The following is a 264,049-nucleotide window of genomic DNA, read 5'->3' as shown; positions in this document are numbered from 1 at the left end:
AGCATGCAGTACAGAGAAGGCGCCCTTCAAGTCTGAGAGTTTGCTCTCATGGACTGGGCCAAAATACAAGGTACCAAAATACAGGATACAAGGTGCGCAGTTCTCTTCGGGAGATTCAGAAATCATTCAGTCGCAGCCTCAGAAGGTTGTGGAACAAAACAATTAGGGTTACCAAAATGTTTCCTCAAGTCAGTTTCATGAATTTTTTGTTTTTTGTTTTTTTAATGAATACATTTCTGTTGGACCGTAAAAACAAAGCAATGGCTGATTTATTTTATTTTTTGATTTAATCTGCAAATCAATGTATTTTTACTTTTGGTAGTTTCCAGTTATTTCAGCGATCACAATGTTTTTTTTTCTTTCTTTACCAATAATTATGTGCAAGTGTCTACAGTATACACAGTTTACCTGCACTGCATGAATATTAAGCTCAATTTTCACGAGAAGAGACTACAATAGTGCAACGCTGTCAAATGTCGTTAATGTTGTAAGTTCAAAAATGGCTTGAGTCAGAAAACCTAGCTTGCACCTCTTTTAACTGTTGTGCTTAACGTCCTCTTATTTGAAAATAGTTCATCCTTGTGGGTTTGTCAATGTCACCTTTCACAGCCAATCAAAATCAAGAACGGCCATACGTTTGTGATAGCAACACTGTCAACACTGACACAGACCGGAACTTGATCCTCTTTGTCAATGACAATCAGCTTATTTGCAACACAACCAAAGGTTACGAGGATCAATACTTAAAATCGGAAGCATTGAAGTACGTTGTCATGTCAGGTGACTCTCTTTCGTCACCTTCTGATTCAATTCCTTTTGCTGAGTATCACTCAATATTATGACAAGCAGAGTACAATAACATTGTCACTTAATAATAATCTATGACACGAAAGAGACTATAATTAAACTCAGCCTTGACTCTATTTCTTCGAGTAAATGCAAGAATATTGTTGATTTCTGCAATGTCAAAGTGATGCCAGGACCAATTAATAGCACTAGACATGAGACATTCACAGAATCTTTGAAATATGGGTATAGGTGGATAAATTTTTTTTTTTTTAAATAAATAAATAAACAATGCGATTGGCGGGCGACCAGTTCAGGGTGTACCCCGCCTCTCGCCCGAAGATCGCCGGGATAGGCTCCAGTACGCCTGCGACTCGCGTGAGGAGAAGCGGCACAGAAAATGGACGGATGGAATCATAAACATCCTTCAATGTTTTCATTCTTCAAGTCAGAGAGAGCATAAAGAGTGGAAGGCACAGGGAGGCCGTCGGTGTGTGATCTGGGCTCAGACGACACTGCTGGCTCACATCATTTATTGAAGCAAGTCCTCTTGCTAATGAGGCCAGCAAAGAACTCAAGGGTCAAATTGTCACACACACACACACACACACACATGCACGCACGCACGCACGCACGCACACACACACAGACTTTGTTTCCACTTAAATGCAGTTTTGAAGTGCGGCATTCAAAAGAATACGAGTGTAGACTTGAGTAGTTGATTGTTAATTAATTAGGACAGACACCCTTAAGTTCATTAACCCTCGTTGCCACTGAGCGAATGAGAGCCTCTTTCATATTTCATTATTGTTGCAAATCACATCGTCATGACCTCGAGAGACTTTTTTTTCTTTGTATAATCTAGTTATAGACTGACTATGGGCATTAAAAATTATCAGTCCAAGGGAGCCATGTAAAAAAATTGTTTGGCATCCGGTTCAAACTAAGTTATTAGACTATGATTAAAATAAATTAACTTGGGTTTAAATCAGACATGCATTAAAAAAAATGTAAAATAATAATTAAAAAACAAACAGTTCTAAATAGGGCTGCTCATTATGGCCAAAATAATACAATTATTTTGACCAATATTGTAATCACAATTATTCCTCAAGTTAAGAGATTTTTGTTTTTTTTAATTGCACTACTTTTTAACAAACAATATGAAACTGTTTTCAGTTCAAAATGACTTTAAATAAGGGTAAATGACAAATAATAATAAAAAAATAAAAAAATCTCCTTCAGCACGGACTGAATAAATCTGCTATTACAAAGTGCAATCGCGAATTGCAACTTAATGGCAGCAAATACAATTAATGCATAGAAGGATTTTCATCTGAAAATCTCCGTCGTCAATATATTGAATTGTCAAGGACGGCACGTCTCCGTTCTTCTGCTCGGTCACAAACTACAAAGAACTCAACAGGTGTGATTTCCCTCTCTATTTACTCCACCGACATGCTGAGAGAGCCAACTTCAAAATAAAAGCTTCATTTACTACACTAGACAGCAATACCATTTTAAGCTTTTATTTTGAAGTTGGCACCGAAGTGCGGTGCCGGAGCTTAATGAAGCCATGCGTTATCCTCCCGGTGCCTGGCTGACGAGGTTGCGGGCACTACTGCAAATGAAGCGCTTCTCATATGCAGCAGTGCGCGCATTTTAAATGTAAAAGAAAAATAATAATTTAAAAATCTGGCTCATCACATCGTGGCTGCCAAAATCGTGATCACAATTCAAATTCAATTAATTGTGCAGCCGTAGTTCCAAGATGTCTTAATAAGAGGGTCTCTGGCATTCGGTCAAAATATACGAAAAATGTGGCATTAACAGCACACTTAACATCCACTTGTAACACTATGGTTGCGATCACTCAGTTTTGAGGGGCGGGTTTTGTCTCATGCAAATGAGTCACTAATCGCCTGCACAATGCAGAGTCTGGCGGATTTAGGGCATTGCAACCAGGCAAGCGGCTACTTGTTCCCAAACAGAGAGACCATAAAAGCGAGGCCCCATGAAGACAATAAAAATAACATTTGCATTTTCATTCATGGAAGCAGCACTTCATCACCATCCCATCCCAATTACTGTAGCAGATCCATGCATGTGGTGCACGCAGTGTACACTTCTCCAAGCACAAACACCCCCACCCCACATCTAAAACTTCAAAGTAGTTGAGTATGTGAAGTTAACAAACGCTAACGCTGATAAAACTTATCTTATGCTAATTTGTGCAACACTCCAGCTCTGCTCACCTTTTGGCTTTGATATGATAGTAATATTGTCTCGTCAAAAAGTGTACTCATTAAAAACCTATTACATTTTGGTGCAGATTTTTTTAAATGTGTGGGGATAAAGATCAATTATTATTATTACTTTAAACATGGATATTAGTGAGTTTGCAGTCTCACTGGTGAACGACGTGCCCACAAGGACATCTTTCACTAAGTGGCATACGCTATTATAATGAAATCATACCGGCAGACCTCCACGCACACAATCATATTTTTCTTCTCTGCAGGTGCTGTCATGGCCTCTCCAGCCTCCCATCCATTCCTCCCTCTCCTCTTTTTCCTTTTGTTCCCCAACTGCACACCGCCATGTCCAGGTCTCGCCTCCAGGGAGTTGAGCCTGGCAGGAGGCTGGTTTTCAGAGCTTTGCTCGTTTCTCACCATCTCTCCTCTTTCTTTTTCTTTTTTTATCTGTACCGGTGCAAGCTAATTAGCGGCACATTCTCCTCCTGCCAAGTGCACGCCGCCTCTGTCGAACACCTATCCACTTTCCACCCCCCACGCCAGCACTGCCCCCACCCCTCTGCTTCTCTCCTCGTGGAGAGAGGGGAGGCGGAGGGGATGGGTACAGATGTGTATTAATGAAGCAGTGAAGGGCAGGGGGTGACTCATAGTGAGGGCGAGCGAGGGAGAGGATGCGGAGCAAAAGGCGATTTGCATGCAGACACGGAGAGATTCTGCACTTTTTTCGCCGACGTAGGCCTCGCTTCCCTATCTGTCTTTCTCTCGCATACTCGATCTCTGACTGTTCCTCTCTTCCTTCGTGTCCCCTTCCCATCATACCGGCTTCTTTCACTTTGCTGCACCCTCAGTCTCCTTCTACCACCCCGTCCCTCTCCTTTGCTCTCCAGCTTGCTGCCACCGCTGATTTGAATAATTCAGCGCAAGCTGGTAGTCTCCGGGGCCCCATTGTCTGTGCGAGGCAGGCAAATAAGGAGCGCGGCGGAGCAAAAGAAGCGAGAGAGAAGAGGAATGGGGGAGTGCGGGGCAATGTATGTGTGAGTATGTGAATGGTGGAGGGGAGTGGGAGGTCCGCCCTGCCCGCCGTCACCTAGCTGTGGTGTAAATCAGCACTAATGAGGTAGAGGAGGAATACCTGAGCCTTGTACGAGACTACAGAAGACTCGGGTAGGCGAGCACATTAAAGCGGGTACACAGACACGCGGGTAGCCATCTGCATTCAAACAACACATTCATAACCTTCATTGTTTTGCTTTGTTTTCACTTATTGACTTGTTGCTAACCTTCACTCCTTCGAATGCGCGCGCAGACTGGCGCACGCTCAATGTCATTTTTCAGCGGAATGAGTATTGGCAAGAAAACGCTGATCCTAAGGTTAAAAAGACAAACTTGGCAGCGTAAACCACTGTCACTGTTCACGTCGATGTACGTCAGCAGCAAATAGCTTTAATTGCTTACACGGATGGCGAGCAATTCAACTCAAGGTTAAGTTTTTTTTCCCCTAAAAATTGCAAAACAAAAACCTGAAAACCCCATTTGCTGTGTACAGAAGGGTATTGCTGTCACACCACAAGAACAAAAAGTTCAGTATCTGTCAGATAGGCTGGACAGTATAAGGTGATTTAGTTCAATTTGAGTATGCTCCGTCGAGAGTGTTGTTGAGTTTGTCAGCTTTAATTGCATTCTAGGCACACGTAGGGACAGTATGGCAGATTTGGATTTGTGTTGGCCTCGTTGTGTCGTATAAAGACTTTTTGAAAGGCTTTATCTTGCCGGGGGCTGCGTCATGTGCGCAGTCGTCTGGTTGATACCTCAGCTCAATATCACAGTAAAGTGTATTAGCTCAGCTGCACAATGATGGGCAATAGCTTTCATCAAGTTTGACATAAACATGAATAGCTCGGGTGGTAATGCATAGCTTCAAATTACGCTAAACAAGAGTAATTATTGGCCGACTTCGGCCGCAGGCGTCACGTAATGGCGGCGCCCATGAAGCACACTTGCAAGCCTTGGACAAACTTAGCGTGACAAATAAACACTCAAACGTAAGTGCGCCACTCTAAGCACACTTCTGTACGGACTTCTAACAGGAAGAAACAATCACCATAAATGACGAAAGTGGCAATTAAGGCACTTAAAAAGGTCATCAAAGGGATGCGCCGGTGGCTGTAAATCAAATCGGCAACAGAGGCAAAAAAAAATACAAATAAAAATAGCCACAGAAAGGGGCAGTACCACAGCTGCTCGATAAATGAACGCAACACAAACTATAATAAGTCATCAAATAATCACTAGTGTACTCACTATTGTTCAGAGATGCACACGAACGCAGCAAACTGCACACAGGTCCAGCTGCGGGAACTGCTCTGTAGTTATGATCACATTTACCCAGAATGCATTGGGCACCTCAAGTGACACGTACATTTAATGGCTTAATTTATGCCTGGATCAGACTAAAAGACAAATTTGGTCTTTCACGATTGCACTATGTCAGAGTACTGCCATAAAATCTTGTCGTATCTCGGTCAGACGGTGGCAACACTACACAGCATGTATTCCAATACCGCCGTATTCAGTCTTTCGCGATCACTGGGCTTTATCTTGTCAAATCAATCACTATTGGGGAGGAGGGACCACAAAAAACATGTCACCTTTCACCAGATACAACCGTTACCATGGAGACGACAAATTGTTGTAAAACAATGGATTGTCGAGGCGATGTTGGGGAAAAGATGGTGAAAAAAATGCTCGGAAAAGCACATTTTGGGCCGTCCATTCAAGAAGCGCTTGATGTATGTTCACATACTTTTAATACAATACAGCTAACCCTAACCCAAGCAGGCAACAAAACTTAATGTAGCCTAGCAAGCTAGTGCTAGCACTAGCTTGTTTATGTTTGTATGTAAACATGCCGGCGTTTCGTCGAATCATGCTCTAAAGCTTCGGTAAACATTGGTTTGTGCGCGTGAATAAATGTTAACAACGGCAACCAAGTATATTGCCGACGGCAAGAATGCGCCGGTCACTACATGCAATCCTATTGGTCAACGTCAAGGTACACTCAAAGAGTTGTTGTTTATATGTCAGACTACAAGGAAGCTATCCAAAACAATCAAACATGCTTAACATTTCATTTTGGCGTCGTGGCGTTATGATAAGGCCAAATTGTTGGTCGAGGATTATGTCACACTGTCTGGGAAATTGCCCGCGATAGCTAATCGGGCAAATATCGGGGCTACAATCCTGTCAGTCTGATCAAGGCATTACTCTTAATATGAAACACAATAAATATTATACTGGTAATTGTAATACATAAATATTTGGAACCATTCTAACAGTACATTATAATGTGATAAATTTCACTTATTGATGTGATAAATTTCACGTTATCGTGTGATCAATGTCATGTTTTAACATAATATGTTACCACAAAATATGTGCGTTAGCCCAGTAGAGTTTGTGAAACACTGCTTTAGCGCCTAATTGATTCTGTGTTTACAGTCGCTCACTTGCATGAGACAGGGCAGCTCTTCAAAACATGTTAGTTTCAGCAAGACAAGAAATATGGAGTGTAAAATATATTAATCTGGATATGAAGACACCTGTGACCTAATTACAATTTATTTATTTTTTTTTTACGAATGTTAAAATAAGCAAGCACAGTTTTGTGATGGTGACTGTTTAAGCCTGTAGCAAATTAACTTATAATTATTATTATTATTATTTTGAAGAAAAATGTGTTGAAATAAGAATAACCTGGACATGATTCCGATTTTGTTTGACTTAAGTGGTTTATCTGAATCTCTTTGCTTGGACGTTAAAAACATTTTTTGTATTTGGCAAAATAAAACACCTCCGGTCACTGTGTGCCTTCTTCCCTTCCACTATCAGAAGTGACTTTCACTGAGGGTGGCCGGGGAGGGGGTCTCCCGTCCATGGGAACTTCCCCAGATGACAGACAATATAAAGACTGGCCTCAGATCAGCTGAATCTAACAAAGCTCCTGAGACTGTATTTACAATGCAGCTTCTTCACACCCAACTGGTGATTTGTTCCCATAAGAAAATATGTCAGTAATGGCTACACCTTCATGAATATGGATCAATGTGGGAGCTTTGTGCCGGCTACACGGTGACTTCAGTCAAATGGCACTCTCTTAGGAGATGACACACGAGCCTGTGAGATGGCAGCTGCTTGGATTGCTTTTAAAAAATTATGTATATATCTAATGTATAGACATGAAAGGAATGATGCAAATGTTGTGAAAGGACTTTTATAATTCTACTGTGCCTGCTGATAGGCGTGGGTATTGTGCAATTGAAACATTTGAAAACATTTGGAAGCTTAAGATTCCACACTAGGTAATACCCATAATTTCAATCAATGCATCATCACTTTTATATTTGACTCCTATGGGCGAGCAACTCAAAAACAAAAACAAAAGAAAAAAATCTGTGTGCATGTGATGGCGGGCATGATCACAAGTTTTTCAGAGACCCCTAGCCTGTTTCTCTGGGCGCACTTTACAACTCAAATAATACAATGCAAACATTTATTAGGTTGTTTAAGTGAAATAACAAGGTAGCAACATGTTACATTGGTTATTAAACATCAACTCACAAATCAGTGCTCTTTTTCCCCCCTCTTCCCTCATTTTCTCTTTTATGTTGATGCTATCCCCCATGCCAAAAAGAACGTGTGTTAGAGAAAGTGAACAGCGACTTGAACTCTGACAAGGCAATCATCGTAAAGCAGTCATCATGTGCACGTTATCAAAATGATTTCATTAAATCAGAGATAAGACGATAACATAGCTCACTTTACACTCATTTCCTTTTCATCAAAGTCCCGCCAAAGAGGCCAAACAAAAAAAATAAATCTTGTCAATTTGACACACCACAGAGAAGAGTTTTTTAAAAAGCCTGCCAAATTTGAATTAAAATAATAATAATAATGTTCGTAAATTAAGGCTCTGAAATCATGAAAAATAAGGCCCTCCCTCGAACTTTAGGACTGTGTGGGGGGGTGTCCGCTGAAGGCGCTGGAAACACCCTCAACCTTCACCTGTCAATCAAATACTTTCGCTCGAAAGCTGTGTCCTCAAGTGTCTGTAGTCAACTACTGGCTGAATAACGCGTGCCGCTGTGGCTATAGTTAATAACGTTCATTTTCTCGTGTCTCTGTTATGCGGGGACCCTCACACAACAAGTCGGAGCGAGGTGCTGACGTATTAAACGGCTACGGCGCGGTTGAGCGAGCTCTTTAACTCCGCTCGCTAGCTCATGGGCTACTGAACGTAATAAACGGTTAACGTTCTCTTAAGTGTCTCTGTTGTGCGGATCTTTGCGCGGCGCACGGACCAAAGCTGCGAAGTATTGGACGGAGTCGATGCGGGTCCGCCGCCGGTCCACTAGTCCACTGGCGGCTAATATGTACTAGCATAGCCGCTAGGAGCAGGCCACAACAGAGACACTAGCCCAAATAACACAAAACGTGCGCATATGCATGCAAAATATGCATTTTTCGGGTGGTAGGCATAGCTTGATGGCAGTGGTGATATAAATAGGCCAAGCTATTATATTATTACTAAGTAACTTGCAAATCCGGTCACTAGACATAGATGGCGCTCATTAGGACTGACTCCTGCTTTTCTCTGGCACATCTCAACAATTCAGGACTAAAATTCACGATTAAAATGTTCTCAGTCTTTGCACATGATTTCAGCACTGACCTTCAAACATATCATGGCTCAGTGACTCTCCGTACTGTGTTTTATGGGAGTTTTTTTGTCGCGAAAGTATTTTCTGTCAAATGGCTGTCTAGTTGTCGTACTCGAGCGGCTCCAACTGCCGGAGACAAATTCCATGTGTTTTTTTTTTTTTACACACTTGGGAAATAAAGACGGTTCTGATTCTGATGTGTTTAGAAACACAATGACTTTGGTGTGACTAACAAATGCACTTGCCTGTGGACAAGTCATTTGCCGAAAATTAGATGAGAATGTTATATTCCAAATACATTTTAAAGGGGGGGGACTAGAAAAAGAGACCAGAAGACATCTGTTAAACAGCTGAGAGGAAATGCATGGAGAAAGTGCAGGATTAAACATAATAGAGATGAGAAAATGCTGCAGGAAAGCTGGAGCAGGAAAAAGAAACAAGAGATCCAAAATGGCTGCATTGTATTAAGATGATTCTATCGATTGCTTTGATTCATGCCATGCGGAGCGAAAATACATGCCATTCATAAAATGTCATTTCACTCGAGAGGCGTGACCGCTTGCCTCCTCGTGTCAAGTTTACCATCATAAGTGGCTGAACCCAGCACATCCGGGTAAATGATGCCGTTTAAAGCAAAGGTGAAGCCTTTTCCACAGCGAAAGCCACACAAAAAAAAGTTTACAGACATCGTGAGTCGGCTTTGTCACTCCGGCGGGCACAGACGGTCATCATGAGGAGGAGGGAGTGCTTAAGGAGCGTCAACAGAAACAAACGCCGCGCATGGTTTAGGCCAGATTGAAGCGATAGCTCATTGCCAGCGACATGATGTAGATGAATGGCGGTGCGAGCCATCAGACGAGCCTGGAGGAGAGGAAGGGCGTGAGGCTGCTCGTCGGGATCTCCTCACCCGACACCTGTTAACAACGCCGATCCACCCTTGTACAAACCGTCGGAGAAAAAGAGCGCAAGAAATTTCTTTTTTTTTTTTTGTAAAAACGACTCACACTTCTGCTCTCGATGGATGCATTTGAGGCCTCTGGAGATTCAAGTTGTGCTCACACACACACACACACACACACACACAGCATTGTCGCTCGCGGACACGTTGTGACCAACACAAGAGCGACATCTAGTGGTATGAATGTGAAGTCGTCATATTTCGTCAGAAACTGGTAGGAAAGTGTCCAAAGGTTTTCTGCACGCCTGTCAAACGTCAAAAAAAGTCAGCTGTGATGAATTATTGTAGTATGTTACAACAATGTCACGGGGGGGGGGGGGGGGGGGGGGTATAGTTCACATGAAAGCGGATACAGTATGCTTTGAACATGTTCTTTTATATACTACATCTGCGCGCCATCTTTCACATGACGTCATGTATCCTTGTCCACAGTCTGTCTTGTCAATGAATAACGGGTGCATAACGACAGAACGGAGGAAACAGGCAAAAAGACAGGGCGGCTTAATGATTACCTATTTAGATCAGAAACGTTGTCAAATATTTGATAAAAGAAGATCAAATTGCATGATCAAAATTAACATGAATTCAATAAGCAATGAATATATTGATCTTTTTTTTTTTTTTTTTTTTACAACTTGATGTTTAATGATAGGCGGCAGATCCATTAAACAGCGGTTTCCTTTGCAGCCATGCATGGACATGCTACAACACCTGCAACGCCGCCGCCACTCAATTTCATGCATGACGTGCTTATGATTTGGCTCCTCTTTACCTGAACACAGTTTGAATTTCTTGTCTTTGTGAGATTATCTCAGATCTCAGCGATACCCACATTATTACTCCAAGCTGACCCCATGCAGCGACTTGTTGAAACGTAGTTATTTTGTGACTTATTTCAATCCTAACCGTATTTCTGACACTTCGCTCTCCTCATCAAATATGTCTCGTATTCTGTGTCAAGTTTAACTTCGCGCTTTTCCACAAACATCCCAAACTGCGTCTTGGCTGTTCTTGAAGCTGAAATGCAGAAGCTTGCAAGATCTCCATAGTTTACACTTTCCACTGTGACTACTTTTCCTTTGTGTTCCCGTTAATCTCCCGTTAATCTCAATGACCTCAAAGTACCAAACGTATCAATATTTCGATTCGGGCATTGATTTTCGAGCATATAGATCTGGTATTTGTCCTTTCGATATTTCAGTATCGATTCTCACATCACTAAGTTCAGGCCTAATGTACATTGAACATATTATGGACACTGTCCATATAAAAAAAGATACGATCTCATTTGTATTAGTCATGCAATGCGTGAGTCTTTCTGCGGTATGTGTGGTGCAATGAACAACTCTATTCCGCAAGTGTTCGGATCTGTTGCCTATTTGTAATCGCCAAACCATTCTGTGATACTTTAAAGTCTATATTTGTCATTATTTTCACAATGGGCTTTATAAAAAGCATATGTCCGTGCGGTGTGCCTCAATAAAGTCGCACACTTTTAAATGCAACAAGAATATTTTAAAAAAATAAAAATAAATCAATAATCTGCAACACATCATGTTCAAGTTTTGTTCTAACAGCGCCCCCAACAATGTCTGCTCAACTGATAGAACACATAGAAAGCCGTGTTTCTGCTCCTCATCCTCAAATGTCTGCCCCCCCCCCCCAACCACCCCCCCACCAGCCCCTCCCCCTCTTCTCGCTCTCACACTGTGTCTCTAACGAGTCACGTCCATCTCGCAATTATTATGAAATTAAAGCTATTTTCCATGGCCGATGTTTGCCCCGGTAATAACCACACCAAGATAGGCCTCATTCATTTAGCATTTTAGTTCAGCTCAATTCCTGTCGCATTAGCGAGTGGAGCAAAATCAGAATGTCACTCAGACATTCTGGTTAATGGTTTGGCAATTTTTTTTTTTTCTCCTTCTTCTTCTTTTCCTTTCACGATCCTCCTAACCCTATCTTCCTGCCAATTACGCTGTTTAATCTATATGTAGATAACGGTGTCCAGGACCTCCCTGTTGAAATGTCAGGTGTGAAGAGGTTATTAGCTAACTTTTAATTACTGTCCATCATTCAGCAGCTCAGAGGACAGATTGTCTTTCTTCGACCGTTCGCTTATCTGGACACTGAATGTTGGCGACGAGAAGGGGAAAAGAAAGACATTCCGGATGAAGTGAGAGCTTCGGCTCACCATTTTCACACGATTAACGTGGCTGAGCGCGGGGCACAAGATGCTGTGACCGAGAACATCCTTTGTCTCGTACTTTAATGCTACACCTTTTAAATAGTTCAGAAGCAAAAAGGTAGACTTGAAGAAAGTGGAGATGTATGCAAGCAATTTTTGCATGAACATACATCAGAAGAAGAAGAAGAAGAAGAAAAAAAAAAAGAATGTGTGCTTTAAAGTTTTTCAAAAACTTAAAGCGTATTAGGTTTTGTGGTTGAGCAAACGCTGAGCCATGTCATCCTCTGGAAGATTTGTTGGTCTCGGGAACCTGCAGCAGCTTTGGGACACAGATGGCCCTTTTCATTGCCCTTTTTTTTTTTCATAGCCATTTTCCTCCTCTTCAAATGTTTTAAAAGTCTGCAAACCATTTTCTCAAACTCCCCCCTGCCCCTCTGTTAAAGACCCTATTGTACATTTCAAGAGCGGCAACCCCTCACCCTAATTCCGCAGCGCTCAACTGCGTTTTGCCGTCTTCTATAATGCGTCTTTGGGGCCCAAAATAACATGAGCGCAAGCCAGAATCTCTGCAATCCGGGACTCACGTTCTAATGCATACAACTATTTGCAATTATGAAAATAACGTTTGTCCATATGTGAGCAGGAGGCAACCTCTGTTCTTTTTTTCTGTTTCGTTTCGAGGGCGAAATAAGACTACCCTTTTTATTGATTTTTGTTTTTAATTCTAAGGATGCAGCAACCGTTGTGGATCCAAACATTTGTTTTTCAATTTGTTACTTAGCCTGTAATTTAATGGCGATGTTAGGAATAGAGAACAGTTTAAAAGTAACTTAAACAAAAACAAACAAAAAAAGCAAAACAAAAAATTGTTCTCTCCCTGCACTTTGATTTCATCCATCCATCCATTTTGTTATTCCCTACAGGTACAGGAATAAGAGTTTATCGCCGCTAACTGCGAGTAAATGGCAGATTCGACCCTGGCCTCGGTCATCGCTCAATCGCAGGTCTCTTTTCCAGCTGCTACGTTGCAACTTCGACACGTAACCGCTTCCTCGCGAGAAATCCAAATCACAACCAACCGCAGTAATTCATCCATCCATCCGTTTTCTATACCGCTCATCCTACAAATAAACAAACCACAGATTGAAAACAGAACAGAAACAGAAACAAACACATCAAGACAAATTACTTTTCCACCCTTGAGCTAGCGTCGAGTGAATTTACTATTTTTAAGCTCGGCAGTGCGGACCATCACTTATTACAGCTACCACACTTACATTTCTACAAACACTGAAACATTTAGCTCACACTTTCACACATCCACAGCTAGTTTTCTCTTTGCTTCTGTTTGAGTCCACGCACATGCACTCGAGGAGTATGTTTTCCTTGACTGGCAAATGTTAAACCATTTAACAGAAAACATCATTAAGTCGATTAATGCTTTTCATGCCAGACTACCTCCCTTTGAACTGGAGCGCGTGTGATATTTAAGACTTTAAGTGGAGCCCGAGTATTCTGTGAGGGGTATTGCGTGTGTGCGAGGACTGTGCTTGCAGCGCTGCTGTGAATTATGGATGACCCATGAAGACCCCGGGCCCCGCTACCCGTACCTGTGGAAACCTCTGTCATCTGGTTCGCATCCAACTCACATTTTGTGCAGTGGGGGGAGAAGTTCTCCCTCACGGAACAAGTGAAGAATTGGGCAAAGCTGGTGCTGGGATCAGTGGGAAAAAAAAAAAAAAAAAAAAAAAAAAAAACATAATGACATTAGTTCAGTTTACATTCAAACTGGCTTTCATAAGTAGAATTGCACTTTGTAAAGTTCAAGAGTTGGATCAGCACATCCGCATCTATACCTGCAGTTTGTTATTGAGATTTGATTATTGCGCTCATTATGATCCCTCAAGCGGAAATTCACTTTGCACTCTGCTGGATGTGTTTCTGTTGGGCGTGTAGTGACTGCGCCCCGAAAATGTGTTTCGGGGGAAGATTCCGTGTCTTGCTCAAAGGAACCTCGACAGCTCTCAGGATGGATGCAGACTAATATTTCTCCAATGCAACTAGTTGCAATTTCTTTTGCCAGCAGCGGACCCTCTGGTCCCAAAGATCTTACACATGCGCCGACAATTTATTCACATATTTGTGTATTACTCTTAGGGAAGCTAAGAAAGATGTTGATAAACATTTTTTAAACTACTTTTAGTCCTTTAACGATTTAGTAATTTGGTAAAAATCACATAAGTAGGTTGCATTGTGAAAAGGTAACAAGCTCCTGTTGCGTAGTACTTCATGATTCAACTAAAATATATTGCACCAAAGAATGTACCTAAATAAACGGTTTAAAACAAAGACTACTTAAATTATAAATGCCAATGTTTTGGACTTAAAAGTTAAATACAACTGTACTGTACTGTTCTACACATGAAAAGTACACCCAAAAAAAAGAATTGACAGGGTTTTAAAAACGTTTAGGCCACTGTAGCATTATGCACTGATTGAACATTAACAATGCACTTAAATATAAAAAGACAAAAAAATATGAAGCTTCCTGTGCGTCGGCCGGTGTACCATAGCACTGAATAGTGGACTTTGCTTTACGTTACTACTTTGCTTCGGTTTTTTCGTAAAAATGCGTTCGAGATGCGATGTTTTCATGCATTCACTAAGCCGGTCGGTCACATGTAGACAAGCAACCATTCACACCAACTGGCAATTTGGAGTCTCAAAAGAAACAAGCGTGCGTGTTCAAACAGAAACGTATAAGCAATTTGGAACCAGCTGGAAGACGGTTTGTTTTTCTAGACTTCCTTCTACGCAGATGTGTCTCATCGTGCACCAGTAATTTTCTCGTAACAAAGCTAATCACGCAGATGCTAGCACGAACGCAACACTACGTCACCGTCAACATGGATTGCACAAGATATCGAAGTCCAGCTCAACAAGTACATCGGCATAGCAAAACTTGTTTTCCCCTGACACACAGTGAAACTTGGGTGGCATTCAAACATTCAGCATAACTTCCATACCGTCAATGTGTTGTGACTTTTGTCTAAATGTAATAAAATGATAGTATTAAAGCTAATGTGCAAGCTTAGCTTAGTGACTGGAAGCCCGTTAACATTATTAGTCCAAAGAGAGGAGTTCACATATTAGTATTCAAAGTAGTCAAGCAAATCTATTTCTTATGTGTTTTAAATGTTGTGCATTGTATTTCAAATAAAAGTCCCAAAACTAAGGCCAAGGTCAATTTTTTTAATCACTATATTATTTTTTTTTTTTTTTCCAGGAAAAAAAACTCACCTACCGTTAATGTGTTGTGAGTTTTGCCTAAATGTAAAAGAAATCCAAATAGTGCTTGCTGCGAGATGCACTGTCGTGTCTCCATTCAAGTTCGAGTCGACGCGTCAAGCAACCACAACCTTCTTCTAATTGGATGAGGCTGCTGCCCCCTCCTGGCACATGGCAGCCAGGCCAGGGGAGGTATGTTTGAATATTGTTGGAATATGGAATCAACTGTCGTGAATGAGCCGTGATCTTGGGCTGTAATCATGCTTCTGTATGATTACACCAATCATGCAACTAAATGTGTCATTGAGGGGAATGGTGCTCCAGGACTTTGCAATCCAAATTGCACTCCAAACAAAATAGCCAATTGACTGTACATTGAGTACTTTGCAGGAGCACCGTCAGGGGGAGAAAAATGACAGTGATTCTAAGGGCCCGTGGCTAACAGTCGACATAGAAAATATGTTTTATAGTAAAGTCATGCGCGATTGAACAGTGCTCCTGCACGAGCCACAAACTGTCGACAGCGCCTCACATCTTTTTTCAGGTATTTGTCTCTTTTTGGTATCTTTTGGTGTACATAGTGTTTGTTTATTTTATAGCCCCTCAATTGACTTTCGTTGATATGTTCAAATAAAAAAGGATGGACAATGTAAATAAAGCTGAATAAAAATAATTGGTTAAACAGCTCTTTGGCAGTGCTGTCACACTCATATATTTAACTTGGGTGTTGTCCATTTCTTCTGAGATGGTTCTACACCTTCATTGGAGTCCAGCTGTGTTTGATTATACTGATTGGACTTGATTAGGAATGCCACACACCTGTCTGTATAAGACCTTACAGCTCACAGTGCATGTCAGAGCAAATGAGAATCATGAGGTCAAAGGAACTGCCTGAAGAGCTCAGAGAGGCACAGATCTGGCCAAGGTTATAAAAAAAAAAATTCTCCTGCACTTAAGGTTCCTAAGAGCACAGTGGCCTCCAAAATCCTGAAATGGAAGACGTTTGGGACGACCAGAAGCCTTCCTAGAACTGGCTGCCCGGCCAAACAGAGCAATCGGGGGAGAAGAGCCTTGGTGAGAGACGTAAAGAAGAACCCAAAGATCACTGTGACTGAGCTCCAGAGATGCAGTCTAGAGATGGGAGAAAGTTCTAGAAAGTCAACCATCACTGCAGCCCTCCACCAGTCGGGGCTTGATGGCACAGTGGCCCGACGGAAGCCTCTCCTCAGTGCAAGACACATGAAAGTCCGCACGGAGTTTGCTAAAAAAAAAAAAAAAACACCTGAAGGATTCCAAGATAGTGAGAAATAAGATTCTCTGGTCTGATGAGACCAAGATAGAAATTGTTGGCCTTAATTCTAAGCGGCATGTGTGGGGAAAACCAGGCACTGCTCATCACCTGTCCAATACAGTCCCAACAGTGAAGCATGGTGGTGGCAGCATCATGCTGTGGGGGTATTTTTCACCTGCAGTGACAGGGAGACCGGTTGCAATCGAAGGAAAGATGAATGCGGCCAAGTACAGGGATATCCTGGACGAAAACCTTCTGCAGCGTGCTCAGGACTTCAGACTGGGCCGAAGGTTCACCTTCCAACAAGACAATCACCCTAAGCATACAGCTAAAATACCGAAGGAGTGGCTTCAGAACAACTCTGTGACTGTTCTTGAATGGCCCAGCCCGAGAACCTGACTTAAACCCAATTGAGCATTGCTGGAGAGACCTGAAAATGTCTGCTGACCTCTTAGCCAGGTCAACCTTTGTGAAAAAGATCCTGATCTCACTAGGTTTTTTCTTTGGTTCAATAAAAGTGAAATAAATAAGAACAAAAAAAAAATAAAAATGTAAACTCACCTCTCACAAGCGGCATATAGAAAAGGATGTTCTTTGCCAGCTATACTTTCGGTTTCATATGCAGACCTTGGCCGAGGTCTGCAGTCTGCACTCCACTGAGTGCCGTACTAGTGTCTACTTTTGCTCATTATTCCACATCCGCCATGCAGTTTATGGTTTTACAAATGTTGGTTTGTGCGTCTGTGACCAACAGGATTTCCATGATTTTCATAAAGGTAGGCTGTAGCCATAACACAATGCCACAAAATATTGTAAATCTGTTTATTACGTAATGCAAGAGCACTCTAAAAAGGTTTGCGTTGTAGTAAATTTAGTCAAACACATAATAGACAATGTCAGAACACATGATCGCTTGGTGCTATTAGCATGGACAGGTCAACGTTGTTAACGGCTTAACAGTTGTCGCTCCCGAATGTTTAAAGCAGAAAGGGTGTGTCGTTTTATATGTGGCATCATATTTGGAGGGCAATCGACATGTACAATACAACTATGCTTGGAATCTACGAACATTCACTCAGAAATCATGACGAGAACATGACTTTTGTATTCATAGTAAGAGTCGTTCAAGAATAATGACTGCATAGGATCTCTATGCTACAGAATAGGTCCAACCCCTTGTTTGATTCTCAGCTAAAACAAAACAAACATGAGTCATGTAGTCGTGACAACATTGTGGATCCTTTTCTCACTCTTAATTAGTACGCTCAAAATATTCTTTCGGATGGCAAATGAGGGAGGCAGGCTGTAACTGTCCTCCATATGTGCCCGCCCACCCGCACACACGTACGCCCGCGTGCACATTTCAACACAAGTTCATTCAACTTTGTTAGCGCACTTAATATGTGATGCAACTATTCTACTGCGCGATGACCAATTCAGTAACCGACCTCAAAGTTAGTCAGTTTCTTTGTTAGTTAGCTTGTTTGTTAGTTCATTAGTATGTTAGTGTGTTAGTTATTAGAAGCTTTTTGGTTAGTATTTGTCATATTTCCAAGAATGTTAGTAGCTTGTGGAAAATCGTCTCGTTCATTACACCAATGATGAGTCCTCAGTATGATTTTGAAAATGAATTCTTGTTAACACAGGCCATGCTTTAAAAGTCCGGCGATCGGCAAAGAATACTTTGTTTTGAAATCATGAAAAGAGTCAAAGAGTTGTGCAGCGCAGAGATGTTAGTACTTGGCAGCCGTGCCACTGTTAGTATCAGAGGGAGTTAGTCATGTTGCCCCTGGTAACAACAATCAAGGCACTCACCTACAAAGCTTGACCACACTGTGCACACAAAGTCGCACGAATTTGTTTCTCGGACCTGAGGCTAAAAAGATGTGCCTCAAGTCTACGTTGCAGCTTCTTCGAATATACTCAGCAGTCACGAGATCTTTGTGAACTTTGTGGTCAAGCCAGCTTGATGAGCCACTTTCCCGCTCGTGGCTCATGCCATTTCCTCCCCAAATCTTGAAACCCTTCTTGGTGCACTCAGCTAGTGTTTTTAGCTTTGATGTCCTTCTATAATGATCAGCCTGAATAGTTCACAGAAGAGGGGTTGCAGGATTGAGAGAGAGGCTTCATGTGTGTGTGTGTGTGTATGCGGCCAGAAAGCAGAGGCCAGCCTACATACAGCACTGAGCGGAGAGGTTAGTAATCATCACATGGTTAGCAGAAATGAGTGTTGTTAGGGAGATAGTGTTAGTAGAATCCAGACCTGGGGGAAAATCCATTTGCTTTTTATGCTGGATTTTGTTTATGAATCAGACACAAGTTAGTCCTTTAGCAGCATTCACAAGGATTCTCCGTATGAGTTAGCTTGGTCTCATTGGCATAGTTTTATATAGCACATGGGACAAAATGCCAAATGGTGATTTGTTAATACTTTGTCCGGGGTCTGGTGCATTCAGCAGCAGGAGGTTTTAGAATACACATGCACAGGGACACACACAAGGACACAAATATTGCACATGCATACCAACGTGCGCTCACACAGACTCACACGTCAGTAAAATCCACATAGTACATGATCTAAATAATGTAGGCCATACAAAGGTGGCTATGCTCATCATAGAACATTCTAGATTAGTGGCACATTTTGAAAGTGTGAGAGAAGTTTTAGCTGGGAAATATGTGTGTACGATTTTTTTTTTAACCTAACTATAACAGCTATGAAATGTGAGGTATTCAATTATTAATGACTTCTGGTGCATTTAGATGTGTTGTTACAAGAAAAAGAGAGCAACTATTTGGAGCGGTAACCAAGGAAACAGGAGGTAGGTCAGTGCACACAGCAGAAAATAAGTGTTTTGCAGCCACAGTGGCTTTTTCATGAGCCAAAACGCAGTTTGTGAAGCTAGTTTAGCATTGAAATGCTTGATTGAAAGAGAAAGTGGAGAACAGTGTTCATATGACACCCCCTTCCCGCTTCAAATTGGATCTATTTCACTTTCTAACAGGTAGAAAGGTCGAAATCGGAGCTCTTATTATAGTTCATAGTTCACTGACACACAAAAGCATAAGAGGTTGAGCCATCCTTTGAAGGTACAGGCTAGCAGGTACTTGGTAGTTGCAGTATCCCCCTGCAGGGAAAAGAAAAAATGCATGACACTTAGTCCAAAGCCCCTTGAACCAACTAAAGTTGTATACAGTATATAGCCGAGGTTGTACAGTTTGGAATTTCTCTCAACATATGGCAACACATCTATCCTGTTCCAATCTGTAGGCACTTTATATGCACATATGCCACTCTCACAAATAAATACATACAATACGGAGTCATCTAGTGTGAGGGGAAATCAAAATCGTTACCGTCATTGAGGCAGCAGCGGGAGAGCCATTCAAGCGATGTCATCAGCACACGAGCACAATGTGCCAAAAGTGAGACCCAAACTGGCGTCGATCGGCGTAACTGCAGCGACACACAACACAAAGCTGTACGAAAGCTGAAAGAAAAAGAAAAAAAAAACTGCAGTCCTCTCAAGCCTTCATGCTTTTAATCGTGCAGCAACTACATATAATTTACATTGATGAAACTACATCCAGTGTGTCAGGTAACACAGCAAATGCTTATTGGGATCACATTTATTTAAATAGGCTAATATTGCAAGACATCAAATTTATTTCGATAGTCCAGTCTTGAGCACATAACCTGTCCAGCTGTTGTTTCCCACTCAGATCTTTCCAGTAGCCTGAATTGATGTCATGTCACCAGTCCTTGAAGATGAATCCAGTAAATCCCTGCTCCTTACTTCCTAAAAATTGCAAGCATAGAACAGCAAATGAAATACAATTCAACTGGGGATTTTCCCCTTACTTTCACCCAGCAACTTTTTTTCAGGAACCACAGCCTAAGCTCGTGTTGAATTTAGGTCATTTTATTTGGCGATAAAGCAAACTCCGTCAATTTATGCTACAAATGCAGGAGCCTACATTAGCACAATGCTGATATGAAGAAATACAAAAAAAAATCGTCGTAGATGGAGAACAATCGCTATTACCCCCTACATTTAGAATCTAGTGGGTTCATAACATTCACAGTGACCATTGATGAATGTTAATTTAAGGAAAGATGAACCGACTGTGCCCCACTAATACAACGTTTCTTACAAATATCACTAAATAGCATGGATCTTTTTCTTACCAGTCATCTGCAGTTCACACGTGTCCCACAACGTCGACAGGATTCTCACTAGAGCTTCCAAACAAACGAGAGGTGTGTTGTTGTTCACCGCAGTAAAAGAGAGAGACGGTCGCTCCTACACGGTGTTCAGCTCCGGAGCTGCGGCAAGCACAAGTGGGAGTGCCGGGAGCAGCTGCGCACAACCCAGTTTGGAGCACTGGATAATGTGGATAAGTCCCCAAACAAAGGACAGTCTTGGCTGGAAGCGGCTGCGCCCGCATGAATAAGTCAGTGGAGCCGCTCCCCAGCTGCTGCTGCTGCTGCTGCTGCTGCTGCTGCTACAGGTTTGTGCTCTTTTGTATGCTCGCCCTTCATCCGCCATCTGTTACCTGGGCAACAGAGGACTGCCAGCGGGTAGCAACACCCCCAGCCACCACCTCAAACATGAAACACTACTATTTTTGGGATCATTGTGCAGGAATATAAGCAGAACTTTGTGACATAGTTCATTTGGTAATTTTATAACCTGCACAGCAATAATATAATATCCTGCTTACCTTCAAGCATATTCCCGCATTGCAAAGAACACCCCGAAAACAACATCAAGTGATCAAGTTGTTAGACGTGAGTTTCATTATTATCAATGGTCGGAAGTAACGAAGTACAAATACTTTATTACTGTACTTGAAACACACACTGCCATTGACGGCTTTAGAAGTCAAATATCCATGTTAATTGGGAAGGCTGGCAGTGAATGAGTTTTAAGAAGATTTTTCAGGTATCTATACTTTACACTTGAGTATTTATTTTTTGGATGGCTTTTTACTTTTACTCCCAAGATTTGACAACAGATATCTGTATTTTTCTACTCCTTACCTCAAAATTGGGTTGTTACTTTTTGGACATGTGAAACAGGGAGCATTAAAGACAATGAAGCAATAGATTCAGACAAGATATAAGATATTGACAATCCATGGCCTTACTTAAGGGATTTTTTTTTTATGATTCGGTCTTGTGCCAGGCTAAAAAAAACAGCTTCTGGTATTCAAAAATTCTCCATCTAATCTGAATAAAACAAATAAATTACAAGTGTCTTTTTTGTTGTTGTTGTTACATTAGCTAATTTATCATTTTTGTTAAATTGTTTTGTTTTTCCCATGCAGGATGTGTTGTCAGTTAAGTCCTTTATTATCGTGTCAGAAGTTATCTTACAGGAAATCTGTTCATCTAGTGATTTTTTTTTTTTTAATATCTTCTCAGTGCGTGCAGTACCCAAATAAAAAATAAAAAATAAATATAGAGGATATATTTTCCTGTCCGGAGAAGTTTTTTTGTGTGTGTGTGTGTCAATTTAGGAAAACACATATTGGCTCTTACTGACGATACAAATGTATTTCTACTTTTTTACTTTAACTTTAGGCTACGTTAGGTACATATAGGCTTACGTTTACAAGTGGCCTATATGTACTTTTACTTCAGTAAAGGAGTTGAATCAGCTAGTCTACTTTTATCAAAGTCTTTTTTTTTTTAAACACAAGTATCACTTCGACTTAGAGAGTGTGAGTACTTTTACCACCTCTGGAATTTACCATTAACTGAAAGAAAGAAAAATGCCTTAAACTATTTAACATCTCGTCCAGCTGGGGGCGACAGTGCGCCAATTTCTACAAATTTGGCTCCTCTCGGCTGTGTTACAACAGGAAGTAGCATGTAGCATAACGTTTGTTTTGTTTAGTCGCAGGTAGCATAACAGTTGGTTTGTTTTGAGGCACGTTTTACTCACATGTACGTAGCTTGACTGATTTTGTGATGCATCCACCGGTCATTGCAAGTCTCTCTGGCCTGTGTCGAGTCAGCGAGCATCTTTATGTGAGTAACGGCAAAGCGGCGAGTCGCGCTTGCCTGCTGATTGCCCACAACATCACATGCGTCATTAACGTGACGGAGAGCGGCCGCGGCCGCCCCGTTCTTCACGGTGTGGAGTACATCCACATTCCCCTGTCCGACTCACCGTCCACTCCCCTCGGCGACCACTTCGACGAGGTGGCTGATCAAATCCAGCACGTAGCGCGGCATGGCGGCCGCACGTTGGTGCACTGCAACGCGGGCGTGAGCCGCTCAGCTGCGCTCTGCATGGCTTTTCTAGTCAAGCACCACGGCGCCACCCTGGTGGAGGCCCACGCCAGGCTCAAAGCATGTCGGCCCATGGTGAGGCCCAATAACGGCTTCTGGAAGCAACTTATCCGCTACGAGGAGCAGCTTCGCGGCAGCACGACTGTCCGAATGGTGTCGTCGTCCATGGGCGAGATACCTGATATGTATGAAGAGGAGGCCAGAAATATGATGCCACTGTGACAAGCTGCTGCTGCTGCTCCTGTGTGGGGAACTCTTCAGTGTCGGGACTGACGGTCATCGTTTACTCCAGACTCATTAGCGACACTTTCAAAATATAAGAACTGCATTAAAATGTGCTTTCAAAAAAATAAAAATAAAAAAATGCTTGCCTTGGTATTGACACTTATCAATTGGGAATTTTAACATGATGCATTGAGCTGCTGCAAACCTAGAAAAATTCACTGCCTCCAAATTTATGAGTTTCCATATTTTCAAAATTTTGTCAAGAACATAACCTTGCGATAGTCATGATCATATTATGGCTTCGATATTTGTCATTTTAATGTTTTTATTACATCAACCTTGTAATGGCGGACACAGTTGGAGCCTGAATCAAAGTACCACTCTATGAGATTATGACACTGTCATCAAAAATGTGTCTCTGGATTAATTTGCATTTTGCCCATTCTGTTTTCAACCCTGGTAACAAAAAAAGCAAGTCTACTAAAGCAGATTAATCAGATCTCAAACATCAAAATTAAAACTCAGCACTAAAAAACAGTGCTGATAGATTGAATTGGACAGTTTATGTGGACAATAGTCTCGGTTTCTATTTCGTGCAATGTACTTCTTGTATGTCTTCTCTTGCGTGCTATTTATATAACATTTCCGATAGCCACAATTGCTGCTGAAATGATGCAAATTTCCCCATTGGACTAATAGTGATATCACAAATATTTTATTATATACCTTTAACCTGCCCACATTCTTAAGTGGTGTGTGCAGTGTGGTACTAATTAATTTCGGGTTTAGATCCTGTGTGGGTGTACATTATTTTACATTTATATCTATAAACATGTATTAATTGGCCTGTTATTTTGTTGACTCGCCACAAAAACGCAGTTCCAGCCAGACCTATGTGACAAGTGTTCTGTATCACCAAATTACTTTCATCGATGTTTTGCGACTGCAAACGACAGCTTGGCAATTATCGTGTCTTATTATTCTGTAACATTTGGCAGCTCGCATTTGGTTTCTGCTTTGTCCGATTATCAGTTGTAAAGGCTGAATTGTTCAGAAGGTTGTGCAACTGTTTCAAGTGCTCTCAATTCATTGCAGAAATAACCACAACCTACTTTTATGATCATGCTTTCCTTTGTGAGGTACTATGATGTGGGTGACAGGGGGGGGGGGGAAACTCCATACTCCATCACTTTAAAGTACTCAAAACCAATTTATTTCATCATACAGACAGCAAGATGTTCCAAATATTTTGGCCAGATAACAGTAATCACACAGATTAGAATTTTTCTTCATAAATTATGACCACTGCCATTGAGAAAGTATTCCTTTCAATACATCAATGTCAAATTGAATACAATACAGTGAAGCACTTTATTTGGCAGACAAGTTTAAAAAAAAAAAAAAAAACTTTAATTATTCCCCGTCATTCATATGTTTTTTGGTGCTACCACCTTTGAAGGATTGCATCTGTCAATAATTAATCAGTTAAATTTCACTCTAAGTAGCAAGTAGAAAAGGTCCAAAACTGATTTACTGTCCTGAGTAAACAGGGTGATAATTTAGATATATTTAATTTGGATTTAATTTAAAATGTACAAAGCAATGCGGCACAACACATTTATATCACAATTATTATTAGTCTGGAGAAACACTGACATTTACATTTGTGGCAAACAGAGTGGTTAAGCATCATCCACTACGGAACCAATTCAAACATTTCAGGAACTACAGTAGCTACCTTGCTTCCTCTCTCATTACCAAATTCAAATAAAAGAACAAAAAGGCATAGCACAAACTCTCATCTACTAAATCTGATTCGACAAAACGTTGCCTGAAGGTGGGCTTTATCATGGTCACAGGTGTCTTGCTGGTTCTTTGCGCTATAAATGATAGTACGGCAAACTTTCTAATTCACTTTCAGCATGAACAATATATATATATATATATATATATATATATATATATTCCCAAATGTTTTCAATTACTCCTATTGGATAATTTTTGGATTCATTCTTGGGAATCAAATGCTATAATAAATAGAGGCGCAAACATGGACATTTTAATAGATGGAGGTAGCTACAGACCTTAAATAAAATGTTTTACTTTTACAAGGAGTCATAATGGCTTATTTGGCTCACAGTGCAATCATAGCTGTACAAACAAAGCCAAAAAATTACATGGAAAAGAAACAAAAGCTTTCATCTGCTACTGAACTATATCCTGAGTCGTGGCCTCTCATAATTATAAAGTGGAATAAAGACAGGTGCAAAAACAGCATGCGTGTTTAACTGTCACTGCGTTTGACTCGATCTGACAATAAGGCAACAGTGTCATCTGCATAGTCATGCAATAAGCATCCATCTACAGAACAGAACAAACGTCCACACGAGCCAAAAAGCATGTCAGCTCAAATGCTCACTTCCTCTGATGCCGTCCCACGGCGCTTTCAGTCTCAAGGCTACAGCATCCGATTACAACTGGGGGGGGGGGATATTCTTTCATCAAATTCAAACCAAAATAGGAAAATGTAAATATTAAAAAATAAACTTACATGCTGTTCCAACTTTTGGTACTCTGTGGATTTTGGTCGACGAGAAGATCTTGATCTTTTTCCTTCCAAAACAAAGGCAATTATCTGAAAATAGGAAAACATACAGGCATTGGATGAAATGTGAGAGGTTGGGAGACAAAAAAACAGCTTCATGTTTTTGCTGTGTGAACTCACAACTGTGTAATGTAAAAACATTTAGTCAATACTGTATTTAGTCAATACATTCTCAACTTAGTACTTTTGTGTCAAACAGAAAAGGACATTTAAAAGTTCTAAATGATTTGGCATGTGCTATTTTCCTAAATTGTCTATTCAATTTACACCCTTTTTTTTTATCACCAATGACAATTGAATGATCCAGATTTCATTGAACAAAACCACCACAATGAGAAGAGCATGACAATGATAATACAATTACTCAAAATACACTGCAGTTAAAAAATAAAACATGTTTTAAGACTCAGAAATAAATGTCCTTTTTTTTTTTTTTTTTTTTTAATTTTTGCATTATGATCAAGAATCCCTTTGTGAGATCACCTTAATAAGTCTCATCCATTGAAATTATAAGTCCAGGAATGGGATCTCTGCCTCGATCTCACTTGAGTAACCTCGCAGTTCCTGTTTGGAGGAGTACGACCATCCATTCTCATACATCTTCCTTTTAAAGACGCCCCACAGGCTCCCGACGGGTTACGGTCAGGCGATGATGGTTAGGGTTTGGGTCTCTCTTTTTACCCATCGCATCTAAAGGGCCAGTTGTTTATTTTGGAGTGTAGGAACGCAAATTTTTTTACACCATGGCAGGAAATGGTCAGCTAGAATATACATATTTGGCAGACGTCATTTTGCCACCCTTAGGCACCTAAAGGGGCCTAACGTCTCACTGCCCATTATTCCAGGCCAAAAAATAAATAAATCACTGTCTGCCTTGTTGGGACATGGTGGCCATCCACCAACCCTTCAGAGCGCCACAGTGCGAGTTGAATTTCCCCTGGAGGGACCTATGATGAGTGCAATCATCATCATCATCTATTATTATTATTATTGAGCAAAGAGGTTCTTGGGAGAAACTTGTTTTCTGAGACGGGAGAATGGAGCTTCAGGACACAAAGCAGGGAAACAAGTCCTGAATGTCGACAATATTCATGACAGCCCATAGGTAAATATTCTTTACTTTCACCTATGTAATTATATTTATCATTCTGCCCAATCTTTGAATGTTAGGCACAGAAAGACCAAACAGCGCTAAAGTCTTGAAGCTCAGTTTACCACCCTTGACAAGCGGAACGAGCTCATTTTCTTTGTGCTAATAAAACAACAGTTCTATGCTTCACTGTGTTTTGTCCTGATCTTAGAATTTATGTTGTATCTGCAAATAGGTTGCATGGCGTTTGCCTGATGGTACCAAACAAGCAAACAAAAGTGAAGAACCAATCTAAAAACGTCTGGCCTGTTCATTGATCTGAGGGCCAACTACAGCTAAAACCCGTCCTCTAAGAGAAGATTCATCGAAAAGAAGTTTGCTCGATGCGCCGAGTGAAGAATCTTCCCCTCCACAGCACAGGGCCTACATCTGCAACCTACGTTGAGGCACAGGCAAAATTGTGAACTTCAAGACTCAAAACATAAATTGACACAGGTCAAATTTCTATTTGTTCAATATTATGTGTTGTGTAAGTTTCAAAATACCTCCATGCATGTATTTATGCCAATGTACTTTGATGTCAAAGCGTGTCAGATGGATATTTAGAGGGCGTGTGGCGCGTATTTTTAGAGGTTACGTTTGCTGTTTTATCCAGGTGTTCAGTTTGTGTTCTATTGTTTCCCGTAAAATGCTTTGGGACTGCTACATTGCATGAAAACTAACTTGGTTAATAATGTGGAACAACCTCGTGTTTTTTTTTTTTTTCTTAATTAGGCACAGCTGGGAAACCAATGTAAACTGATTTTTGTGCTCTAAATAGGAGAAATGACATGCAAAAATCTTCCACAGAAAAGCTATAAACTCTAAAATTTGATTTTAATTTTAATCCTATATGAATAATAAATATTCAAATCAACTGTTGTCAAAATATTCAAGTGCAGTGTTACAAGAAAAACATGGCTCCAGATAGTTGATACAGATGTGATCATTGCAGCTGTGAATCAGCAAATAGAAAAACATTAACGAGAACTCCATTTTTCACAGGCCACGTACGTACCTTGCGCTTGTTGTGGTACGCGATGTAAAGCACTGCGACCACCACTGCTGTCGACACAAGGTATGCAAAGAAATGACTGCTTTCCACCTCGTCACTTCCACCAGGTCCCCCATACTGACGGTTGCCTCCCGTTTTTCGATTTGGCCCTTCCTCTCCGCCCAATTTGGCCTCACTGTCTTCCAGTTCTTCCACTTTTGCCTCTCCTGGTTTCACCTCCTCGCCATCTGATTTCTCCTTTGCAGGCATTCCTTCAGGTTTCTGCTCGTTTGATGGCTCTCCTCCTGGTTTTTCCTCTTTTGCAGGCTCTCCTCCTGGTTTTTCCTCTTTTGCAGGTTCTCCTTTTGGTTTCTCCTCTTTTTCAGGCTCTTCTGATTTTTCCTTTTTAGGCTCTCCTGTTTTCTCCTCTTTTGCCAACTCTGCTGATTTCTCTTCCTTAGGAAGCTCTCCTTCAGATTTCTCTTTCTCTGCAGGTTCCTCTGATTTTACCTCCTTAGATGGCTCTCCACCGTTTTTTGCCTTCTGTGCAGGCTCCACTTCAGGTTTTGCCTCAGTTGTTCCCTCTGATTTTGCAGGTTCTCTTTCAGATTTGGCATCCTTGTCCGGCTCTTCTCTTGATTTTCCCTCCTTAGTTGAGTCACCTGACTTTGTCTCTGGATTCCCCTGAGCTATTTTGCTATTGGGAACCTCTGGCGAAGCTTTCACATCCCCCATTGCTTCTTTAGCCTCCTGCTCTTTTGCCGTTAAATCCTTATTCACCTTCTCCTCTGTCTTTTTCTGTATCGGAGACATAGGCTCAATTTTTAAATCTGAATCTTTCTGGTCCTTCTTTTCTTCAAGGACATTTTCAGGGGGTTCAGGTCTGACATTTTGATGATTGTTTGATGCTACTGTTTCATCTTCACCCACATTTGAAAGTGCTGGGGCCCCTAAAAAAATTAATACAATTATTTTTTTCCCCTTCAAAACCCAACATGCACCCTATTCAAGACTTTCATACAAAATGACTCCAACCGTCAAAATGTCTTCACGCCACTGCTGCTTGCTTTGTTTGCTTTGTGTGTGTGTGTGTTTGTGTTCAGGTAGACTGTGGCCTTCATCCATACAAAGCGAATCAAACACAACCCGCCCCCACAGGGCAGGCCAGGAGGCAAACTGATTCCGCTGACTTGATGAATCGATATTGTTATAAAGGGACTATTGCGATGCATTGAATAATCCAAATTTCTCCTCACCCCTAGTCACTACTTTTGCATTTTCTGCACTGTCAATTTGAAATAATGCCTTGTTTCTGAAGTACAGATTTTTAAAAATAAATATTTTAAAATCCGATTCATCGATTAATCTACAAAATAATCAACAGAAATTAGAATTAGGGTTGGAACTAACGATATTTATTATGAATAATAAATTATATTCCTCAATGTGAAGACAGAGACCATGTTAATAATTTCTCACAATAACTATCAACAATGATTTAACATCGTAGGAAATGGATACATTTTCTATAAATCTCTGCAAGTGTTTACATTTTTAGGTGGCCACTTCTACATTACTAGGAAATCACAATGCCCCATCATTGGTGAGTTAGTTTTAGAACAGGCCAACGGGTTAGTGATGTGGTCCTTGGGGATGACCTGCTTCCTGCGAGCACCATGTTGGTGACCCTTGATTTATGGATTATGTCTTTAAATTACAAAATGTATACAGCATCATATGGTGACAGCGGTCTGAATGGATTTAAACTGTTTGCTAGATATATTGAGGCTGCCTCAGTGGAAGCTTTCACTCTTGAGTGTCATCTACATTTTGTGGTTATAATCTGCCCTTTTCTTTCCTATTGTGTGTCTCATCAAATGTTCCGTGTTTCGTTCATTCCTTCCTGCTCAGGTTTGTTACGCCACGTTGTTGTTTTTTTTCCCTCAGTCTTTTGACTGATAATGACTTTGTCTTTGTTGTGAGTTGAAATGTTCTTTAACAGGACTTCCTTGGGCTGATGATACATTTAATGTGTTCTGGTTTGACAACTTTCAGTAATCACCTGTTGCCTCCTGGTATTAAATCACACCCAGTGATCATTATCACAACTTGTGACCCGACATGCTACATGAAAATTAAAGTAAATATTTAATTGGTATGTACTACACAATATGGTCCAAAAGCTATAGCTTGTTTTTTTTGTGTTTTTTTTTTTTTTTTTTTGAGGGGGGGTTGTTTATGACTGAACAGCAATATATAGCGATCCTGGTATTTTCTTTCTTCTAAAAGTTGAAAATTGTTCTAATTTAAATCAAAACATTTGGATTGATTACCACATCATAAAGGATCGGGATATCTAAGGTATATCATAAGGTATGAATTACACACAGGCTCAATTGCAACTTTGATGTCGCGCATGTCGGTATCTTAGAAGATGGTAGCACCCTTAAGCATGCTCATGGAAATTCTTATTTGTTTATACAAACAATGTATGTGTGTCCATCCGACGATCAATGCCAGCGAAGTATAGTGACAACCAGGCAGGAAAATTTAATTCTTAAGACTTTACACTGATTTTATCGCCCTTATCAGTATCGGCCGATAATTAGCATTTTATGCTGATCGGCTTGTCATAATTCGGCGATCCCGTCAATCACATCATTGATCGGCTCCGCAAAAAAGACATTTACTCCGCGTTGCCATCGTGCACAGTCTATTTGAATCCAAAAGCTAATTTATTTTTAGCCTTGTCACGTGGCTTTTGGCGTAGTCCTGTAAATATCTGACGGCCAATAAAGTTAGTTTAAAAAAAAAAAAAAAAAAACATGTCAGCTGTGTGGAACGGACAAGACGCCTGAGACAGACAACACGTAATGCCCGGATCAGACAACAAGACAAATTTGCTCTTTCACGCAATAAATATTCTGATACCACCGTATCCCGTATTTTACGATCACTGGGCTTCATCGTGTCAACGCAAACGGATACACTCGTTACCATGGCGACGACAACAATAATGGATCGCAAAAACAAAAGGGGAAAAACGTGTGTTGGTGGACACCGGTGCTCAGGAGAGGACGTTCGTTTAAGGCTTGCTTGAGGTATGTTCACGTACTTTTAATACGATACGGCTCGCAAGCAGGCAACATAACTTTATGTAGCCTAGCAAGCTACTGCTAGCACGAACTGTTGGACGTAAACATGCTGCTGTTCTGTCCAATCATTCGGTGTGGGTGAAGTAATTTAATTAAAAATTAAGTAATTTAATTATAGTAAATTAGCACCCATTATTTCTGTCATGTTGTAATGTTGGTTGGTTTGACCTGACTGATTAGAATACACGATCTGACTAGAGCAGTGATTTCCAACCTTTATGGAGCCAAGGAACATATTTTACACTTGAAAAATCTCACGGAACACCAACAAACAAAAATGTCACAAAAAGTGGATACATTAATTACTGTATTTACTTCCTGCCATCGAGTAGAATACCATTAATTCTGTGACCATGCCTCACCGGCATAAATAGAGGAACCAAGATACATTCTTTATTGTAAATATAATTTTTTTGACCAATTAAGTACACGAGTATATGCAGTAAATGAACAGGTCATTTAAATAGACACATTCCTCCATCATGTGATCGGATCGGTTATCGATATTTTAAACTCGCTGATCGGCCCCAAAAATCCTGATCGTGTCAAGCCTAGAAATTCTCTTCCACTTCCACACATCATTTCAGTAGAAAACATTTTGTTGGGTGGTGTGCCATAAGACGTTTTTCAAATATAAAATATGTGCCGTGGCTTGATGAAGATTGGGGAACCACTTGACTGTCTCCATAAACAAGACATTGCAGACACATCCTGTAGCCTGAAAAACAGCTCAATGTAAATACTTTTGAGTTTCTAGGTTCTGAGAAGAATTCACAATAAACTTAATAAGTAATGTTGTCTTTGTTACTTCTGTGTGATCATTATTAACGTTTATTATTTAGCTCGTTATTATCGTGTTTAAAAGCAAAGCCATGGCCGTGATTTGATCAATATTGATTCCCCGAAAACTATCAAAAGACATTGGCTATTTCAAAGCCACTTTACTGTCCTGGCCCGTTTCCTATCAGGTTTCAATCGACAATACAGGCTGATTAGGACTAGGCTTAAATGTAAAAACTCCACTCACCAATTACCACGGAGGAACACGCAAGTGTAACACATGCCAGGAAAATAAACCTCATGGTGCTCGTAAAGGAAAGCAAAACCACTGCAAGTGATCTCTTGGTGTTATGCTAACGTTAAAAGCGGCGTTGACAAAATAATGTGACTGAACAAACGTCACAGCTCAAATCCGCCTCCTTCTTCCGGGTACGCAACAGCTTCTTCTTCTGTGCTGAGTTTGCTCCGCACGCACGTAAAATATTCTTTACTGACATCTACAGTCTGGAGGCAGAAGTAATGGAACAATAGTATTAAATTAGCCGCTAGATGTCACTGCTATGACGCCGTCGCCATTTTGGACGGCACCCTTGGAATTGAGGAAACCTCAGTCAATTTCTTTTTTTTTTTTTTTTTTTTTTTTTTTACGAGTCTTCGACTTGGGACAAGACGACTAGTGTTCAGTTTGCACGGGGAATGTTTTCAAGCAATTTGTGTTGTTTCAACGCTCCTCACCTTTTCCACTAATTTAACATGATAATGTGTTTCCATCCCATAGAACTTCATCCTTGAGAGAGATCCTTGATTAGCCTGCATTTTATTTACTGCAGTGTTTCCTGTCTTCGGGTCATGGTTGTCAGGAGCCACTTCTTTGAGGACGTCCTTACAGTTTTGGAGAGCAGAGACTTTTGTGCGAGAAAAGCAAAGCAAAGCAAATTTATTTATATAGCGCATTTCATACACATGGTAACTCAATGTGCTTTACATGATTAAAAGCATTTAAAAACAAAGAAAAAAACAGCCTATAAAGATTTAAAACAAAGAGGAAACAAAATAAAATAAAAATACAATTATAACAGCATACAGTGCAAGAAATATCATGTAAAAAGTGGAAATGCTCTAAAAAGCATGGGAAAAAAATAAGAGTTTTATCCCACACTTAAAAACATGCGCACTTGGGCTGTCGCTTCTGTTGGCAACATATTCCATTTGTGTGCAGCATAATAGCTAAATGCTGCTTCACCATGTTTGCTTTGGACTCTGTGCTCCACTATTTGACCTGAGTCTGTCGATCTCAGAGACCTACTCGGTTTATATTCCATTAGCATTTCATGTGTTCAGGACTTAAACCGTTCTATTCTAAAGCTGACTGGAAGCCAGTTTAAAGACTTTAGAATTGGAGTAATATGCTCTGACCTCTTTGTTCTAGTCAGAACCCGAGCCGCAGCATTCTGAATGAGCTGCAGCTGTTTAATGCTCTTTTTAGGGAGTCCAGTCAGAAGACCATTACAATAGTCAAGTCTACTTGAGATAAAAGCATGGATGAGCTTCTCCTGGTCTGCTTGACACATGCAAGCCTTCACTCTGGATATGTTCTTCAGATGGTAGAAGGCAGTTTTAGTAATTGATTTGATATGACTGTTGAAAGTCAGGTCGGAATCTATCAGAACACCGAGGTTCCAAACGTGGTCTTTGGTTTTTAAATAGAGTGACTCCAGGTATTTTCAGCAATTCTCTTTTCTTTATTGCCAAAAACAATTATCTCAGTTTTGTTGTGGTTTAATTGAAGAAAAGTTTGACTCATCCAGATATTTTTCTGTTTTAGACAGTGACACAACACCTCAATTGAACTGTAGTCATCTGGAGACACTGCTAGATAGAACTGTGTGTCATCTGCATAGCTATGATAGTCAAAATTAAAGTTCTGAAGAATTTGACCCAAGGGTAGCATATACAGGTTGAACAGGAGGGGTCCAAGAACTGACCCTTGAGGGACCCCATAGGTCAGGGGTGTCAAACTAATTTTTGTCACGGGCCATATTGTAGTTACGGTTTCCCTCAGAGGGCCGTTATGACTGTGAAACCATAAAAATATTTAATGGCCTCATCATATTTACACATGAAATTTATGAACTAGTTTTGGAATCAGAAATCAAGGGTAATGGGTTTTTCAACTTTTGTTCATGTTTGGTAACACAAAAATGCTTGCAGTAGCGCAACATTATCATTTATGATATATGTCTATTTGAAATTTCGATGCAGATTTGAACAAGAATCATGGAAGTTGACACACATGATTTGACTTCACGGGCCACATAAAATCAAGTGGCGGGCCGGATCTGGCCCCCGAGCCTTGAGTTTGACACCAGTGCCATAGGTCATTGCCAATCAATGAGATTGAGCACTTCCAATGAAAGCAGAATCCATCCCCAAAATGGCTTATTGTCCTCAAGCAAGCACATTGATAGTGTCTTCACATGCTATGCATCTGGAGAAAATCAGGTGAGTCACCAGTCTTAAAACTTTCGGCCATTAGTTTTTTTTTTACGTTTTGTAAATTTGACACACCACAGAGAAGAGTATTGTTAACAAGGCTGACAAGTTTGAGTGAATTAAAAAAAATAGCCAGTTATGCAAAATCAGGCTTCAAAATTGTGAAGAACCGAGTCATTCTGTCTATCAGCTGTCAATCAAATATGTGCCTTCTCTCCCGGCTCCACAAAATATATAATACTTCAGGGAAGATGTTTTTCTTTTCAGGATGTAGGCATAGGTTCATGGCTAACTGGACGCTGTAGTGGTAGAAATCGGCTAAGTTATTATCAGTAAGGAAGTGGCAATTGTGCCAAATAGTCACTGATGGAAAGAAGGCGCTTGGGGGCGGGGGGCGCCCACTCATGCCAGAAGCCCAAGTGCGCACTTGGGCCCGTTTTAGCCCCGCCCCAAAAATCCGTACAACAAAGATGGTGCAAAAGACTTGAACTCTATATCGCAACAATTCAATACTAAATTGTTCTCAGTCTTTGCACATTTTTCAGCACTTATCTTGAAATCTGTATTTAGAAACAAATCACAAAAAATGACTTTATAGGGTCTTGATGAGAGAGTGGATGCTCATACTGACAAATGCAAATACTGCATGTAACAATCATGTTAAAGGACTTCTGTGTGGTTCTGCGAAGTAAGGCACTCAAGGTCAGCGACGCTTCAGTCTCCATTTAATTGATATCCTCCAGCTCCTCCCTGCCTATTGCCGGCTTAGATTTACCAACAAATAAGAAATATTTTGCAGGCAGCACACTGTCATTCTATAAATGCCAATTCTGTACCTCCGTTTAAAATGTAAAGTACTCCAATATGCATAACACCGGTATATATCATCAAGCCTTCTTTTTGTTTGATTTTCGTTATTTTATGGATGCATCTTGCTAGCATGCATGGTTCCCATACTGAGCTACTATAAAACTATGTTATACATTATTTTATTATGTCTTTTTAGATATTTCTTTTAAGCCATATTAGCAGCCATGATCAGTTCAACAAGGTAAATGTCTTATGAAAGACAACTAGAAAATTGAAAAAGTACTGCATGTGGCTCGTGAAAAGTGACAATGAAAAATTATTCTTGTTTTCCACTGAACACAATTACTACTACTAACTTATATTATAGACATTTCATAAATGTATGCTAGAGCTAATAAGAGATGAGATAAGGTAGGTCTTCTAATGTTAATTTTGGGTGTTTTACATCCCAGCAGGGTGTTAGGGACCTTGGTTCTTGTAATGAATATATCTTAATTGTGCTATTTGACATTTGAAAAGTCCAATAATCCCTCTCATTCTTGACAAACATTAGCATTTCTATCTTTAAGGTCAAATGGGTATGAATAATACATTAACAAGGTTGTTAAACTCACAGCCAGCCATACCTAGCTTCACAAAGGCAGCAGCTGAGTCGTGCTAAGATCAGAGATTGCTACAGAAACAATCGATTCATTTCACTTCGGGGAGCCAGACGTGATGCAAACACAGCATCCTGTTATTTATAAGAATCTAAGGTCGATGGAAGGCCTTTTCTGATGAAGCCTCTCTTAATGTGCGTCAGCCAATTTCGCACCATTACTTGTAGTAGATGCACACCGGTATGCACGTGCAAACATCTCGATAGCGCTGGGTGCAATATTGGGCAGCCTATGTAGGCAGGGATTAACCTGGATTGAATTGAAGATCAAAGTGACTGGAAAAAAAACAAATACATAAATAACCCTGGCAAGCGATCGGAAGAATCGAATGAGCAATATGAACAGCTACTAAATCTGACTCATGCTTTTATGACAGAGGCTGAGCAGTGCAGCGATTGGACGCATTATTACTCAGAGATCGGACTGCGGAGCTTTACAACTTCATAATGACGTGCTGCTTTCAAAATTGGCTATGAAATGTAATCTGATCTTCATGTAAGTCACAACAACAGACATTCTTGAACTCATACCACACAAACAATTATGTTTCTATGTTTTTAGTGAACACAACATGTAATCGTCACAGTGGAGTGTGGAAAAAGGAGGAGAACGTTTGGATTTAATAACTGGTTGAGCCTCCTTTGGCAGCAATAATACTTTTCAAGTAGTTGCTCAGAAGGAATTTTGGACCATTCCTCTTTAATTCATTTTTATTTATAGGCGCCTTTCAGAGCAGTCAGGGTCACCATACAAACATAGTTGAAAAGAAATCAAGCAATACAATAAAAATAACAGAGCATAAAACATCACTTGAAATGGCAAATAAATGGCTCTTTACACAACTTTTTCTGTTCCGAAATATTCTCGGGATGTCTGGTGTGAATGACACTCTGCACACTCTGTTTCTAATAGTTTGCTCCTCTGTGTTCTCAATATAAAGTAGTGCAGTTGTACACCACAGCAAACTACAACAGCCACAGGAAAAATATTGCAAAATTCATCTTTGAGAGGATTAACCATAAAAGTGTAGTATCATTATCATCTCTGTGCAGGCAGATACTTTGATAGAGGTCTCATATGACTTTTGCGGTTATGTTATGCCAAATGAACATCCTGAAATAAGCAGCATATTTTGAGTTGCCTTTTATACGGTTTAATAATAAGGGTACGTCTGGCTTAGTCCACTCCATGTGTGACCTTCAGGAGACATGAGTTGCCGACTGTTTTGACAACTCGTTAGTTACCTATGATTTAAGTGACAGATCATGAGGTTCAAGTGACAGCGACTTAGGGTCAGCAGCCGTGGCATCACATTTCTGCTTTGAATGAAAGATAGCAAAAAAACACGTTAAGATTTATTATGTTTGATATTTGCCTGAAAACTAAAAGGGGGGGGGGGGGGGGGATCGGTAGTTTTAGTCATGATTTGTTTGAAACAGGCTCAATAAATCTACTAATCAGATCATTTAACCTTGAGCCGATAGAAGAGCTGTATCAACAATTGTACTTGTACATTACCAATGCCTGGTTTTAATTGGCACGCTCCGAGAACTTGTAATTTTGTTTATTAATGTGGTTGTGGTTTGCAGTAGTGTAATACATCTTCCTGACAGGTGTTTCTATGCTCGTGAAGGAATCCAACAATTTAACACATCTTTCATTATGATAGTTTGACAACAATTAATACTTCTCTGACAGTGCATTAATATATTTGATACAGCACTTGTTGCATCACATTAGATTGCCTAATTGTGAACAGGCGTCTACGTACAATGTGCTGTATCTCATTGATTGTATCAACCACTTGGAAATAAAGGATAATGTGCTTTCATTGGCAACATATTTAATGGAGTGATTTTCCAGCGCAAATGTCCCCCACTGTTACTGATGTTACTAAAAGACGTTGGGGGACGTCAGTGTTTGTCCAGGTCAGTCCCCCTGCTCCGGCATAATTGGACCATCTCTGGCATAACTCCTCATCTCCAAAGGCACCAAAAACTGTAACCTACCTAGTGTGTTTTTCACTAATGGAAATGCCTAATGAGCTCCCAAGGGCTACAGCCCATTAACTATGAATTAATTAAAGCCTAAGCTGCTCGCCAAATGGTGAATAAAGATGCAGTAAAAGAGCAAGACGAACAGAGATCCCAAGCAGGTTTTGCTGTGCTGGGACAGTGCGGACCTCCTTTCGTGCCGTTTGATATGGGACACTATACTGTATGTTGAGAAGGAGCAGATGCTCATTATGATTTTATTTGTGTTTACTGCAGCCTTAAATTTTAGTCAGCCTGGTTCAGGTTCTCATTATCCAGTGTGGTTTGCCTAATTGTGTTTTATTAAACATTAAAGTGTGTGGCAGCATCCGCAAGACTTTTTGGTAGCCGTTTCCACTTCAGAGCTACACAATGACGTTCGAGGCCGTGATTCAATTTAAGTTGAGTTATATACAACTAGTCAATAAAGATTTTGTTGTGATCACGAGAATATTAATCCTAACTACATTAAATTATAAAAATGAATGTTATTAAATCACATGGACTAAATGAACCTGAAAAACAGGAAACATTTGCTGTAAGAAACCATTTCAAATGTTTATTTAACATATCAAAGAAGGGTCACACACTCATGAATTGAAAACAGGGCTGCAAAATTATTGGCCAGCTCAAGGACAAAAAACAATGCTAACATTAATCAGATTTTGGCTACAAAGAATATGTTTTTGTTCAATTTTTGTTTTATAAAGAAACTGTATGTACATTGGTTCTTTTATACAAGAGGTTCATTGGATAAATGCAACAAAACAAAACAGGTTTTGCGGTGAACTTTACAAAAAATACATTTTGTTTTATTGAGAGATGTAGAAAAGGAAACAGTCAAATATTGACCAATAATATTTCTTCCTTTTCTTTATTTAGAAAAAAAGGGGGCTCTACTACCTATCTTAAAGAAAAGCAATATACAGCTTAATAAATGGTAGAAAAAAAAAAGTTTTTGCAGATTCATTCAGTTGGTTTGGTAACCAAGGACAAGGGCTGTGACTGGAAGAGGGCATGGTGGGAGTGAAGGGCCGCCTGATGGAAAGACGAGGGCGGCGAGAGCATGGAAGGGTGCAGAGATGCGAAGGGGATCGGCCGGCTCAGGATGGGTGTCGTCGACTGGCTACCCGAAGTGCCAATCGGGATAGAAATGGTCGGCTGGGAGACGGATGACGACGAGGAGAACGAGGAGGACGTGCCTCCCGAAGCTTTTCCGAGTACAGAGAAGTGGTGGGGCATGCGCCCCTCCGGTTTGGTGGTGAGCGACAGCGGCTGGGCCTGCTCGGAGTGAGTGGCCGCAGGAGCGGCTGGGGAGGCCAGCGCGGCGGACGGGGTGGCGGGTGAATCCAGCATGCTTCCGTGGGACGACGCCGGGCTGTCGCACATCTTCTCGGAGGGCAGGTACTGAACGCACTGTTTCTTGCTTCTTATTGAGAAGTCTGATGAACACAAAGGAGAGACGGAGGCGTTTGAATAATGGATCTGGTGCTGGCTTAAAAACTGGTACACGTCCCTCAATGCCGCCAACTGACAGAAGTCAACGAGTGATTATTAAAACAATGGGGGTGGTAGCAATGAAATGTTCAACTCGCAAAGTGAAAAATGTTCAAGATTCAACTGGTACACATGAATGATTAAAAACATGATACACTGAAATGTGGAAGGCCCCCTGGACTTTGGGCAACTTCTGACATTATAATATTTATTGCATAACAGCAGACATACCTGCCACTATTGGCACTGTACCTCATAAGCTGCTTGTCAAGGTATAGATTGAAGAAAGTAGTGTTAGTGAAGGAAATTGATAAAAAAAGCAAAAGTAGATTCAGAGTATTCATTGCGCTTGAGCTTTGTTGCTGCTTTTAGAAGGGAGATATAAGTGATCGACTCGTTACCTTCTGGTTTTGAGTCAGGTTTATTGTCCCGCTTCCTCTTTTTCCGTTTTCCCTGCACACATTACAAAAAAAAACAGTGGTTAAGGTGCGCAGATCCACCTTGACTCTGAACAGTGATGTGAAATGGAATTGTCTGACTCACGTAGTTATCTCGTGCTGACCATCCAGGGTAGAGCTGAGAGTGGAGTTGCCTCTCTTTTCTCGCCAGCTCGTAATATTTGGCTTGTTCCTCTCGTGACAGGGAATGCCACTGTAGAAAAATAGGCAACGTATATCAAAGGTTTAGTCAACATCCCAGTGGACAAAAGATAAAACACACACTACCTCTGTCGCGGCCACTTACCCGTCTTCCAAGGATCTGGTTGATGGCAGCACTTTCCTTCAGAGTGCACTCTGCCACTACTTTGGCTCTCATCTCCTTCATATACAACATGAAAGCATTCAGAGGCTTTTTGATATGAGGCTTCTTGTCCTCTTCTTTCTTGGGAGGGATGGGAGATTTCCTGCTGATCCAACACATTGGAGCGATGATATTAATAAAGTGATTGTTACAGAAAATGCTTGGTGGGTTTTGAAATCAGAAAGTTCGTTTGTCTTACGCATGCATCGATGGGGTGGTGTTGTCACTGTTGGGCTCTTGCTTGATGGCCGGCGACACGATGGCAGGATGGGGAATGCCGGTCTGGTGGAGGCTGTGAGGCGGAGGAGTCACCATGTGAGGGGAGAAGCGACTGGACACCAAGCTAGGAATAAAAGGCGGTGAAGGAGGTTACAAAAACAAAAAACAAAAAAAGGCCATGAACTCAACATGAAAAGGTTTCGTTGAACATACCAGAACATTTCTCCTTCTCACATTTGAGAAAAACTAAGCATCTGTGTCTGTCTAGACTAAATTTATACACACACAATGAGTGACATGCTGGCTTTTTTTGTTCAAATAAAAACTTTTTCAAAGGACCCCTTTATTCAGCAATGGCAAGAGAAAGTTAAGTGTGTTGCTACCATAGCAACAGCATGGCCGTGACACCTGAAACCACTTTCCTTGCCACGTTCCAGACCAGGGAGAGTGTTCTAGCAGCCTTGCACACAGAACACCTTTTTAAAGTAACTAAAGTAAAAAATTTTCCCCCCAATGCTTCATACAATGAAGCTCTGTGGAGAAAATTAGGCACCATAACCCAACTATCATGAGGTCCTGTTAGATTGGACAATTCATTGATTTTGTCTTTTTGCAAAGTTGAATGTATCATGACACAGACACGATACAATAAAAGCTTGTTTCTCTGCTTAGTTAAAATGCAAAGTCAGCAGCTTAACTTTAAAATGCACACTGAGTCAACGTTAGCCTAAATACGGAGGTTGTTTCAGTGGTTTGGAAGAGATTTGGCAAAGTTCACCATTTCACTAAAAAGGATTGCATACTCATGAAGTATTTAAGTAAAGGCAGTCGATACTGAAGTCTGCCAAGATATATAATACTCCAAATAATTTGACAAGAACCAAACGCAAAACAACGGTCAATATATATAGTCTTTTTGTTAAATAATTGAGTTATGATTTTCTTGTTGAGAGTGCATCTTTGACTGAGGCCACGTTCTGAAAAACTTTTGAAAATGTATTTTTTAACTATCACCATAATGCTATCCGCAATTCCATTTTGAGTGAGGGTCAGAGTTTACTCTGTGTTGCTTCAGATAATCTGTGATTGTGTCCTGATTGAGTCTTTGCTCAATATGTATGTTGTAGCGAGCCACAAAACCCGGCGCGCCACTCAGAACTTTAGCATATTTTAGCTCATTTCTTTAATCCACTGAAGAAGCTAAACCAGTCTTAACAACCAGTCTTAACAACATAGGTAGTCCGGGATCTGACATTTTGTCATAGCTAATTTTTGTCATAGTCTTAATTATGTTATGTTAATGGTTCAACTCATCAGCATTGAAATGTCATATCTGACATTTATTCTACACATTCTGTAAATACTCAAACTTGTCATAGAAGTGGCAACTACAGTTGGAACCTCAGTTCAAGAATTGAATCCGTTCCGTCATGCCGTTCATGAACCAAAACGTTTGTGAACTAAGATAATGTTTCCCACTGAAATGACTGGAAGTGCAATTAATCCATTCTAGCCCCAGAATGGAGTTAGATTTACTTTATTTTTTTCAATGTGTGGTTGAAAATAAATACAGTACAATATAGAATAAGTGAAAATAGGGTGAAATTACACACTGTTCGCTATCAAATCACTTTACAAGATCTTACAGTACAGTACTGTATGCTATAGACTACAAAGCCACACTAACAGGTATTGAGAAATGCATTCATCCATCCATTTCCTATACCGCTTTATCCTCACAAGCGCTACACAAATTAAGATTTATCCATCCATTTTCTTGGATGGACGGTGTCTCATCTGAGGCAGATGAGACACCGTCCACTGTGCCGGCAAATTTGATTTATTATTATTATTGTTACAATAGTGCAGTTGTTTCACCAAACCAGACCGCACAGCGAGATCACAAACACAAACACTAATCTCCATCCATCCATCCATTTTCTGAGCCGCTTCTCCTCACTAGGGTCGCGGGCGTGCTGGAGCCTATCCCAGCTGTCATCGGGCAGGAGGCGGGGTACACCCTGAACTGGTTGCCAGCCAATCGCAGGGCACATAGAAACAAAACAACCATTCGCACTCACAGTCATGCCTATGGTCAATTTAGAGTCTCCGATTAATGCATGTTTTTGGGATGTGGGAGGAACACTAATCTCATGTTTACCTATTATTTCCTTTTTATTTTATTTTATTTTTCCCGTTTTACAATTAGGATACCTAATTGCCTACATTACCTGCAATAAATGCAATGTGTGACGCACTGAAACAATGATGGTTCCTTGATGAGAAAAAGTACAACTGAGCCTTCCGCATCCATGCCAAGACTGTTTGCAAACCAAAAAGAGTACGTGAAGCGAAGTAATTTTTCTTAAAAAATGTAGTTAGTAGAGCAAATCATTCATCAAACAGGTCATTCGTAAACTGAGGGTCCGCTGTACAGTGCTCCCTCGCCACTTCGCGCTTCCCGTTTTGCGGCTTCAGTGCTTTGCGCGTTTTTCCAAAATATTCATCCCAAAAAAATTTAAAATTCATCAAAAATTAAAAATGAAAAGCTACAGCCATATCAGCAGCCATATTGCGGAAAGACGCGTTGTTTCATGTCGATGCACGAGAGAGAAGGTTTCCCTGCATGCCAAATAAAGAGATGGGTTGACTCAGAGGCTTTGTACATGCCTGTACTGTACTGTGCATGCCACGGGCACTCATACAAGGCGCGTGATTGGTTCCCGGCGCGACATCGACCAATGAGAGCACGAGTGGATTTATCCCGTGAGCTGATTGGCTGCGCATCATCGCAACCTCACCCAGCAGCTTCCCTTGTTGTGTCTCGCGAGTCTCGTCCACGCTGACTGTCTCGCATAGTGTAGCTTCGTGTTGCATTCGTGATAACTTTTTTTGTTTAAGCGCTAACTTATTATTTGATTAGTTAAGCCCTTACAATGCTGCCTAAGTGCTGTGCCCCTGCGAAAGCTTCCTCCGGGGCGCCTAAGACGAAGAAGAAGATGATGACCATCAGCGAAAAAGTGAAACTTTTAGATATGATCAAAGAGGGCAGAAGTTATGCATCTGTGGCACGCCATCATGGCGTGAATGAATCTACAGTGCGGTACATAAAGAAAGAGGAAGCAAACATCTGCAAAACTGCTTCAATAAGGAAGCGAAACGTGTGGTAACTCCGCGTAATAAGAGACGGGGTTATGTCCTTGTATAGGGGAATTTTGAAGCAAGAGGAAAAACAAAGACAACAACTACCCATCACCATGTTTTTCTCCAAGGTAAAATCCCAGCTACACCATCAGCGCCTCCAGCAGGAGAGTCTCCGAGTGAACGTAAAGCCTCTACGAGTCAAGTGAGAGCCTCTCCTCCGCCACCAGCGCAAGCCTCTTCGCCTCTCTCAGAAGGCAATGTTGATGAATGTTAATTACTGTATAAGGTTTTATAATTAAAGATTTAAGTAAATACGTGTACTGTTGTAATCTTTGTCTCAAATATGTAAAGTATAAATACTGTTTACATATTTTAAACATTCTGGTACCCACATACATGAAAATTCCTAGGGGGGGCGGGGGGGGTTTCACCTTCGCAGTTTTTCACCTTTCGCGGGAGGTTCTGGTCCCCATTAACCGCGAAAAACAAGGGATTACTATAAGGTTTGTCTCTTTGGGAAGGCGAGTGTGTTGCTGAATTCGATCCACTCACCTGGACATGGATGCATTCATAGCTAGTGCTGGATAGGGGTGACGGAATCCCCCAGGAGGGATGGAGTACATGTGCTGGCCCTGCCTAGGAGATAGAAGGAGAATGTGATGGAAATGTGAGCTGGATCACACACAGCTGACAGCAAACCCAGCAGAACTAATCCCCTACTCATCAACTCAAATCCCCTGCTTGTGGAAAAGCACCGTGGCAAACAATTCCATGACTCCTGGAACAATTCATAAATGGCACTATTTTCCTGCGAGGAACTGTTAACTTATTTGTTTTACTTATTTGAAGTGTAAAGCACATATTTTGCATTGTAACACAAGATGGTTATTGCACTCAACATTGCACGTTTTCGAGTGGTGAGAAACTTACTGTGGCATGAGCCAGCCTAACGGGTGGGCAATAGAACCAACTGCACCAGGAGACAAGGGGTAATACGGAGAAAGTTCTGATGGGTGAGGTGTCCGAGGAATACCTACAGATGCCCCACACACACACACACACACACACACACACACACACAAAAATACTTTTAAAATGCGGAGTACAGTTCAGCTGCTGAAGTGACACATTCTTCTCAAACTGGGAATTTAATGGAAGAAAACATAACGAGAGCTACCATTCACTTAGCATGATAGTGGAATTGACAACAGATTCAAACAATAACCACTAAGGGTGGAACGGTTCACAAAATCCGCAGTTCGATTCCTACCTCGGCCTTGTGGTCACGGTTTTCAGTTTAGTACATGTTTACGCTTCTGTCTAAAATTTTAATTATTCAAATTATTATTTCCACCTGTTGCAATTCATACAACAGAACAAATCATGGCTTCCTGAAAATACACCAGCTTTTTGTTCAATTAGACAATCCCAAATTTCACATTACATTTGTGAGTAAATTGAGACAAGGTCATTATTTCAGTATGCATACTTTAATGATATTTTTGTTTGTAGGTATACCGCAAGGTTTCTCCAAAGTAAAATAGCTGCCTTGGTTGCAACACTGGTTTGAAAACACTCATCTAGTCATTACCCACCTCAATAAAAGCTCAAATTAAATATTTGTATTATTATTATTTATTTATTTTTATATTATTATTTTGATAATTTTATTATTATCTACCTGATCATAATCATACGTGAATCAGCTCAGCTCATGCATAAAGTTCACTCCATACACCTCTTCATCTCTACACTACCGGTCTCATCTTTTTGGCTCTCAACACCACCACAGTAGATTTGAAATGAATTGAACAAGATGTGCTATAACTGCAGACTTTCAGCTTTAATTTGAGGGCAATTTTACATCTAAATAAGGTAAACTGTGAAGGAATTTTAACAGTTGGTGTATATGCCTCCCACTTCTTAAGGGGGCCTGCTAGCTGCATGCAAGCATCACATATCCTCGGCTTAAGCCAAGTTTCCATGGTAATCAAAACACCTCAGTAAGTATCGATTTCCAGCGAGTTGTAATTCAAAGTCGTCGTTTTATGTACCAGAGATCTTGTGTTGGAGAGATACAGACTCGGTAGGAGGTACTTTGATCTCGCTAGGCGTTATTATGAGTCCCACTCAAGTACTAGGCAGGACGCGCCACGCTGCAATATGATTGGCTGCTGCACCGCTGGAGGGCTATGACGCAATGTCGTGTCCTGCCTAGAACTCAAGGGGGAGTCATCAGAATGCGCTGTGGCAACAATGCACGCCGCCATCTTGTATGGCAAAACCGCTACTGTACACCGGTTTGCCACATTATTAAATATGAAAAACACAGAGTTGTGTAGCGTGCCTATGAACCGAATGGGACACATGCAGACCGAACCGAAACAGTTGAACCGAACCGTTTGGATGCTTTTCAAAAAGGGTTCCACCCCTAATAACCACTTTTAAATGGAGTAAATGTATCTCAAAGTGAACCAGCCCAACAAAGCTATTTTCTCTTCTCTTGAAAACTCTTAAAATCAACAGCTTTGCTCAAGTGTGAATAAACACACTTGATTCATGAGCTCAGTACAAAGAGAGTGGGAAGGGTTGTGCCGATTTAGACAACCTACCTCATTTTCTTTGGTCAGACTACGTTTTTTGTTTTTTTTCAAGTTGTGACGTAACATAAAGTGAGAGTTTTATTTTAGTGTATCCAACATGAATTCAGGTTAAAGACCAAACCATTCTATTTACACTCTACCAACTAGTGCATTACCTGTCTTTGGGTCAAGTATTTCCGGAGAGAGGTGTGATGGTGGCGTGCCAGGGGAGAAGTGTTCATTGCTGTAGGTGATGAGGGGTGTCAGCGGGTGAACGTGGTGGGCATGCTGCACCACAGGAACTTTATTCGACTGTTGATGCAAGAAAAAAAAAAGAATAGACCAAGTTTAGGAAGTGATCACTGGCTAGAATCATATTAAAACATGGAATTCATATACAGGAAATGTTACAGCAATTGGGTATTGTTTGATAATCAAAGGAATAAGTCTTCATTTGTGAAAGGCCTTCATGCACACAGCATGTGTCTGACCGTTCCGCTGATGCAATCTGGATCAGAACCAAAAAACACTTAAAAAGCCTTGCAGACACATGCCAAGACCATTACAACCATTTAGTAGAGGAAAGAACTGTTTGTGCAGCCCAACTAGAAAAACAACAGCACCACCACGTCCAAATGTCACACTAGTAACCCACAAACAATTGGGCTAAGGTAAACTTAATGCCGGTAAACAACTGGAGACATTATCTCCCACTCAGTCTGACAGCAGTAAGTTGACGGGCATGTGGGAAATAAACACGAATGGCTGGATTACACTGCCACACTGTGATACTCTATTTCATGACCCCAATCTCACAAAAACACTCCAACTTCCTCGTGGAGAACACTAAGTCCCGAGATAACACCTGGCTTTATTGAAGCCCTGGCATGTTTTTTTGTTCCCCCCCCCCCCAACACAAACATTGCATCACGATGAAAAATGGGGATCCTTTACCAGATCTGACCAGTGTTACCACTCCAATGAGGATGAAGCTAATAACAACAACCAGCGTCTACTTTCATTAGGCAAGGCTCAGCCTGGCAGTCATTTCTCTCTGGCTGCCTGCTGAATAGAGCACTTGTTGGCTCAACTTGTCACATGGGAGGGTCAAGGGGTGGGGAGGGGGGAGAAAAGAGTCTTGTTCATCCAGACTAACCTTTCTTCAATATCCCTCCCCTCCCCCTTCCCAACCTCTCGTCTGTCCAACGAGGTCTGCAAGGGAACAAGGTTTGCATTGAGCACATTTGTACACGCTCTTGCTCCATGCTGCTTAGAATTGTTCCAAATCTCTGCCATGCTATTTTTTTTGCCATTTTTAAGGAGGGCCCTGCCATTTCCTCCTTTTAAATCTTAACCAAATTGTTTTCTGCAATTTCTAAAGGATACTTTGATTCTGGTGTTGCCAGATGGAGAGAGGAAAATATTTACTGGTGTTAAACATGGCTAAATTAAGATCACTTTGCTCTGGGATTTTTGAGTTTCCCCAGACCCGGAGCATTTAAGGGCGATGTATACTTAGTAGAAACATTTTATTTTTCTACAACTAAAAGGAAGCTTTGATGAAGCTTCAAGCCAGAAGTATTGTGGACTTGCTTGGTTGGAATCCCAGGTGCCACATGTCATGTATATTTGAGTTGTACTTTGTTGTTCTTCTTGTGTGCGATATGCTGGAATTTTCCCTATATTGTGAAGGCTGTTTGAGACCTCTAGACCTGGGTGCCAACACATTTTGGGAAGCAGTTCAGAGAGAATTTGAAATGATGCCTATTAATATTGCATAGCCTGGAATACGCCAATAGTGTGCTCTAAACATATCTTGGAGTTTGAAGGCACAACTTTCAACTCAAAACTGCCTTTGAGTTCAGCCTGATAAAATAACAAAATATTATGACCTGTTTTCTGCGGGTTGAGGGCAGATATGTTCAAGTCATCGTGCTATGCTTGTCGAATGATTTAAGAATTAAATCAGTATTTTTTCATCTAAAGTAATTAATCCCAATAGTTTTGATTAATATTTAATGCAGCCCTATGGGGGACACAAGCCAGTGCAAACTGTAGGCCGGTCCCAAGCCCGGATAAAAGCAGAGGGTTGCGTCAGGAAGGGCATCCGGCTTAAAACTTTTCCAAACAAATATGAGCGTTCATCCAAAGAATTCCATACCGGATCGGTCGTGGCCCGGGTTAACAACGTCCACCACCGAGAGAAGAAAGACTAGAAGAAGCAAGTGTGGTGGACCAGTAAGTGGCCAATGTCTTGGAGGTGAAAAGAGTATCAGATCGAGTGATGAGTGATGAGTAATGTGATTAGTGGCTATGCCCCACAGGTAGGATGTGACCTAGAGGTGAAAGAGAAATTCTGGAAGGAGCTAGACGAAGTAGTTCTGAGCATCCCAGACAGAGAGAGAGTCACGATTGGTGCAGATTGTAATGGACATGTAGGTGAAGGAAATAGGGGTGATGAAGAAGTGATGGGTAAGTACGGCATCCAGGAAAGGAACTTGGAGGGCCAGATGGTGGTAGATGCAAATGGCTGTAGTGAACACTTTTTTCCAGAAGAGGCAGGAACATAGGGTGACCCACAAGAGCAGAGGTAGAAGCATGCAGGTGGATTACATCTTGTGCAGATGATGTAATCTGAAGGAGGTTACCGATTGTGAGGTAGTGGTAGGGGGGAGTGTGGCTAGACACCGTAGGATGGCGGTGTGTAAGATGACTGTGGTGATGGGGAGGAAGATTAGGAAAGACAAAGGCAGAGCAGAGAACCATGTGGTGGAAGATGAGACAGGACGAGTGTTGTGCAGCTTTTCGGGAAGAGGTGACACAGGCTCTTGGTGGACAGGAGAAGCTTCCAGAAGACTGGACCACTGCAGCCAAGGTGATCAGAGAGGCAAGCAGGAGAGTACTTGGTGTATTTTCTGGCAGGAAAGGAGAGAAGGAGACTTGGTGGTGGAACCTCACAGTACAGGAAATCATACAAGGAAAAAGGTTAGCTAAGAAGAAGTGGGACACTGAGAGGACCGAGGAGAGGCGAAAGGAATATATTGAGATGCGACATAGTGCAAAGTTAGAGTTGGCAAAGGCCAAACAAGAGGCATGTTGGACACTAAAGAAGGAGAAAAGGATCTCTACAGGTTGGCCAGACAGAGGGATAGAGATGGGAAGGATGTGGAGCAGGTTAGGGTGATTAAGGATATAGATGGAAATACGTTGACTAGTGCCAGTTGTGTGCTAGATAGATGGAAAGAATACTTTGAGGAGTTGATGAATGAGGAAAATGAGAGAGAAGGGAGAGTAGTAGAGGCAAGTGTGGTGGACCAGGAAGTGGCAATGATTAGCAAGGGGGAAGTTATAAAGGCATTAAAGGGGATGAAAAATGGAAAGGCAGTTGGTCCTGATGACATTCCTGTGGAAGTATGGAAGCATCTAGGAGAGGTGGCTCTGGAGTTTTTGACCAGCTTGTTCAATAGAATTCATGCGCGTGAGAAGATGCCTGAGGAATGGAGGAAAAGTGTGCTGGTGCCCATTTTTAAGAACAACGGCGATGTGCAGAGCTGTGGGAACTATAGAGGAATAAAGTTGATGAGCCACACAATGAAGTTATGGGAAAGAGTAGTGGAGGCTAGACTCAGGGCAGAAGTGAGTATTTGCGAGCAACAGTATGGTTTCATGCCTAGAAAGAGTACCACAGATACGTTATTTGCCTTGAGGATGTTGATGGAAAAGTACAGAGAAGGTCAGAATACACATTGTGTCTTTGTAGACCTAGAGAGAGCCTATGACAGAGTACCCTGGAGTGGCAGAGAAGTATGTTAGAATAATACAGGACATGTACGAGGGCAGGAGAACAGTGGTGAGGTGTGCTGTAGGTGTGACAGACAAATTTAAGGTGGAGGTGGGACTGCATTAGGGATCAGCCTTGAGCCCCTTCCTGTTCACAGTGGTGATGGATAGGCTGACAGGTGAGGTTAGACTGAAATCCCCGTGGACCATGATGTTTGCAGATGACATTGTGATCTGCAGTGAAAGCCGGAAGCAGGTGGAGGAACAGTTAGAAAGATGGAGGCATGCACTGGAAAGCACAGGAATGAAGATTAGCCGAAGTAAGACAGAATATACGTGCATGAATGAGAGGGGTGGTGGGGGAAGAGTGAGGCTACAGGGAGAAGCGATAGCAAGGGTGGAGGACTTTAAATACTTGGGGTCAACCGTCCAGAGTAATGGAGAGTGTGGTCAGGAAGTGAAGAAGCGGGTCCAAGCAGGTTGGAACGGGTGGAGGAAGGTGTCAGGTGTGTTATGTGACAGAAGAGTCTCTGCTTGGATGAAGGGCAAAGTTTATAAAACAGTGGTGAGGCCCACCATGATGTACGGATTAGAGAGTGGCACTGAAGAGACAACAGGAAGCAGAGGTGGAGGTGGCGGAAATGAAGATGTTGAGGTTCGATCTCAGAGTGACCAGGTTGGATAAAATTAGAAATGAGCTCATCAGAGGGACAGGCAAGGTCTGATGTTTTGGAGACAAAGTTAGAGAGCAGACTTCGATGGTTTGGACACATCAAGAGGAGAAATAGTGAGTATATTGGTAGAAGAATGATGAGGATGGAGCTGCCAGGCAAGAGAGCTAGAGGAAGAACAAGGAGAAGGTTGATGGATATCGTGAGGGAAGACATGAGGGCAGTTGGTGTTTGAGAGGAGGATGCAGAAGATAGGCTTGCATGGAAAAAGATGAGAAAGCAGAAAGGAAAAGAATAAGAATAAGTGTTGATTAATATTTGAAATGTACAGTTACAATCAAAAAGCTAGAGTAATGAGTTAATCATGGCTCAAACCTAAATGTTAATGTGTCAATGGCTTAATTGACTTAATTTATTTTTGTAGGTGATATTATTCCAGTGTCCAGCTTCATCCAGTAGTATTCATGACCCACAAGAAAAGTGTACAAAGGAAACCACATGTAACATGAGCTGTGTTTTAAATATCAACATCTACATGGTAGCACATATAACAAGCAACCTGGAACCAGATGGTATCGACAATGGCCGATAGAAACTAAGCTCTTACGTAGAAGTGCTTTCTGCAAACAAGTCTGCAATGGTGCATAAATATTAGCCAGTAACTAAAAACAGCGAGGACTGGTCCTGCAGCGATAAGACATAGTAACAGGAATTTTAACAGGAAAAGAAGCAAAAGCAAAGCAGCCAGTGCAGAGGATATACGTATATCTGTCTCACCCTATGACGTTCTGAAGCTAACTAAAAAGGCAGCGGTGGCAGTACCTCGCTTGGTTGTCCAACTTGGAATGGCGCTAAGAAAAGCACAGTCCTTAGTCAATGTGGGTGGAGGGGTGGATTTCATTCAAGCAAACATGTTTTTGGATCCTGCACATCTGAATTGAATTACTAGGCAAACAGCCGATGGGGAAGAGAGCTTAGAACAAACTGAATAACCCTGCAGCTTTGTGTGTCTTTATGCTTGGCAATTCTGGGTGGGAGGCTCAGAGGCCTTTCAAAACTCCAGGAAAGACAGGGTGAAAAGAATGTCTGGCATGCTGAGAAAAATCCAAGCCTTGTTTGTCAACGCCAACAGGAAACGGACGTGAGAGGGAGACTGACCGTGTCCCATGTCTTTAAAATCAAGCACTCCAAATACTGCCATTCGTCAAAGACAACGTGTGTTTTACGTCTGGTCATTGCCTCTGAAAAGGTCAATGGCAGCAATATTCCGGGGTTAGAATAATAAAGAGCAGACTGGCATCATATTACTGCAGTCGCCAACTGTGAAAATCCCGATCGGTCATTAAATTGAGCAAAATCAGCAAAGCATCTGTGCGACGCAAGCTTAAATCCTCAGAATTTGTTTGGCTAATACGCACAGTAACAAAATAGTAACAGTATTTTAACAAACAAAAAAAAGACTTGTATATTTCCGACTAGAACTGGTTCCTTCTTTTTTAAAGTGGGATCTTGTGTCTTGAGTGGCCCAGCAAGACTATTGACCCAAGATCAGTATTCAGTGCATTCCTCCTAGAGCCTTTGATTTCATGATGGATCCCGTTTCCCCCCGGCTTAATATAAAACAAGGAATTCTCCACAGGCTTCCTCTCACAGTTGTTGAACGAGTATTGGTCAAACGCAAGTAAACATATACCTTTAATAATAATAATAATAATAAAAAAATAAAATTTATATAGCACTTTTCTGGACACTTTACGCTACATACAAAACAGAAGCAATAATAGCAAGAGGGGTAGGGAGTGTGTAAGAGCTGCGCTCAGGATGAAAAGATGGGACGGCGTCCAGCATAGCAACGCTGGAATTGGACTTCGGCTTCCACAGTTGAATGGGAGAAAATGGAGCAGGATTAAACCACCACATGGCAGATGGAAAAGAGTCGAAAGGTGGAGCAGGATAACCAAAGCAGGACAGGAAGTCATTCGCCTGTGCCGTCAGCCTGCTCGTTGAGGGAGCTAGTTAGCTGGCATGAAAAGCCAGCCAGCGAGAGCTAACCGCACCAATACAGGTGAAAACCTATCCGGGTTCCAACTTCAGCCAGCAATTCATCCTTAGAAAAGTAAACCATTAAAACTAAAAAAAAGAACAACTCTCTGATGGAGAAGCAACAGCCAAAATGGCTTGAAATAAGGCTATATCATTTAGAATTATTCTCACTTCATAAATCATCGTTGGGCCCAAAGAGTTGACAGATGCAGGTAGACATACGACATGCGAGGAATGCTCCTCTTGACCGTATCACTTCAATTACTTGAAGAATTTGGTAACTAAGTGACTTCTGACATGTTGACAGGATCATGTCTCTTATTGGCCATTGGCAGTCATACAACACTCTAACAAAGAGCTCAATTCTTACACCAATGTCAAGGGAAGCGCTACACATGTTTGAGCTGTGATCTGATAAGCATCTGGGGGTCAGACACTGGTCAGTTTTACTGTTTTAAAGAGTCACAGCTTCCAACAATCAAGTATAACAGCAAAGGCTATTGACAAAGAGAGAAGGCCTTTGAGACAAATTACTGCACGTGCCGTAACGACCTCAATGAGTGCCATGAACAGATCAGCCTTAATGGCTTATAATTCATATAGCAGCATCTCTACTCTCAGGTCCAGCTTAGCCGCCACCGATAGGATGAAACGTTCCCCATACTGCATCACCTGGCCTGAAGCTCATTTGATGGATTATTCATAAAGAAGCAGCAAGTTGAACACAAACACATATGAGGGCTTTGGGGGTTTGTGTGTTGTTTGCCTAGTGTCCGTTATCCTCACGGAAACATTTAAGGCTTCTTTATCCTCGCGCGGACGGTGACCGTGCTGACGTCACTGCGGCTGTCCCGGCTTAGGGTTATGTCCTGTTTGCCTTTTTACTCGAGCGCGACCCATGCGCGCAGTTTTGAAAATGTACTGCAGTTCACCTCCAAATCGGGGTGTCGCTATGGCTGGTATTGGCTAGTTTCCTCTGCATTTTTTGGGCCATTTCCGGTAGCCGTTTTTCCTTTCCTTTCAGTAACAAGGAACAAAGCAACGACAATGCCGACCGTGGAACAGTGTCTGCTAGAACATATGGACCCAGATGACCAGATGATACATTTAATTATGCTGCAAAAACGATCGAGAAGGGGGCGGCGTAGATGGTATTTAGAACCGAGGGGCACGCTGAGTACGTCATCACAGCATGTGACTAAAACGGACCAATCACGAGAGATGATCTCCGCGGTGTTCGACGCTCAGCAACAATTTTTGCTGTGTGCTACGCAGCGGGGCCGCCTGGGGCAATTCGTCGGTCACGTGATGCAATGCGGGCGTTGTCGGCCGTGGGAGTATAAAGAGGCCTTAATTCCCTTCATCCCAGTTTTCCCACTACCATCGTTACGACCAAATGCAATAAGGCTTCTTTATACTCGTACGGACGGCGACCGCGCTGACGTCACTGCGGCTGTCCCACGCGTAGTTTGCCTTTATACTTGTGCGCAACCCACGCGCGCTGTTTTGAATGTGTGCTGCAGTTCTCCTCCAAATCGGGGGTGTCGCTACGGCTGGTATTAGCTAGGACACCAGAGGGTGGAGTTTCCTCAGCATTTTCTTGGGCCATTTCTGGTCGCCGTTTTTACTTTCCTTTCAGTAACAAGGAACCAAGCAACAACAATGGCGTCCGCGACAGAACAAATGGACCGATATGATCAGATGATGCGTTTAATTATGCTGAAAAATCGATCGAGAAGGCGGCGGCGGCGTAGATGGTATGTAGAACCAATGGGCACGCTAGTACGTCATCACAGCATGTGACTAAAACGGACCAATTACGAGAGATGATCTCCGCGGCGTTTGACGCACAGCAACTATTTTTGTCGGGTGCGCGGCAAGCTACACAGAGATGCTGCGCGGGCCAATTCGTCGGTCACCTGATGCAATGCGGGTGTTGTCGGCCGCGCGACCGCGGGAGTATAAAGAGGCCTATACTCGCTGAATGCTAAACAAACCTGTCTATTGAATAATTGAGGCTCTCAGGCCAAAGGAGGCTTTGATTAGCATAGAGGCCCCACGGACCCAATCTGCATAGTGACAGGACTGGCCTTTCCATGACATTCCTATCTACCAAATATTAGATTTCCAATTTACAGTATTCTCCCTTGTTCTACACCACCAGAAGTAACACAGTAATACAATTCCGACTAATACTATACTTGTCACTGCGATGAGTAATCGATAATGTTGTATTTCCTGATAGCGCAGTCTGTATTGAAAACCATGCTATGGAGTAGCTCCTGGATTTATTTACGTACATAGAAGGATATGAGACTATTGAGCATCTCTCTTTACAAGTGGACTGAAAAGGCTGAATGCATCCTATATAAATAGGAGCCTATAATTAGGTCTTTTCTACTGTATTATAAGAAGAAAAAAATAATGCACACCACGTCAGGAAATGAGTAGATGTCTGCTTAAGCAGCCGCGACTTGTGTATCATCTCCTTGGGTCTCTTTCTGGCTCCCTTTTCGCCCTGGGCAGTAATCCTTGGACCCCCGGGGGTGCCCACCCGTTCCCCTTGCTCTCATTAGTGCGGAGTCGGGGGCCATGGGAAGCCTGCAGGCCTGGGGAGACAGCCTGCTGCTACCCTCCCACACCCACTCTCTCCTCAGCTGGAGTAATGAGCATATAATCAGCCTTGCTCCCCCTCAGCAGCGAGACACCAGAGGGGAATGTGGGCTCCTGGCCCGAAGTGAGGTGTAAGGGCACCTTCACTCAACTGTACCCAAGATACCCGAGATTAGCACCTTTACCACCATACATCAAATAATCCTCTCGTTACCAGATAAAGCATGGTGAATTCCTCATCTTTTTGTTTTCACTGCCAAATCTACAGCGGTAAACTTTCCATTCCTCGATTTTGCATTTGATCTCAAAAGTCATTAAATTGACTTTTTTTTTTTTTTTTTATCTTTTATTAGTACATCGCCTTTGATGAGAAGATTTGATTAGAGTCATGTCAGTAAAAATAGTTGAAATAAAGTAAAGTGACTGTCCTTTACTATACAAAATACATTGACATTACGTTATGTTTATTTTCAAGCTACACTTTAATCAAATCAGCTTTTTGGTTGCACGTACGCACGCACGCATACACGCACACGCGTGTGTGTCTTGACCTCTGCCGAACCCCTGAGACAGACTCACCGAACCTCCAGGGTTCGATCAAACCCAGGTTAAGAACGACTGCGCTACAAGAAACCACCACGTCGAAGGAAAAACAATCAATCAGAGACAGAACGTGTGACTTGCAATCGTTTGTCCCTCACTCGCAGATTCACCCCCGCAGACTCGCGCTGACCTGTTGTTTGTTATCCTTGAATAGCATCTTATTCATAATGGAGTGTTACTATTACATTAAATGTAAGTGGTTTGAATTTTTTTTTTTTTACGAGTGTGGCCACAAGTCGGCGACAAATGATTGACACCCCGTCAGTCAAGCTTTTTGTTTCTGATTGGTGGTTTTTCCTTGGGCACAGTGGTTTCTTGTATATAAAATTAAGAGGCACACGATGGGGCCAGAGATAGCTGATTTTTTTTTTCACAGATCATATTTATCATGTACAACTGCCAAGTCATGACTTCTTTAAGTAATATGAAAAAAGTGATTTTTTTTTAATGTACTGCAAACTTCCCTTTAAATAAGCAATATTGTACAACCCCAATGACATTGCGACGTTGTGTTAAACATAAATAAAAACAATACAATGATTTGCAAATCATGTTCAACCTATATTTAATTGAATACACTACAAAGACAAGATATTTAATGTTCAAACTGATAAACTTGATTGTTTTTAGCAAATAATCATGAACTTAGAATTTTACGTCTGCAACACATTCCAAAAAAGCTGGGACAGGTGGCAAAAAAGAATTGGGGTTGTAAAACTCAACATAGTAGCGTAATTTCTCGCGTATAATGCGCACCCATGTATAATACGCACCCCCAAAGTTGACCTCAAAATTCTGGAAAACCCTTCGACCTATGTATAATGCATTTTTACAATGCATGATTTTGCTTCTACCCATACGATCAAAACATGAAGTATTATCTGTATTTTGTTACTTTTTTCAAAGAATTATTCAGAAGTCAAGCACTTTATTTCAACACTAAAACAATACTTTGTTTTTATTTACTTGCTCTCATTTTGAAATTCACAGTCCTACTTTTATTTAGTAAATGAGAAAGCAAACAGTTGGCTCATATGTTTGATTATCCAGGCAGAATTTCTAAAATGTGTACAATTCTTTAAAGAAAACATGAAAGACCAGCCAAATCACATTTAATTTTGTTTGAATGGAATTCAAATTAAACTGTCAAGCATTTCAGGAAAGCATTATCATTAAATAAAACATAACCATAAAGAAATTAACGATGGTTGATGTTCAGTCATCAGTCGTATTTAAAAAAAAATTAATAAAATAAAAAATACAATATTTCACAAATTCTACCTGCATATGTAAACGTATGAGCACAATTGTACGTATATGGGTGTTTATTTGATTTCGGGCACTTTTGATTTTCGTTTCTGTCGTCACCACCAAACTGCACTATGTGATGAGATGTGATGGTAATGACATTTCAAAGTTTACAGCTAACTGTGCTATGCTGGTAGAGTTAGCTTAATTTTGTCTTTTAGCTTGCTAGTCCTGTACAACATTTTTATATGATTATCAAGTTTTTACAGGAAAATCTTTAAACATATTAACACAACAAGTCGTTTGGTAATGACATGCAATAAAAATATTATGTGACTTAAAGGTACAAATGAGGAAAAAACTTACTCTTCCAGTTATCAAAATGTCTGACTTCTCTCTGTCCTAGCATGTGCTTGAGTGACAAGACAAAATGATACAGGGAATTAAAGAATCAGATTTTGAATAAACTTTATTGATCTGAAAATGGTCAATGTGGCGGTAATGACAGCAACTTTAAGGGACAGACATATTTTTTTTTTAAATAAAAGACAGAATTTGAAATGTTTTGTATATATAATGAGACATCATTAATTCTATTATATTTTAAGGAATTTATGGTAAAAGTTACACCATTTTAGCATTTTTTTTAGTAGAAAGATAGAGCTTCATATATCCAAACCCTTTGCTAGGGACAGGGTGAAAACTGTAAAATACCACCATAAAACCACTCCAAAAATGTCAAAATATACTAATATTAACATTAAATTTTAGACAACACTTATAATTAGCGGCGGCACGGTGGCCGACTGGTAAGAGCGTCAGCCTCACAGTTCTGAGGACCCGGGTTCAATCCCCGGCCCCGCCTGTGTGGAGTTTGCATGTTCTCCCCGTGCCTGCGTGGGTTTTCTCCGGGCACTCCGGTTTCCTCCCACATCCCAAAAACATGCATTAATTGGAGACTCTAAATTGCCCGTAGGCATGCCTGTGAGTGCGAATGGTTGTTTGTTTCTCTGTGCCCTGCGATTGGCTAGCAACCAGTTCAGGGTGTACCCCGCCTCCTGCCCGATGACAGCTGGGATAGGCTCCAGCACGCCCGCGACCCTAGTGAGGAGAAGCGGCTCAGAAAATGGATGGATGGACTTATAATTAGCCACGCCCACTGCTGGTTATTGAAAAAATCTATTTAAATATATTTGTTCTTTAAATTTTACATCAAGGACAAAAAAAGGCCCGTAATCAAATAAACACCCATATACAGTCATATGTACCCCTGTCATATTGGAATGAAAGTGTAGGCTACACCTATTTCATAACCTCTGGGTGGCAGTGGCATACTATAATGAAAGTGTACAACTGTTTCATAACCTCTATGGAGCGGTGGCATATTGGAATGAATGTGTACAGCTTTTTCATAACCTCGAGATGCGGCATACATTTATAAAATGTGAAAGTTTTTTTTTTATTTTCCCCCATACCTATGTATAACGTGCACTATTGACTTTTAACAATTTTTTTGGGGGGGGGGGTGAATGCGGATTATACATGAGAAATTACGGTAAGTAAAATATGCATTTGAAAATGTTGATGTGGTAGCCAAAGGTTTACCTCTTTAACTATTGTCTGATTCTTTTCTGAAATATCATGTTCAACTTTTCTATTACTTTAAATGTATTAATAAATTGTTAAAATCATATCATCACCAAAAGCCACCCAAAGTCCTTTAATTTATTACTCTCATTTTGGTACGTCAAAACTAAGTGAACAACACACAGTGAAGTTGCAGAGCCGCTGTGACTTTTAAACGAAAATTCATCAGGGTCTTTGGAAGGTCAGGACTTTTTTTCTGATAAAATACTGTATTTGTCATTGGTTTCAATTGAAAGCAGTCAGTGTTGAATTCCCACGGCCCAACACCAACCCATTTACAACAGTTTTTATTGAATGCGCTCGATGAGGACATTATCATGTGCACCACTGCGATTATGGGATGCGGCAAATTGGCCACAAACTCAGCAAACGCCTATAAAGTGTATCTAAGGTCAAGCGGCTGAGTCAGAACGGCTTCTTTACTCAAGTGTGACTCTTGTTCCATGTGGCGCCTGGCATGACCCGCCTATCAATACAATCAAACAGGTGGGCAAGTTGATAGATGCCAAGAAGTTCATTTAAGTTCAGTTAAGCCATTAATTTTTTTTTTTATGTTTACAGTCCCACATGTCACAGCCCAAGCACAAACCAAACAGGTCTGCTGACGCCACGCATCATCTAACCGCAGAGAGACGCTACGAGGTCTGCAGGCACAGAGAGTCACACTTGAGAGTTTGATGGAAGAAGCTAGAAAGAGTTATTGCCACATAGACAGACAAAGAAGTCAAGAGTTTGCCCCTGGGTGCTGCAGCTGTTTAGAAATGGATGTGGAGGGATGTGAACCAGAAGATTTAAATGCAGACTATAACTTTGTTATTGGAAATAACCATATTATGGTCATAGTTTGATTAAAGCATTTATTTTCTTCACTGTAAATGGATTCCCCCTATAAACTTGCATGATTGGTTTGATAATTTGATTAACGTTCTTAAGATATAGTCTGGAGGAAACATCACATTAGTAACAAACATGCAGGAAGGAGCGATTTTTTTTTTAGCGAATGTATACTTTGTTATATGGGATTTGTGTTTAACGACCCCTGCAGCACCCGCCCCAAATTTTGAATGTCTTCTCCCTTCAGGTCATGCAGCACTTTTGTCAAACAGATAACTCTTTATCTCTGAAGCAGGCATCAACACAACAGTTTCACTAATGTGAAAAATTGAATAGTCTGCAAAACAGGCAACACTGACTAAAAATTTGATTCTAGTTCCAATTCAATATTTCAATTAAGGTGTTTACTTGACAGCTGCTGTGTTAGAGTGTATTTGTGCACTCACTAAATGGCCCGGTGTTGGAGAACGGGAGTCTTTGAGTCCGGCAGAGCCGGGGACGTCCAAGAGGGGCCATTTCATCTGCAGGTACTGTGGAGAAAAGAAAATAGAAGATTGAAGAAACAGCACAAGGCATCTAGCTAGACGAGCATACATGAATATAAGATTTGCTGCATTAACGCATTGTGGTTTCTGTTCTATCGACACCTTTTAAGAAAGTAAAAGTGACTGTTGTCCGCAACAGACTGGTAGATGGCTGTGAAATTGCTGTTTGTCAAGGAAAAACAAGTGGCCAGCTGTGGATGCCCATCGCAGCGCGGGTGGAAAGAGACAGCTGGAAGGAAAGCGTGCAACCAAAGGTTGGGCTGCAGAGTTGACGCAAAGTCTGTCTCAATTGATTTGGCCTTTTGTCCCACCTTCTGTATCACAATTTTTCATACATTTTTCACAGTTATCATGAGGTTGTGTAATTATTTGCATTCAGTAGCGCTCAACATCACAGAAAGTCACAGAAAAGAGAGCTGTGTACTCAAGTTTTTTTTCCCACCTCTTTTGATTAATAGAGCAACGCAACAAGCTGAATATTTTTTGTCCTCCAGTAATCGAGTTAGCATGAAGCCAGATTTCGAAAAGCACGTCTTGACCATCTGGTTTATGAATCACCTTTAAATGTCGCATACAGCAGCTTGTCATGCATGTGGGTTTTTTCACCCTGGGACAATTTCAAATACATTTTCGTCATCCATGTTCACGTAAAAAAAAAAAAAAAGAAATGTAAAAAAATAGCGCCTCAAAGTAGATTTTTATTTTTGTTGTTGTTTTAATCTTTTGGGCACATGCATTATGCGCTCCAAATTCCAGCTCACTACACCACTGTCATTTATTTACACAGCATTGTGCTAATAATGGCTCTGCGTTCACCAGCAGTCTGATCTCCACTGAATCAAAAACTGCTGAAGGATGGATTACATGTGACACTTGATGGCAATACTAATAAAACAATATCTGAAAAGTGTTGTCCCACTTTCAAAACTTTTTGCAGGGATAAATGATGACAAATAAGCTCGCTGAAGGAGTCATGCTTTCACGTTTGGATTTTTAAAACGCCATTCATCACTATGGTTTGTAAAGAGGAAGGAAGCTTGGATGGCTGTGGGTTAAAAATGGAAAAGACATTATAACAGAGGGGGAAAAGGGACTAGAGGGGGAAAAAAAACATTTTCAGGAATGAGTTTGTCGAGCAGGCGGAGGGTATTGTTTCCTGACAGCTGGGGTCCAACAGAGTACTGGGCCAGGGGGAAGGGGACCCTTTTTCTCTTCAAAAAAAGAGGGGAATTTCTTGACATCAGCCCTCTTCATTTTCACTATTCTGCGTGAGGCTGAATTGTGGGTTCCAACTAATGGGCCCGAGTCCATACAACTGTCAGGAGGCAGTCGCTTTTACAGACTGCTCGCTCACTATTGAAACTTTCTGCCACTGTGTGCATGGTGCCTAATGAATGCTGCACTGTGGGGATAAAATCCAAAACAATGCAGTTTTCTACATCTAATCTATGTCAATCATGAGGCCTTCCACAAATGAAACAAGTGCTATTGTGAGCATTTGGTTAAGCCCAACCCTGCCCACCATGACTCTCCTACCCAATCCATCCATTTTTGACAGCTTTCTGCCAATAATGAGGAACGTGCCCTGAGGCCTGTTTTGTTTTGTTTTTTCAGAGCACCCACCTTTCTTTTAATTGCCAGCGCACCCGATGGCGCAACTGTTCACACACTTCCTAGTCGCTCACTGTCACATTAGCTGCTGGGCCTACATTCCAAACTATAACAGAATGCCACTCACAGACAGACGAGAGGGGGTGAAAGCGTATGAGGGGATGTGAGTTGTTTCAGGAAACAAATGGGCAAGAATTGTGAGCTGTGTTCCTCAGCAAAAACGTGTTAGTCACAAATGAAGAAACAAATGTATTATACATTTCAAGACTAGGATTTAATCACCAGCGTACCTATGTAATTTGGAATAAGTCACAACCTAGTCAGCTTCATTTTATCTTTGCACAACTGGAACAGATGTATGGTCGTATGGATGTACGTCCGATTCGGCATGGGAGTTGAAAGCACTGTTACAGTAAATAGACTCGGACGGGCAACTGAGAGAAATGTGTGGCTAAGTGATGTTTAGCTGATCCATTTTTACAATTCTTTAGTTGTCTTCCAGCCTCGCTTGCCGCCTCCAACACTCAGAATAAACATCAGTCAATGTGCTACTTTTACAGGAGCCAGATGCAACAAAGGTGGCAAACATGCCACAGATTTTTTTTTCCCCAAACTGAAACTCTTTGGCTTTTTGAAGAGTGAATATGCCATACACTCTGGGGCATATGACCTGCCAGAGTGGGGCTCTAATTGTTACGCTGCTCTCAGAGAGCGCTGGAAAACACAGCCAAAGGTCTTTGTCATCTCTGAAGTGTGTGGTGCCATACTGCAGGCCAACATCACAGTGTGGAAAAGAGACAGATGTCTGGACATTTGCTGTCAAACTAAGTCACACACTCTGCCAAAGGGACAGAATACTAACCTCATATTTCAGAGGCGGAGCGATAATCTCAACTGCACAATCGGACAAACACAAAAAAATTCGATCCAAAACTCCAATCGGAGCAGGATAACTTTTTGCTGCGTGGAGCTCAAATCCAATCAGACAAAGTCAAAGAGCAAATAAAAGAGTGAATGTGTGCAAAGGGGCGGCTCAGACGAGGCCTCACGCTTGTGAAATGGCTTTGCCTAACTTGCAGTGAATAGCATAGCAGCAGGAATGCCTCCACGGATCGCTCCAGCAGATAATGTCAATCACCTACTGTGTGGAGAACCCCTCCCCATTGTTTTCTTTTAGCCCCCAACAGCAAACAAATGGGCCACACAGCTTGCTCTTTTGACTGAGGTGTTAATTACCGTCCCCTGCCCATATGAACAGCAGCTCCAGACAATAGCCCTGTCAGGGCCCGACACAACAGTCCCTCCCTGGTTTGCTCTGCTCATATCACCTGCTTATGCGGGGCCTATTGACACCTCAACCTGATCTATGCATGAAACACAATTAAAGCTTTCAGGACAAAGAAACTGTGATAAGTAGCCCCCGCCTTGGCTCCAAGTTTGCATTAAACTCATTGTTTGCCAACATTAGAAGCAATTACATTGACAATTCTTAAGCAAACCTCGGCAGTCATTGTGCTAATTAGTGTGTAATTGATGGGGAAACGACAAGCAGCTCAGCTGGTCAGACCCGCAAAGCCCAATTGGGCCGAATCAAAATTTTGAATGGCCACCAGACCTTCTTATCCCATCACCGTGAAGTAAGTAGATTAGTGAAAGAGGAAGCCATTTATTAAGGGTATCTACAAAGAGAGTACAAACAGAGAGGAACAACAAACATATTTAGAAGGCGGAGTAGAAAGTAAGCCTATTCCCCGAGATAAACATCATGTCTCTTTTTTTGCGACCCTACAAACTACACTCGAAACCAACACTGACGCATTTTTTCAGACCACTTTTGCAATTTATTTCAGCTATTTTCTTATGGAACACAGTCGTGTTATATTAACACTGTCAAGCCCATGATTGTATGTCGGAGATAGCATCCAGCTAATGGCGACCACATTTGAAGTGCCCATTAGCCTACTGAGGAATGAAGTTAAGTGACGATGTCAGGGACACTCCCTCGGTTTGCCGGGCTTCTTTTGTGACCTGTTTGGTTGTCCCGCACTCTTATTCACAGCCAGTTAAAAAAAAATGGGTCAAAGGTCAGACATCCAGAGTGCTGTGGTTTCTATGGTAACATGGCCTATTAAGGCCAGGCTCATTGGCCTCTTAACATGCTCTTGTACACAAAAGAACTATTAGTGCAAAGAGGGAAAGAGGAGAGTGGAGAGTGGAGGCAGCATCAGGGAGGTCCTAACAACACAGCTTCAATGTTTTTCCAAGATTTCTAAGATGATTACAATCGAGCCGCTGGCACCTCTGTCCAGTGAGCATACATTTTCAAATTAGTTCAGAATATTTGGAGAAAAATTACGTTTGTTGTAACAGCGGAGAGCAGCGTCATAGTCCACGTCTTGCCCTATGCAACGCTCCAAAAATGTGTGACTGACTCATGCATATTCTGTACCTTGTCAAACTGGCCTGCAAGCTGGGTTTATTTGAAAAGTCCTCGGAGTGAATTTACTGCAGTTTCAGTCATAAAACAGCATGAACAAAATACAAGGCCAAGATAAACCCACCCCCAAAAGAGCTTCTTTAACATTCGAACCCAGTGAGTTAGAATTTTTGCAAGTCAAGCAACTTTTGCTGGATTTTTTTTTTTTTCTTCCTTCTGCATGACACGATCCTGAGTTATTGCTTCCTGTATCCACAGCTTTAGAGCTTTAACTCAGAGCTCGCATGTGCTTTTATACTAAAAAGCTACCCTGACTAGCTGACTTTCAGGTCATTTTAATCACATATAGTTACAGGAAAATTCTTTACCCGTGGTTAAAGTGATGAATAAATGAGTTATTGTGCTAGGGAGTACAACAGCGGGTCATGTCGAGCTCACTGTACAATTAAACACACCAGAACATAATTATGCATCTGGTAGGAGCGAGGCCATCTCATAAAGACAGAGAGGAGGGTGTAAAGCTGTTCAAGTCAATTATGAGAAGTTAGTTATGTGGTTTCTCATACCTTTGAGATCTGTTTTCAATTGTCACTGGCACCTCTGCTCAGTGTCAGCATGCTCTCATGTCAGGACTCCAGTGTCAGAGGTGTCGTCACGTTTCCTATCCTCTGGCATTGTTTGTCCACTTGCACAGGAACACAACTTTTTTTTTTATTGTTCATGGAGTAGTCTTATTTCATTGAAATTCACAGCCGTAAACGTCTGTATAATTAATTCCAGAGCACAAGGTGGCTAGCAGCACTCAGCTGGAGGTTTATAGCAAAGCTCGACTTAGAATACGGTAAGAGTGTACACCTCCAAGTCGACGCCAGTGGCAAACAAGTGAGAACTTTTCATTTCTACCCCAACCCAGACTGATATAATGCAGAATTTCCTGCCAAGGCATTAGAGGTAACGAACAGTGTGAATAGCACATCACAATGACCACACCACAAGCCCCCACCGCCATCTTGCGATTCTAAAACAGGGGACAGTAAGTCATTTTTCTTGGCTCTCCTTTTAATAAACTTCCTTAAAAAGAGTGCTGAGAACAGACAAGGCAGTGAAGAAGTTTGAAGCAGTAAGGTGGGGAGTAGTGCGTGTAGGAAAGGCAAAAAAATTTTTTTTATTTTTTTTTTTAAAAGTGACTAAATTAAACACATTTGTTTCAGCTCGCACATACCACAAGTCTTATGAAAACAGAGGGCTGATTGTGTTCCCTCTGCTGGTCCACCCCCATGCCCCCTTCCCCTCCACTCCTCACCACCACCTAACACCACCCAGCTTCCCCAAGCCACCCCCACCCCCTGTCCCAAGCGGGAGACCCCCCCCCGCCCCCCCACCCCCCTCCACACACAGCTGCCTGCAGATGCCTCCTGTGTTTGCTCTGCGAACACGAGCACAAATCTCCAGGCCCACAGACTTCTGGGCCCTGCCTCATCTCACATTTTACTACCTGACATCCTTAACACCCCACTGTTAAACCCACTCGGACTCTCCTGTCTGACTGCCCACCACCTGCACGCCAGCTCTGTCCCACTCAAACAGACACACACACACACACACGCACACGCACACACACATTCATTTGCACACCACAAGTATGCTCTGACACACGGGCCTGTGGGAATTGTCCCTTTTGGAATATTTTGGCACCGATCATAGAAAAATATGTTTCAGAAAACCATTGTCAAAGGTGCTGCAAGCCAAATCATTTGGTTAGAACTTTCCAGGTCCTAACTGAATTAGACAAATAATAGCAAACAAAATGTTCTGGCATGAAATTGTTGATTATACAACACTACTATCTGAACAAGAAATGTTTCTCATAACATAGATTCATCCTTCCATAGTACGACACAAAACCAGACCGACTAGCGTAACATTCCCCAGGGTTAGCTATGCGTATTGTCAGCAGACTGCAGTGAGAGCTGGATCGCAGCCGAGCATTTTTCAGTCTGACATTTGTTAACGGTCCCCACTTGCAATTTGCAGGCTTCATTTTCATCATCGTCGCCACGGTGGATGACTGGTTAGCACATCAGCCTCACAGTTCTAAGGTCATGGGTTCAAATCCGGGCTCCGGCCTCCCTGCGTGGAGTTTCCATGTTCTCCGCGTACCTGCGTGGGTTTCTGCAGGTACTCCGGTATCCTCCCACATTCCAAAAATATGCATGTTGGGTTCATTGAAGACTAAATTGCCCTTGCTTATATGTGCCCTGCGTTTGTCTGCCGATCAGTTCAGAGTGTACGCCGCCTCTCGCCCAAAGTCAGCTGGAATAGGCTCCAGCACACCCGCAACCCTCGTGAGGATAAGCGGTATAGTGAATGGATGGATGGATTTTCGTCATGCTGTTCGTGCAGTATTGCGGACGGAATCATGACCCAGTGATATTGGCTATATATTTAACTGGGCTTCTTGCAATAGATACATTTTCCAGCTGGAATGTTTTTTTTTTTTTTTTTTTTTAAGTTTCATCAGACTGTATATAAACAAAGACGCATTAACATCTATAAATAATGTATCTGTTGATATACAGTAAGAAAATAAACTTCATACAGTATACATACTGACAGATGTTTCAGATCAATTAAAATCAGTTCAATGTTTCAATGTTTAGCACTCAAGGCTGAACTTGATATTTTAAACAATATGTAGAGCTTAAAACCTCTAGGTGATTATGATGTAAATATCAGATTTCCGCTGACTTTGTTCAGTAGAGTCCCCTTACAATTACATAGTATCTTGGAATGCAAAGCATGAACCACGGACAAACACTCAAATTTTGTTATGTTAACATCAACGTAACTGTCACTTTCAAGGTGAAGTAGGAAAGTTTATCTTTCCTGAAGAGCTGTTTCTTAACCCTCAAATCTTTGCCACAACAGAACAAACTTCGCAGTCCAAACTGCACACTGCTGCAAACAATTAGCGTAAACCCAAGAACTGTAAGTTGTTCTGAGCGAGACACTGCGAAAAAGACAGAGAGCGAGAGTGAAGGGGGAGTGACCGAAGGAGGAGAGGGGTGCTTTCGCACAATTACAGCAGGGATTTATGGCCTGAGAAACAATTTATAAATCACAGTGCCTGTGCTAATGTGCTCCAGATTGTTCTCCATGCAGCTGCAATTTTGGTCTGCGTGAAACGGCATAATAAACTTGGCTGGAGGACATGTTTGGGTGGTGGCGGGGCAAGGAAAAGTTGAGATCGTGGGTGGGGGCTGATGAGGGTGGGGTTATGTGCTCCAAACTTCCAGAGGTGTTTTAAACAAAGGAAATGTGAGCCCTTTTTTCATTACCCGGTGTGAAAGATTGCCAAAGTGCCCTTGTCTAAAACTCAATCTTTGAGAAGTACTGATGCTCAGAAAATGTGAAGAATGCAGATGAACGCATGTTTTCAAAGTCAATATCGGATCGGCACAGTAGCCGGACGGCAAAAGCTTCCAGAATTCTTCCCGACAAGGAAGCGCAACACATTGTGCAGGTTTACACTCTTAAGTATCCAGGCCAAAATCGAACCAGATTTCTGACCTCATTGTGAAACGCTACACTTATTACATTGTAACATAAGTGAAATGAATTGTCAATTACAATAAGAAAAGGCAAATGTTGCAAGCTGATCCCTTCATTGTGGGAGAAGGTTGGTGTGGAAGAAGGGATCGGATGTGCCAAGGATAGCCTGGGCTTTTGTGGCCACTCAGCCAACTGGCCCTGAACCTTGGCCTCTAACCCTTCACCCTGGGGGGCAAACAAAGCTCTGAGTGACATCTGAAACTAGACACTGTGGAGAGAGAGTGTCTGCTCAGGACTCCAATAACCCCATTAACTCCGCAGGAAAAGATGTGTTGCATTTTACTATGTTTTTGATAGCTCTGTACAATGAGGCTGTTGGAAGTGGACACCATCTTGTGTACTTATACGCATATGCATCTTGCGCAGAAATGAGTGAAATGCTCCATATTTAATGACTCAAAGCAGAGTAGTGATTGTGAGTGATGCACACATGCCTACGATTAGGGCGTATCAAAAGAAATTGCTCTCGAATAAGAACAACATGAAGCTAATCTACACTTTTTAAGAGACCCGCTGACGCATTTTGCCCGTCGCCTCAAAGAGGGATTCTGTGAACTGGGGTTCTTAGAGCTCTGGCATTAGTATACTGTAAACAAAAACAGAGAAAAAGTTGGTGGCGTATGTGCAGCCATGTGAATGCGAGCCTCCGTCTCCAGTACGCTGAGAGCCACTGTAGTATTTAAATCGGGCAAGGAGGGAGGAAGACTGGGCCAAGCATTCTGGAGCTCAGCTGTGAGGCTCTAAGCCGTTGCCCTAGGGTTTTTGTCCTGCCTTTCAGGGCAAGTCTGAGGTAGTCAAAGAACCTATTCATGGCCGGCGCTCCCCCTGCCAACACACCCATACAGCCCCAGTTAAGTCAGCGGTGAGCTATAGAGCCTCCCCATTTCACACGAGAATCAGACCTGCCCCTAAAGCCTGCTTCAGGGATCTCCAATGGCCAACCCCTCCAACCTATGTACAAATCAAACAAAAGGGCTCCTTGGCCCATTCCATGTCATATAAGGCTGATTAGATCTTTTTTTCCCCTGATGTAGATACTCTAAATTTGAGGCAAAAGCCAACAACATTTGTAAGGATTTGGTGTCTAACCATAGAAATGGTTAAGGGTTTTATGTCAACAGCGTGCCATCCAAGCACGCTTACAATAAGGTTCTCCTCATGCTTGAACTGACAGTACAACCTGATTTGTGTCACGTGATGGAGAAACTTAATCATTCTGATCATCTCAAGCAGGCACAAGGGGAATCTGACTCGTGTCTCATGTCTAAGGAACACAAGGTTCCTCAACCACGGTCATTACTTAAAACTAATCAAGAACATTAGCATAACATTTTAAGTTAAGCAGAGAAGGTCAAGAAAGAGTGATATCCTGTGGTTGAGGCAGATGTGACACGAGCAGTCTGTCTGACGTTACAGCCGTCTATTCCAACAGGATCCACAAGTCGGTCTTGAGATAATGCTGCTCCACATTTAGGATGACTTGTGCTTTTGCTTGGCTTTAATCTAATTTATTGCTTGCCAGAACATTGTGACTCCTTAATTAACAAGTACAATTGGTTTATGAGGGTAACTGAGGGAACTAAGGGGCACCCAGAGGTTGCATTATTACCAATGCAAAGTTCTGATTTCATGGGAGACTTGTATTAAAAAAATGATCCTATTATTGGCATAATCACTGTCAGCAACTATTCAGTCAAGGAAAAATTCTCCCCCTCAAATTTCAAATGTTTCAATTTGAACACATTTCAAATATATGGTATGACGGACATAGTATACAAAGTTTCATATTTTACTTCACTTAATATTTTCCAAAACATCAACAAAACTATCAAATACATTAAGGTTGTTTATCACTTGTCGTTTTATTGCAAGCGCATGAGTAATACAAACCAGACTTGTCACGATACTAGAATTCTGACTTATGATATTATACCAGCATGAAATATGTCGCTACCGATACTGAAACGATACCACACCAAAAAACCTAAAACATCAGTGAAAGCAGCGGCATCGTGGCTGATAAAACGTGGAACTTCAAATTATTAGTATTTTTTATAAAGTCAAAAAGTTCTTAATGTTTTTATAAATTAAAAATAACATTGGACTGTGGGGCGGCACGGAGCACGACTGGCTAGCACATCTGCCTCACAGTTCTGAGGACCGGGGTTCAAATCCCGCCCCCGTCTGTGTGGAGTTTGCATGTTCTCCCCGTGCCTGCGTGGGTTTTCTCCGGGCACTCCGGTTTCCTCCCACATCCCCAAAACATGCGTGGTAGGTTGATTGAAGACTCTAAATTGCCCGCAGGTGTGAATGTGTACGCGAACGGTTGTTTGATTCTATGTGCCCTATGATTGGCTGGGGACCAGTTCAGGGTGTACCCCGCCTCTCGCCCGAAGATAGCTGGGTTAGGCTCCTGCACGCCCGCGGCAGAAAATGGATGGATGGATAGGACTGTGGAGTATATGAAATGAAATTATTCATAGTGGACCCCCGCATATTTGCGGATTGGCATTCACAAATTCACCTTTTTCTTGATTTTGTTTTTTTTCCAACCCATCCCGTTATTTGCGGAAACCCCTGCTTATTATTATTTTTTTTTTTTACTTGATCCCCTGCTTATTCACAATTTTGGGGGCCTAATCCCCTCCTTAGTCACGTGTTTTTTCCTTCTTATGACTATTACAAGGAAGCCCCAATTATTTGCAGATTTTCCACTGTACACACACACCACTACCAGTAAAATGTTTCTCATGCTACTGAATGAGAAGCCATGTCCAAACCTTTCAATGGTAGTGTCTATATTGATGGACAGATATACACATATTTATTCATAGATTTATTTATTTTTATGATATTATATTTATATCTTTATTTGTTATATTTTATTTACAGGCATGTGTCTTAAATAAATGGATAATGAGTCAATACAGTTTGTGTTACAGTGCAGTAGCAGTGTTTTGAAGTTTTATAGTTACCGTAACATTGATGTCAATTATCATGAGCTTGTTTATTATTATTATTATTATTATTATTATTATTATTATTATGGCATTATATAGCGTTAGCATTAAGCTAGCAGACATTCATTCAATGAAGTGGTGGTTTGGTTGAACATTTTGGTGCTGTAATACTGTTACACTACTGTAACTACTGTTACTGTTCTTTGTTTTGGGTGTGGCGGCACGGTGGACGACTGGTTACAGCGTCTGCCTCACAGTTCTGAGGACCGGGGTTCAATCCCCGCCCCCGCCTGTGTGGACTTTGCATGTTCTCCCCGTGCCTGCGTGGGTTTTCTCCGGGCACTCCGGTTTCCTCCCACATCCACATCCCAAAAACATGCATGCTAGGTTAATTGACGACTCTAAATTGCCAGTTGGTGTGAATGTGAGTGTGAATGGTTGTTTGTTTGTATGTGCCCTGCGATTGGCTGGCAACCACTTCAGGGTGTACCCCGCCTCCTGCCCGATGTTACCTGGGATAGGCTCCAGCACGCCCGCGACCCTAGTGAGGAGAAGCGGCTCAGAAAATGGATGGATGGATGTTTTAGGTGTCAGATCCATACAGTAAACTTCAACTGGGAGTTTTAAGATATTGTGAATTCGACTTTTGTAATACCTAGCTCCTTCAGGTGATGTCCCTCTACGCTTGCCGTCCTACTATTGCGTGGGACCGCAAAGATGAACTACAGTACGAAAGCGTCTACCGCAGCGCATTGGTCTGGCTTCCGTTCTTTCCAAAAACAAATATTTTACAGGAGTGACTAATAAGCAGCTTGAAGGAAGCATGCATAGCCTCTTTTAGGGAGAACTGTTTACTCTGCCAATGTGAGGTTCTAAAAATACATGCTATAGTTTGAATTTTTGACGGCTAGGTATCACGCTACATTTTAGTACCGGTATACTGTGGAACCTTAATCATTACATTGTGAAATCCAGAAGATTTGCTTGTGTTGACTTGTGCAGTCATGATAATTTCTGTTTTTAAATTCCCTTAACATGAAACACAACCAGATTGTTACTACTGTAAATTACTATACATGGTCTGGTGCATTCAAAATGGATTTCATGGAAACGTCATCTATTGGGAGCTGTTTGAAATGCTAAAGACGAAGTCACCACTTTGATGGGCTGGTCGACAAGTGTATAAAGGTATAATACATTGTACCTGACATTTCTGTCAAAGGATGCTATAAAGTTGCATCACCACTACTGGAACAAACTGAGCGGGAAGCAGCTAAAGTGATTTATAGGTTTTAACATGAACAACAGCTGCTCTGCTTGTCAACTACTCTCATATTGGACGGATATCCATTCACTTCTTAATTTAGTATGACCACTACAACCTCACTGATATAAAACATATACAGTATGACAGAGCCTTTAGCCATCCCTCTGTGGACAGAGTGTATATGAGGCGAGGGAAAGCCTGATAGAAATCTTAGCAGTACTGAAGTGACATGTATGCGATTTGATAGCTTCATGCTGTTTACTGATTGGGCTGCGAGAGTGAATGGCAAGGCACGGTGCTCTGTGGGAGACAAGAATCCCCCGATAAGTGAGTGCCTCAAGGTCTGGAAGTGGGCCCACTTCAGGATAACAGGCAAAGAATCGCAGGACCCATATCTGCCCCATTTTCTGCTCCCTCCACCACCATCTCGTCAACAATCTTCCTTGTCTTGCCTGCCCTCTCTTCCTCCTCTGCTGTTGCCTGTAGAGCTTAAACTGAAAACAGCTGCTCAGAATACCAGACTGATGAAACCCTGTTTAGAGCATTTTCTTTTTCTTCCTGCTGTACAATCACATTTTATTAGCATGGAGTGAAACGTTTAAGGCACAATTATGGAGGATAAGCATTTTTTTATGTGAACTAAACTATAGTGTAAAGTGCTAGTTGCAGACTCCAGAGCAAGACACAATATAACCACGACACCGCCTACGAAAAACAACTTGAGTTTTGGAGAAAAAAAAAGAGCACTTCTTTAGCAATCATATTATCTTCGTCATAGTTAAAATAATACATATTGAACTTCAAACAAGACAGAGAGAAAAGCAGCAAAGCAATGAAGAGATCGCATGGCTGAGCCTGCAAACTGCGCCTGCAACCTGCGCCTGCTGCACATCGAAGGACAATCGTACCATGTTTTTGTAATTCCATTTTTAAAAAAAAATAAATACAGCGCAGTATATTGTACGTGGAGCCTCAAACCCTGATGCAGGGTTGCAGTTTTTCCATTGCAGCATGTCAGTTGATGCGCGGTGCTCTATCGCTTCATGTGCGGCGAAGAGTCGCCGACTGGGTTTTGTTTTTTTGCGATTGTCGACTTGCACTTAAATGATGTGCATCATCACCCACGAAAAGCTCAAGAAAGAATACAGCCATGTGCACTGGCCTTCAAGACATGTCTGATGAGCTCCAATGACGAATGTATTTCATTACTATGTAATGACAACAGAAAGAAAGAAAGCAAAAAAAAAAAACATGCTTTGAATTTGTCACATATTGCACTGAAAGTCAACAACACAATGAAAAACGAGACACTTGAGATTTGACTATGCATCATCTTTTACAGATTTTATTTAATCGTGGACCAGCACCATTTTTTTGTTAAGGGTGAGAAATAAAGCCTAAAACTATTAGTCCTTACACCAGGACTCTATTTCAGAGCACAAAAAATTACATGAATGAATTTTCCGTTTATGTGACATACATCTCTCCATCTCGTCTATGGTTAATGATAATTAGCAGCTGGAGGAATTCAGAATCTTCCCCAAGCTGTCAGTCGCACAAAGGCTGAATTGCACACTGATCTACTGACCATCCACAACTAGCTCTAAGAATAAACGCTGATAACACAGTACATGTGCAGATACATACTGGACAGTAGTAAGAATACATTTGTTTGAGTTATTTAATGAGATATCTTCATCTCTCTGAGAGAAAGGTCTGTTTCCTTCAGATATTGAACGTACATGGTCAACATCATACTTTCAAAGCTCTGAAGAGGGGAAAAAAGGAGACGATAGAGCAATATCAGGAGAAGCATGTCCACCTCTGCCTAACAACAAAGTTCTCCAAAATGTTCACACCACTAACAATAACACACGTTGTATTCGGATATCAAATCATAGGTTACATTACAAGGATTGCACCACACCACTTATTAGTAGCGCTGGCTTGCTCATTTCCCACATCCTGTCCTACCCTGCCATTTTCTGTCCTCTCTCATATTGTCCTATTGGTTAGGTGTTGCATGACTGGGTGTCCCTCCCCGTCCACAAATAACAACACGATTTGCCTTTTTTTTTTTTTTTTTTTTAAACTTTACTTGTGGTCAAATACTATATCTAGACTGTGTAACTATTGTTCTGCTGTGGTTCGCGCCCCTACTCCCCTTGTCTAGTTCGGTCTAGGCTTTACACGATCAGGATTTTTGGGGCCGATCATCGATCAGCAAGTTTTTAAAAAACGATAACCGATCACCGATCCGATCACAAGATGGAGCAATGTGTCGATTTTACATGACTTGTTCATTTATTGTATATACTTGTGTACTGTATGCTGTATCCATCCATCCATTCATTTTCTTTACAGCTTATCCTCACGAGGGTTGCGGGTGTGCTGGAGCCCGCCCAGCTCAAATTATTCTCTAGCATTTTAGACAAAAGTTAAAACACCAATGACCTCTAGGGGGCATTCAAGGATTGGCCACTGACATACGTTTAGATCAAATCAACATTACATGACAGAAATAATGGGTGCTAACTTACTGTAATTAAATTACTTGAGTAAATACTATTAATGACATGCTTACTCTAACTTTCTCACTGTCCTAGCTATATGGACGGGTGTTGTCCAGAGTCCGAGTCGGTTTGACTTTTTTTTTTTCGCCCCCCACTCTGCGTTGCTCGAACGCGGCATGCTCCTCGTGTACATTCTTCGGGTACTCGATCAAATTTGCATTTAGATGACGTTCCCCGCGACGTACTTCAGTTTTGCACAGACTGAAAATAACTTACGTGTCTTGAGACACCGCAAAATAGTCCGACACCGACGACGTGTTTTTTCACCGACAAGATTGAAAAACTTTATTCACCGTCAGATAGTTACAGTACTGTGCAACAAGACACGTGACAAGGCTAAAAATAAACTAGCTTTTGGATTCATACGCGACGAAGACGCGGAGTTAAATGTCTTGTGCGGAGCCGATCGATGATGTCATTGATCGGATCGGCGACTTATGACATGAAAGCCGATCAGCATAAAATGCTAATTATCGGGCGATACCGATAACACCGATCAGATCGGCGTAAAGTCTAGTTCTGTCCCTCAGTCTGTCCCCTGAAACCCTTTTCTGTTCGGCTGCATTATCAATAAATATTAGAATAATTAAAAAAAATAAGCAGAGAGAGTATTTCAAACTCCCCTGTTGCACAGCAAAACTGTCCCAGTACAAAAGGCATACAGATCCACCATTTGGCACGGCTATGCAGCTGAACAGGACAGGTTAAAAAAAAAATTCACGCGGATAAACTATGTACTGAAAACCCCAGACTATGTAGTAACATTAGCCAAACATGGGAAGAGAAAAACACATCAATCAATAAAAACACATTCGTGCTCTTACATCAAAGGGATTCATTGATGTCACTGAACATGGGGAGCGTGCGGCTTGAGAGGGGAGATGTTGGTGATACTTTCCTCAAAGGGTGCCGAGATGCTCCTGATGGGCCCCGTGCTGGAGAAGCCAGAGTGCACTTTAAACAGAATTTGTAATGCCAGGCGGGCGGCTGGGTAGGTCGTGAACGAGCTAGGCTGCGGGGGTAGAGACAGTCATTCACGCTCTCGCTCGCTTTTCGCAGAGACCCACGGGGGAAGGATACAGACCAGGACTGACACCGTTTCCAACAGATCCACAAAAGTGCTGCGTGGAAGTAAAGAAACTAGCAAAGCAACGTGTGTTCCCATTAAAACCCAGAAAGACAGGTTGTGCATAAAGCCGCAGAGGTAACGTATTATTTACGTGTCACTTGACATGGCATCTGCTGATCTGACAGTTGTACAGAGTGAGTACTTTTGAACATTTCATAGGATGTCAAATTACCACAATACTCAACTTTACATTGTTTTGCGCTAATTAAACTTAGACAGACCCTTGACGAGCCCTTTGCAATGTGCGGAAAATACTGAGAGTCGGGTACAGTATAGGACAATATTAGAATACTTTGGAACCTCTAAAGTTGAATGCCGCTGAGATTTGAAATTTGCCCAATATTTTCAGGAGAACTATTCCTCTGAAGCATAATTTCGGAGTTTAGTCTATGGTCGGACGTGACATCAGCATACAGTTTGAGACTTTAGCATACCTCACGAAAGCTCAACTCTTGTGTATTTTGCTTTTTCTCCAGCATGTTGTGACTATTTTAACGAGGACCAGCGTCATCGCGGGAGTTAACAGAAGAGCGTGAGAAGAGAAGAATATTCAATTCGATAAAACGGACTCATATTTAAAGCGTCCGGTGTCAATGTAATTTATCTCAAAATTCATCGGTAATATTTTGTTGGTTTTAGGTTTTACTCTTAACAGAGGTTAAGTTCATTTTACATGTGTCGTAAGAATGCTAATGCATGAGGTGCACCTGTGAATTCCCTTCGCATTATGCACTTGTCATTAAATTTACGAGTGTTTTGATAATAACAGTGGCGAACCTATTTTGACACGTGTATGACGGACAGGACTATCTGGGTTTTCTCCCACATTCGTGCTGGGCTCCAGCTCGGCCGTCGCCCTCACGAGGAGAAGCCGGATAGAAAACGGATGGATGTATTGAATAGAATATTAGCAAGTACTCAAACCAGCGGTGACATTTTTGTGGTTGCTGCCAATTGGGTTCTAATTAATCAGTGACACTAAACTGATGTAGATGTTTGCCTCTAAAGGGAAAATCTTCCAAAAACTATATAGCCAGTCAAAAATGGTGGCTCTGTTGACACAGTGCTTGGCTGAAAAAATATTTGCACTCTAGCATTCAGATTAGTTGGAGCGGAGGAATACAACACTGGGGGTTGTTAGAATGTGAGCGCTGGACACTGTTGCCTCTGTTGCAAAGTATCCTGAGGGCTTCACCTGAACACGCCATCACCACCTCCCCTAACCCTCGCAGACTTTACAAATACAAACGTGCTCCACGCATGAGCGCACGCGTACGCACACGCGCGTACCAAGGTGAATAGAGTGTGCAACCCGATGAAAAGACGCCTCCACACAAACAGCATTTGCTTATGTAGGGAGAGGCCCTTTTATTCATCAGGACAATGTCTGTGTTGACTTTTCTTTGTCCGTTTTAAGCAGCAAACGCAACAGAAAGCGGGGGGAGCAGTCGGAGAGGCATGCAATTGTAGCCTCTGACATGTTCAGACTTACACAAGCTCTCCATTCATATCTCAATCACCCACAAAATTCTATTCAACAATCATGCTCAGGAGTTTTTATGTTTGATGAAGATATATTTGGGAGGCTAACCTCGCTCTCGCTTACTCGCAACTTCTCGCACACAAGAGGCATTTCACTCTTTAGTGGCAATGATGATGATGTTGATAGTTGCGGAATTGTTTCAAAGTGCTGATGAGGCTGTCAGACGGGGCCACGGAGCAGATTCAGGCTTTAAATCTGGCACCGCTCCGTCACTCCTGGAACAATGAGGTGACGATCACGTCAGTGGATTGACAAACAACGAGCTGGATTTAGTCTTGGTGGGACCAACCTCCAACCCTGAACAGGCAGGCGTCTGGTGGAACATCTCTGCAAACATAAAACCTCCTCCTCAGCCCTCGCTGGATTACAGCGGAATGTCAGCTCGGAACAGCCTTTAAATCAGTTATGCTTGGCCCTCGGGGGAAGTCTGAGCTGATCCCATGTAGCCCGTCTCTCATTGCTCATGATAGGCTCGCCGCATCCAAATGTAAAAGCTCCACAACCAGGGAAATCACTGCCTGATTACTCTTTCTGTATTTCACAAGTTTGATTATATGGCGTGTATATGTCGTAAAATAGAAGTATGCCGCGTTAAATGAGATGACACCAAAAGTCGAAGTCGCTGAAATGATATGACCACATACAAGCAGGCTATATAAAACCGAAAACAAGCCTGCGTGCATTGTTGTACATGTAACCACAAATAAAAATGTTGATTACCCTTTAAACCTATTAAATAGCGGCTCTCGACACGCAAACAAAAGCAGAAGCTCATGTTACCTGCTATTAATCACATGATGTGTTTGCAACTTGAGCGTGTCTCACGTTGCACAAACATACAAAAAACTGCACATAAAACAAACTTGTTAGGCCCAAAGCAACAAGGCACAATAAATAAACCGTGCCCCGGCCAATGGATTGTTTGTCTCATAAGGCTCGAGGGACGACAGCACATTTCAGGGTACCCTTGGGGCAAATCTTATCTCACAAGACATTCTGTGTTTTTTTTGTTTTTTTTTACAAACATGTGTGTGATGAATGTAACTGTAAAGACCATAAGATAAACTCCCGCCCAAATGTCAAAGCAGGCTCTCGGACAAATTACTGTATAGTGCGCCACTTTACTAAAATGCATATACAAACAGAAACCAGAGCTTTTGGGGGCGGGGGGGAAGCCAAGCCACTCATCAATTAGACGTAATGTTTAAAAAAAAAAAGCGTGCAATATGGAGACCCCAAGATGGCTCCCAAGTATGCCAGCTTTTGTCTGCTTGCTTTTATTTCTGCTATGGTGATGATAGACGCAGTCAGCTAGCTCTGCCCCATTGACCTCATTCTTTCCCTGCTCCTGTGGAGGGTCTTTTCACTATTTTTAATCTTTCGCAACAAGCTTTAATTTAAATAGAAGAAAAAAAACAACCAAGACACGGGGAATCAATCAAGTAGCCAACAAGATAATATAAACATGTGCAAATATAACCTGTAAGAAACATACCAGATCAAAAATGTAAATAGACCTCGACTATGGTGGCCAAAAGAAACAAAAAATATATATGGGCTACAAGTTGCTGTGTATGGCCCAGTGAGACCAGTGTGGCCATTTAGTTAATGAGCCCCGATGGAGACCTCCAATGAAGCCATCAAGACTGTTCAGAATAACAATGGTCAACTAACGCCTTTCTAATTGAATGGAAGGTACAGGGAGGTGAGGGGAGAGGGCCTGCAACAGTGAAAAGACGACGGGAAAAAAAAGATGGGAGGGGTTCTTTTCACTCCCGTGCCTGCAGGCCTTAACGAAAGTACTTGTTTTGGGGGGCGGGGGGTTACAAGGGTTGGGGGATGGACTCATCTCAGAAACAGCGCTCTCCAGTATTCAACTTTTTATGAGAACGTATGGCCCGTTGAAAGTTGAACTATCATTCTGGTAAAAAAAAAAAAAAAAAGTAAAAAGACTTCGGGATTCGCATTTAGCATAGTGGGCAATTGTAATTTACTTCAAATATCACCATGTCTTGTTTTTTTTTTTTTGAATAGCATTCACCCACAGTTGCGCTGAACATAATACTAACTATACCAACAAAAGCATCGTATTTTTAGCATTTGAGATGCACTCAGCATGACATACCGGTACTAAACGAGTCCCTGCAAGCTCTCCATCAACGCGTTAACTCTGTCTCATCAAAACTTGGGGGGGAAAAAAGTCTGTGGACAACAACTGTCACAGACACTGCAGTGCGATACCTCCTATATATGTCAAAGCCAGCTATTACATCGTTGTGACCATTGGGTGTGACCAACAACTGCTTTTATGAGATGCACAGAGTAAACACGTCGAGCTGACGGCTAGCAGCGTGCAACAACAAAAACACTTCAACTATTAAAGAGTATTGCACATAGAGCCAAGTTTCCACAAGTTCTTATGCAACAAAAAAAAATTCAGAGTAAGTCCACTATTTGCATAGTCAAAATGCAAGTGTGGAAGACAAGAGTAATTGAGATCACCCCCAAAAGGACAAAAGAAGTAGTTGTTCCTCTGGAGGCCACTCTGAGGAAATATGGCGGTCTGGCATGCCACAAGAAACTTGAAGGCTCGTCCCAAAACACTGAAAAAGTTGCTGAGGACTGCGAGAGACGACGGGAAACAAAAGTGTTGGACGTGGGAAACTTACTGTTCTTGCACCGGGAGAGAGAGAGCCGTTGGATAAGTATGGGTTGCTGAGGTCTGGGATCATGAGAAACGGGTAGCCGGGGTAGTGGGGGCTCTTGAAGAAACCTCCATCGTGCTGTCTTCTCAGTGCTGCAAACACACACATACCTCCATCAGCTCAAGCAAAACCAGTTTGGAGGCCACACTGGATTTGTCTTGGTTTCTATGGGTTTTTTTTTTTTTTTTGTCTTACCTTCAGTAAAGTAGTCTCTTGCTTTCTCATAACTTTCCGAGTCCGCTCTGGTTTGGGGACGCCTCTCCGCTTGCTGACGGGGGGCATGCGCACATACAAACTACTTCAACTTTGCAACAAATTCAAGTAAAACTATTGATAACACAATCGGGAAAAAAAAGACAGAGAGAGAGAGAGAGCCTTCATTTGGTTTCTTACCTCCGAATCTGACGAGCTGCTGTTGTTTTCCGACTCGTTTACCAGCGAGGACTTCACGTCGTCCAAGTCCCTTTCCGCGGAGACGTTTTCGGAAATCTTTTCCTCCTGCTCCCCTTCGTCTTTGAAAGAGATCATTTCATCATTTGCGCCCAAATCATCCCCGCCGCCTCCGTTCAGCTGAGGCATTTTTGCACACCAGTCAAGTGGCTCGACCAGAGGGGAAGGAAAAAAAAAACCAGACACACACACACGCGCACAAAAAAAATAAATAAATACAATTTAAAAAACAAAAAAAACAAAAAAAAAACGCTAGAAGAAACCACTCAGTGGAGACACACTACTAACTACAATAACTTGTCCGTTCTTCATCTTCTGGACGTGGTCCTGACGCCCATGGCAATAATAATCCACGGTATTTGCAACAACTTGTCAAAGTTTGTCTCCTCGGAGGCGCGTGCGTCTCCGCTCTGGGATCTCCTCGTGCAGAGCCCCGGGGCCCACGGAAACTGCTGCAGTCCGAGCCAGCGAGAGGTTACTCAATGCACTCGAGATCCATGCGTGAGGAAACAATGGCTGCAGCACCCCCCCCCCACCCCCCCACCCCTCGCTTAAAAAAAAAACAAAAAAAAAACGCGAGAATGTGCGGCGCTACTCGCCTCCTAAACTTTGAGCCAACGTGGGGCTGGTTTCGCTACGGGAAAGAAATGTTTTTGTTTTTTTTTAAAGTCAAAATGGCTTGTAAAAAAATGCAAAACCATAGAAATAAAAGTGAGGGAATAGGTTTACGTGGCTCTTTGCGTCCACATCGCAGCTCCCGGAGAATGCGTCCCGATAACAACAAGTTGGCCGCTCAAGTGGAAGAGCGCAGAGCGAGCGTGCGTACAGAGGAGGAGTTTGCAAGTCTGGAAAACGACACTTCTTCCTTCTTCTTCTTCTTCTTCTTCTTCTTCTTCTTCTTCTTCTTCCTTTTCTTCTTCTTCTGCGTCTTCTTAACCCTCGACACACCAGCACGCGAGCAACGCGTCCGACTTTTGCAATATGGCAAATATTTACACACTGGCCACAAAATTAGCTACACCGACACGATCAGCTGTACATTCCCGACGCTGCCATTATCATTAGCAAACAACTATTTGAAAAAAAGACGAAATGCATTTCGCTAGTTGAATTAGGTTCAAATTTTGTGACATTAATTGAATTATCTGTTGTTGATTACAATTAGGATTGTAAGGCTTTTGCTGAGGTCATTATTGTTCACTCGAAAAGAATCAAAGGTTGTCTTTGGAAACGCTGTAAAGTACATTCGGGGATTTATAAATACATTATGCATATTTGAAGAAAACGTACAGAGGCTGAGAACTGTGTCGTGCTCAATTGTGGAGATTAGTGTTTGGAATCGCCCCGGTAAATCCCCATTGAAAATTTATATTGACAATAACAAGTGACGAGCAGATCACAACTGAATCGTTACTCCTGCTCCCGCGCCATTCGGAAATAATAGTATAGCAAACATTTAGGTCTCCCTCTGGAAAAGTTTTATTTATTTACATTTTTTTTTAAGTTTAAAATGGCTTACTTTAACCAGGATCCCTCACACGGATCGGTTTTATTCCAAAAATGAAAAATTCTGTCGGCCTCATAAATCCTCACTAGTGCCTTCTTGCCTTGAAACAGTCGTAAACACCACAGGCGCCGTGGCGACACTTTCATCTCTCATCAGAATAAAGTAAGTATGTCCTTTGAATCGTTGCGATTCAAATGCGAAGGTTCTGATTTGACGTTTGTTTATTTTTGGTTTCACTCCCGAGCCGATTCGACTCACCACTGACTCTGGTTGAGGTACTGTGTTGCATTCATCTGTTTATCAGCATTTCCGTTTTTCAGCTTTTTTTGGGGTGTGGCTTCAGGCCACAGTGATGCACTTGGGCCCTGGCATTAGTCGCCCCTCCCCCACTATATATATATAAGAACTTGAGCGCATTCGTTCACATCAGCGGTTCACCAGCGCATTTGCCATGCGCCGTTAGCTAGCATCCCAAAATTGCACCTTCCCTTCAGATAGTCTACTGGTGTGGCCACTTTAGAGCGCCACGTTGTAACAGCGTGGAAAAGCTTCACGACCACCCGGTGAGATATATTTTGGCAACTCAAAGATGTAGTTATTTGTAGGCATGAGAAAGATGCTTGTGGAAGTAGCATCCATTTTTCCAGCTTGTAAAAAAAATATTTGATTGACATTTGACAGTTGAGCGGGGTGTGGTTTCATTGCATGAATGTGTTTTGTAATTGGGGATTTTTTCATTCAAATTTGTCAGGGTGGTTAACAACACTCTTCTCTGTGGTGTGCCAAATTTAGACGACATTGTCATTAATTTTCCATTAATAGGGACTTTAATTCATACTTTTTATGTCAACCTGTGCCACCCAATTGCATTTGGGTAGTTCAAAAATAAAGTAGGATCAAACACAAGTGTTTTGTGTTTCACTAAGCAAATACAAATGCGTGGAAGCGTTTTACGTTAAAACTATCAAGTAGGCCGCTATTTCATCTTCCGAGTGTCGTTTCACTATATTTTTACTAATTGCGGTTGTCGTTTGCTGTGGTGGATCACGAAATATTAGAAACACATATGACGCAATATCTGATAATAAACATTTCAGTAAATACCTGCCTTTCTGCCATCCAGCAAAGAGCAGTAATGACAGTAGTGTATAATATCACGGTAGAAATGGTAGAAAACTATATCATTTTGATATATTGATATTGATAAAATGTCATTTTATGGTGTTCAAATGTATTTCGATGAGCGTATAAAGGATTCGTGAAAGTGCGCCTACCATTGCGATCAGTGCATATTTTTTATTCTTGTATCCCTGCTAGTATCATTACAGTATTGCCACTACTACATATGGTGTACTTTTCTATTCAAGTTGATGAGTGTGTCATAATTACATGCTGCCATAATTGCGTGTGCCGTAAAACAATCATCTGGCTGAGATACAAGCATGAGCACCTGGGATCAGTATGTCGGTGGCGCAACTCAAGGCAGAGTGAGGCAAGCTCGTGACTGTCCAGGGCCTCCTCTGAGAGTCTGCCTCTTGTTTTCTCTCAAACAAGATTTAAATACAGGGGCCACGTTGTTCATTTGAGGAACAGGACTGGAGGGCCAGTGTCGCAAGCAGTCATGGAAGAAGGGAAGTGGTTAGAATTCTTTTTTTTTTTTTTTTTTTTTTCCTGTGGAGTAACCTGTACATAAATCTGAATCGTGGCAGAGAGATACAGGAGATGTGTTTTCAAATGTGGGGTCATGAAGAGACAACATTGGTACAGTTGGTGCTATGATCCTTCCTTAATCATTCCTTACTACAACCTTTTCCCTCTCTACTTTAAGTCCATGGACCTGCAAAGTTCTAATGCAATTCGACAGGCTTTCCCTCAATGAAAAAATACATTTTTGATGTTGTGGACTGTGTGTCACCATGCTGAGGGCCGACTGACAATTGAGTGTCTCCACGGGCCTCATTAGATCCCCTGTGTGTGTGTGTGTGTGTGTGTGTGTGTGCGTGCGTGTGCGTGGAACTGTATTCAATAAAAAGGCAACCTATAGTTGACTGCATCACCGAGAATTGTATAGAGGGTCACGGTTTGCTTGTTTGCATAAATACATTTGCACTTGCAGTGTGCATAGGTGACTACTTGCCCCCAGGCCAACATATCTTTGTTTTCATCGGCTACGGTATGTCATGAACGTGATAGAATGCTTTCTGTTTAATGGCCGCACAAAATGTTATATTTTTTTGCCCCTGAAAATGTTTCCTGCAGCCACTTTGTATTTTAATGCACTAAAATTATGTCCACGTCAAGGGAGTCAAAAGAGAGATTTACAAAAGAAATCACAGGTCAGGACAGGCATGCCCCAGCAGGTGCAACTGCAATTATTCAGAGCCTATGAATGATTAATGATGTAAATCAAATATCAAAACAAGTTGACACAGAAAAATGATTAAAGCATGCGGTTGAATAGGGATACGGCAACACATTCAGTTGTGTGCTATGTCTCAGCCACTGTAGACATGCAGGCAGACCCCTGTTGTTCACAGTACAATGTTGCAGCACAGTGAGACATAGCACACTTGTGACGAATACACAAATCTTAGTTGAGATGTTTTATTCCAAGAGAAAGTGGAAAGGAGAGAGGAAAACTAGGGCCCTCTACACATACATCACCACCAAACAAAAAACAAACGGGTTAAAAACATCATTTTAAATGTTCATTTACAACATGACAAGAGCATTGTGTTGCCTGAAAACGCAATCATTCGAAAACAGGTTGGGTGAACATTTTTCGACACGCTTCACCTAAAATCAGAAAATGGTTTGTGAAAATGGTGACATGTTCAGTCTGAGTATGTGCAAATATTTCACAACAAAAACAACAACGGTGGACCGCAGTGCTGTTGTCGCTAGCTTCTCCAGCTATGCCCAACTATACGCCGATAATGGTTATTCAAAAGACGCTTTTGGGTCAAACCCAGAAGAACACGTAGTTGGTGCGCATGTGTCATGTTTCTTTACAAAGCGCTTTCGCCAACTACAGGCCTGGCATGCGTATTACAACGTTTTTACACTGTCATCAGTACGGGAAACCTTTTTAAAATGCATAGAAAAAAAATATCAAGTTTTCGTTTAATGCTGTTGTCCAAACAGACCAAGAATGGCACTTAATAAGTCACAGACCTCTGCCAAGGGTGATACATTAACAAAGCTGAGCCAAAAATAACATGGAGCAATGTAATAGTGTTTGTTAGTCCATTCATTTCGTAATTAGCAGGTTACTTTCTGAGGCATGAAGGTTGACGTTAGACATTGCATTAGTCAGATATAGAGTAAGTAAGTACTGTTTGTATTCTTTGGCAAGGGGAATGCTTGAACTAATAAAATGAAGTGGAAGAAATTGTGGAGCAGCACATATTTTGTCTGTTGTTTGTTACATAGCAAATGTTGTGACTCAGAGAGAAATTCCTCTAGCCCCAATTTGGTCCAGAATTTAATGGGTTCTTCCAGTTTGATCTGGATTTGTCTCAAAATGGAACGGGTTCTTGCTTCGTCTGTGCATCGCCTCTTTAAAAGGGTTTGTGGAAATTGGTTATGTAGTTTAGATGACATAATCTTTCTATTAACTAACCAAACAACAATTGATGATTTAAAAAAATAACTGTTGTCTTCAACTTTCAGACTTAAGGTAATTAAAAGCAAATATTGGTGATATAGCACTTTGAAGCATTAGTCAAACCAACGGCACTGAGGATTCCTATAAGAAAATCACAAAATTTAAAAGGTTGTGTTTAATGTAATTAATGTTTTAGCTTCAGTAAATGGGGGGTCTTTGCCGCCTTTATATTTACCCAATCATCCTCTTCTTCCATCTGAAACTGTCTTGTTAGAGCAGGATTGATTTTAACGGAGAGATGATGAGTGGTCAGCAGAGATTTGAACAGGCGCAATCTTCGCCCGAGGGCAGATCGACCGGTGGCCAGAAAACGTATTCACAGGATGTTGTCCCTACATCTGCCTCCCTTTGAAGTTGCTCACTCTGCTCTGGCATGTCATACATGACCGCTTCATTCTCCTCCAACACTTTTAACGAGTGTGAAAAGGCCGCAAATACTGATCTGTGTTCCACAAGGTATTTGTGCTGCTGTGTGTATGCGTGCGTGTGCGTGTGCGTCTGCGCTGCCATGTTGGAGAGAGAAAGCAGCAGAGCGAAGAGAGAAAAAGAGGGGAGCGACTCGAGATGATGCGAGCCAATCTGCACTTCCTCTGAGAATTCAAGGTCATCCTTCATGTTTTGCCAACCATTGGCCAGTCACGTTCCAATCAAAGTAGTGCTTTAATTCAGTGGTAATTTCCATCTCATCATGTTTTCACCTCAGCCTTACCAGAGGAGTTTTCTTCTGATCTGCTGCCGTACATCCAACATGTCCTGCCAGGTCGAAGCCGGTGGGTAAAGCTCTCTAATGATACTTGTATATTGTGTGTGATGTTCACAATGTGCAGTATTACTACATGAACCACCAATGTCACTTTATGTGATGGAAGATTCGCTTAATTGTCTATTTTAATGGTGCCTCAGTCACGTTTAACTCATTTTAACACATTATTGAACACCAATAGGGCGAGTTTATTTTAGATCATAATTATGATGATGTTTTAGTATGTGTTATTCCCACAAGCTGCTGATTGTACAGTAGCTACAACTGTCTTCAAGCAAAGGTTTTCCCTCTCATTTATTGTTTGCCACTTTGAATGAACTCCAAGCCTTTCACAATCATGGCCACAACATTAGGTACACCTGCGCATTTGAAGTATTGTATTTCTGGCTTTCAAAGATAATAATGCTGTGGGTTATGTCACTGAGTTAACTGGATGTTGATGTTGGTTGAAATATTGGATATCCTATTTGTTGATTAAAGTCATGACTAATGTTCATAATTTGCATTAATAATGTACTGGGCAGCTACGGCTCAGTAGGTAGAGCAGGTCGTCCAGTGACCGAAGGTTAACTGGACCAAATCCCGGCTCGAAGTGTCCTTGGGCAAGACACCGAACTGTAATTTGCTCCCAGTGGGCGTGGCAGCTCCTTGCATGGCAGCAGTCGCCCATTGGTGTATGAAAGTGTGTGTAAGTGGGTGAATGTGAGGCTTTGTAAAGTGCTTTGGGCACTGTGATGGTGTTGATAGAGTGCTATATAGTGCAGTCCATTTACTATTTAATTGTCGCTGACTGCATCGCGGTTGACTCACCTGGCTTCTGTTTTTTTTTTGCTTTTTGCCAAAAGTCAACTAGGATACTGAAAACTGGATAAGCGGTTTAGAAAATGGACTGAGGTATACGTAGTTGTTTGCAATTGCATAGAACAGCACTGCATCATAACAACAGGTGTTTTTAAAAAAATATATATATGTATTTGAGTTACCTTATTAAGCTACATACATTTTTCACATTGGATCTCAGTATATGGCCAGGTGCATGTAATGTTGTAGTGATCAAGTATATTGTAAAATTTGCAGATCTTCTCAAGCAAGTTTTTCCACATCTATGGCTAATGAGCTATGCATCTTGAACAATGCAATACATGTACAGTATGTAACCTATAAAAAAAAAGGAATGTTCTGAACTCCTGTTTCAATGCCAGACTTGTATTGCTCCAATTAACACTGCTCAACATCCTATAGTTAAGCTAGCAGCGCCTGTGTTGTGGTGTCCAAGTAGTACACTGAATATTTTCCTCAACTGCTTCATAATCAATAATCAATTCGGGACAATAAGCAGAATTTGTAATGACTCGTCAAACAATTACTATTCCCTTTAATAGTAAACATAAAATAAGAACTTATTTCCAAACATTATAGACTGATAAGAGTTTAATGAAGGCCAATATTCATTGCCGCAGCTCTGCCTCAGCATGTGCCGTGGAGAAGCTCACGTCCTCAGTCTTCGCGCAACATCTGTCTGGGAGTGGCTCATGCAATCGTGGATGTTAACAAAAACAAACAACAACAAAAAAAAACTCATATCCGTTCTAATCCACAGATAGGTCCCCTTTCAAGGCTGGTATGGGCATAAATGCCATTTAGGATTGTGTGAGGATATGATTAGATGACGGTTTTTACTGCCTGTAGGGTGTAACTGAAACACTAAACAGTCCAGAGGGGAGGAAATAAAACACTTAGTTGTGAAGTTTTACTCCTGCTTTTCTCCTTCTTTCTGGTGTAGTGTTGCATTCACAGGATACCTTTTCCAGATGGGTCTTGATTTCAAGACAAGGGAGCTTTTTCCCTCCGTTGAACAGTCAGTGGAAAAGTAAAGATATGAATCGTGTGGAGCTCCTCACAATTCAGTCCCAGTTGTCGTTCCGAAATGTGTGAATGGCCAAAGTTTTGTTGAACTTTATCCTGCGTGTTTTTATAGACACCAGCAGACAATATATTATTGCCTGAATACATTTATGTGGTAAATGTTTCATGAGAAGAAGCCACGTAATATTATTTTTGTAAGGTTATAACATTTGAAGGGAACGAAAACAAAACATGTCTGTCGTTGCCAAGCGGGCTTCATTCAGCCTCTTGACTGAAATACATGTTCATGTTTTCCAGAATTGTCAAGGATGCTTTTAAGGAGCGTTATTTTCTGACGACTTCAAAGGTGACCAAGAGCACTCTCCTTTTGGAGTGTGCACTGGCTTGAGAATGTGCTTACATTTTCTAAATGGAGAGGAAACGGCCCTCGCTGGTGAGGTGATGCTAACGCAGTGTGGTGTGAGTTTTCACTGTAAAATGTTGTCTCCATGCAAGACTCTTTACCTTTTATAGGCTTGGCTTACAACTTAATTTTCCCCTCATTTCAATTATAAGAAGACAATGTGTCAATTATTTTCTGCTGTCTATTTGGAAATTATTTTTTATGGTTCAAGTGGAAAAATAGCTCAGCCAACACTATAAACAGATCTTCTACGGAGACTATTTAACATGTATGGCTACTAAAGCACCCTAATTGTCCACATAGTGTGAGCCAGACTCTCTCCAGATGTTGCATTCAGGTTTTATAGAATTTCTTTATCCTTTGCAAGGTCACAGTCTTTAATCGTCTGTGTTTTCTCAGTTGAGGATGCGTGGCTTCGCATCCTCGGAAGACTGGAAATTCTTTCCCGTGATGTAAACCAAGCCGAAGTGCGAGCCTGTTGACTTCATTGAGTAGCCCTGCCAGATTTTTTAGAAGCTTTGTGCAAATGAAATGGTTTGCATTACGTGTGACCTATACGTTCCGCAGAGGCATGCGCGGCTGTAGCCAGCTGGAAGTAACTTGAGCCCTCCCTCGGTCACTTATCAGCGCTGGCATCCCTGCCATTTCCCATCGCCATCTTCAGGCCAGAAGAATCCAGACATTGTTTCCGTCTCTGTGGGCCATGTGTTAACTCTGCCTCGCTGATTGTTGCCCATATTAAGGGAGCTTGTCGATATGTTGTGGTGCATATATCCCTGCCTGTTGTGGTGGTAGTGGTGGGTGGGGGTTAAAGTTGATGCAGTCGCAGAGGGCGCCTGCACCTGCACTGCATGTCAGCAGAAGGATCCGGGGCAGACACTCAAGCAGAGTGTTGGCTTTCACACCGCTGGCTTCCAAGAAGCTCCTTAGCTTCGAAAGACAACAATGACCATGCATCTTTCAGGCTCTTTGGCTTTGGCACCTGGTCTGTGTGGCCACAGGATTATCCACTGGCTGAGCTGTCTACATTCAAGCTTATTGGACTTCCTAATGTCCTCTTGTTTTCCTCCTCTCAAGTTTCCAGGATGCTTTTTGACTGTCTGTTTTACACATAGAGACAGGATCCCCCATGGGGGTTGTTAGGGGTGGTTACAGGAGGGGGGGCAATGGGGTCAGGGAGAAACTGTCTGTCTATTTCCTTTCTCTGGCCTTGGGAAACTTTGTACCGCAAGTCTTTAGCATATTTTTAGCTTGCTTGCTGTTTGTGTCCGTGAAGCCGCAAATGATAAAGTTATTTCAAGTTCACTGGGATTTTTGTTTTTCACACGGATTACATACTATTAGGGTTTTGGGCTCCCTTTATACAGTCCAGTCTTGTCCTATGTACAGACTGTCAGCATAATGCATAGCGCATAACATCATTTTTATGTGCGCTTGCAAAAAAACAACTCTCTCGTAGAACTGTTGCACAAACCTCCATTTTCTGATACGCATACTGCAGTTTTCAGTGTGTGTATGAGTGTGTTTATGTGTGTGTGCGCATGTGTGTACACATACTACTGTATGAGGAAGTTTTTTGAGAAAGCCATTTTATTGATAATATTGTAATGATTCATTCAACAACTTCATTTGTTAGTTTTGAAAGCTAAAATACTCTCTTAGCAATATTAATTATATGGATTTACATTTTTTTACATTGAATAAAGCTCGAACGCCTGCATTATATTTGACGTTCTGTCAAGATTTTCAGGAAAAATAGTCATTGGGTCGTCTGCCTGGCATCGACCCAATGCCAGCCATCTTGAAAGTAACATTGTGCGTGTTTGACTTTTTCCTTTGGCTTTTTGCAACACCTTTTCAAAAAGGGCAGCGGTATGAGAACGAGAAGAAAGGAAGTTACCGTGAAGTAAGCGGACTCACTTAAAAAAAAGGAAGTACTTAGTGTTTTAGTGTCATGATAGCTGGAGATGATCCCCAGTGGATGACTAAGCGGAAGTGTCCTTAAATCTAGCTGACTTGGAAACTATGGCAAAATATTGCATTTTTGTGCAAACGGTAGCGTAGCATGTTGGCCATGTTTGTGGAGTCCGCCATTGGGATCTGCACAAGCACATGGAAAATGTCGGTTTTCACTCTGTCGCCCCTAACTTGTGTGATTTGCTGCTATACTCTCCTGATCATGTTGTAAATCTAATGCATTTGAAATACTGACATGAAAAAAACAAACAAAGAACAAAGAAAAACACGACAACATGATTAGCAATTATTTGCCTTTTGGCTGTCCATTGGATACTGGGGGCAATTACTAAATTGGTGCATTCAGTAGAATAAGAGAGCTGTTGGAGACCCGCTGGACATTAGATTTATGTACTGTACATTCAGACATCATTTACTGAAAATCAACTTAAAGATGCTATGGCCCAGATAATATTGCTCCAAGACACGTCTTACCTGCTGAACCACATTTCCTTGTGTTATCTCAAGGTGCACAAACACTGCGCTTGCTCTCGTTAACGTCTAGAGTGAATGATGAGCTGTTCGTAAAATAGCTGCAGTATGTCTTTTGAATAAAAACTCCATATTGAAAGCGCAGTTGAAGCTTCCTGCTTGGGCTGTCAACACCTTTGCTTACGTCAGGATCATTCTTCGGCTTCGGGCAACAGTCACTATTTGTGTTTGTCTTGCTGTGTTTGCTGTTTGACTCAAGTATTTGTGCTCCTGCATCACACGAGAACGTGCGGTGAGTTCAGTGCGCAGAGTTTACATATAACAAAAAGATATTAGAAACTCAGTGACTTGAAGGACAGATGGCCATTTGAACAAGGCATGTCATGTGTTTAATTCGGGCCCACCTATCTGTGATACACAACTGTGCAGCTGCACGGTGGAAAACAAACAGCATAGTGCAGCTGGGCTCCATAAGACGGCGAATGGGGAATTTTAATCAGGTTTTTTTTTTCCTTTGGCACTAGTCAGATTTATTCGGTCATAAAGAACGGAAACCAACCCCATCATATGAGAAGGACTGAGAGGCGAGAGTGCAATGCAATTTATGCCAGAAGTCATTCCTGCTGACTTAGAAACACTCCTGGAGATGAAGTTCCGCACAAAGCAAAGACCAGTCAGTCCAAATGATGGCACATGACTGTTGGAAATGTGCAGCTCACATCCAAGTCTCGCAACCAACCTCTTGTGCTTCACTGTACTGATATCATTCACAGAAAGACCTTAATGGCAACACGTGTCTCTCTCCTCCATTGAAATGTTCCAGAGAGGCTCGAAGCAGTTCCAGCTGTCACGTCCCTCAGCCCGTGTATGCTAACCTGATATGACAGGGCAAGACAAGGTGAGGGTCAGGCCTCGAGGATGATTCATGACATGTAACTCAAACTACGAGCATTATGATCATAATTGCCTGTGGTTGAAAAGTGAAGACCGCTGTGCACTGCGTCTTTTGTCTCTCATGTTACTCTGACTCTCATCTCGTTTTACATCAGACATAAGCCCTCACAAAAACAAGGATAACGACAATGGAAAGCTACAACAATGTAGTTGTGTAGTGTAACTGCTTGCATTGCTCAAGTACTGCACTTACTGTAAGTACAATTTTACTTTTTTTAAACCTGTTTTTTTTCTTTTCTCCAAGCTTCTGGACTTTTGTCGTAATTATAATATTTCAATTCTACTTCCATACGCTTCCATAAAACTAATAGAACAACCATCCCCCCCCCCCCTTTGTTACTTTGGGCATATCCGGCTAATAAAATTTACTCATCATCATAATCAAATATTGTCTCAATGAATAATAACTGAGGATGCTGCTGCTATTTACATTTACAGAGTTAAATATACTGTTAACATTGCAGTTGATTGTTGTACTTTTGGAGATTATTTTTGTTCTGCTAAATGTGACGTACTTGACAAGTCACATTAAGCAAGTCACAATAAAAAACATAAAACTTTTGCACTGCACGTTTTTACACGTGTACTGTGCAAAAAGGCTTTATTGTTTTCACATAACAATAAACAGTAAAGATGAGTAAGGTGTTAATAATGACATTAATTATCGTTCTATTCCATTTTTGTTTTGGAGAAGTCAGCTTCGGTAATTTAACATTGTTGTATAATTTGTTGTTGTTTTGTCCTCATTGTACAGATATTGCTTTGATTTTATTTATTATTCTTTTAAATTAGAGTTGTAATTCTGTGAAAATCAAATCTGTAATATTATGAATTGTAGAAAATTGTAATAATATGAGGATAAAATCTAAAAGTATTTTTAATGCCAGTAAAGGTGCAATGATATGGTCAATGTTTTGGTGCATCAACACTGTCATCAGAATGAAAAGTTTACTTTCATAGTCCAAATGTTTGTGTGACTGTTCTTGTGAAAGAAAGCTTCTTAACATCATTTCTTTCTCTTAAAATTAGGACTTTAATCCTTTACATTACAAGTTTTGTGTTACTCTGCAGATTTGCAAAAAGGGTATTTTGTCCAATTGCCACATTAAACATACATGGAGGGGGCACAGTAATTTTGGGGCAGTTTTTAGTACTCTTTACCGCCCGTGCCCAGAGGTGCCCCCCGTTTCTGGCGTTCAGATCACATTTTATGACCAATGTGTGCAGAAATCCTGGTAATTACAAAGGCTTTACATATGTTTTCTTGCCACAGTATGTTTGTATATATTTTAGTGTTGCTAAAACAACAAACCTAATGGTGACCTAAGACTTCTGTACTTCATAAGCAAATATTGTTGGTATTGTTGCAGTGGAAGGTAAAACGATGATACAAGCGTGATGCAGCAAACATCTGGGCTATCATTCAATGCTCAAGCTTGGCTCTGTAAAAAAGATGAATGTCTCCCTGTGAATTTCTGGAGGAAAGCATCTCTTCCCATCCAACTCGTCCAGCACCTGGAGGCCTAAGACAGGCTGCAGGCCCAAAACTGGCCTGACCCACATTACGGTCTTATACGTCGAATCTCAAAACTTGTAGCACAACGTGGCGCACAACGCAAGTTAGTGTGGTCAATTTGAGAGGCTCAACAGTTTCCTTTGTGGGATCATGATGTCTCTGTTTAACGTCAAAAAACGTCTGCTGTCGTATATTTATTCATGCTGCAAAATAGTACTTTCAGTATATGCCTCTTTTAAGCTATCTTGTTAAAAGGGTCATTGCTAGCGTCAGTCTGTGTTTGAGCTCTGTCTGTGGTTTTGTGTGGTAAGAACTCTACAATACAATCATTCCTTTCTTGGCTGCTCTTACTGTTTTAATGATATGCTTACCCCCGGTTTGCTGGTTGGATTGTGTTTTCCATATTTGGATTGCTTTTAGACTGAAGTCTTCCTTGGGTCCAAAAATGAAAGCATTAAAGAGACTATAGGCAGACATCTGTGTTTTGTTTCGAAATACATTCAATATGTTTGAAGGTAAGTGCTGAAAACATACGTGATGCAAAGACTTATAACAATATAGTGCTGATTTTTTTAGATATAGCTTAAGCATATTTTTCACAGTTTGCATTTTCCTGATTGTGGGCGGGTCTAAAACACAGCCCTGTGACATTACGGGGCTGGGACGTATACTTTCTAGTGCGAGTTCCCTCCCCCACTATATAAGTACAAAGTGACGTCATTTTGTTTGGCTATGCTGCTCAGTTTTGAGTTAGCTGTGCTTAGCTTCCACAACAAGGCCCATTTCCACTCCAGCATAGAGTTAGCAAGCTAACGATGGCTACACCCCGAAAATGCGTCTTTGCTAAAAAAGTGATAGATTGACTTTTTGAAGACACGCGCAGATGGCGAGCTGAACATCAACACCACCAGCTGACCAATTTTACGACGGATAATTCTGTAAACTTTCATGAGAGTCAACATGGCTTCGTGGGTAACTTGATACCAGTGAATGGGGCAGTGCCGACTGTCTAACTACCTGGGCTTCCTCCTACCGTGCCGCCGTCGTCGGGTGCCGTGTTCGATTGTGACATTATGTCACCGACAACGAGGCTAAGTTGACTTGTGTGCTTACTTTTATGATTATAGTCCACAATAACCATTCAATTTTGAAGTTGAGCCTACTAATCTGATTTTACAACGTATAAACCAGGGGTGCTCAATGCGTCGATAGTATTGGTAGATCGCATGACATCGCGTGACATAAAAAAAAAAAAGACATCAGCCTATCATCCATCCCGTTGCTTGATTGGTATACATATATAATCGATTATATCAGAATTTGTCTGACACTTAGGTCACGCACATGCGCAAACAACGCTGTTAAAAGGTAACTGAAGATGCGCAAACAACGGCGCCAAGTGTGTCAAAACTAACAAGCTAGTCAGTGAGTTACCTCCAGTTTTTATCTCTCGGTATTTTCTCTTAAACTTAAGAAAGGGTATAAAAATGAGTGGGGGAGCTGGACCAAGTAAGAAGACAAAAACTTAGCACTTTCATACGGACTGGGAGGAGGCGTATTTTTTCACGATGACATTTTCGAAATGCGTATGCCTGATCTGCCAGTCTGCCATGGCATTACCAAAGAACGGAAATGTGGAGCGACATTTTAGGACTGTGCATGGAAAATACGACACTGACTACGCATCCTTGGCTGATTCACTTCAGTGCAAGTCATCGGAGTAAACCCAGGTAATTACAAAAAAAAATTACATTAATTATGTTGTGTTGTGCAAGATTGGTTCATGCAGTGATGCAAGGTACATCAACATACATTGGTGCTGAGCTGTGTAGGCGAGCCAGAATTTTAGCTCACTGGTAGCGCTCTGCGCTCTCAAACTGGAGACATGGTTGCGTCTCCCCCCCCCCCCCCCCACCCACCCAAAAAAAAACAAAGGTAGATCGCGGGAGGTTGGCTGCTTGAGAAGTAAATCTTAGGGCAAAAATGTTTGGGCACCCCTGGTATAAACTATAAACCCCTCAGTATGTTTGTTTCCTTTTGGCGCATCCATTCGACTGTTGCAAAGTCTGTGCTCGCTGACTTGCAGCAAATAATCATTTGCTCACTTCAGTCAGGCGAGTTTCCTAAAGCTCTTAAAGTAGCTGCCATTAAGCCTCTGCTAAAAAAAAAAATAGAGCGCTGGACGCTTCCATGTTAGCAAGCTATAGACCCATCTCAAATCTCCCTTTCATAACCAAGATTGTTGAGAAGGTTATTTCTAATCAACTCAGCAATTTAACTTAAATTGACTTTTTGACAAATGTCAATCAGGTTTCCGAACTCATCACAGTACAGAATCTGCTATTATCAAAGTGCTAAATGATATAAGGTTGAATACTGACTCGGGAAAGGTGTCAATTCTGGTCTTGTTGGACTTCAGTGCGGCTTTTGATACGGTAGCTCATAATATAGTGCTGAAAAGGTTGGAAACGTGGGTAGGACTAAATGGAATAGTCCTTAAATGGTTCAGGTCCTACCTGGAGGAAAGGAGTTATTTTGTAACCATTGGAAGTGTTCAATCTCATCGAATGGCAATGACCTATGGGGTCCCTCAAGGGTCTCTTCTTGGACCCCTCCTGTTCAGCCTGTATATGCTACCCTTGGGTCAAATTCTTCATAACTTTAATTTTGACTATCATAGCTATGCAGATGACACACAGTTGTATCTAGCAGTGTCTCCAGATGACTACAGTTCAATAGCGGTGTTGTGTCACTGTCTAAAACAGATAACTATCTGGATGAGCCATAATTTTCTTCAATTAAACCACAACAAAACTGAGATTATTGTGTTTGGCAATAAAGAAAAGAGGATTGCTGTTAGTAAAGTCCTGGAGTCACTCTCTTTAAAAACCAAATACCGAGTCCGAAACCTTGGTGTTCTGATAGATTCCGACCTGACTTTCAACAGTCATATCAAATCAATTACTAAAACTGCCTTCTACCATCTGAAGAACATATCCAGAGTGAAGGCTTACATGTGTCAAGCAGACCAGGAGAAGCTCATCCATGCTTTTATCTCAAGTAGACTTCACTATTGTAATGGTCTTCTGACTGGACTCCCTGAAAAGAGCATTAAACAGCTGCAGCTCATTCAGAATGCTGGGGCTCGGGTTCTGACTAGAACAAAGAGGTCAGAGCATATTTCTCCAATTCTAAAGTCTTTACACCAGTCAGCTTCAGAATAGATTTTAAAGTTCTGCTACTGGTCTATAAATCACTAAACGGTTTAGGTCCTGAATACATGAATGAAATGCTAATAGAATATAAACCCAGTAGGGCTCTGAGATCGACAGACTCAGGTCAAATAGTGGAGCACAGAGTCCAAAGCAAACATGGTGACGCAGCATTTAGCTATTATGCTGCACACAAATGGAATAAGTGGCCAACAGAAGTGACGTCAGCCCCAAGTGTGCATGTTTTTAAGTCCAGGTTAAAAACTCTTCTCCCCCCCCCCCCCCCCCCCCCCCCCCCAATGCTTTTTAGAGCATTTCCACTTTTAAATATTTGTTGCACTATATGCTATTTTAATTGTATTTTTTTCCTATTTGTTTTAAATGTTTATAAGCTGTTTTTATTCTTTGTTTTTAAATGCTTTTAATCATGTAAAGCACATTGAGTTACCTTGTGTATGAAATGCGCTATATAAATAAATTTTGCTTTGCTTTGCTCTTTAAAGGCAACCGGGATGTTCGGCAAAGTTTGTTTCAGTATTCATCTGTTTTTATTTCTGTAAACTCTTGATAGAGACTGGAATTTTACTGTGACACGAGGAGAAAGAATGAAGTCATTTTAATGTTTTGTTTATTATGAGGTACGTATGGGTGCATGGGGAAGGGGGACTTATTATCACTCCTCTATCCAAACCCTTACCTCCCCTTTTGGGCCTTTAGGAGCATCCTGTGACCCCTGACCTCTTGGACAATAGAGGCCAGGACGTTTCCCAGTGAGCAGCGATGGAGCCAACAACAGGAACATGAGGGGTGCTCATGGGAAACAAACTGTTTATTGTGCAGCAGGATGGGCAGCCGACCCCCCCACCCCCAATGTCCCAGTCACTTACTTACACGTTCACACACATTCATGCAACACACGCTCTCATGCACACCAGCATATACGCTTCTGCATTGTAACATCTTGTGAAGGTCTTTATGATGACTAAATAACTCATATACAAATCTCCCATGGCCTCAGAAAAAAAGAGACTGTGCTCTTTTGTATTTGTCTCTTCAAATAAAAAAATTACTCCAAATTTTAGGAGATTCAAAAAATATACCTCTAAAACATATTTTGTGTGCATTTATTTAAAAAATTAAAACCTAAAACGTATCAAAGCTGGGAGGGTACAGTACAGCCTCTGAGGATGAAAACTATCAGTTGCAGGACGCTGGACGATACATACTGTACATTCTTCTTTTCGTCTCACATTCAGCTTCTCTTGATATACCACAATAAAAAGCCACAATAATGCCAAAGAAAAAGCAAAACACACTCCTAGGTCTTGTGTGGTACACTGAGGCCTGCCATGAAATACTGGCACCTCAAATGACGCCTGCATAACCTCTGTTCAAACTATGTCCAAGTAGAGAGAGGTTTTTGTGCAACCTCATGGCTGTTTAACGATAGAACTTGTTTTTTTTTTTTTTTTGGGGGGGGGGGGGGGGGGGGGGTCATCCCAATCACAGACATGCATTGGCAACATGTTTTCACTTTCATTGTGCATTTGACAGGACAAAACAAAGGGCCAGTTTTCTGATTTCTCTTTGTCCCACACTGTTTGCACTTCTTGAGTTGCATATGATAAGTTCATATTTAGGGAGACTTTGTGTTTGAATAACACTGCCATGCTATTTGTTGGTGCTGCTAAAGCAAGTCTGTTTCAAAGGAAATCCCTCCTTTGTCTCCCAAGGAAACTCGGCTAACGAGGAAAACCTGAAATTGACATCGGAAAAACCAACAGCTGGAACATATTTGATCCTAGATGATAACCACTAAATGTGTTAGTCAACACTATATAGAGCGCTGGTGGCGAGACTCTGGGGATTAGTCATTGCATGAACTGCACACTTAAACATTTCAAAAAGCCATCAGTCAGTGTGCAGTGAGACACTTGGGATTGGTGCGAAAGTGCTTGACCGCAAAGGAATACTGCTTCCTTATGATATGTTTGGTTTGTCTGGTTTCCACATGATGCGCATCTGATAAGGGTGCACCAGAGGCAATGGGACTGGATCATGTAGCATTTAAATTCCTAAAAATAATTGCAGTGTAAAAGTCAGATATAGGAATATCGCATTTGCTAACATAAGACAATGTCGAATTGTTTAGTTTAGATTCAAGTAGGAGCTAAACATTATATTACTACAGTTGGGTTCTATTTAGTGACTATTTCCTCCTTAACTGAAGTGTTTTACAAAAGTAAATCATCTTACATTCCTTCAAAGACTAAATTACCACAACGATTCCAGTGTTAAATTATGAGAGGCACACTCCCTCTCCACAAACTGTTTTTGTCTGATTACTACCTCATGTGCTTTAATGTGCAAAATATACTAAGGATTGAGAATTTTACTCTGGATTACTGTTTGTTTTCTTGTTTAGCTGAAGGTTTTGTGCTCCATTTAACACTTTAACATGTAACTGCAATCTCAGCAATATTGTTCTAGATGTATTTAGGATACTACATTTGATTATGTTACATTACTTTTATTCTTGTGGGTTGTATTATGCAATTTTGAAGTATTAGATAATGGAGTGCAATGTGACTGTATCGTGCCGTTTATCAACAATTGTTCGATAAATTGACAACTAATTGATTATCAAATTAATTGACAACTATTTTGAAAATCGATTAATTGTTTATAGACCTTGCTTAACTTAGAATTGTCCAAATCCTCAGAATTTCAGCCTCTCAACAGTAAACATTCTCAGATTTGTGTAGTCCTCCATGAAAGCAGACTGATTATCTTTGTGTTGAATCAAAACAAGACATTTGCAAATACCCATCCATCCATCCATTTTCTGAGCCGCTTCTCCTCACTAGGGTCGCGGACATGCTGGAGCCTATCCCAGCTATCATCGGGCAGGAGGCGGGGTACACCCTGAACTGGTTGCCAGCCAATCGCAGGGCACATACAAACCAACAACCATTCGCACTCACAGTCACACCTACGGGCAATTTAGAGTTGTCAATTAACCTACCACGCATGTTTTTGGGATGTGGAAGGAAACTGGAGTGCCCGGAGAAAACCCACGCAGGCACGGGGAGAACATGCAAACTCCACACAGACGGGGCCGGGGATTGAACCCCGGTCTTCAGAACTGTGAGGCAGATGCTCTAACCAGTCGACTACCGTGCCGCCCATTTGCAAATATCTGCTTTTAATTTGGGGGAAATGATCAACATTTTTGGCCCATTTTCTGAAGTTACGGACCAAACCAGTAACTGAAGAATAATCAATTGACTGTGCTGTTAATTTCAAATAATGCCCTTTATTTAAACAAAGAGATGGAAATTTAAAACGTTTTTTTTTTAAATCCCATTCATGGATTAATCGAAATAATAATCGACAGTTTAATCGTTTAACAAAATAATAGTTAGTTGCACCCCTAATGCATCGTGAACTCACGGTGTGTAACATTAATCCATCCATTTTCTGTACCGCTTTTCCTCACTGGGCCTCCGTGCTGAGAGAGCCATCCATCCCTTTTCTACCGCTGATCCGAGGTGGGGTCGCGGGGGCAGTAGCTTCAGCAGGGACACCCAGACTTCCCTTTCCCCAGCCACTTCATCCACCTCTTCCGGGGGGATCCCGAGGCGTTCACAGGCCAGCCGAAAGACGTAGTCTCTCCGGCGTGTCCTGGGTCGTCCCCGGGGTCTCCTCTCGGTGGGACGTGCCCAAAACACCTCACCGGAGAGGCGTCCGGGAGGCATCCGAATCAGATGCCCCAGCCACCTCATCTGGCTCCTCTCAATGCGGAGGAGCAGCGGCTCTACTCTGAGCTCCTCCCGGATGACCGAGCTTCTCACCCTATCTCTAAGGGAGAGCCCGGACACCCTGCGGAGGAAACTCATTTCGGCCGATTGTATCCGGGATCTCGTTCTTTCGGTCACGACCCACAGCTCGTGACCATAGGTGAGGGTAGGAACGTAGATCGACCGGTAAATCGAGAGCTTCGCCTTTCGGCTTAGCTCCTTCTTTACCACAACGGACTTATACAAAGTCCGCATCACCGCAGACGCTGCACCGATCCGCCTGTCGATCTCCCGTTACATTCTTCCCTCACTCGTGAACAAGACCCCAAGATACTTGAACTCCTCTACTTGGGGCAGGATCTCATCCCCAACCTGGAGCGGGCACGCCACCCTTTTCTGACTGAGGACCACGGTCTCAGATTTGGAGGGGCTGATTCTCATCCCAGCCGCTTCACACTCAGCTGCGAACTGCTCCAGTGAGAGTTGGAGATCACGGCTTGATGAAGCCAACAGAACCACATCGTCTACAAAAAGCAGAGATGCAATACTGAAGCCACCAAACTGGACCCCCTCTACGCCTTGGCTGTGCCTTGAAATTCTGTCCATGAAAGTTATGAACAGAATCGGTGACAAAGGGCAGCCATGGCGGAGTCCAACCCTCACCAGAAACGAGTCCGACTTACTGCAGGATATGCGGACCAAACTCTGACTCCGGTCGTACAGGGACCGAACAGCCCGTATCAGGGGGTTCGGTACCCCGTACTCCCGAAGCACCCCCGCAGGATCCCCCGAGGGACACGGTCGAACGTCTTCTCCAAGTCCACAAAACACATGTAGACTGGTTGTGCGAACTCCCACGCACCCTCGAGGACCCAGCCGAGGGTGTAGAGCTGGGCCACTGTTCCACGGCCAGGACGAAAACCACACTGCTCCTCCTGAATCTGAGATGCGACTTCCCGACGGAGCCTCCTCTCCAGCACCCCTGAATAGACCTTACGAGGGAGGCTGACGAGTCTAATCCCTCTGTAGTTGGAACACACCCTCCGGTCCTCCTTCTTAAAAAGGGGGACCACCACCCCAGTCTGCCAATCCAGAGGCACTGCCCCCGATGTCAACGCGATGTCGCAGAGGCGTGTCAACCAGGACAGCCCCACAACATCCAGAGCCTTTAGGAACTCCGGGCGAATCTCATCCACCCCCGGGGCCCTGCCACCGAGGAGCTTTTTAACTACCTCGGTGACCTCAAACCCAGAGATAGGAGAGCCCGCCTCAGAGAACCCAGACTCTGCTTCCTCATGGAAAGGCGTGTCGGTGGAATTGAGGAGGTCTTCGAAGTATTCTCCCCACCGGCTCAACGTCCCGAATCGAGGTCAGGAGCGCCCCATCCCCACTATACACAGTGTTGATTGTGCACTGCTTCCCCCTCCTGAGACGCCGGATGGTGGACCAGAATTTCCTCGAAGCCGTCCAGAAGTCTTTCTGCCGTCATGGCCTCACCGAACTCCTCCCATACCCGGGTTTTTGCTTCAGCGACCATCAAAGCTGTATTCCGCTTGGCCAGCCGGTACCCATCAGCTGCCTCAGGAGTCCCACAGGCCAAAAAGGCCCGATAGGACTCCTTCAGCTTGACGGCATCCCTCACCAACGGGTTCGGGGATTGCCGCACCGACAGGCACCAACCACCTTACGGCCACAGCTCCGGTCGGCCGCCTCAGCAATGGAGGCGCGGAACACGGTCCACTCGGACTCGATGTCCCCCGCCTCCCCCGGTGTGTAACAAACAAACAAAATTTTGGAGCCCATGTTTTAATGTATCCCAAGAAAAGAATAGGGACCACTTAGGTGTTTTTTTTTTTTTTTATTACAATTATCGAGCAAGCTCAATCCCAAAAACAAAGTGAAAGTTAAAGGATTGATATTGAGAAGTTGTGGGTCATGGGGTACCATAACACAGACAAGCAAAATCAAATCACAGCTAAGGAAATGAGCCATGAAACACAGATTGCTTCACACATAATGACCTTTTTTTCCCCTTGCTTAGCTCAATAATTATTTGATTGTGCAGAGTGCTGACTTCACTGTGAACAAGAGTGCTACTTGCACATATAGCCTGGGTGTATAATCAAATCAAGACCATTGATACGAGGAGTGAACAAATATCTCTTAGTGTGTGACAACAATGGATCTTTGTTCTGTGGGAGAACCCTCAGAAAGCTGATACACTGACCCAAGGTAGAACACCTCTGGGGACTGTGAGCCCGGCTTGTGCTCAGAATTAATTGGCTCTGCTTTTATTGGATAATTTGGGCATTAACGAGACCGATCTAAGTTAATTTGGAAAATGACAGAATATGTGCCTTGTCATGGTGACCATGGGAAAAGCGCCATTGAGAGAAGAATACACTCGGTTTTAGATTTGGAGCGTAATTGCCACAAAACGTGAAAAGCTTTCTGTTATACAATTGAACTAGTGCAATTCATGTGACCAAAACGATGCGTCGCTGAGGTCTGCTGAATCTGTTGGATCAAATTACAACACTACAGGCTACAGCCATCATGAGACAGGCCGGATAATCTCTCACCCCCACCCATATCGTCCTGGTCCTGACACATTCACACTTGGGCTCATGCATCACTTGAGAACTTGTAACTGAACACTCACGTTCTGGCTGTAGGTGGGAAATTCCCCACACGGGGACAGTGATATTTTCCCTTTTTGTAACAAATATATATCTTACTCTTTATTACTGACTATTTGCAAAGTTGCATTCACCTTATGCCTTGAAGTGCCTCATAAGTGTCAACTACAAACAAGTGGGTTTAAAGTATATGGAAGCAAACAAAGCAATATTTAGAGATTCCAGAAGACACAAATGACACTGGTAGACAATGTGAAATAAGCCTTGGCACAAACAACGCTTGTCTGAAAAGTCCAAAAGTTCCATCACAAGGCCCCTGGTGCTTAGGAGCCAAAGTGCTACCACTGCTGCCAGCTGAATCTGATTACAGCAAGGCCTCAGGACAGGCAGGTCATTGAGAGCACAGAGATGAGCAAACTAAGATATTATCTGAAGGAATCTTCAGTTTTCCAAAGGAAAATGCTCCCTCTCAGTGTCGCATTGACGACGAGATCCTCAACCTGACACTGAATCAGCCATTTAAGAAGAATGAACACTGCAGCCCATTCATGCGCACTCACTAAAATAATGGGAGGTTTTTTTCACCCTTGTTTAAAACATATAAATGAAGGTCCATGGGTCTTTGCAAAAACAGGGCTGTGCAGAAACCAGAGCATGTAGCTGCCTCAGATAAAAATGTCTACAATGATTGCATATGGAATGAGCAACCCTGTAGTCATTTTGTTTCTCCATGACAGCATGACAATAAAATTAAATAAAATCTTTGGCTTCTTAGCACAGTATGTCAGTGTGGTGAAATTATGTTATGTTCTTTTGAAAATACTACGTCAACGTGTATTATTAAAATCCTGGTGTGCCTCATTCTATTTGTTCTTTTCAAATAGCGACATCTTGTGGTTACTTGGCCAAACTCGTTATGTTGACGCCACACTTCAAAGACAGTGGCCCATTTTTGTCCGAACGCTCACCGATTGTGCTTCTGTGAATTTGACCATTGACAATAAATATGGTATGGTAGGGTGGCATTTATTGTCAGTCCTCAATATATGTGAAACATAAAGAGGGCCGAAATTACTTTACCAAAACAATAATAATAATAATAATAATTTAAAAAACATAACAGGCATAAGATCCATGCTTTTTGTTGTATGAAGCGTTTATAGATTAAATTGGGAGATTTAGCAGTACCTCAGTCTGAATGGACTTTTCTAGAGGACCGGATCACGTAGTAGTAGTAATCAGAATCAGAATCATCTTTATTTGCCAAGTATGTCCAAAACACACAAGGAATTTGTCTCCGGGGCAATATAATATTAATTATATTCTACACTTTACATTAAATCAAAATGTTCTATCACGTGATACACGGTTGTTGAATATGAAATAACAGAAAACACAAAACCTAAAATAAAATAATGGATCCGAGAGGCGCAAGTCAGGTCTCGCGATGTTTCCCCCAGCAGTCTTGTGGCTGCCTGCAAGACGGCGAGAACACGACAGGAGAGGTGCTAGCATAGCAAACATCTCGTCAATTCGAGGACTAAAAGTAACAAGAGAGAAATTTTGATTTTTCAATGTTTGACGCTTACGTTGCTCCAGAAAGCAAAACACCAAAGTAGTTGTAGGCCAGACGTGATTTCCCGCATCCTGTTGTGAGGTGTAATTTGGAAATTACGCCACCGCAGAACATACATTGTATATGTTCATATCTAACGGTTAGCTGACAGGCTACCTAGCACAGCCATTGGGGCAATGGCGTTGAAAAGAATTCAGAAGGTGAGTGTTTGAATTCTTCCGCGAGCCACTTATACCTGACTTGGCAAGAGTGTGTTTAACGTTGGACCCCTCTCCCGTAAGATGACGATCCGGTTGTCGTTGCGGAATACGGATGTTTTTGTCTTCATTTTTAACGCTATTCAGCTTAAAGATACAAACAAAGACAGGCTAACGTAAAGTTAAGCAGTTATTATGGCCTCGTATGTGCGTTACCACAGTAACGGTGTCTGACAAGAACTACCCAGCATAACGATGTTATCTTGATTATTCTTTTTACGAGAAGTTAGTCTATTTGGAAATCCATCGACAGTGTCCAATCATAATGGAATCGTCCAGCACAGCTTTTATCGGCTAGTATAATTGTGTGCTTTGTTTATTTCCGTTTAAACGTGTGCAGGATATGACTTTTTTGTTTGTTTTTGTTTTGTTATCTCTGAGTAGTCCATACTGTCAAAGAAGGTCTTATGAGTAAGGCAAGTGGTGTGTTTGAATGACAGCTGCTAGCTGGGTGCCAAAATTGAACCCTAGTGTCGCTGTTTCCATTTATGGGCTGGCAAATGGGGCAACGCGGTTGGCCAAGGTGTGTGTGTGTGTGTGTATATTTTTATACCGCTGGATAGTTTTTGAATAGTGTTGAGCACAGCCCGCGTACGAAGAGATGTTGAAATACATATAAATGTTCTGATAGTGTCAGGTGCTCTTTTTTTTTTATTGTCTTATTAAAAGTTCAAGTGTGACAGGTTTTCATTTCGCATGTAGTTGGACTCACCGTACACTTCATTTACATAATGTCATGCGATATGAGTTGTCTGCATTTACAATGATAGCAAAGGATTTATTTTTGCAAAGATGCTTTCTAACATTGTGTCCCACTCAAAATGATGCCGTGTAGTTATACACCACTGGAAAGTACAAACGTAATACCTCTCTGACAGTGTCTTTGCAAAAGCTGGATTTTCCGATTGAGCTTTGTATTGGCTCGCAATAGTTTGTGTAGGTTTACCTAATATTGTGTTGCGTTTTTGACCCACAGTTATTGCATTGGAGCAGTATGCAGATATTTGACAATTGACTTACATAGAGTTATTGAATTATTTGTGAGTCTTTAAGACAGTCTGTAATCATACCAATGTCTGTTATGACTGTCTTTAAAAGTAATTCCTGGCTCAAAATTAGGTTATACCATTTTGTATAATGTTGGCATTGATTGAATTCGTCATACAATTGTTGTTTTATCAGGAAGCTAGCTGTAAAATAATTTGTTACCCCTTGTTCATTTGTGCATTGTTGTCGGTACATAAAAGTCATTACATTTGGGTTATAAAAATGTACATGATTTTTTGTATATGCCAATTGAACATGAATATATTGATGTGTTTAATGTGGAACTGTTTGCTGTTAGGAGCTGTCCGACTTGCAGAGGGACCCCCCTGCTCAGTGCTCTGCAGGACCAGTTGGAGATGATTGTAAGAATTCAGTTTGTAGCATCTCATTTTCCTATTGTACACATTAAACCGGCACATCTGAAAACAATTTGAATATCATGGAAATGTTCAATATTTTTATTCACTCATTTCAGAAAGGGAAATACATTTATTAGATTTATGACACAGAGTAAAATAGTTCCAGCCTTTGTTTCTTGCAAGTTGGTGATTATGGATCACAGACCAGAGTCAGAATCATCTTTATTTACCAAGTATGTCCAAAAAAAACCACACAAGGAATTTGTCTCCGCTCCGGTCTAGTACGACAACAGACAGTCAATTGACAGAGAATACTTTTGAGACATAAAGACATTGAGAAAAACAGTCACTGAGCAATAAAGGGTTGCTAATTATCTGGTAATGCCGGTACAATTTATTATTATTATTATTATTTTGACAATTGTGCAAAAAGATGCAGTCCTCTAGCACTTAGAGCAGTTTGAATGACTAATATAGCAATAGTCCGTTGCAATGACCATTGTGCAAAGGGCGCCGAGACTTCAAGGAGTGTATGCAGTTTAAAGTGACTAGTAGTGCGATAATCTGGGACAATGTCGATTGTGCAAATGTTGCAGATACTCCTCAGTCAGTGTGCAAGTGGTGCAGATGCTACTCAGGCACATGGGTGGCCAGTATTGTTGGTCAACAACAGATATGCAAATAGTGCAGCGTGGCGAGACTACTACAGTGAGTGCACGAGTAACATATAATTGGCCCGACAGAAATGTGGCAACAAACTCAAGACAAAATAATGAAAACCAAAGATTCTGTCTTGGAAAGTTTGAGTATTACATAAGATTAAAAAAGGATATCTTAAATAAAAACGTCATGTTTCTGAGGGGTATGTTTATTTCCATGCACTCAATATTTGGGCCTCCTTTTTACATGGAAGTACTGCGTCAATGCAGTGTGGCGTGGAGGCGGTGTGATGGAGGTCCAGGTTGCTTTGCGACCTTCAGGTCATCTGCATTGTTGAGTCTCTTCTGGTGTCTCTCATCTTCCTCTTGACGACCTTCCATGGATTCTTCATGGGGTTCAGCTAAAGCGACCTGGCCAATCAAGCACATAAATCTGTCATCGAACCAACTTTTCTTACCTTTGGCAGTGTGGGCAAATGCCAAGTCCTGCTGAAAAATGAAATCAGCGTCTCCCTAACGCTTTTTATTTTCACAATATTGAAATTTTCTGAGACACTGAATGTTTGGTTTTCATCATCTGTAAACCAGAGTTATCAACTTGCAAGAAGTTACCCCGTGAAATATTTCACTCTGTGTATAGTGAATCTATATAATATATGGGTTTTACTATCTGAAATGAGTGGCAAAAAATATAGAATTTTTCAAGATGTACCTGCATAGTAATTCATCCATCAGTACTGATCCAAATCCGAGCATATGCGGTAGATATGGTTTTGCTGTCAGATGGAATATTGTCATTGTTTTGTCTTTTTCAGTGTTTCATTGGCAGGCAACGATAATGGGTCCAGTAAGTGATACTATTGTCAAATTGTATTTGAAATATGTTGCACAAGCAATAACTGATTCTGTTTTTTTCAATAGAGTGACAGCCCCTATCAGAATGGAGTGTTTTTCCTTACCATCCACTTTCCCACAGATTATCCATTCAAACCACCAAAAGTGAGTAACCATCTGCCCTCAGTGTCATGGAATACAGAGACTTAATTGTTACTATTTTAGTTTACTTTGTTGCTATCATAATTATTGCTGGCAATTGACAACTTTCATGATAAATTACAGGTTGCATTTACAACCAAAATTTACCACCCTAATATTAACAGCAATGGAAGTATTTGTCTGGATATACTGAGATCACAGTGGTCACCTGCACTAACAGTATCAAAAGGTAAGTGCCCAAAAAATTGATCTACTGTAGTCGCTAACCAGCGGCAACCTCGTATGTCACTTCTATTTTTTTGGGGAGCAATTTAAAAAAGCTTTACAAAACACAGATCTATGTTTCACAGCCCTTGTATGTTGAATGTATATATTTTGTGTTGCTGTTTCAAAGTGGAGAAATTCACTTCTACAGATGGCTGTCGATGACGAACTGATATTTATGAGTCGTTTAGATTCCTTTCTGGCTTGTGACAATGTGTAGCAAGGTAAAATAACTTGCTTACACAAAGCTGACAATGTCATCAAAGCAATGCATTTACGTTTTACGTTGGTCATAGTTTTAGGGCTAATTTAGCCATCTGATTTTGCACACATCAATCTGACTCGGTTCGATACAAATATGCCTTCAATCGTCATTCATCAACTCAAAACATTGTTCCCAGATTCTTTTTGGCATCGCAAAACACGTTTTCATTTATTGGCTAAATACTACATATTTTGCTTACGTTAGGAGATGCAAGAGAATCTTAATAATGTTAAAGTTATCATATGTGAAGTACAGATTCTAATTCTCAGGATATGCTGTCACCTTGCATTAGTAGTAGTTTAGCCGGTTCATACAAAAAAAGCCTTATCTATGTATAACACACACTTGGCTTTGCAGTTTTCTGCAGTGCATATACCACAAACGACAACAGACAAAATGATTAAATCGACACTTCCTTAAACTGTCTGCAGATGACCTTCGTTGCATTTAACCTTTATAACCGCTATGAAAGTAACTGTCTAGTTTGACCTGCATTACTTTTGCCGTTAATGTACACTTGAATGTCCAACTGTAACATACTCCACTGGTTGCATATTTATAGCATCCAGTAGCATTTTGAAATAGAATATCAACTTGTAAACGCTGTGAACTCAATATGACACGTTTGAGTCGTCAAGGCCAAGAATGGCCATACACTTGAATCCTAAATCAATGGAATGAAAATGTGTTTTATTTGAATGAACATTTTAATGTTTTGGGGCACCTGCCTGTTACTCCAGGGAGTTGATTCCGTGTTTGAAAAAATAAAAAATAACACCTTGCACTCTTCTGGGAAGACTTTTTTTTTTTTTTTTTTTTTTTTTCTCTCTCAATCTAGCCTTGATAAAAACAAAATTTTGATCTTGTATTCATATTTCCGCAGTATTATTATCAATATGCTCCCTTCTTTGTGACCCAAACCCCGATGACCCTTTGGTACCAGAGATCGCTCATACATACAAGGCTGACAGGGAAAAGTAAGTTTACCCATGTGGCACTCAACTTTTATTAGATTGCAAGTTGACTGAAGACGCTGCTTGGGATTTGCAGGTACAACAAATTAGCAAGAGAATGGACCCAGAAGTATGCAATGTGAGGTTGCCAGGGAGACGGAAATCCAAAAGGAGAACAAAAGAAACATGTTTGATTTGTAACTGGAGGCCTAAAAAATAAATATAAAAAAACATCAACAAACAATACAACAGACAACCTTTTGGACAAGGCAGCAATGTAATGATGTGCTGAGTTGATCCAACGTGCTGTCCTTTATGGGTGTATGGATTTCAGCAGGACCTGAAGGGCTCCTGGAAGCACTCCCTTACTGAAAACCAGACAATACTCACAGCCCAATGCCACACTCAAGACTTGAAACTGTTACTCTTTCTATTGTTCTTGCTGCCATCTTTGTTGCTTTACCTTTCATCCTCGTGTTGTTTTACTGGCTGGATTTTGGAAACAATCGCCTTGATTTTGGGGATGCTGCCTTTGTCCCACTGGATGGTCTCTTCAATTACTGTATTTCCGTGGATTTAGTGGCCTTTCTGTGTTCTAATGTTTTGGTCAATGTGCAATTGAGACAGAATGTTCCCGGTTCAACACAATAATGGTGCAGTGCCATTACCAGCAACTGATCACATGGCACATACTAACACTACTCCAAAACAATGTGAAAATGTAACAAAAAAAGGACTGATCAGATATCTTCCTTTGCTTTTGGAATCGCAGCATGTAGCGTTAATGGCACTGGAGCTTTATCTGCAGCCCCCCAACACACACACACACATTGATCAGATGGCAACTGGATTTTTCTCACATTTTGTCATTGCTCACTAACTGTATCCTGTATAAGAATCCACTGACGATGGGTCTGCCAAATGTTACTGTTACTTGACATATTGCTGGTATGATCATGGCTACTCCTCGGCACGTAGCTATGCTATGTGTTACCTCCTCGGTACAGTTCCTCAGGTATCAAACCCAATCATCAGCCTTTTTAATAAGCAGTGACCCTCGGTGAGAAAAATGCCTGGAGCCCATATTGTAGGTTTTATGATTGTTCTTCAAAAAAAAACAATTATGTGCTGAAAGACAAAGCTGATCAGCCCTGATGTTTGTTTTACAAAAGTATTCGTTTTCTTTGGAGAGGCGGCTCCTTTCACTCTTTACATTTGTTTTATGAACAAAACTTGGATGTGAACAACTTCACAACGTATATGCTACTGATGCTTTTGTCAATGCTCTAAAGTGGAACTGAATATTTTTCAGGGTAAGTTAATGACACGACCCCCCCCCCCCCCCCCCCCCAAGTTTCAGGTGATGTCAACCTGTAGTTGTCCATGCTTGTATTCATAATTACACAAGTATAATTTGGGGTAAACAACCTCAGCTTACAGTTGACCAGTTTATCTGGTTGTCACGTTTTTGTTGTATCTTTAAGATTTTCAGTTTTAGCCTTCTGTTAATGTCATCTGATGTATCATGATTGCAATTTGTCACATAATAATGTTAGTTTGAATTTTAATACATTGTGACTGTTGGATAAACTAGTTAGTGTGTGCCATTTCTTTCCATGTACTGATGCTGTCAATATAAAGGGAAATTATTTAATAAAGTGGAAGAAATGCATCATCCAACACATGCAAAATGGTCCATAGCAAAGCATGAACATTTGGTAGCTTTACTATTAGATTTTAGACCATGTTTTAGATTTAAATTTCATTGTTGTGGTAGGGAAAACGCCTAAAAGACTATATATTATAAGGTTTTGAAAAAAGCTACACTGAATGAAGTAAAGGTCTTTTTTTTTGTTTAGATTTCGTGTACATTGTTTATCTGGCTATGTTTTTAAAGCTCCAGCTGAAGGACTGAATGCAGCCTCAATCCATTGTGACTGACGTTACCATTGACTCTTGTGCTCAAAGTTTATATAGGCAGCTTGGCATGCTTTGCACTCTAGAGAACCTTCTCTCAGCCACTTGCCAGATATCAGGGATTTTGTTATAATTCATCTGCCTAACACATCTGATGAAACTTAGCCTTAACCCTCATTTTGTATATACAGAAAAAACATCTAAAGTGTCAAATGCCTAAATTAGATGTCATGGCTCGTTCATTTCATTAGAGATTTTTCTTTTCTTTCTGAATTCAGGGCTGGCTTTCATGCAGCTTCAATTTTGAAATTATTGTGCTTGAACTGTAACCTTGAGCATCCACATCGCTTCACTTTGTCCATACAAGGTAACTGTTGACATTGTCATTAAACGTAAATAAATACAATGGATTTTCTGTTGTTTTTTGTTGTTGTTCATTTTCTGTAATGTATTTTAAAATATAATGATTGCATGAATGGCAAGCGAGTGAGTTGTAGTGTAATGCAAAAACACTCAAAGGATGTGTGTGCGTGTTAGTCAGCAGCAGGATGCATGACTCCCTGCTGTCTGACTTAAAAAACACTATCATAAGCTTTAACTGACATTCGATTATTTTTTTTCCTTTTCCAATCAGACCTGTATGTTGAAATGTGACCATCTTTAACCAATCAGATTTCAAATTTGTCCTCACAAGGCCAGGGAGCTGGCCCTCGAAAACGTCAGCATGTTTCTGTCGTCTGATTGGTTGGTCAACTTGTTCCTGCCTATTTCGACTCGCAAAACATTTATGTAGTGATCTGCAAATATTATTACATTTATTAATCAGCATCTGTGGTGAGTATAATGTATTTTAATACATTTTCATTGTGAGCTGCTCCAGATGATTTACGTGGCACATTTGTGTGCACTTACATTGTGTGTTGTATAGTATTGATGGTTTCTATAATTGTGACGTGCACACAAATGATAGCGCTTGAATCTAACACGATAGGAGATCTAAGGGTGTGTTTGATTTGTCACTCGCGGGAGTTTTTTTTTTCTTTCTTTCCAATAAATTTAACATTTACACTAATTTGAAATCAATGTCATGAATGATCACTAGGGCAGAGCTACACTGACTGGTTGCCGCATTTAAAACCCTGTAAACCCACAGAAGGCAGACAAGCGCCGCTCCTTCGCGCTGTCCCCTTCAGAAGAGTTAACTTCCTGCTCGAAGAGTTAGCTTCCTGCTCAGCTGAGCTAAAAGGCGGCGTCACCGCTGCCACTCCCCCAGGCAGGAAGGGCGCATCCCGGATAGCTAGCTGGCTAGCTCAAGTCAATACAACCATGGCAGTAAACCTCAGCAAAAATGGCCCCGCGTTAACAGCGGCGTACCAAGAAGTCGTCAATGAAAAATCCGATACCAACTGGTAAGGAGCAGCAAAAAGAGCGCGCGAAAACTTTGAGACGAAATGAGGAGACGTTGAATGCGGGTTTTGATGTTGGCTAGCACGGAAGCGTGTAAGTGGTGAAGTAACGTCAAGTTGTCGGCAGTGTTCAACGAATTGTTTGGACTCTTAAAGCTCAGCGTATGTAACGTTACATTGGCAACCACCGTGTGTATGTTTGTCTTCATCTGTGCAGTCAGTCTTTTGCCCATTTGTTTCGCAGTTAGCAATAAACGTTAATTTTAGATGTAATGTATTAATTGAAGCACTTGTACAATCAGTCACTTTATAGTATTTAAACGCGGTAGCAATTGTTTCGTCTTTGCATACAGCTTTGTTTGTTTGTTTGTTTGTTTGTTTTTGAACAAGGATGTAGCAATGCGCCCACTTCCTGTTTTAAGCAAGGATGTGGAACTTTCCCTTTGTTGTCGATCATCGTCTTACAGTTAGTTGTCTCACCGCCATTCTAGTTGTCACATCGATCCCAGTTTAAAATATTCACTCCAACGGGCTACTAGGGATTTTTTTTTTATTTACTTTTTTGTGTGTGTGTGTGTGCTATATGTGACCATAAAGGTTTAACATTGACTTTCCTTCTGATGGAAGCAGCTCGGTGATTGCTCTGTCAGTGCTGGTCCTTGGCTGGACTTCCAAGTGATAAATAGCATTAATAATCTTAATATGGAGAGCCAAACGTGAACGTATGTGCATTTTAGAGCTACTGCTGCTATCAGCTGTCCTATGGTCTAGTGTCACTTAATTGGTCTGAAAATGATTTAATGACACCAAATGTAGTTTTGTTCATCTTCTATGCTGGTGACACAGAGTGACAGGAAGAACAATTCAATGCTGTTCCACTGTCACCACAATTGTTGCAATTATTGTGACATTTTTGTTTGGTGGTATGTGATGAGATTTTTCAATTAAAATAAATCTTGACTCAATAAAAGTTGCGAAACACGGCTATGGAGAATAATCTCAGACGTAAGGGGCTATACTGTTTCGGGGACAGTTGACGGCGGGGTAGATAGCGAGGGTCTAGAGAAATAGAAAACATTCATTTGCCTCAAAGATTAAACAGTTCATGTTCCACTTGGTTAGATTCTCGTCTTGTTAGCAATTTGTGGTGAGCAGCTAGGTCAGAGGCACATTTTGCTTTCCCACAGTACGCTTCCATTTTTTTGAATTTTTTTTTTTTATGGTCTCTGTCATATTTCTTCTCTTTGCTGTCACTGGAAGTGACAGTTCTGTAGTGGCATCACACAAAAAGAAATAGGAAAACACTTGAGTTCAAAAGATTTGCCGTTTGACAGTTCTACTTTTGAATGACTTCACCCGCATATTTTTTTCCAAGACTCACAGTTTTGAGGTTGGGGGTTTGAATCCGGGCTCAGGCCTTCCTGTGTGTAGTTTGCATGTTCTCCCTGTGCTTGCGGGTGATTTCTCCAGGTACCACGGCATCTTCCCACCTTCCAAAAACTTCTAAATTTTGAAACTCAAGTTCTATGACTTTTAGAACTTTCAAGGTTCAAAATCTAACAATTGGGATTCCATTATTGCAGCATTTTATCATTTGGGAGACATTTATAGCTGTTTTCATTTTCAATCTTTCTTTGTTCACAAACTGGAAACCATACCTGGATAACGAAATGCAATAAATGCATTTCTGTAAAAATGTCTCATCTCATCGCAACACTCACCTTTGAAAGGATGCTTTGTCCTTTGTGTTGACCTTTTACTTGCTTTCATAGAAGTATTTGGTTTTCTGGAGTGCCTGCCCATTCATGAAGTGTGAAAATACACAACCAAGACACACGTTTGTGAGCTGCCTATGTCAGAAAATGTATCTTGAAATAAGCCATTTTGCTTTTGGCGATACTAGCATTTGACAATGTGTCCCACATGTAGGATCCAGTTGACAAGTGAAGTTCATCGGCTGATGAAGTGTCACTCACCACCATGAGTGAAAATACCAATGATGCGTTATTCATTTTGGGGCTCAAAACTTACAGGGCTTGTCCTCTAATAGGTCTTCACGGTCGCGCAAAACTATATGACATTGGCATACCCCAAAATAGAGGGGGCAAGGTGAGCTGTGTCAAGATAAACCACCCCCGCCATCCAAAACGGCAGTTCTTAACGTAGCTAAGAGCAGGTGATCTGTGCTGTGATTTATTTATTTTTTATATCATTGTTGGGGTATTTTGACTGAATGTCACGTACATTTTAAGACACCTGGAATCTCTTGATTATGGGGAAAAATAAATACGACTACTTTGGATCGTTCACTTGCAGGAAAAAAAAAAATCAAACTTTGAAGTAATACAACCATTAAAAGAGAGCAACATTGTAATAATGTGTTTTACTGGCTCTCCTCCTCAGGGCCTTGTTCACCTATGAGGGAAACAGTAATGACGTCCGCCTGGCAGAAAAGGGAGGTGAGTAATTGGTTAGACCGTTATCAAGCTTTTGTCATCTCAACACAACATCATCAAATGCGTGTTGGAATGTCTCTGTCAGCACGCAACCACAGTACTGGAAGATCAGCACAAAGCAACCGCTTGCCTCTGCTGTCTCAACCCATCATTTGCAAAGCGGAAAAAATTTCCCACTTATACAAGCAACCACAGCAGCCATTTGACTATTGCCACAATGTTTGTCTATCAGATGGAGGATTGGAGGAGCTGGTGGAGGAGCTAAACAGTGGAAAAGTGATGTATGCTTTCTGTCGGGTCCAGGACCCAAACTCCGGTCTTCCTAAATATGTCCTCATCAATTGGGTCAGTACTGCATTCCACCACTGTGTGTTTGTCCTCTCCTGCCAGTAAACTTGTCATTCAGAATCAATTGTTTGTCTCTCAGACGGGGGAAGGAGTGAATGATGCCAGGAAAGGACTTTGTGCAAATCATGTGAGCTCCATGGCAAACTTTCTTAAGGTAACACTGCACTCATTTAAATATACATTTGACTTTTCTTCTACCATCTGTTTGTGTTTAAAACATGCTGAATTGCACATTGTTAATCTTTGGAGGATGACATGAAGAGCAGGCCATTCATCAAAGCTGCTTGCATCTGTGGAAAAAGGCTGCGTTGGAGTAGTTTCAGTGTCATACGTCGTAGATCATGGAAGCAAGCGCCTGGATGGACACCAAGTTAACACCAGCTTTTGTAAATAGAATTTTAATTTTAATGTGTTTCAGGGGGCGCACGTGACAGTAAATGCCAGAGCAGATGAGGATGTCGAACCTGAGGTGATCATGGAGAAGGTGGCCAAGGCCTCAGGAGCCAACTACAGCTTCCACAAAGAAGCTTCCAGCCGCTTCCAAGACAGTGTCCCTCAGGGTCCCGTGGTATGCCTTCTTTGCTGCTCACCTCTTCCGTAATGTTTTGTTTTCATCCATCCATTTTCTTTTACCGCTTATCCTCACGAGGGTCGCGGGCTGCTGGAGCCTATCCCAGCTATCTTCGGGCGGAAGGCGGTGTACAGCCTGAACCGGTCGCCAGCCAATCGGAGGGCAAAAAAAAAAAGAAAAAAAAAAGACTTTTTAAAGACACACACAGATGGCGAGGTGAAGATCAAACACCACCTGCCAACTTTGCAGTCCACATTTTATGATTGATAGTTTTGTAAATTTTCACCAGAGGCAACATACCGTAATTTCTCATGTATAATGCGCATTTCCCCCCCCCAAAAAATTGTCAAAAGTCAATAGTGCGCATTATACATGGGTATAGGGTAAACTTAAAAAAAAACTTTCCCATTTTATAAATGTATGCCGCCATCTAGAGGTTATGAAAAAGCTGTACACTTTCATTCCAATGTCAGCGCCACCTAGAGGTTATGAGAGAGGTGTACACTTTCATTCTCATATGCCGCCACCTAGAGGTTATGAAAAAGGTGTAGCCTACACTTTCATTCCAATATGACAGGGCTACGTATGACTGCACATACTGTTATACAGTTGCGCTCATAAGTTTACATACCCAGGCAGAATTAGTGAAATATTTTTTTTTTTTTTAAATGACTGAACAACCATCATTCATTTCTTTATGATTATGTTTTGTTTAATGCTAATGCTTTTCTGAAATGCTTGACAGTTTAATTTGAATCCCATTAAAAGAAAATTAAATGTATTTCGCCTAGCCCTTCATGTTTTCTTTAAAGAATTGTACCCATCTTACTAATTATGCCGTGGTAATCAAACATGTGAGCACAACTGTATGTTTTATCATTTACTTAATAAAAGTAGGGCTGTGAATTTCAAAATAAGAGGAAGTAAATAAAGTATTACATGTTCAAATAAAGTGCTTAACTTAAAAATAATTCTTTGAAAAAATACTTCGCTTTGATCATATGGGTAGAAGTAAAATCATGCATTGTAAAAATGCATTATACATAGGTAGAAGGGTTTTCCAGAATTTTGAAGTCAACTTTGGGGGTGCGCATTATACACAAGAAATTACGATAGCTGCTTGGTGGTACTTTTAAGTCATTTACAATTGCAAATCCTTATGCTTTCAAAATGTTTCACAATTCATCCATTTTCTTTACCGCTTCCCCTCACTAGGGTCGCGGGCTGCTGGAGCCTATCCCAGCTATCTTTGAGGGGGAGGTGGGGTACACCCTGAACCGGTCGCCAACCAATCGCAGGGCACATCGAAACAAACAACCATTCGCACTCACATTCACACCTACGGGCCATTTAGAGTCTTCAATCAACCTACCACGCATGTTTTTGGGATGTGGGAGGAAACCGGAGTGCCCGGAGAAAACCCACCCAGGAACGGGGAGAACATGCAAACTCCACACAGGCGGGGGCCGGGATTTGAACCCCGCGGCAATGTTTTGTTTTATTTGTAGAAAATGAAGTAGGTAGTAGTTGGGGAGGGCGCAAAGTTTATGCTGTGTAGTTGCTACTGAAATTTAAAAGTACTGGTTGTTGTGGATCGATACCACCTAAAAAGTGATTCCGTGAGGTACACGTTTGAATCCTCACAACTTTCGGGTGTCCGTAGTGGATGTGTTCACCTGCTGTACTTACCGTCACGTCTCTGCTTTAAATATGTTGACATGCTTGTGCATATTTCTTTAAAACAGAAATAATCAGGACTTTTATTACAGGTGGCTATTGCATTTGGATGTGAAAACATTAGGTTCTGTCTTTTAGGTCTGCCTTTTCACTACAGGCCTTTTCACACTGCACTTAGCATAGCGCAGTGCGGCGTCGAAGAACCCATTAATTGTGAATGTGCTGCCGCGGTGAATAGAAAACCGTTCAATTTGGACGGCAGCGCGCTGTGACGAAAGACAAGGCATCCGATAGGAGAGCGGTGATTTCAGAGTGACGAGAGCAAGAGAATTTGGCAGGGTTGTAAATGGTAAATGGACTGCACTTATATAGCGCTTTATCTACACCATCAGTGCCCAAAGTGCTTTACAAAGCCTCATATTCACCCACTCACACACACATTCATACACCAATGGCGACTGCTGCCATGCCCACTGGGAGCAAATTAGGGTTCAGTGTCTTGCCCAAGGACACTTCAACATGCGGACAGTCGTAGCTGGGATTTGAACCAGTCACCCTTTGGTCACTGGACAACCCTCTCTACCTACTGAGCCAGAGCCACTTGTACTGTAAACAACATGGTGAAGTAATAATAATAATAAATTCGTTGTCCCAGTGTCCCGAGCTTTGGGACACATGACGTGACGTATCGTGACATGGTAACGAGACACAGTAATGGATGTAGATCTCCACCGCATTGACTATACAAGGTTTGACTTGAAAGTGGTATTTTAGCATTTTTAACAATAGAAGGTTTAGTGTGTCTATTCACATTTGTATACTGCATTCTCATGTGAGCGTTACTTTAAAACCTTGTGTTCAGCTGAATACTATGTTGTTCAGGGTGCATTACAATCTGTTTTGTTCCAATTATGTTTTGTTGTCCTTGCAACAGGGCTCTGTGTACCAGAAGACCAACGCTATGTCAGAAATCAGGAGGACCAACAAGGACACATTCTGGGCACAGGCAGAGGTACTGTTGCTCCTCCGGTTTTCACCTCTGACACAAACACAGATTTAATCCTGTTTTACAATGGATCTTTTCTGATTTAGTTTACTTTGTGCTGCCAATTTGACAAACATTCTCTTTGCCACAACACCATTAGATCTGTGCTCTGTCTTTTGATTTTGTGCCCCAGAAAGAGGAGGAGAGACGTCGCGTGGAGGAGCGGCGCAAAGCGGATGAAGAGCGCCAGCATCTGGAGAAAGAGCGGAAGGACAGGGAAGTCAAGGAGGCAGCGCTGAGGGACAAACGGGACAAGGAGAGGGCTGTTCAAATTGAGCAACAGAAGTAGGTGGCAACAACTGAGCGAGCGTATTTGACAGTCAGTAATGATGTTTGTCTGATTTGGTCATTGCTTTGACAGGAAGTACCAGCAGCAGCAGGAGGCTGAGAGCAGAGAGCACGAGAAACAACGCTGGGTCAGTGTCAGTCTGCTTAGATGTTTGAGTTGAGGGGAAAAAAGGAGCTTAGCCAGAATGTGAATTTCAAGTCGTGTATGACTAGCACGCAGATTTTCATGAAACATTCAGGATTGTAACTGATGAGAGCAAACATTTAATGTGACCACCATCAGGAGCAGCAGGGGGAGATCCAGGAAGCCCAGAAGCAAGCAGTCCGACGAGGGGAATCTGTGGAAAAGGCCAATGTGAGTCTCCCTCCTTTAATGTTGTCACCTCTGGACTGTTTTCAACTCATCCTCAGCCCTTCTCAAAATCCTATTTGACTTCTTTCTTCCTTCTTATACAACAAGAATATGTACAGTGGCACCTCCTAAGGTTGAACACAGTTGGAATGTTGATCAGACTTCCAATTGGTTCAGATTTTGAACACATTTTCTCCCATAAGAAATGATAGATTAATAGAAATAATAAATTTTGTATACAAAAGATTTTATTTCTTTTTTTTTTTTGAAAGCTAACTTTAGGCATCATAAAACCCTTTTTTAACTTCACAGGTCATGTTTGATTTAAGATTGTCATTCAAATGTAAAAAAATACATTAACTGCTGTTAATAGTAAGGGCAGATGCTATCCAGATGATTCGTAGATGTGGACTAGTCATACAAAAAAAATAAAATTAATAGACATGGATTGTTCATAGCATCTGTTGTTTATATATGTGCCCTGCGAGAAGCTGGCGAACAGTCCAAGGTGTACCCTGCCTCTCATCAGCATTTCTCTGATAGCAAATGAATAGGTAGCTGCACGGATGGTTATCATCACAGTTTTCCTCTTTCATGCGTCCTCGCTGGTACCCTTGAAAACACGCATGCGAAGTTAATTCACTCACAGAAGCAAGGTCTCACGGGACGGGCTACATTATGTTTGTCACGTCGATTGTGTTCATCATGAGTTACCTGATGCGTTTTGGCACCTCAGGTCCTGACATTTTATACAACTTTATAATTATACAGGGTGTCCACAAAGTATTTTTACAAACAAAGATCAGTAGGAGTCGCCATAAGTAGATGCTAATAACACTTTTTATTTCCAACCAATAGCTTTAGTTCAATGAGAAACGAGACTAATAAATGTGTGATGTATGAAGTGTATTCTATTGTTGCGAGGAAGCACACTATTGTATTGGCATTTGCTCGTTCAACAACAATACTGCAGTACAGATAACCAATAGTTTGCGTGCCATCTGATGGCCACCAATTTGTAAAGAGACACGGGAAACCTGTATTTTTCTCAAATTTGTGTTGAGTTGGCTTCTGTATGGTACTGTGGTTGACCACAGTTGACCGGTCCAACCTTAGCAGTTCCATTTGACATTTTCACTGTGTGTTTTTCTTCCCACTGAATGGCTAATCAGCTGGTGTCTTTGTAGGAGGCGGCTTCCCTGATTTCACAGAGAGCTGTGAATCCCAGAGACATGTTCAAGCAGAGAGAGAGGGGAATAACTCCCAGTGATTCAAGTGTGCCCTCTGCTGCCCCTGTCAGCCCCCAGCCAGGTAGTACACCCCCCACATCGCTTGTAACGTCAGCCGCTCCTGCATTTCCACTCTTGGGTAGCGGTGGCTACGAGCTATATTTTCCCAAAATCCGCTCTCTAGTAGAGCTCTACCTGTCCATGATCACACTTAAAAATGTTTGTCTGTCCCCATCATATGTGTCCTCCTTTCCTTTCGCGCTTCCTCCATCTGTGCATGCTCTGGATTCCATGTGCGACCCTACTCAGGGCGCCTGCAAAGCCCCTTTCTCTCTCAGTACGAAAGCGAGCGAGCCGACTCGCCTCAGCGCCAAGCTTCTCCGGTGCCGGCAGGCTCCGCCTCCACTGTCCACGCAGCAGGTGTGAGCTTACACACACACAACACAACATACCAGGTGACGGTCAGTCTAAGCCAGTGTTTCCCAACCCGTTATGGTGGCGCCAAGGCACGTTTTACATCAGAAAACAAAATCACACAGCACACTGCCCAACAAATTTGCTTACTTGGTGTGAAATCTGACCAATTTACTTGTTGTCTGAAACTATGTCCTTGGCATAGATAGTTGAAGAAAGCGTAACATTATTTGTAGTAATTAAATAATATTTGGGGGACCAATTCAAGCAGCACGGCGCATTGGTTTGGGAATAACTGCTCTACAGCTTTTCTTTTTTGCCATTTCATCGCTTAGTCATTTCACCATTGTACTTTCATCCATCTTCCCGTGTTGACATTTTTATCAGCCCTCATGTCTAGTGGTGGTTTTCTTCCTGTGTGGGCTTGTGTGTACATGCATGTCTGTGCTTGTGTTTTTGGGTGATAAGAGCCAGATGTGGAGGATGGACAGTCCAGGTGTGAGTATGACGCGCAGGAGGAAGCCCCTGAGGAGCATTTGAGAGGTGGGGCATCGGCTATCGTCTTAACCCTTTCACGCATCAAGTGGCCCACTCATTAGCTTCATATAAACAGGATTTGCCATCAGCCGCAATCTGCTACCACCTGCTGGTAGATAAACACATGACAAGAGGTATTTTTCTTTCTTTCAACAGAGGAAGTGCCAGCTGCCAGCCCCTGTGTCCAGGAGCATTTATATGAAGACCCCCCCCAGGTATTTGTTCGATTCTCCTGAAACCTGATTTTTTATTTTTTATTATTTTTTTAAATAAAAAGTCTTTTTAGGACACACACAACCAAATCTTCTTGCAGGTTGAGGAGAACAACTCTGAGGTGACTGCAGAGGAAACATCAGAAAGAGGAATCTGTGCGCGGGCCTTATATGATTACCAGGCTGGTAATTATATCTTCATTATGTTATCGTATTGTCTTAAATGGGATAAAAGTGTTATCATGTCTGCCTCAAGATTCTGAGGTTCTGGATTCAAATCTCTACTCCTGTTTTCCTTGTAGAGTTTGCATGTTCTCCCCGTGCTCACAGGGGTTTTGCCCGGATAATTTGACTCCCCCGACCTCCACATTCCCAAAAATATGAATATATAATAGATTAAAACTGAAAACTATAAAGTATCCATAGTTGTGAATATGTGTCTAAATGGGTTTGATGTGACTCCGCCATATTTGCTAGTGTCATGAAAAAGGACTGGCCCCCTTCTCAAATTCTTACATTTTTACAGGGTGTACAATGTTTAAGATCGTCAAACAAATGTCAATAACAGACAAATATAACCCAAGTAAACATAAAATGCTCTTTTAAAAATGGTGATTTTTATGTATTAAGGGGGGGGGGAAACTATTCAAAGCTGCCTGGCCCTGTGTGGAAAGAGTAATGCCCTCCTTGTTAAATCATAAATTAACTGTGGCTACTTACATGACATGACTGAAATAGAACCTGTTTGACAAAATGAAGTCGGCCAAAAGATCTCCAAAAGCTGCAACAAAATACCACGATCCACAGAAATTCAAGAACAGCCAAGAAATAAAGTAATTGACATCAATCTGGAAAAGATGACAAAGCCATTTCTAAATCTTAAGGACTCTAGCGTACCACAGTCAGAGCCATTATCCATAAATGGAGAAAACAGGGAACCTTCCCAGGAGTGGCACTCCTACAAAATTACTCCAAGAGCACAGTGACGACTCATCCGGGAGGTTACAAAGGAACCCACGACAATATCGACAGAACTGGTTCCCTTACATGTCAGAAGATCGTCAAAAATGTTGATAATTGGTCTTCAAAGTAAAAGATGTTTGCAAATGTTGTATTTTGATGAAAAACGGATCATCAGTCTTCTTTAGTATTGTAGTAATTATCATTATTAATATTTACTGTTGAGAGGCTGACATTCCGAGGATTTGGACAATTTTAAATTGAACTCATTCACTTTCCAATTAACATGGATATTTGACTTCTAAAGTCGTCAGTGGCAGTGATTAATGTCTCGAAGCGATTAATCAAAAATCATTATTGATTAATCTTGTAATCGATTAGTTGTCGATTAATAGTTGCTCCTCTAGCAGCTGGGTTAGGCTCCAGTTTACCTGTGACCCTAATGAGAAAAAGCGGTATAGGAAATTGGATTTCACGCTAAATGACTCTTTTATTCCCTAGCCGACGACACCGAGATCTCCTTCGACCCTGACGAGATCATCACCGGGATCGAGATGATCGATGAGGGATGGTGGCGAGGCTACGACCCCAATGGCCATTTCGGAATGTTCCCAGCCAACTACGTGGAGCTGGTGTAGGCCTGCGCCTTCCGCAGTAACACGGAACCTCCCACGAACAGTCCTCCGCTGATCACGCTGCTCCACATCACGGACCGATGAATGGACGCTCAACTCAAAGGCCTGGACATTTCAAATTGATCATGTCAAACCAGCTCCGTGAACATGTTGATGTTGTACGCAGGTACGCCACCTCCACCACTTTACCTGTAAATGTGATGAGCCTTAGTTTAAATCTTGACATTTTCTGAGCGTACGCAGCACTTGAGTCCACATTCCTTTCAAAGTGACTTCATTATCTGGTGTCATTTCATTATTACTTGCTGAGACAGCAAAGCTAGTGGTACGAGATGAATTTGAATCCCATCTCTTGTTTATTGCCGTTGTTTTCCGTAAGACCAAATGGCCCTTTTCACGTGACGGACCATAAATCATGTATGAATTTCAAAGTGTTTTAGACCGAGTTTGAAGTGAATATTTTTAACACACAACACAGTCGCGCTCCCCTTTGGGTGGTCGACTTTGTGACGTGAGAGTGAATACCAAATGAATTTCCCTGCAGTGTGTCATGTCTTCTTGGTCCCTTCATTTCAACTTTTTCAAGATGCGCTAAAGAGAAGTAAACATTCAAAACAGCATGTTTGCAATGATTGCTTTGGAACATATGTGATGTGAGAGTGGATGTAATGAGTATAAAGCTTTCTGTGACATTTTAGAGAAACAACTTGTGTTTGATCTTGAAACATCTTTCTGCTTTTCAAAGTATGATTCCCCTAACAGTTGACTAAATGAAACATGAAATTTGGAACATACGTATGTGTCGTTATATGCCAGAGTCTATTGCAATCCATCTTTTGTAATAAAACTAATAAATCTGCTTTGTGGTGATGATCTGTAGAATTTCTACCAAAAAAAACAAAAATAAATCAAAGGATTTTCAGAGGTTGAACAGGAACCCTGATGTAAAGACAACATATCTTCAGTTTCCTGGAATGAAATGCCGTGTGGGGAATTCACCCACATAATGCATAAGTTTCATTTCATTTAAAAAAACACTTTTCACTTCTACATGCTTACTTTAATGGAGGGGTGGGCTAACATTTGTGCTCAATTATTTTTTGCGAGCAAACAAATGGGCTGCGTCATTTGTAGATCAGGTAAAAAGATGCGTATGTAAAATCCTTCATTACAGACAGTCTGGATTTTTGAGTTTCTTTTACGGCACAAAGTTTTTGAACTAACATCAGTTTTTGTCGTTATTATAAAACAATGTATCCCATAATGCGTCTAGACAATTAGTCAACAATGATGCTCACTAGTAAATCAAATGTATCCCATGAGGCGTTGCACTGATGCAGTTTAATTCGTTCCTGGCTTCCAATAAACAAACAAACAATTTTGTAACACTGTATGTTTTCAATAAGAAAAAAAACAGCATACTGTAATATTTTATAATAAAATGGTAATGAAAATTAAATAGAATGTAACGAATGAAACATTTTTTATTTCCATTCAATGGACATTCTGGTGTGTGCGCCTTGGCCACGTGGGGGCAGTACAATGCAGCCATTAGGGCACACACACACACACACACACAGAAGAGTTCCACCACTGACTCAGTAAGCGGCATTAATAGTCATGTTTCGCAAAGCATACAAAATAGATGCTTGTGAGTTATTATATTGTCTGTCTGCATGTATTGCTCCACCGATTGGATTCAAATAGTTATTGCTTAAAGGGTTACAGTATAACACCGTGACACCTTTGCTATTCATTCGCCCGTCTATGGCGTTTCACAATTTTTGTTAGCATTAAGCTATACACACTTTATTCAGGCAAAGCTATGTTTTTTTTTTGAAATACATAACATAACATTCTCTTAGTTTTATGTTTAGTTTAACAGGAAATTTCAAGTTGGAATGGCAATAAACAGCTTGACTTCACTGCCACTGAAGCAAAAACAAATTGGCCGAACACTGCTTCATATCTAAAAAAAAAAACTCCTAAGTCAGATCACTCTTATCTAATATGCAGTATATTGCAAAGGAGTAAATGTGTTTGGCCTGTGATGTATGTAGCTACTTCTTTGCATGGAATTCTGGCAATATATTCAGTTGCAACATTTATATCATTTTGTCCTGCCCATCGGACTTCCACCTTAAAAATACTGAATGATCTTTATTCATTATGTCAAAGATGATTTATCTCTTACTCCTCAACAACATCCTTCATGGTGGAAAAAGTTACTGTAGGGTTCAGGCCTTTCATGTTTTAATAATACTTTGTCCCCAGGAAGGTGATTCATTTCAGACAATCATCATGTTTTAATAAATGATTGTCTTTTGTTTTTCCGTATTTTTTTTTGCGACCAAAAGCAAATATATTTAACAATGACCCAAAATACTGCAGACTACAATGATAATAAATCTACAGCACTGTAAAACATCCCAAAAATTTTTTGTGTGTGTGTGTGACATTTCACTAAAACGGTCGTTTTGTAATGTCATTTGAAATTTCTATCTGCAGTTGAGGGCATCCCCCTTCTGTCACAGATCAAACAAACGTGGACACTCCGCACTTCAGCTTTACGTGTGTGTGCGTGTAGTGTAAATAAATAAACTAAACACTGTAAAATCATGATGGCAAAAAACTGTCAATAGAAAAACACTGAAACAGTGTTAAATTTATGGTAATATTTTCTAAAATGGCTTAACCATTCACACATGCACATTTTGCAGTCCAAATATGTTAAGAGAATCATATTTCTCTGTCGAATTTACAGATAACTGTTCTAAAACAAATATCCAGTGGCCATAAAAAGTCCTGTGAAGCCACGCAGTTCCCAGAATGCATTGCGCCATGCAATCTTGGATTATTGCAGTAATAAGGATGCTAATTCCCGTTGTTCATGTAACCAATAGTTCGTTGAATGTGTGCCTAATTTAACACATTCATGGCAACCCACCTGCCGGATTTTTCAAGTAAAAACTACAGAAGTTTTGTACTGTGTGTGTGTGTGTGTGTGTGAGTGTCTGTGCGTGCATGCGCGCGTGCTTTTTTTTGTTGTTGGTGATGAGGAAAAAACTCTGGAGCTGAATATGAGGCTGAGCAGAGATGAGACTGACCCTATTCTTTCAAAAGGATGACAAGTGTGTGACAATTACCTCGCCATGCCTTACAGCTGCACGTTCTCTACTTTTGATATATGTCATTGAAAATTGCTATGGCCCAATCTCTTATTTTTAGTATCAGGACAAAGGTCAGTAACGTTTTTAAAGAAGGGGTCCTTTCATCTTCGTTAAAAGTAAGTTGAATATGAGGTTGTATAGATTTGGAGCAGTTTGATGTTACCAAATTACATATAAAAATCAAATAGTCAAAAATGCATACACTTTATTATGACAGAATAAAAATGCCTTGCATCCTGTACTTACCTCACTATTCATTTCCAAACGTATTCTTACCGGAGAGAAATGTTTTATTCAAGTTTTGGGAAACATGATATTTTGCACCATTCTAAAAGATGCGGCCTGGTCCAAGCATTTTTCCAGCATAATCTTTATGATTAATAAAGTGCCACGTTTTGTGTCATTTCAAGCAAAAAAGACACCCATTCACCAACTAAAAATTCATTTTAAGTCTAAATTCCCATATGGGATGAATCACTTTCGAACTTCCTTATCTTAAATATCTTATTTTTGTGTAATATTAATAAACGCAATGGACCGTCAGATTTATTGGCAACAGTACTTGCGAGTCGGCTGCTGCATACAGCATACAGCAATCCAAATTAAAATACTGTACTACAATATGGAAATAAAATCGACAACAATGACAAGGACACGAACTGAAAGGAATACATCTGGAAAGGAACATTGTGCGTCAAAACTGTGGGAAATAAACAAACGAATGATGCGCATACAAAGCATGTCAATATGAACCACGGTTATCTTGAAGGCATGACGTAAGAGATGAGATCTTTTATTTAGCCTCTTTATAAGAGGTGAAAAAATTGTGTGCGTGCAAGTGTGTGTGCGTGTGTGATGTGTCAACCAGTGACTGTGTGCAGGGTTACAGACATCATCTTATGTTGTTGAACACTCCCGTCGGAAGGAATTCTCAAGAGATGGGTGAGAATCACTGAACTTAAGTTTTAACTTTGAATTCATTGCAGTTTTTTTTTTTTTTTTTTAATCTGTGTCCTGTGACTCATATCATACAGTGTGTATTTAATATGAATAGTTGCTAAATGTTCTAGAAACAAACCAACAAAAAAGTCATTTCTGAGCATTTTTGACAAAGAAAAAGAAAAGAAATGAGCGGTGTGTGTCGATAGGGTCAAATAATAGTTGACATGAGCTGTAAAATAGAAGTGATACATTGGAAATACAGAGATGAAATAGAGAAGTCGGGGGTTATATTGAAAGCAGAATTCGAATTTGAAGCCGCAGCACAGGAAGCAAGCCATCTCAAAAGGAGCATATTGGTTTTGCGCACAAACGATGCGGCGCTTGAAGAGCTGACAGCAGACAACTCGCGCCTAAAGAGACTTTCATTCATCTGAAAATGTAAGTTTTTAGGCACTCAACAGTGTGTGCTGTTCTGATTACATTGATATTTTCAACAGATTCAAATACTGCACGGCAAATTGGCTAATACCTAAGAACTTAGGTATTAGTCAGTGTTTCCCAAGCTTCAGTGAAAATGACGGACACAGAATTGCACCGCATTGTACAGATGTTTCGAATATTTTATTGATTGATTGATTGGTTGATTTTTTTTTCCCCTTTGAATAAATGACTCAGAAATTCAGTCTAGACATGGTTAATGTAGTTAACGTGGATTTTCTATAAATAAGGACATTTCTAAGTGACTCCCATACTTTTGAACAGTAGTTCATATATTAGTACGACTAAATGCATTGTTCTCACCACTGCAAACTGCAACGCCAAAAATAAACATATTGTTAAATGAATACTTCTCTCAAAAAGACCATGTTGGATTCAGCTCTCGTGTTCGAGAGTGCAGGTGTTCCTAATATTGTGACTGCAGACTGAATCAATGTACAGTGTAGTGTGTGTATAACAATATCATACAGTGGTGCGCACAAGCGCGTGTGTTCATGAGCAGGAAGTGGTTTGTTACCTGCCGTTTCATATCAGTCAATATATTCGTGCGACCGTTGGAATATTATGACATTTACGAGTATGCGTTATGCGAACAGCACACGGTTGCAAGTATGATATTATCTGATGCCAAGTGAATGAACAAAACACGTGGCGTTTGCTTTCCAGCTCATGAGGAGCAAAGTGTGACGGTGGCCAGTGAAGAAGATATGGAGACACCGGTGGAGGTAAAAAGAACTGCTGGCTGCCCTCTGAGCTATTTCCAACACTTACAGTTGATGTGTGACTTGTGTGACTGCAGACATGACTACACACACAGATGCATTCTCATTTCCCTTTTTGCCAAATTTCATAAGGTGTGCACATTCGAAGCGCTTGATCGTATGCGTCGTTTCTGCTGCGCTTGTGATATGAGTAACAAGGAACGCGTGATTCTTCTTTGAAGGCACAATTTGGCCCTTAATACAGGAACTGCACATATTCTTCTCGTAACTGAGAGCAAACTGCAATGTGAGAAAGACAGATTAGTTCATGAAATTTTCCCAGGCTGGTGGTTTCTTCGGCGACCTCTGACCGGCCTGTAGCGGCGACCTTTAGCATTGTCGCCCACTCGTAGTTTCCCCGAGTTTGAAATCAACTGCTCTCTACCCGTACAAAGATATTCTTTAGCATCTTTTCCTCACAATTTCACTCATACAGGTGTCCAAATAAGAGGCACAGCGTGCTTGCTTCAAGCAGTTCAATAATTCACATATTGTGAAATGAATACTTCCCTGATAGTCTCAATAAAAAGTCAACAACATTATCTATCTAAAGGCTTTTATTTGGCTACTATATGGTACGACGATTGGCCTGGATGTCATTAGCTCAAGCCAGTGGAGCCAATATTTTCAAGACTGGTTGATGTATCTCAAGGAGGAAACAAATCACACGTGTTCTTCAAACTTCTGTCAACCAATCAGCAGACAGAAATGTGTCTAGCCTCACTCCACCCTTTAGGTGCCATACGCTATACCAACTACGAACTCATTTTTGGTCGCCATTAACAAACTTCAAATCTTGAACTGTTGCAGTGGTCAAATTACTTGCACCATGAAGTTTGGACTCAATTATATCAATTTGTTCCCCAAAGATTTGCCCGATTCCAGGCGCTTCATATTCTCGTCTATTCTTAGCTTCCCTCTAACTCAACAAAAAATGTATTTAGTGTTTGAGATATTTTCAATGAGGAAGGAATTGTGTTTAAGTTCCGAGGGTCCATGAAGTAATAGAATTCAACCCCTTAACAAGCAATACGAAAACAATTGCATTTTATATTTTCTTCGGGCGGTTCTAAGGAAAATCAAGGTTTTAAAATATTAGCCTCTGTTAAATGGTTGACAATGTGTCACTTGATGGGAAAAAAAAGGGGGGAGCGAGAGAGCAGCATCATGGCAAAAACAGGAAGAAAAGTTACTTTTTCAAGAAATGCACAGCTCAAATGCTTGGGGGCATTGGATTGACTTTATTTGTATGTACTGTATTTATGTTATATTGTTTCATTGCTGTTTTTATCCGCGCATGGAAAAAAGAAAATATGAAAATATTACCATAGTGGCTAGTTCTATCAGCATGTCATCTGTGTAGCGTGCAATATTACGCCTTTATTTTAGTTCTACACGGACAAAATATGTTCTAAATGTAAAATCTTTCGTTTGAAAACGTGGTCTACTCAACCGTTGAGTTGGCATCTCTGGAAAAGTTGCCATCTATTCTCCTTAAAAGTGATGATTTAGTACGGATTGGTTGAGCGGGTGGTTGAAGGGTTAAGGTTAAGTGGTGTAGTGTGTCAACCGGGCGTCACCCATCACTGAGAATGGGACCATGCAGTCACAACTTTTGACAAAGCAAATACGGGGAAAAATGTCCATCTTTATGAAGTGGACTCAACTGCCTGGTTGACAACAAGCCAAACAGTAAAACTGAAAGCAGAAGTCGGCGGATGCAAATGCATACCAGTTTGGAGAGGTGTACAAGTACCGAGAAGTCTCGAATTTGGATCACAATGTCTGCAAGGGCTGCGAGTGAAGAAGTGGACCACTGAGGCCTTGAAACGGCAGAGCTGGAAAAGAGCGATGCCGGGCAGATGACGGCTGACTCAGTCGGGACTCGCCTGGAGGCCCGCACCTTCACTATTACTCACTGCGCTCGCCGACTTCTCGGAACCAGGAACCACAGAGAGGAACTTGATTCAACATGAAACTATCTTGAGCTGTTTGTTGTAGAACGGCTGCCCTAAAATATACATATATATATATATATATATGTAGATATATATATATATAAAGTGTCTTCATGTGTTGACTCAAATGAAAATATCGAGAGCGTCCATTGTGGTTTCTCATACTTCCAATCTATGGAAAGTGATTGTCTGATTGGCAATGTGAGGTTTCGTGTTTGAATATTTGGCCTGACGCATCCTTTTCACTGTAGCAACATCTTACACCAGGCAGTATTTGCCTGGTAACAATAGTTCACAGTCAGTGTCATGTGCACACGGACCACTTTTAAAATAGCGGCTTATCTTCTTCAGCACTCGGCGGAACTTCTCAAATAAGACGCTTGTGCAGACTCTCATTGTTTCATTTCCACTTCCTTGCAAACCACAAATAGTGACATTGTCAATGCCTTTCTCTGAGGTTGTGGCTAATCTGAAATGTGTCAAAGATGGAGTAACTATAGATGAAATGTTAGAAGAATCATTTTGTAAGCATTGTGAGTTGCATTTTCCAGTATTGTGATGTACTTGAAATATTTCGCACTGCAAGCCGCCCACTTTCTCTCCGGACAGGATTTGTGTTGAGATGATAGATCGATACTTGATAACTTGAAGTCCTCTCAAGTCTCGATGTCCAATAAAACTAATACATATTATGCTTAGGAATTCAAAACATAACTCTCTGTATAACAGTGGGCACTGACCTTTTTGAAACTGAGAGCTATTCTTCTTGAGCACTGATTAATGCAAAGGGATACTAGTTTCATACATACTTCTGAAAGTAAAAAAGTGCTCAAATGACCTTTCATTATATGTTATTATTAATAAAGAATGATATTATTCATCTATGTGAAGACAGTGATCAAATGAATCATTTCTCACAATTATCCACAATGATTTAACAATGTGGGAAACAGATAAATATCAATGTTATATTTTATTCTTATAGATCTCTGCAACCATTTACTGTGCCTTTTCAAATGATCACTTGTGCAACATTCCTAGGAATTCACAATGTCCCATGACCGATGTGCTAATTTTAGAACAAGCCCACGGGGGTCTTATAATTCATCATTATATTGTAACATTGTCTAGAATTGTATTCTTCCCACTTTGCACCCATTGTACAAATATTACAGTAGCATTAGACTACAGTATATTTATTACTTACAGTGTACTAATGTGCAACATCTGAATGGATGGATGGATGGATGGATGGACGGACAGACGGACGGCCGGACAGGCGGACTGATGGATCTCCAGATCTCCTAATGCAGTGCTTTTTCCATATTAGACGTCTCCTCCAGCCACTGAGGTCCTTGAGAAATGTGAGGAAGGATCGCGTGGCAGCCTGCTGCATATGGAGGAGAAGTCGTTCGTCTCAAGTCTGCACGCCTTCATGAAGGAAAGGGGCTCGCCCATTGAAAGGATTCCACATTTGGGCTTTAAACAGAGTGAGTTTGTTACTGGTCATCACAGTAGGAATGCTGAGCTGCAGCCAATATACTTGAGTTCTAACTTGTTTGATTTGACTCCCAGTTGACCTTTGGATGATCTACAAGGCGGTTGAGAAACTGGGTGGATACAATTCAGTAAGTGAATTTACTGCATTGAAGTGTTCATTTGTTGCCAGGGGTGACTGACACCATGATGTGTGTGCCCCCCCCCCCCCCCGCCTATCATATTGTTCATAAAAAAGGCAAAAGACTGCAAGGTCGAGGGGCAATAAGCTCAAATCCCCCGCCTCCCTGAAAATGTTCTGGCTCCGCGACCTTGAGTTTGACACCAAGGTTCTAAGGGCCGTTTATTTAAATGGATAAATGTTCTCAAAATTATCCTAATATGTGAAAATGGGTCTTATAGTTGAGCTTTAAAAAACTATATTGTTACTATTTCCATCCAAATGCTCCAAACCTTCAGTAAGAAAATGGAGGCCACGCGAGCATGCGTGTGTGTGGAGTCAAAGCAGCGGTTATGGGACGCGCTACACACTTCTCCAACGAAACAAAGTTCGCATTCAGTGCAAAGATAACGAATGGTGTCACAAAGCGAAATCGTCAACAGGTGACAGCGCGACGCCTGTGGAAGAAAGTGTACGATGAACTGGGAGGCAGTCCCGGTAGCACCAGCGCTGCCACCTGCACTCGCAGGCACTACGAGAGGTAGAGCCGTTCTTCCCTTCCCAGCTGATTTCATGTACAAAAGCCATGTCTAACCATGCAGTTTGGCTCACGGTGCAGGCTGGTGTTGCCCTACGAAAGACATCGAAGAGGAGAAGATGATAAGCCTTTGCCCCTCAGCAAGCCAAGGAAGCCCTATAAGAGGAATTCGGGGGGGAAGACGAACAAAGCAGAGTGGAAGGGGAAAAGAAATATGTCGGAAAGAGAAATCGATTCCGCGGTACGTATCGCATCATGCTGGATGAAAGTGTCCCATGTATTGATTCTTTTGACTTTGAGCTGTTTTGTTTTGCAGCGGCTGCTTTCGGAGGCCGCAAGTCAGAGTGAAGCAGCGGCGCGTGCCGGTTCTGCTCTGTGGTCGCGGACCACTGGCAGGCACCAGCTGCAAGTGTCCCCGGCCCCTGGCCTTTATGCCAATTCCCACCCGCTGCACGGCCCGGCGGCAACGCCCTGGCCCGCAAACCACGGAGAGGTCATCTCTCCTCTGGAGAAAAAGAAGCGCTTAGCCCAGGCGAGCCTTCTGGCCAATCCGCAGGGGGAGGACCAAGACAGGCCTTCTGTTATCCAGCGCTCCGTGTCTCCAGCCTCAGGCAGCCACAAGTGCGACTCCTCCGACGGCTCGCCTCGTCCTCTCTCTTCCTCCTCCTTCTACTCCAGGAGCCCATCCCCGTGCTCCATCTCGTCAGATGATGAAAATAACTCAGCTGTGGCCCCCGACTGTTTCGTCCGAAGTGATGACGCGCCCAAGAGACCAATGTCAAAAGATCCTGCTGGAGAGAGTAAAGACAGAAATCAAGCCAAATTTTTAAAGGACAAAGATCACATTAAAGACGTTGACTGGAAACCGAATGTTGCCAGCAAAGACCTCACACATCCTTCGGAGTGTGTTCCAACATCTTCCTCTGGTTTCATCAAAATTCTGACAAAATCTGCACAGCTTCCGCGGCCTGCTCCAATCCGGCCAGGCCGCAGAATCCCACACGACGCTTCGACGCATCACAACAAATCTTTCCCGTTGCCCTGGGAAACGTTCACGGCAATGCCAGCGAAGTTTCCTCCCGCCCAGCAGCGGCGAGCCCACGCCACTTGGGTTGCGCCACCTTACGACATTTCGGGCAGAGATTCACACCTGCGGACGGCGCCGCGGCAGCCGGCCTTCCTCCCCAGGATGAGAATACCTCAGACTCAGCTGACGTACCGCCATGTTCCTGCCAACGCAACTCACTCTGCCCTCATCTACCCGTACCCGTACTCCATCCCTCTGTGGGGTCCCCACACTTCATACCCCTCCCCCACCGTCAACACTTTTCATACTCAACACAAAATATGACTCTTTCTCTTTATCTGCACGTGTCAGCAATTTTTTTTTTTGTTATGACCTTTTGTATGACTCTCAGAAGCATTTGAACATTCTGTGATTCACGGTGTTGTCTATCACCTGCGCCATTACACACATGTGCCACGAGAGATCACCAGGTGTGTGTGCTGTGGAAACATGATGCAATTTCACTTAATTGGTCCGAAAATTACTTATTTTATAAGAATATAACAAAAAAAATTGGTCTTTTTTTCATTTGGCTATGCAAGCTATGTATAGCAACAGGCACAAAAATTAAACGTTTGTCCACTAGATGGCAGACGGTACAATTAACCAGTGTACCTGCCTAGTGCTATTCATTCAACAGAATAATAGTTTTGTGTTCAAATACAGTAAACAGAAGCACATTCTTAGCACATCTGCCGCTAGCATCAACTAACACTGTCATTGAACATCAGAGTGGCTAAACCTCTAGCCAGGAAATAGCTAGCCAATAGTATGTCCTCATATGCTGCCTTCAACGTCACTCAACAGACCACACCTGCCTTTTTAAGGAATATACACATTCACAGTCACAGTTTGGATAGTGGAGAATGTGTGGATGGTGACCCGAAGTGGACAAAAATAATAACTGCACCTGACATTCATGTACTGCTTTTTGGTGTTACAGTGTATGTATGTGTGAGCTTTCCAATATATATAAATAATACAATAAATACTTGACCACTACTTTGCTGATTTCGTCTATTGCGGGGGGTGGTCTGGAACGTACCCCCTGCGATAAACGAGTTATTTACGATATATAGTTTTGGGGACATTTTTGTTTGGTGTGCCATAAAAAAAAAAACATGTGCCTTAGCTCAATAAAGACTAGGAACCACTGAATCATTCGAGGACTACGAATGCAAAAGCTCGCAATGTGTCACAATTTTCAGTTAAGTAGTGACTTATCCAGCTATTTGTGGCTTTAGCTAATGTCAGATGATATTATTACTATTTGTGGCAATTTCATTAGAATATTTCATTCCTTTGAGATCAAATGACAAAACCTGTGACCTTTTGCGGCTGACCTGGTAAGGAATCTTGAATGAAATTGTCTGATTATTTGGCGAGATGTTGCCCTTCAGATAAGAACCCATGCTCTTAATTTCCTGAATTCATGGCACAGTTTCACGCACCCGTTTTCAGCGGAGATAACATCATCCTTGATTGGAACCACTGAGGGGAAATTCCCATTTATCTCAAAGTCCTATTCAGTCACAAAGTAATTGTTTGACCTTCTTTTAACACGCCACACATCTTCTGAAGATCATGGCATTTTACTGAAAGAGAAAAAAAATGAAGAGAACATCCAGTTTCATTTAATTCTCACTTGCTTTGACTGACATCTGTCTCTGTCTCAGCATTGCACTCACAGGATCTGTATTTTTGCTGGTGACATATAAAACACCAATTTGAATACAGTATGTAAACTAAGCAACAAAGTATGGGATGCAACATAATGCATTGATGCAGATGAAAAACTGGCAACTACAACATAATTCCTTTGACTTTTACTGTATACTTTAGCATACTAAAACTTCAAATACTGTAGCGCAGTGATTGTCAAAGTGTGACACGAGTACCACTTGTGGTACTTGGGCTTCCTCTAGTCCAGTGGTACGCGAATGAATCATTGACCAAGTACAGTACGCAGTTTGAAACTGAACGTTTAATCTGTTTAATATATTTGAATTAAATGTCAGAAGTTTGTTATAAAACTTTTATTTAGGTACATTTTTATTTACATTTACATTTTGCAATACATTTAAATTAAATCATTACTTTTTTTCTCCCTAAAATTCTTCTTCGACTAAAATTGAATGTACTATTCTGTTTTTTTTCTTCTCTCGTAATAGTTCAACTTTATCCCTGTAAAGGGGTGTTGATTTTCCCCATATTATCATAACTTTGTACTATTCCTTTCTGTCGTAATATTATGACTTTATATGTCTTTTGGAAGTTTTTCACATAAAATGTGGGCTTTATTGTTGGAAAACTACTTTTTTTCCCCCTTGTAATATTATAACTTTATGAAGAAAACCACTGTGTCGTTTTCTGATTAATATTTAGGCCTTGTACGCTCCTGCATTTTAATGTAGGTCATTTTCGTGGTACCTGGAAAGGTAATTATTTTGTGGGGAAAAGTTTGAGAACCACTGCTGTTTACTTGCTAAACTATAACAAAAATCCCTGGTTTTTGACTTCCAGGAAACATTATCTCCGCACAAGGACAATCAATGTGGATGTTACCAACAACTCTGACAAACGCTCGTCCTTCAATTACTTTTATACAATAAATTAGTCCAGATATGCTAAAATCAAAAGTTGTGACTCGTCGACAGACCGGAACAAGCTACGCCTTGCAGCTGTCAATGCGGGCCGAAAACTGCGACCGAACCTCTCGCGAGAATAGCCGCATTGGCGCGAATAAACAAGTGGCTTTTTGCAGTCTTCCGGTTACTAGCGAATCAAAGTACTAACCTTTGGCAGAACTCCGTGCTCATTATCGTTCCAAATTGCAGTTCAAGCTGCTAACACACACTTCACGTGCAGCCTAACGTTTTCTTTTAACTTTATCGAGCACGAAGGGAAATAATGTCGGAGTCGCTCTCGGACAACGACATCAGCCAAGAAGAATGTCAGGAGGATGACATGACCCCGGCCGACTTGATCGCTAAACTGGAGGAAGTGAGTTATGTTTTTTGTTTTTGTTTTTTTAAAATTATTAATATGATTATTTTACGAATTATGAGCCAAGTGGCCCACTTGTAACGTTCCGTCTATCGCAGGCTTGGCTAAATGAAAAGTTCTCACCGGAGTTGCTGGCCAACCAGTCCGAGGTGGTGGAGTGTGTCATGGAGCAACTCACACACATGGTACATTGAGCCCCCCCTTTTTAAAAACATAAATGATCGACAAAAACTTGGAGGAAATCCTTGTAGATGTGAAGTTGCAGCAGTTTTGAACGAGTGTCCGGAATACTTTGTTTATTTTTAATAGACCCAGCAATGTAACTATGGTAACCAGTGTCCACTGGCCATGAACTTGACTAACACAAGAAATCTACATTCAACATCCATTTATTTACTTTGCAGGTTCACTCCCGAACTATTGAACTGACTTTGTGGAGGGGTGGACCATGGCAAAATCAATCAGGTTTATTTACGTACTTGGTCCAAGCATAAACAAACAGGATACATAAGATAAAGCGACAATATACAGAGACGCCATTAAGAGCTTAAGAATATATACAGTAAATATAAAAAGTCAAATGCCCCCTGTTAAAATGGCTTTTTTTTGTGATGTAAAAAAAGAAGACAAAAAAATGAACCAAAGATGACTTCAAAGCATTTTCCACCATTATGTGACCCAATTTGGGAAAAACAATTCAAAAGTAGGGACTAAAAACAAACACCTGAGATAGTGTGTTTGTACAAGTGTGCACACCCTCATAACTGGGGATGTGGTTGTGTTCAGAGTTAAACAATCGCATTCAAACTCATTTCAATGGGAGTCAGCACACACCTGCCATGATTTGAAGTGCCTTTGATTTACCCCAAATAAATTTCAGATGTTATAAAGGCTTTTTTTTTTTTTTGGGACATTTTTGTAGTCACATTTTACAGCCACGTTCTGCACTCTGCAGAGACTTCCAGAGCATCAAAATGATCTAATTGTTCAAATGTATCCTTTAGGAGAGTGTATGCAAAAAAAAATACCAAGGCATTGTTAAATGTTAAATTAATTCTATCATCAAGCGGAGAAAATATGGCACAACAGTGACACTACCAAGAAGTAGATATCCCTCCAAAACAGATGAAAAAAATGAGAAGAAAACTGAGCAGGGAGGCCACCAAGAGTCTGACAGCAACATTCTAAAAGCTTCTGGAATTTCTGGCAAGTACTGGCTGTTTAGTACTTGTGATAGCAATCTCCCATCTTCTTCGTATGTCTGGGCAATGGACGACAAGCCTTATCTTACTAAGAAAAAAAAACAAAAACACTTGAAATCTCCCAAACGCATGTTGGAAAATGTGTTAGGGTCTGATGAAAGCAACGTTGAACTTTTTAAGCATAATTTCAAAAGTTACAAATTTATAAGAGGGTGTGCACACTTGTACAACCACATTATATCACTGAGGGAAATATTTTTTTATTTCAATTGAGTTGTGCAAGTTATATTTTTTTATATAACAAAAACCTGGTATTTGCTAGAATAGACTTTTAATATCTACTTGCATCCACTTTTATACCTTTTTGTATTGTCCACTCCGTCAACTCATCCATTCGCTTCACCAGGAACAAAACCTCCAGAGAGTGAAGAAAGGCGACGCCAAGGCCGGCATTCATCGCATGGAGATTGACCGCATCCGCTTTGTGCTGTGCAGCTACGTGCGCTCCCGCCTGCAGAAGGTCGGTCAGTTCATCAAATGTTCGCACACCTCGGAGTCGGTGCATTCTGTTTGACACCACGGCCTCGTGTTTGTTTGGGTTCAGATTGAAAAGTTCTTCCCGCATGTCCTCGAGAAGGAGAAGTCTCGCAGCAAAGGAGAACCGTCGCTGCTTTCACCTGAGGAGTTTGCCTTTGCCAAAGAGTGAGTAGAGCTTATAAAGTACATCGGAACCTCCAAAGTGCACCCATCCATTCTCTTATACGGCTTATTGTCAGTAGGGTCGCGGGTGAGCTGGAGCCTATCCCAGCTGACTTCTCCGTAAACACTAATTCATGCCTTTGTCACATTTCTGATGGTTTACTGTTATGCACTTTACTTTGGAGTCAGCCAGCCCTCCCTCAAATATTTCCAATTAGTCCAAAATTCTACTACTTGCTTCTTAACTGGAACACATAAGAGGGAGCTCATTACTCCTGTTCTGGCCTGCCTCCACTGGCTGCCTGTGAAGTATAGAGTTCATTTTAAGATTCTGCTGTTTGTCTTCAAAGCGCCAAATGTTGAAACAGTCGACAACGTGTTTACACGACGCACAAACCACGTTAGATGGCAGAAAAGGTTTTGGGGAAAATGCATATTAATGGGGAAATTAAAAGAGCTGTTGTAACACGCTGCCAACTCACAGGCGCCTCTTTCAATGTAAATTAAAATAGCTACCTACTATCACTCCAAAAACCTGCACGTTAGGCTGATTGACGACTATAAGTTGTCCATAGTTCAGTATGTTCAAATGTGACTTAAGACATTGCCCGTGGCGTTAATGTGTTTTAAGGCTGCAACCTACGGTATTTGTGTTTATATTTTTTATTAATCAAATTGGATTAAAAAAATAATAATTTCCATACCTTTATTAACAAAAAACAGGACATTATTTCAAATTGACAGTGCAAAAAATGCACAAACAAATTGATTATGATTCAGTTACTGGTTTGGTCCATAATGTCAAAAAATGGGCAAAAATGTTGATTATTATTTTCCAAAGTAACAGCAGATGTTTGGAAATGTCTTGTTTTGAATCAACACAAAGATAATAGAGGACTACTTAAATTAAAAAAAATAATAATAATTGAAATGTTTATTGTTGAGAGGCTGAACTCAGAAGAGTTGGACAATTTTCGTTTAAACAATGACTAATTGATGATCCAAATAGTTGTTGATTAATTTGATAATCGAATAATTGTTGCACCTCTAATATGTTTTAGGAAAAGCTGTGTGTGTGTGTGTGTGTGTGTGTTTGTTTGCTTTGTCCAGGTATGCTGGAAACACAGAAGACCACATGAAGTCTGTGGCACTGAGCCACATGCCCCCCATCCTCCAGACACTTGACATGCTCAAAGCAGGTACGGACTTCTACGCTAGTCTAGTTTTAGTACATATAGCTTGCCGACTCACTTTGTGCGGATTTCATTCATGTTGATGGCAACTCAGTACCAGCACCATGCCTGGACTCCTTTGTGTTCCTGCGGGTGAAGGAGAGACAAGAGAATATCTTAGTGGAGCCCGAAACTGACGATCAGAGGTAAATCACTCTTCTGAGGATCTCTGAATGTCGTGTTGTTGTTTTTTTTGTTAAATTCCATCACTGATGATCTCATCTCTTGTCGCAGAGAGTACGTCGTGGATCTTGAAGAGGGCTCCCAGCATCTCATGCGCTATAGGACCATAGCGCCGCTTATTTCAAGTGGCGCAGCACAGTTGATTTAAATGTCAAGGTAAGTAAGTCTCAAGTCCACGCTGGCCCTCGAGCTCATGCACTCACTCGCCATTTTTTCTGCACATCTTTCATAAGAAACTCCTTTGTGTTGACATCAACATCATTTTGAGCTTTTAGATTTATTTCTGTATAGTTTATTGGTAACAGTTTAGGAAAATGTGTTCTAGGTGGAAGTGCAGGTTCATGAAGTTCACTCAACAAGGTAATGCAGCCGATACGGCGTGTGCTTTGTGTTGTAGGTTCTTGTTTCTGGTCTGGGTGCTTTGGCCTCCAGCAGGTTGTAAAAAAACTCAATAACGTAGCAGACAGTTGGACATGTCTGGACACAACTCGAAATGTGTATCCCATAGGTGCAAATGCAGCCACATCAAATCTTCTTAATATTGACTCCTGTTATTAAGTCCTGATGATGAAGAGGATTGGACAGTTTCTGTGCTGCATTAAAAGCCTTCCAAGGTAAACTTACCAACGTGTTTACAAATCCAAAGTTCAAAAACTGCATGTTTGTGACAGAGAGCTGCTGCTTTTGAAAGGTGTCGTCTATTGCTGTTATTATTTCCTGTGCAGTATGTTCACACAAAGATTTATTAGGAAATGTTTCAAGAGGATGAATAGTATAATGAAAAAAAAAAAAAAAAAAAAAAGTGAGTCCTGCCAAAATACATGCCTCAGACATTGTGACATTGGCCCTGAAAATGCGACATGTTGCCAGAATTGTATTTTTGGGGGGTGAAGGCATATTAATTTCATTAATTTCATCAAATTTGTTGAGTGAAGAAAGAAAATACATCTGTGCATTTCTTTTTGTGTCATATCCATCTTCGTTGTCATTTGAACAGGCCCTACTGTGTGATGGTTTTCCCATTTGCTGTGCTCGTATTCCACTCGTCGCTATGACTCCTAGAATTTTATATTTATATATATATATTTTTTATTGTGAGCCTTTTCATTAATGGCCTCTAAACTGTGTGCTATCGTGTCTTCTCTGGGACATAATCGTGCTAAAGTTGCCGTTATGTAATTTTCAACGGGAACAATCAGTGTTCATTGTGTGCACTCGCTCTAATTACCAAATAATTAGATAAGGGATGCAGTACTGATTGAACTGAGCTGAAAGGCATTATCTTTGTGATGAATCAATGCAATACTCCAGTGTGATCGGATTATTAATGGTGCGGAAATGTGGTTTTGCTAAGAAAAATAACAACTGCTTATAAACATGAATGTTGTCAACTACATTTTGAAGTATGACTATTAAAAACAGACGTACAGACATGAATGATTGTTATGATTTCTTCTCATTCAGATTATTCTCTCTATCCAAATTACAATTTGAGTTCATTTAATTTCCTTTTGCACTGAATTGAAAAGGTCAAGTTAGTCGTAATGGGAATGTTTATTTTTGTCCAAACATCGCAGCACGTATCCGGTTTCTAGCGCACACTTTCACCCACTGACTGCAGCCGCGGCTGACACATTCGATGGCAGACACGCTGACAGTAGTTCGTAATCCTTAGCGGCACATGTGCCAACATTTTCTCACATGACGACAATCCCTTCACGACGCAAGCCTGGCAGAGTGCTGCGTTTTTCACATCACCCGAGTTGACCCCTTGACCACGTCTACAACAGCGCTGGAAAAGGGGACGGAAGGTCGTTTGAGCGTTTATTTAATGGTCTTGGTATTCAGTTTAAGGTCCATGTACTCGTCCGCGCTTTGTTCTCATTAGTAGAACAACTACATGTCACTAGTGAGGCAAAACTGTGCACAAGTTAACAACAGTGCCACTAGTAATACTAGTGACATACAATTCTACTAGTTAACATTTAGCGCTTCACTAGTAGCACAGATGTCAAGTGCATCGTTTTGCCTCACTGGTAACATAGTTGTCCTACTAGTATGCCAAATTTGTCGTACTAGTGTGCAGTAGTGGGGGGGGAAAAAGACAAATTTACAGTATATTAATATTTGTCTTGTTTCTAGTCAAAACAAATATAATTATACTTAAAATAAGCCTTGTCACCTAAAAAGTAATTTGTTAGACAATTTTCAGTTCTTTCAAGTAAATTTACTCAAAATAAGTAGAAAAAAAATTGTCAGTGGAATCAGTTCCAATGATTCATTTCTGTATTTAGTTTTAAGTTAAATTCTGCTTGAAGCAAGTGAAAGTTGTCTGGGGGGAAAAAAGTTACGTCTTAGGTGATTAGCCTTTTTTTAAGTGTACTCAGATTAGTTCTGACGAGAAATAAGCAAATATTTTCGTAAGCTGTTGAGTTTTTGCCATGCAGTGAGAATGTATTGGTGCACCGTAGTCAGGATTCTACTCGTGTGCTGAAATGACTTTACTAGTGAGGACTGAGGGCGTACTAGTACGGTATGTGTTCACGGTGAGGGCTCACACATTCCTCACTTGAATTTAATGCATCACTGGCAGTTGGAGTAATATTGTTTGAAGAGTTTTAAAAAAAAAATTTAAAAAATAAAAAAAAAAGCCCACCTCCAACAAACTTGTTGAGCAGAGGGGGCGGAGTACACCAAGAGAGCTGTGTGAGTATAAATAGGTCGCACAAGATTCTGCTGTGGGTAAAGGGAGTGCACGGACCTCGCAGGAGCAACTGGCTCTCTACCATTTTGTAAGTAAGATGAGATGTTGTAAACTTTTTATGTTGACTAACATACTCACATGATTTTCTCTAATCCAAGAGTTGGAAATACGGGGACATTGAACCCCTCGCTCTGCACCACAGCACCAGCATGGAGACATCCAGCACAACGTAAGAACTTAATGGAGATGATGTGCATGCGCTCTTAAGGCACCGAGCAAGTGGAGACTTAATTCATTTGTGGTGTTCTCTCATCTAAAAGAAATGCGCATAAAAATGGTAGTCGTGATTCCACTTTTCTCTATTTCAAGTTCCCACTTTTCTCTATTTCAAGTTTCCTACCCATATTCGGCCTCGGCTCGATGGCACAGTCAGCTGGACTGGTGGAGATTGCCGTCCGGCTGTGTTTGAACCAACGTAAACAATTGTGTCCTCATGTTTGGGTGCCCATCCTGAAACCGCTGCGACCTTGCATCCGCTCCGTACCTCCAAAACACGTATCATCTGACGTCCTACGCCAAGTCCGGGCAACCCAGAGTCTCGCGGGTTACCTCGACGACTTGGATGATTATGACGACGATGATGTTTGGGCCCCCGTCAAAAACAAGCATGTGGTTTTCGCTGACTCCACGGGCCGGTCGCTGACAGATGTGCGAGTCTTTTCTGATGAGGAGGACCACTGCGACCTGGACCCCCTGCCGTCCCTCCAGGGTTTGGTCGTGATGACGGAGGCCGGTTACAGCTGCACGGTCAGCACCTGCTGCCCGGGAACGCAGCTCACGCTTGGCTTCCCGCAGCCCTCCGCTAATTTCCAGGCCTTTCGAGCCAAGCTCGCAGAGAACATGGTCACCCTGGAGAACTGCACGGTCACCGAGCAAGCCCTCAGAGGCACCGTCCGAGTCCAAAATGTCAGCTTCCAAAAAGACGTGCGTGTGCGTATCACCTTTGACTCGTGGCAGAGCTACAGAGACGTCCCCTGCACGTACTTGCAGCAGCGCTTTGGAGGGCCGCAAACAGACATCTTTGAGTTTGACATAGACATACCCAAAGTGCTTGATGCCAAGAGGAAGATAGAATTCTGCTTAAGTTATTCACCAGGAGGGCAGAGTAATACCTTTTGGGACAACAACAATGGACAGAACTACACAATTGATGTGTGTGTGAGCTCACATCTTTGTCACAGTTAAAGGTCAAACAAAGAATCTCATCAGGCTAAACTTGAGAATTTAATGCATACGTAAATGTTTGAAGACAAGATTGTTATACTTAAGTGTGTTGTGCTTTTCTCTGCCTTTTTTATTGTGTTCTAATAAAGAAAATACTTGTCTTCTAAAGGTTAATTTTCATTGACTACCAATCTCTTCTTTGTGTGAGTCACGCACTCTTTTACTTGAGTAAGCCCATTCATTGCTCTTGTGCGACAGAGGGTTGGGGATCCCTTTTACTTTGGGCAACTCTGGGATTCCCAAAAAGGTCACAGATTACTCGTCAGGGACAAATCCAAGCCCCATAGCGGGATACACGCTAATCTTAGCTCAGGCCTGTTAAGATAAACTGTCCGACTGATAGCAGGAGGCTTTGTGCACCCGCTGACTCTTTACTTATCACATCTCTAACTGGAGCATGTATTTCACTGAAGTCTACCCTGATGTCTAAAATACACATTTGCAGACACATGGAAAAATAGTCCAGCAAAGATGCACAAAAGTAAAGGTTAGGTTCACATAATTAACAATGGAAAACAGTGGTGGGCCCTAACCAGCGAATGTGTCTCTAGGGGTGTCTTCCACCAGTGCAGTACATCTTTAGGGCCACCTTACTTCAAACCTATAGTGAGGTGAAAGTAAACCAAAACAAGTCCTTATAGTTGGTGTGTGTCACAAGCCACAGAGCCCAACTTTGACGATCTCAAAGCTGGCTGTAGCCGGGGGTGGCACGGGGTGGGCGCAACATGAGTAGAGGAGGGTGAAGTGATAGGGCGGGCTCACATGGGGCAGCCAACATTGTTAAGGTGCCTGTTGCTACTCAAAAGTGATACTGTAACTGTTTATTCCACCCATCCATTTTCTACAGCGCTAGTTTTCATTAGTGACACAGATGAGCTGCAGCCAATCCCAGTTAACTGCACATATACTGTAGACCAGAGGTGGCGAACTAATTTTTCCCACGGGCCACATTCTAGTTATGGTTTCTCTCGGAGGGCCGTTATGACTCTGGAAACCTAAATATATAATCCCCTCATCATATAATTAAATAGGCTGCAGTGGAACATCAGTTTTTGTATGATTCGGTTTTTACCTTTTTTTGTCTCGGTTTTTGTACAGTTGAAAGTGGCCCGTACCAAATGCATCTGCCTGCCTGCATCACTCTTAACTTTCTTATTCTAAAATGCTTAACATTTTTAACTGTTATAAAAAGTGAAGACAATTTGCAACTTTCAAACAGAAGAACATGAACTAGATGCACATGATTTGCTTACACGGGTCACATGATGTGATGTGGCGGGCCAGATCTGGCCCCCCCAGGCCTTGAGTTTGACACCTGTGCTTTAGTTTCACACTCACATTGATTGACTCACAATTTCGAGGCAAACATGCAGGAAGGCCAGGGACAAGATTCAAAACGCAGAGGTCGGAACTGTGAAGCAGACGTGCTAACCAGTCTGCCATTGTGCTGCCGTACTATATCATGTTTTCCTTAATTCCTTCTGAAATGTTTGTAATTCCTCCAAATTTGGCACCTGAAATGACGACCCCTCTTTTGGCCTTGAAAATACACCACCAGTTTAAGAAACAACAACAAAAACTGTATCAAGAAACCAAGGATCACAAATAGCTTTGTTCAGTCTTTTCCACTGCTGTGAATGTAATAAAAGGTTTCAGTTTCTAGCTGCCCTTGATGGAACTCTATGAGATAGAATTCTAATTTGTAATTTGAAGCCACACTATTCTAGCCTGGGCGGGAGGGAGAAACCAAAGCAGCATGCACACCCACGAGATGTGAATGTTTTTGATATATATATATTTTTTGGGGGGGGTTTTGGCCGACAAAAAAACAAAACGATGAGCTCCAAGTGTTTTGGCCTCGGACGCTCGGTCGCCCCCAGGCTCGTCTTAAATCGTCATCTGGCTCAGCGGCCCACGCTGATGTTGCACACTTTGCAGCTCGGGTCCTTCTTGGCATTGGCCGTGGTCAAACTCATGAGCTGGTGGTGTCCGCTGATTTGCTCCACGGTTCCCTGACCCAAACTGACCGGCTCTGTGAAAAGCACCTCGAGGATGACGCCGCTGGCGTGGCGGTACAGCGGTTCCTCCCCCGGCCCCTGGGGGGCGGTGTATGTCAAGAAGGGGTTGCTGGCCAAGTCCAGCGTGGGGAGGCGGCTTCTGCAGAAGTGGTCCCCCTCTGTGCCCGCGGGGGCCAGCACCAGAATCATATAGTGGTAGGCGGTGTACATGCAATAGAAGTCAGCAAAGTATAGCGAGATGTTCGGGTTGAGCAGGTGTCCAGCCGGGATCTGGAAGCGCAGGGGGCCGTAGGGTGAGTCTTTGGGGGGGAGTCCTGTATCAAACTCAGTGTTGCAGCTAAAGAAGACGCCGTGCAGTTTGCCATTTATCGGAGAACCATGACTGCCGCTTGTGTCTTTAAGAGCAGGACGCATCAGACCTGCACACTCCATTCTAATCCAATCAACAAGAGGAGAAAGCATATTATTATTACCATAATCAGCGTTCCATTTAATAATTAGTCATTCCCATACCACTTACCTGACACAGTCAAAGTAATCTGGATGCTGATTGCGATAAAACACAGAAAATTTCAGGAGCCTTCCCGCAGAGCCTTGGGCCTTGTCGAGAAGCTGCTGAAGGTGTTCTATAGCGTAGTCTGCAAAGTTAAAAGGAGCGCTAGAATAATATCAAAAGTCTGCGCTGCTTTCAAATGCTAATGACCCTACGCCAAAAGAGAATTGTTTTTTTTATTTTTTTTATTCCACTTCTGCACTGCAGCTTTTTGTCTACGCTTACATAACTTCTCATGGCATACGTTAGTATCACTTTGGCTGTCAGACGCCTCACCTCCCGTGCAGAACTCCACCACTTGGCTCCAGTCTGACACCAGGTATTCGCCATCGGGCTGTCGAACCGCAGTCTGCACGGCGACGCAATATTCTGTGCACGGGCTGAGGAACCAGTGTCCCCTCACGGCCATGGGCAAGGGCACGGCCTTCGCCACCAGTTTGGTTGGCACATCCTGGAGGACGGAGCAGCGCAGTGTCATTAACATTTCAAAGGCAATTATAATGGCTTTGTAAAGCAAGCCTTTCCGTCTATAGGATTTGCATTATTACCGTGATATTACTTTCAAGCCCAAGCGGCTGTAACTAGGAGACGCTTAATCGAACCAGCTGCTTTGTTTTGGCCAAGGTGTGTAAGAAGTGCCGCTAAATACTCGAGAGGCCCACATAGCCATGCCAACATGAATGATGTAACTTTGTTTTATTCTTTTATCTCCGTCCAAGAAACAGTTCTTAATCCGTCTTCACTTGACAAAAGATGAAAAAGAAAAAGAAAACAACAAATTGCTATCTACTCAGAAATTGTGTGATTTGGAATGCCAATTAAGTAAATGAATAGAGTACAATGATGCTGCATGGTTCATATATTTAGCCTATCATAACAATTGCAAATACCATACAAATATGCTACTGAGTGGCGGCGAGCGCTATAGGCAAAGAAATGAGGCCAAACTGATTGGATTCTTGATAAGTGTAGAAGTCACTGAGTGCAACACAATGGTTTTTGTCTTACACCAACTGCGCACCAATTTAATTTTTGGGGAGTTAATTAATATATGTTGCTTGGGCCATTTATTGCTTAGTTTTTTTTTTCAAGCCAGAATTTGTGTTATCAGTATAATTCAAAACCGCCGCCGCTCAAGGGAAGTGAAAGAAAATGGAGCAACTAAGGTACTGTAGTGCCTCAATCGCCGATACTTTTCATGAGCCTAGCTGTGATCTTGCCTGCTCTGTGTTTGGGTTGTATCCGCTTGCTGTCACGGCTGGGCAGAGCAATGAGGTTTTTTTCCTTCTTTTTTCTAGTTTGCTAACTAATGACCTTATATTCATTTCAGGTTGTCTTTTGTTTGCTAAATAGTGTAGTTAGCTTCTGTGCAGATGTCTGTTGGCCTTTTGTTTGCTAACTTGGGAGTTAGCTTTTGTTCCTTTCCATTTGTGTTATGTTTGCTAACTAGTGTAGTTAGCTTTTGTTAATTTATTTCCATTTGTCTTTTGTTTGCTAACTTGTGTAGTTAGCTTCTGGTCATTGTCTGTTTGCCTTTTGTTTCCTAACTTGTGAGTTACCTTTTGTTCCTTTCCATTTGTGTTATGTTTGCTAACTAGTGTAGTTAGCTTTTGTTGATTTATTTCCATTTGCCTTTTGTTTCCTAACTTGTGAGTTACCTTTTGTTCCTTTCCATATGTGTTTTTTTTCTGCTAACTAGTGTAGTTAGCGTCTGTTCATTTCTGTGTGTGTTTTGTTCCTTTCTTTCTAACTTGTGTAGTTTAGATGGAGTGGTAGTTAGGTTATTTTGTCTGTTTCTTTGTCTTATTTATGGTAGTTTAGACATTGCATCTTTTACGCTACTTTTGTCAGTATTTACTCGTGACGTTCTTCCTGTACGGCTGAGTACCTTAGTTAGTTTCCCTGTTGGGCTTTTGTTTCCTATCTGTCTATAACTCCATTTGTTTGTTTTACTTCACTTTGCGGCATCTGTCTCCTGTTGCTTTCATTCGATCCACTTTTGTTATCTTGGTTTAGTTCAGAGTTTTTCGCGTGGACACTGTTGCCATCATTGTTTTATATTCTTCTTTGTTGTTTATGCTCACTTTCCAGTGCTCTAATGGTTTAATAAAAGCCATGTTGAATCGTCGATTTTTGGTTATGTGCTTTGGGCTCCTTCTCTTGTTAACACGTTTATTGAACTGGACAAACAGTCAACCAAAAAATAAGAACACTCGGAAAGAGCTGCTGTCGGCCACAACTCACGCCCAGACGCTCACGTGCAGACTAATCAATGTCACTTACTTGGCCACGCCTCTTAAAGGCACACATTCAATGCACACATATTACGGTACACACACATATTACAGTAGACATTTAGATGAATTCCAATGGGGCAGATTGATTTGACATACAAGTAAATTGAGTTGACCGAATAAATGTTTCTGTTATTTTATTATTGTGTAAGGCTTGGCCAACATTTACACTATAAAGAGTTGGTTTCTTGCTGATTGGTGATGTCATGTTAGTGTCTAATATTTGTTATAATGGTGTGCATGAGTAGTGATTACCACAATAACTGGTGTGTGGTTTATATGTATTTGTGAGTGGTTAAAAAAAACAAAGTACAAGTGAGTCACAGGCCCAGAGCTGTTGACTGCACTCATTTTTCCTTTTGCTTCAATTGGAACAGACTCAAAGGGCACAACCGCTGTTTCTTGTGCTCAGATTAGTCTAGAATGTCTGTTAACCTTACCAGACCTCTCCCAATTGACTTATTATTTAAACCTGTAGCTGTCTTGTCAAAGGGAATATATGAAGGCAAACAGTTTCATCAGGGTAATAGACAGAGCCACCGGCCGTTTGTGGTTGTCTCACCCTGTGTTTGAAGCGGTTGGGATCCCGGCACTCTTTGCGGCTCAGGTCAATGAAGAAGTGTGTGGCTCTGGCTGTGTCCCCGGGAGTCATGTCCCACACGATGCGGAACGAATCGCACGTCACTTCACATATTTGGATGTTGCATGGGGTGGCGAGAGGGGCGTCCATTTCTGTCAGGGGATAAAACAGGACATTTGACAGCAAAATGGCGGAATATCATTTTTAAAAAGCCTTCCATTAAAATCACTGTCACATACTTGTGAAGCCTATTCTCTTGAGCCTTGTGAATATTTAAATGTGTAAATATGCCTGCTGATAGATGCAAATAAATACAGTGTTTTTCCTTATGCAGCATGGAACTTTAAACACGATTTGGAATATTTTCCATCATCTGATTAGTTATTCATTTAATGCTTGTATGAACATTCTGACAAAGTCACATTTATATATATATTTTTTTCTTGATCTTCTTGGTACAGATTACAAGATAGCTGGGTTTACACAAATATTATAAATTATTTTAAAACTGTATTAACAGCCTCTGCTTTTCATGCCAATTTCCAGTTATAACAAGATAGAGTTCAATCTTACATTGAAACAATTGAAATACGAGTTTAATTCGTTCCGAGACCATGCTAGTATCTCAAAAAGCTTGTATCTCAAATCATCTTTTACCACTGAAAGGAAGGGAAATGCACCTCCAAAAAACACAAAAATTCCTTTTTTTAAAAACGTGTTTTTTTTTAGTAAGAAAAATTACAACTGTATTGCGCTCCACATAAATGCAAACATGGAAAATGAAAAAAAAACAGGACTGTACCAAATGAATTGTCGTTCCTTGTTCTTCTTCTGTGGGGTTTATTGGTGGTTGGCAAATTGACTGTTGTCATCTAGTGGTGGGGGTCAAAAGCGCGCTTGTATCTCAAATCTTTGCTCGGAGCGCAAGCCAAAAAAATTGGTCAATCGAGGTATTTTTTAGTGAGGTATGTGCCGTCCATTCGTACTTTTATCTGAGATACCAAATATTGTTGTTTGTCCTATACAGTAATAATGTCAAACTTAAATAAGGAACTGTAACTCAAGTGCTAAGCATATGCTAACAAGATGGAAATAATATAGTTGCATTGAAAAGCAACTACAAAGTCAACACTCGTGGTCATTATCTCTAGAAGCCGAGACAAATTCAACTTTCATTCATAGATCATCTTTCATTTTGTGCCTCGCTCCCGCTTCTCCTCTTTGGCGGCCTTGACTGACATTTCCCATCTTTATGCAACATGAGACACTTCCAGATGACTCCAGGCCTTTTATAATCACCGCAATCAGTCTCCCAGCAACCACATGTCAGCGGCATCTCCCCATTTCTAAAATATCTTTTTTTTTTTTTTTTTTTAACGTACTGATTCTTGTGTTTGCTGTCATAGCTCGTCTTTTATTGGTCTGGCAGGACATGACAAGGGGAGATTTAGCTACGGTGGAAGGTGACAAATCACTACTTGGTCACACATCAGCCATTTGATTCACACTGCCGAACAAAGCCTTGACTAGCAGGCCAGGGTCAGCCACTTTTCTTTTTTTTTATGTGTGTTCGATTTGATGTCCGCTTTATTTATCTGCAGCCGAGCGCGTTGCATGATTCCTTTCTTCCGACCGAGCCGTTCCTCTTGCGCTGAGCATTATGCATATTTGTGCCTAAAATAACCTCAGTAGCCGTTTAGCAAGCAACTCTAACACGCTCATGATGCTGCATTACACATGGACAAAGATGCTCTCACTGGCAGACTGTGAGGTCTGCTGAGGTGTTGTCCAGACCCAACATGATGGACAGGCTGCAGCAGTTCATTAAAGCCTGCGAACTGTGAAATGTGCACGTGAGTCCATCCTCCTGAGGAGAAAAGATGATTTGCACGTTTGTTTCTATACGGCTTCTGCTCACAACTCATCTCCAAGTTTTTTTTCAGCAACAGAAAGTGGGCCAACAATAGAATCTCGCAGGACACTCATCAAAGCCCGTCGCTGTCTGTGAATGTTCCGCTTAAAGATCCAACAGTTCAAATGCAGGTTTCCAAATCACTCACACATCCCTGTTGCCCTCATTTGTGCATCAGTCTGTGTGTGTGTGTGTGTGTGTGTGTGTGTGTGTAGGGGGGGGGCAATTTTCTCCGCTGCATGCAGCCATAACTGTAATAGCCAGCTGCTTCAAATCAGGCAATTTGGGTCTCTCTGATGGAGCTGACAGAAAAACACCTCATTAGTTTAATTACTGTATTTGCAAGCACCACACTCGGATGAATTATAACACACACACACACACACACACAGATGCATCAGCATCAGCAAAGGTGCTGCATTCACGGAGCACCATAAGCTGCTGTACATCAAAGCATTTTCTGTTGCTTTTTCTTTAAAAGACGCTGAAATTGTTTGTTGCATCGAAGTTCTATTTGCACAACTTTTTTAATGCCCGCAGAAAATTTAAGCATTTTTTTTCTACATGTAGTGATGCTTGCCATAAGCAGCATTATCAATGAAAGTATTTTCTTTTGACACTTCTTTAAAAAAAAAAAAAAAAAAACTAATTTGATTGTTTGTCACATCTCCTTGTGAATGCATGGAATGTATGATGCTTGGAAATCGGAAATTGAATCTCATCCAGTTCAGCACGGGTTCTCTCGTGGCAATAAAGTTTATTTGCGGGTAGAAGTGAATGAATGTAATCCCTATTGCTCTGTATGTAATGAAATAAAATTCTGTGTTAACAAGCCAATGTACAGTGTAAATGTGTACACAACTAAAGCATTAATGACAATAATATTGGGCTATATACACGGATAAATACTGTAAATACTCACAAGAAAGGCTCAGCTTGGTGTCAAATGCTAAAAAATATGCATGTTCTGTACACAGCATAGAATAATGACAACAATTGCATCCACATGAACAAATGTCACAGCACAAGCTATTATGGAATCGCTGTTGATTTTCACAATCTCAAGCCTGCTTGTATGATAGAAAGTAAATCCTTACTTGTATGCTGTTAAAGCTGCGATTGAAGCTTTTAGGCGCTGTTTCCTTTTTCCTGCTTCCGAGTGTCCTTATGTGCTGCAGTCACTGATGGATCCCCCTGGAAAACTGATTAGGAGGTGAAACGAACATACTGGATCCTCTCTCTCTCTCTCTGTCTATTTCTCTCTCATGCTCTACGTCTGTTTCTCTCATCTGTGTATGTGTGTGTATGTGTGCCACACAAACACTCAACCTTCGCCCCTCCATCACCCCACCCCCCGCCCATCTCATTTTTGCTGTGGGCTCTGAGCACGATGTTTATTTGACTCTTACGCTGCTGCACAGCCCATGATGCATTCAGAGCTAAAAGAGGTGAGCCCAAAAGAGAATTGTCAAACACTGCAAGCTCATCAGCATGTTGGTACACAACACAGCGTCTCACTCCTCCAAAGTGTTGCCCTGAGGCGCTCTGATGTACACTACACTAAACTCTGCTACTATCATAAATGTCACAATTCACATTTCAGTGACAGTGCGGACACAGAGGCGGTGATAAATAAATAAAAGGAGACACTGATGCAGGAGAGCATTTAAAAGATACTGCATGTGATGTCGCAGTAACTAAATTGCACTTGTGCCAACTGCGATGCCATATGGACTTAGTCCACAGGGCATAACCCCCCTGCCCGTCCCTCCTAGCCCATCCTCAGGCGAGTGATGCTACAATTTGAGTCCAGAGTAAGAAGATTTGCACTGGCATTAGGTGTAAGTGGGATGTGTTGCATTGGCTCCATGCGGGATAACATTTAGGATTTCGCCAGAGATTAAAAAAAAGTGATGTCAAGAGACGCTCTTCTCAGATTAATGGCTGTAATCTCCTTTTGAACAATGGAAATGGATTTGCAAAAAACATGGCAATAAAGAGGTATTGACAAACAGTATTATTTACTTATTTTCACAAACACATAATATAAAAATGAACAGATCTAAATACAGTATACAGTATATATCGAGTCCAATTTATGTGTGCACTTGCCAAATGTCATGAGGTACATCTAAAAAATACAATTCAGTAAAACTCCATTTATCATATGTATTTATACTTTCAGACAGCTATTCAGTTATCAATGTGTTTATTATTATGGTTGTAAATTACAACATCATGCTAAGAGGTGTTTCTCATATTTTGCCCGTCACATGTACAGTATCTTATCAGGCCCCATTTATATCTTAGTTATTGTTTCCCTCAGAGGGCCTTTAGAACTATGAAAACCATACAAATGTATAGTCAGGTCATCTGACCACATCATATTATTTCACATACTGTACGCAGTTGCCCTGGCAATTGATCATGATATGTATTGTTAGCAATGTAGTTTGTATTCAAAATTAGAAATCATGGACAATTGTGGCACACAAATATTAAGTACTGTATTCAACTATTGTTCACTTTATGTTCAGAAATTATTTGGTGGGTGGTAAAAGTGAAGGAACATGAAAAGAACAAACCTATTTAACGTACATCTTCTAACGATACGTACATGAAGCAGACACACTTCAATTGCTTTAGTGGGCCACATCAAGTGGTGCGACAGGCCGGATCTGGTCCTCAGGCCTTGAGTTTGACATCAGTGTTATAAGGTATCAAAAATATCATAAACTCCTTTCCAGTATGATTCGGCGCAGTTGTACTCACAGTAAGATACAACCACAATCATAAACATAACACTGAATGGACTAAGAAATGGTATCATTTCAAATGCATTAACGGAAGAATGTTTGCTACAGCATTAGCATGTGTAACGTTTTGGCTGTTTAAAGCTATGATTCGCAACCACTGTGCTGTGAAATTTCATTTAATTATTCTGAAAATGATTATTTCCTCACTCCCAAATAATGCCGGATTGCAGCAAGTACATTCACACAGTCACACAGCAAAACAACATCTTTCGCGTAAACAGGAGTATCATTATTTCAGCTTTAATATGTGACATTTTTGTTTAGTAGGGGACCGGTAGATATTTGTAATGTAAAGTATGTGCTTTGGCGCAATAAAAATTGGGAAATAAAAAGGGGGCTGACGTAAGAACAGGCAAAGATTTGCATCTGCGCAACTGTGTGCGCAGCTGCGATCCGCCTCAAGTTGGGCTGATGACACCCGGAAGTGACATGGCGGCGCCCGGTGCGTAAGCGTCGATTGGAAGTGCACAATTTGTCGTGACTTCTGACAAATGTGGAGTTTTTGTCTTCTCGGGATATCTCCGCTCCGTGCACGTAAGTGGCCGTACGTACGCGTGGGTGTCAAAAGGCGAGGTCGACAGAAAGACATTTGATGTACGTCGGCCACGTGTGCCTCCTTTTCCGCCGTGTTGTTGACGTCGCATGACTTCATATTCCCAACGCTTGTCACGGAAAACTATTGCTTATATCGACCTTGTTTTCCCAATTTGCGTTATACTTTTGACCTAAACGATTATGTATTAAATGCAAATCACTTTTAATTAATTTCTTACTTTACATTAAATTTAGATTTTGACAATTATATTTGGATAAAAGTAAAAGCCAATGAACATATTTTACATTAGAAAAATGTCACGGCACACATCAAACAAAAATGTCACAAAGAATATGCTGAAGCAGTGATGAACTCGTCTGAATTTACTAACAAATTTAAACACTGTTTTTCCTCTTCTGCATGTTTGAAATAAACTTCAATCAATCAATTTGATATTACACAAAGCTATTCTGTAGAATCAACGTCAACTGGTGGATACACAGTTTAATTGTCCATTTTGCCATTGAATTGTTGCGCCTGTCACTACATGTCGCTGTCATAGATGAACAAAGACACATTATTTGTAGTAGAACTCTTGGACCAATTCGGAGCAATTAAAGTCAAATTGGATATTTTTTCGCGGCACTGCTAATGATCTCTTACTAATGTTGCTCATGTACTGGGGCACAGTATTTGATCATTCCTGAACTAAGGATTCTGGTGCAAATGTTGTGGGTGGTGGTCATCTACAGTTATTCTGCTGAGGTCACCGATCAGAACAATGCATTTCTTTCACTTCTTCTAAACATTTTTTTGGGGGGGTAAAGTTTGTTAAGGATGGCCGATTCAGGTGCAGGTGATCCCAGTGGTCATCGCATGCCAGCCCCCGGAGGGGGCGGGAGGGGCCAGCTGATGGGCCGCCGAACACCGGCTACCATCGCTGCGGGTCGCCTTCCCGCCATGCGTTCTCGAGATCTCACCCTGGGCGGAGTGAAAAAGGTCTCTGTCCTCAAAAAGATCCAAATGAAAGTTCTCTTTGTCTTCTTTCAATAAAATCCTGTATTTCCCCCACTAGAAAACATTTACACCCAACATTATTGGCCGCAAAGTTAGAGAAGAGTAAGTTGACAAACAAGATTCAAAGGGGGGGAAAAAGTGTGTGCAAGCGCTTCTTATGAATCTTGACTTTGACTTATGCTTGAAAGTGCCAAAGATGAAGGTGGGCAGAGGAGGGAGCGGAGGGATGCGACCCGAGGCAGAGGTCCGAGAGAGAGGGGCCGGGGCCGGGGTCGCCCGGAGATCATCCAGTCCCACTCGATTTTTGAGCAGGGGCCGGCAGAGATGGCCGTCAGAAAAAAAGGTGGGCATATATCTTTTGTGTAACTACCAGATTCTTGGTTAGTATCATATCGTTCGATGGACTAACATCCCTGGTGTATTTCAATATGCAATAGGTTATGAAAGTGAACGAGATGCCCCAAGCATAGGACCGTCCCCCATCATCAATATTAAAAAAGAGAAGAGAGAAACTGAGGAAGAGACCAAAGAAATCCTTCGCAAGCTGGAACATGATGGCGTGAGTATCATTTCATACTAATGACCGTAATCCATATACTGTGTAGACACCATTTCATACTTTTGCTGTTTGACTCTTGCATTTACCTGCATGTTTTTTTAGTTCATAGACGATCCATTCCTGCGGGGCGAACAGAGAAGCTGCCCGGTTCAACTTCCTCTTGCTGTGTCAGGATGGGGTTTCAAGGAGGAATTCAGTGCTCCTGCTATTAAAATCGAGAAAATGGAAGAAGATGAGCTCATGGAACCTGCAGTAGAAAGTACTTTTGAAATGCTCTCTCTTGTTGCAATGTGTCAAATCCCTTTACAACTCCGAACTATTGAGGGGGAATTATATCGTGACCCCTTGTCTTTCGCGCGTGTTACACCGCATTCCATAAACGGCGAATTAAAATTCCGCGAACACCCATCGCCACCCCTCAAAATGTGTTACCCTATTTACAAAGTGACCCTTGTTTCACATTGCAGTCTTAAAACACATTCCAGACACAAACGCATGAATATTCTTGAGTGACAGCGGCAGTGGCAGTCCTAGCTTGAATGGCGCACCGTGCGAGACCGCCCTTTGCCCCCCACCCCTAACCAACCCACCCGCTCACACACAAGATGCTCCAAATAATTTTTAGTTCTCCTGATGTTGCATTACGAATACATTGCAATTTTTATATGAAACATGCATGGATTAAACCTGTAATTGGTTAAACAGGGATAGTGTCAAGAAACAGTCAAATAGAGGGCCTGTTTAAATGCCCATTGGGTTCTTTTCGTGTCAAGCTTTAAGTAGATCTACACACTTCCACCAACATTTTTCTGAGAATGCTTTGATTTAATGTCAATTCATTTGAAACGAAGAAAGTAAAGCATAGCAAATTGTATTCTTAGATTGTCAAACAGCAACGAAACCTTCGTCACTGGTTGTCTTGCGTTTTTAATGAACCGCTCGGCAGGCACGAACGTACATCTTCTAACGACGAATATGTCATACTTCCTTGACAATAACAATGTCTCACTTTAAGAAAGTTCTTGAAGACCCTTAATGTCTCCACAAGGGGGCGCAAATGCCCATTACAAAGTCCAGTATGTCATGATGCCCATAGAAAACCATTTCATGGAGCATTTTTTTGCGCGCCTCACATTTTGCACATACCAGAAACTGTCACTGGATGTTGGGTGTGGGGGCATTTACGGCTCTTCAAGAACAAAATTCAATAACAATATATATACTTCAAATAGCGTGTTATGGCAAGGGGAGCCGTCAAATAAAACTCGAAACCTGCGATAGCGCAATGTCATCACTACACAGCCACTGTACTTTGCCATTTTCACCACAGCATGTTAAACATCTTAACGGTCCTTGCACACTTTTTTTTTTTTTTTTTTCTCCAACTTTCAATTATGAAAGACGAACAACCTAAACGTTTAATTTTCAGTGAAGGCAGAGCAGGAGGAAGTGGAAACAAAGAAGTCCGAGGCTGCTTCCAAGCCACCTGCGCTCCCCGAGCCGGACGTTCTGCCGGATCTTCTTCACAAGTGGAGTCTGAGCAAAGGGGAGGAGCTGTTCTTCATGCAGCTGCCCGACACGCTGCCCGGCCAGCCGCCTACCAAGGAGTACAAGCCGATCAAAACCGAGGTGGAGTCTGAGGACGGCCAATCTGTCCTCCTGAAAACAGAGTCTCAGGTAGCTAGATGTCGCTACTGTTTTGTAATACAATGATTATATTTCTGTGTGAGCATACGTTGCATATTTCACAGGAGGAGAAAAATCAAGATAACAGCTGTAATTTGAAAGATCTCCGAGAGGGTCTCGTGGGAAAGATGCTGGTCCGAAAGTCCGGTCGCGTGCAGCTCATAATGGGGCAGGTGACGCTGGACGTGTCCCTCGGAGCGTCGTGCGCTTTCCTTCAGGTATGACAGGAAATCATTTGTTCAGGTTGCTCTCGTGCTCCGTCGTTTCATTACAGACCCACTGAGCTCGAACTCCACCCCTTGTGTTTGTCTTTGGAATTTTTTTCAGGAACTGGTTTCTGTTGACACTGAGGGCCGAACAGGTGACTTGACTGTGTTAGGCAATGTCAAACACAAAATGGTTTGCTCACCAGACTTTGAATCTTTGCTGGAGAGCAGGTGATGATGTTTAATGCCCGTTATGTTTGTGACTGAGTGCTGTGTCATATGAAAGTGTGCTAAAACACTAATCGATAAAACTTGAAATGAGACCAAAAGTTTGTTGCCTAAAGGCACATTAAAATTCAATGTGCCATATTTCAGTTTCACATTTCATTAGTCTGCATTCTAAAATAATTTGGCTGTACATGGATGTAAATGTGTGAATAAAAGTTTTTGTTATCAAATGATTTTTTTTTCTCTCTCCACAAAATCATGATTTCACGTAGCACTCAGTAGTAGAAAAGGCTCTTTTAATCATATATATTTTTTAAAAACACCAAAGGGTACTACTATGGATTCATAGTACACATCAGTGTTACCGCATGGACCTCGTTCAAATGTTATCTTTATAAAAGTAAATGAAAGCTTACCATGGGCCAAAAACAGCTATTGGATATGCCGCCAAAAAGATTTGTTTACATTGAATAACTAAAGAGATAACCCTAAAAAAAATTACAGGTGTCAGGAGGAGGCACAGCCAGTCAAAAAGAATAAAATACGTGTTTAAGAGTTAAAGAATAATTGAACTAAGCATTTTTTTTTTTAAAAAACAGTTACTTGATCAATAGTTAAAGTATTATCCTTGACTCCTGATTTCAGAACGAGTTATCCATCAATTTGTTGTGTAGATGTAATAATATGATGTAACGCGTAATCTGGTTTCACAGTTATAACGGCCCTCTGAGGCAAAACCTAACTAGAATGTGGCCCACCACGACAAAAAAAAAAAAAAAAAAAAAAGTTGGACGACCCCTGCACTCAGCATTCGCTGTTACGTAATGTAATGCGATTGGACGTATGCATGTAGTAACCCCTTGCAAGCAGGTGGTGTCGCTGTAGAGGAGGACATTGTTACGTAATGTAATGCGATTGGACGCATGCATGTAGTAACCCCTCGCAAGCAGGTGGTGTCGCTGTAGAGCAGGGCATGTCTTGGTCTTGGACTTGGACTGGGTGGGAAAAGGCGCAGCTATTCGGAGCTCGGCTCCTACTAAGTGGCCGGTTGTCTGTTCACGTTGTCCGCCCGGTGGAGTTGACAAGAGATGGCCCGCTGTCGCTACGGAAGGTGGGTCTGTCATCCATTATTTCCCCCTTTTTATCTGCTGGTTATTGGGTAAGCTCTCTGGGAAACATGAGCACAACCCGCGCTACCAACAAAAGCTTGGCTCAGCAGTTCATCCTCAGTTCGTGGCCGATAGCAAAAGCTAACCCAGAAGAGCTGGAGCACGCCTGGGATAAAAACAAACAAACAAACAAACAAACAATGATAGACCCCTCGTTAGAGAACACAGTGGATTAATGGTGGCTGAGTGGCAAATTTAACATTAGCGATTACGGACACGAACTAATGTTGGAACGCGGTCGAAATGGTGATGTTCAAGTGCTAGCTGAAGTGAAGAAGCTAGCGGCGGCTGGAGCTGGCAGTCGTTTAGTCGTCCCGCTGAATCATCATGAGAGGAGAAGCTGACCGCCGACACGCTGTTTACGACTCCGCTCACGCCATTTCCCAAAACACCAAATACGACATGAGTCGAACCACCTCGTGCACACGGCGCCGTTACTAGTTAAAGAACTAACAGGCTGCGCTAAGCGAGTGTAACAATGATTCACAGATGACATTTCGAAGTGAGAGGTTGTGATGATGTGCGACTTTTTCTTCTTTCCAGGTCAACTTCCCACTGAGGATCCTCAGCACAGGCGCGCTACCTGCCGAGTCCAGCTGTTTTTGTTTTGTTTACATCCTCCCAATGGGGCTCTTGCTATAACAGCGAGGACCTCTGGATATTAAATGCAGCTAACGAGACTGATGGAACCAGATTCTTCTATAATATCGCCCGCGTCGGCAACATTAAGATGATCCTCGGTTCTCTGTGCAGTGAGAAGGCTCTCCGTGTTATAGTCGTCTTCATGAAGACCCGGTTTTGACAACAGATCAGGGCCAGTTGGGGCCGAGACGTCTCGTTCGAGACTTCTACTCTACCCGTCCGACTCGGAGCGATCCTGAAGATCTCAGCGCTCGCCTGTCCTCAACATGGAGCTGTTCTTTAACCCCTTCGACAGCTTGGTGTGCATCCTCCTGGGTATCTCCTTCACCGTGTGGTTCACGCTGCTGCTCGTCTTCATCATTGTTCCCGCCATCTTCGGGGTGTCCTTTGGCATCCGACGCCTCTACATGAAGTCGCTGTTGAAGATCTTTGAGGCAAGCGCTTCTTTTTACCTCGATGATGTGCTCGGCAAATGAGAGCTTGTTTGAAATTGTAACAGAACACCTGGATTGTTTCTAGTTAGTGTAATCTTGTACAGTACATCATATATCATATATAGATATATATCTGAGATATTTTGTGAGCTTTGGACCGGTAGAATGGAGCCTCTGAGTTTAAACGTATACACGCGGAAATAAAAATAAATTAAAAAAAATATATAATAATAATAATATATATATATATATATTGGAGGTTCGCTTGTACTATTCTGAAGCATGCAATCAGAGGTCATTGCTCTCACTGGCAGATATGGATTTACATAGCAGCCTGCTGTTATGTAACCTGGGTAAGTTGTAGCTTGTCACTAATTATAGTCTGCCAAGCTCCAGCTGCTTTAAATACATCAAACTATTTCCTTCCTCCATAATGGGATTACTACACTTACATGAGTTTTCTATCATGATCGCACTTAAACCGAGATTCTTTTGGTAGGTTCTCGAAAAAAAGGGTAGGTTCTATAAAACTATAAAAACCAAGTTTGACAATCGATTCTTCTTCTGATCACGTTGTTAAAAAGTGTGACCGTATTGATACGAATAAAATGAATAGCCTCGCGGGAGTTTCCTTTTGTTGAATGGAAAATCTTTTTCAAATGGCAAGATTATATATGAGCCATTTAACAGTCAAAGCATCTGTAATACCAAACGTTCTTCACCCGCGCTGGAGGCTAATTCCTGTGTTTTTGGACACTCCTATTTATAAATTTGCTCACAATTTTTGCATTCAAATGTACCACGCCTTGTGTTACCAAATGTAATCGGAGGCTGCTGATGTGTCTCCCGGTCCAATTCCTTCCTGAACTTTTTTGGCTTACATTTGGAGGACATTGTGTACCTTTCCTCTCTTGTCAGCAGAAGTACCTCCCTGTTAGGGAAGTACCTCCCTCTGCCTTGAAGTAGACTGCAACAATGCTTGCATGTTTTCAACTTGTTAACCTTTTTTGCGGCTGCAAAATGAAAGAACAAAGGATTTTGGTCTAAATTCTGTACCTATGGTCTTACATAAGAGATGTGGAAAAAACAATCCACATTTTATTAATATTTCAAATCTTCTGTACTCTCCTACTGTTGTTTTTGTAGTGGGCTACACTGAGGATGGAGAGAGGAGCCAAAGAAAATAATCATCCCTTGTATAAACCCTACTCAAATGGTAAGAGGGAATATTATTGTTTCGCTCCGTGTCCATGCTCCGTGTGCGTATTGATGACACCAGCCTCCTCTGGACGGCTCTAAGCTATCATTGCAAAGCATCCCACTTCTTTGGAAGAAGAGATCAAGGAGATTCGGCGCAGCGGCAGCAACAAAGACCTGGACTCGGCGCCCGAGTTCGAGATGTCGGACATCTTCTATTTTGCTCGAAGAGGGGTGGAGAGCATCATGGACGACGAGGTGACCAAGCGGTTCTCGCCAGAGGAGTTGGAGTCTTGGAATCTGCTGACGCGCAGCAACTACAACTTCCACTACATCAGCCTGAGGCTGACTGTGCTGTGGGGACTGGGCCTGCTGATCCGCTACGGCATCCTTTTGCCTCTCAGGTATTAAACTATACAGATGTTTACTCAAGGTTAGGTGGAAACACTGACAACAAGAAAACGAGTCAACATTTTAATTGCAAATGTGGATCTTCATCGTCAGACTACCGTCGGAGAAACTTGAAATCAATTTTGACAACACTAACTGATATAATTACGCAAGTACAAACTGCCGTCAGTGCAAATATATATCATTTGAGTTAAAGAAAAAAAAAAAAACATTTTGGGACACTGTTGATGCAGCAGTGCTGTCCACTGTGCCACGCAATGATATGAGCCATTCACTTTTGCTGTACGAGTGTTGATGATTTTAAGCCCCGCCGCACACCGTGCGACGCCTCCGAAGCCGACTGAACTGTTGAGTAGTGTGCAGAGTTCGGCAACTAGTTTTCATGAATGGCTTGCCGTCGGCCATTGGTTTCAAAATATGAATTGCTGGACACCCATATAGGTACACCTGCAGATGAATGAGTTCCAGTACATCTAATGTTTTCATTGTTTTTGTTTGGCTACTTATTATCTCGAAATATTAATCAGGTCTCCGTATGATGTGGTTTCACCGTTTAGGGGGAAAAGTGTTACTATGAATTAATGTTATTGAAATGACATCATCCCTCGACATGAGGCAGAGGTTTTGATCCAGAGTGCAGTAAGTCTTATTGCAGGGTGAAGTGGTGGGGCCACTGAGTGTACATCCCACATTCAGGTTTCTGTGCTAGGCTAATAGTTTTTCTCTGTTGGCAGTAAAGCATTGTTGTGATGAGATGAGAGTGTGGTAGCAAACAACTGTCTTTAACGACGTGTGAGCACTGTGAGGACTTCATGATTGCGCATAAAATGTTGTGCGTGGAGTATTCGTGCCAGAGACACTGAATGTGTCACAGATAGTGACTCACTGCTGAGCCTGGCTGGCACACATCCAGTCGCCGGCGGGGAGGCGAAACAGGCCACATGAACGTAGACGCTCATCGTACTTGCGCAAATGGTTCTTTTTCCACACAAATGCAAGCTTGTCTTTCATCACTTGCATAGACTCTTTCCCCACAAAATTTAATCAGCACCCTCTCCGGAACTGGATTTGGCTCATCCAAATTAATTTGGTCTCATCGCCAGCTCAATCGCAGCTCATTAAGTCCTCTTAAAGAGTCTGTGACAGCAGAGACTTCATTCTGATGGAGCAAAATCTTCCCTTTATTTGCAAATAGCTGTGTTTCCCAATCCTGTTTTTTTTAAAATTATGATTATGAAAAACAGATTTCTAATTCTCGTGTCATCAGTAACATGCATCTGTCCTGTTTGTTTCAGGGTAACTCTTGCCTTCACTGGTGTTGGCCTCCTGGTATTCCTCACTTCTCTCATAGGCCTACTGCCCAATGGAAGGTATGAGTGTCTGTTGTTTTTCATGGTCAAACAGATCCTTTCAGCTTTTGCTTAATCGTATTAAAAGTACGTGAACATACCTCAAGGAAGCCTTAAAAGAACGTTCTTTCCTCTCCTGAGCACCAGTGACCACCGACACACGTTTTCCCCCCATTTTGTTCTTAAACACACGGCGCGATCCGCTCTTGTTGTCATCGCCATGGTAACGAGTGAATCCGGTCACATTTGAGTTGACAAGATACAGCCCACTTATCGTAAAAAACGGGATCCGGTGGTATCGGAATACAATATTTTATTGCAGTAGTCTGACATAGTGCAATCGTGAAAGAGCAAATTTGTCTTGTCATCTGATCCGGGCATCACGTGTTGTCTGTCTCAGACGTGTTGTCTGTTCCACATCGCCGACATGTTTTTTTTCTTTCTTTTTTTAAACAATTTTATTGGCCGTCAGATATTTACAGGTCTACGTCAAAAGACACGCGACAAGGCTAAAACTAAACTAGCTTTTGGATTCAAATATACTGTGCACGATGGAGACGCGGAGTAAATGTCTTTTGCGAAGCTGATCAATGACGTCATTGACGAATTATGACATTAAAGCCGATCAGCATAAAATGCTAATTATCGGCCGATACCGATAAGGCCGATAAAATCGGTGTGAAGTCTTGTTGAAACATGCCTCAAGTGACCATGCCTGTTGTGTGTTCCTTCTTGCAGGATGAAAAACGTCCTGAGTGAGAAGGTCCACCTTATGTGCAACAGAATATGTGTCAGAGCTCTGACTGCCATCATAACATATCACGACAGGTAAGGAGAAACGTAGTGGTTCAAATAATTGTCCGAGGCAAGGTTTGGAGGATAACCTGAGCTTCGTAAGGGTCTCCCGCAATGTATGCGTGCACGTGCTTGTGTTGGCATACTGTCATGACTGTATTGTCTCGTATATATATTTGTCTAAAACAAAATCCTCTCACTTTTCTGGCATTTAGCTAATAGAAATAATTTTGGTAATCCTAATTGACCTAAAACAGGGAATGTTTAGTCTGATTTCATGTCAGATTGTCAAGAAAAAAAAGCATAATGTGTCTTTTTACAGTCGTGCGCAAAAATATTGGTAGCCCGTTGTGTGCGCACACACAAATATGACCCATCACCTTAAAAACATTGACAGGATGGTACATGCCTCAAAACACAAAAGTGAGCAAGTGGAAAAAGTAAAATAGAGTAGGCCAAAGTTATATCAAGCTTCAGGCGTGACGCTGGAACTCATGTTGACTATTTTTTTTATTTGTATTTTATATATATATATATATATATATATATACACACAATCCCACTTTCAAAATTCACTAAGGTTTTTTTTTTTTTTGAGCTGCATGATAACTTCTGTACAGCACAGAGCAGCCACACACTGTTACTTGTGTTTAATTGGTGGCTTGGTGATAAAAGTGCTGCAATTACAGACCTTTTTAGTAGGGCTGGGGAATTAATTGATTTTATAGATTAATTTGAGTGTATTTGAATTTTGTATTTTTTTTAAGCATCTTTTGTAGTTCGTAGCATGTCTCTGCTGATGTGCGCTGATTCCACGAACATCTTATCTATGAGCAAATAGGAGCTAGTTTACAAAAGCAGAGTCTGTGTTGTCAGTTTTGCGAGCTCAGTTCCCAATACGAACCAAACATGATTGGAATCAGTTTGAAATTGTTTTCCATGTGACAAGAAAGGAGCCTGCCGGAAGGCTCGGGTTCGGAACATTCCCAAAGACATGGTGCCCTTTTGTACGTTGCAAGAGAAGTCGTTAATTGAATTGTTGAAAAGTTTTGACCCGAGGTATGTGCTTCCTAGTTGCAAAGTTGCTGAGGTCACAGTGCCTCACATGTACAACTCTATCACCAACTCTAGCTCTCATTTCGAAGGTTCATTTATGTTAAATTGTCCATCCATCCATCCATTTTCTGAGCCGCTTCTCCTCACTAGGGTCGCGGGCGTGCTGGAGCCTATCCCAGCTGTCATCAGGCAGGAGGCGGGGTACACCCTGAACTGGTTGCCAGCCAATCGCAGGGCACATAGGAACAAACAACCATTCGCACTCACAGTCATGCCTACGGGCAATTTAGAGTCTCCAATTCATGCATGTTTTTGGGATGTGGGAGGAAACCGGAGTACCCGGAGAAAACCCACGCAGGCACGGGGAGAACATGCAAACTCCACACAGGCGGGGCCGGGGATTGAACCCGGGTCCTCAGAACTGTGAGGCTGACGCTCTAACCAGTCGGCCACCGTGCCGCTGTTGAATTGTCAAACTTTCCAATTCCAATGAAGTTGGGACATTGTGTTAAACATAAAGACTGAATACAATGATTTGCAAATAATGTTCCACATATATTTGATTGAATACACGACAAAGACAAGATATTTAATGTTCAAACTGATGAACTTTGTTTTTAGCGAATAATCATTAACTTAGAATTTTATGGCTGCAACACGTTCCCAAAAAGCTGGGACAGGTGGCAAAAATGACTGAGAAAGTTGAGGAATGCGCATCAAACACCTGTTTGGAACATCCCACAGGGGAACAGGCTAATTATGAACAGGTGGGTGCCATGATTGGGTAGAAAAGGAGCTTCCCTGAATTGCTCAGTCATTCACAAGCAAAGATGGGGCGAGGTTCACCTCTTTGTGAACAAGTGAGTGAGAAAATAGTTGAACAGTTTAAGGACAATGTTCCTCAACGTATAATAGCAGGGAATTCAGGGATTTCAGCATCTACGGTCCATAATATCATCAAAAGGTTCAGAGAATCTGGAGAACTCACTGCATGTAAGCGGCAAGGCCGAAAACCAACATTGAATGCCCGTGACCGTCGATCCCTCAGCAGGCACTGTATCAAAAACCGACATCAATGTGTAAAGGATATCACCACATGGACTCAGGAACACTTGAGAAAACCAATGTCAGTAAATACAGTTCGGCGCTACATCCGTAAGTGCAACTTGAAACTCTACTATGCAAAGCAAAAGCCATTTATCAACAACACCCAGAAACGCCGCCGGCTACTCTGGGCCCGAGCTCATCTAAGATGGACCGATCCAAAGCGGAAAAGTGTTCTGTGGTCCGACGAGTCCACATTTCAAATTGTTTTTTGAAAATGTGGACCTCGTGTCCTCTGGGCCAAAGAGCAAAAGAACCATCCAGACTGTTATGGACGCAAAGGTCAAAAGCCAGCATCTGTGATGGTATGGGGCTGTCTCAGTGCCAATGGCATGGGTAACTTACACATCTATGAAGGCAGCATTAATGCTGAAAGGTACATAAAGGTTTTGGAGAAACATATGCTGCCATCCAAGCGACGTCTTTTTCATGGACGCCCCTGCTTATTTCAGCAAGACAATGCCAAACCACATTCTGCACGTGTTACAACAGCATGACTTCGTAGTAAAAGAGTACGGGCACTAGACTGGCCTGCCTGCAGCCCAGACCTGTCTCCCATTGAAAATGTGTGGCGCATTATGAAGTGTAAGATACAACAATGGAGACCCCGGACTGTTGAACAGCTGAAGCTGTACATCAAGCGAGAATGGGAAAGAATTCCACCTACAAAGCTTCAACAATTAGTGTCCTCAGTTCCCAAAGGTTTATTGAATGTTGTTCAAAGAAAAGGTGATGTAACACAGTGGTAAACATGACCCTGTCCCAGCTTTTTTGGAAAGTGTTGCAGCCATACAATTCCAAGTTAATGATTATTTGCTAAAAACAAAGTCTACCACTTTGAACATTAAATATCTTGTCTTTGCAGTGTATTCAATTAAATATAGGTTGAACATGATTTGCCAATCATTGTATTTTGTTTTTATTTTTGTTTAACACAACGTCCCAACTTCATTAGAATTGGGGTTGTACTAAAGGTCGTGCTTACATGCATGTTTTGACAAAATCCATTTTGTCCCCCAAGTGGAAGCACTTGCTTATCTGCTTGTTTAGTATGAGGTGAAATAAAGCAAAAAATAAGGAAAACATATTTAGAATAAAGTCGTCTTTTGCTCTTTCTGTGGTGTGTGTGTGTGTAAGTAAGTGTAATTTTTTTGGGGGGGTGAAAGATGTATTTTTCGCCCAGCCCCACGTTGTAGTATAGTACAAGCGTTGAAGTCGTTGCAGTCAAATTACTGCTTGTTTATTGTCAGGGCTCCTGTAATTGCCGTTTACAACAGACTTTTATTGCACTAATCTGCGATGTATTGACGAGACAGTCCGCACGTCACAGTCCTTATCAATAGAGAAGTTAGAGGACAGATGGCACGCAAAAGGAAGAATGACTTCTTCTTAGATAATATCTTGACGGATGTATCCATAAAGCGGTGCGTGTGATATATATAATCGATACGTTAATTCAGTGTGCTATATTTGATCACTTGTGGTACTAATTTGGAGTCTGGACATTACACATATAGCAAAGCAACCTGCGTGGGTAGTATGTGTTTAGTGTAATAGTTTCCTCAAAACCTACTTGTTATAATAGCGATACAATAATTTGCAGATTGTATAAATGTGTGAAGTTGTTTGTAATTTGTATCAAAAGTGTCTATTTAACAGAGGCATAATTGTTACTAGTACTGTACTTGTATTAGATAAATGCTTTACTTTTAAATGGCCATATTCTTTTGTTGGCATTGCATGTTTATAAATGTGTTTTTTTACTTGGTGTATTCCATTACAATGTTTGTAAAGAAACTTGATTTCCGTAAGATGAATTTTTGGGAGGAAATGTCATAATGGCTTTTGCATGTGGACATTCCCATCGCGTACCTATTTCTCCTCGTAAGTAATCCGCCACAGTCTACATGAGATTACATAATGCCAGATGTCTTTTTTCCGAAGTGACGAGGCACGGGTGGGTTCGCACTCAGTCAGAAAATGAGAGTGGTTGTGAAAGGGAGGTTGCCAGGGGCTCAAACTTTTACATTTGAGTTGCTATTGGTTTAGACAACGTACAAAACCCTCAACAGCAATGTCTCTTATATTAACCGTTTAAAAAAAGATCAGCATCAGATCTGATGTTGATGTAGCAAGATTCTGATTTAGCCGATTAAGCAAGTGGCACTCACACTACTCCTTTTGGCGTGAGATATCGGGCATGTTGGAACGCATTCGATCTTATGAGTGATAAAAATACGAGTCAGTGATGCTCTCTTGTTCTGTTTTAACTCAATCCCTGGAATGAAGCCTTGGTATGTTCAACAAGTCAAATGATTTGCAGCGTCAACATGATTTACTTTGTTGCTCTTTGGAAAGAACTAGCATGATAGATTTTTTTCAGTCATCATGACTTTCAGCCACATGTGGTTTGAGTTGATGGCTCGTGATAAATGCTAGAGGAAGTACCTGCCTAATCATCTGTTTTCTTTCATTTTGTAGTGAAAATAAACCCAAAAATGGAGGAATATGCGTGGCCAACCACACATCACCCATTGATGTCATAATTCTGGCCAGTGATGGCTGCTACGCAATGGTAACAATTTGACGTTTTTTTTGTTTTTGTTTTTTTTCTCCCCCATCACAGTTGTTTGTCGGAATTTGTGTACACATGGAGCTCTTTGCACGTCTTATGTAATGTGTGTGTGTGTCAGGTGGGCCAAATTCACGGGGGCTTGATGGGAATCATTCAGAGATCCATGGTGAGGGCCTGCCCGCACATTTGGTTTGAGCGCTCAGAGGTCAAAGACCGACATCTAGTGGCCAACAGGTACAAGTACAATTTTTTTGGTTACACGTGTACTGAATTTTTACAATTGTCAGCGGAGCCAATTTTAAGAATCCCATAAAAATGATGATGATCTCTGCAAATACAGGCTGAGTGACCATGCACAGGATAAATCGAAGCTTCCCATTCTCATATTCCCAGAAGGTGAGTTTATGTTCTATTGTTTTGAGTTTCTTCAAAGCTCAAAAGTTTTGTTTTGTGTTTTTAACAAAACCTCTGATTTTTGTGCAGGTACATGCATTAACAACACGTCAGTTATGATGTTTAAAAAAGGCAGTTTTGAAATCGGCGGCACAGTGTACCCTGTGGCTATCAAGGTATGATTTTTATTTTTTAAATTTTAATACATGTTACTATAATTTCGACCACGTGTTTATAAGGTGAATTGGTTGTTTATATCCTGCGCAGTATGATCCCAGATTTGGAGACGCCTTCTGGAACAGCAGCAAGTTCGGAATGGTCAACTACCTGTTACGTATGATGAGCAGCTGGGCCATTGTCTGCAGCGTGTGGTACCTTCCTCCTATGTCCAGAGAGGTACGACTCAAACTTCAACTATACTATGAAGCCATTCACATATGATTGTTTCTCTGTGCACTCTTACATGTATCAATATTTTCCATAGGAAGGGGAGGATGCTGTACAGTTTGCCAATCGGGTAAAAGCAGCCATTGCCAGACAAGGAGGATTAGTGGACCTTTTGTGGTAATGCAATCTTAGTTTTTCTTTTTTTTTTTTGTTTTTGTTTTTTTTCGGTCACTGTCACATACAAACTGTGCTGTTGAATGTGTACATGGATATCACCCTGTGACACAGCCTGTACTTTATAATTCAGTCAATAGAGTGCAACCGTGTATAAGAAGAAGAAAAAAAAAAAGGAATTTCCTTCATATAAGCCACACACATTAGACCTATTGTGATGCCCCCTCTGGTTTGCATGCCTGAACCTGACGCTGGCAGGAGTTCAACACGGGTAGAGTTGTTTGCTATCAAGAAATAGATGCTCAGCAAACGAAACCGAAGGTGATCTAGGATAGTACTGATTGTTTCCACAAAGCACAGAGAATAAAAGCCTGTGAGCATTGTTGGATATTCTATTCGGATGTGCTACTGCAGTGTTTATGCGAAAGGAACAGACTGCAGTTATGATGCGTTTCAGATTGGATGTTAGCAGTAAGCCAGCCTGTTAGGCTACTAATAATGGCAGTGATGCTATGTTGAAAGTACTTTGAATGAAAAAAATTATGACAAATCAACAGCTTGAAGCAAGAACATCTCATTTAAAGATAGAGTATTAGCTATTTACCAAACTAAACACTGCATGCTCAGGGAGGGCAGAATACATAGAAACACGAGAAATAAAAAAACAATGACAACTTTATTACACGTATTAAACAAGTGTAAACAGTACAAAGCAACGCAAAAGCGAAAAATACTGCTCGTGCCACAACAAAGTATGCATAGCAAAAATAATGTGACATTTGTGGCATGGCATGTACACTTGAGCAGAGAAGTTCTGGAAAGCTTTTGAATGCTTTGAGTGCAGAGTTGATTTAAAAGAAACATGGAGCGCATTGGAAAATGTATCCACAGTTAACACAATTTTGGTGAGTTAAAAAGAAGCTAAGAATAGACAAACTCGAAAATCCGCAAATGAGCCTCATCTTTAAGCTGCTGCTAAAAAAAAAAGTTGCAGTTTATAGTCGAACTTTATGGTAATCAATCAGCAGGTGAGCCACAACCTCCCTTTACCTTCTTGTTGATTTTTCTTTCTCACTCAATAACTCATCCCTTGTTGATGTTAATTGGTGGTAATTTAAGTTCAAATGTACTCCCATTTCAGATCAGCAGCTGAATAAAGTGCTACCTTTTTATTTGGGTGATCTTCGTATAGTGCAGATTTTACATGCCCAATTACTGCCTGCGCTTTAAAAGCTAGCATTTGAGTTTTGGGATAATGTGACACTCAACAAAGATGACGGCGACTAATGAATTCATTTTTGCAGGGACGGAGGGCTGAAGAGAGGAAAGGTAAAAGATACTTTTAAGGAAGAACAGCAGAAGCTGTACAGCAAAATGCTGGTGGGCACCCAAGAGGATCGCAGCCGCTCCTGAAAGATTTGGGAGGAGGTGGATCGGCTCAAAGCCCTCACAGGGAAGCTCTGACTGCAAATCAAGTCAGTTGCGCGCCCTCTAGAAGTTGAGCTTCTTCGACTTTTCTCTGCCTCAAACGGTCGTCTGCTGTTTGCAGCGTTGTATCAGGTCCATCGGCGTTACATGAAACAAGCCTCACCTGCATTCAGAATGGAAAAGTAATCATGCTCCGAGATGGAGCCATGTCTTCCTTGTGGATGAGGAAGAACTTGTAATATGTATGTCATTAAGTTTCTTTGTTTTCTAATTTAATTTTACAATGTTTGTATTTCACTTATGTTTTAAGCTAACCCTGGTTCTACCTGGGTATATAACTGAGTTATAGATGATAAAAATGGTGTTTTGAGAGTTTGCATGACTGGCTTGTGTCTGACATAATGCCAGAGTTTGTTACATTGACAACTATTTTTGTGAGCTTTTTTTTTTTTTTTTTCTTTCTTTCCAAGAGACAGAATCTTGTATTTTAAGCTTTGTGTTTTACATGAAGGCTTGCATCGACCTGTGATTGCGACAGCAGTAACTGTTGTGACCGGAACTCTTGTTGCTGGTTCGTTTTCCATGGAATGTGTCAATGCTCACATTGTGAAGTGGAAATATTGCACCTGTTCCAGCGAATGATGGCGTATATCAAGTTAAAGAACAGACTTGCGATGCCTAACAGCTCAATCATCAGTGCCCATGGTCAACAGGTAATCATGCAGCTTTAAATAATTACAATGGGTCTTTGAAATGAAAAGCAACTAATCATTACAATCCCTAACCGGCTTCACTGGCCACCGATTTGTTTCAGCGACAACAAGTTTGTCTTATTTATTTGAACTGAACTCCCAAGGCTATTGCGTTGATTTCCCCTTGCTTTGGTGATCTTTGTCCTACTTGGCGAACTTTTCAAGAAGAGAAAGTGTAGCAGTAGTTTGGCCTCCTTCAGGCTGGAGTTAACCGCCAAACGTGCTCATCAAAATAAACCCTCAAGAATGTCACTATTTGTGTCTGGCGGTGGGTTTATCCGGAATGCATAACTCGTAATGGGTTAATTGTTCAAATATGACTTTTAAGTGCTTGTGCTGTATTTCAGATTCCCTTGCAAAAAAAAAACAACTGGCACTCTTCCCGACACATTTGTCAACGCAGTTTTCAGACTGGTGATTAACATAACCGAATTGACTTGTTCCCACTGGTAGAGAATGGTCGTGCTTGAACAGCTCTCCAACAGCACTATGGAAACCACCATATGCTTGTTGAAGCTGAAACTGCCACCCTTCGGTCTGGATACTCAGGCCTTGGTTTACTCATTTGCACGCGTCACCACAAGTTCTTCACACCTTTTGGCAATTCATGAAAACAGTCGCTAATATGCTGTAGTTGGGGTTCTCATAATGCTGGTATGTGGCTTCACTGAGCTTCAAAGTAGGAACTTGGGCACATACGCTACTTATAAACACTTAATTGGCATTAGTTTAAGTCAAACAGGGAAATAAGTAGGGCAGAAGGCTCCATTAAAATCTATTTCGGACGAGAAAATTACTACTTCCTGTTTTTTGTTTATTTTTTTTCCCCCCAGATGAGCGGTGTGTTCAATTGCTCCCGTTATTTTCCAAGTCACTCTGTAAACCTTGGTATTCGATTCCTGACGTTGTTCCGTTGTAATAAGACACGGGAACGTGACACCGGGAGCTACGCATGCCACGGAGCGTCAACAATTTAACGTAGTTCGCTGACGTTTGCGTCAGTCGACGCTTAAGACGACGTCAAGATTCCCAGCGCGGAAATGGGCGGAGCCACCCATGTTCCTTTACGCACCACGACTTGTGTCTTACTGTCAGTAGTAGTTAGTTGGTCCCAACAAGCTGGTGACTGCGCTCACTCTTAACAGCTTTGGCTTATTAGTCAGCTTACTCGTGGCGGCTTTTGAAAACGGGACAATTTGAGCCGCTCGTGCGCTCGACGATGGCAACCGGAGAGCACAGCCCGCTGTCGGCAAACAAGTCGGACCACCTTTATACTGCCATGCTAGTTTATTTTAAGCGCTGCTAACTACTCCGGTTGTCACACTAAGCCTTTGTAAGCTGCAAGGACGTTTGTCGAGTTTTGTGTTTTCAGTTCGAACTATGGCGACGCGCACCGACGTGCTTCTTGTCACCGCAAACGTCGGCTCGCTCTTCGACAATGTAAGTACAACCGCAGCAAACAGGGCGGCGCATGTTGATTTGGGCAATGTTACACAGAACTCCAAAGGTGTGTATTCCCTACTGTACTTCGAAATGGCGCCGTTTCGTCCATACGTCATCATTTTAACCTATGGCGCCCCTGCAGCGAAGCTATGTTTACACTCACAGGACGTTTCTTCCAGGAGGTTCCCCATGTTTTGTAGCAGGGCGATGTTAATTCAGTGTTTCGTGGTCCGATGACCCGGTTGGCACGAGCAAGTTTGACACGTGACGACCTGTACTTGTTGACGTCACAAGCTCCCGATATATCCAGGAACGGGAAATGAAAAAACCCACACCTTTTTATTTTGCTATTACAATGATTATAAATTGTGCTGCAGATACGTGTTGAAAGGAAATGTTATCAATGGATTACAATATGTATATAACTACATGGCTAAGAGTAGAGACCCCCAAATCAGTTATAAACTTCATCTTATCAAGAGATTTTGCACAATTGTATGCTTCCAACTTTTTTTTTTGTGACTACTTCTTGGAAGATCCTTTTCTGTTCCAACATGACCGCCTCAGAGCAAAAAGCATTAAGGCCTACCCATCAGGATGAGGTTGGTGTGGAAGAAGTTGACCAACTTTTTTTGTGGATGGATGAATAGCTTATGCAAGAGCGGCACGGCGAAACGCTCCATGGCTCCATCCGTTTTCTGCAGCGCTTGTGGTCGTGAGGGTCACGGGTGAGCTGGACCCTTGTTCCCAGCTGACCTTTGCTGAGCCGCGGCTTCCATTCTGGACTGGACGATTGAGAGTGTTTAATACGTTTGGAATGTGGGGGATGGGCGCAGTACTTGAAGACAAACCACACAAGCATTTGGAAGGACATGCAAACTCCACGCCAGAAGACCGCAGCCTGGATTCAAAGCCCCCAAACTCAAAATTGTCAGGCCGATGTGCTAACCACTTGGCCGCCACTCCGCCCTCTGTACCAAATACAACAATATTCAGTTTTGATGTATTCATCTAACTGCACTACACTATGTTTATGGTTTTGGTTGTAATTTGCAATGGTGTAGAACTGTACTGCGTCTCGTATCTTGGTTACAGCAATTACCGGAATTAGTTAAGCGAGTCAAAACTATTACGGGTGGCTCCGGTCTGAGTGTAATGCAACAGTAATAAATATATTGTTAAATGAATAGCTCTCAGACCGTGTCAATCGGAATTGAGCCTTATGATCTTCTGTTTTCACGGTAGGTGTCCCAATACTTTTAAATACATTTTTATATAACTGTAATGGTTACTTGCATTTTATTGTAAATTCAATAAACTGTAGGATTTGTCGTATATTTGAATTTTAGCACCTTTTTAAATTGGGTTTAAAGATTTCCACCTGTATTTTCAGTCGGTTTTTGTTCCGGTTGAACGGACAAAGTTGTCGGTGAGGTCAAGCGAGTCTCTCCATGGAAATTTGGCTCGGGGCCATGTTTCCGGGTGCCAGATTGAGCTCCAGTGGAAACATGTTAGATCCCATTTATGGCAGATATGTAAACAGATGATAATCTTGACTGTGGGATTGGAGCTTTTCTAGTCGCATACCGCCCGCTTCCATTCACATAAACAAACACTCACAATATCGCCACTGTTTGATGGCTTTCTTGTTAAATCTGATAGCTCATCATCATCATCATGATTGATAATTATCATGATAATAGGTTAGTCATCGTGAGAAAACTTCAAGGAATTCAGATTTGGAAGTCTTTTCTCAGTGATTTATGGTCTTTGGATACATTTGAACCCGATCTGTTAGTCACGAAAGCCCCAAGTTCAATCAAGAATAGTCTGAAGTGATGATAAAATCCATTCAGTCATTATTAAGTGGCTACAATTTTGAGGGATTTTGAGAATGCACTTTTTTTGCACTAATTCAAAGTACCCCGGTAACTTCCTCAAATGAAAGTAGAAATGGTCCACTTCAGGAAACTCGTAATCTAGAGAATGTGTTATAGTTTACTCGTCACCACTAACTTGCCTTGCACGCACCCACTCGCTCCACTTGCAAAGCGTTTGATTGGCCAACTTGCGTCACATACAGTACTGTACAATTGCAGATTTATTGATTACATTAAAATGTAATTCAATTTATAATTACAAATATAATGGGAAACAGCTGACAGTGTGATGCAATGCAGCTCGACACCACTGCAAACTCTGTTAACAGCACTTGCACGAGATAACGACATCATATGCTATCAAACATTCTGCCTCTAATGGTCAAAATGTTCAATTTTGGACACTTTTCTATCAATCTAACTACTGTACGTATGTTATTTTTTGGGGGGGTTGTAGTCTTCAGTGGTGCGGTGTTTCATACTGAGAGATGTGTCAAATATTTTGGTAATAGCGCTCAGAATGATGCAACAATAATACATTTTTAATATCTCTCGGACGCCATCAATGAAAACTGAACGTTGTTGTTGACACGGCTCTCGTATTGTATCGCATTGAAGATGTAACCGCTGCTCCCAAGTTTGCATGCAAATGAGCTGTTTGTAAGTGATGATTGTTTTGCGTGTCATTCTCTAGGTGGGTGAAATTCAAAATGAATGGCTACAGGAGTTATACAAGGTAAGTTTGCATCACCCTGCTGCTTGGAGACTCATTCCATATGACGGTGTCTCCCAAACTTTATTGCGCCAAGGCCACCAAACAAAGATCTCACAAAACGTATGACTCCTGAAATAATGTTCTTAGTGTAAAATCTGGGCTCGTTTAACTGAACACAAAGCTGATATACTCGCAGGAAGCCGTGACTTATTCTGCTGTATGAATGGCAACAGATGGATGCACAGGTTTTTTTTCTGTGTACTTTCTACCGTCTAATGGAAGCGCATTGGATTGTTGCGCCTGTCGTTATACGTCGCTGGCAAAGATAGCTATAGTTGTGGTTGGTAAAAATGTTTGTGACAAATGACGTGAACTTGATGATTTTCCCGTCAACTAAGTGAGCAAACATTTCCACCTGACTAACCCAAAGTGGAAAATGAGCCTACGACAAACAAATGTGGCCGTCTTCTTCCCTCATTTCTGTGTCATGTTATACGGCAACTTTTTGCTTTCTGTGTAACAGACCATCCGCACTTGCCAGCCTCAGTTCATCGCTCTGCACTTTCAGGAGGTGGGAGGGAAAGAGTACATGGTCAACATGGGGCAAGCAGAAGAATTCTTTTGGTGAGCTATCAATCATCCGTCTGTTTGTGTTTCTTTCGATCACAGGAGAAAGGGTCAATGTGTTGCACCCAAATGGGCGGGAAGCAACTTCAGATGTTTTTCATTCTTGTTTGCACAAAAGTGTAAAATAACTCATAACTAATTGAATAATTTTTGCCAAATCACAATGCAAAACATGTTAATGAAGGTTTGTACCAAATGAATGTAAAAAGAAAAGAAAAAAAACGAAACAAAAAAACTAGTCAACAGGATCTTTTGACAAACGGGCTGCAGTCCGCCACACGTTTGCTATTAATTGCTCTGTTATTTTCAGGAACATTGAGTCCAGTGATGAACTAAAAGATTTCGACAGGCGCTGCATCTATGTGGACAACCAGTTTCAAGCAGAGGAGCGTTTCACGGTGAGAAAGAAATTCGTTTGAATAGATAGTGAGTGCTGTTAACTGTAACATTGCAGCAGTTTGCAGAATATTCCTCTAGATGGAGCCCTCATCCGGGTTACAAACATCAAGTCGTTCCATTTGGCTGCTGACCATAAATAAGGAATCTGTTCGTGACAGGCAGTGCACACTGACTCCTTAACAGTTTATTACCAAGTGTGTAGATGACACTGTGCTGTCCGCGATGAAAATATGTCCAAAGAACAAACAACCCGAACAGACAAACGTATCGTCAACATCCAGCTTCTATATTGCAGATCCTGTTCAGGGTCATGTGACTCTAAAATAATTAAAGATTTTGAGATGTAAGTGTTAAATGCACATGATGGAATATACTTAAAATGCAAAGAAAATTGACTTAAAGTATGAATGATGTGGGAGGAGGGGGGATAAAACTCAAACTCAAAAATCTGTCAAGTCCGTCTACATTGTTTGAGCAGAAATTGTGGAACAGTGCAGTTACTGTTTGCACAGGCAGAGGGAATACTGGAATCATAAAACCCGATGACCTTTAGCTTTCCAGACCATTTGTCGTTCAACCTAAAGTTTGTCTAAGTTAGTGAGGAGTGAAATTGTGCTCTTCAGGTTTTACTGTATTTGATTCTTTAGGATCCCCAGTATGGTCCACAAACAAGCCAAATTATCATGAAAGCAATTATTTGCGCCACAGTTTATTGTCATCGCTTTTTGAAGAGAATATTGACTTTGTAAATACGATCGACTGCAAGTCTTACCCCCTGTCCCCTGACTTCACTGGAAAGTGTCTTTCTTAAAGTGTGAACCCATCCTCCTCCCAGGTGATCCCTTTGCCCCGTCATGTGACAGCAGCGGTCAGTGGCCGGCGCGCTTGTCGGCTCAGGCACCAGAAGTCAAAAGGAGAAAGTCAATACATTTAAGTCGAGATTAAAACTATTGATCCCAGCCCATTTTGTGCACAATAAATAAAGTGTGCGGGGCCGGGGGGCGGCAGCCGGGACTAAGTTTGGCCGTGCACGCCAGTGTTCGCAGCGTCCACTTTTTACCCTGAGAGGGATCACGCACCCCCAGCCCGTCCACGCTGTGTCGCCTCATTCTCATTTGGTCGGTGCCACCTGTATTGATTTTCAATTTGTTTGCTCTTGGCTGCAGATCATCAGTTACATCGCTGAGAGAAAAAGAGAGAGAGTTTGGGGTGTAGGGTGTGGGGCGGGGTGCAAAAGTAAATGGGGCAGACTTGCATGCATTTTCAGTACAAATGGCGTTTTGATAAAAAATCACTTGTGAGTCAATATTTTTTTATTAAACTGTGCACACACCTGATTGATGAAGATAGGTGTTGGCCAGAGTATGTGGAGCAAAGTGTCTGCACTTTTCTTGCACTATTAAAACTCAACTATTGGCCAAATGTAGACCTGATTGTGCCAGCTTGCACAATATGATTAACGTGATGATACCTCTCTGCTCTAAAACATGAAGGAAATTCATGTTGCAAACGTTAAATAGCTTTTATTCTTTCCGTCCACGCAGTTTAGACAAGTTGTTCCCTAATTGCTGCTCACTGACACAAAGCACAGACTGGAGACACGTCTATAATTTGTTAAATGGGGACGACGTTGGCACCGAAGAGTAATGATGTCTTCTGGGAGAGATCTCTCATGCTGAGGCCAGTTATTTGAGGCAGGGGTGTGGAGTTGTTGGGGGGGGGGGGGGGGGGTCTCGCACAGTGGTCCGTCACACCCTGAGCCCCCTGAGCAATGGCTGAATTTTCTATTGCCGCCAGGCTTTCCAACACGTGTCGGCAGACAGCAGCGGGCTCGCTGCTTAATACCTTTTCAATTGTTTTAATCTTCTGTTTTTATTGATCTCGCGGGACATGATTAATCAGATCAGTGGAGCAGGCAGTTAGTACATTAAAAATTGTCAGACCATGTCAGGGATGAGTGCGTGCTGAAGTGTGTTTACAGGGAGGGGGGGGGGCTGTGTTTGGGGCTGGGGGGCTTGTTGTGGTCTCTTGTATTAAGTTGTAGGTGTCTTTGGCAGAGTAGCAAACAATCTTATAGTATCAGTCATCGTGCGAGCCTCACACAATGGCGAAACAAACATCTCAGTCCATCTGCTCAGCTGTCAGGTCGGGATGATTTCTGCTGTTTTTGTCACCACATTCTGGTGACTTTTTGCCTTTTGCTTGTGGGTCAATGCTTTTGGAGTTTATTAAAAAAAAACACAAAAAAAACGCACACTAAGGACCGTGCATTTCTGAATTAAAGCAGTTCTCAAGTTTATTATTTGCAAATGACGCGTCCTCTTTCACTCCTTTGCCACTGATCACCTCACTCACAAGAAACGTCATGAGGTGCAAATGTGCGAACTAACACCAGAAGCAAAATTGGAGATGCATCTTCCGTTCTGGAATGAATGCCTCGCTGACATTTAATTTGAACTTTATGAAGGCGCAATCTTTGATTCAGGAACTTTTATGCGATTTCATTGTGAAGGTGTGGCGAATTTGTTTTCATCATTGAGTGTATGCCTGGATAACATACAATGAGATAAGCAATAATTAGGCCTGTGATAGTGAAGTTCACGTGCCACAGCAGTAAAGAAGAAATTCAATTATTAAGCCAAGACAACTGCGATAATAAAATATTTAGTCATCGAGTCCTAGTAACTGTAAACAAAGCACTATACGAATATGACTCCTTGTGATGTTGTTATTCTATTGCATTGGTATCACACATTGCAAATTAAAGTAGCACATCCACTAATGCATGATATGAAAAATATGAATATTGTACATAAAGGTGAGGGTGTGTTCGAATGGTACATTGGGACCCGTGTTGAATTCTACACTCAAAGCCAATTTGTGTATTTGTTCCATTTTCCTTTTATTAGGTTCCATGAATGAAGTAGCTATTATAAATGCAGAGAGAAAGGTGAGGTGCTGACACTCCAGCTACATCCCAGCGCTTGCTCTTTTGAAATCATTTCCATGAAAAGCCATGCCTAAGCTATGCTATGCTATGCTATGATGAGGACGATTGGTGAATTACAATATGAGAGGAATTAAATGTTTTCACTTTTTGTTCTCATTTAATTGCATTGCATTTCTTTTAAAAGTGTTTATTTTGCAGTATATCTACAGGGTTGATTTTTTTATTTATTTTTTATATAATTATTATTTTTGCTTATATTTATTTTCAGGCATTACTTCATTCTTTCTTGTCTTGTTATTTTTGCATGCAGGCATTGGGCAGCATGTACTTCATCCACAAGTCGTTGAAGAACATCCGCCAGTATGACTTCAGTGGTAAAAACAACCTTGCTTGTGATTTAAGCAAAAATCTTTAGCAGGAGAAAGTGCAGCTTGTGATGAGGCTTTAATAGCTTACAGGCCGAATCCTCCTCCTCCGGCTTCCGCCCCTTTTGCACATTTGCAGAGTGCCGGAATTTTTAAAGGTGTCATTTTCCACCTGCGTAGTCCAGTCACGTTAGGCATGAAAAAGCTCCTGAAAAAAGCTTATAGAACAACCATAAACATCACGGAGCTGCCACTTGCTGTTTGCTGGAAACTGATAGTGGTTCAGTAAACGCAGTCTAATGGCCGCTTCATACGTGGCCCTCATCACGTCCTGCATGCCGCACTGATGAGGTTAACACCAGTTTATCGATTGCTGTTTGCATGTTTCCTCGCTCTTTTATATGACACCCGCTTGTCCCTCCCTCTTCGCCTGTGTCCCTGGCAGTTAAGGATTTTAAAGCAGTGCCGGGACTGGACAAGTTTGTGGGCTCTCTGGATGGCGTCACCACCATGGAAAAAGAAAAATTCCCAAAGAATTTCTGGCCTGACGTGAGTGTTTGTGTGTGTATTTGTTATTGGAGGGATTTATTTTTGGACCAAAGGGAGATGTTTGGACAAATGAGTCCACTGAGGATGGAGGGGCTGACCGCCTGCTCTGACAGGGAGATGAGATAAATTATGTGAAAGGATCAATAATGATCTGTTTGGCCGCTGTTTAGTGACTCTCTCCAATTTGTCTGTGTTGTAGTTCAAGTGGTCCAGGAAGGGCTTCATGAGGACCCGCTGGATCATCCACGACCGGTACGCACATCAAACTAATCCGATTTATACGCACATACACTTGCCAGCCATAATATTAGGTACAGCGTCAACCCAATAAGAGATCGTCATGCTCAGTTTTGATTGACAATGTCAGAGACGTATGCATTTGAAAATATGTTCAGTCATGTAGCACCGCACCATACTGAATGGTGTTTCTAATATTACATCACTGGAAAATTGCCATTTCTACCACTTATCCTGTTGAGGGTTAAAGGTGAGCTAGATCCTTTCCAAGCTGACAACAAACGACCTTTTGCGCTTACGTTCACGCCTGTGCGCAATTAAGTGTCTTCATAGAATTAATCCGTCGTGCGTGTTTTTGGAATGTCGGGAGGACGCCAGGAAAAAGCCAAGCAAATACACACATACACACACACATATGAACACCACAAAGTTCCGAGCCGAGATTCAAACCCAGAACCTTTGACTGAGAGGCAGACATGCTATCCACAGACCTAACATTTAAGTGACCTCTTTTCCAGACACTATTTACTGTTTTCCTTCCGCATGCCAGTTTATTAAGCGTGTGTGTGTGTGTGTGTGTGTGTGCGTGCGACGTCTTCCCAGAGGACTGGACCTGGTCAACGTCCACCTGTTCCACGATGCCTCCAACCTCATTGCCTGCAAGACCAGTCCTTCTGTTTACTCTGCCAACCGCAAAAATGCACTGCGGCACGTCATCAACAGGTTTGCGCTGCATCTGCGTCCAAACGCATTCCTGACAACTCAAAGAAACAACAACACTGCATGCTCACAGGTCGCAGTTTTAGGAGGAGGATGATCACGTTTTGTTTTTGTGAAATTTACGTTCTCGATTGTTCCAAACATGCAAGCAGTTAATCACTTTTAATGGTAAAACATAACACAATCTTTCAGCTAAACTTTGACAACAGGTCTTGTGTGACTTTTGAGGTGTAGGAACAAGCTCAAAGATTTGCATTTACAAACCTGTGTTGAATTTGTTCCTTCCAGGATATCAGACAACTGCCACAATACGACGCCTTTCTTCCTGTTTGGAGACTTTAACTTCCGTTTGGACACGCTGAGTCTGGTCCAGGTATGTTGAAACGATGCTGCTGTCTTTGTACGGCCCTTGCCGTTTGACCGACACTCGTGCGTGCGTGGGAACAGCATCTGTCTACCTCAGCTGAAGTTCAGACCGTGAAGAAGGACAGCAGTAACGAAGTGCAGAAAATCATCTGCGAGGAGAAAGCTGACCGCCAGGTAGTAAAAACCTTGAAGCTGCAGCCTTCACTGACAATTCCTTTTTTTACGATGTAGCTGGTGTTGTTTTCTCATTGGCAGGTGATTCTGCTGATTGAGGACAAGCTCTTCGCCTACCTGCATCAGGCCGTGTTCAGAGACGACAACGGCAAAGCGGTGAGGTCATCATCATCATCATCATCATCATATTTTGATCAGAAAATATGCCAGCATACACCAGCATATTTTGATGAGAAAAAGTTTGCAGACTAATTCATAATGTCCCCCTCTCCATTCCAGCTGCTAAAATATGACAAAGAAGTCACAGCCTTTCACGATGTTGTTAGAGAAGAGGAAATCACGTTTCCGCCCAGGTGAGATTTGTATTTCACCGCGAACGTACGACTTCTCTCGTCGTCTGTACGTACGGACCTTAGTGCTTGATGCTGCTGTCTGTGTCTCACTCTCGCAGCTACCCTTACAGTGAAGAGTACACTAAACCCACCCAGTACATGAACACGCGCTGTCCCGCATGGTGCGATCGCATTCTGATGTCGCACGCCGCACAACAATTCATCCACAGCGTAAGTCGGCACCTGCCGGCCTTCCGTCAATATCCGCGGAATGTGATTGTGTCTACTCGGGTCAAGTTTGGTGAGCGCGATGGTGTGACAACAGCTAGCAGCTACCAGCAAGTGTGGCGTTGATATGCACCTAACCAACCTACAAGACTGACTTATCGAAGTGATAAACTAAGCTAACAAACCAAACAAATAAACTACTGAATGAATGAATGAGACTCAGTTCAAACATCATACAAATACCAAGTTTGAACAAAAATAGAAACTTGTCATAACCAGCAATTAACAAAACTCAACTTGAACAAATGATAACCTAAATTACAGGTGTCAAACTCAGGGCCCGGGGGCTAGATCCGGGCTGCCACATCATTTTATATGGCCCGCGAAAGCAAGTCACGTGTCAGCTTTGTTTCACGCTCAAATCTGTACCAGAATTTCAAATTGTCATATGTAATAAATAACAATGTTGAGATATATTGCAAGCATTTCTTTTGTTACCAAATCCCTTTTAACAGTTACTTGAGCAATAGAAAAATTGTCATGATCATTCGCAGGGCGCCGATGGTGAGAAGAGCGTTATTTACGACACGGTGGGCCCGAATGTTTGTATGGGAGATCACAAGGTAGAAACATTTAGTAGAAACATGGATGCTGCAGTGGCCCACCGAGTTGGCATTAACGTGTCATTTTGTCTCCTCAACAGCCTGTTTTCTTATTCTTCCCACTGAAGACAAATGTACATTGACTCGGGATCTTCTCAGTGGCAAACCAGTGAGTGTTGTGTGCGTGTCCATATTACACTGTTACCGTTCGTGGCATGTGTCGGGGACGGGGGAGGGGAGAGCAGCAATCTCGTTGAGATCCCCCCCGAGAGGCGTTAGCTAGACGGGCCCCGCGGCGTCGTCGTATGAACTAAGATGAAGTAGCAGCGGGACAGCAGCTCTCCTTTGTGTGCATGTGCCATCAGCACCTTTCGCTGTTGTCTTTTACGTCCTCTCCGCTGTCAATCTGGATCCACAACACAGCGCACCGCTTGCTCGGCCCGCATTTCCATCTGGACGGCCGCCTGGGGAGAAATACATTGCACCCGACAGGACATTGGCATTTTTATGGGGGGGGGGGGGGGTTAAATTAACCTTATTGAGGATGACTTACTTTTTAATGAGGCATTTAACATTAGAGACAATTTATGTTTGCCTGGAACGGATAAGCCAGGACAAGTTCATGAATGTGTGACTTCATAAAATAAACATTTTCAGACTTTTTAGAATTAAAAAAAGAAAACAAAATGAACAGCTAACATTTTAACTTGGGGTTTATCAAAAAAATGTATGAAGAGTAAACGTCTGAGTCTAAGAATGATCAATTACACAATGAAAATCTCCAAATATGCCGCATCCTAGATAAATATGCATATGGTTAAAGCTGGAGGAAAAAATATGCGGCTTCAAGTCCGAACTTTACGGTCAATAAGGCAAAAATAAATCATGACAACAAGATAATCTTAACAATTTTGAGCCTGATTCTCCGCTTGTAATAATAATCTATCTTTTTTTGTGAGATGCACCTTAATCATTGAATCTCAAGAGTGTTAAAAATTAAAAGCATTTTCCAAGCCCTGATCATCTGAAGATAAATAAAACGTTCAACCTATTTATCATTTACAATTATTACAAATTCTGTTGGGCGTAGTTGGCACTGTGGACATCCGGGCCCCCTGAAAACAAAATATTCAATCAGGAAGCGACCTGAGTGAAGGCGACGGAAGCGCAACAAATAATGGTGACAGTCAACAGCTCGAAGTCAGACTGGACTTTGCTAATGGCGTACTTTACATCAGTATTTGCCAACCTTTATTGAGTCAAGACACATTTTATATTAGAATAGTCTCCCAATACTCCGGCAAACAAAATTGTCACAAAAACCATATACAGTACGCTGAAACATACTGTGCAATCAACACACTAATGTATTTCGTGTGAAATCTGTGCCTTCGGTTGAACACAAATCTATGATTCTGTTGTATGAATGGCCACAGGTGGATATACATTTCAAGTGTACATTCGGCTATCGAGCGGAAGAGCATTTCATTGCTCTCCTTGTCACTATACGTCACTGGCATAGATAGATGAACAAATACGTTACAATATTTGGTCTGAAATGTGTTATTGAAGTGAAGTTGGATAAGCAACACCCCCTCCCCCTCCCATTACATGAATTAAGATTACTCTGTGCTGCCACGCCGGCATTGCAAATGAGAATCTGTTCTCAAATGCCGCCTTACCTGGAAAAATATAATGCATTGAGCTAATGGCTCGACTAGCTCTTTTTTTTTTTTTTTTCTCTCTCTCGCACTCGTCTGCAGCACATTGCTGCATTGCACCTCCCGGCAATCAGGTCGATTTTAATTGTGCAAGACTTGGGCTTTGATCGGCGGTGGGCAGATCGTTGAGTCTGTGCTTTGCCGTCTCGGTCACCATCGAAAAATAAGAACGCGCTAACATCATGTACGGGGTCCCCTGTTTTATAAGTCAATTCAGATCTTAGGTGTTTGTGTGTGCGTGTACACTGGTGTAACGTAAGTAACTTTGATTGAATGTTTTTTGTTGTTGTTGCGTGGGTTTGTCTCTCTCAAGGTGCAGCAACATGCTCCTCAGAAAACTGGCACAGCACCTGTGGGATAAAAAAACAAGTAGGAGTCGATTGCAGGTCAAATGACAGACGGTCGATCCTGACAGAAGTTCTTTCAAGTTCAACACCTTCATGTGACCTTTTTACATATATATATATATATATATATATATATATATATATATATATATATTTTTTTTTTTTTTTTAGCATAAGCGATTATCTACAGACTCTCTCCAGTTGAACTTCACCAATGAATCTCTAAACATATTGTTTTTATTATTATTATAGTCGGGCAACTTTGTTACCGTGTGTTCAGAACTTATTTAATGAGCCATAGAATGTTTAACTGTACATGTTCTTTTCTTTCAACTGTAACGTGTGCTTTTCTTTTGTATTTTTCTATTTGTAGGTATTTACTGTTACATTGTTTTTTTTTTAAATTCTCTTAGTTGTGGCTGCCACAAATAATTGTATACAGCTGTTACATGTACTGTATGTTTGAGCGGCGGAGTGTGGGGGCGACACTGTACGATTCACTAAAAGGCATGTAACAAGTATTATTTTCAAATATTTGCAGTTTTGCCCGTTTCAAGTGCTCGAAATTGTCAGACAGCTGACAAATGTTGAAACATGAAACTGCTGTTAGAAAACTATTGCATTTCTAATAACAACATCATTTCTTTTAAAACGATCAAGAATACCAGTCATGGTAACTACACATGAATATATGTATGAGTTTGTCTTTTATCTCTGCTGAAAATGGGTCCTGAAAGTACTTAAAATAATGGAGTTTAAAAAACTAATACAATGAACCCTGTATACAAAGTGCTTTATTCCCTTTAACACTCAGCATCTCGCTGTTTTTAATGTATCCTTTTAAACTTGTTTGGTTTCATGTTGTCGCTGGGCACAAAGTCTATATAGCTGTATCCAAATTCAGGGGCTGCACCTTGCAAAGACCCAACCCACAGCGTTTGTGGGCCTGACGCCTTCAGACGCAACCCCCCCCCCCCCCCCCCCCCCCCCCGAAGCTTTTTACAAATAAATTTACCACTGTAAATTTGGGACTTCCATTGTAATAACGTTAAAAAGTGAAATGTGGCCCGTGACTCCAATATTGAAACAGTTTTCAGGGCTGAGCAGGGGCGTACAAAGAGTTTTGCAAGACGGGTGGCCGCGAGTAGTCTGCTGCAGCCCCTCAAAAGGGGCGCAACTCCAGTCAGTTTTTTTGTTTTTGTTTGCTATGGTGCACCTTCCTTATTTTGTTGCCAAAAACATCCTGTCCTGTATCTCACTTTGATGTTCTACATGGCTTCACTAAAACTTCACTCACATGTCGTACAATATATTGCGCACTGGTGGTTTTCTTCATTGTTGGACTCGAGTAAATGTGATATACTGTAATATATATTTTTAATTTCATTTAGTTTTTTTTTCTGTGACTACTAATACAGATTAAAGTTTTTTTTTTTTTTTTTTGGTGACAATCCCACTGCTGCAATCAATATATGTTCAGCCAAGAATCTTTGTGTGTGTGTACATTGTCACATTCTGATGTATTGAATAACAGTATGCGCATGTGACTGAAGACTTGCCATGATGGATACAAATAAAAAGGCAGCTGGAAAGAAATGTGATATTTCTGGTTGGCACAAGAGTGTAGAGCTGATTTTTTTTTTTTTTTTTTTTTTTTTTATTAAATTTTTTTCATTTATTTAATTTTTTTTTTTAATTTAACACCTTGACAAGTGCGCCCACGAGAGGCCTCACGCATTCTCACAAGAATGAACAGCTCACAAGTCGGAAGCCCGATTGTACAGTATCTGAAAATGCTGCATCCAAAAGCACAAACACACTACAAATCTTCGGCAGTCAATAATTCAAAAGACAATCTGATATTTACATGAATTTACTGCACGATTGTGTTTGTGGGATTTCAAATGTATGTTATGTCCAGCATATTTTGCTCCGTACAGAATTGTGAGCTACGTGGCATCACAGAGGTTATTTGATCAATGAGCTGGTCAGCTTTTATTGATTTCTGTACATTGGGCCACATGGGAATTAAAACTTCCCTTTATGTTAACTGTCACCTGGCAGACACCACCACATGATTTGTGTTCACTTATGAAATATGTGAGAAATGACACTTATTTTCCCAAAATACAAATAATAATTTGTAAGTATGGCAAAATCTTTCACCGACGCAATTCACTTTTATCCATCCATCCATTCATCCCTCCATTTCCTTTAGCCTTTCCCCAGCTGACTTTGAGGCAGTCAATCACAGGGGTTGTGTGGAATTACAACCGCTCACATTATCAACAATTTACCTGTCGAGTCTTCGGTGCATGTTTTGGGAACGTTGTGGGAAGCCAGAGTCCCCGGAGGGGGAAAAAAAAACAAAAAACACATGCATGCCTGAGCCGAGATTTGAACCGACAACCTCTCGACTGTGAGGCAGAATTGTTAACATTACAGCACCGAGCTGCCCGGTTATGTTTTGCTGAAGTCAGTGATAACATGAGGTTGTTTCCATTATGTAGTTTTTATTTACAAGTATTTGACTTTTTTATATATATATATATATATATATATATATATAGTCTACATCACCAGCCACAACATTTGGTACAACTGCACAATTGGGAGATTTGTATCCAACAACTGCCTTTACTTTTGACTGACACTGTCAGAGAGATATTCATTTAACAATATGATTATTGTGATGTTTGCAGTGATGTAGAACTATACTGCATCATACTGAGAGGTTGTTATCTATCTATATAAGTTAACCTAAACATTTGCAACCTCTAGGTATGACGCAGTGCAGTTTTATTGTACACAACTTGAAGCTAAAAGCACAATAATAATGCAGTATATCATCAAATTTTGGTGTAATATTAGATATTTGTGCCCCTAAAATTTTGGACAACAACCATAATAAATTTGAAGTTGGTTTTCTTCAGAAATGTTTCTCATTGCTTTGTGGTTTCTGTTCTGCTGAAAGTGAGCGAAACAAAAAACCCCAAACAATTAAGTACTTAAAGTAACATAACTAATTACATTTGATTACATTTTAATGATTCTTTTTTTAAATGCATCATCAGCACCCTTGGATGCTTCCTGTAAAAAGTGTATTAAAACCAAAGATGATTATTTTAGAATTTACCACATACTTTACAGAAATAATAAACTAACGACAAAACACGCTGAAATGTTAACACATAATTTAAAAAAAGTGTTTGTCGCATTAAATGTGTGTAGCATCTGGAATACCACCATAGCATACACTGTTGACCTAATGACAAGCCTGCACAATTTAAACAATATCGTTTTAAATTACAATGCAGATATTCCATAACAAAGTCCCAAATTATAAAGTCAATGTTCACTTATGTGTTGAAAAGTTTAACTCGGAGGCTAACTAAAATCTCTCAAAAATATGTCACGTTTGAGACTCGGGCAGAATGGCACATGACCAGAGAGAGCCAATCACAAGAAGCTTTAGAAGGAGGAAATGAAAAATCTGAGCTTTTGGCTATTTGTCCAAAGTAATTTCCAAAAGCATCTTTAGTTGAATTACACATTTTCTCCCGGTAATGTAATGGATTCCAATTACATGCATTTTCTAATTGAATTATGTAACCTCGTTACATGTAATTAGTTACTCCCCAACACTTTTTTGTCCAAATCACTGCTTCGCATGCAGGTACACGTGTTACGCAAGCGAGCTGGCGTCACATGTGGGGAGGCCCGAGCCGCAGGACCGAGAAAGCTCTGCGGTGTTTGCGGAGCAGCAACCGGATCTTGTCGTCGTCGGAGTCCGGATCCAGGGGCTTGTTGTACTCCTCGTCCTCCGCCTCGTTGTCCGAGGCCTCGCCGGCCTGCCCGGCGTGGGCCTGCGTGGAGCTCGGCTCAGACGCGCTCTTCTTCCGCCACTTGGTGCGGCGGTTTTGGAACCAAACCTACAGAGTAGAGAACAGGTTCTGTAAGTCGGCTGTGTCCTACTTTGTCAAGAATTACCCTTCATTACACAGTTACATAACCACAAGCGGCCCTTCTAGTTTATTTCAGTCTCATTAGGACTAAAAAAATTAAAGGCCAAGACTGAAATAAGATTTCAAAAAAAAATATATATATATATAGTAACACTTCCCAAAACCCCTATAAAATATTTACAAACCCTAAACCGTAAACCCTTTACATATGGGGCTCACTTGAGACATCAAATGTGACGTTCACCTTGACTTGAGATTCAGTCATGCCCAGAGAATAAGCCAGTCTGGCCCGTTCGGGACCGGCCAAATACTTGGTCTGCTCAAAGGTCTTCTCCAGAGCAAAGATCTGATGCCCGCTAAACGTGGGCCTGGTGTGCTTCTTCCGAGCCGACAACTCGCCCAGGTGATCACCTGAGAAAAAAAACAAAACAAAACCGAACCGTCGCCATGACATTTATTTTGGAGGAATAAGACAAGTGCTTGATCACTTGTGAGTGAGTTGAAGGCAAATTACGTTATCCCTAATATATATATATATATATATATATATATATACATACATAAAATACAACAAAAGACAATTGACATTCACCAGCGACAACATTAGGACGTGCATTTTATAATGAGATTCAATACAAGAGCTATATGTTATGGTCACATAAAAAAAAGGCTGTTGATCAAAAGCAATACTTTCAGGAATATTTTTTTTTTTTATATTGGCTCTCTTATAAACTAATGTAATAAGTACTAATTGCGACGTGGCGACGAGCTGGACCAGCGGCACTGCAAAAACACAAATGTCGCAAAATATGCTTGTTCTTTGTCAGCCACAATATTTCTTCTTACTTTTGTGTCGAAGCATTTTACATGCTTCAAGCATTTGTTTTCCATAACAATTTTGTTAAGGAAGAATAACTTGTTATTGAAACTTTATTACTGCCTATGAGTAAGTTTAGCTCAAAATAATAAATACCACAATTGTATAGATGTAGATAATGTAAACGCACTAGTTTTAAGACATGGGGGAGGTTTATTGAGGGTAACTGTGTTTTCTTGTTTTAAGAAATGAAATGTTGCTTCCTATTGGCAGATCGTTTTGCTGAGATCAAGTAATATATTGCATGTCATTACTTTGTGTGTGTGTGGCGTTTGGACTCACCGTTGGCACACTGCTGCTTGGCTCCTCTCCAGTCGCAGCCGCTCTCAGCCCAGCAGTTCACACCGCGACCCTTCATGGGCCACTCGGCGCCGGGCTTGGCCAAACTGTTCAAGGTGGAGCCGTAGTCTCGGTTGTAATACACGGACGCGCCGGAGACGGCCGGGCCGAAACCCCCGACGCCGGAGTAGCCGGAGAGCAGGGAGTCGGCGGTGCCCGCCGAGCCCACCCCCACCATGGAGCGGCTCAGAATGTCACTGATGCCATGAGGGGTCCCCGGTGGCAGCTGGCTGCCGAGGCCCGCGTTGAGCTTGTAGAAAGAGTTTGGTACCGAGTACTGGCATACCGGCGCCTTGAGCTCGGAAGTAAACTGGTTGTTGAACAGGAAAGTACTTTGGATGTTTGGATCCATGGGAAGGACTAGTCTCACCAAACTCCAGTCAGATCCAGTCAGGACCACCTTGATGACCTACCACACAAACAGGTCAGGTTTTGGTGCCGTATCTCTTGGTGTCTCTTGAGAGGTCCAAATGCTGACAGACGAGATCAAATGGTCACCGTTGGCCCTCACCTCTCGGCAGCCATAGCGAGCGGGCGAGGCCGTCGGTCCGAATGAGACAGCGCTTGCAACTGACGCAGCTCCCCCCCCCGCATATCATACATAAGCAGCATGTGGACATCTGGACCAGCACATTGATAAAGACAGGCCACATCCGAATGCAGCCTGGGATTGGTCAGAACCGCTGGGCCTCGCCATTGGTCGCTTGGAGAGAGCCGGGCCTGTAATTGGGCGGCTGCAGATTAATGATATTTTGAACAGGTGGAGTGGGAACAAGTGGATTTTTCTCGATGGCCTGGCGTGTTTGAGCAAGTGCGGCTTGGGAGAAACACTTGAGCCTTGTTTTGCCTCTCAGGAAACGTCGTTTACCATTGAAATGTTTTGTGTGACTTTCAAGTGCACTGCTCTGCGACATACGCCGTGATCACAACGGCGCCCTCAAACAACAAACAGCACGTATGAAGGGATGTCTTATGGTTTTATTTGTATGGTTTTTCTGGCGGTGGCCTCTTGGAAAAGTCATTTGGGCCCCCTGTATGTCACACATATATTGAGGGCTGAAAATAAATACCATGGTTTCCCTAAATGTTTAATCAACTTATCATATTAATACATACATTGTACGCAACAAATGGATGAATAACTAGTTTTCATATAAGAAATCAAAGAAAATAGTTTGTTCAACAGTTGTTCTCGTTACTGTTAAAAAGGGGTTTGCCAACAAAAACAATGCGTGCAATATCGCAATGTCATTATTTATTACAAAAATCTGTACCAAAATTTCAAATTGTCAAAAGATGAGATATTTTTAATTTGGCAGAGTAAGCCAGCAGATCCCTTAAAAAAAGCAAAATGCACAAAATACACAATATGCACTGTACAAGATATATTACATATTTGTACAAAAGATGTAAAGGGTAAGACTGTAATTCAACTTTACAATGATAAAGGGAATGCTTAGCTTACAATGACAAAAAAGATATCTTTGAAATTTTGGTACAGATTGTGCAAGAACCATTAAAGCTCCCAACAGGACTTGCTTTTACAGGCCACATAAAATGAGCCTTTATCAGCACGTAAGTGTCTGTGTCAGTGGATCATTAAAACAGGCTTCAATAAAACCGTAGACAAAGTGAAAATAACCCCTTCAGCTATTTTTGTTTGCTGTGCCTCAATAAAAAAATAAAAATAAAAAAAAAGTGTGCAGTTTGAGCATAAATGTACATAAAATGCAATGATGAGTGTCACTTAGGGAATACAATGTTTTTGTGGTCGTGGTGAATGTCATTTTTTTTTTTTTTTTGGTACGTTTTTAAAACTTCAATTTTAATTTGTCTTTGTGTAGGCTCTCCTTTATGTAACATAACATTAGGAAGTAAAAGGGTGTAAATAATTCATACAATACAACACACACTAATGTCCTTAATTTAGTACAAGCTTGAATAATTTGATATTCTTTTTGTGCGTTAGTAAAGAAACAAAATTCAAGAATAGGTTCATTGTTTTGGACGACTGCATGCCGGGAAGACCCTTTTCTGTGCCCCAGTGCCAAGCAAGGTCCATGCCAGCGCGCTTGAATGAGTTTGACGTAGAAGAACTTGACCTCAGCTGACCTCAACCCCCTATTAGACACCTTTGGGATGAACACACGGGAATCAATAACAATCACGATGGATGGACAAAAATGTCCAAAATATTGCTTTGATAGCGACACAGTGAAGCGTATTGCGTCAGCATTCATGTGCTAACACTGAAAAGAAATTCCTTTTGACAGTGATCCATTCCTTGAAAGGGAGCAGACGATGTCTTGCGGGAATCGCTGCGTTTCCCAGAAACAGTCATGTGACAGTCAAACGTCAACCACACAGTAAACATGTAACTTTCCTCTTGCCACAATGTCACTCCAACTGCCTTCCATTCACGGGCTTTCCCTGTCACATGTTCTCAGCCGACAGCCAATCGGAGTGAGGAGGTTGGCTCGATCCATACTTTCAGTTTCGAAATGTGGCCTCCCTCTCTCCAGCGTGGGACCGACACCAGCTGTTTAACAGTTTCTGGGCCGTGTGACTTTGCATGTGTTTTACCCAACAAACTCCCCATCACTCCCTTCCCGCAAGTCCTATTCCATACTAGTAACGCTTACATTTAGAATAGAGTAGAACTGTGTAATTTAAGATGTGACCCGGATACACGCGAATGTAAATATACGCAAATGTATACACATTGGCATGCTGTCATTGAGTAAATTTCCAAAATGTGGCCACCTCCCTCAGCCCCTCCCCTTTGGGATTTTGATTTTTAGTGTTTCATGAGAGCATCTCAACTCTTATTGTTCTTCAAACTTCTGCGTCCAGATCACGAGGAACTTAAGGAGGCTGGTGAGTTTTCCATTTACACACAACTTTACACGAAATACATTACACTGTTTACACGTCAGTAATAAATACAGTCCAATCTGATTTTGCATGATTTATAATCCGATATTGCGTACGTTTTGTTGACAAAAATATTTGTTCAGCCACCACATGAATTCCACTACAGCTTTTTGCTCCTCTAATGTAGCTAAATACTGTAAAATGAAAAACACTTCTCAGTATGATGCGGTACAATTACAATAATTAACAAATTGCTAAATGAATACCTTTCAGACAAAAACAAATTCTATTTGTGGAAGTCTAATATATAATATATATATATATATATATATAGACGTGCAGATTTTGTCATCACCTTGCTGTAATTAGTGCAACTTAGTTGATTATTCTCCTAATTTTCCTTTGGACTTCCAGCCAGGGACCTCGATGCGTCGTTGTATTATCTTCTTTACGGGATGGAGGCTAGCGTACAGTTTAAGTGGAAAGTATAATGTAGTCTTGAAAGAAGAGATCACTTTTTTTTCCACTTTCTTTCTATTACAACATTGATTACAAGTGAAACCTTTGGAGTCGGATACAAATAAATGATGGCATCATGCATCTAATCTTATACAATTTTAGATTGCAGGTGTTGAGCGAGAGATGTCGCAAAAATGCGGTTTCCAGTGCCTCGGTCCTCTGACGTTCCATCCCAGGGCCCTAGGAGACAAGATCCAACTGAGTCAGGACAATCGCCTCGCAAAGAGGTTCAGCCAATTCCAAAACGGCCTGGTGTTCAGCGAGCGGCCCGTGAGGGTCCTGGAGCGCATTCGGCTGCGGGTCGAGAGCCACGACGCCAAATGGCACGGAGCGTTGCGAGTGGGCTTCACCAACGTTCCGCCGGATTCCCGATCTCTGCCCCTGCCCAAATTTGCCATCCCTGACCTCACGGACACCTCCGGTCACTGGGCCGCTGCCCTGTACAAAGACTTTTGTCTGACGGGATCCGTGGTGGAGTTCTGGGTGACGACCGCAGGCAGTTTGTACGTTTCAACGCGGGGAGGCCACCGGCGCAAGCTATTAACAGGAGTGTGCATCACGAAGCGTCTGTGGGCCATGATTGACGTTTATGGACAGACAACCTCCGTTCTGCTCTTGGGTAGGTTTCACGTTTGTCGTGCAGCCTGAATATAGCCCAAGGGTGTCCAAACTTTTTCTTCCAAGGGCCGCGTACAGAAAAATGGAAGGATGCAAGAGCCACTTTGACGCGTTAAAATGGATCCCTCAGTCTATGTAAACACATGTAAAGAAATTATAAATGGTTTTACTGACATTATACTTGTTAGGTGATGAAGCAAAAAAGTTATTTTTTTTTTTTTTTTTGGGGGGGGGGGGGGGGGGATCTGGGGCCCTTGTAACCCACTAGAATAGTTCCGCCCCTGTACTGAGCAGCAGCAGAATTATCTTTATTCATGGGGCGTTACGACACTATTTTAGTTGTACATGTGTTTTTCAATTATTATTAATGCATTTCGCAATTGTTGAAAAGCAGAAACTCTGTGGAAATGTTTCAACACGGCCATTTTTCATGCTGCTACCTCCAACAATCAGCAAAATCAAGTGCATTGCTACGCGCCAAACAGTCGCGTCTTACCGAATCATGCGTGATAGGTGGAAAACAAGAAAGTGAGAAATGAGAGCAGATTTCTTTTTCTCATCTCTTCCCTTGCCACCAAGTGTCGAGTAGAAAGTATAGCACAACGCAAGCGAATGACACGGGCCATGTCAATTGCTAGTTTTTACATTTGTGGCGGGTTGTAGAAAGCAAACGTCTGGCCGCATATAGGCCCCCGGGGCGCCGTTTGGACACCCCTGGTGTAGCTGTTTGAATTTGCCTCCTCATTCCTGAGAAACCCTGCCCCGTTTTTGCTGCAGGTTCCGTGATCCGCGGAACGTTTTTCACCAGGATGTCATGCCAGCATCTGCCCTCGCCGGTTTTCGACACGGGCTCGTCGACGTCTGACAACGGCTCCCGCCACGACCTGCCGCTGATAACGGGTAGGAACGTACGCTTGTCTTCATAGACGCGATCGACGTGATCGCACCACAAACTCTGACGTTCCCCCCCCCCTCACTGTGCTTCCTGTCTGTTGACGACAGAGGGCGGAGAAGTGATGACGTGTGTGGTGTGCATGGAACTGGAAGCCAACCGCTCTCTGCCTTGTGGTCACCGCTGTTTGTGCGTCGCGTGCTACCATCGAGTCTTGGGGCTTTTCGGCACGTGCCCCCTGTGCAGGAAGAGAATAACGGACACTGAGATGTCTGCTGACAATTTTTTTATGGACTCTTTCTTTCTGTAAATGTGCAGCACTGGTAATTTGAAGCTCTACTGTATTTCTTGAACGTGAACAAAAGGCACTTTTAGTCTGGGAAATAATAAAGTACAGGTAGTGTACGTCTCAATGGATTAGAATTTGGTAGAAAAGTCTGTTTATTTTGGTACTCATAGATTATATAGTCATTAAACATTTCAACATGAATCATCATTTGTATTGTTTCAGGATTGTGTATTACAGAATATTTTAGTTTCGAGAGATGGTGAATTTGACACTTTCATTTGCTGTAAGCTATAAACATCACAATTATAGAAGAAATGTGCAATATTCTGAGGATACATACTCTGAGCATGTGTCGTGCATCTCTATGAGTGTCGCCTTTTGAATGTGTAACTAAATTAACCTTTTGATCAATGACGTCATATAAATGTATGTATGTAATTATGTATGATGTATGTAAATACAGCCATGAAACCCAAACTAAAGGTATTGTTGAAGAAAGATCTTTCTCTGGGTATTTTCTCTTTGGGAAAATAAAATAGAAAATAAACAAAGTTCAGTTGCTAGCTTGGGAACAACTATTATAAAATAGTCTGCGTTCTCCTCATGCGCTTGCGTGCCGCCGTATAATGCAAAATCCATTCAACACTTTATTAACAAGCCAATGCATAAATAATGTTTTGTCGCTCAAAGGGTTTCTTTGGACCCATGTATATTATTTGATTGAATTCCAAATTGCAGGACCATTGTGACGTTTGGATTTTGACCTTCAATTGAAAATGTATTGCTTCAGCTTTTTTTCTCACCTGTAGTACAAGGCCAGTGCAAAGTGCACTTTTTACTTTCATTCTTACAGTTTTGGCCCGCTACAACAAAGCAAATGATTCACAAGATAAGCTCAAAGTAATTGCAACTAATCTCGCGCTTATTGTTTTTTTTTTTATTAATTGTTCTCACGTGCTGCTGCATATTTGCAAAAAAAAGTAGCTGCAGTGTGACTAATGAAGACTTTACAAAAGCGTATGTTTTAACGCTTATCCCTGTACCCTACCCTTGAGCAAGGCATCTCCTTCCCCTTCGGGTTACGTTAGGAAATGGTGTTTTCAAATCCCAGCTGTCTTGGACCCAAGAGGTCAAAGTGAATATATGCATGTTCATAGCAATAATGAGTGAAAGAGTGTTGCCCTTTTGTCTGTATCAGAAAAACAAAACAAAACATAAAATTCTAGACTTGTGCACATGATCTTCGAGAAAAAAAAATAAAAATAATAATAAAAAAGGTATGTGTGCATGTGAGTTCATACATTTTGATGTACATTTTCGAATTAAGTACATCCAAAGGCCTTTTTTTTATTTTTATGTATGATGTATGTAAATACAGCCATGAAAACCCAAACTAAAGGTATTGTTGAAGACAGATCTTTCTCTGGGTATTTTCTCTTTGGGAAAATAAAATAGAAAATAAACAAAGTTCAAGCGCTGCCATGATCAAACCCTTTGGAAGAGTTCATGTTTGAGGGAAGACTAACATTGTTAAAACACATACAATGTGCTAGCTTGGGAACAACTATTATAAAATATTCTGCATTCTCCTCATGCGCTTGCGTGCCGCCGTATAATGCAAAATCCATTCAACACTTTATTAACAAGCCAATGCATAAATAATGTTTTGTCGCTCAAAGGGTTTCTTTGGACCCATGTATATTATTTGATTGAATTCCAAATTGCAGGACCATTGTGACGTTTGGATTTTGACCTTCAATTGAAAATGTATTGCTTCATCTTTTTTTCTCACCTGTAGTACAAGGCCAGTGCAAAGTGCACTTTTTACTTTCATTCTTACAGTTTTGGCCCGCTACAACAAAGCAAATGATTCACAAGATAAGCTCAAAGTAATTGCAACTAATCTTGCGCTTATTGTTTTTTTTATATTAATTGTTCTCACGTGCTGCTGCATATTTGCAAAAAAAAGTAGCTGCAGTGTGACTAATGAGGACTTTACAAAAGCGTATGTTTTAACGCTTATCCCTGTACCCTACCCTTGAGCAAGGCATCTCCTTCCCCTTCGGGTTCCGGTAGGAAATGATGTTTCCCAATCCCAGCTGTCTTGGACCCAAGAGGTCAAAGTGAATATATGCATGTTCATAGCAATAATGAGTGAAAGAGTGTTGCCCTTTTGTCTGTATCAGAAAAACAAAACAAAACATAAAATTCTAGACTTGTGCACATGATCTTCGAGAAAAAAAATAAAATAAAAAAAATAAAAAAGGTATGTGTGCATGTGAGTATGAGGATGTATGTGTAAATATGCATAAGGGTGAAGTATTTACTGTATATTTATGTATTTGTGCGTGTCATGCACATACGCTGTGCAAGTGTGTTTGTATATATGTAAAGGTTTACATTTTGAGCTCAACCACATGGTTATCTGCACACGGGTTTAGAGGTGTCTTTTGCTTTTCTACGGGATATACTGTATTATAAAATAGCCTACTATTATATTAACATGACAGAAGTCTAAATATATAGAAATCAAGGGGTAGTACTACATATGTTTGTGTTACTTTCTACTCCCTTTTAACCATGTCAACTGTCCTTAACAATGACTCTAATCTACGCTCTTCTTTTCTTTTAAAATATTTCTTTCTTTTACTTTCCATCGTAATGTCTTCTGCCACATTTATATTGTTTAATAAGAAGCAAGTGGATGAGCATTTCATTGTTTCAGCCTGTCAGAATATATCAGCTGCGGATAGATGGGCCAATTATAAAAGTTGGCAGTTTGAAAACGGAGGTGGCTAATCCGTGGAAGTTTCAGCAAAGCTCCTGAAGCCCCACAAACAAGTCAACATGAGGCTGGGGGGCGTGTGCCAACCAAGTAGTTTTAGTACTGGTCTGCACCAATGAATGACATCTCGTCGGTGACGCCTTCTGTCTCTGAGTGGTTGTTTTTCCTCGGTTTCTTAAAACTCAAATTAGTGGTACAAGATGGGCCCAGAGAGGGATTTTCTTTTTGCACAGATCATTTTACTAATGTACTACTGTCAGGGTGATACAACAAATGACAAATAGTGATAAAATATAAAAGGAGAAGGCAACATACATCTACCGCCACCTTGTGGCTGGCTGTAATATAGATCAGAAATAATGTCACACTGAACGAACAGTACTGTACATGCAATAACATTGATTTCTTGCCTTTAACCAATTAGTTAAGATGATTTAGGGAGCACTGTAATCCAAACACATTTCGAATGACTTTTAATTGCCCCTATAAATCAGAACAGAGCGAACGAGTTTACCTCAAAACGATTTACTCATCTTATCTTATAAAACGTCGGGTGCACATGATTAAAATGTGGCAAAATGACGTCATTTCGTCCTCTTATCCTCGAAAATAATTAAATATATATTTGTTTCATACATTTTGATGTACATTTTCGAATTAAGTACATCCAAAGGCCTTTTTTTTTTTTTTTAGTTTTGAGGTCAGCTCCACAAAGCGACCAATTTTAGCACATTGAGGTTGTCAGATACAATATGGCTACAATATAAAAGTTCCATTTCATATAGGAATTCATCCACGGAGTCATTTCGATTTCCCACATCAAAATCCACCCGAACTGAATGTACTAGCGTCAACTTGCCTGCACGTCTCGGAATGACCACTAGAGTGCGCTACAGTTTATCATACGAATTACAAATGCCCACTCAAACTACAGTAGTTGGTGGAACGGACGGAAGTAGTGTTACAGTAGCTCAGTAATAGCGTTATGCCTTATATCACCAATGGTAATTTTCCCTACTTGTCTATCTATCTATCTATCTATCTATCTATCTATCTATCTATCTATCTATCTATCTATCTATCTATCTATCTATCTATCTATCTAATCTAACTAGCTAGCAAGCTAGCTCTCTAGCTATCTATACATTATGATGTTAATATTCACAGCCAGAATTCTCCTCAAGGTCTTTTGGTGTTTGGCGACACCTGTTGGATTAAAAGTGACACCGCATCAAAAAACTATCAAGTAGTGCTTTAGACCTTTGCTTTCTGACCCTCTTGGAAAGCTGTTAAATATTTGTCTTGGGTGGCTCAGTTGGAAGCAGTGTGAGTGCTGAAGACAATACGACAGAGGAAGGAGACACGTGAGTAGAATTATTAAAAGGGAACTTTACACAGGAGCTTTGCGTAGTTGCAGAAATACAGATAGATGATCTGCTTTGATAACGCCGCAGGGTGAGCAAAGGAAAGCTGTGGGGCCTCCACACTTGGCTTTGCTGCAAATGCAGTCCTGGAAGGCCACATGGAAACACTGACAACCTCCCTGAGGCCCCGTCGCGCTTGTGTGTGGGCCTGAACGTGTGCATGCATGCGTTGTTTGCAGTCAGGAGCTCGCCACGAGAAAACGCACACACAGATGCCGAAACTTTGCAGGTGAGAATGCTAAAACTCGCCAAGTGAATAAAATAATGCTTCGAAACGGTGAAATGTCAAGCCGTTCTCTCGGCTTTCAAGTGTTGTGGGTGTGTCCGCTGAATGTCAACTGTCAATCAAAAGCCGTACCACGGCATGAAAAAAAACATAATAATTTAACATTTGTTCCTCTATTTATGCCAGTGAGGCATAGTGACAGACAGAACAAATGAATGGTCTTCTATTAGATGCCAGGAAGTACGAACAGTAATTAATGTATCCAATTTTTGTGACATTTTTGTTTGTTGGTGTGACGTGAGATTTTTCGATTGTAAAATATGTTCCTTGGCTCCTTGGCACTGTGCCGCGAGTGCTTCACCCACACTGAAACTTTACAGCATGATTCGACAGAACGGCGGCATGTTTACGTACAACTATTAGTGCTAACACTAGCTTGCTAGGCTACATAACATTTTGTTGCCTGCTTGTGAGCCGTATCGTATTAAAAGTATGTGAACATGCCTCAAGCAAGCCTTAAACGAACGTCCTCTCCTGAGCACCGGTGACCACCAACACACGTTTTTCCCCATTTTGTTTTTATAATACAGTCGGCGCGACCCACTCTTGTTATCGTTGCCACGGTAACGAGTGTATCCGGTCGCATTTCAGTTGATAAGATAAAGCCCGATGAGCGGAAATAACAGGATGCAGTCGTATCGGAATACAGGATTTCATTGCAATAGTCTGACATAGTGCAATCATGAAAGAGCAAATTTGTCCTGTAGTCTTTATTGGCCGTCAGATATTTATCGCACTACGTCAAAGACACGCGACGAGGCTAAAAATAAACTAGCTTTTGGATTCAAATATACTGTACACGATGGCAACGCGGAGTAAATGTCTTAAAATTAAAAGTTAAAATTAAAATTAAAAGTAAATTAAGACATTAAAGCCGATCAGCATAAAATACAAATTTTTGGCCGATACCGATCAAGCCGATCAGATCGGTGTAAAGTCTATTTTAACGGAATCATTTAACATTCATAACACCTTTTGCTATTGTAGAATGCAAATAAAATTGTGGTATTACAAATGAGATAAAGTCAGAAATAGTCACTATATATTTAATATTTTCTACAATACATTGAAAGGAATAATAGAAAATCCCAAAATACAGTAAATCCAATGTCCTCAAAACTTTGAGCTTTGTAGTTCTTTAAAACAGTAACTTTCATTCCTGTTTCTGCCATTATTGTGTTATTTTTGCATCAAGTGACATCTCAACCATTTGGCAGAAACAAACTAAATAACTATTGAATTTTGTTATCTTTGCCCAAAGGAAATATAAAATGCGAACGTTTTGGATTGGTTTATAAATGGTTAAGTACGGGAGTTTTTTTCACCATTTCTACTTTTACCTTTTTTTTCCCCCAAGTACTATATCTGTACTTCTCATGAAGTACCAAGTTTGAGTACTTTTGTCACCTGTGCTTTCTTCTTTCTTCAACCACGGAGAGCGTTGACGTACTGCATCGCAACGTGGCTGATGCAGAACAGAAGAGGCTCCAGAGGGCGATCGAGATGGCACATCTTCACATCTCTCTGCCTTGGAAGAGCTGAGGCATCGGCAGGTGACAGCACCCACCCCGCCCGCCACTTCTTTGACCTTATGCCCTATGGTAGCCGCAGTGGTGGTCCAAGACCAAATTTAGTTGGGGGGGGGGGGGGCAGCCAGGGGCCAATGGTTTTGTCACAGGGGGCATAGTTGCTGCTCCCCCTAGGAATACAGTTGTCAAGGGGGGCAGGGGTTTGCTGACTGAAAATTTTGCCAGACAAGACTAGTACCCAAAACTACTTGGTTTGTCAACAGGGGGCTGGGTTACTGACTGAACTTGGAACTTGGGTGGTATATTTTTCAGTTTTTGGTCTGGCTTGAACCAAACATAGGATGGGGGAAAGCACGGTGTTAGGGGAGCACTGGCCCCCTAGAACCGCCACTGGCTATAGTCCATCAGGACCAGAACTAACAAACTCAGACACTTTCTTCCCACAATTTACCAATGCACTGCACAATGTGTGCCTTTCTGCCATTTGCATTGCTTAACCTAGTCTTATTTAATATAGCTTTTTAAAATTTCTATTCTATTCTATTCTATTTTGTGCCTCATATAAATGTGACACATTACATTAAGAGAGCGAGTAAGACCATTTAATTACATGACATGTCCCTCAGTCGAGAGAAAACAACCTCATCGTGTCTCGCATTAAAGGCGGTACCAGCAGTGCCTGAATGGCCTGAATGGGAAGCTCTATTACTTCCAGCTGTTGGATGGAAACTATTAGCGAGCGCCATCTCCCTGATGAGCTCTGAAGTGTGTGCGCACGCTCACACATGCAAACATAGGCTGTGCGCACGCACACGCACACACGCCTATCCGCCCTCGCCTACTTTCAGAGCCACGCTGGAGAGTTCAACATAAGATAAAGACACGTTGTTGGTTGGAGACAGAGGACAAGAGAAAGAGAGAGAAAAGCAGCTGAGCTTGTCTCCTTCCTCCTCCTCCTCCTCTTCCATTCACTTCCTTCCTTCACTCGTCTGCGCTGAGGAGACCCCGGTCGGCCTGCGCTTGTTTGTGAGTATGCGCACATCTTGACCACGACCAGGGAGCAGAGTCATAAGAGACAAAAAACAAATGATGCCATTGCTTAATCCTTATTTGTTTGCTTCTGATTGGGAATTAAACAGCAAAGGATGGGCTTCAATATGACTGCTGTCTGTTTTAAAGTCTGTTTTATTTGATCACTTTTACTCAAAACAAAGTCAAGAAAAAGTACCACGATTGTAGGGAAATGATTACTGTAGGAAGTTTCACAACAGTTTATGAAATGTCTTGATGTTTATCAGCAGTGCTCTGTGTGAAAGGTTCAGACACACCATGTGCTAAAGCAGTTGTTCATTCATTTTTACCCATTTTGTTTATTTAACCCAGCCTAAAGTTCCCCTGAGGCTATATAAGGATATTTGTGGGCCATGTATCGAGGAGCAAAAGTTGTTTACTGCTAAAACAAATACACCCTGATGCTGACATGTTTGTTCTCATGCTTACATTCCTTCAGTGCTACCTCAGAGAACAAGATGTGACACAAATAAGATGACTTCAAGTTCTAACCAGTGGTACCTGTTCCTCTGACAGTTCCGTACCGTGGACTCTCTCAAATGACCGAGCATAAACGTTAATTGCGTGTTTTTTTTGTTTTTTTTTATGGACATGTTGTGGCAGTAATAGGGGGCTAAGTATTTCCCTGCTTACATCAGTATTATTATTTTTTTTTGTCAAGGTGTATTCGCCAGTGCCTGTAAGCCGTAGTGTGCGACACTACGGCTTATTGTTGATTGACAGCCAGTGTCAGTTGAAATGAGACAAGTTGCAAAGGGTTGAGACACACCGGGTGGATTAAGCACATGGTTGTGAGTCTGTTTGTGAATGAGGTGGTTCTCCTCTTTCGACGTGATGACATCTTAAGGGGATTTGCTTCTTTGGGAACTGGAAGACATAAAAGGATGTTGGGAGGAGTGGAAAAGGAGAGTCACTTGCAGACGCGTTGACAAGAGCAGCAGTTCTACGCTTGGTGACTTTTTTTCCCCCTTTTTGTCCTCCGGCATCTTTGAAAGTTTTCGTTCCTACGAAGCAAGAAAGTGCAAAGGGTCAGAGGTATTGTTTTGATTGTCATTTGATGGTTTACTGATTAGTTGGGTTATGTGCAAAGTAGTACATTTTTTCTTGATTTTGTTTGTTTTTTTTTTTTTTTTGTTTTTTCAAGGCAGGTTAGTGGATTTCTACTGGTAGGCAGGCCATTGCGATTGGCTTGGTGATTGTTCCTTTCGGCTGATGTTTCCCATCCCGTTTGTTGGTTGATATTAGATAAAAAATCCTCTTCCTTCAATTTGTATGTCTGACAATGTTAAAAGTTTGACGTCTAACTGAGGCGTATTATTATCGGGAGGACCATAACAGTTGAATGAACTACACAAAAAGTATTGTCAAAGGAATGTCTGTCTTAAAGTGTCAGTGAAAGTGGATCTTTATTGCTTTTGTAAAGGGAGAATTTTTGAACATTTTTCTTGTATTGGAACTTGTTAGATGCTAGTGCAGCTAATCTAGAACAGTGTGTTCGGCCAATGAAATAAGTTGGAGATCTGAAACTAACATGGATATCCATCAGCTGAAGGCTAAAGTCTCTAATTGCTAGGTGGTGATAACAACTTTACACTGTAAAAGAGCAGAATGATGGAGGTCATCACTTAAAAGTCATAAACTGACAATGACTTGATGATAGCACTATGACTGTGACAGAGACAAGAGGCTCTTGGGATTAAGATTTATTGTTTAACTACCTGCAATATGCTGAGTTATAATACGGTTTCAGTGTGAGTCTGGATGTCACCATTCAAGACCCAGAGGGGAAAATTCAAATTCAGGAAGCATTATTACATGAGCGAAGACACAGTTGCTTACTTAGTTCACTTATTTGGGAAAGAACACAGAAAGCTATGTCCTGAACTAGGATGTGCTGTGACATGTGGGGCTAAAGTGTTAATCACCTCTTGTGTGATTTGGCGCAGAGTGACAAGGTGTTAGATGTGCTCACAGTGGGGACAAAGTCTGTTCATGGCGGGATGTAGGTTATAGCCCCGCCCCCCTTGAGCCGCAACGCTGTGCCTGCTTGTGTCTCAGCTGGTCCAGAACCACAACTATTTGGCAAAAACAAGACCGCGAGGAGGGCAGGATCAGTACTGTAAATGGATATCTGGCTGGGGATAGCATCACCAAGCCAGACCGCTGAATTATTAAAAATACTGGAGTCCTTCACTTTCTGCCTAGAACCAAACATAATACACAGAGAATGTTACAACAAACAGAAGTCTCTTGGATGTCTTGAGTTTATTGCCCCAGAGATGAAAGTACACCTGAGAAAGAAAGCAATCAGATTGTGACAAGGTAACTGGATCACTCGGCTGGGGCAGTGAGTTTGGAAGTGCAACACAAGGCCGACACAAATCTCTCAGCAAGCTCATTTTCATGTTGTGCACACTTGGAGATGTGTGGCTGAACTGGAAATCCAAGTTTTAATTGAGAAAGCACCACTGAGTGCAAAAGCAACGGCGTCCTACTGGGCACATTCAAATCAGGAGTTTGGAATGTTTAAACGTGCTACTTCTCTAAATTGCCATCAGAAGGACAAACTATCATCCAGTCCCTGTTTATTTAACAGCATGTTTGTGTGAGCTCATGGGAGACTGCTTTATCAAGAGTGGATGACGTGGCCAGTAGAACAGAAAGAACTCCTGTCCTCCTTTGCTACATTTGGCCTTTACCCACTCACTGGCGCACACACAGACACCCACACACACACACACACACACACACACACACACACACGGAGCGGGAGTCAGAGGACAGATGAAGATACAAAGTGCTGGTGTCATGGAGTCACTGGGCAGTGACTGGGGAGGTGGAGGTGATGAACTATTTTCATTGGCCTTTGGTTAACCCCAGGCTGTAAAATAGCACCTTATCACAACAATGGGGCTTCTTCACAGGGTCAGGTGCCCCGAACTGACAAGCCAAGAGCAGGATGCCTTTTGAGCGGGGGCCGAAGGGGTTGCTATGGCGATGTTTGTCATCTGGGAAGTCTTCTGCAGAGGCATGCTGGGTGAGAGCGAGATTGCGAGAGAGAGAGACAGAGAGAGAGCTTGTATTCTGACGAGGTCGTTTAGTGAGAGCACCAAAGTTTTGCGCAGTCCATTTGGGAGGTGAGTACACTTTTTGTCCTGAAGATCAATTTGCATTGTGTGCTGTTACAGGAATTTTTTTTTTAAAATGTTGATCAACCTGTCTGGCTGCTCCAAGCTGGCAGGATTAGAACACCTATTCAGGAGTGATTAAACACTGGGATGCTGTTGAAGTACACTTTTAAACAATTCTCATCATTCCTCACATCCTCTCGACTGCAGTTAGACACTGAGAAAGCAACTCTAAGGAAGAATATTTCTCCAGATTGCAAACCTTAAAAGCAGCTCCCCTCACTGTCAGATCCATTTCCACAGGCGCCTCTGATTCCCTTTGTAATGTTACTAAGGGTCCTCCCGTCAACCCGCATATGTGCAATGCGCCATCAGCTTTAGATATGTGAAATGACAGCCGTGAAGATTTGTGTCATTTTCCTAAAGGTGTTGAGGATGTGCGCCTTCCTCAAATGGTCCAGATTGTGGTTAGTTGCTTTTAAGACGTTTGCCCCATTGCATTTTGGAGGGGAGGGATGCGCTTTCAAGACGCAATGCAGAATGAAAATATCATAAGTTGCAGTTTGCTTCCAGAGTACTGTCAGTTGGCACTTGAGCAAGGCATTAATCCCTGCTCAGAGGAGAGAAATTCTCCTGGCATGGGTTCCATTCCCACTCGATGCGTTGTTCAGAACTGTTCTAACTGATCAGTGATCAGTCCATACTGTTTTCTGGAATAGGTTCCTGCCCCTGCTGTGACCCTAAACAGGATAAGCTGAACAGAAAATTGATGAGTGGAAACCGTGGACTGATCACGTCCAATGGAAAATAAGAAAGAAAAGAAATCTAGTGCACGGTGGAGCATTTGGTTTGTGTATCTGTCTCAAAGCTGAAAACTTCTGCGAACTCCAACTTCCTCCCACATTCCAAAAACATTGAAGACTCTAAATGGTCAAATATGGTTGTTTATTTGCCCTGCGATTGACTGGTGTCCGGATCCACCGTGAACAGGATAAGCAGTAGAAAATGACTGAATATATAAATCTCCTGCAGTTTCTGTAGTTTTATCAACCAGGTGGTAACTACACTCACTTTTCCAACTAGTTAATTCGCCCACCTTGGGGGATTTTCAGGTTTCAGGTCATTTTAGTGCCTCGGATTGAGTGCCTCACAAGCGCCTTTCTGTTGACAAGAAAAACACTGCAGTCGTCCTGCTGTTCGCATTGTAGAAGCACCATACAAGGATGTGAATTACTCTCTCCTGATAAATGAGCGTATCCGCCAATAACTACATATCATAAACTTGTGCTGCAGATCCTTGTATGGGCTCCGTCTGTGTTGGTTAGTGCAGCACGGTTTATGATCGCCGGTCCTGCAGGACCTCCGACACCTCTCACATAACTGCAGCCTGACTCACCTAACATTTGGAAGTAAGCGCGGTCACCTAACGGCATCATTATCATCTCATCAGTTTAAAATATGGGCTTTTGTTCACTTTTACAACTATGATGCGTCAGCTGCATCCGCAACATTTTCTTGGTGATGGTTTGCTGGTTATGTATTTACCTTCGTGGCTCTTTGCAACACTGCGATTTGGTATTCTGAAAACCCCTGACCTCAGTTCTATTGAACATCTGTAGAAGGAGCAGAAACTTGCAATCTGGAGAAGACGCAAACAGTAAGTAAGTAGGCCAAAATGCCCGACGTCAGGTGCACAAGTCTCACTGAGAGCTATAAACATCGTTCGATTGCCTCAAAAGGTTGTGCAGCAAAATGTTAAATTAAGGATACCATCATTTTAGCTTGTTTTTCTGTAGTTCTCAGTACATTTTTATTCATCATTGCTTTTTTTACTTCGGTGAACATTGTGGATTTCTCTTTTGTGATGAAAGGACACCAACATTTTTTCCCCATGTGTATCTTCTCATTGTGCATGTAACAGAGCTGGTTTCATGTTTAAATCCATCCATCCATCCATTTTCAGAGCCGCTTATCCTCACAAGGGTCGCGGGAGTGCTGGAGCCTATCCCAGCTGTCATCGGGCAGGAGGCGAGGTACACCCTCAACTGGTTGTCAGCCAATCGCAGGGCACATAGAAACAAACAACCATTTGCACTCACCTACAATTGCACCTACAGGCAATTTAGAGTTGTCAATTAACCTAGCATGCATGTTTTTGGGATGTAGGAGGAAACCGGAGTGCCCGGAGAAAACACACGCAGGCACGGGGAGAACATGCAAACTCCACACAGGCGGGGCCGGGGATTGAACCCAGGTCCCCAGAACTGTGAGGCAGACACTCTAACCAGTCGTCCACCATGCCACCTTCACTTTTAAATCATATAACCCAATTCCAATGAAGTTGGGACGTTGTGTTAAACATAAATAAAAACAGAATACAATGATTTGCAAATCATGTTTAACCTATATTTAATTGAATACACTACAAAGACAAGCTATTTAATGTTCAAACTGCTAAACTTTATTGTTTTTAGCAAATAATCATTAACTTAGAATTTTATAGCTGCAACACGTTCCAAAAAAGCTGGGACAGGTGGCAAAAAAGACTGAGAAAGTTGAGGAATGCTCATTAAACACCTGTTTGGAACATCCCACAGGTGAACGGGCTAATTTGAAACAGGTGCGTGCCATAATTGGGTATAAAAGGAGCTTCCCTGAATTGCTCAGTCATTCAAAAGCAAAGATTGGGTGAGGTTCACCTCTTTGTGAACACATGTGTGAGAAAATGGTCGAACAGTTTAAGGACAATGTTCCTCAACGTACAATTGCAAGGAATTTAGGGATTTCGTCATCTACGTTCCATAATATCATCAAAAGGTTCAGAGAATCGGGAGAAAACACCGCATGTAAGCGGCAAGGCCGAAAACCAACATTGAATGCCCGTGACCTTCGATCCCTCAGGCGGCACTGCATCAAAAACCAACATCAATGTGTAAAGGATATCACCGCATGGGCTCAGGAACACTTCAGAAAACCAATGTCAGTAAATACAGTTCGGCGCTACATCCCTAAGTGCAACTTGAAACTCTACTATGCAAAGCAAAAGCCATTTATCAACAACACCCAGAATTGCCGCCGGCTTCTCTGGGCCCGAGATCATCTAAGATGGACTGATGAAAAGTGGAAAAGTGTTCTGTGGTCTGACGAGTCCACATTTAGAATTGTTTTTGGAAATTGTGGACGTCGTGTCCTCTGGGCCAAAGAGGAAAAGAACCATCCGGACTGTTATGGACGCAAAGTTCAAAAGCCAGCATCTGTGATGGGATGGGGCTGTGTTAGTGCCAATGGCATGGGTAACTTACACATCTGTGGAGGCACCATTAATGCTGAAAGGTACATACAGGTTTTGGAGAAACATATGCTGCCATCCAAGCGACATCTTTTTCATGGACGCCCCTGCTTATTTCAGCAAGACAATGCCAAACCACATTCTGCACGTGTTACAACAGCGTGGCTTCGTAGTAAAAATGTGCGGGTACTAGACTGGCCTGCCTGCAGTCCAGACCTGTCTCCCATTGAAAATGTGTGGCGCATTATGAAGCGTAAAATACGACAATAGAGACCCCGGACTGTTGAACAGCTGAAGCTGTATATCAAGCAAGAATGGGAAAGAATTCCAACTACAAAGCTTCAACAATGAGTGTCCTCAGTTCCCAAACGTTTATTAAATGTTGTTAAAAGAAAAGGTGATGTAACACAATGGTAAACATGATCCTGTCCCACCGTTTTTGGAACGTGTTGCAGCCATAAAATTCCAAGTTAATTATTTGCTAAAAACAATAAAGTTTATCAGTTCGAACATTAAATGTCGTGTCTTTGTAGTGTATTCAAGTAAATATAGGTCGAGCATGATTTGCAAATCATTGTATTCTGTTTTTATTCATGTTTAACACAACGTCCCAACTTTATTGGAATTGGGGTTGTAGTACAATTCCCCAAACATGGAGTTTGTGTTTAGTAAAAGTGCTGTGTTTAATCACACAGTATGTACTTTAGGTCATTGCTGAATATAAAAGATATTGCCACCTTAAGAAATGTACTGTTAGATCCTTCATGGATCAAGACTTCCACTCATCAGATTGTGTGCAGTAGTTCCACTTGATGGAGTCAATGATTAACTTTGTGCACAGAGTCCAAGGCTTGGCTTGTGGAGGAGTGATCAAGTGACAGTTTTATTTGTCCCATTAAAGATCTCAGATCGTCAGCTCACATCATCACTTGGCTGTGTGGATGATTTATGCATGACAGGATCCTCCCCCAGACCACAAATCATCAGCTTCCCTTTGGTGCACCATCAGGTTGTAGAAATCCAGCAGTCAACACCGTGCATGTCATTCATTGGGCTTTGTGTGGTCAACTTGACAAGTTAGAACAATGAAGTGAGTTCTGTGCTTGGGGAAAGAAGTCTGACCTGATGACATTCTTCTCTAGGAGCAAGTGATTAGCTAGGACATTGATTGATAAGATCGAAGGATGTTGTGTTTGATTTACTGTGAAATGAAATGCAAATGTTAAATTCAAGCATTTGTCAACCGTCTTCATTGCATCACTAATGTGGTGTGATGTGATAAAACGTCCGGAATCACTCGGGTGTGGCGGTGAAGTCCACTGACCCGCTGAACTCAGCAACTTCTAATAATAGTCTGGTTCCTTATCTGGTTCTGGTTCAAGACTTTTTCACAGCTAGCCTATGAGTCACAATGCAGACGTGTGATAAAAGATTCTGCCATTGGATTACTTGAATGGCCCTCTGTAGATTCACGCTTAGGTTTCCTTTGTAGGGTTTCCGAACATCTGGCCCGTTGCTTGAAAGTGACCGATTGAGTTTCCTGTAGACAGAAGCGCATTACCATATTCCAAGTTTCTCATCTTGCATGCACTGTGTTATGCCAAGAAAAGCCATGGCTGCTATTTGACAGATAGGAAGCAGGAAGTGTGGTTTGCAAGAACTATCTCAAACGGCTCATTTTATCTTCATCTGAGTTGCACCTGGACCTTTTATGGCGATGTTCTTTTCCACCCAAAAACGGATCCAGGGGTGATAATAGATAATTCACATAGTGGGGGATTAACGCGCTACGGCCTCGACATCTGCTCTTGATACACAGTCATTACGTAAGAATTCAGCACACATTCAAAGGGAAAACCAGAACCTTGGCTGGTTTTTAAGACACCAAGAGTTTTTTTCCTTATTAGGAAGCATTGATTCACGCTTAAGAGGGGAACGCATGCAGTGCCGAATGCTGATCCCTGGAGAAATGAGACGCAGATATTATAACATGAGTTTATTTATAGTGATTCTACTTGGACTTTCAACATTGGAGCTTAATTGACTGCAAGAAATGTATAGACCAGCAATATCTAATAATCTTAATTTACTATCTTCAAAATGTTTTTTTGGCCATTGCCTTAGCAATGCTAATACTAATAATTCCTAGAATAGGGGTTAATCTGTCGCCATCCTCCTTTACTAATGTCGAACTGCATTGACCGTAGTGTCATAGATTAGTGGTTACCTGTCTGCTTAAGGGTTCTGAGGTTGGCGGTTTGAATCTCAGCTCTGGCCTTCCAATGTGGAATTTGCATATTCTGCCCTTGCGTGGGTTTCCTCTGAGTACTTTGGCTTCCTCCCCATTCCAAAAACTCGCATGTTAGGTCCGTTAGGTTCATCTAAGTCTCTAAATTGTCCGTAGTGCGAATGGTTGTTTTTGTATATCTGCCCACCGATTGGCAAGGGACCAGTGCAAGGTGTACCCCGCCTCCCACCCAAAGTCACCTAGCATAATTCCTAATAAGGATGAGCTCAAGAGAAAATTAAGAATTGGATGGATAGTTTTGCAACCATAACCATGGTTGGAGCCCTGCATGGAGCAAAAAAATGAATTGTGTGAATGGCTTTAATTAAAATTAATATTACTTTCGCTTCTTGTGACGCTGCACCGTGTCCAAAACATTGTAAAGTGATTAAGATGAAGTTATGTATTTTGTGTGCATTGTTCTCTGTTGAACAGACAATGAGCTGGCTGCGATTGTTTTGGGCAATGAAAAGCCATTTGTCATCACGGAGCAGAAATGTTATTTAAAAAAAACAAACTTTGCTGTTATGTAACCTAGTTTATTAAGAGATGATGAGCCTGATAGTGAGATTAGTGTTCCCAAAAACCCCAAAAACAAAACACTGGACTCATGGGTTCTGTACTGTCCGTGGCTGTTTTCACAGACTTGACCGCAATCCTAAAAGCTGAAAATTCCATGCGGAAAAGTCATCAGTGCAAATTTTGTCGGACAGCCCCCAGCTTGTTGTGTCCCCACCCACACACATGGACTTTCTTACCCGTCTCCATGGCTTACACCAGAAGTCAAATGGTCAAGAAAGTCCCAATATCAAGCCTGATCTTGCCTTCTACAGGGCTTCTCTGTGTGCCGTGTTGTGTTGACGTCAGTCTAGAACATTCTGACAATAGAATGACAGCTCTACCACAGAAAATGTTATAATCATTCAAACGGGAATGTTGCCATTCAGGGGCCACACGTTGGCCATGGTAGACGACAGCCTGCCTGCTCCATTTGCGTGTGATAAAGGAAGGAAGACCCTGATCTTAAATTTAAAAGGCTCAGTCATTCAGAAGCTAGTTTTTGTTTTCAGAAGGTGACTTGCTCTATCAGTCCAGCTTGTTCTGATGCTGTATGAGGTGGAAGAGATGTGACTCACAGTCGTCGTCGTGGGTGGATTTTTCCCTAGCAACAAGAAAAATGGGTGATGCTAAGTTTCCTCTGGAATACTGGGGGGCTCGATAATGGAACATTGTTAAGTGTGCCTGGATGTAAAACTTGATTTATGATGACTCAACACTGGAAAGGTTGAAGGTTAAAAAGGCCTAATTCCACTGCCAAGAATTCAGCATAACTGACCAGACACAAAATCTAATGTTACAGTGTTTCTGTGTGGATCACTTTAGCAGACATCTTCTGGACATTTCCATTGACGAAACTGTCAAAAGTAAGAAATCTACAACATTTTACTCTCCACGAGGGAGCAATAACTGTGAACAAAATGTTGAAACAATTTCTGTTCACTACTTTTGATGCGATCAAGGTCCTGTGATGATGTCACGTTGTCACAAAATGGCCTCAACATGAAAGAGTCTTAAGTACTGAGACTGGCAAGACTCAAAACATCTTTGGATTTCAAGTTGATCCATAGTTTAGATTTTCAAGTTGATCCATAGTTTAGTTGTAACCAGGATAATTTGTTTTTTAAATGCTACCTTTTTTCCTGGCATCATTTTAATACTTTCAACTTGAAGCACATCAAGCATCTGTACATTTTTGATTTTTTTGGTATTTATTTTGTTGTTTATATATTTTGACACTTAAACTGTAGACCTGTTTCACTCATTTGAGAATGTCATTGGTGCCTGGTGTTTTCTGGCACAAAATAACTAAAACTCAAATAAAAAAAACAGTCTGACAATAGCATCTATTTTTTGTGTACAAAAATGCTTTGATGGGTATATTGACTTTTGTTTTTATTGTTTATCTGCAGTTACTTTTGGGGAGAATCCGCCACACAAGAACAGACAAGTGACCACATGCAGTCACAGGTAAGTGTTTCTAAATGATGTTACAGATCTTTAAGTACTCACACACCTTCTCATTCAGTAGCAAAAAGCAAAACGTGTCCAAACCTTTGACTGGTAGGACATTGAGTTATCTTGTGTATGAAATATGCTATACAAGTACATTTGCTTTGCTTTGGTACTGTATGATTGGGGGAAAAAAACAACAACAAAAACATTTTTTACTCACTCCACAAGAACATGAAATACAAAACAACAGGTCTCTTCATTTAGATACACCTACACAGTCTAATGAGATGCAACAGCAGAGATAAAGGTGATTTAAACCACTCCAAACAACAACAATAATAACCGTATTGTTTAATTAATGCATCTTTGAAAGTGTCAATCCAAACTGAACTGCCTAATGTTATGGCCGGTGAGAGTTATGGCGCTACTATGAAGCCGAGGAGCGTTCCCATGACCTCCGGCACCCGCACACAGCGAGCGCAGAACCAGATTCAAAAGTTCCAATCGAAGAGTCGGACTGGCCATCGTTAGGCGGCGATAAAAAGATCGCCATGGTGACCGTAAGACGACAGCTAGCTTGCCGGACTGAGGTTGACATGGGTGATCCCTTTCCAACCTCTCTCGCAAGCTCCGCCCCTTGGCAGCAGGATGAGGGGCTGCCTGGTGAATAGAGATTTAATAGGCTCATAATGGTCCTCTCCGGTTTCTGTGCCCCCCTCTGCACCTTCAATGACTTCTTTCTACGCTTGTAGCAGAATGAGATGATGCAGTGGGTGGAACTTCACCGCCCACTGGTCCTGCTTTAAATAAATTAGGGCCTTTTCATCCGGTGTTGTTCTTTCATTATTGTCTGAGGAACAGTTCAGCTCCAAACATGTTCACAAGACATCCCATGGAGTTTTTTTTTGTTTTTTTTTAACCAGAGCAGAACAGGACGACATGACAGGAGCAAAGTACACTCATTGTTTTTCTTCATGCATATCGTTTTCATTCCCCTTCTTTATTATTTGCAGCTTTTTGACGAGGCCGGCTGTCCAAATGGCTTCTCTAGGGAGCCAGGGGGTCCTTCTGGTCAGCACATCATAACTTCTCCAGATCTGACCAAAGAGGTGGTCATCTCCCCTGGACTGCCGACTCCTCCTCTCAGCCCCTTTCGAACAACGAGACTTTCATCTGGAGAATTCAAGGTATACCCTGAAATGTCAGGGAAGTTATCTTCTCTCAGAACGAGTGCCTCACCATGTGGACAAATGTAGTATCACAGTCTTTCGGAATTTGGATCTTCAGTGGGGATTTACCCGACTCAATCCACCACATAATGTTGTAAATTACTGAATAAACAATACACACACATACATATGGCATTGCTTGTGTAGAAGTCACACAATATTTCTTACTACATACATGGATTGAAGCGACCTTTTTTCTCTGTAGTCCCAACTAAGTATAAAAGCACAAGTTTCAAAATAAGTGTCTGTATGTATACATAACCCACAACACAGGCAAAACAATCTCCATGGGCTACATTTGACCCACTGACGGGCTGGTTCTATGTTTGACACTCCTGATGTATGTTACTGTATTACGTAACGACGCAAAAGATTTTTTATTCACACTGATGACGTTCTGTCTATCCCAAGGCCTCTGATGTCAATGGAAGTGGCCAAACTACTCCCAGCTTTGGATCATATTATGGGCCCTCACAGTCACATGGTAAACTTGATTTCTTTATTTGTTTTATTTTTATTCCATTTTTGGAGCATGTGGATGAAAATACATTTTTAACAAAACTAAAAAGAATGGATCATAGAATCGGTAAAAAATGTAATGCAGTACTAACATGGCAATTGTTGTCCAGGGGGGCTCACCAATGGGGTGCAGCCTTCTCCCACTAGGGAGGAAAGACTCATCAAATTCTCAGGAATTGGCCCCGTGGATGAAACTGGGATGCCCATTGCCTCCAGATCGGTAAAATGAAAGAAACAATTTTTTTTTACGCTTTTTGCTTTTGTAAATTTTGCTTTCAGTGTCATTTCATGCTGATTTGATGTATAGCTCAAATATGTGTGTACCCTCTGTACGTCCTCTTTTTCCCCCCACCAGAGTGTACACAAGCCCAGAGACTGGTACAAGAGCATGTTCAAACAAATACATAAGAAGCCGGAGGGTACGATTACACCTTCTCCTCCTCTCACGCATAGTTGCTTTTGCCATAATCCCTCTCAGCACAACAGATGTCATATTCTTTTATTATTATCATTATTATTGCCTTCCACATTTCAGACTAGTTTGTCACTATTAACAAAAGAAGCAAAAAAAGAGCCACAAAGTTGATGTATTTGAAGTAATTGTAGATGGAAACTACTAATCTGTTTTTTGTCTGTTGTTTTTAGAATGTGAGCCGGAGGATTCAGACAGGTGGTCGACTAGATGTAAGTGTTTCTTCTTCTTCTTCTTCTTCTAGGGATGGGCATTTGACTAGAGTTCCATCATCAACAATGGACAAAATGAAACATTATCATTATTTCTTTAATTATTTTTGACTGCGATTGGCTGGCAACCAGTTCAGGGTGTACCCCGCCTCCTGCCCGATGATAGCTGGGATAGGCTCCAGCACGCCCGCAACCCTAGTGAGGAGAAGCGGCTCAGAAAATGGATGGATGGATAATTATTTTTGACATTTTTTTTTTAATGTGTTTGAGAATTTCCCAAAACGGTCTGAACCCGTTTCGATGCCACCTGTGCCATTTGTGGATGTTTTCGTGGATGTTGCTAAACTTTCCATAGCTGAATTAATTTTGTCGAAGCGAATGTCTCAGGACCTCCGCTGGTTACAACCAAGTAGTGCGCTCCAATTTGCGTCAACTGCTTCAAGATGGTATTACCCTCACAATCAACGTAATTCTTTAACCATTTAAAACTCATTCACTGCCAGCCTTCCAAGTTAACATGGATATTTGACTTCTAAAGCCGTCAATTGCAGTGAATGTGTTTTAATTGAGAATTATGCCGGTTACTAGATTCTATCACATTTAACATTGTTTTTTCAATCCCATTATGTATGTTTTTTTTTTTTAAACTACCACTCACATGAATCCGCAGGCCTGCAGGCCTCTGCGAGGAGTGAGGATGAAGAAGGCGATAAATATCTCTTCAGGCTATCACCACATGGAGCCTTGCCTGACTGGTGAGTGGATTCACAGTCACTGTCACACACAGCTGAACATATCCTCGCCGGCACTGGAAAGCACCTGTGGCGCACACATGCACATTGCCAATTACAAGTCTGTCTGATGTGCATATTGTAGTAGTGCAACAGGCAAAAACTGAGTCTAGGAGGCAGGAGCCCTCTTTGAAGCAGGCCAAGTCTGAAGTCTGATTTAAAATTAAACATACGAAACAGCATGCCACAAGTCAGATGAGTGGTTTCCAACCTTGAGAAGAATATCACGCCACAAAAACAAAAATGTCACAACAAGTTTGTATAGTACAGCATACTGAAATCATGATTATCTCAATTTACTCATAAATTACAGTTAATTAAGTACATTCTCCCATCTAGTGGAAGAACATTTAATTGTTGTCCCTGTCACTATGTCATTGGCATTGACAGATGAACAAAGATCATTTTCAGGCCAGTTAAGTGAAATTGGATAATTTCTCATGGGACATTTGATGGTGTCCCACATAAGCACTAATGTGCCACAGTGGTTGGAGATCACTTGGCTAAATGACGTTTGTTGCCTAAACATGATTTTTGTCTTCATCTCCCTAATGCTGTTGTTACACGTTTTTTTTTTTTCTGAATGTGTTTTAGTGGAATGTGAAATGGCGTTGCTTTCTCTGACTGCAGGTGACGCCTTAAAGAAAGCCAACATTTGTGTCGAGGAGGAGTGGGGGTGGGTTGGGCTGCAAGTTGGGATTTGTTGTTGCAGCACTTACAATAAGGCAATGATTAAGTTGCAGTGTGTGTGTGTGTGTGTGTGTGTGCATGTGCGTGTGTGTGCGCCCACTTGGGTCTTACATTTCAGGAGCCAGAATGTCAGCGAGCTGTCAGATCCAGGAAAGCAGCAGCCTAAACCCAAGAGCATATTTGACTTTGAGCCTGAAAAAGATGTTTCTTCGGTAAACTTCAGCCAGGTACAATGTGTAACACGTTTAAAAATAGTTGCTGTAACCAACTTACCACTTTCCATGTTTGCTGCCTCATTCCTTATCATAAAACACTGTCTTTGTGTTCTTCTCACAATAAGCTAATGAGTAACTTGTGGTTTACTATCGGTTCTATTCAAAAGATCCAATAAGCTTTGTCTGTTTGTGATCTTATAATTTCCATTGGGGTTTCTATTTAGTGCAGTGCCAGATAAGTCTTTTGTACAAGGACAGAGTTTGTGCTCTTTGCTCTGTGTTAGTGCAATATAAAGTCCTGTGGATGCAATCACGAGTACAAGGAATCTTTATCCCCCCTACCCACATGCACACACACACACACACACACACAGGAGCTGAGGTGTCTTGTGATCTGTATTATGACGTTAACCTTTTGAGGTCCAGCATTTCCGTTTGACATCCAAGAGTTTCTGAGACAAACTGTGCACAAACCGTGTCAGGTGCTCCGCAGCGGCTTTATAATCCGTGAATGGAGTGCGGATGGCGCCAAGCTGGGAGGAAGGCCTTGGCATACAATTAGGAAGTTTCTGCTTCTTGCCAGCTGAGAGTTTTATAGTTACACTTGGTAGAATTGAGAGCAGATGGAAATGTGGCTTTCTTTGAGTACTCAAGTAACCTGTGGTAATTCATTTTAATCAGGTCAGAAAAGCGTTATTTTCATGAGTAAAGTGAAAACTATTACCTGTTTTATTCATCACAACATAAACAACTTTTAATAGCACCAAATGCACCTTCATCTTTTTCACAGTTAGCAATGTATTGTAATGTTGTATGTTGTAATGTTTTTAGTGGATGTATGGAGATATCTCAGGGCAAAAATTGACATTTTTAAAAACAAAATACCCTACGGTATATATTCTAGTCAGCATATCCGGTATTTTAAATAACAGGTTGGGATAGGCTCCAGCTCACCTGTGACCCTAATGAGGACAAGTGGTAGCGAAATTGGATGGATGGTTTCCAATGTCATAATGCAGAAATGAGCTTTTTCTGTTAACTTTATAATGATAGGATAATATTGAGATCGACGCAACTGGACAGTGACAGTGCAGCAAAATAAAAACACTTTTAAATAAGAGTGATTCCCAATTTATGAATAAAAAGACCTTTACATGAAAATACTGCAAAATACTATGAAATATTAAACATTGTATTGTGCAATACGAATATTCAATTATGCAATTTATAAAGGCATTTAGTTATTAATCTAACAATCATCCACACCATATTCAAGTTATATCTCCATGAAGCACATTTTTTTCCTCCACTATTTATTTAGTCATTTATTTATTTTTATTCATTCCTTTTTTTCATTATAATACTGTTTTATATCAAGAGTAATGTAACTCTGCAAATTAAGTGCAATAGATAACAAAACTGCAAATGTAATCATTCACAAAACAATAATGCATGGTTTTATTATGATTTATCTTTTTACATTTAATAGTTAAAATGGCTCGGTGTTCTTCCCTGAATGATTGGATGTGTCAGTCATCAGCTTGTATGTAAGAAATGTTAAATGTTAGTTTTAAAAAAAAAAAAGAAATTTCATGACATCGTCATTGCACCATGTAGCCTGAAGATGGTTGTACTGAGTGTAACCTTTCATTAAAAAAAATTCCAAAGTGTAATATTTATTTGAACTATTGGCTTTTCCAATATATGGTATAGTTGGTATGGTAGTTTTTTTTAAGCCATTAAACAATGCAAAGTGTTGCAAAATTACTTTTCATTGTGCACAGCCATTCTAAAGTAAGCAAAATTAATGTTTTGTTCAGCACAAAAAGAAAAGAGAGAATAGTGTTGCGCACCAATTTTAGAATATATCCACCCTAAATGGAACTGTGCCCTGCGATTGGCTGGGGACCAGTTCAGGGTGTACTCCGCCTTTCGGCCGAAGATAGACGGGATATGCTCCTGCATGCCCGCGACCCTAGTGAGGATAAGCGGGACAGAAGACGAATGAATGAATAAATGTTGCAAACATTAGAGCCTGCTGTCAAAACACAACAACGTCCCTGGGTGGGCTCGAACCACCAACCTTTCGGTTAACAGCCGAATGCGCTAACCGATTGCGCCACAGAGACACGTCCTGGTTCATGTGAACCACTGAACCCACCACGCGCAAACACGCCCGCCCGATTATACAAGTAATAGAGGAGATGGACAGTCAGCAGAAAAGAAGAAAGAAATCGGAGATGGATTACAACTGATACGGAACCAGTGTGTGCTGATAATGAGCAGTTTTACTATTGCTAAATTAGTTGTGTTAATTGTAACAGATGCAAAAGCACAGAGACTGGAGGAGAGGTTAGAGAGGTAATTCAACCGCTATTTTTGAATGCACATGAACGGCAAAATTGACTTTCTGTTACTCTTCCAGTCTCTCTATTTCTCAGTTGCAACCTGCTCATGACACGGTGACATTCTAAGCTCAGTGGCCTCTTCCCACTGAAAATAGAATGTTTAATGCCTAGCAATGGCAGTGCAATGTTCGTTGTTGTCTTTGTCTCATGATATAAAAATATGAACAACAAGTTGAAAAGGGTTGTTTAAATACCAAATTCTAATCGAACCCAAACATTATCGGTAGTTTCATGGATTAAACACCTGTTGGGCATTTTGCCGTTGGGCAAAAAGTACTGAAACATTCAACATTTGGATATGTGCACATAAAAGGATAATAATAACTCAACAAATGCACTATCACAAAATATGTATTTTTAATTTATGCACTGCTGTTCACCCTAAAAATGAATCTCATATTCATACTCCTCTTTGTCAACAGAGCCCATACATTTTTTTTAAAAGCCTACTCGATGTGTTGTGTGTGACACGTGTCTGTTCAAAGAAATATGAATATCAACAATCAATTTGTTTCTGTCTATAGGGTTACCAGTCGCCCAAAAAACATCCTGAGAAGTCAAAGTCTCCTTCAGTTGAGGTGAGCCATCTCCCTGTTTAATATTGCGAAAACAATTCCAAAACGAGCAACGCCAACTGTGACATCATCGCCCGGGCTCAGGCCAGTCTGGTCTCCGAGCTGAGTCGCTTTGAGGCCGAGTTGGACTCGGATATCCAGGGCCTGGAAAGGAGACTGTCCCAGAAGCAGCAGCAGCGTCGAGGCTGGGGTGAGGTACTGAGCCCCCCCGCCCCAAACCCTCCTTGACTGTCTCAGCTGAGGAATCCCTCTTAGCCGTCAGAAAACTGCTGACCCCTCCAAACTCGACTGTCTGAGCCTCACTGCTGTTTATTGTGTGTTCTGACCTGGATGACAGCTAAAGAATCACCACCCTGTCTTGCACGTTGACTCATCTGTGAAATCATTTGCCTGCAAACCCCCACCCTTCCCCTCATGCATCCGCCTCAGCCAAGTTTGATGTGTCTGCCGTAATCAGTTGCCTCGCATAGAGCACCCGTGTTCACAGTCCTTCGATACAGATCGTGTCGATACGATCCCGCCTGTGTGCTGATATCTTGCATGACCTGTTTCTGAATGTTGTGAAATCATGAGTGGACTTGTTGATGAGCCAAGGGCCCAGATGATTTCAAACTCCCCCTGGGAGTGGTCAGCACCACCGTGTTGCCTGCACGTGTTGTTGAAAGAATTCCTCCAAGCTGGGAGACAGTGGAGGCTGCAGGGAACCAACTTTGATTAAAAAACAAAAAAAATCACTCTACTTCCAGGAGACCAGGGCCAGGGACCCAGTGACTGCTCCGAGGGCTGCAAACACAAACTACAGGTCTGTAACCACTTGACAAAATATACTAGCGGCAACTACAATTGCTTTATATTAAAATTTTGACCAAAAGAAGCATTGTTAGATTCCAGTCAAATTCATTTTCTCTGCCATTCACTTACAAATCTTGCACTTTTTTTTTGAAGTTATTTAAATGTTTATTATTCTAATGGCACATTAAAAACTAACATCTAACTTTTAGAATTGTTTTGTTTGTTTTGGGAATGAATTGTTGGCTAACATTTAATGTTGTGGATATTTGTAGTCATTCTTGCTCGTCTGTGGCAAGGCAAATAAACACAAATTCCAGAGTAGTGCAAAGACCAGGATCAATAACCACATAACAGCACAACAATCAGCCTCTTCTCCTATACCATTTTTTTTACTCCCCGATTTGTCTATACAAAGTTATTACACTTAAAAACTCTTCCCCAAAACAACGTCAACGGGTTTAAGAACAGTACATTTTTTACTTCAGACGACATTCCGCATTTCTAACCGTGCGTGTAATGCATTCTTGGAAGATTCTCGCTGTTGTTTGCCGAGTCGGGTTCACGGGGATCGACCTTTTAAGGCTTGTGGAGTTCAGTGGCATTATTTGTTTGTTTCTGAGGACATGTGGAATTACAAGATGAAGTGACAAAAAAGAATTGTAGTGTTTTGTATGTTTTTTGCATCCTGTCATACTGACAAGTTTAGTTCCTGCTAACACTAAGCATGTGCTACTGTTTGTTTGCAAAGCAATTTAGAAATACTTAAACCTTCATTCAAATAAGACTTTCTCAGTGCTTGAAGATAATTGAATGAAGATGCTTAACGCCTATGAAATGGATGAACAGCGCATGTTAGAAAGTAAATAAGTAAATAACTGAGCTCCTATTATTTGTTTTTTTAAGTAAAAATGTAAAAAAGATTCTGTCTGATTTCCTGTCGATAAAGTACAATGCCTGTTTTGATAAGTTGGCACATAAAAATATTTGCACACTAAATAGTTAACTTCTTTAACTTGCATACTGCTCATTGTACTGTGAAGAAAAATAACAGATCGCATTACCAAAACATTCCCATACCTCTGCTAACACAAACCAATGAGAATAACTGGGGAAAAAAAACTTACCTGTATGTTTTTTTTTTCTTTCCCAGATTAGACTGAACATTTTTGACTGCCAGAAGCCGATGGTTTTTAGGCTGCCAAAAAACATGTTTGCTACGAACCGTTCTTGTAGCTGACAGCATCAAACACTTCTCTTTAATACGGCCATTTTGGGACGGGGAATACCTTGCTCAATAAAGTAAATACAGATAGCCGAACAAATGACTTACCTCGTATTTATTCATTTATGTTCAGCAATTCATCAGCGCCAAAGCAGCCCATCCGTCACTCTGTTGGCCCCTCATCAGTCTTCGCTCCTACATTTGGTAAACAACATTCTTTGTTCATGTCACTGCAAGAATGTTTTCATTGTTTAATGAGCTGCTGATGCCAATCGGCAGATTGTTACGGTAGGTTATATAAAGCTCTGCTCTTTAATAAAACAACGCTTTACAACACGAGACTGTAGACACTCAATGAGCTCTTTAGTGACCTGCTGGAATTGTCTTGTAATTTAATATGTGGTCCCATGATTGTATTCCATTGCCTCTGAAGTTTGTTGCACAGACGTCTCAAGGTTTAATGGTGGTTTTGGAACAAATAAATAACAATAAATTTTCAAAAAATGGTGGCTGAATAGTATATGGGTGTGGAAGGAGGAAACCTTGGAAAAGAGGAAGTAGAGCCTATCATACTTGTTTGAGATGAACTTCATCCCATTTATTTTCCAGTTTTAGTTATGAGATCAGCCTAATTACTTAGGTTCAGTATTTTGCCGATGTTTTGAAGATCTTACTTGTTTTTTTTAGTATTATAATACAGGATATAGAGGACTTTTTATGCTCTACTAATCCTGCTGTATGATCACTTTGCTCTGTAGATCAACTTTCTCCTGCAAATGACACAATGGAGCGCTCGCCTAAGAAAGAGGAAAAGAAGGTCGATCCTTCCGGAAAGCATCACTATATTTGACTGTGCACTTTTGTCATCTTGTTTTCAATGAAATATTAAGTCGTTTTTCTGTTTTCAGATGAAAGCAGCTCGGGCCAAGTTCAATTTCCCGGCTCAGTCTGCAAAGTGAGTTACCAAATTGATCTGGTTTGATAAAAATTTAAAATAAAAATCAAATTAATTCAGCACAGTTGCTGGTATAAAACGGAGTATGACAACAGTATTAGCTTTATACTTGTGCAGTTCCAGATACATTGGTGTTGTAGCCTGTTGGGGCTCATGTTTCTTGTTCCCTTCATCTCTCACACAGGGAGCTCACGCTGCATAGGGGCGACATCGTCTACATCCACAGGCAAGTAGACGCCAACTGGTTTGAAGGAGAACATCACGGTAGAGCGGGCATCTTCCCCACCACATATGTGGAGGTAACAAAAAAAAAAAAAAAAAAAAAGGGATTCATTGTGGCTCTGATTTCATGCTGTTTTTCTCTTTGTCTTCTCACATCGTTAAGATGAGCTTTTCAATTTCCCGTCACAGATTCTGCCTCCATCCGAGAAGCCAACGCCTATAAAGCCTCCCAGTGTGCAGGTGCTGGACTATGGCGAAGCGGTCGCACTGTATAATTTCAATGCTGACCTTCCAGTGGAACTTCCCTTTCGAAAAGTGAGTTCAGTATACAAACTGTACATACTGTACATTTGGATCATGTTACTGTGTTTCATCATGCATTAGACAGCATCTCTTTGTGTGACAAATATGGCTGAAACATTTGTCACATTTCTGTCGGGCCAATTATGCATTACTCGTGCACTCAATGTAGTAGTCTCGCCACGCTGCACTATTTTCATATCTGTTGTTGACCAATACTGGCCACTCATGTGCCTGAGTAGCATCTGCACCACTGCACACTGACTGAGGAGTATCTGCAACATTTGCACAATCAACATTGTCCCAGATTATCGCGCTACTCGTCACTTTAAACTGCATACACTCCTTGAAGTCTCGGCGCCCTTTGCACAATGGTCATTGCAACGGACTATTGCAATATTAGTCATTCAAACTGCTCTTAGCGCTAGAGGACTCTGCATCTTTTTGCACAATTGTCAAAAAAATAAAATAAATAATAATTGTACCGGAATTACCAGATAACTAGCAACCCTTTATTGCTCAGTGACTGTTTTTCTCAATGTCTTTATGTCTCAAAAGTGTTGTGTCAATTGACTGTCTGTTGTCGTACTAAAGCGGCTCCAACTACTGGAGACAAATTCCTTGTGTGTTTTTTTTGGACATACTTGGCAAAATAAAGATGATTCTGATTTTGAAACGACTATAATTGGGGTTAATAAGTAAGGGCATTCATTGAAATGCTTCAACAAGGTTTTGGCCACATTACATTCTAGATGACTTGGATTTTGAAACTATCGCTTATTCTTTATCATTCATTATTATTATATATCAAATTCTATTAGCCCCCCCCCCCTGAATTTGTTGTTATATATCATGATTTTTGGGGAGATGATTTGCTGAGGGAATCATGAAGCGTTGAATAGTTGAATAGTTCTGCAAGCATGTGGATTTTGAGAACGCACTTAATTAACCAAATATGGTTTCTTTAATAATAACTTGACATGATCCCCAAAAAATCGATCAACAGATTGTACAGCTTGTGAGCTTTACACAGATTTATTCCAAACATTATTGTTGGACAATTTAAACACAGAGTGGTGTAATTAAGCCCACACTTCATTTCAGATCTGTCTGTCTGTCTCTGGAAGATTTAAAAAGAATCTAATCTCAACCATTTAGATTGTATGCTCAGCAAACTGTATGCTCAAACCCTTGGCGCTTGTCATTGAAGGCTTACAACAACAGTTTGTAACATTCCCATGTCAACGATTAACTACGTTCAAGCACTTGTTTGTGTAGTAAAATACGCTGAGCAAGGGAATTTTCAATTCTGCTTTATGTGTGAACTTGACTTTTGCATGTTATCGCCTCAAATATTTTGCTGTTGTTGCAATAGTATTAACTTTAATGTGGAATTTGTCAGGTTGAGTTGTCATAGTTAAGTAAGTAATGTTTTGTGTTTGTTTGTTTGTTTTCCCATTCTGTTCCTTAGGGGGAAGTAATAAGTATTACTAGATGTGTCAATGACAAGTGGCTGGAGGGGAGGATCTCAGGGACCAACCGAAGTGGCATCTTCCCTGCCAGCTACGTTCAGGTCAACAAGATGCCCCGCACCAAATCCTCCACAGACGACTTCTCGACAAGCCCCATGTCTCCTTTGTCTCCTGGACCTCAGAGTCCAGGACGTCCGCTCCACTCGCCTTGCCTGCGGTCGCCATTGTCGCCGTTCAGCCCCGCATGCATCAGCCCCAAAAGAGAGCACTCCCCCCGCAATCCTTCGTCACCTCTACCTTCTGGTGCTGCTCCACAGTTGCACTCGCCTGTTCAAACACTTCTATCCAAAGAATCTGCCAATCGGTGGCCCCATAATGCCTCCAACCCCGCTTCACCTCCCGACCGCAACGTTTTCAGCTCCGCGTCACCTTCTGCTTGGTCAGCAGCATCTCCACATAGCACAGAAGGGCCCATAGTAAACACTCCCAGATGCAATGATTCCTCGCAGGTCTGCCCTCACCGCCTCTTGTTGAAACTCACTGCATGCCCACATCTGTTAAACTACGCTCGTCTTTATTGTTGTATACCTGGCTGACAGGAGATTTTCATTTTTCTTTCTAGGGAGTGCTTTCGGATCCCAGCGCCAACTCACGCCGACCTGCACAAATGCCAAACACTGCTGGCTCCACAGTGGTGCAACGTAAACCGTAATACAGCACACCAGCTCAATTTTAGCATAACAAAAGAAGATGCCGTTTCGTGACTGTATGGAATTTGCGATTTCCCTCCAGGTATAAAGCTGTCTACAACTACAAACCACAGAATGCAGATGAGTTGGAACTGAGAGAAGGCGATGTTGTACAAGTAATGGAGAAATGTGATGATGGCTGGTTTGTAGGTGAGAATATCAAAAGGCAAACTATTTACACTGCAATCAATATCAGTGCCAGTGTGAAGTATTGCACATTTGACTTCAGTGCAATGAGTCTTTATTTAGCACATGAATTTCCTGCATGTGTGTATCTAGTTTTTCTGTTATGTAACAATGCATATTCTCAAATATGTATGATTCAGGTACGTCAGAAAGGACTCACGCTTTTGGGACTTTTCCTGGGAATTATGTGACAGCAGTTTAAGCTTCTTGTTTGACCACACTGACATGGATTCACAAGAGCTCAACAACCACCCACCCTCATCACCTCCCTTAAGACGGGACAGGCATGTTCACCACTTTTCCATGCCCAAAAGTGAAAACAGGAGAAGTCCTCACCTGCCCGCATGAGCGCATGAGTGTGTTGCACTGGCTTCATTACTTCATGTACACCCAGCATAAGAATACTAAGGCTGGATACTGAAGACATGCAAAGAATGAATGATTTAGTTGCACAATTATTTGCACATTTGTATTTCTTTCCAGAATTATGACCGTTCTTTCTAATGTTCTGCATTCAGCCACCACAAACCACTCCATGAATTTGATATGAATTTCTAATATTTTGTGGAATCGACGACTAACATTTCCATAAAATGTCTGTCTCAGATTATTTTTCAGATCTTTGAAGAAGTTGGAAGAAGCAACACGAACCTCTCTAGAAAAGCTCTTAAGTTAGAAAGGGAAAATATGTGCCATTAAGTTTACATCCATCCACAAGGCTATTCAGAAAAGAAAAGTTTGATAGCACAAGCACTAGTTTCTTCCTATCAATTGTTAAATGTCTAGTTATCTTGTTTTTTTTTTTTTTTCTAAAAAACTGAAACAGGAAACATGACTTTTTCTCAGTTTAGAAGAAGTCTGCTACAGGAGACAAATACATAAGTTAACTTAAAGTTGACTGTCTTGCCACTAAAAAGTCACAGCACACTTGCATGCTGTTAGCTCGTTCGTCTTTCCTGCTTTAAACCACAATGCAAGGTCTTTTATGCCAATGTAATATTGGCAACCCCCCCCCCCCCGCACCCCTGTTTTTTTTTGTTTTTTAATTACATTTTTTTAAAGACATTTCATGACATCATCACTGTAAAATTAATCATGTTGCCTGAAAATGGTTGTACAGAGTGTAACCTTTTATCAAATAAAATTCCAAAGTGTAATATATTTTCCAATGTATGGTATAGTTGGTATGGTAGTTTTGTTAAGCCATTAAACAATGCGGTGTTCCAAAATGATTGCGTTCTTGTATTTTTCATTGTGCACAGCCATTCTAAAGTAAGCAAAATATACGTCTTGTTCAAGAGAAAACAGTGTTGACGACCAATTTTAAGAATATACCCATCATGTACGGAACTGACCAATTAGAGCCTGCTGTCAAAATACAACAACGTCCCTGGGTGGGCTCGAACCACCAACCTTTCGGTTAACAGCCGAACGCGCTAACCGATTGCGCCACAGAGACATATCGCTGTTCTGACACGCACGGAGTTCTAACGGAGTTGAACGTCAGAATTTAGGAAATGTGCCACTTGTATGACTTTCTGTTACTCTTCCAGTCTCTCTATTTCTCAGTTGCAACCTGCTCATGACACGGTGACATTCTAAGCTCAGTGGCGTTTTCCCACTGAAAACAGAATGTTTGATGCCTAGCAATGGCAAGGCACCGTTTATAAAATGTCGTCTTTGTCTCATAGAAAAATATGAACAACATATTGAAAAACCGAGAATTAATTGAACCAGAGAATTATCGGTAGTTTCATGGATCAATCACTGGTTGGGAATTTTGCCGTTGGGCAAAAAGTTCTGAAATATTCAACATTTGGATATGTGCATTTAAAAGGATAATAATAATACTGATAATTCTAGGGTCATTCTGAAATGTTATACGAATATCCCTATCCTTTTGTGGGTAGTGTATTTCACCAAGTCAAAAATCTGAATAAAAAATAAAAATGCAATTAAAAAAGACATATAATGCTTTTAAAACATCCTGCGTAGACTCACCATTGACTCACAGAGAAATAATTGAAAATGTTTCCAATGGCACATGACAATGACAAATATGCATGTGTCATGGTTATTAATAAACATCTTACTGGATTTGCGTCATTAAACTGATTATTTTTTCCTTCTAATCACTTCCCTAATGAAACCGCGCCTGTGGGTCACGTGACGACAATCAGCCAAACGAGATGACGTAGCGGAAGTAAGTTGAACAGGAAGCAGGCGCGTTGCTCCGCTTCGCCAGCAGATGGCGCGAGTAGGCCGACAGCGGGCGCGGCGATTGTGTGGGAGAAATGCCACAATCACCGTCACCGCGGCGACTGCCTGGTCTCGGCCCGCCCCTGCGGTGCGACACGCCCCGGGTTGCTGCCTTTTGACAAAGCATTTATTTTGGTCGGAGCACATGGCAGCGAGAGCTGGTCCCTGTGAGAAGGTCCGGCGAGCAGCCACAGGTGGAGACAGAGTTGACGCTTGCTAGCACCGGACTACAACAGCTCACTCTGCGCCAGTTGGTGCTTCTAACTTGGCGGAGGACTCGTCCTAAGTTTATTTGTTGAAAACACTTGCTAGTTTTGTTTGTTTTTCTTCCTCTCTCGCAAATAGTCCACAGGTGGAGACGCCAACGCGCACTGCCCTAAAACTTCTCTCGGTGAGTAAACTTGACACCTTTGCCTCAACCTCCGCGACCCCAGTAGCTTAAACGTCTTTCATGTACCTGAAGTATTTATTTCAACTTGCCGTTAGGTTCCCATTTGATTCAAATGTGCTGTGTCGGCTATTCGAAATGCTGTCATTGTTAATCATTTAGTGTTGACCGAACTCATGAACATCGTGTCGTTTTTCCGTATATTGTATATCGCAAGTGGAAGTCTTCTTGGGTAATTGGCTGTAACCAATTGTAATAATTAGGGATCTGCGAGTATCGGTATTTGACCGCTACTGGCTTATTTCAAGGTATCGGGTACTCGTGGAGGCTGCACATTCCACCCACCGATACTTAAGGCAAATAAAAAAGTCCTCCAAGCCAGTAGTTGGCGTTACATTGCAGCAGTTTGACACCTTGGCTAATCAGAAAGGTCTTTGTTCAGAATTATCTGTCATTGTGTTGATAATTGATATTTTATGTATCAAAGGTACTAGTGGTATCGATGAGTACGTAAGAGTGAATGCTGATATCAGTCTGGGGAAAAACAAAAGGTGATCTCTCACATCCCGAGTAACAATCAAGCGCCTCTGGCCACGCAAAGTGTGGCGTCTTGTGTAGACCGAACACCTCAACAGCCTGAACTCATTAAGCAGTCACAATGATTTGTGGAGGGTCCAGCATCTGGGCTGCCAGGTGCAGGGGTTATAAATGGCGGTGTTAACCACTTCACCACTTAACTGCTATGTTCTGTCCTCGCCTTATAATGCTGGCGGTGATCGCTCTCAAATAGCAGACAGTTCAAGTGGGCTCTTCCTTGCTTCTCATTCTTTACAAAAAAACAAAGTGTCTAGACATGACTGCACCTCCAGTTTGGAAATGAACAGTTCCGGTGTTACTTTGCAAGTGCAAGTGCAAAAAACGGGCAGGTTGTTGTGGCTTTTCACAGGGTGGACCTTGCAAGCCAGCAGGAAGTCGCTTTTATCAGTACAGAGACTTGAATGATCAAAGTTTCTTCCCGTCTACAGCTGAGGTTTTGTTTTTCTCTGTGTCACATGGCTTTTCCCAGAAATAACACATGGTGTGATGCCAACGATGTTTCCACCGCTTCAGAAAGCTTTTTGCTCACCCAGCATCAAATGTGGCTGAATAGTCAGTGTCCCCCCTGATGCAGGATCATTCGAGAAGGCTCATGTATAGAACAAAGTGAATAGGGATAAATAGCGAGTGCAGAGGATGTGGCGAACCAGCCAGATTGCGCTGCACTACAATGCGGAACCTGTGAACAGCGGTAAAACGGGGGGGTGGGAAGTCACTGTGTATAAGTAGAACCAAGACTTCACTGGCAGCAGAGCTGCAGGCCCAATTATGCTTGTAATATTTGACACTGGCATTTTACAACATGCTCTCCCTGTTTTACAAGGGCGTGGCCCTCACAAATCACAGGTATGTCCCTGTCAGCGATCACACTGGATGACACATGAGGCGTTAGCCATAAAAGCCACATTAAATGTGTGAGAAGCACCTCGACCAACACCCTCTGACTTGATTTGTTATTGTTCGATATTTTCCCATCTCCCTGGCGACTGCAGCTAAAAATCACCGAAGGGGTGTGATGAATGAATAAAATGAATGTTATTTTATGCAGTCCAGACTCCAGGGAGAGGCTTGTGGTTGCATTCCTCTTGTTTTATTCAGCGGGTGTGTACTGTAGTCGCAGGTAGGTTTCGACCTGTCAGAGCGCAGCGCGGCACACTGCGGCGCTGTCGAAGCCCACACAGGCCTCCCGCTCCAGTATGAAGCATCTGTTTTGTTCATCAGCCTTGCTTTTTTTTTTTTTTTTTGGGGGGGGGTTAATTCTGACCCAGTGGATTTTTGTCCAAACATCAAGAAACAAACACCCTCATTCAGGGAGAAGGTGAATGTGTTGATATAAGTGTCTGCTTATACTGATGTCTGCTTAGTCACTCTAATGCTGTTCATTCTTTCAGTGTCTGCTTTCCTCCACATCAACCTACAACACATTTTTGTGTGTGTGTTGCACAACCCATTTTATAGTCTTATAATTTGAACTGCAATTTTAAACTCAAACCACTATTCAGTTTATCCAGAAAATGTTGAAAAGTATCGGTGGACTTTCATACAAAGTTCTGTATAAGGGTCCCTAACCCCTGGGCCGTAGACCCATACGGGGGCCAGCACAGAGAGACTGAAGAAAAAATATTTTACTGATCATCAGTTTCATTTTGAAAATCGGTTGCATCCGCCAGTCAAAAATGCTCATCTCGGTAATGTGACATGAACAACAGTAAGCCCACAAAGCTATCAAAAATGAGGTTAAAAAAAAAGCAAATGTTTGGAGAGCGTCTTCATAAAGGAGTGTAGGCCAAATGAGACAGAAGAGCTTAGAACGTCGAAGAAAAATTTAGCTGTATTAGAGACAAGACAGGCAGACCTACCTAAGGTAAGGGTTTATTGCTACAGGTGATTTCCACGAACCAACCTGCTTCATATTTGGCGACAGGCTGGCAAATGAGGCAAAGAAATAAGCCACCAATCTTCTTTGGCACATGGAGTCGAAGCATCTGACATTAAAAGACAAGCCTCTGGAGAGTTTGGAAAGAAAAAAAAAGATGACCCCAAAATGGGTCCTTCAAGAGAAACAAGTGCAGGGGTCCCACTAATAACAACTACATTCAGCGTACCTATTGAACCTGCAAACATCAACTGGCATTTGTATTATTTTTATTTTTTCTTCAGCACTTTACAAACACACTTTCGGTCATTGTAAGTATGTGAAATACAAATCAAAATGAATGTTCCTGAAGAATGCAGTCATTGTCAGCCCTACCACTCTTGGCAATTACACACTCATTTACTAACTTGTGCTAGCAGGTTTCACTCGTTCTGCACTATTACACGTTCCAGCAAATATGAGTTAAGTCTTGTTTCTGTGGGCATCAGCCAAAGTGACTCCCACAAATTTGCTCTCGGTGGCAAACTTTACATTTCATCCCTCTCCATTTTGACTCCAAACACTGTGCATAGGAAGGCGTGCAAGATGTTGTGATTTACCTGGACAGAGTGTTTCCAAATTAAGCAATATCACCAAGAAGATGCACAAATATCGATAATACAGAAGCCATATTTGTAGAACCCTCGAGGCGCTGCATGTTGAAGCAGCAACTTGAATTTAACATTCAGATAGTCCTGCTGTGCTCCCTCACAATTACTCCGTATGTTTTACCCTGAAGGGACAAGCTCTCATAATTGTTCCAAAACGACTTTACACATTAGCCAGTGTGAATTTATGCAACTGAAATTCTTCTTAGAAAATATGTGCCAGTGACAAGAATAGAGCAAATTGATGACTGTTGCAACATCTTCTCACTCCTGTTCTTTAAACACAATAGCAACATGGAGTTCAGCAACCTTGGTGCCAAATAGAATAAATAACACCTGATGGAGTATACTTTAAAAAAGGCTTGGAATATACTGTATCTAATATGAGTAAGAAGTGGTCATCATGATTTTACTATAATCCAATTTTAAAAAAATTGTTTGTTGTTTACAGGGCTGTTCTTGTACAAGCAAAATAAGTTTAAGGTAGTCCTGGCATGTTGGGAGTCCTCCAACTTATTTTTACGCTTTTTTTTTTTCTCTAATAGGAATCAAAGTTGGCTTGGAAACACTTATCCTCTTTGCCATCATTGGTGTGATTGCCTTCTGTGGTGGCATCACATAACAAAAACCAAACATGAGAAAACGGAAAAAGAAAACTGCTGGGAGAGTTAATGCTTTAGATTTAGGGTTTCACAAACTTTATTTTGAGACCTAAATTAGACATTTGGTTTGTGTCCGGGACTGAAACTTGAAGTTGTTTTCCTGAAACCTTTGGGTCAGTTTTATATCCGTGCAACTGTAGGTGCATATGAAGTTGGATGTTCAAAAACAAATACATTTGCCTTGCACTTTTTCAGAAGTTGTGGTTTTTTTTTTTCATCCATTTCCATCTGCCTCTATGCGGCTCAGCTGATGTTGAACTGCAATCCAAATTGTGGTTTCATGAAAATATTTCCTCCTATTGTTTGAAAGTGTTGAATTGTGTTCAAAGTGGTGGGGCAGCAATAGCTAGATGTTACCAGAACAGCAGCCACCTTTTATGAATGTCTTTTATCTAACTGAACCAAAAGTGCTTGGCATGTGCCTCATCAAACAGTTCAGCACTTACAACGGCTGAAATAAGTGTTTAACACATCACCATTTTTCTCATTGAATATATTTCCCAAGGTGCTATTGACTTGAAAATTTCACCAGATGTTGGGAACAATCCAAGTAATCCATACATGCAAAGAAAGTAGAACAAATAAACTCAGAAATTAAGTTGTGTGTGAAAATGTGAAATGACAAAGGGGAAAAAGTATTGAAAACACGAAGGGAGGTGCAAAAAGGCATAGAAAGCCAAGACAACACCTAAAATCTATCAATAATCAAACAGCAATCCAGCCCCTTGCAAAAGGCATTTGTCAACAACACCCAGAAACGCCGCCGGCTTCTGTGGGCCCGAGCTCATCTAAGATGGACTGATGCAAAGAGGGCAAGTGTTCTGTGGTCAGACGAGTCCACATTTCAATTTGTTTTTGGAAATTGTGGACGCCGTGTCCTCTGAAGAGGAAAAGAACCATCCGGACTGTTATGGACGCAAAGTTCAAAAGCTAGCATCTGTGATGGTATGGGACTGTGTTAGTGCCAACGGCATGAGTAAATTACACATCATCTGTAAAGGCACCATTAATGCTGAAAGGTACATACAGGTTTTGGAGAAACGTCTTTTTCATGGACGTCCCGGGTTATTTCAGCAAGACAATGCCAAACCACATTCTGCACACGTTACAACAGCGTGGCTTCGTAGAAAAAGAGTGCAGGTACGAGACTGGCCTGCCTGCAGTCCAAACCTGTCTCCCATTGAAAATGTGTTGCGCATTATGAAGTGTAAAATATGACAACGGAATTGGAATTGGGGTTGTACTCCGCCGCCATCACCTGTATGCACGCTCTCCCCACAAGACCCCATTTCTGGGGGGAGTATGTCAAAGGTCGTTTAGTTTTAATATTTGGAAAAGACAGTTAAATACTGTGAGAATACAGTCTGGTCGGATGACAGCAAAATTTAACTGTTTGGATACCATAATGCGCACCATGTTTGGAGGAGAAATGGCACTACACATCACCCTAAAAAACACTATACCAACAGTGAGGTTCGGAGGTGGGAACATGATGGTGTGGGGCTGCTTTTCAGAAAATGGTACTGGTACACTTCACATTATTAAACGAAGGATCAATGGGCAAATGTACCGAGACATTCTTGACAAAAATCTGCTGCCATCTATGAGGATGATGAAAATTAAATGAGGGTGGACATTTCAGCAGGATAAATGATCCAAAACATACTGCTAAGGAAGCTCTCAATTGGCTTTAAAGGGGAAAAAAATAAATAATAATAAATAAAACTGCTAGAATGGCTTAGCCAAACACCTGACTTGAATCCAATCAAAACTGAACTCAAGGTCCATAAAAGAAGCCCACGGAACCTTCAAGATTTGAAGACTGCTTGTGTGGAGGAATGGGCCAAAATGACCAGAACAATGCATGAGACTAGTTTCACCATACATGTGGTGTCTTGAAGCAGTCATTGCAAACAAAAGCTTTTGTACAAAGTATTAAATGAATACCAGTTGATGTGCTCAATACCCTTTTCCCTGTGTCATTTCACATTATTACGCACAACTTATTTTCTGAGCTTATTTGTTGTACTTTTTGTATGTATGGATTTGGATTGTTCCCAACATCCGGTGAAATTTTCAATGAGAAAAATGGTGACTACTTTTTTCAGCCGCTACGTGCTTTGTCTGAGTGCAACTTGAACCTTATCAGTGGCCAATTACTGTAGCTTCAACCACTTTTCTTCTTTGCTGTTTAATAGCTCATACTGTGATGACAATACTCACCGCTTGCCTTTTTATAAAGCCAATAGGTGATGGTTTACTATTTTTGGTTGATAATAGCCAAATCGTCTGAGCTTCTTGGAACGAATCTGAGCCTTCTTCTCCCCTGTTCTAGCCAAAGCAGCTCTGGAGGCTGCCCCAATTAAAAGGGCCTAATGATGGCTCATGTAGTAGCCCTGCTCATTGTCCCCCTGAATATTTTTGAGTGACGGGGTCCGCACGGCTCATCCTGGACAAGTGTTGTCATGTGCGGCCGATAAAATGGGCTGCAGAAAAGTGGGGGAAATGAGGTGAGAAGTGTTGCATCTGCGTCACTTTGATCCAAGCTTTGCAGACATTTCCCTCTACTTAATGGTTAGCTTAATTACTTACTTAATTATTGGCTCACTTTTAGTTCCTGGGTGTGCTGAGTAAAATCATAATTTATATAGCAAATGGTTAACGTGTTTGTATTGAGCCTCTATTGCTGTGGAGCCCTGTTGTTTTATGTTTGAGATTTGCTTAGATTGGATGACAAAAATGAACTATGATTTTTCAGGGAGACTCATAGAAACGATTCAGTTGTTCTCAGACAAACTTTGGCTGCAAACATTTAGACGGAGAGAAGTTTAGTGGTAGAAATTGGATGGATGGTAACAAAATAGGTTTATGATTTGTAACAGTGGGGCCACATCTTATCATATTCAGAAATGTGCACATAATTTAAGATATACTTTAGTTGTTTGATGGCACACTTGACAGGTGGGCACACGTTCCAGATACATGACTATGTATGCAAGACAAAAAAAACATCAAATATTGTGAACTTCATGAGCAATAAACCATTTATTTGTTTGACAGACAAATTTGTATATGCGCAACCCCGGGCCCATAAAATGTTTCTCATAGGGCTACTATATATTATAGCCATTATATGCAGTTGTACAGTTATAGTAAAACACGCACAGTGCTTTGATAGCATGCATTTATTTTCCTTGTCTCAAATGTCATTTTAGATTTATTGAAACTATTTGCCTTTGCAGGTGCTTGATTAATGTTAGTCATTCCTCCCATTCTCTTCTGATGATATGGTTGTGCAGTTCATGTCAAAAGGATTTAGTCGAGCGAAAGTGGTGATGAAAAGCAGATTCCAATGTGCAGTCTTCACTTTTTTTTGTCGAGCAATGCCAGCAGATGCTCAATGTTTAAAAAAAAAAAATAATAATAATAATTCAATGCCTGTACCCCTAAGTGCTGTAATCATTTTGATGTTAAGTCTTTTTCATTTAAGGTTCTCAAGACTCCATTGATCCAGCCTGATCAATGGCACTGACCGTGAACTTGATTGGTCCATCGCCCTGGGGCTTCAGAATAGTTGGAGGAAGGGACTTCAAAAAGGCCATAACTGTATCTAAGGTATTTTTCAAGACTCGCCCTGCTGCTGAACCTTGTCTTGCCTTATCAAACTGTATCCTCTGTTTTTGTCAAAACACAGACTGTAATGGCATGCCATGCAAAGTCAATTTCCTCCGCACTACGCCCCTTTTCTTGTCTTTGTTTGCATCCACAGGCTGTCTCATACCTATTTCCTTGCCTGCCAAATACATTAGAATAGAATGGAAGTAGATTACATTAGAAGGAAACCACTGATTACAGTTACAGTGGAAATTGAGGTGGGAGGTTTGGTGTTCCAGGTCAGGCGTGCACGGCTGAATGTGTTTAAGTACGGATATGTGTTTTTTTGTCAATGATAACATGCACGTACCACATACACCAGTAGTTCTTGCATAAGCTTACGACTGTTTTCCAGATCAGATTTTTATTTCAGTGTTCCACATATCTGCATGCAGGAGACACAAAGCTGTGCCCACTGCACATCCTGCTCCCACGTCATTGCATTTACCCACAATCCCAGTAGCTCTTCAGCACATAGACGGAGTATAAATTTGAAAAGTTGTGCAAGAGGTGATGCTTCCAATTCTCAGTTTCAATCTCCTTTGACTTCGAAAGCATTTATTAGTGACGTATATTGTTGGATTTTTCTTACCACTACCCAGTTGGTTTCCTTGTCTCAAATATCAAACATCTTCTTTGAAGTCTCCTAAAGTCCTGCTGTGAGAGATAAAACTTCTTCATTGAAAACGATTGGCAATGTCCAGTTTGACTAATGGCCGTTCTTCATAGTTTTCCCCATTTGCAGCTGAGAAGCTTTACGGCCGATAATGTGAATCTGGTGGCACCGGCATGGATGCGCTATTTTATTGTTGTTGGCCTGAATAATAGTGAATTCTTGTTATACTTGGGCAAAGACTTGAGAATAACTCATCCAACTGCATTTAGTTGATTTTAATCCAGGCATGTCCTGATCAGAAAAGACACCCGCTATTGTGGGTCACCACAGCAACACTTAACTGCCTCTTGAAGGGCCACAGGCATGGCCCCTCTGCCCTCTTGCTTGGCTAAAGTGACAGGCATTCTCTCTGTAACAGACACTTTTTCTCTGGAGACTCGCACTGTCTAGCACTTTTATAGTGTTTTTGCATTTTGTTCTTCCCTCTCTTTATTCTTAATTGTGAGCTGAAGGTCAGTCTCATAAGCACATTTTTGCTGAAAATGTCAGTCCACAAATTTTACCAATTGTATAATTAAGCCTTTGACTTTGGCTTTTATTTTAATGCCTGTGCGCCGGGGTGTGTGAGGCCTGAAAACAGAAACTAAAGTTTGCTTTCATTACAGTGGAATTTCCTCTGATGTGGCGGTGTGACATTGGCTTTGACGTGTAATGAGTGTCGTTGCAAAGGTCAAACCATCAAGTCTGTCACACTAAGAACTTCTCTCAAAGGCTTTCTATCAATCTGCCTACTTTTGACCGACATTGCCTTTTCATACGTGCTAATAGCTGTGTCAACTGTGTCTTCTCTACAGTTTGGATAATACTCTTGTATTAGGCAAATGATACAGCCATTAGATAAACTGGTAGCATTTGAGTACATTTAGCTTATTTCCCCCCCAGCAATTTCTGTCATCGACAAGTTGTCTGCACAGGCACTCGTTAAACTGAGTGTAAATGGGGCCTGCGTTTATTTGAATACTTTTTGTTTTTCAACAGGTCAACGGAGGCAGCAAAGCAGAGCAAGCAGCTCTCCAACCAGGTGACGTCATCTTGGCAATCAACGGGGAAAATACTGCTGACATGCTAAATGCAGAGGCCCAGAACAAAATCAAGAACTCCAAGACTCATCTGCAGCTGATGGTGGAGAGGTATGCACCATGAATCAAAGGATTATGATCTCCAAATTCTTGTGGTTGAATTTAGCATTAAACATACAAAGATAATGCATACTCAGGTTTTTTTCAGTTCATAAACATCCCTCATTTATGCCAACACTACAGTCAGTTCTACTTCTATCTTCCTCCACGCTGTTTTGTGTTTTAGTTATCATGTAAACACTACACAAACAAAACAAGTGATTGCAATCAGGGGAAATACCAGTTTGAGTGGGAGCCACATTGTTGTTTTCCCTGTTTCTCCAACAAACGTGTTTGGGAAAACTTGAAAATGTTTCCTTTCATTAAGGCCTGCTCTTGACTGGAAATTTAATGTAAGGTCTTTCCTTAATTCCCATTTCTTGTCACGGTCTACCTATCCTTCACCGACATAGTCTCTCCTTCTTTTTGGTCACAGCCAGACATTCAAAAGCTGTCACCCACACGTACTTTCACGTTTACTCCTTCGATGTCCCGTGTCCGTGTCAGTGTATTTTATTTACCCTGTCTCCCACTGAGCCAGAAGACACACTTGCATGGGGGGATTAAGTCGAGAATGAACAAACACTTCATTAATTGTTGAAATACATTGGGAGGAGGGAAGGGTTAGATATACAATAGCACACAGTTTAGCAGCATTTGTAGTTGATCAAATCCATGAAATGAGCATCGTGCACAAAATGAGCCATCATAGCCGGTTAAAATAACATTCCCAGTATTGCACACCGCTGTCTATGAATTATAACGCCTGTGCTTGCTCTATAGAGCAAAATTCCAAGTCATGATTAAAACTAGGACATGTGTGATGGCCTTCAGCTTTTTTTTTTTTTTTTATTACCGCCACTTTCTGGACTGGAGGGGTAGTGCAGTGTGGTTTTTTATACCACTGCTACATACAATACTGTACATTATCACTCACATTTGAATAAAGTACCCTGAACATTTAGGAGTGGTGGCGATACAAAGCAAATGGGCCACAGCGACCTTTTTAGTACCAGGAACTCAAAAGTTCCTGGGCTTGTTGAAAGTGGCTATTTATGACATCATTTACCATGGCTTCTTATTTATTGAAGTTTCTTGTTCCACCCTCACGTTCACTACAAGCAGTAACAAAGCTGTAACACCTTCTATGAAACTCCCCTCTGTGCCATTCCTTGAGTCTTTTTATAGTCTGGTGAAACTGCATGTGAATAACTTCCAGGTGTGAGTGAACTCAGGAGGAATGTTAAAAATCCCCAACTATTTGAGCCACTGAATCAGTGAGACTGCTCTCTGAGCTGTGAGATCCACGTTGTCAGCAACACGGCAGGCTGACGAGTGAAGCATCTCCATTTCAAATCGATTGTTTGTCGTAGCGCAACACCACTCTCTGAAACATTCCATGTACTGTAATCTGTGGTTCGATTTTGAAGTCAATGATGGAGTTAATTCATCCCAAGGTTTTCATATAGATGCTTGATTTCAGTCAAAATACCAGTATAGTTCTGTTTTTGGAACATTTTAAAGAGGTTGACACTCTTCTAAAATAGTGTTGTTTGCAGTTCCTAGGGTGTGCTCACACGCACATTTTTAAATGATCTATGTTTGCAGAGAATTCCAGCAGATCTGGTTGTTGCAATAACCGGAAACAATTAAAAACTCTGGCTTATTTTGTACACTGGAAAAAAGGCTGATTTGCATTAGCTTGAAACTTGAACACTGCTTCAAAGAAATAATGTGTTATGTATTCTCAGTGTGGAATTATTTCTCCTGTCATTTCAATACTCAACAATTATTTCAGTTTTTAGAGAGTGAGAGGTAGTCTTACAATGCACACATTTGAGGAATTCGCCCGAGGGAAGTCCCCTTGATGACAGCTGCGAAGAATTTATATGTGGATAACATCTATGGTGGAAAGTCAGTCGGCGTTTTTGTCAAACGCACATTCATCTTTGTATTGCAGAGGTCAGTGCTTATAGACTCAACACTGATGTAACTATTTAACCTTTAATACATCTGATTGTCTGTTGAGCCCCACTTGTCACCTCACACTGACAAAGGTAGAAGATAAGGGAGGAATAAGTGAACAATTGTCAGTCATGCATTTCCCTGTTTCAAATCATTGACATTTGTCTAACTTCGTCTGGAGATGTAATGTTTTTCAGCTTGTGCGCTGCTTCCTTTTCTTGTCATCTCTTTCCTACATGCAGTATTGTGAGCTTAGGCTATGAGAGGTGGTGTGTTTCTGCGTGATTTACCACAGGCATCCGGGCCTTCCTGTGTGCCTCATTACAGTACCTCAGGTTTGGGGGGGGGGGGCACCGTGTGTTTGAATTGGCCACTGAACTGCCCATTTTTTCCCCCTTCAAATTGAATCATCAAATTGCTTGCAGAATGTGTTTTTACTTAACTAAAGCAAAAGTGACTAGAGTAGTTGGAAAGAGGCGGGCCATCAGAGGAATATTTTTGAAAGGGACACAGTCGGATGCCAACAGACTTGCTTGAACATTATCCAAAGCGGTCTGAAAATTTTCCATAGTGTCATTTTTAAACAGTATTCCAGTCAGTAAAAGTTTAACATAAGCTTCCACGCTTATACTTTGTTATTCAGCAGTAATTGTTCCAATGTTCTTGAACTGAAAAACTGTTGGATTTGAATATTAAGGTAACTTTAAAGCTCCCTTTAAATCATTATATAATCTATGTTAATCCTTGGCTGATCGGTGTGGGTTTCTGTCTTTCAAGGCTTGAACTTTCCAGCCCTCGGCAGACAAATGGGATCAGCACCCCTGAACAGCTTACTGGGCGCTTTCAGGTCAGGCTTATTATTATTATTATTATTGTTATTTTCCTGTCATCTGTCTATTTGGGATTTCATTTTGTAAACTATACTCTGATGCACAAGCTCAAGCCACCTTTATTCACAAATGTATATTTAGTCCCCCATTGAGTTAGTTTCCTGTCATTCAAATGAGTGACTTTGTCATTTTGGTCACAGCGAGTACTTTTTTGATTTTATTGTGGTTGCATGGTAATTGTGAAATCCAAATGCAAAGATGATGAAATTACAGAACATGAATCCAATACTGAAGTACATTCCTGCATTGGGATGATTTGTAGGAAGCAGTAATAGTAAGTCGAGATGAGAACCAGAACTACAGAGAGTACAGCATATCCAGCCCTGCATCGCTGTCACCTGTGCCGTATTCACCACAACCTCCCAGCAGTCCTGATGGCAAGAAGGAGAGGTTGACACCCAACACTAACAAGAGGTAGCGGCTCCCCTGATCACAAGTGTTTGTGTCCATCTGGTTTCAGATACCCAAAACTATATAATTGGACAAATGAGAGAGAGAGAGAGAGAGAGAGAGAGACTGAGACTGAGACTGAAAATGCTTCAATTTGTCAGTGGAAAAGTTTGTTTCAAACACTAGTATGAGGATTGTGTCCAGAAAGCAGGTTTATTCATCCTTCATAAATGGTAAAAGGATGTTGTACAAAGAATCTGGCATGACAACATAGTTTAAAAATGTCGTATGCCAGGAAAAAGGAATGAATGACTGACTCATTATGCAGATTTATTGAAATGGGTTTTAACAAATCAGTCATACAGTTAGTTTATAGTATCAAATTCAACATGCAACACCATACCACAGTTTTAATCACAGAAACATGAAATGCAGAATGTGTTTTTTTTTAAACTGTTGCAGTACAGAGAAAAAGCTTAACTGCGTGTCACAATTACTATCCAGAAACGCTGAAATGTTTTAGACAAGTTGAACTAAATACATTTCATGTTTGTTAATTTGTATTTCTTTCTAACAGAACAAATTAACATTTTACCTTACCATCCATCTATTAATTCATTATAAGTACAGTATTATAAAATACTGTTGAATTACATTTTGGAACATGAAAGCATTGAGTTTTTCGACACAGAAGGTTGTCCACCCACACAAATAAATGTGTCCTGGAGCTTTAACGAAACCAAATGATCGTTCTCAGAATTGGAAGCGATCTTATTTTTTATATAATTAGTCTGAAAGAAGTCAATCTTTTAAAAATTCCTTTCAGGGATAGTTGAGTCTTTGTTAAATGTGTTCTGTTTAACATGTTGAATAGGATTAAAATTGGACAAAGTGCTCTCTTGACGCTGCAGCATCCAGTGTCAATAGGTATGAGAATAACAAAGTGGAGCCACAAGCTTTTACTGTAGTAACAAAGGATATGCATAGGATATCACATTCCACCATTTGCATTCACTTTAACAAAAGCAGAATGTGGAACATTCACCACACTTATTGTATGCTGGCCGTTTGTTGTCTCTCTGCGACAACTTTATAGGCCACAGGTCAAATATTTGGCCTAGAGTTGTTTTAACCTTCAACTTTTTGTGCATTCATGTTAATCATATTAAATTATTTTCTACAATATTTGGAGTGGCTTTGTGTATAAATTCATTGGAAAACAATAATAGTGGTTGGTGTTTTGCATTATAATATTGCACTGATTACCTTATTACTAGACTGCGTACTGTCATACACTGTAATAAAAATGTGAATACTAGAAACATTGCATCTTTAATCAACACACTTGCTGTCATTCACCCTCATTTGCAAACTGGGATAGGCTCCAGCACGCTGCGACCCTAGTGAGGATAAGTGGTACGGAAAATGGATCGATGGATGGTATTCAATAGTAAAAAAAAAAAAAAATATATATATATATATATATATATATATATATATATATACACACACACACACACACACACACACACACCCTGAAGGTCCTAACAGGAAATATTGTCCATATTTCCTGCCCGATTATAAAAGCATCACTTACTACTTGCTTTCCTTATGTTGTAGTGTCCATCTGCGCTCATGGTCGCCAGAGGAGAAGAGTCATAGACTGTCCAGGCCACTTTCACAGGTTAGTTTTTGGAAACTCTTTTTGTTTAGTTTTCAACTTGGTTAGTGGATCTGCCTCGCAGTCAAAAGGTTCTGGGTTTGAATCTTTGCTCAGTGCTTGCGGGAGTTTTCTCTAGGTATGCCGGCTTCCTCACACATTCCAAACAACATGTTTATATGTGCCTTGTGATTGACTCCACCAATTCAGGATGTACCCTGCCTCGCCCAAAGTCAGCTGGGATAGGCTCCAGTTCACCCTTGACCCTGAACGGGATAAGTGGTAGAAAATGGCTGGATGAATGGATCGTAAAAGTTGTCCTGATGGTGCGGTTCAAGTTTGCACACTACCATGTGCTGTAGTGGTAGCATACCACTGTGTTATTGTTGCGGTCATAGTTTACATTTGTCTCAGGGTTTAGTTTCTCTTCTGATTATTTTTAAAACCAAATTTTTAAACTGCACTGCCCGGTCCAGAAATGAAAGAAAAGTTTGAATGTCTTTTTAAAATTATTTTTTCATTTTTTTTTAAAATTTTTTTTTAACTTGAACTGTAGCACATTGTGTGGGATGCCCTTCAAAGCGTCATTGTGTTTTATGAGGACGTTACTGTAACATCATAAACAAAAAGGTTTCAACATTTTTACAGCAGGGTGTGTATAAATAAGCAACACCAGTCTTTTGAAATATTTCACATTTAAGCCAGACAGCAGTTAGAATAGATTTGTCATCAAAACAAAGGCCTTAACTTTGGGTCGTTTGCAAGGAAACCCTATAAGTCTTCTTAAGCAGTCAAATATGTGAAGGGGACGCTTGGGGTTATCATGGGAATGCCACCAAACAATGTTGTGCTTATTTAGAGTTCTAGCAACAAAACCAAAAAGGGGTTGAATCAGGCATCTGCAGAGCCTTCAGTGAGCTTTAGAGAGAACATGTTGTGGGAAAGTTCATTGTGAGCTATTTCAGCTATTTGTTCATGCTTGGCCTCACTAAAGACTGAACATGTGAGATGACTGGGCAGGAAAAACATACAAGACCGCTTGTAATGGCACAAGGAATTCCAGAACTTTTTAGAACTTGTGTGGACACTTCATAAAGTTTACAAATATGTGGAAATGTAAACATCAAAACATGTGAGTGTTCCCCCAAGAAGCTTCAGGCCAAGAAAGTTCATTTGAATTTGGGATACTTTTTGTTTTGTGACAAATGAAATGGGATCCTGATGCACGAGCTGCAAGAGTAGAGCCGGGATTTACAAATCTATTTGCCCGTGCCTTTCAGAGAGAACTCGTTAAGTGTGCGTTACGACAGCAGTTGGTCTTGCCCCAATAATATAACTACCGTATTTTCACGACTATAAGGCGCACTTAAAAGTCTGAAATTTTCTCCAAAATGGACGCGGCCCCTTATAATGCGGCACGCCTTATATGTGCACAGAGTTCCAAAATCTGCAAATGTTGTTGTGTGACTTTAATGTGCGCTCCGCTTGACTGACTGGGAGCATTTCCTGCCGACACGCTGCTTATATAGAGAAAGGCGGACGTGACTGAGGACAGCATGCGGACGTAAAGGGGGAAGGGTGCGTGTGACAGAGGACTCTAAAGACAGGCTCCCAGTAGGTATATAGTTCCGGTATGTGCATCGGTTTGGCTAAGGACCCCCAAAAATGGCACCTACGAAGAGACGTGCTTACAAAGCACAGTTTAAACTGCAAGCTATCAGTTACGCGGAGAAACATTGGAGTTGAGCAGCCACGAGAGAATTCAAGATCAACGAATCCATGGTTCGCCAGTGTAGGAAGCAGGAAAACGAGCTTCGCCAAGTCAAAAAGACGAAGCTGAGTTTCTGCGGAAACAAGGCGAGGTGGCCCGAGTTGGTCTTCCAATGGATTAATGAGCAAAGGACAGCTGGGAGAAGAGTATACAGTCACCATTCGACTGAGTGCAATAACTCTGAGCTTAACGAATGAACTCCAACCGCTGGACATCGGTGTAAACAGGGCGTTCAAAGTGATGTTGCGAGTGACGCGGGAGCCATGGATGACAGATGGCGAACACATCTTTACTAAGACTAGGAGGCAGCGCTGGGCGAGTTACGCCACAATTTGTGAATGGATTGCAGATACCTTGGGCTAACGTGTCTGCTTGCACTGTTGTTCGGGCATGAAGACTTTACAAGATGTCTGTGATGTTACTTGAATCTCTTCAAGGCCGATGAAGGCTGACACAAGTGAGATAAGTGATATTCACTTGGATGCCTGAGGCGGCGGATTGAAAAGGAGATGACAGAGCTGCCCAGAGTTAAGACTAGCGGAAGAGAATGAGGTTTTGCTGCCAGGGATTTTAACAAGATAATATAAATGGCTGGAGGCTTTTTAAGTCATAGTTAATGGTCATTTAATGCTTCGTTTGAGGAGATGATGATGATAATGAGAGAAATTTCAGTGGTGTGTGGTGACGTGATCAGCGTTAGGCGTAGTTCTGACGGGACGGTTATATCTACTGCGCAAAGGTGTTTTTACAATATGTTGGTTGTTGGATTTTTATTTGACTTTGATGCAAACTGCCTTTATAAAAATTAATCAAGCTGTATTTGACCTTGAATCATTTTATAGTGCATTTCTTTTAAAGTTTCAATGCATTTCATTTTAAACACAATGAATAGATGATAATTGGCATCAATTTTTATTTTTGATTTTATTTTTTTTAAACCTTAAACAAATTGCGACTTTGCCAATTGCGACTTTGCCAATTGCTGCATCCCTGTTTGTAACTGAACTGCAATTTGAGATTTTGCCTTGTGCAGTACAGTCTTTTTGTTACCCATTTTTTATGGTCTGTAAACTGATATAAAATTTAATTTCTGACTGCCATCTGCGCTTGACAGCTTCAGTGTGTACTATCATTTTGCCTGGTGGATGAGTTATGGGATTTGGCTGACCCTTTTCCATGAAGATTGTTGACTGAGGTTTTAAAATGATTAGCATCCCACTGCAGTGCTGTGATTAGCGAGTTGAGTTCTTTTGGAGCGCCCTGTGGGGAACTGGCCGGGAAGAGCCTTGGCCGCTGCGTACATTATGCTGCTTGGACTGGCAGGAACACTGCAGCTCAGTATATGTGAGCAGTAGGAGGCTCCATGACAAGGTCCCAACTGCGAGGGGAACAGCACTACTATATCAGGTAGTGAAAAAGTGTATGAAAAGTGCTTAAAAGGCTTTTCCACACTTCCTTTGGATCCCTCAGTGAGCAAAGTGGGATGTGCGCAACAGGATCCCCCTGTTTTCCAGGGTGTTGGGTATCCTGAGAAAATGCAGTGTACAATAGAGGCTGTGACGGTCCAGGCTGTTTCTGACTGGTGCTGGTTTTGCCTGTGCATTACAAGGCTTGTCCTTGTGTGACGAGAGCTAGAAGAGCGGGTTGCTTGGAAAGCGAGGAGCCTGCCGACCTTCCCAAACTGTATTAAAGACATTGCACCAATTTGCAAAGTCAAGATGTTGCTGAAGTGAAGAAGAGCTCTTTGTACCTGAGAAACTTCAATACTTACTTGTCCTGACATGCACATTTATAAATTTCATTTTCCTGACAGTGATGTATTTTCTGTGTTCCTGAAGTTTCCATCGAATGTTATGCATGTTTTTCCAGGAAGCATTTACTGTGGCAGTTAAACTTCCTGTCCCTTATGTTATGATAATATAACGCTGTACTGTTACAACCCTAGTAATAAAGTATGCTTGTGTTCGGAATGAAGAAAATCATGCACCATTTTAGTTCTGAGCGAGGCTGCTGATTTGGCAGTCCTGCATAGGCCAAGCCTGTGTCAGGAGTGGTGCCGCAGTCTGGCAGTGGCCACACTGAAGGGAGGTTTTCTTCCTGTGTACAGTGGGCCCTGTGACTGATCTGTGTAAGCCGTTTTAACATGGACTTTGAGCCATTGTGGCCTCTGCAGACATCATGCCTCTCCTCATCCTCGCCGATAGATCAGCCTGCTTCTTTTTCTTTCCCTTAGAGCGGGAAAACAAACTGGGGCACTTTTGATTTCGCCTTGCTGTGCACTCATGGGGGGGGCACCGGCCCCGCAAGTTTTAATGTGCGGGTGTTTGCTTCGAGAGATGAGCCTTTACAGGTCGCTGCTGTTTATGAAGGTGGTTGAGCTGTGTGTCAACATTCCAAAAGTTGTCAAGGGAACGAGATTTGTAACTTCAGTGTATTCGTCCAAACGTTTGTGCCAGCCTACCAGTGTATGACAGTCTGTTTTATGTTCAATGGCGCCACAGTTGAAATTGTAGGACGTTTTTTGTGACTGCGACTGACTGAGATTGGCATTCATCTTTTGCATGCCAATCTTTGTGATTTGCTTTTGGACAAATTCTTGTAAAGAATTATAAGTCTTTGGCTCTATCCATGTATTGTACAGCTGTATTTTAATTTTATTCTCCCAAGTTACTATGCCTCTCTGGAAAACCAGACCTACCACTACCACATTGGTTCTTGTTGGTTGAAAGACTTTTTTTGTTTTGTTTTTTTTTCTTCCCCCAATTGTACAGAAAGTCTGTCTTCCAACTTATTTGACCAATTTTGATCGGAATTGTTTTTCATCTACTGCTAAATCATAGTTCTATTACTGAGCAGCATATAAAACTGTTAACGTACAGTATTACCAAAAAATGCCACCCATACTAATCTTGGGTGTAACTGGCACCTAAACCTGAATTAAATTCTTATCACTGTTTTGGAAAAAAAAAAAACATGGACAATTAGACAATGACTGCTTCTTCTGCTTGAATGTACTGTGGAACCCTGCACAGCAGAACCCCAAAAGCGATTGTAGGTTGACAAGCTTCATATCAGGAGTCTGAAAGTCTTTACTGTATTTTTCACAATTCCCGTGCATAGTCAGTCTATTTTTGAATGATTTATTTATTTTTAACATGCCTTGTAGCATTCTATTGTGAACTTGGTGATGCATAGCTCATTGTCCCGTTGTCTCTCCTGTTCATTTGGCCTGTAATCTTCTACAGATGGTTTATATCAGGAGTAGCCTCATCGTGTGTGGCCAGCAAATCATGAGAGGGGGATTAGTACTGGTATCACGTTATTCCATGTTAACGAATGTTGTATTATGTAAGCTTGAGCCAAGAAAATGTATTTAGAGTATGTTATGGAGGAATCGCATTAAGTTTGACTTATAAAGCTTACTAGCGAATTGACTGGGAGCATAGTCAAAATATTAAAAGAACAGTTTCTTACCAGACGACCATACCCTGAGGTTACAAAGCTGGATCCTTGCGTACATTCCTTGAAACCCGTGCAGAACATAGTTCAGACCTGAATATACTGTTTTGTTTGAATAATTAACAGATTTTTTTATTTTTTTTTGCAAGGCTAAAGTGCCCTGCTTGTAGATTCCTAGTGGCCATATTTGAGACATCTGCGACCTCAGACCTTGTATTAAGAAGTTGATCTCAGGCTATAAAAGCTTTAAAGAATTTTAATGACATGGAATCATTTGTGACATAACCCGATGGTCTTTGTGTTGTCTTTGGTTGCGTTCTCCATTGCAGAATGTGGGCACAGTTATGCTAAGATGTACTGTAATTACAAGCCTAGGTCAATCAGTGACAGTGAATGACTAGTGAGTTGATTCCAGCCTCAGGCCTTTTGTTCAAGACCTCCAACAAAGAAAACCACTCGAGAGTAAACCCTGTAGATACACACTTTCATTCGTAGTCCTAATAGTAGTGGTGTTTGGCCTAGTAAGTCTGCTGTATTCCGCCTCATTGTTGTTTGAGTCCCATTATGTGGGGAGATATCTGTTCAATATCTGTTCCTCTACTTTCTAATGGCAATGCCAACTGTCCCAAAATAAAACTTTGCGAGCATCTGCACTGTGTAGTGCTGGCCCGTGCCCTGTAATTGAATCGGTGGGGTGGTAATGATGATGCCAGAGTGGCTTGCTTTGAGCCAGACCGAAGGCCCCTCCACTGGAACTGTCCCCAGCATCTCCATTGGGCTTGATCTGAAGCAGCTGCTTTCACTCGAGTTTGCCATTATCCTGTTTTTGTTTCTTGATCTGGCCAATAATCGGAGCCTTGTTTAGCTTTTGAACACAAACCAATCATACTATGCTCAAGTTAAATTATCTGCCATACTGTATTATGTTTAATTAAATACACGTTTATAAGCATCATGGTCTGCGATCATCTTCTTGACAACAATACTTTCATCAAAGCCAACTTTTAATCTCAAAATCTGATTCACAGACTAGTGAGTTTGGATAAAAGAGGAACTTTAGTTGGGACACTTGCAACACCTAATTGTCCCCAAAATTCTGTCTTTAAAAAGATAATAGTGAGTTGTGTTTAACATTTAATTGTCAGATGTGTATTCATTTACAATACTGTATATTTTTCTGGCGGTATTACACCTGTACCTAATGGTAAGTTAAATGGTATAACACTGCTGCCGGACATTTACCTGTACGCAACTGTCCTTTGACAGCAAGTTATGTGACGTACAATCTTGACAAACAAATATTTTCTGACAGAAATACCTGTACTGCTGAATAGCGTGCGTAAAACACACACGGGTTAGGTAAAAATAATACTGATCAAATTTTCTGAATAGCTGTGAGGAAGGGCCACAGGAGACCGTCTTTGGACCACTGTTGTTTTCCTTATACGTTAATAATGTCAATGTTGGTATCAAAAACAGTTACATTCATCTGTATGTGGATGACACGGTAATCTACTTAATTTCCCCCTCAGTTGAACTAGCTATGCAAAATCTACAGTCTGAATTCTATGTAATCCAATGCACCCTTGCTAAACATTGGTGTGAAAGCCAAATCGAAAAATATGATCTTCACAAAAAATAATAATTATTATTCAGTTAATGCAAATAAAGAGTATTATAGAGTACCTACTGTTGATGGAACTCCTTTGGAAAGGGTTTCCTGTTTTAAGTATTTGGGCATCTGAAGTCATGACATGTCTTTTTAAAAGACATGTAACGCAACTTTTAAACAAAGTGAAGCCTTTCAATAGCAATCTTTTACATAAATATTGTCTTCCACAGCACGGTGCGAAGTATATAGTACAAGTATCAGTTTTGGACAGTCAATCAAACCTTTGTTTGTATAGCACCTTTCATACTTAAAAAGCAACATGTGCAACTTTTTAATTGTTTTTTGTTTATACCTTGCATTTATAGTGTTTAATAATTTATTTGCAAAAGAGAGCTTGCGCTCAATTGGCCGTCCCTGAAAAGATGACTAAAATTAAGTACAGCATGTAATACACAGTGTTACTAATGGGTGGCCAACCGATTCTTGCAAGAATTATTCACTCTTTTGGGAAGTCTGTGCTTGTACTTGAAAGTGCCATCTCTTACACCTGTGCTTATCATATCCTTGGACTTAATCCACAGCGTATAATACTCGTGTCCTAAATGCACCTGTGTTAAATTAATCCTGACTTTATCCTGCAGTCAGTAGTGGGAGCCAAGAAAACATGGCTGGCGCACATGCCCGCGTACCAAACTTACACCATTAATCATTTTATCGAATATTAGTAATGATAATTGGTGACACTGTCATGTGGTCTGAGATCATGCATATATAATAGATGCAAAATGGACCAAGCAATGATTTTCAAGCAGTTTTAGTGAGTCTAATCTAAAGTATTTACCAGCTGCGCTGTGTTTACTGCAATTAAAGCCTTCAGAGGCCATTGTTTCTTTTTCTTCCTCCTCCTTGTTTTTCTTCACTGGGCTGCATTCCTCCTGAGTCTCATAGATCACTCTTGGGGTATTCACTGAAAAAAGGGTGGTTGGGGGAAGAAGGGGAAAAAAAAAAAAACTGCTGCTGTTGGAGAGCATGAAGATTCATATTGAGCAGCCAGACGGTTACATAACCTACGGTTGGTTTGCATTAGTGATGATTCATCTGCACCACGGTGTGGCTTCATTGGGACTTCTGAAGGGATCCCTAAAGCATGTCAGGTAAATGCACACCCGTGCAATGGGCTCCCAGCAGGAGAGGATGTGGCTTTCTCTCCATTGTTGTACACTGAGCATATGGTATACATGATCTTATTAGCCTGCAGTTATATTGTTGGGATTATCCTGGGAAGAATCCCAGGGAGATGTCTCTGTGACCGTTTTGGGTAACTGCTTCATGGCACGCACCACTAATCTGCCCTCTCACATACAAAAACGAAGAGAGAGGAAATTGCACTCGATTGATAAGACAGAAACATTGTTGAACGAGTTGTTGGCTTGAAAGCGGGTGGTGGCATTGAACGGACCAATATTCATCTAGTCACTGCCCCAGTCTTAAATCCATGCCAAGAAATGGAATTTGAGTCTTAAATGCACGGTGGTGATTTCACCTTGCATGGACTCTTAACAGATGTCACCCGTTGAAGGTTGACAAGGAAATAAGTATTTCTGTGAAAGTACTTTAAAAAAAAAAAAAAAATAATAATAAAATAAAAAAATATATATATATTTATTTGTATTCTGGAACTTTGCATATACAACCCCAATTCCAATGAAGTTGGGACATTATGTTAAACATAAATAAAAACCGTATACAATAATTTGCAAATCATGTTCAACCTATATTTAATTGAATACCCTACAAAGACAAGATATTTAATGTTCAAACTGATGAACTTTGTTTTTAGCAAATAATCATTAACTTAGAATTTTATGGCTGCAACACATTCCAAAAAAAGCTGCGAAAGGTGGCAAAAAAGACTGACAAAGTTGAGTAATGCTCATCAAACACCTGTTTGGAACATCCCACCGGCTAATTGGGAACAGGTGGGTGCCATTATTGGGTATAAAAGGAGCTTCCCTGATTTGCTCAGTCATTCACAAGCAAAGATGGGTCGAGGTTTACCTCTTTGTGAACAAGTGTGTGAGAAAATAGTCGAACAGTTTAAGGGCAATGTTCCTCAATGTAAAATTGCAAGGAATTTAGGGATTTCATCATCTACGGTCCATAATATCATCTAAAGGTTCAGAGAATCTGAAGAAATCACTGCATGGAAGCGGCAAGGCCGAAAACCAACGTTGAATGCCCGTGACCTTCGATCCCTCTTGCGGCACTGCATCAAAAACAGACATCAATGTGTAAGCATATCACCACATGGGCTCAGGAACGCTTCAGAAAACCAATGTCAGTAAAAACAGTTCAGTGCTACATCCGTAAGTGCAACTTGAAACTCTACTATGCAAAGCAAAAGCCATTTATCAACAACACCCAGAAACGCCGCCGGCTTCTCTGGGCCCGAGCTCATCTAAGATGGACCGATACAAAGTGGAAAAGTGTTCTGTGGTCCGACGAGTCCACATTTCAAATTGTTTTTGGAAATTGCGGACGTCGTGTCCTCTGGGCCAAAGAGGAAAAGAACCATCCGGACTGTTATGGACGCAAAGTTCAAAAGCCAGCATCTGTGATGGTATGGGGCTGTGTTAGTGCCAATGGCATGGGTAACTTACACATCTGTGAAGGCACTATTAATGCTGAAAGGTACATACAGGTTTTGGAGAAACATATGCTGCCATCCAAGCGACATCTTTTTCATGGATGCCTTCCCTGCTTATTTCAGCAAGACAATGCCAAACCACATTCTGCACGTGTTACCACAGCGTGGCTTTGTACTAAAAGAGTGCGGGTACGAGACTGGCCTGCCTGCAGTCCAGACCTGTCTCCTATTGAAAATGTGTGGCGCATTATGAAGCGTAAAATACGACAACGGAGACCCCGGACTATTGAACAGCTGAAGCTGTACATCAAGCAAGAATGGGAAAGAATTCCACCTACAAAGCTTCAACAATTAGTGTCCTCAGTTCCCAAACGTTTATTGAATGTTGTTCAAAGAAAAGGTGATGTAACCCCGTCCCAGCATTTTTGGAACGTGTTGCAGCCATAAAATTCGAAGTTAATGATGATTTGCTAAAACAATCAAGTTTATCAGTTTGAACATTAAATATCTTGTCTCTGTAGTGTATTCAATTAAATATAGTTCGAACATGATTTGCAAATCATTGTATTCTGTTTTTATTGTTTAACACAACGTACCAACTTCATTGGAATTGCGGTTGTAATAAAATGAGAGCCTTGTTTCCCTCAGGATCTGGAAACTTCCTTAAAAGAGCATAAATGGCATTTAGTCTGTATGTGACTGTAGCGGACTAATTATACATAAATGAGGTCAGTAATTTTTGTGGTTGGCATCATAGTAAATGTCTCTGGTTTGAGATGTGTGCTGCGCAAACTCGGTGCAGGTGTGGTGACTGGTAACTCACTCATGAACTCCTTTTGACATAATTATACCTAAATCAGTCAACCTTTGCTCATGGAACTGTGCACGTGCTTGGTTTCTGCTTGGAACAGCTACAATAAAAACCTAATGTGCACCTTTGCTCAGATGTTTTGAGTCTTTTGTCTCGACTGTGTATGTGGCGCCCTCTTTTGTCCAAATTACATATATGGTGGAAAAAAAGAAGATCCTGAGCTATGTGAAGTGAACAGCATTCCTGATCTCGTGACAGTGGACATTGTACAAAATGATTGTGACTAAGTGTGACTTGCACTTTATCTACGAGCCACTTCAGTATAAGCTGGCTTTCCCACCGAAGCAAAGGCTGTTGGTGCCAAATGTTTGTTGCCACACGGTCATATTGTGGGACTGAAGTACAACTGTAATCTACAGTATAAATCAAGATAAAAATAAATGAAGTTGCTGTGAAGGTTCTGGCCTGGCAGCAAAGGAATGCGGGGTATGACTCTTATCAAAGGGCACCAACGATGGTGGCTAACTAAGACTGCCGTTTTGTTTTTTTGCGTTTTGTTAATGCTGTAATGGTTCTTTTCTGTACACTTTATTTTTTGTCTGAGCTAATGAAGCGTTTGTACCCCTTTTTTTAGAAACAATATTTAGAAGCTCTTTGTCACAGTGAACTGTTGTTTTCTCGCCACAAGCTTGCTTTTTAGCTGCCGCTTAACATTCTTGACTGCTTCTTGGCCTCCCTTGACAGGACTTCTCTCCGTCAGACTACAGAAATAGTTCTTTGTCCAGCAGAACCCCGACCCCACCGGGACGCTACTCGCCTCATAGTGCCATTGATCAGGACGTGCCCATGTCTCCTCATCGCAGGTAAGCACCATGCATACACTTTGTACCTGTTTTGGGCTATATAATGTATTGATCAGAATGTTAAGGCCAGGTTAGTTGGCTTAAGTCTGTTCACTTCAACTTTCTTGGCCTTGAGTAAAAAAGTATTGTTTTAAGTTGCTCCTGTACTTTGTAGAGCTTTCATTCATGGTAGAGGTGATGATGTAATAATTTTATTTCACTACTATCTGATTATATGATGGAGCAATATCTCATCCTTCTGCATGCATTGCTAAATCACCAGCTCAATGATCTCAATATCCCAAATATGATTTAGGCAATCTCTCACCACCTCATAATCTTATAAGTATGAACAATGCATCTCAATTCAGCTTGCATTTTTTTCTCTTTTCTTTTCTTACTGTGTGTCTACTTAATACTTAAAACAGTGTTTCCCAAACTTTGTTGAGTCAAGGTGCATATTGTACATGAGAAAATATCTCCTGAAACACCGCAAATGTCGCCAGTTGGATACACAGGTTAATTATGTGCCTTGTGCCATCTAGAGGAAGAGAATTTGTTTTCCCTGTCACTGTATGTCGCTCACATAGATATGTATTCATTGTGCTAGCGAAAGGAGCTACGGGGAGGAGCTGCTGCTGATGATGTCCTACTGCAACTTTACCATTCGGTTATCTTTGAGGTCAAGAATGGGTATCTAGTTGTTTCAGATGCTACAGTGGTGAGGTCACCTACACACACATCCAAAACGATCCAATCAACAGTCATTAAGGATAGATGAAAGAGAGTGAGGCCTCTGTGCCTTGCCCAAGGTCACATCAGCAGTACTCAGAAGGTAGAATGCTTTCTCCAGTTGCTGATCTCAGTTTAGCTGATTTATTCTGTCTGTTTGTTCCACGGTTGGTGTCGAACCCACAATACTTCTTTTCATCAAACCAGATGGACAGAATTACTGCAGCCTCACAGTAGAATATTTTTTTTAAATAATGTTTCCCATATCTGAAATTCCTCTGGGTTGAAACCAGATACACAGACATTCCTTTTGTATCGTTGTAGATTGTTCCCTTTGGTTCAAAGGTCTGTGTTGAAACTGCAAACTGGTCATCAGACCACTGTCTCCATTGATTGTACAATTAGTGCAGCTGTCGTGTGTGTGTGTGTGTGTGTGTGTGTGTGTGTGTGGAGCTCATTGCAGCTGAAAACGCAAGCTCGTTCCTTGGAAACGACATCACTGAGGGTGCGTGCCGCCCACATGACATAGTTTAGCTCACTACTTGTGATTAGGTGACGTTGCTGTGATTTGACTCATTTGAGTGTCCAGGTGCTGCCCTCTTACCGTTGTGCTGACTAGCCAAATATTTTGTCTACCAGAAATGCACTTTGAGAAAAAGACTCTGTCCTGGAATTTCTTTGTGCTTTGTATCTCCTCTTTTGCTGCAGGAGGATGGACATTGGCCCCAGTTGGGTAACCACAGTTGATGTGTCAGCAAATGGAGTCAAATGCAAACAGCCAATGTTTCCAAAAGTCCGATTTGCCCCTAATTGGCCTCCGGTTTGAAGCCCCCAGCCTGCACACCAAGCCCCACTGCTTCTCCTTAGCCAATCACAAGCACTATGACACCCTTTTTCCCACCCATTTATACAGCGTGGCCAATGAATTGCAGTCCAGGGACACACCTTTCAGTCAAACTCTTGTTTTTCAGTCTTGTGTGCTCTGGATACAGTAGGTGTCTGCGATGCATCTGGCTGTGTGTGCTGCTGTGTTTTTTGTTCACGTTAAGTTCCTGGACAAAGTGTTGTTTTTGTTTAGTTGTCCTCTCTGTCTTTGTTGTTGAGGTGAGTGCTACCATTTCAAGTTTTACATTTATAGTTAATGGAGGTGTTCTCACTTCTATGTAGTATTTAAGAGTATATCTGCAAAGGTTCGTCAACATAGTTTTTCAGGACTCTCAAAGTCTATTTAGTTGTTTGTGCATGTTGCCCTCAAGCGTTTGGTACGTTACAAGAAATACTGACCACATTTTATCCAAACTACTTCTTTGGTACATTTCTGCAGTCCCCTGTTCCATGACCCCGTCTGCTGTTATTTGGTTTCCTCCCAGTCTTTGCTTTGAGATTGCATGTCAGGAGGGGATGGTGACAGACGCAAAAAAAAGGAAATGGAGTTGCTGAGGGTGGAGCCGAGCGTGTGGAGAACTCTGAGCTTAGGTTTTCACAGTCTGTTTTTAATTTGAGCCATGTTCAGGGATACCGAGAAAAGCGTCTGAGCTTGTGCTTTGGCTGAATTTTTGTCTTGTCTATTTGCCATGTCTGGTTTCAGCCACATCCATCTTGTCGGAACGACACACACACACACCATGTGATGTAGGACCTTGTACATTCAGACCTCATTATGGTGAAATGATTCACCTTGGACCATCATTCTTTCGAGACTTGGGCTTTCCTGTTTTGTCTTACTTCTTTAGAAGAAGCCTTGTCAGAGTGGGGAAAGTCCTGAGTCTGAGATTTACGTTGTCTAATGAGCCCGCTGGCACCGTGGAGTGAATGTCACAATGACTTTAGTCAACATCCAGCCCATGCCTCATCTCACTGCTGTTTGTTGTCTCCATGAATGGAGCCATGACTATTTTGTTCTCATTCAGCTCTATTCTTTCGTCTTCACCTTTTGTGCTCTCGCCACAAAAGGAGTCACGACTCTTAAGAGGGTTTGGAGACTCAGAGCTTCAAATTTCTATTTCGGTACAGTGGACCCACCGCTATTTGTTGGGGATGGGAACTGGGCCGGACCGCGAATCGCGCAAATCTGTGGATAATTGACGGCCATTTTAATTGCATTGTTAAAAAGAAATAGATTAACCCCAAAAATTCTTGAATAAGAGGGGATAAACTGCCATGAAGCATTTTCGGGATTGCCCCCCGCCCCTGAAAAAAAAATATGAGAATACTTGCCGAACTGTGCAGAGGTCCACTGTAGTCCTATTTCAAATTAAGGTTGCAGAGGATAAAACAAAAAAGTGCCTCTGCTTTTTTTAAGGACTCCACTGTTTTCACCACATCCCGAAAATGCAAGTTGCCTCGGCAGTGTTACGTGATGATTGGCGGGGCAGCCAATCGGGCAGACTCGACCGACTCCTGCTGTCAGCTCACTTGCCACCGAGCGGTTGCGTGCGTGTCGTTATCTTCGCGCACCTGGCTTGACCGGCGGGTCAGGTTTCTGGCGACAGCTGCCGCTCGGCACCTCGCTCGCCACACGTACTCGTCTTTCAGTTGAGATTTCAACTGATGTTTCTTTAGTGGGTGGTGAGAGTACTTTCACATTGAGTGTGCAAGATCCAGTAAATGTTTTTCCACCACATCAGGAACAAAGAATGTGCTTGTAAACAGAGCTACTGTTCTCTTGGCTCTGTCTTAATTAGCTGTCATGTTGTACTACCCCCTGGTGAAAGCTTACGCCCACCCCTGCTGTGCACTGACTGGCTGCAAGTTGCCACAAACAGGTGTTGTAATAACTTGTAATGGAATGCATGGTGGCCTCACACTTTGTTAGCCATTTTTGCGAGTTACAGCAGTGCTAAATACAATGTCGTTTCTAGCCTGTGGTGTGCGCTTCACACTTGATGCGTACAGGTCAAAGTTCCAAAGCCAGCTGTGCCCTTTTCTTCATTTCCTCTGCATTCCATACGCACAACTTCTCATCCAAATATGTTTTCTACTAAGCATGTCTTGCAGTGCTCAAGTATATAGTTGGTAGACGTGACTGTTATTAATTGTATTTTTTTAAAACTATTATTTACAGTAGTTCAAGCTCTGAACCGGTCATGCAGAAGTTTGACAAGGACTCCGAGGTGTACAAAATGATCCAGGAGAATAAGGAGTCCCGCACAGCACCTCGTCAGTCCAACACCTTCAAAATGCTGCAAGAAGTTCTGGAGGCCGACGAGAAAGGTTGGAACCACACAGCTTGACAAACAAATGTGCTCATTTGTAGGCAGGAGAGCGGGGGCAAAAAAAAAAAAGAAACTTTAAGTGCAAACCTCATGTGTAATAGTTACCGCAAACGTGGCGAAAAGTGGCGGATAATTTAGACTGCATGTTCACAAGCTGAGCTGAAAGCAATTACTATAAACGAGTACGTTGATGGCTCTGATGGCGTGCGTGGTTTAGAGCAGCACAGCCTGCAAGCGCTTCAGCTGCTCTGTCAAATACGAGATTCTTAGATTGTTTTCATTTGGGGGAAAATCCTGTTCCCAAATGCATCGTGCAGCTTACACTTCCATATGGACGTCATCATCTGTGCTGTGAGAAGACAAACTCTCCTGAGTGTAATTTGTTGTGAACGGCAGATTGCGGAATGTGTGTGGGAGGCAAATCAATTCACAACGAAATACACACTTTCACGACATGAAAATGACCAGTGAGAGGAAGGTTGAAAGACACAAACAAGCATCAATGGCAGTCAACACACCACTGAATCCATTCAGCACCTCACACTGTTTGTTTATATATATATATATGTGTGTGTGTGTGTGTGTGTGTGTGTGTGTGTGTGTGTGTGTGTGTGTGTGTGTGTGTGTGTGTGTGTGTGTGTGTAGAGGCAGCATTGAAGTTCCCGGGAAAGTTATCGCCCAATGTTCCGAAACCAAGCGCACCTGTGGGAGGAGTCAGCAAATACCACACCTGTGAGAAGTGTGGCACCAGCATTGTGTAAGGTCACATTTGTGCTTTTTTTTAGTTCAATGAAAGGCCAAAGGGTGCAACCAGTCAAAACTACAACAACGGCATTGACATAATCAGAAATGAAATTTTGGTGGGGGGGAGAAAAAAAATCTGTTTTTTATTTTAAGGCCACATCTTTAGAACTGATTTTAAGAAAATCCTTTGGCGGTCTGTTGTGGATATTACCGAAATGTATTGTGGTCATCATTAGATTAGATGAAAATACATCAACTAATAAGCTGCCGGATGTCCTGGAAAAAGTTTGGCCTCGAAGGGTTCACAGCGCTGACCTCCGACTGAATCCTCTCGTCTTTCCTCTCAGCACGCAGGCCGTGCGCATCGTGGACGACCGCTTCCGCCACCCCGAGTGCTACACGTGCACGGACTGCGGCCTGAACCTCCGCATGAGGGGTCACTTCTGGGTGGGCGACGTGATGTACTGCGAGAAGCACGCCAAGCAGCGGTACCAAGGTCCGGCCGGCTCGCCGCTGTCCCCTCGCCACTGAGCGGTCCAACGTCCGCCACATCGGACCCTCTTACAGACAATGGGAAGGGATCAACAATGTGGCAGAATTTCCTTTTCTCATCACATTTAAGTGTTTGGCAATACTGTATTAGCCTTCACTTAATGTTCTTTAATGACAATTTGGGGAGTTTTTCCATGTGGCACATCCCAGTCATTGTTGATTTATTTCTAAAAAAAAAAAAACAAACAAAAAAAAAAATATATATATATATACCTTCCATGAGTCAGTCCATATCCGTCACATGTACTGAGGCCACCTTTACAAACACAGCAAAACTTTAAACATTTCTACGACTCTTTTGACTCTCCAGGATCTGGATAATCATTCATAAAACAATACTTTGATAATACAAAGGGACCAAATTGGACCTGAACTGCACACCATGTGCTGTGTGTGTTTGTGTGCACGTGAACGAGAGGGTGACAAAAAAACGTGCTACGTTGACTATTGCAGACTCGAATGAATTATTTTTTTATTTTATTTTTTTTTTGCGCTAGGCCAGCAACATGTTCTATATCTCTTTGTAAACAGAATTGAATAAGAGGCAACAAAATATGTAGTTGCTGACTTTTGCTGTTGTTGCCAATGAGGGATTTTTTTTTTTTTTTCAATATACAATGATTTTGGATGTTTGTGTGATTGAACTGTATTCTATAATATATATATATATATATATATATACACACACACTAGTTACTATGCATAAGGTATGCACAGGACATTGAGTGTGGAAAAAAATAAGTGATATTGTATTTGCCATGCAGTTGGAGCAGCACTCTGCATGTGGCACTTAATAAATTGCACAACTTGAAGCTTCTTGTGTGGCGTGTGTGCAATTTTGATGACATATTCTGCTTTGTGCCGCATCCTTTACATGATTGGGAAGTATTTGGCATTAAAATGACAACGTAAAATAATGCTACATAAAAACTAAAATCACCCTGTGGCTCATTGGGGATACTTAACTTTTTCTTTTTCCCTTGATTCAGGGCAAGTCGTCTATCTTGACTTGTATGTTAAATCATAAGTCTGCCATGTTTTAATCTTAAATTTCGTATTTTTGTATTATTATTTTTTTAAAAGAAGCAAAAAATGATCCAAATTAAATACTGTACTAGCTTGGTGCTGAGTTTCCACCTCGCTTTTTAGCATTTACCGCGACGGCAAGTCGACCACAAGAGGGCAGCATTACCCCGCTGAGAATTTGACACAGTACACAATTATGGTACTTCATGTGCACGTTTATTGTCCTTTACTTATAACCTTTGGATTGAATCTGAATCTTTCAGGAATGCATTTTTTGTTAACTAAACCCTACAATTTCGTCTTGAAATATGATCCTAATGAATTTATGAATTAACACTGTGTAATCCGTGCTCTTTATGAAATGCTCGTTCGTTGAGTGGAGCTAAAGAAGTTAACCCTTTACATCAGTTCAACGCCTCATCGACCAACACTGTCAAACAAGGGCCCCGAACTACATGAGTTTGACACTCCTGTGACGTAGACCATCGCTGCTAATATTTAATATTGTCAATTTGAATTTGTCTTGGAAATACGGTATCCATAAAGAAGTGGGATACTGTTTACACAAGTTGCGAATGTGGCACAAAAGCCGGATTCATGAAGATTGAAGATTACATTATTTGGTAAAACGAGACTAATCGCAGGTAGCGCGATGGAGTAGTGGTTAGCCGTTCCTCGCAGGTTCTGCGTTTGAATCTCGGCTCGGGCGCTCATCCGTGTGTTATGATGGGCTCCAGTTTGAAGCGACCCTAATGAGGGCAAGAATGATGGCAAATGGACGGACGTGTACAACGTGTAAGACACACACACACAATATTCAACTCTTGTAACAATTAGGATTCCATTGTTAAGCTACATCCCCTACCACTCATAACTCTTGAGGATCGGAATATTGATCGCTTCAAGTGTGCAGCTACTTCATCATTGTTTGATAATCCCACCAATTGTAGGAGCCTTGACTTTGTGTGAAAGCCAAATTAAAAGCATGTCACCAGGAAATGCTGCAGGATTTAATGAGCAGCTTATAAAGGGATAAAGGGACACTCGTGCGTGTGTGTGTTGGTGGGGGGGAATTACACCACTGGATGTGGTGTTCCTCAAGAGCCGCCGTGCTTGAGGTCTGCAACGCTGGAGGCCTGATGCTGTTCTTTTATCAATCCCAGCAGTCAAATTTGACCCACGCTGCTGCAAACGTTTCATTGCAGCTATTTTTGTCCAAAGAGGAACTCAATGAGAACTGCTCCATGTCATCTGTTGTCTCGTGCATCATCTGTCCTCGCTTAGATGGTCTGTCCCATTTCCCAAATGTTGCGCAACTTCCACCCCATCTCCTCGACATGATCTCAACTCTCAGCAGTAGTTGGCGTTCCACCTCTTTTACCCGACGTGCTCCACTTTCCCAACACCGCACCTGGAATCAAGTCCAGATGTGGAACTGGGAGAGGCAAAGATTGCTTGCATGGCCATAAAAAGGGCGGGGAGGGGGTGTGGGGGGGGTTGTCTATGGGGTGTATAGAGAAAATGTTGGAACGGCATTAAAGTTTGTCTGGATGCCATTAAGTACAATTTGATGTAATGTGTAGTTGGGGATCTGACATTTTCAATGGAAACGGCCCTCTCCAGATGAGAGGGATTTGGGGCTTTGTGGACTCGTGGAGGTGGCGTGTTGCGCTCAAAGTCTTTTTTTCAACAGCTTGGATAAACAGTCCTCTGTTTCATTAGCGAGCCGGTGCCCATTGCGTCCTCTTGGTACAGTATCGCATACAGAAATAACAAACCTGCGAGGGCCAGAACACAGTCCTCCGTTATAGCTTTTACTTTGAATATGTCCGCTTAAAACCTTGGAGGCCTCTCATGTATCACAAAGGGTTTTTTTTAAAACACTAACTGTACAATTTTATCCACTTTTCATATAGGCGCCGGCCCCTGACCGATATGGATTTTTTTTAGGCCCATGCCGGTTCCGATATTTGGCAGAGTAAAATCCCGTAACCAATGAATCGGCCGATTAATTTCAAAAGTGCGATTATTTTTTGAAATTTCTTAATGCTTACAACAAAAAGGATATGAATTACGACAGGGAGAGATTGAATTTGAGAATCTTCGTTTTCTGCTGTAACGCGCTAATGTGTAATAAACAAAAACAACAACAAAATCGCCGATTTTTGCCGATTTAAAAAGGGCTCGCATCATCCGATCCATCGGCGGGCTCGAGTTTCATACACAGACGCTTGGACTGGAATCTCGTTGCTGCTGTTGTGAATACAGTACGCCTCGAAAGTCACACAAAATCTGTCATCGTGGCGACATCATGTTGCCTCAGTGAGACTCAGTTTGAAGCTTTTCTTTTGTGTGATAATAACCATACAACCACAAATGGACCATAGTGCAACAAAGAAGAGCGACTGGCTCCTCAGTGCAAAAATGAACAATTCATCCATCTATTTTCTTGTCGTCG

The 264,049-nt window shown here is 41.5% G+C and overlaps 16 protein-coding genes, 1 long non-coding RNA gene and 2 other non-coding genes across 37 annotated transcripts; 13 read left to right on the top strand and 6 right to left on the bottom strand.

Annotated features, from left to right (window-relative positions):
* Positions 1-22,331: 22,331 nt before the first annotated feature.
* zgc:153044 (uncharacterized protein LOC751678 homolog) lies at positions 22,332-23,150 on the top strand. The gene has a single exon (XM_061768550.1). It carries the CDS (start codon positions 22,461-22,463, stop codon positions 23,004-23,006), a length of 546 nt encoding a protein of 181 aa, XP_061624534.1. The 5' UTR covers positions 22,332-22,460; the 3' UTR covers positions 23,007-23,150.
* Positions 23,151-24,199: 1,049 nt separating this feature from the next.
* Positions 24,200-32,103, bottom strand: tgoln2 (trans-golgi network protein 2). The gene is made up of 4 exons (XM_061768549.1): positions 31,920-32,103; positions 27,762-28,687; positions 25,561-25,644; positions 24,200-25,486 (listed from the first exon to the last, which is right to left on the bottom strand). Exons 1-4 carry the CDS (start codon positions 31,972-31,974, stop codon positions 25,481-25,483), a joined length of 1,071 nt encoding a protein of 356 aa, XP_061624533.1. The 5' UTR covers positions 31,975-32,103; the 3' UTR covers positions 24,200-25,480.
* A 6,096-nt stretch (positions 32,104-38,199) lies between these two features.
* On the bottom strand, positions 38,200-80,719 carry tcf7l1b (transcription factor 7 like 1b). Of its 4 annotated transcripts, none has more exons than XM_061768544.1 (12): positions 80,125-80,719; positions 79,927-80,026; positions 79,696-79,823; positions 59,796-59,879; positions 46,087-46,222; positions 44,259-44,361; positions 43,881-43,964; positions 40,165-40,308; positions 39,909-40,071; positions 39,708-39,815; positions 39,566-39,617; positions 38,200-39,109 (listed from the first exon to the last, which is right to left on the bottom strand). In XM_061768544.1, exons 1-12 carry the CDS (start codon positions 80,308-80,310, stop codon positions 38,634-38,636), a joined length of 1,764 nt encoding a protein of 587 aa, XP_061624528.1. In that variant the 5' UTR covers positions 80,311-80,719; the 3' UTR covers positions 38,200-38,633. The 4 variants fall into 4 exon arrangements, with proteins under 4 accessions (XP_061624528.1, XP_061624529.1, XP_061624530.1 ...); XM_061768545.1 differs by having other exon boundaries at positions 39,909-40,068; positions 80,125-80,717; XM_061768546.1 differs by having other exon boundaries at positions 79,927-79,999; positions 80,125-80,717.
* Positions 80,720-83,416: 2,697 nt separating this feature from the next.
* Positions 83,417-97,887, top strand: LOC133475550 (uncharacterized). Its single transcript, XR_009787866.1, has 3 exons — positions 83,417-85,958; positions 86,059-86,125; positions 97,235-97,887. It is a non-coding gene; the product is annotated as an uncharacterized LOC133475550 (long non-coding RNA).
* Positions 97,888-104,411: 6,524 nt separating this feature from the next.
* Positions 104,412-111,664, top strand: ube2d4 (ubiquitin-conjugating enzyme E2D 4 (putative)). Its single transcript, XM_061768543.1, has 7 exons — positions 104,412-104,732; positions 106,135-106,198; positions 107,670-107,701; positions 107,776-107,853; positions 107,974-108,079; positions 109,263-109,356; positions 109,430-111,664. The coding sequence occupies exons 1-7, from the start codon at positions 104,709-104,711 to the stop codon at positions 109,473-109,475; spliced, it is 444 nt and encodes a 147-aa protein (XP_061624527.1). The 5' UTR covers positions 104,412-104,708; the 3' UTR covers positions 109,476-111,664.
* Positions 111,665-112,494: 830 nt separating this feature from the next.
* Positions 112,495-124,238, top strand: dbnlb (drebrin-like b). 2 transcript variants are annotated; one of them, XM_061768541.1, is made up of 15 exons: positions 112,495-112,658; positions 115,059-115,114; positions 115,344-115,456; positions 115,539-115,613; positions 115,878-116,027; positions 118,642-118,719; positions 118,886-119,037; positions 119,114-119,168; positions 119,324-119,395; positions 120,580-120,703; positions 120,931-121,041; positions 121,504-121,578; positions 121,729-121,787; positions 121,886-121,970; positions 123,246-124,238. In XM_061768541.1, the coding sequence occupies exons 1-15, from the start codon at positions 112,576-112,578 to the stop codon at positions 123,380-123,382; spliced, it is 1,425 nt and encodes a 474-aa protein (XP_061624525.1). In that variant the 5' UTR covers positions 112,495-112,575; the 3' UTR covers positions 123,383-124,238. The 2 variants fall into 2 exon arrangements, with proteins under 2 accessions (XP_061624525.1, XP_061624526.1); XM_061768542.1 differs by lacking the exon at positions 120,931-121,041.
* Positions 124,239-127,439: 3,201 nt separating this feature from the next.
* Positions 127,440-135,043, top strand: arid5a (AT-rich interactive domain 5A). Of its 2 annotated transcripts, none has more exons than XM_061768533.1 (7): positions 127,440-127,491; positions 128,656-128,714; positions 132,039-132,198; positions 132,284-132,336; positions 132,809-132,906; positions 132,985-133,144; positions 133,220-135,043. In XM_061768533.1, the coding sequence occupies exons 1-7, from the start codon at positions 127,449-127,451 to the stop codon at positions 134,252-134,254; spliced, it is 1,608 nt and encodes a 535-aa protein (XP_061624517.1). In that variant the 5' UTR covers positions 127,440-127,448; the 3' UTR covers positions 134,255-135,043. The 2 variants fall into 2 exon arrangements, with proteins under 2 accessions (XP_061624517.1, XP_061624518.1); XM_061768534.1 differs by lacking the exon at positions 127,440-127,491 and adding an exon at positions 127,676-127,929 and having other exon boundaries at positions 133,220-135,042.
* A 1,625-nt stretch (positions 135,044-136,668) lies between these two features.
* gins4 (GINS complex subunit 4 (Sld5 homolog)) lies at positions 136,669-141,728 on the top strand. Of its 2 annotated transcripts, XM_061768540.1 has the most exons (9): positions 136,669-136,972; positions 137,074-137,160; positions 138,584-138,697; positions 138,782-138,879; positions 139,987-140,075; positions 140,164-140,254; positions 140,343-140,447; positions 140,617-140,651; positions 140,800-141,728. In XM_061768540.1, the coding sequence occupies exons 1-7, from the start codon at positions 136,880-136,882 to the stop codon at positions 140,437-140,439; spliced, it is 669 nt and encodes a 222-aa protein (XP_061624524.1). In that variant the 5' UTR covers positions 136,669-136,879; the 3' UTR covers positions 140,440-140,447; positions 140,617-140,651; positions 140,800-141,728. The 2 variants fall into 2 exon arrangements, with proteins under 2 accessions (XP_061624524.1, XP_061624523.1); XM_061768539.1 differs by lacking the exon at positions 140,617-140,651 and having other exon boundaries at positions 136,670-136,972; positions 140,689-141,728.
* On the top strand, positions 140,767-144,399 carry ppp1r3c2b (protein phosphatase 1 regulatory subunit 3C2, duplicate b). Of its 2 annotated transcripts, none has more exons than XM_061768538.1 (3): positions 140,767-140,905; positions 143,154-143,224; positions 143,388-144,399. In XM_061768538.1, the coding sequence occupies exons 2-3, from the start codon at positions 143,205-143,207 to the stop codon at positions 144,238-144,240; spliced, it is 873 nt and encodes a 290-aa protein (XP_061624522.1). In that variant the 5' UTR covers positions 140,767-140,905; positions 143,154-143,204; the 3' UTR covers positions 144,241-144,399. The 2 variants fall into 2 exon arrangements, with proteins under 2 accessions (XP_061624522.1, XP_061624521.1); XM_061768537.1 differs by lacking the exon at positions 140,767-140,905 and adding an exon at positions 141,860-143,083.
* A 686-nt stretch (positions 144,400-145,085) lies between these two features.
* Positions 145,086-152,937, bottom strand: LOC133475541 (phytanoyl-CoA hydroxylase-interacting protein). Its single transcript, XM_061768536.1, has 5 exons — positions 152,734-152,937; positions 149,707-149,876; positions 147,127-147,301; positions 146,818-146,935; positions 145,086-146,730 (listed from the first exon to the last, which is right to left on the bottom strand). The coding sequence occupies exons 2-5, from the start codon at positions 149,872-149,874 to the stop codon at positions 146,184-146,186; spliced, it is 1,008 nt and encodes a 335-aa protein (XP_061624520.1). The 5' UTR covers positions 149,875-149,876; positions 152,734-152,937; the 3' UTR covers positions 145,086-146,183.
* Positions 152,938-154,806: 1,869 nt separating this feature from the next.
* Positions 154,807-158,913, top strand: polr3d (polymerase (RNA) III (DNA directed) polypeptide D). The gene is made up of 9 exons (XM_061768530.1): positions 154,807-154,986; positions 155,815-155,986; positions 156,063-156,106; positions 156,193-156,347; positions 156,442-156,563; positions 156,666-156,822; positions 157,993-158,240; positions 158,315-158,467; positions 158,577-158,913. The coding sequence occupies exons 2-9, from the start codon at positions 155,825-155,827 to the stop codon at positions 158,688-158,690; spliced, it is 1,155 nt and encodes a 384-aa protein (XP_061624514.1). The 5' UTR covers positions 154,807-154,986; positions 155,815-155,824; the 3' UTR covers positions 158,691-158,913.
* A 723-nt stretch (positions 158,914-159,636) lies between these two features.
* On the top strand, positions 159,637-172,801 carry gpat4 (glycerol-3-phosphate acyltransferase 4). The gene is made up of 13 exons (XM_061768524.1): positions 159,637-159,794; positions 160,396-160,928; positions 162,075-162,144; positions 162,229-162,529; positions 163,832-163,906; positions 164,624-164,713; positions 169,322-169,415; positions 169,534-169,649; positions 169,756-169,811; positions 169,899-169,984; positions 170,076-170,204; positions 170,293-170,372; positions 171,674-172,801. Exons 2-13 carry the CDS (start codon positions 160,761-160,763, stop codon positions 171,780-171,782), a joined length of 1,374 nt encoding a protein of 457 aa, XP_061624508.1. The 5' UTR covers positions 159,637-159,794; positions 160,396-160,760; the 3' UTR covers positions 171,783-172,801.
* A 144-nt stretch (positions 172,802-172,945) lies between these two features.
* On the top strand, positions 172,946-187,830 carry inpp5l (inositol polyphosphate-5-phosphatase L). Of its 5 annotated transcripts, XM_061768526.1 has the most exons (16): positions 172,946-173,989; positions 176,567-176,608; positions 177,111-177,211; positions 177,525-177,612; positions 180,874-180,937; positions 181,374-181,477; positions 181,677-181,729; positions 182,318-182,437; positions 182,723-182,807; positions 182,882-182,974; positions 183,056-183,130; positions 183,254-183,327; positions 183,426-183,537; positions 184,089-184,157; positions 184,238-184,305; positions 186,171-187,830. In XM_061768526.1, exons 1-15 carry the CDS (start codon positions 173,930-173,932, stop codon positions 184,277-184,279), a joined length of 1,182 nt encoding a protein of 393 aa, XP_061624510.1. In that variant the 5' UTR covers positions 172,946-173,929; the 3' UTR covers positions 184,280-184,305; positions 186,171-187,830. The 5 variants fall into 5 exon arrangements, with proteins under 5 accessions (XP_061624510.1, XP_061624512.1, XP_061624511.1 ...); XM_061768528.1 differs by lacking the exon at positions 184,089-184,157; XM_061768527.1 differs by lacking the exons at positions 184,089-184,157; positions 184,238-184,305.
* Positions 187,831-188,865: 1,035 nt separating this feature from the next.
* On the bottom strand, positions 188,866-193,702 carry nkx6.3 (NK6 homeobox 3). The gene is made up of 3 exons (XM_061768532.1): positions 191,329-193,702; positions 190,414-190,580; positions 188,866-190,136 (listed from the first exon to the last, which is right to left on the bottom strand). Exons 1-3 carry the CDS (start codon positions 191,735-191,737, stop codon positions 189,909-189,911), a joined length of 804 nt encoding a protein of 267 aa, XP_061624516.1. The 5' UTR covers positions 191,738-193,702; the 3' UTR covers positions 188,866-189,908.
* A 406-nt stretch (positions 193,703-194,108) lies between these two features.
* Positions 194,109-197,768, top strand: LOC133475537 (E3 ubiquitin-protein ligase NEURL3). Its single transcript, XM_061768531.1, has 4 exons — positions 194,109-194,262; positions 194,881-195,397; positions 196,174-196,296; positions 196,399-197,768. The coding sequence occupies exons 2-4, from the start codon at positions 194,902-194,904 to the stop codon at positions 196,596-196,598; spliced, it is 819 nt and encodes a 272-aa protein (XP_061624515.1). The 5' UTR covers positions 194,109-194,262; positions 194,881-194,901; the 3' UTR covers positions 196,599-197,768.
* A 5,564-nt stretch (positions 197,769-203,332) lies between these two features.
* sorbs3 (sorbin and SH3 domain containing 3) lies at positions 203,333-228,630 on the top strand. 8 transcript variants are annotated; one of them, XM_061768515.1, is made up of 22 exons: positions 203,333-203,627; positions 206,597-206,809; positions 214,347-214,404; positions 215,403-215,576; positions 216,030-216,102; positions 216,248-216,357; positions 216,493-216,556; positions 216,783-216,821; positions 217,492-217,576; positions 218,421-218,529; positions 221,450-221,503; positions 221,585-221,695; positions 222,247-222,302; positions 223,648-223,718; positions 224,273-224,331; positions 224,423-224,469; positions 224,654-224,768; positions 224,881-225,006; positions 226,463-226,972; positions 227,086-227,171; positions 227,256-227,362; positions 227,539-228,630. In XM_061768515.1, exons 2-22 carry the CDS (start codon positions 206,664-206,666, stop codon positions 227,598-227,600), a joined length of 2,262 nt encoding a protein of 753 aa, XP_061624499.1. In that variant the 5' UTR covers positions 203,333-203,627; positions 206,597-206,663; the 3' UTR covers positions 227,601-228,630. The 8 variants fall into 8 exon arrangements, with proteins under 8 accessions (XP_061624499.1, XP_061624507.1, XP_061624501.1 ...); XM_061768523.1 differs by lacking the exon at positions 206,597-206,809 and adding an exon at positions 208,764-208,833 and having other exon boundaries at positions 203,450-203,627; XM_061768517.1 differs by having other exon boundaries at positions 203,450-203,627; positions 228,005-228,630.
* Positions 220,573-220,646, bottom strand: trnan-guu (transfer RNA asparagine (anticodon GUU)). The gene has a single exon. It is a non-coding gene; the product is annotated as a tRNA-Asn (tRNA).
* A 153-nt stretch (positions 228,631-228,783) lies between the features above and the next one.
* trnan-guu (transfer RNA asparagine (anticodon GUU)) lies at positions 228,784-228,857 on the bottom strand. Its single transcript has one exon. It is a non-coding gene; the product is annotated as a tRNA-Asn (tRNA).
* A 919-nt stretch (positions 228,858-229,776) lies between these two features.
* pdlim2 (PDZ and LIM domain 2 (mystique)) lies at positions 229,777-261,377 on the top strand. Its single transcript, XM_061768514.1, has 10 exons — positions 229,777-230,048; positions 237,318-237,442; positions 239,136-239,287; positions 242,018-242,087; positions 242,393-242,544; positions 244,141-244,204; positions 255,225-255,343; positions 259,119-259,267; positions 259,915-260,026; positions 260,361-261,377. Exons 2-10 carry the CDS (start codon positions 237,350-237,352, stop codon positions 260,542-260,544), a joined length of 1,095 nt encoding a protein of 364 aa, XP_061624498.1. The 5' UTR covers positions 229,777-230,048; positions 237,318-237,349; the 3' UTR covers positions 260,545-261,377.
* The last annotated feature ends 2,672 nt before the right edge of the window (positions 261,378-264,049 follow it).

The sequence above is a fragment of the Phyllopteryx taeniolatus genome, chromosome 3, assembly GCF_024500385.1.
Source record: "Phyllopteryx taeniolatus isolate TA_2022b chromosome 3, UOR_Ptae_1.2, whole genome shotgun sequence".
Classification (NCBI taxonomy): domain Eukaryota; kingdom Metazoa; phylum Chordata; class Actinopteri; order Syngnathiformes; family Syngnathidae; genus Phyllopteryx; species Phyllopteryx taeniolatus.
Note: the sequence above shows the minus strand (reverse complement) of the source record. Positions and strands in the feature narration are given on the sequence as shown.

Bases quoted from the DNA above. Each gene is read 5' to 3' on its own strand.
- tgoln2 (XM_061768549.1), bottom strand. From the start codon at position 31,974: ATGAGGTTTATTTTCCTGGCATGTGTTACACTTGCGTGTTCCTCCGTG. The intron at 28,688-31,919 runs GTGAGTGGAGTT...TAATTTTTTTAG, and splicing joins GTGTTCCTCCGTGGTAATTG to GGGCCCCAGCACTTTCAAAT. The intron at 25,645-27,761 runs GTACGTACGTGG...TCCTATTTTCAG, and splicing joins CGTACCACAACAAGCGCAAG to ATAATTGCCTTTGTTTTGGA.
- LOC133475541 (XM_061768536.1), bottom strand. From the start codon at position 149,874: ATGGACGCCCCTCTCGCCACCCCATGCAACATCCAAATATGTGAAGTG. The intron at 146,936-147,126 runs GTGAGGCGTCTG...TTAACTTTGCAG, and splicing joins GGTGGAGTTCTGCACGGGAG to ACTACGCTATAGAACACCTT. The intron at 146,731-146,817 runs GTAAGTGGTATG...TGATTGGATTAG, and splicing joins GATTACTTTGACTGTGTCAG to AATGGAGTGTGCAGGTCTGA.
- dbnlb (XM_061768541.1), top strand. From the start codon at position 112,576: ATGGCAGTAAACCTCAGCAAAAATGGCCCCGCGTTAACAGCGGCGTAC. The intron at 119,038-119,113 runs GTAGGTGGCAAC...TTGCTTTGACAG, and splicing joins GTTCAAATTGAGCAACAGAA to GAAGTACCAGCAGCAGCAGG. The intron at 119,396-120,579 runs GTGAGTCTCCCT...GTGTCTTTGTAG, and splicing joins AATCTGTGGAAAAGGCCAAT to GAGGCGGCTTCCCTGATTTC.
- ube2d4 (XM_061768543.1), top strand. From the start codon at position 104,709: ATGGCGTTGAAAAGAATTCAGAAG. The intron at 104,733-106,134 runs GTGAGTGTTTGA...GTTTGCTGTTAG, and splicing joins CGTTGAAAAGAATTCAGAAG to GAGCTGTCCGACTTGCAGAG. The intron at 107,854-107,973 runs GTGAGTAACCAT...GATAAATTACAG, and splicing joins ATCCATTCAAACCACCAAAA to GTTGCATTTACAACCAAAAT.
- polr3d (XM_061768530.1), top strand. From the start codon at position 155,825: ATGGCCGATTCAGGTGCAGGTGATCCCAGTGGTCATCGCATGCCAGCC. The intron at 155,987-156,062 runs GTCTCTGTCCTC...TTCCCCCACTAG, and splicing joins CCCTGGGCGGAGTGAAAAAG to AAAACATTTACACCCAACAT. The intron at 156,823-157,992 runs GTACTTTTGAAA...TTTAATTTTCAG, and splicing joins CATGGAACCTGCAGTAGAAA to TGAAGGCAGAGCAGGAGGAA.
- zgc:153044 (XM_061768550.1), top strand. From the start codon at position 22,461: ATGCATCCACCGGTCATTGCAAGTCTCTCTGGCCTGTGTCGAGTCAGC.
- LOC133475537 (XM_061768531.1), top strand. From the start codon at position 194,902: ATGTCGCAAAAATGCGGTTTCCAGTGCCTCGGTCCTCTGACGTTCCAT. The intron at 195,398-196,173 runs GTAGGTTTCACG...TTTTTGCTGCAG, and splicing joins AACCTCCGTTCTGCTCTTGG to GTTCCGTGATCCGCGGAACG. The intron at 196,297-196,398 runs GTAGGAACGTAC...TGTTGACGACAG, and splicing joins CGACCTGCCGCTGATAACGG to AGGGCGGAGAAGTGATGACG.
- tcf7l1b (XM_061768544.1), bottom strand. From the start codon at position 80,310: ATGCCTCAGCTGAACGGAGGCGGCGGGGATGATTTGGGCGCAAATGAT. The intron at 44,362-46,086 runs GTAATGCACTAG...GGGCATCTGTAG, and splicing joins AATACTTGACCCAAAGACAG to GTATTCCTCGGACACCTCAC. The intron at 39,816-39,908 runs GTAAGTGGCCGC...ATTTTTCTACAG, and splicing joins ACCAGATCCTTGGAAGACGG to TGGCATTCCCTGTCACGAGA.
- inpp5l (XM_061768525.1), top strand. From the start codon at position 173,930: ATGGCGACGCGCACCGACGTGCTTCTTGTCACCGCAAACGTCGGCTCG. The intron at 177,613-180,873 runs GTGAGAAAGAAA...TTTTGCATGCAG, and splicing joins AAGCAGAGGAGCGTTTCACG to GCATTGGGCAGCATGTACTT. The intron at 180,938-181,373 runs GTAAAAACAACC...TGTCCCTGGCAG, and splicing joins CCGCCAGTATGACTTCAGTG to TTAAGGATTTTAAAGCAGTG.
- pdlim2 (XM_061768514.1), top strand. From the start codon at position 237,350: ATGGCACTGACCGTGAACTTGATTGGTCCATCGCCCTGGGGCTTCAGA. The intron at 255,344-259,118 runs GTAAGCACCATG...TATTATTTACAG, and splicing joins CCCATGTCTCCTCATCGCAG to TAGTTCAAGCTCTGAACCGG. The intron at 259,268-259,914 runs GTTGGAACCACA...GTGTGTGTGTAG, and splicing joins TCTGGAGGCCGACGAGAAAG to AGGCAGCATTGAAGTTCCCG.
- ppp1r3c2b (XM_061768538.1), top strand. From the start codon at position 143,205: ATGGAGACATCCAGCACAAC. The intron at 143,225-143,387 runs GTAAGAACTTAA...CTCTATTTCAAG, and splicing joins ATGGAGACATCCAGCACAAC to TTTCCTACCCATATTCGGCC.
- gins4 (XM_061768540.1), top strand. From the start codon at position 136,880: ATGTCGGAGTCGCTCTCGGACAACGACATCAGCCAAGAAGAATGTCAG. The intron at 137,161-138,583 runs GTACATTGAGCC...TCGCTTCACCAG, and splicing joins TGGAGCAACTCACACACATG to GAACAAAACCTCCAGAGAGT. The intron at 140,255-140,342 runs GTAAATCACTCT...CTCTTGTCGCAG, and splicing joins CCCGAAACTGACGATCAGAG to AGAGTACGTCGTGGATCTTG.
- nkx6.3 (XM_061768532.1), bottom strand. From the start codon at position 191,737: ATGGATCCAAACATCCAAAGTACTTTCCTGTTCAACAACCAGTTTACT. The intron at 190,581-191,328 runs GTGAGTCCAAAC...TTTTTTTCTCAG, and splicing joins CAAGCAGCAGTGTGCCAACG to GTGATCACCTGGGCGAGTTG. The intron at 190,137-190,413 runs GTGAACGTCACA...TCTACTCTGTAG, and splicing joins TGACTGAATCTCAAGTCAAG to GTTTGGTTCCAAAACCGCCG.
- arid5a (XM_061768533.1), top strand. From the start codon at position 127,449: ATGTTGTTGAACACTCCCGTCGGAAGGAATTCTCAAGAGATGG. The intron at 128,715-132,038 runs GTAAAAAGAACT...TTTCCATATTAG, and splicing joins ATATGGAGACACCGGTGGAG to ACGTCTCCTCCAGCCACTGA. The intron at 132,199-132,283 runs GTGAGTTTGTTA...TTTGACTCCCAG, and splicing joins ACATTTGGGCTTTAAACAGA to TTGACCTTTGGATGATCTAC.
- sorbs3 (XM_061768515.1), top strand. From the start codon at position 206,664: ATGGCGATGTTTGTCATCTGGGAAGTCTTCTGCAGAGGCATGCTGGGT. The intron at 206,810-214,346 runs GTGAGTACACTT...GTTTATCTGCAG, and splicing joins TTGCGCAGTCCATTTGGGAG to TTACTTTTGGGGAGAATCCG. The intron at 215,577-216,029 runs GTATACCCTGAA...GTCTATCCCAAG, and splicing joins TTTCATCTGGAGAATTCAAG to GCCTCTGATGTCAATGGAAG.
- gpat4 (XM_061768524.1), top strand. From the start codon at position 160,761: ATGGAGCTGTTCTTTAACCCCTTCGACAGCTTGGTGTGCATCCTCCTG. The intron at 169,812-169,898 runs GTGAGTTTATGT...ATTTTTGTGCAG, and splicing joins CATTCTCATATTCCCAGAAG to GTACATGCATTAACAACACG. The intron at 170,205-170,292 runs GTACGACTCAAA...TATTTTCCATAG, and splicing joins TTCCTCCTATGTCCAGAGAG to GAAGGGGAGGATGCTGTACA.